The 212024-nt window shown below is 46.0% G+C and overlaps 3 protein-coding genes, 1 long non-coding RNA gene and 2 pseudogenes across 8 annotated transcripts; 4 read left to right on the plus strand and 2 right to left on the minus strand.

Annotated features, from left to right (window-relative positions):
• The first annotated feature begins 11380 nt into the window (after positions 1 to 11380).
• On the plus strand, positions 11381 to 61347 carry Ubp1 (upstream binding protein 1). 5 transcript variants are annotated; one of them, XM_052723085.1, is made up of 16 exons: positions 11385 to 11719; positions 25541 to 25692; positions 33918 to 33994; positions 38471 to 38576; positions 39210 to 39316; positions 41678 to 41830; positions 41920 to 42030; positions 42471 to 42578; positions 48424 to 48527; positions 50409 to 50463; positions 50712 to 50805; positions 53549 to 53639; positions 54365 to 54483; positions 56779 to 56921; positions 57557 to 57608; positions 59649 to 61347. In XM_052723085.1, the coding sequence occupies exons 1-16, from the start codon at positions 11607 to 11609 to the stop codon at positions 59684 to 59686; spliced, it is 1623 nt and encodes a 540-aa protein (XP_052579045.1). In that variant the 5' UTR covers positions 11385 to 11606; the 3' UTR covers positions 59687 to 61347. The 5 variants fall into 5 exon arrangements, with proteins under 5 accessions (XP_052579038.1, XP_052579032.1, XP_052579064.1 ...); XM_052723072.1 differs by having other exon boundaries at positions 11382 to 11719; positions 57557 to 59747; XM_052723094.1 differs by lacking the exon at positions 42471 to 42578 and having other exon boundaries at positions 11384 to 11719.
• Positions 15327 to 23179, minus strand: LOC128100656 (high mobility group protein B1-like; annotated as a pseudogene).
• A 1256-nt stretch (positions 61348 to 62603) lies between the features above and the next one.
• On the minus strand, positions 62604 to 121763 carry Fbxl2 (F-box and leucine rich repeat protein 2). Its single transcript, XM_052723117.1, is given in 16 exon segments — positions 62604 to 63409; positions 64042 to 64254; positions 70935 to 70991; positions 71674 to 71718; positions 72494 to 72554; positions 74727 to 74857; positions 77108 to 77182; positions 77290 to 77416; positions 78473 to 78568; positions 78667 to 78735; positions 83975 to 84054; positions 84056 to 84070; positions 89647 to 89721; positions 89930 to 89984; positions 112754 to 112815; positions 121674 to 121763. Coding segments are annotated over 16 exon segments (1272 nt in total). The 5' UTR covers positions 121677 to 121763; the 3' UTR covers positions 62604 to 63301.
• Positions 65318 to 67567, plus strand: LOC128100658 (uncharacterized). Its single transcript, XR_008214881.1, has 2 exons — positions 65318 to 67224; positions 67444 to 67567. It is a non-coding gene; the product is annotated as an uncharacterized LOC128100658 (long non-coding RNA).
• Positions 121675 to 130696, plus strand: LOC128105518 (40S ribosomal protein S21-like; annotated as a pseudogene).
• Positions 130697 to 158822: 28126 nt separating this feature from the next.
• Susd5 (sushi domain containing 5) lies at positions 158823 to 202284 on the plus strand. Its single transcript, XM_052723140.1, has 5 exons — positions 158823 to 159537; positions 164120 to 164297; positions 169079 to 169197; positions 182496 to 182684; positions 198795 to 202284. Exons 1-5 carry the CDS (start codon positions 159435 to 159437, stop codon positions 200072 to 200074), a joined length of 1869 nt encoding a protein of 622 aa, XP_052579100.1. The 5' UTR covers positions 158823 to 159434; the 3' UTR covers positions 200075 to 202284.
• Positions 202285 to 212024: the final 9740 nt, after the last annotated feature.

Below are 212024 nucleotides of genomic sequence, written 5' to 3' on the forward strand. Positions count from 1 at the left end.
CATAGGAGAATGCATAGAGGGTAAAATAACCAGAATGCAATCAAGCTCTGGATCCAAATGATCCACGTGTGCATCCTGTAGTGTTTTTTTTTTCCACCAAAGCCAATTCTCTCTCAGCTTCAGCTGATAATTCTCTTGGACTATTCAAGTCCTTGTCAACATTTAAGGTTTTGGACAAATTATTTAGTTCATTGTTTTTTACCCCAATAGTGGGCCGTCGACTAGAAATATCTCCTAGGAAACTTTGAAAGTCATTAAGAGTCTGCAATCAATCTCTACTAATTTGCACCTTTTGGGGTCTAATTTTTTGTAGATCTATTTTATATCCTAAATAATTAATAGAATCTCCTCTTTGTATCTTTTCAGGAGCAATTTGTAATCCCCCAAAATGCAAAATTTTCTTTACTTCTTCAAACATTCTAAAGTATTTACATTTGAATCAGCTAGTAAGATGTCGTCCATGTAATGGTAAACTATAAATTCAGGAAATTGCTTATGTATCATTTCCAACAGCAGTCATACAAAATATTGGCACAGTGTTGGGCTATTAACATTCCCTGTGGAAGAACCTTCCATTAATATCTCTTAATACACTGAGAATTATTATAAGTAGGTACTATGAAGGCAAATTTTTCTCTCTTTTTCTTGTAAAGGTATAGTGAAGAAACAGTCTTTTAAATTGATAACTATAAGAGGCCATCCTTTAGGTAACAGAGTAGGCAAAGGAATTCCAGATTGTAGAGAGTACATTGGCTGAATCACCTTATTAACATCTCTTAAATCTGTCACCTTCCTCCATTTTCCAGATTTCTTTTTAATAATAAATACAAGAGAATTCCAAGTGCTGGTGGTTTCTTCAATATGCTGAGCATTTATCTGCTCCTGTACCAGCTGTTCTAAGACCTACAGTTCCTCTGATGTTATAGGCCATTGCTGAACCCATACATGTTTGTTTGCTAACCACTTTAAAGGTAGGGCTGTTGGTGTCTTTGAAAGATCAGCTGCTCTTGTGCCCTGTTCTTGTACAACCAGAATGATCAGTGACTGTTCTTTATAATACCTTCTAATATTTTTCCCAGAAACATACATTAATTTATCGTTTGTTTTTGAGATTGGAGGAATGATAATCTGGGTATCTCATTGCTGAAACAAATCTCATCCCCATAAATTAATTTTCTCTCTGCCCTTCTGGCCCTATATATTCGACACATCTTGCACTTGGTTTTACCTAAGATAATGTTCCAATCGCTAAAAGCTGAACATTAACCTCCTAAAGAGGACAATTTGGATGCCAAGATTCTGGTGCAATTATTATTACATCCACACCTATGTCTATAAGACCTTCAATGAGAACATCATTTATTTGTATTTTTAATTTGGGGCTTTGTTCGTTATAGAAGTTTGGCAAAATATTCACTTTATGGTGTCTCCTTGGCCACTTGCCTGAGGCTCAGGCCAGAGCTACACGTGGCCGGAATCTCTACCATGCCTGGGTCAGTAGTCCCTAACCTGCTGGCTAAGTTTCTGTTGCAGCCTCTCTGTAGCAAACTCCCCAGGCTTAAGCTCCAAACATCCCAGAATTAGCTGCTTTTGCACATTCCCTTGTACAAACAGCTGGCTCTCTAGTTTCTTCCCTTTGGCTTTCTCTGAGCCCCGTCCTTGGGCTACTGCCACACCATCATCTGAATCATCATCATCAGATTTGTTAAGTCAATTATAATTTCTTGAAGGGAGGAATTAGTTAAAAGAGAACTTTCCCCACATTAAAAAATGGAAAGCATTTTTACAATGGAGGGAATTTGGTCTCTGTTTAATAACACATTAGGTGACCTGAAAGTGGAACAATTAAATGAGAGGATAATTAATGTTGATGGACTTTATATAACGTGAATTACAAGTATTATTTGCTTGATCATTTTTGTTTTATCATTTAAAAAGTTGATTAATATGAGTGCCAAGATAAAAGTTTTAGAAAAACTTGTTAAAACAAATCATAGAGAAATTCAGACCCAGACAGAACAATTTAAAGGTGAACTAATCTCAGCTTTGCATTATACAGTTACAAACAGCCTAAGGTTCTCAAACAGCCAACCTTAATCTATCCAGTACCCTTACAGGAACTGCCAAATGCTCAAGGCTGTGTACAAGCTGATTGGACTCCTGTGCAAATATTAGATTTGAAGAGATTCAAGGAAGCTCTAGTCTCATATGGTATGCAGTCTACATTTGTAAAGCAGATGTTAAACTCATGGTAAACTTGTAATAGAGTTATCCCTCAAGACTGGAAAGATTTTGTTACAGCTGTCCTCAAAGCTGGTCCAAAATTACAATGGAGGACCTGGTGGAAAGGAGGCTAAGACAATTGAACAATGATATAGGGCTAGAGGTGTGGGAATTTCCCAAGATCTACTTCTTGGAGAAGGCAATTATACTAACATACAAAGATAAACTTTATATGATGACCACACCATAATTTTATGCCACATGGCAGCCTTTTATGTTTAGGACAGAATTGAAGAAGTAGGAAAGAAAATTGAGTCATTTACAAAGAAATTATAGTACCTTTAACTAAGGATGAAATTGACAAATTATGGACAGAAAGTGAATCTCAGCAAAGAGCTGTGATTTTTTTGGGAGAGGTTATCAACAAATATCCCAAAAGCAATACAATTGAACTTATAAAGAGAGCCGATTGGATTTTGCCTCACATAGTATGGGAAATACCCATATCTGGAGCTCACACATTTTATACAAATGCAAACAAACAATGAAAGGCAGGTTACAAATCAGAAAATTTAAGTAAAGTGGTAAAAAGTCCATATAATTCGGTCCCAAAATAGGAATTATATGCCATTCTGATGGTATTAATGGATTTTTTGGAACCTCTCAACATAGTTACTGACTCTCAGTATGCTGAAAGAGTGGTCTTACATATTGAAACTGCTGAATTTTTCCCTGATGAGTCAAAATTAACTTCATTATTTATTCAGTTATAAGATATAATCAGGAATAGAAATCATCCCTTATGTATAATTCATATCCAATCCCATATGGGTCTGCCAGGCCCTCTAGCACAAGGAAATGACGAGATTGATAGGAAATGTTCTGGAGGCCTCAGAGTTTCATAAAAAAAAATCATGTCAATAGTAAGGTTTTAAAAAGGATTTTTCCATAACCTGGCAAAAAGCCAAGAAAATTATAAGGAAATGTCCTACTTGGTTTTTTTGTTTTTGTTTTGTTTTGTTTTGTTTTGTTTTTTACAATCAAACTCCACTACCAGCAGGATGTAACCCAAAGGGTACTCAGAGGAATGAAATCTGGCAAACGAATGTGTTTCATTTTGTAGAATTTGGAAATTTGAAATATGTACACCACACCATTGATACTTATTCAGTATTTCAATGTGCAACTGCTTTGAGTTCTAAAAAAGCTGATTCTATAATCACACATTTGTTAAAAGTTATGGCCATTATGGGTATACCTGCACAAATTAAAACTGACAATGCTCCAGCATATGTCTCTGGTAAAATGAAACAGTTTTTTGCTTATTACCATACAAAACATATTACAGGTATACCACGTAATCCCACAGGGCACAGTCATAGAAAGATCAAATTGAACTCTAAAGGATATGCTAAATAAACAGAAAGGGGTGATAAAGACCCCCCAGAAATAGATTACATAATGCTCTATTAACTTTGAATTTTCTCAGTGCTAATGAGAAAGGAACAACAGCTGTGGAGAGACATTGGATAACAGAAAAAACTACAGAATTAAATCAGCCTGCATACTTTAAGGATGCACTGACACCTCAGAAGGGAAACCAGGATACAATGTGTTACACTGGGGACAAGGTTTTGCTTTTGTTTCCTCAGGAGGAAGAAAAGCTATGGTTATCATCCAAATTGATAAAGGTCTGATTCGAACAAGAGAGACCTCTTAATTAGAAGAGGTGATAGTTCATCAACCAGCATGACCATTCAATTTAAACTAACTTATACCATTAACGAATGCTTTTCATTTAATCAGATATAACTTGCCAAGGGAATCTCCCCAAAGTTAGGGTTGGGGAAGGGTTTTTGTTCTTGTCTTTCAGAAGAATGAAGGCTAAGGAATTAAAAGACCGCTGGTCAAATGAGACATCTGAAAAAAAGGACACATCATCCAGAAAAAAAAATGTCCAAAGAAAAAGAGTAAATTTGCCTATTGGTATATCACATGTCTAACAGGAAAAATGTTCTAAACTCTTCCTAAATGTTTGTTTCTGCTGATCTCTACAGACAAATAATGCAAATGGTCTTTACATAGTCCCAGTTCAATTAAAAATTAAATCTTCCTTTGGAGTTGGAGCATGGTTCTCTCCTTCTCTAAACCTAAGCATGCTTGTTAAAAGAAAATGCAAAAATCTCTGTCTCATGTCAGAAGAGCCACCTGATATGGAGCAGAAGAAAATCTAAAATCAAAGGACTATTCTATTGCCACTAATCTCATAATTCTTTGGTTTTATTTTGACTCTTTAAAACTTTTCTTAAAGTATAAATTTTATTTCAAAAAAATGTAGATTATTGAATCTACTTTTAAAAAGCAACTACTAGTTTTAAATATTTTACATTGGGTTGGATTTTTGTACATTGTATACAAATTATGTATATTGACACAAATTTGAGATTTATTTTGTTAGAAAATACTGTACATATATTTCTAACCTTGTTCAAGGAGTACCTATACAGTTCATTTTCATTTAACAATGTAATGCAAATTACTAGTCCTTGAAAGTTATTATTACCAACTAATTAGGATATAAAGAAATGAATGTTAGTAGTAAGTCATTACAGTCAAACTTGTAGTTATGTTAGGTATGTTTTTAAGATCAAACAGAGATATATCTTAGATATAGGTCATCTTCAGACACTTCAGAGATCTACAGAATATGGCATTTAAGATATTTTAATAATGTAGTTTTTTTTCTTTTTTTATGACAATAAGACATGTCTGCTCCCGGAAGCACCAAACTACTTCAGAGAGGATGATGGGCATCAAAGAAACTCAATATGGAGTTTACTTTCATTGTGTCAAAAGTTAGCCACTGGGAAGAAAATGCCCTTGCCTCAACTGCTGACAGTATGCTGTCCAAAATGGACAAGCAGAACACAAAAGAAAGGATTGCCAAACCTTGCCAGGACAAGGTAGGAAGGCCCTCTAGAAAATCCTGCTTCACAGATGAGTCTGTCAGATATGCTAGGCCTGTAGGCCAAAGATGGATGCTCCAACATTGCAGAGGAACCTTGGGTGACTGTCCAAGCAGCCAGATATTTCTGTCATTTCTCACATTTTTTGAAAGTCACTTGTCTGCACTTCCTGCTTACTCAGTTAATATTATTTCCTTCTCGGGTCTCTGAAGGAGTTGAAGATTAGATAGTTATAGTTTTCCTTGTTAACAAATCCAGAAAAGGCCGGGAGGTGGTGGTGCATGCCTTTAATCCCAGCACTCGGGAGGCAGAGCCAGGCGGATCTCTGTGAGTTCGAGGCCAGCCTGGGCTACAGCGCGAGATCCAGGAAAGGTGCAAAGCTACACAGAGAAACCCTGTCTCAAAAAAACAAAAAAAAAATCAGAAAAGAAATCTTTTTGTGATAAAGGTGTGTAAAGTATCTAAGATTGAAAGACATCAAAAGATATTTTTGGTTGGTAATACAAGTTACGATAGAAAGTGAATAGTACAACACTTTGGACTGACCTAAATGGGATAAATAATGGAGTATTTTCTCTGAATCTGTCAAATGTTAATGGATTGGACATTATTAATATAATTCTTTTTTTTTCCAGAGCTGAGGACCAAACCAAGGGCCTTACGCTTGCTAGGCAAGCGCTCTACCACTGAGCTAAATCACCAACCCCTAATATAATTCTTGATTGTATATATTGTATATACTTGTTGTATATATTTTTTCTTATATTAATTATAACCTTCTTTTATTATTTTAGACAAAAAAGGGGGAAATGTAGTGATATAGTGTGTACCCCAATAAAGCTATCCTGGGGATCAGAGGACAGAGCCAGCAAGTAGACTAGACACAGAGGCCAGACAGTGGTGGCACTGACCCTTAATCTTATCACTGGGAAGGCAGAGATCCATCTGGATCTCTGTGAGTTCAAGGCCATATTGGGAACAGAGACTGGCAGTGGTGGCATACACCTTTAATCCCAGTACTGGAAAGCACACATGCCTTTGATCCCAAAAAGTGACATGGCCAGGCAGAGAGAGGTATATAAGGCATGAGGAAACAGGAACTCACCCTCTTGAGGCTGAGGATTTCATAGAGGTAAGAACATGGCTGGCTTGTTCTGTTTCTCAGACCTTTCAATTTTCACCCCAATATCTGGCTCTGGGTTTTTTATTAATAAGACCTTTTAAGATTTGTGTTACAGTAAGGGTCCAGTGTTGATAGTGTACCAGAAACCAGAGGCCTTAAACCAGACCAACAACTCATTACAATGAACATTTGCATGTAAAGCAAAGAGGACAAAAGGATATACTCCATGACACACCACAGATCCCAGTGCCACTAAGAAAAGTGAATAGGTATTGGAGAGGTGGGAAAGATGGAGGAACAAAGTGGTTTTAGGGTTTTTTATGTTGTTGTTTTGAATTCATGTTTTTTTTAACTTTCTTTTGGGGAGGCCAATACAGTGGTGAGGGGCAGATATGGAGGAACTGGGAAATGAGAGGGATTGGGGTGCATGATGTGAAATTCTCAAAGAATTAATAAAAAATTATGTTAAAAACAGTACACATAAGTTTGTATATACATATACACATACAGTTTAAATGAAATTTTCTCATCTGCGCTGACAGTGCTCCCTCCTAGAGCCAAAGACTATCTAACAAGAATTCCAACACCAGATTTGAGAAACTCTCTTTTGAGTTGTTGGCCACAGTCATCTAAGAAATTGTTAAAACATTACAGGCTATTACTGTTGCCCTGTTTTGCTCCCTAGAGGTGGAAAGTTAGTCCCTGTTGCTGAAGACACCATGCACTTCATTTGCAGGGCCTAAAAGCTCCTGAGCTGGACCTGACCTGAATGTCTTTTTCCTGAGACTAGCTTTTATGGTACCAGAAGGTGCCATGCGTCTTCAAAAAGTGGAAAGAAATCAACAGTCCTAACCAGCTTGACACACACAACCCACAACAATGACCATGGTGACATGATACCCCTAAGGATGTAGTAGTGGCACACACACCTTGGTGGTAACCCATCACTCTCTACTTGGACTTAAAACCTGCTGCACAAGAAGGAAATCATGCCTAGCACTGGAACCTAGCCAACTACCCTCAGCTAACGAGGCCATGGACCTTAGAGGAGAACCCACAACCACCAATTTATTAAACCAGCATTGTCTCTAACCATAGTCCACTAATTGTCCTTATACTCACAGATAAATGTAGTCCTCACCCCTTATCATGGAAACTCCCCTTTGCAGATGGAGACTATTACAGAAAACCACAACCAATCAAAATGCAGAACTGTGGATCATCCCCAGTCCCAATGGATACATTTAAAATATGACTCCTGGACAGACATTTACAATACAACGCCTGCACCTAAGGCTCAAGGAGCATTGCTGGAGAGGGGACTGAGCTTGTAAGAGCCAAAGGATGGAGGCGTTTACTGTGAGGCTGTGTTTCCTAGTAAGGTCAGAAGCCGCTTCCATAAAGTCTCACCAACATGACTGCCTAAACATGAGCTGAACAAGGACAACAACAATAGATATGCTAACATGGATCAGGGCAAGACCAAGAGGCCTTATCCTACATAAAGAACTACAGACAACGAAGGAAGGCTGAGAGCAGGAAAAATAGTCTTCCCCAGGAAAGAGCACGTCAATTGGTTAACCAATTCCAAATGGTCAGCCATGAAAAGATACATACAAGTAACATACAGACTGAGCAGGTTGTTCTTATGTATTTAGGAATATGTATATATATATATATATATATATATATATATATATATACACATATATATACATATATGCATGTAACAATAATGGAAAAAGAGGTCATGAATTTGAAAGAAAGGAAGAATGGTTTAGGGAAACGTTTGGAGGGAGGAAAAGGTGCAATTGTAATCTCAAAAATAAAAGAATAAGCTAGGTAGTGGTAAAAAAAAATAGACAAGTGATAGAGGTAGAGATATATTCAATGTGACCACATTATGAAGAGGACCAAATGAAGTGTTCCAGTGAAGTTGACCCACTCCATATTCAAGGGTAATAACAGAGGTTTTGGTATAATAGAGGGCAAGAAGTGTGTAATCTAATCAGTACCAGTCATGGTATGGTCCCACAAATCACTGACCTATCATTATCTCAGCTCTAATCTCTCCTATAAGAAATGTGTAAAAATCTCTCCTGAAAGACAAAGAGACAGGCATAAACATTCTCTCTCTCTCAGCAAAAGTGTCTTCTAAATATCTCTTGTACTCTCAGTCCAGGAGCTATCTCTAAAGTTGGAATCAAGGTAAAACAACCTATGTTTTCCCAACTTTTGGGGTAGAGATTTCTTGCTCCTGCAGCTGCCTCCTTCTCTACTCCTTCCCCTAATCTTTTAACGACCATCCTTTCCACAGGGCTCTCTAAATCTCAGTCGAGGCCCCTATAAGCACCCTCCATCCTTGGCTCATGAACTGACTTGCAGAAAAGTAATGTGTTTGAAGAGAAAATGCAGGGGCTGCCCTCGGAGGCCTAGGTCTCAGGTCCAAACTTTTAAAGAAAAGGAGAGGGACAGTATTGCAGAGAAGGCTCCATGCAGCCTGGGATTTCCCACCAGTTACCTCACAGTAACAGTAACCCAGTGTCCTGTCAAAGTCCTCACACTCCTAACCCCCTCCCCCAAGGTAGATTTTTATTTTTGAGACGGACAAGATTGACCTTGAACATTTTTCTTTCAGAAAAAGATTTAAATTTTTGATTATGTGTATGTATGCATGAGTGCAGCTGCCTACAGAGGTCAGAGGAGGGTTCTGGATCCTCTGGAACTGAGTTTCAGTTATGAACTACATGACGTGGATACTGGGAACCAAACTCAGGTTCTATGGGAGAGCATCAAGAGAGCATCTTTTAACTGTTGAGCCATCTCTCCAACCGACCCGAACCCCCCTCCACACACACCTTTTTTTGAGCCAGGTGTGAATTTATAACTCAGTCTGTAGCCCACATTGGCCTCAAACTAACTGTGATTCTCTTGTGTCAGCTCCCTGGCGCTGGGATTACATGCATGAACCCTCCTGCCCTGCTTCCAAAGACAAACATTTTACAGAGAAAAGCTTCTTATTTTCCTTGGGTATGGTCTTGAATAAGTCTAATTTGTTCCACTAATTTGTCTCCTGGTCTTTCGGTAGAACTATGAGCTGAACTAACCCAAGAGTTGCTGCTGTTTTGAGACAGGGTCTCACTATGTAGCCTTGGCTGGCCTGAAGCTCACTCTGTAGACCAGGCTGGCCATGAACTCAGAGAGCTTCACCTGCCTCGGCCTCCGAAGTGCAGGGATGGAAAGCATGCACTACCACTCTTGGCCCTAACCTTAGATGTTGGAAACTGTTTTCTTAGATTTCAGAGGCTCTGCTTCTACATATGTTTGAGTACTTTTTTAGTGCATAGATTGGTTAAAGAGATGGGATAATAGTTTGCACAATTATATTCATCCTAAGAATCAGAGAATTACCCCTCCCCTTATTTTCCTCTGTACTTTCCAACAGTTAATAATAGACCTAGCTAATCCATGTTGCTGGACCCACTTCCACCTGCTCACTACTCAAATCCAGTACTTTGGAGACAGTATTTTGTTGAAAAGAAATACTCATCAAAGGTCAGCCCTGATAAGTGGGGGTGGGGAGTGGGGAGCAATTCTCAAAGCTTCATGTTTAGGGATAACCAGACACAGAAGACCTTCAGTGGGAAGTAAAAGGAGGCACCTGGCAATGGGTAGGAAGCCTCCATGCTGAGTGCAGCCTTCGTTTTCTGCTGTGGTTACCTCCGTTTTTTTTCCTTTGTCTGCATGTTACCTGAACTATATGACCTTCTGTTTTCTTTTCTTTAATTTTATTTTAATGTGCACTGGTGTGAGTGTCATATCCCCTGGAACAGGAGTTACAGACATTTGTAAGCTGCCGTGTGTGTGTGCTGAGAATTGAACCTGGGTCCTCTGGAAAGCAGCCAGTGATCTTAACCACTGAGTCATCTCCCCCCAGCCCTGGCCTCTTGTTTTCTTTAGAAAAACATTTCGTTTCCTTCAAGTTAACCCCCACAGCAATTTACATGCTTTGTGTTAGGGTACAAGACTAAGGATTAAGGAGGGTGTCACACATTCTTATGCCATCTTAAAGTCAGCAGATGGTCTGGGTTCTGTAAATTTCAATTTGTTTGTTCTGTTTGAGACAGGACCACACCACGTAACCTTGGCTTGGCTGGAGCTCCCTAAGTAGATGAAGCTGACCTCGGACTCAGATCAGCCTGCTTCTGCCTCCCAAGTGCGGGGATTGAAGTTTGACTCCTCAACCTTGTTGAGTTGAGGGGGTAAGGCTTCGGGCAGCCTTTTAGGGAGAGCTGACTGACTGATTCTCCTGCCAGTTAAGATTTTCTGCACAACAGGATCGAATTTAACTCCTCAGACGAGATGTCGCAGCTTTTCTCTGCAGTGGAGAGAAAAGCCGGCGAAGAGGTACTTTCCCGCATCGACGGAAGTAGGACCCGGAACCACTTCCTCTAGTGCGAGCCAATGAGCTCTTTCTTATGGCAGCCAATTTAGTCCCGGAGTCCTCCCGACGGGAAGATCGTTTTGATTGGTGGCGCAGCCGAGTGCGCAGAGGCTCACGGGAGTCAAGTCCCGCCGCTTCGCCGTGACTTGCCAGAAGACCTGACAGTCAGCCGAGCCGCCCCTCTGGTCACGCCTCTTCCGCCGCCAGGCAGCGACGCCGTGGGGGCCGGGCAGCTCCGCTCGGCCCAGGCGCTTGTGCCGCTGAGAGGCGCGGGGCCGCGCGGGGCGGGCCTGGGAGGGGAGCGGCCGCGGGGGCGGGGCCGGGGCGGGGCCGGAGGAGGAGGCGGAAGCGGCGAGCGAGCTGGAGCTGGAGTCGCCTCGAAGCTGCGTCCGGGCCGGCGGAGCGGCGGCGGCGGGGTTGGCCGGGGCGAAGGGGCGCTGGAGCCTGGGCGGGCGGGCAGAGGGCCGGGGGAGGGGGGGCGCGGCCCGGGTGTGGGTGACGGGCGTGCCGGGAGGATGCGAGCCGGGGCTGTGGGGCGGGGCGGGCGGCGGCCGCGGGAGCGGCGCCGGGGGCGGGCGGCCGCATGAGGCGCTGGGCCGGCGGCCGCGGGAGGGCGGCGCGGCCCGCGGCCCGGTCGCTCCCGCTGCAGCTGCTGGCCGGCGCGCTGTGCCCTGACAGCTGGGCCTCGGCCGCTCTCGTCTCGGCCGCGTCCCGGGCCGCCGCTGGTGACCACTCGCCGCGCTGCCGGAGGCTTCACCCGCGCCCTCCCTCAGGACGCGCCCGCGGAGCTCGGGCGCCTTCGCCCCGGACCCGGAGGCCGCGCTGCGCGGGGCGGCGGCGAGGCTGGAAGATGGCCTGGGTGCTCAAGATGGACGAGGTGATCGAGTCCGGGCTGGTGCACGACTTCGACTCCAGCCTGTCCGGCATCGGGCAGGAGCTGGGCGCCGGCGCCTACAGCATGAGGTAAGGGGCGCGCGGCTGCCTCCGCCCGGTGGGGCCTGGGCCCCGGGGTCGGGGTCCTGCCGCGTGGCTCCGTGGCCTGGGAGCCCGGCGGGGGCGCCTGGAGGTGGGCCCCGCCGCTAGCCCAGGGAAGCTGCTCTAGCTGTTGAGATTGGGTGAGAGGGGCAAGGAGACTTCCTTTCCGTTGGATTTCCGAGTCTTTTTAGCTGGGGTAGGCTTGTACAAAAGGCGCCGCTTGTAATGGGAAAACACGGTAGCCTTTCCTACCGTGCCTTTTAGGGTGGCCTTTGCATTTCAGCCACTAGACATTATAATAGTAAGTTATATTGTGAATGAAAGTAGCCCCGAGGGCCAGCGAGCGCGTTGACTTGCTGTGTAGTCTCCTGATTGTGTGAAAGTGAAGCTGGGCCCTTGACTTGGTTTCTTCGGTCTCAAAGTGACTCCCCTCAGGCTCTTTCCTCTTGCAGAGGGCTTTAAGATTGTGCCACAAACAATAGTTTAGTCACTGCAGTCTGCACCAGCAGCTGTTCCATTTTGAATAACTGGGAGAGGTTGAAACAGATAGGAGCCAAGTATGTCTTCGCCTTATCCCGAAAGAGTTGAAGAATTCTTTGTGGCCCCGGAAGCTCTTTGTTTTGATATTGGAATATGACTTGTGTAGGGTATGGTTTAACCGATGAAGTGAAAAACGGAGTGGTCTTTGAAACTGATGTGAATTAAGTATAATATTCTGTTTTCAGAAAATGCCTGGTGTGTGAAGTGCAGCTTCTAGAAGCTCTCTTAGTTTCCCTGTCGCCCAGGGGAGGACAGGAGCGTTAATACCCCATGAGAAATGACCTGGGTTGTAGCTGGTCTGGAGAAGTCCAAGCTCATCCCTGAAGCAATTTGGCTTGGCTCTGCCTCACACAGAACTCTCAGAACAGTGGGAAGGCGCGATGGAAAGCATGCTCAACTGAGAATTAAGTCACTCGCATCTAACCCTGGTGTGGTCTCTGCTCGACTCCCTAAACTTGGCACCTCCTTTCTCTCCAGTTGTATAACTTGAGGGCTTTAAATGAGGTGGATTGTTTTCTAGAACAGCTGTCTTGGTTGTTGAGGAAACTGAGCTACTGAAAGCCTCGGGATCACCTAGAGAGGTGTACTGAAGAGGAGGCTTTCCTGTGGAAGCCCTCCTCCAGTGAGTGCCCTTGGCCACTTGAGAGCACATGTGTCTCCTCGTTTTTCAGTCGGACAGGGCTGCTGAAAAGCTTGCTTATTGGCAGTTTCTAGAGCTTGCCTTCTTTCTAGGGTCTTCTGTGAACTGTGCTTGTTTTTTTGTTGTTGTTTTTGTTTGTTTAAATTTTTGGTGATTTTGCCAACTGGCTAACTTGTGTTTTGCGTTATTTCTCTGAAGAGGAAATCAATTCTTAGAGATATCCTTCCTTTGACCTTATTCTTGAAGTTGTGCTGGCATCTTTGTGTTCTCATTAGTGACACTACACTGGGAAAACTGTTTCCTTCTGTAGTTTTGGCGGTGTCATTTAGTCTAAAATTCCCAATGTGTCTGAAAGTCAATAGCAGTTTTTGAGGGGGCTTGTTTATTTGTTCATATTCAACTGGGTTCTGAGAAATCAAGAGGAGTTTGCCTCTTATGCCTTCAAGACCCTTGATTTAAAATCTTCATGTATAAGACATTGTGAAATTGAGCAAGTCTGAGAGGCATTAGTCTTCCATAGGCCTCCCTTGGTTTGCTGTCTCTCTCCCCATTTATCTTGAGCAGCCTGCTTGTTCTGCATAGGAATCTGATCAGAAGCAAGCCTTACCTTTTTGTTATTTGTTCTCACCTATTAAGCTCAAAAAGTAAGGCTGAGATGGTGGCTCACATCTGTAATTTCAGCACTTGGGAGGCTGCGGGGAAGATGATCTGAGTTTGAGTCCAGCCTGGGTACCTATTTTGTGTGTGTGTGTGTGTGTGTGTGTGTGTGTGTGTGTGTGTGTGTGTGTCTCTCTCTCTCTCTCTCTCTCTCTCACACACACACACACACACACACACAGAGAGAGAGAGAGAGAGAGAGAGAGAGAGAGAGAGAGAGCTTAAGAAGTATACTTGAACTTACTGGAAAAATCTTGATTGGTTTGGTGGGCTGCAGAGATGGCTCAGCAGGCAAAGGCATTTGCCACCAAGCTTGCAGATATGCGTTCTAGCCCTAGAACACACATGATAGAAGGAGAAAACTACTGACTTCTGCATGTTGTCCTTTTATCACATACATGTTGAAGACACCCTTGTGCTCTTTTTTTTTTTTTAATTGAGTGTAAGCCATTTTCCATTTTTCTTCAGACTGTATTTGTGGGAGTCTTAAATAAAATTCATTCTGTCTCTTAACTTTATGGCTCTGGGAATTGAACCAAAGACCTTGAGTTTTGTAACTGAAAGTTTTCCTGTGTACCACCTGGTCTGCAGCCCAAGTAAAGTCCACTCAGACCCATGTAAACACACAGAGGCTTATATTAATTATAACTACTCGGCCATTAGCTCAGGCTAACTACTGATTAGATTAGGTCTTACACTTAAAACTCAGCCCATTTCTGTTAATCTATATATTGCCACATCTTCCGTGGCTTTACCTTGTGTCATTACATGCTGCTCCCTGGACAGTGGGCTGGCATCTTCTGACTCAGCGTTATAGCCTTCCCAGAGTTCTCCTTGTTTGTTTATCCCGCCTATACTTCCTGCCTGGCTACTGGCCAGTCAGTGTTTTATTTATCAACCAATCAGAGCAACACATATTCGCAGCATACAGAAAGACATTAACCCATCAGAGTTTACTAGGTAAGGTCTTTTTTCTTCTTTTCTTGTTGAGACTCACTATGCAGTCTCACTATGCAGTCCAGGTTGTCCAGGAGCTCACCATGTAGCCTAGGTTTGCCTTGAATAGATTCCTGAGTGCTGGGATCATAGAAATAAGCCACCATAGCCAGTTTAGGCAAAGTATTAGAACTTTTTGTTTCTCTTCCCCATTCATTCATTCATTTTGAGAAAGGATCTTATTTAGCCCAGACTGGCCTTGAACTCACCGAGTAGCTGAGGATTTTGAACTTTTGGTCATCCTGCCTCCACTTCTAGAGTGCTTGATTATAAGTGTGAACCACATCCTGGTCTGTATGGTACTGGGATTGAACCCAGGTCTTTGTGCATGGTAGCTAGCCAAGCATGCTACCAATTGAGCTGTATCTACTGCCCTTTCGACCTTTTTCAGAAAAAGACTGTCTTGGAGCTTACAGTGTAGCCCAGACTGATCTCAAATTTGAGATTGGCTTCTGAATTCCCAGTACTGCAATATTATTCTTTATTCTTTTTTCGTTTTTGGTTTTTTTGAGACAAGATTTCTCTGTGTAGTTTTGGTGCTTCTCCTGGTTGTCCTAGAACTCACTGTGTAGACCAGGCTGGCCTCAGATTCCCAGAGATCAACCTACCTCTGGGATTAAAGGCATGTGCTACCATACCTGGATGCAATTTTATTCTTAAAACCTATTTTAGGGGGTAGTTTCTACAGCCCCCCCCCCCCCCCGGCCGCTCCCCCAGACAGGGTTTCTCTGTGTAGTTTTGGTGCCTGTCCTGGATCTCACTCTGTAGACCAGGCTGGCCTTGAACTCACAGAGATCCGCCTGGCTCTGCCTCCCAAGTACTGGGATGATTAAAGGCATGCGCCACCACCGCACTGGCGTTTCCACAGCTTTTGTGGACAGTAACTTGAAAAAATTGGAGAATTGTGGGTTTTTTGTTTGTTGGTTTGTTTGTTTTTTCCAGATCTTGACCTTATACGTGTTTTATTAAATAATGTAGGCTAATGGTATTGGGGACATATTTAGGCAAATTTCTGGTATTTCCTTTGCTTCTCTTTTTCTGGGGGAGGGTCTGGCACTCATTTTGCAGGTATGTGTTCTGCAGCCAGACTTGTAAGCTAGCTGTGCGGATTCCCTTTGAAATGAGCCAAGTCATACATAAATCTTATTTTTTTTTTTTTATTACAATATCAATTCCAGGATGGGAGTGGAGCTAGCTGAGTTGGTAGAGTGCTTGCCTAGCATGCATGAAGCCCTGGGTTCAGTCCTGAGCACTGCCTAAAACCGGGCATAGTGTTACATACATCACTTAGGAATATTGTAGGTAGGAACATCAGAAATTCAAGGCTGTTCTGGGCTTCATAGCAGCAAGTTCTAGACCATCTTGAGATACATGACGAGACAAAAGAAAGAGAGAGAGAGAGAGAAAAAGAAAGAAAGCCCTTATTAATTTATAACCACAAACCACTTTGTATTATTATTATTTTACTAAAAGCTATTTTGCAAAATGGAAAAGTTAGCCATAAGAATGAAATTTCTTATTTTCTATTTTGTAAAACTTAACTTTTCCCCTTGGACTTGCTTATCTGATACTTTGTTTTTGTTTTTTTGATTGATTGGTTGGTTTTTCAAGACAGAGTTTCTCTATATAACAGCTCTGGCTGATTGGGAACTCATTTTGTAGACCAGGCTGGCCTCGAACTAACAGAGATCCAATTGCCTCTGCCTCCCCAGTGCTGGGATCAAAGTCTTGTGCCACCACAGCCTGGCTTGCTTATCTAATACAAATGAAGAAAATTAGCCTCACAAAGAGAAGTACTTAATTTAGTGTATGTACATAGCTTTTTCAGATCGTTGTGGATATTATTCTTTGAACATATCAACATTTGACAAGTGGTAGATTGCTTTTTAAAAAACTTAGTAGCTTGGAGAGATGGTTCAGTGGTTAAGAGCACTCACTAGCTGTTCTTCCAGAGGACTCAGGTTCACGTCTAACCATCTACATGGCAGCTCACAACTGTCTTTAACTCCAGTCTCAGGGGATCCACAGCCCTCTCCTGGCCTCCTCCAGCGCCAGGCTTGCATGTGGGGCACAGGCATATGCAGATAAAACATCCATACACATAAAATAAGTTACATTTTAAAACTTTATTTAGTGTGTGTGTGTGTGTGTGTGTGTGTGTGTGTGTGTGTGTGTGAGAGAGAGAGAGAGAGAGAGAGAGAGAGAGAGAGAGAGAGAGAGAGAGAGAATGAGAACCACAGCTCTAGGGTGGAGACGGATGACAGCTTGCTTTGGTCAGTAGATGCTGCAGATTAAACTCAGGTTGCCAGGATTGGCAGCAAATGTTTTTACCCACTGCACTGTCTAGTGATAGTCTCCTAAAACTTAGCTGGTGTGCAGAATCCAAAACCATGACATGTCAGTACTTTTCTGGTTTTGCTTTTTCGGTTTCTTGGGAGTTTTTTTTGTTTGTTTGTTTTAAAAAAATGTATTTACTTAGAAGCATTCGGAATGTCAACAAAACAGCTGCAATTTTTTTTTGCAATTACAGAGTGGTATTCAGTTAACAGAACAATTATCTTTGTATAAGCTGCATCAGAGACAACTGAAGATGAAAAAAATAAATAGATAAAACAAAAACAAAAAACCCTACCGTCCCCATATATAACTAATTTGTGCTGTGCACCAACAAGAACCTGCTTCAAATTTCCATGCCAATTTATAACCCCCAGACTGTACCAGGCAAGGTTAGAGGTTATTGAGAACACCACCAGGACAGGGCTATCTGAAGACACATTCGGTAGTGTGTTAACTATACAAAAAAAGACACTGTACAGTTTAAAAACAAATCTTACACAGCCTTACGTTTCAATTTTTTTCTTTAAAAGGAGTGAGTTGTGTACAGGGGGGTTAAATGCTTTATAGACAAGAAAAAAAACTGCGCTAGAACCAACTTATTCATCATCATCTTCTTGGTCTTCCTCTTCTTCCTCCTCTTCCTCATCCTCTTCATCCTCCTCCTCATCTTCCTCTTCCTTCTTTTTCTTGCTCTTTTCAGCCTTGACGACCCCCTTCTTCACTGCATCGGGTTTTCCTTTAGCTCTGTAGGCAGCAATACCCTTTTCGTACTTCTCCTTCAGCTTGGCAGCCTTCTTCTCACAGGGCTGCTTGTCGTCCTCAGCGGTATTGCTCACATCTCTCCCAGTTTCTTTGCAACATCACCAATAGACAAGTCGGGGTGTTCTCCTTTGATTTTGGGGCGATACTCAGAACAAGAAGGCCGAAGGAAGCCTCTTGGGTGCATTGGGGTCCTTGAACTTCTTTTTGGTCTCCCCTTTGGGGGGATATATGTTTTCATTTCTCTCTCATAATGAGCCTGGTCAGCCTTTGCCATGTCTTCAAATTTCCCCTTTTCTTTAACAGACATGGTCTTCCACCTTTCTAAGCACTTCTTCGAGAACTCTGAGAAGTTGACAGAAGCATCCGGGTGCTGCTTCTTGTGTTCCTCCCGGCAAGTTTTCACAAAGAATGCATATGAGGACATTTTGCCTCTCGGCTTTTTAGGATCTCCTTTGCCCATGTTTAGTTGATTTTCCTCCGAGAGGCACAGAGTCGCTCAGTGAGTAGCCCAGTGCCCGTCCGGCTCTTGCTTGCCCGTGCGCTGTCTCTATGGAGCTCAAATGTACTGCCGGGTTTCTTGTTTTGAGGCAGTCTATTTACGTAGCCCTTTTGGCTGGAACTCTCTATCCTCCTGCCTCAGAGTGCTAGGTTATAGGAGTGTGCTGCTATAGCCAGTTGACATTTTGACACATTTTGACAAGTTACACAGTATCAAGAAGTTGTATTCTTTAATATAGACCGCTCTCCTGCACATGGTGGAGGCTCAGACTTTATTACTGCAACATACTGTCAACTTTTTTTGCCTTGAATGATGGGCTTGCTTTGTTAACTGTTTGAAATCACATTTATTTATTGTGTTTGTGCATACCCCAGGATGTGCTTGATGTAAAGGTCAGAAAACAGCTTTTGGGAATGGGTGTTCTCCCTCCACCAGGGGTGTCAGGACTAGAACTCAGGTTGTCAGGCCTGTCAGCAAGCCCTTACCTGCTGAGTCCTCTTGCCAGTCTTCATGGTGTCAATGTGGAGACCATTTCTGCATCTAGATCAGAGTCATCCTACCTTTTCAGGTTAAAATGATGTCTGCTCCTGTGTCACACACTTGTAAGATCTGTCCCTCAGCTTCACCACTTATTCGAGCCCATAGAAGTTGAGTAGCCTGCAGTGTTTCTGAACGAGTGCCAGCTAAGGTTTGCAGGTTCAGACTAGGATTGACCTCTGGTCCTTTCCGTTACCTTCTTAAACATCCTACTGAGAGTAATTGAACAGTCTCCCCATAGAAGAGTAGGATCTCAACAGGAGGAAAGTGGATTGAGAATCCTGCACTTTTTGTTGTTTTGTGTTGTTTTTTGAGTGAGGTTTCCTTATATAGTCCATGCCATAGCCCATGCTGGCCTCAAATTCACTATGTAGCTCAGGCTGGCCTAAAACTTGTGCAATTCTTGTGTAGAGGCACATGACTTGGTTAGAACTTCTATTGTTGTTGTGCCCCCCCCCCTCGCTTGTTATCATTCTGATCATTTTATTTCATTCTAGGAATGATTAAGATCTCAGGTTTTCTGCATAGCTAGAGTGTGTCATTAAATGGTGACTGTAGTTCTTATATTTCTTTCTGTCTCCCTCTTTGTGAGATGTCTAGGATTTCAATGAAATGTTGGCTAGAGACACCAAAAGGAGGAATCCTTAGTTATCTTACTAATTTTATAGTGAATTCTATATTTTAAATTTAAATTCTAAATTCTCCTAAATTGTTTGTCTCCATCCTGATTGGCTTTTTATTTAGCTTTCTTTTCTTTTAAAAAAATATTTTGAAAGGTTTTATTTTATTTTATATGTGTGTTAATGTTTGCCTGCATGTTTGTGTGTATGTGCACCATGTTTGTGCTTGGTGCCCAAGCGGGCCAGAAGAAGGTATTATAAGATTTCCTGCAACTGGGGTTATGGATGGTGTATGTCATCATGTGGATGCTGGGAACGAAACCCAGGTCCTCTTTAAGAGTAACAAGTTCTTAACCATAAGCCATCTCTCTAGCCCTCTTTTTATTGCATTTTATTAAAAAGTGTGTGTGTGTGTGTGTGTGTGAGAGAGAGAGAGAGAGAGAGAGAGAGAGAGAGAGAGAGAGAGAGAGAGAGAGAATGTGTTGTGTGTACTTGGCACAGCACACATGTTGAGGTTAAAGACTAACTTGCAGGATTCCATTCTTTCATTCTACCTTGTGGGTCCCAGCTTGCCAACAAGTGCTTCTACCAGATGAGCAGTTTCACTGCCCTTTGTTCATTTTTCTTAGAGCTATAGCTCATGTGGAATTATCTATTCAAAGGTTGAAGCCAGGCATGATGACACACACCTGAAATCCTAGTACTTAGAAGTGGAGGCAGGAGGATTGGTTGTTCAGGACGATTCTTAGCTACTGAGTGAATTCCAGGCTGTCCTGAGTTACATGAAACCATCTCTCAAGACAGGAAAAAATGGGGGCTGGAGAGATGGCTTAGTTGTTAAGAGCACTGGCTGCTCATTCCAGAGGACCAAGTCAATTCCCAGCACCCATATGGCAGCCTACAACTGTCTGAAATTCCAGTTCCCAGGGATCCAACACCCTCACACAGACATACATACAGGCAAACACTAATGCCCATAAAATTAAAGACAAATTATTTTTTAAAAAGACAAAAACGTTTTGTAAAATTCACCCAGAGTGAATTCTAGATTTGAGGTTTTAGCTCTTTTTCAATGAGAATGTTTGCAAAAATGTTTGTACATGTAATTTTTTTCAGGTACGTGGGAATATTGAGATTATCTTAGTTGTGCTTGACTCACAATTCTAGTTGAGTCTTAGCTTTATGCTGCTTAGTAGTTAGTGACCTTTTGCCCTTGCTCCTGCCCACCCTACACCCCACACTTTCCTAGATGGCTTCCCAGCCTCAGGATGCCTCCTCTGTGTCCAGCTGCAGCACTCTTGTTGCTTCTAGAAACTAGATGGTGATCTGCAGTCTTGGCCAGGTGGGGCACACGCCTTTAAGTGCAGCACTCAGAGGCTGAGGCAGGTGGATCTCTGAGGCAAGCCTGGTCTACATAGTGAGTTCCAGGACAGCCAGAGCTACATAGTGAGCCCCCCCACCCAACAATGACAACAACCCACTGCAGTCTTTCTCCTCTGCTCCCCTCTGTTTCCACTCCCCCCTGCCGTCTTATGGATACCTTCTTTCTCCCATTCCATTTCCCTGACTTTCCAGTCACAGTTGGAGCTGCCATTCAGCCCGGAGTTCTTAATTTGGCTCATGTTAATTTCCTGTTCTGGAATTCTATGTGTATGCTCTCCTTGAAAGTCTCTTGTTCCTTGCAGGTCTTCCTAGACTTTTTCAAACTAGGTAAGCATGATTTCAGAATTTGGGTCTGATAATTCTAGTGTTTGAAGTCTGGATCATTTCTGTATCCAGTTAGGAAAATGGAAGCCAATGAGTTGTTTGTAACAGGGAGCTTAGTGAAACCTTCCACAGCAGAGGTGCTGAGAGGGCTGGGGAAGGACTGTGGTGCCCTTCGCTCCTGCTGGCTCAGCATCTAGCTCTTAGAAGCCTGTGTGTTACCTGCTTTGCCTTTCCCTGCCCCACTCTGAAATCTCCCACACGTGCTTCTCTTTGCCGCAAACTAACAAGATTCTAGTTAGTAGGAAGTCTCCTGTGAGGGTTGTGAGGCCTCTGTCCTCTGCAGCAGAGACCGAAAAGTGCTGGGTACTGCAGACAGGAGTCTGGGACTGGATGCTAAGCCATCTGTTGTTTTTGCTTTGGGTTCTTATTCCTAGAGTCTTGTTTGTCCTTTTATGCTTGGTATTTTTGAATCTTGGCATTGAGGAATTACATGGAACAATTTGATGCCTGTGACTTTTCATTAGCTTGTCAAACTCTGGGAGGCCTTCCTGCCTGGCTAGAGCCACCTTGAGTCCACATTTAGCAGTTTCTTGGATCATCTGGAGAAATTAATGTGACAGGCAGGCATCCTTGTAGAAGCTTGCTCTACTTCATCCATGCTCTTAGACTCTTTCCTATCCAGTTCATTTGATGAGGGGCTCATTCTAGACCCATAATGTAGCCAAAATAATGACGTAGCTCTGTGATTCTATCTTCAAACTGGAAAGGCAGCCTTTGGTAAAAGCTGTTTTGCATTCCAGGTTTGCTCAGAGTTTCTGAACTTTGCTTGTATTTTAGCCTCTTTCCGTACAAGATAGTTAGCTCTTAAGTCCTTGTAAGAATATATGTTGGGGCTGCTTGGTAGATGACCAAGGTTCATTTCCTAAGACCTGCACTGTGGCTCACAACCACCTACTCATAACTCTGAGATGTAGAGGATCCAGCACTCTCTTCTGGCTTCTTTGAGCTCCTGCGTCAATGTGGGGCATATAAAATTCATGCATGTATATGTATACATGCACACTAAATAAATTCTCTTTCTCTTTCTTTCTTTCTTTCTTTCTTGCTTGCTTTTTTAAAATTTGTTTGTTTGTTTGTTTTTTTGTTTTTCGAGACAGGGTTTCTCTGTGTAGCTTTGTGCCTTTCCTGGAACTCACTCTGTAGCCCAGGTTGGCCTCCAACTCACAGAGATCTGCCTGCCTCTGCCTCCCGAGTTCTGGGATTAAAGGCGTGCACCACCACAGCCCGGCACTTATTTGTCAGTTTTAAAAGATGAAATTTACTTGTTTTAGTTCAATTTAATAATCTGTCCTGGGCTGAAGAAATGGCTCAGGGGTTAAGCACCCTGACTGCTTTTTCAGAGGACCCAAGTTCCATTTCTAGAACCCACATGGTGGCTCACAACTACCTGTAACTCCAGTTTCAGGGCATATGATGCCCTTTTCTAGCCTCTGTGGGCACCAGACATGCACATGGTACACAGACATTCCTGCAGGCAAAACACCCATACACATGAAATAAAAATAAATAAATGTAAAAAGAGTCTTTCTTTAATACTCAAAAGACTCTCCATTTGTGAGATTACAAAGACCACTGAGTGTTAGCACTTTCATACGGGTTAACATAGGAAATCCTGAATTATTAAGTGTTTTATTGATTTAGTAAAATATGGCTGCTTTGATTAGATGACAGTAAAGAAACAACTTTGGGTGTGATTATGCTAGGGAGGGCACAAACTTATCAGATCTCTGTATTAGCAAGAGTAATGGGGGAGTGTTTGGAAGCCTCTTGTAATACTCATATGAAATAAGCTACTTGGACATCCTGTAGAAGAGCAGAGCCAGCAAATAGCCCTGAAAAGGGCATGTTGGGAGGTCAATGCGGCCAGGATTTGGTAAGGATGAGGAGCACCGTGGGCTGGGCTTTGCATGATTTTGTTAGGACCCTGGTTGAAAGCAAGCTGATGGAGAGTTTAGAGGAATAAAATGACCTAATTTCTGATGTTTGCTGTGTTGATTGGAACTTTGTCATCATTTTCTTTTTTAAATTAAAAAAAATTATTTCTCTCTCTCTTCCTTCCTTTCCCTCCCCCACCCCGTGTGCGTGTGCGTGTGCGTGTGCGTGTGCGTGTGCGTGTGCGTGTGCGTGTGCGTGTGCGTGTGCGTGTGCGTGTGTGTGTGTGTGTGTGTGTGTGTGTGTGTGTAAAAGAGAGTCACAGAAGGAGTGTGACAGCAGTCAGCCACTCTCTGGATGCTGGGAACCAAACCCTGGTCCTCTACAAGAACCAGAAGTACTCTTTACCGCTGAGCATCTCTCCAGTCCCATCTTTTTCTTTTGGGATATATGGTCTCACTGTCTAGACCACCATCAAATTGGGGTCATCTTGCTTCAGTGCTGGGGTCGCTAATATTCCCTGTTCTGCTCTCCCCTCATCTTTTACCAGGGATTGAACCCAGGACCTTGCACATGCTAGGCAAGTGTTCTACAGTTGAGCCACAACCTCCCCCATTTTTTGAGACATTCTACCAACTGAGTTACATTCCTAGCCCTCTTTTTTTTTTTCTTAAACAAAATCTCATTGGCCTTTAATTCCAGCACTCGGGAGGCAGAGGCAGGAGGATCTCTGAGTTTGAAGCCAGCCTGGTCTACAGATCAAATTCTAGGACAGCCAAGGCTACACAGAGAAACCCTGTCTCAGAAAAAAAAGAAAAGAAAATCTCACTGTAATAATCCAGACTGGCCTCAAACTATTGAATCTCCCAAGAGCTGAGATTACAATGATAAGAACTTTCTTTTTGAGGCGGAAAATGTTCTGGAATTGGATACTGGTGATGGTTGCACGACTCTATCAGTATACCAAAAATAACGGTATCATACATTGTTAAAAGATGACTGTCACTACTCAGTGATTCTGTTAAACACAAGCAGAGCCAGCCAGCCTTGCTCACAAAGCTGACAGGTGCAGACAGTCCCAGAAGACCCTGGATGCAGGTTATTCCTGGGAGAAAAGTAGCCACTGTTTCTGCTGCCAGTTTGCTGTTCGAGTCATTGTTTTGGACTAGACGAAAGCTTTGTTTTCCGCTGTAACAGGCCTCTCGGAGGAGCATTTGTTAAGCACCGTTTTTATTTTATTCAGTGCTTCTTTGTGGCTCCATGATGCTAGTGTGACCTGTCTTTTGGCAGGAGTCTTAGTTCCTGCCTTTCAAAACAGGTAGTTAGGCACTCTGGATTTGCTTTTTCTTTTTTAAAGGTAATCTGGAGTTCAATTTTTTTATTAGGACAGGGTCTCATGGGGCCCAAGCTGTATCATCTGAGCTATATCCTCAGCCAGAGTTTACTTTTTTTTTTTTTTTTTGGTTTTTCGAGACAGGGTTTCTCTGTGTAGCTTTGTGCCTTTCCTGGAACTCACAGAGATCCGCCTGGCTCTGCCTCCCGAGTGCTGGGATTAAAGGCGTGCGCCACCACCGCCCGACTATTTTATTTGTTTATTTTGAGAGGGTCTCACTATGTAACTCTCGCAAATCTAGGATTTGCTACGTAAACTAGGCTGGCCTTGAACTCACAGAGGTCCACCTGCCTTTACCTCTTGGATGCTGGAAGTAAAGACCTGTACCACTATACCCGGCAAGTTTACTGATTTTTGGTTTTTTCAAGACAGGGTTTCTCTGTGTAGCTTTGGAGCCTTTCCTGGATCTTGCTCTGTAGACCAGGCTGGCCTTGAACTCACAGAGATCCACCTGCCTCTACCTCCCGAGTGCTGGAATTAAAGGCGTGCACCACCACTGCCTGGCTTAAATTTACTGATTTTTAAAAGAAAAAAAAATTCTAGCTAATTTTTTGTTGTTTGTGGTGGTGTTGGTAAGGGCCTAGGGCCCTTACATGATAGGCAAATAGTCTCCCTAAGCTACATGCCCAGCCTTAGCTATTATTTGAAGTTGTTTCTAATGTGCTATCATTAGAAAAATGAGTGACATATAGTATCTTTTAGATAAACCAGATTAGCATTAATAGTGGTTTTATTCTACAAAACACTTACCTTAATTTTTTTTTCAGATTTCTTTTTTGAGGGGAGTGGTTTTAAAGACAGGGTTTCTTTGTGCAGCCTCGGTTGTCCTGAACTAGCTCTGTAGACCAGGCTGGGCTCAAGGTGTGCATGTATCACCACCACCCGGCTCTTAAATTTTTGGGGGGGGGGGCGGTTTCCAGACCGAGTTTCTCTGTGTAACAGTCCTGGCTGTCCAGGATGGCCTGGAACTCACAAAGATCATCCCACCTCTTCCTCCCAAGTGGGTCATCACTACCATCCAGCTTATCTTAAATTTTAAATGAAATTATTCATTGACTTTCTAGCATTTGCAAAGCTTTGGGTTCCATCTTGAGCACTGGATGGATGGTGATGACCCCTGAACTATGTTTACATGCTTTCAAATATCTGAAACATAAAGAAAGGTAAGTTTTAATGTTCTGTTTTTCAGTGATGTATTGGCATTGCCCATTTTCAAGCAAGAAGATTCCAGCCTTTCTTTGGATGGTGAGGCCAAGCACCCCCCATTTCAGTATGTGATGTGTGCTGCGACTTCACCAGCTGTGAAACTGCATGATGAGACCCTCACTTACTTGAACCAAGGTTAGTATGGTTCCTCATATAGCATGTAAAAATCTACAAAAATCTTAAAATGTTTTGGTATTGTAACTTACAGTGCTAGTAACAATTAAAAAGTAGGTTCTTAGCCGGGCGATGGTGGCGCACGCCTTTAATCCCAGCACTCGGGAGGCAGAGCCAGGCGGATCTCTGTGAGTTCGAGGCCAGCCTGGTCTCCAAAGCGAGTTCCAGGAAAGGTGCAAAGCTACACAGAGAAACCCTGTCTCGAAAAACCAAAAAAAAAAAAAAAAAAAAAAGTAGGTTCTTACATTGTACAAGCTTAGCAAAATCTGTAGGACGTTTTCTGTGAGCCAACAGTGTTGTACATGAACAACCTTTTCATGTACATCGTGGTTCTTTTTCTGTCACTAAATGCAGTCTTTTGTTTTGTTTTTGTTTTTCAAGACAGTGTTTCTCTTTGTAGCCCTGGCTGTCCTAGAACTAGCTCTGTAGACCAGGCTGGCCTCGAGATGCACCTTCCTCTGCCTCCCAAGTGCTGGGATTAAAGGCATGCACTACCACTGCCTGGCCACTAAATAGAATCGTTAACTCATTGAACAATAGGTTTTAGGCTTTATATTTATGGTTAATATTACAAGATGTAGAAGGGAACTGAGCCTGGTGGCACGTTCTTTTAAGCCCAGCACTTGGGAGGCAAAGGCAGGCAGATCTTGAATTTGAGGCCACTCTGGTCTATACAGTAAGACCCTGTTTCCAAAAAGAAAAGATTAACTTGTAACTTCCCTTGATAGGGAGTTTAGAATAGTGAGGCTCTTTATCTTAAGACAGTAATCCTATCTGTAGCATGTGTGCTCGTCTCACTTTGCTTTTAATATATAGTACTTATTTGGGGTTCAGTTATTGGAAATATAACTTTCAAATGATTTTATTTAGTAATTTGTTTGGGACTTGAAATTTTCAAAAGAAACAGTGTGGGGGCAAGGATATTCATTTTAATCTTATTTTATTCTGTTGGTTGACTGTGTGGTGGGTGTTAGGGATGGAACCCTGAGATTTGTTTAGGCACTGAGGGAAAATGTGGTTAATTCTTGGCTATTTTAGTAAGAGCTGCTTTGTTTGTTTTTGGGGTGCTTGGGATCCAGCCCAGGGCTGTAGATTTGTAAGGCAAGTGCTGCACTCTACATCAGGCCCACTAAGAGTTTTTCGAACAGGACCTTGTTCCAAGGGAAGATTCTGAATGCATTGGGAGGAGTCCTGACCAGTAAGCACTTGGCTTCCATACAAGGTAGTGGTTTCAGAGTTGCAGGGAGGCTGAGAGTGAGGTCCTGGTTCCTCGTAGGTTTGGGGCAGGACCCAGGAACTTTGCTTTTCTCTTTCTCTCTCTTCTGCCCTCCCCGTCTCTCCCCTTCCCTCTTCTCCTCTTTTCTCTTCTGAGATAAGGTCTCTGGCTGGCCTGGAACTCACAGAGGTCTACCTGCCAAGTGCTGAGATTAAAGGTGTGTGCCACTACACTGCCAGGAACTTGTATTCCTGGTAAATTGGGGTGAGGCTTCTGCTGGCTTGGAAACCACAGGTGCCCCTCTCTTTTGAGACAGGGTCTCACTGTATATCCCTGACTATCCCTGGAACTCACTGTGTAGACCTGGCTGCCATTGAACTCACAGAGATTTGCTTGCCTGTGCCTTAGTTGCTGGGATTAAAACTGTGTGCCACCATCCCCCACCCCCCCAGTTCACTTTTTTTTTTTTTTTTTTTAACTTTAAATATTTGGGAAAATAAGTGGGCTTTCCCTGACTTCCGTTTGTCTTTCTATTTCTGCATTGCTGGGGATCAAACACTGGCCTCATGCATGCAGGGCAGGTGCTCCACTGCTGAGCTCCAACCCCCAGCCCTCCAGCACCACCAGTTGAAGGATAGCATTCAGAGGAGAGCTGGCAGGTATTCAGAGGCTAATGCTGTGACTTGCTGTTTGCTAGTAGTTCCCCCTTAGGCTCACTGCTCACCTGCCTTTGGAACTATTCATTAGGACTGCACCATTGGATAATGGGAAGAAAACAAAAGAAAGGGGAAACTGTAGGTAATGTAGGTAGCAGAAATTGGATCAAGAATTCTTAGCTGGGTGGGAGGGGTGATGTTTTCAAACTATAAGAGTTCAGAGTTTGAAAACCGCAACTTTGTGTTTGGCTGGTTATCTCTAAATTGCCGTCTATAAGAAGAGTTAGGTTCCTGATTTTGAACTTGGAGTAACTGGTTCTCCTTTGAACAGGGTCTGACTAGGTAGGATAAATCATCCTTTCTTTGCCAAGGAGCTTGGTCTTTGGAAGGGGATTTGGGAGACCCATTCTGCCTTGCTGCATTCTGGGTTAGGTCCTTGTAGCCACTGGAGCATCGTCATCTCATCTGCAAGCAAAAAAGAGAACCTTTCTCCCAGTTCCTCTCAAATACTGTCTGTTAATTAACCAATATCAGCTACATTGCAAAGAGGTCTTAGGCCTTAGGAAATAGTAGCACGTTTATTAAAATTATGTTAAAATATTGTACACTCTAGAAAAAAATGTTTTTAGTTACTTTCATTTTATCCATACTAGATTTCCTTTTGTTTAATTTTGGTTACTAAAAGTTAGGACTGTAGAAATAAGAGGCTAGAACATAGGTAGCCCTGCAGTTAAGAATACTTGCTGCCTTTTTTTTTTTTTTTTGAGATAGGGTCTCATTTGTGGTCTTGACTTGTCTGGAACTCACTGTGTAGATAAAACTGGCCTAAAAGTCTCAGAAATCTGCCTGCCTCTGTCTCCCACATGCTAGGCTTTCCAGCTTTAAAAATACTTGATGCTCTTGCAGAGGAAGGACCTGCGTTCATTTCCAGTTCCCACGTGCCGTGCTACAACCATTTGTAACTCCAGTTCCAAGGAATCTATTGCATTCTTTTTGCCTCTTTGAACACCAGTCAAATGAGTCGACAGAACATTTGTACACATAAAAGAAAAATAAATGATTTTTTTTTATAAGCTTAAACTTAGCCATGTGGGTGTTGTCATGTCTTTGGAGTCCATGTGAGAAAGGTCTAGAGTCTGAGTACTCAAAACAAGAGGTAGGTAGGGATATGAACTCAGCATAGCAATTGTGTTTTCTTTCCCTTTTTTTGAGGGGGGTTTGTTTGATTGTTGAGACAGGGTTTCTCTGTGTAGCCCTGGCTGTCCTGAAACTTGCTCTGTAGACCAGGCTGGCCTTGAACTCAGATCAGCCTGCCTCTGCCTCCTGAGTGCTGGGATTAAAGGCATGCTTCACTACACCGGGCTAGCAGTTGTCAACCATGGCAGTTCTTTTGTGTTACTAAACCCCCAAAGAAGAAAAATACCAAAGTGTGGAAGGTAAATTCAGAAAGTAGGGGCTGGAGAGATGGCTTAGTGGTTATGAGCACTTAATCCTCTTGTAAAGGACCTAAGGTTCAGTTCCCAGAATCCACATGGTGGCTCACAACCATCTGTAACTACAGTTGCAGGGGATCTTATGGCATCTTCTGGCCTCTACAGGCACTGCATGCATATACACACACACACACACACACACACACACACACACACACACACACACATATACACACACACACACACACACACATACAGACAAACATATAAAAGCTAAACAAATATTTTTAAAAATTCAGAAGGTAAATAAAGTTCAGAACAGAACCAGCATCTCACGGGATGTTACAGTTTGATTTGATACACTCAATACTTTATTAGGAGTGGAATTTTGAGTTTTATTTGGAACTGAAATGTATGGAGTTGAAAAACTATGGAGGAGAAGAAGACAAATGGAAAGAAAAGCCTATGAAGTCCTGGTCACCTTCCAGTGGGCATTCCTGAAGTGGAATATGTGGCATTGGGGTGTGACTGGGCAAGTGCTTTATCTCTGAGCTACATTCCTGCCCTTGGGATTTGAAACAGGCTGGCCTGGAGCTCTTGCCTCTGCCTCTCAAGTGCCAGGTTACAGGCCCATGGCACCATGTCCAGTTCACAGAATCCTTTAAAGCCCACTTCTGGTCTGGGAGAATAAATAACTTTTATCCATGAGCAGCATGTTTTGATCTGTCTGTGGGAAGACACAGAACTGTCAGCTGTGTGCTTCAGACCCTTCCTTAAATGGACCAGGAAACATCAACCAAAGAAAGCAGGGGCACCAGGACTCCCTCCTTCTCTTCCTTATTCTCTCCGGCTTGAGGACTTGGTGTTTCTGAGGATCATGACGTGATCCCGGGGGACAGTTTTTCCCTTTGTCCAGGAGAGCCAAATGAGCACTGCTTTTGTCTCCCTCTGTTGTGGGATGGTCTGTATGTTAAATGTGTTGTTGATTGGTCAATGAATAAATCATTGATTGGTTAGTGGCCAGGCAGGAAGTATAGGCGGGACTAAGAGAGAAAAAAATGGAGAGAACAGGAAGTTGGGTGAGAGAGACACTGCCAGCCGCCATCAGGACAAGAAAGATGTAAAGTACCGGTAAGCCACAAGCCACGTGGCAAGGTATAGATAAATAGAAATGGATTAATTTAAGCTGTAAGAACAGTTGGCAAAAAGCCTGCCACGGCCATACAGTTTGTAACCAATATAAGTCTCTGTGTTTATTTGGTTGGGTCTGAATGGCTGTGAGACTGGCGGGTGTCAGAGATTTGTCCTGACGGTGGGCCAGACAAAAAAACTCTAGCTACACCCCTCTCATCTTTTCTTGGGTGACTCCACGAGGTGAAGCCCTCTGTTTTCTTCTTTACTCCTTCAGTGGTCGTGTTGAAATAGCTGCACCTCACACTGTATCCTGAAAAGCCCTCTGTTAACATCTGCAGCCTCCTCTCTTCCTGTCGCTCCAGATTTGAAACTAACTTCATCCTCGTGGATGCCCCATGGTAGCTGACTTGACACTTTGGGTCTTGTCTTCTCTGGTCTGCTCCTTGCTGTTTTTACCACGTTAGGAGGTGGCAGCTGCTCCTCCTCCATCAGAACTCTGGTGTAGTTCTTGGCCCCCCCTCACAGTTTACATCTAAAAGCAGAAAACTCCCATAGGCTCTTCCTTATGGTGCCTCCAGTTAGTGACCTCTGCTTTCAACCTCTCCTGCTATCAGCAAATAGGACAAACCTTTAGCCTTGCCAACTCAGACTGAGGGGCTGACACCACTCTGATAGGTCGGGTTTCTCTCATGGAGGGTGACTGACTTCTGTAGCACGAATCTTAAAGAGATCTTATTAATAAAAACAAACTCAGAGCCAGGTATGGGGTGAACACTGAAAGATCAAGAGAGACAGAACCAGCCACAGCTACCTCACCTTGCCAATTTCCTCAGCTGATCCTGTTTCCTCAGACTGGAAACCTCGGTGTCCTCATCCGAATGGATCTCAGCTGAACTGCTGCTAAAAGCTTAACCAGGCTCTAGTTCCTGGTCCTCACGCCTTATATACCTTTCTGCCTCCTGCCATCATTTCCTGGGATTAAAGGCATGTGTCACCATGCCTGGCTGTTTCCAGTGTAGCTTTGAACTCACAGAGATCCAGATGGATTTCTGCCTCTGGAATGTTAGGATTAAAGGCGTGTGTTAGCATTGCCTAACCTCTATGTTTAATATTGTGGCTGTTCTGTTCTCTGACCCCAGGTAAGTTTATTAAGGTGCACAATATATTGGGGGACACAATATCACCACAGACTTCTCTTGGCCTTCAATTGGCATTTTCTTTCTTTTTTTTTTTTAAACTCACATGTCCTTTTGATTTGTTCATGTTTACCTTGGGGAATATCAGGCATTTGTTGGTGATTTTGTGAGCACTTCTTGAGTATTGAGCCCTTTGTGGGGAATACAAGTTAAAATAGTCCCTCTCTTGTATTTTTTTTCCCCTTTGATTAGTTAGAATATGAGTCCAACGGTCTGGAATTTAACTTATTGACGGGTGCATACAGGCTGCTTTCTAGAGAGACTATTTAGACCATTGTATAAAATCATTCCTTGCCCACTTGACTTTTTCAAGACAGTGTTTCACTATGTAGCTCGTGCTGGCCTGAAACTCTCGGGCTTGCTTCACCTGCCAGTGTTGACTTTTTATTCAACGTTTTGAATAATCAGATAACTAACACAAAACTTTTACTTTTATTTCCTAAGTTCTTATGAGGCTCGGTGTAATTTTAAATGTGTAATGATATGTTTTTCAAAACTGCATCTATGCTTTTTAAAAAATTGTTACTGTTTTCAAAATCAAGATTCATTGTTAAATATGTTGCAATCTGTATCTTAGTTTAAATATTTAAATTTCACTTGTCATAAATTCTTTTATTAATCTTTCAATATGATGGACAAATTTAAGGAATATTTTAAAAATTAAGGAATATTTCAGTAATACACTATGCACAGCTGTTTTTTTCTCACCAGTTTTCAAGTGATTTGAGTATATTTTGATAACCCTTTGTTGATAATTCTGTGACCTAGAGCAGCAGTTCTCAACCTTCCTAGTGCTGCAGCCCCTTAATACAGTTCTTCATGTGGTGACCCCAACCTTAAAATTGTTTCATTGCTACTATTATGAGTTGTAATATTAATATCTGATATGTAGGATATCTGATATTCGACCCCTGTGGAGGTCATGACCCACAGGTTGAACTGCTTATCTTTCTGTAGGCCCACAGAATTGATAGGGTGTTGGTAGTTAAAGTCTCAAGTTCAGCTGGTCTAGAAATGATCTTTGGTTTATACCAAATGACACCATTATTTTTATTAATAACAACCCAGAGTAGTATTTTTTTAATTTGTGTGTGTGTGTGTGTGTGTGTGTGTGTGTGTGTATGTGTGTGTGTCTTTGTAGGGGTAGGTAATGTGGATATGAATGCTGTTGCCCTTGGAGCTAGAAAAGGTTGTAAGCCCCTGACATGGGTACAGGGAATCAAACTCAGATCTTTTTGAAAAACAGTAAGTGCTCCTAAACACTGAGCCATCTATCTCTCCAGCTGTTCCTAATTTTCTTTTTTTTTTTTTTGGTTTTTCGAGACAGGGTTTCTCTGTGTAGCTTTGCGCCTGTCCTGGAACTCACTTGGTAGTCCAGGCTGGCCTCGAACTCACAGAGATCCGCCTGGCTCTGCCTCCCGAGTGCTGGGATTAAAGGCGTGCGCCACCACCGCCCGGCTGTTCCTAATTTTCTAAATGCTCTAGACCAGTGTGTAGAAATTGTGTGTGTGTGTGTGTGTGTGTGTACGTACGCACGTACGTGTGTGTGTGTGTGTGTACAAATGAGGCAATGGGCAAATGTGACTTGGATTTAGTAACACAGAGAGGCTCCAAGATTAAAATTGGTCTTGGTCCATACAAAAAAACCATTTGTCTATGTTCATAGTACCATTTATTGTCACTCCCAAATTGGAAAACAACACAAAATATACATCACTTGATGAGTAGATGAACAAAACTTGGTCTGCTCTTGCAGTAGAATATTATCTGGCCATAGAAAGGAAAAAATTACATAAAAAGGAAAAAGCATACATTAAGTGAAAGAAGGCATTCTCTGAAACCACACATATTATGTTTGGTTTATATGAAATGTCTGTAATAGGCAAGTCCCTAGAGATAGAAGGTGGATTAGTAATTGTCTGGGGTTTAGTAGGATGGACAGAGGAGCATGGGAGGTGATAGCTACTGAGTTGGGGTTTCTGTTTAAGACAATAAAGTGCTCTAAAATTGGTGGTAATGATAGTTGTGCAGCTTTGAACATATTAAAAACCCTATGAATTATAGCTTAAAAAATAAATTTTATGCTGGGTGGTGGTGGTGCATGCCTTTAATCCCAGCACTCAGGAGGCTGAGGCAGGTGGATCTCTGAGTTCGAGGCCAGCCTGGTCTACAAAATGAGTTCCAGGACAGATTCCAAAGCTGCACAGAAAAACCAAAATAAATAAATAAATAAATAAAATAGATTTCATGGTATAAATTTAATATTTCAGAAAAGCAGAAAGTTAAATCTTGGATACATATGTAGTAAAATAGTTGAGAATGGCCAGTGAAAGTAAATTGACAGGCAATCTCCTATGTGTCATTAGGATAGAATGGTGTGATTTTTCAGGAGAAAAAAAGAGAAAGAACAACTTGAATATGCTTCTCTGGCACACTGAAAAATTAATTTCATGTAGTTGTATATTCTGAGGGACAGAATATACAGAATTATGTAGAATACATTGATGTTCTTTACATGGATTGTTTTTGATATATAATTTCTTTAAATTAGGCCAGTCTTATGAAATTCGGATGCTGGATAATCGCAAAATGGGAGATATGCCTGAGATCAGTGGAAAATTGGTAAAGGTAAGGACAGTCTGTTTCAGTGGATTCTGTGGTGATTGAATAAAAGTGGCATGCAAGAAATTTTTTGTTTGTTTTTTAATATGTATTTATATTGTGCGTGTGCCACTGCCATAGCACACTTGAGGCTGGAGGGCTCTCTGCTTCCACCACAGGGGTTTGGAAGTTGTACCTTAAACTCTAAGTCATTGATGTAAGCTTCTTTATAAAAATTTTAAAATATCTCTTTAGAAAAATGACTACTTTAGAAGTTTGGGCTTTTTCAGTTGTATTTTGCTTACTCATGTGTGACATGGAAGTTACAGTTGTTGGGAACCAGGAAACAGTAGAAAAGGTAGTTTAGTTATGCAGAGCAAAACCCATCTCCACATCTAAGCCCTTTTCAGTTTTACTTTTTATCATTATCATTACCATTATTATGAGAGAGAGAAAGAGACTGTGAGAGCACACACTCCTGCACAGCTATGCACATGCATGTGTGGGGGCCAGAGGATGGCTGTTGGAAGCTCGCTCTTCCCCTCCAACTTCATGTGGGGTTTGGGCATTGAACCTGCGCTGTCAGGCTTGTGCTGCAAGCACTTGTACCTGCTCAGCCGTCGGGCCGGCCGAGCCTCGCATTTGAAATACGTTAATTTACAACTTTTAAGAACCTTTTCTTTCACTTTTTAAATTTTTCTTCAGTATAACTTGAAATTTCAGTTTATCTACTGACATATCTAAATGAGGATGTCAGGCGTCCTATATATAAGAGACATAGCCCTTGTCTGGTCAGCCTTGAGGATTGCTCTTTAGACAAGGAATACACACACTTTCATTCGTGGGTCATGGAGGGTGAGTCCTTCTAGCTCTGTCTGCCTACGTACCGGGGCTTGTTATAGATACTACAGCATCAGAGGCAGTGCATTTTTGGAATATGCTTATTGGGAAGGGACAAGCTGCACTGTTAGCAGGAGGCTGCTCGGAGCGCAGCTCCCCTGATGTTTGTTGTAATGTTGGGGATCAAACTGGGATCTCACACAGGCCAGATACATGTTTGCTGATACTCCCAGTAATAATTTTTTCATTGGTTTTGTTGTTGTTTGTTTGTTTGAAAAGGGCCTTCACTGTGTAGCCCTGGATGTCCTGGAACTCACTCTATAGACCAGGCTGGCCTCCAACTCACAGAGATCTGCCTGCCTCTGCCTCCCGAGTGCTGGTTTTAAAGGTGTGCATCACCACCACCCGGCACCAGAAATAATTTTTTAAAGAGGAGATAAGACTGTATTTTTCTGTCACTGTAAAAGTTACATTTGATAACTAGCATGCTGCTTTTACCAAAAAATATGCAAATATAAAAAGGTTGAAGATTCGTTGTTATGGATTCTGTAATAACATTGTCAGTGTATTTGATATGTTTTGTGTTGAGCCCTATACACTGGCTCCAAAAGTGGAGCTCACGTATTCGTGCATGTTTGTTGGCACAGGGTGTCATGTAGCCCAGGCTGGTCTCAAATTCCTCATGTAGCCTGAGGACAGCCTTGAATTTCTGGTCTTTCTGCCTCCACTTGTGAGTGCTAGGATGGTAGGTGAGTAACACTGTGCTGGGTGTGTAGGTGCAGGGGATTGAACCACAGCTTCACGCATACTAAGGAAACACTACCAATGGAGCCATATCTCCAATTCCCAAAATTGTTAGAACATCTTAAAACTTTTTAATTTTTTTATTTTTATGTACATTGGTGTTTTGCCTACATACATGTTTGTATGATGGTGTTGGATCCCCTGGAATGGTTGTGAGTTGCCATGCGGGTGCTGGGAATTGAACCCGGGTCCTCTGGAAGAGTGGCCAGTGCTCTTAGTTGTTGAGCCATGTCTCCAGCTGTTAAAAACTTTTTGTTTGGTTTTTGTTTTTCTTTTTGGTATTGACAGTTGAACCTAGGGCCCCGTACATACTAAGCAAGTAATCTATTTCAGTGAGCCAATTTGCAACTCTATTGAACTTCTAATCTTACAACAGTTTGAATAAGCTGCCTTGAGCTCCCTGTGTAGATCATGCAGGCCTTGAACTTGCAATCCTCCTGCCTCAGAGTTCCTAAGAGCAGAGTTTCTGGCTTGTGCTGTCAGGCCTGGCTTTTTTACTTTTAAAGTGTGTGTGTGTGAATTCGTGTGTAAGAGCCCTCAGGAGCCAGAAGATCCATGGTAGCTAGAGTTACAGGTGGTTGTGAGCCTGCATGTGGGTGTTGGAAATGGAACTTGGGTCTTCCACAAGAGCAAGTCCTCAGCTGTAAGAACCCTTGAGCTGTATATCTTTTTTTTTTTTTTTTTGGTTTTTCGAGACAGGGTTTCTCTGTGTGGCTTTGCGCCTCTCCTGGAACTCACTTGGTAGCCCAGGCTGGCCTCGAACTCACAGAGATCCGCCTGGCTCTGCCTCCCGAGTGCTGGGATTAAAGGCGTGCGCCACCACCGCCCGGCTGAGCTGTATATCTTGTCTTCATACCCTTGAGTTCCTTGTATGTGTGCTGGGTTATACAGTGTATTAATTCATGTTTGCTTAGGTCATCAGCCAAGACTACTGATGATCTGAGGAAAGTGTAACACAGTTTGAAATCAACACCAAATGCCAAATTAAATTTCTATCAAAGCACTGGGAAAGTCAATTCTAAAACACTTGGCATTTATCAGTGAAAATTGGCTTTTTAAGGCAGTTCCCTGATTGAGAAATAGCTAGTTACATAGGTGAGTTGTGTTTAAAATGATTTCATGGAGCTAGTTAAAATGCCTGTCAGAGTAGTTTGGTATGAAAGGTTAATCATTTAATTTGTTGAACTTCTTTGAATTTACTTCCAAATTAAAACACACAGAAAGAGTGTTATCAGACTAACTCAAGTGAAGAAACAGGCAACACTGGCAGTCCATGAAGTAAGGAGCTCTACCTCAAGCCACTCCCAACATGACCACCAACTCAAGCCACAGACTTACCGTGGTATTGCAGTGCTGGGCTTATGGATGTGAGCTATCAGGCCTGGATCTACTTTTTTTTTTTTTTTTTTTTTTTTATCTGGAGCTGAGAATCGAACCCAGGGCCTTGCGCTTGCTAGGCAAGCGCTCTACCACTGAGCTAAATCTCCAACCCCCTCAAAAAAAAAATTTTTTTGTTTTGTTTTGTTTTTCGAGACAGGGTTTCTCTGTGTAGCCTTGCACCTTTCCTGGAACTCACTCCATAGCCCAGGCTGACCTCGAACTCACAGAGATCCGCCTGGTTCTGCTTCCTGAGTGCTGGGATTAAAGGCGTGCGCCACCACCGCCCGGCAGCTCTACTTTTTTATATGTTTAAAATTGGAGACAGGGACTCATTAAGTTGTGAAGGATGGTCCTGCACTCACTCTGTAGCCTAGGCTAGCCTCATATTCTGATTCTCCAGCCTCCCAAGTAGTTAGAATTATAGGCCTGTATCACTAGGCCCAGCTAGAATGTTCACTTTTGTAGTCTTTGTTGATTATTTAATTTAGTTGTATGTGTATGTATATGCCACAGTGTGTGTGTGTAAATTAGAGGAAATTTTATGCAGTCAGTTCTTTCTTCTCACTTTTATGTGGGTTCCCAGGATTGAATTTAGGTTATCTGCAAGCACTTTATCCTCTAAGCCACCTCACCAACCTGTCTTTTTAGAGAAACTTAGCGATTATTATTGTTTTTCAGACAGTCGCCTCTGTAGCCCAGCTGGCCTTAATCTTAAGCTCTCCTGCCTCAGCCTCGAGATTGCTGAGTCATTACAGCCGATGTTAAGATTAATACAGTTGACTGTTGTCAGGGCTTACCTATCTATATTTTTAATATTTTTCATCTTTCATAATTCTTTTGGGCAGCTGGTATTTTCTCATAGAAATCTAATTCCTGCTCACTAATTTCATGGTCATGTACATTGATTTTTTTAAATTACAACACTGAATTATTTTATAGATTAAACCTTTTAATTAGACAGTGGTGGTGCACACCTTTAATCCCAGTGCTCAGCCGGATCTCCATGAGTTCGAGGGCAGCCTGGTCTACAAAGCGAGTTCCAGGGCTGTTACACAGAGAAACCCTGTCTCGAAGAAAAAAAAATTACACTTTTTAAATTTGTGCATAATTTTTAGTTATAATTCTTGGTAACTAAGTAAGCGTGTCATAAATTAGATATCCAAGAATAGAAACAGGTGGAATTTCTCTTCTCTTATTTTGGAACTAAGATGTCACTCACTATATAGCCTATGTGGGCTTTGAAACTAGCTGTTTATGTGACCCAGGATGGCTTCAAACTTGAAGCAGTCCTCCTGCCTCAGCCTCTCAAGTGCTGGCGTTTATGTGTGAGCTATGGTGCTCAACCTCACAGAGGGAGCATTTAAAGCAGAACCTGGTTTTGTATGCTCATCTATTACTATTTAATAAGTAAAAAACCGAAAATGCTTCTCCATTTAGCCAGAGTGGCTGAAACGCTCACTGTCCTCCCTCGTTTCACAGAGCATCATAAGGGTGGTGTTCCATGACAGACGGCTACAGTATACAGAGCATCAGCAGCTTGAAGGCTGGAAGTGGAATCGCCCAGGAGACAGACTTCTCGATTTAGGTACAGGTGGCTGTCAAAGACCATGGAGATGAAGGTGCTGTGTAACTATGTCCATTAACATGTTGGCACCATGTAAAATTCATCACACAAATTCAGCTTAGGTGTTAGTAGATCTGTGTCTTGAGAATTGCCTTATGCTTGAAGAGTGAAGTAGTTTTGTGGTGCTAAAGTAACCTCCACCAGGAATTGTATGATTTTGAAGCTATTTTAAACCTCAGTTGGCATCGTCCATCATATTCTTAATGAAATGAAATACAAACCGTGGTAGGAGAAACTGTGATTCTTGTTAGGTGGATTTGATATTGAAGACAAGGTTGACTACGGAGAACGTTGAAGGGAAGTTCAACATGGATTAATTATTTCCATAGAACATAATATAGTAAGTTTTAAGTTTGTTTTGTTTTTGTTTGTTTTGATTTTTTTGTTTTGTTTTGTTTTGAGATGGGGTTTTACTAGGCTGCCCAGGCTGCGCTTGAACCTCTAGGCTCAAGCCATCCCCCATACCTCAGCCTCCCAAATAGCTGGGACTCTACTTGAGTGTGTCACCACACCAGGCTCAAATTGTAAGTCTTTTCTTTTAATTACTTAAAGTGGATGCATTTTTTTTTTTGTAACTTGTGTTTGAACATACAGATATTCCAATGTCTGTGGGAATAATTGACACAAGGACAAATCCAAGCCAGTTAAATGCAGTTGAATTTCTGTGGGACCCTGCAAAGCGCACATCTGCCTTCATTCAGGTTTGCCTTTTTACGTTGTTAGATGCATACTGCTCAAGTCATTTAGAAGATTGAATTCCTGTCTCATGAAAGTATTTATTTGTAAATTATAACGTAATGTCTTTAAAAAAAAATACATATAGTTAAGGGGCTAGAGAGGTGACTCAGCAGTTAAGAACACTGGCTGCTCTTCCAGAGGATCTGGGTTCAATTCCCAGCAACCACGTGGCAGCTCACAGCTGTCTGTAACTCCAAGATCTGACATCCTTACATAGATATACATGTAGGCAAATCACCAATGCACATAAAATAAAAATAAATTATTTTTAAAAATACAGTTAAGCCGGGCGGTGGTGGCGCACACCTTTAATCCCAGCACTCGGGAGGCAGAGCCAGGCGGATCTCTGTGAGTTCGAGGCCAGCCTGGGCTACCAAGTGAGTTCCAGGAGAGGCGCAAAGCCACACAGAGAAACCCTGTCTCGAAAAACCAAAGAAAAAAAAATAAATAAATAAAAATACAGTTAAAATGGCTTTAATTTACTAGATTAGTTATATAGACATAAAAGACATTGGGTGATAGTAATAAATTTTTTTGTTATTTTTGTTTTGTTTTTTTGAGACAGGGTCTCTCTACATAGCCCTAGCTGTTCTGGAACTCACTATGTAACCCAGGCTGACTTTCAACTCACAGAGATCCACCTGCTGAGTGCTGAAATTAAAGGTGCACCGCCATGCCTGGCAATATTATTATTATTATTATTATCATCTTTTTTGTTTGTTTTGGAAACAGGATCTCACTTTATAGCTTTGGATGGCCTGGAGCTCACCATGTACAGCGTGCCACCACACCTTTGGGCTTTTAATTTTTTTTTTTTTTTTTCCAAGACAGGGTTTCTCTGTGTAGCTCTATCTATCCTGGAACTCACTCTGTGGACCAGGTTGTTTTTGAACTCTGTTTCTGCCTCTCAAAGGATGGCATTAAAGGCGTGTGCCACCACCGCCTGTCTTAAATTTTATTTTTGATCGGTGTTCACAGTAATAGAACTTTCTATTTTTTTCATGATGCACATTTCTCTTGAACAGAAACTGCCATTTAAAAGGATACTATTGAAAAAAAGTTTTAGGCTTAAAATTTTTTTCTAACATTATTTAAAACATGTTTATAATCAAACTTTAATATATACAAATGAAGAGATAATGATAGTGGATTCTTCATATGTCCATCATGTCAGAGATCCACCTGCCTGTGTCTCCTGAGGCTGGGATCAAAGCTGTGCACCATCACACCAGGCACTGTTGGCATATTTTAAAACAAACCCCACTGTATTTTATCCATAAACACTTTCGTGTGTCCAAGAGATAACTTTGAAAGTAACATGATTACATATTTAAAACCCAAAAGTAGTTGTAATATGTAGTGTTTCCAAATTTGTAAGTGGTGGAATTTTAACTACTGTGTATAGGTAGTCTTTATATAGAAGGGAATAGCTATTTAATTGTTAACCAGCTTAAGTAAGCTGTGTTTGCATCAACTCTAATGATCATTAGCATTCCATATTTGGGTTGTCTGTGAAATATTCCCTTCAGTTAATGATGATGACATGATTCATATTGGTTGAATATTGTCACGTGCTATTAGTGTCTGTCCAATAGAATAATCAGTTTTGTAGTAAATAAGAGTGGTAAGACCTGGCCTTATCTCAGGTTGTGCAACCTCATTGCAGAGGTGAGCTTTCACATTGCATATCACTTGAAGAGGGCTTGTCTGTGTAGCAGTCAGAAATGACCGTGGTCTTGCTGCTTGCTAACTTCATGTTGTATCCTGAGGCTGTTTTCTGAAGTGGTATGGGTCGGGGGAGTTGAAATGAATTTTGCCCCTGCGAGCCTGCCAGGACTTGGAAAGGTTGATCTGGAGAGTTTAGATGAATACAATTTGCATAAATAATGAGGCTTTAGGGACTAAAAATTGCCCAGGCAAAGCATCACAAATTGGTGTGTTTGGAGAAGCAGTAGCAAGAAGCTTGGCTGTCTACAGCAGGGGTGGAGGCAGTGGAGAGGCAGGCCTTAGGACCCTGGTCTGAGAGAGCATGCTGTTGGGGTGGAGGCAGGTGAGAATGTGTAGATGCTTCTGGGCTCCTTTCCTCACTGGAACCCGTCCCCCGTGAGAGGAGAAGCACTAGAGCAAGAGAATTGCTGGAGCCCAGTGAGTCCAGAAACACTGAAGTTCTCAAAGGAAGGCCTGTATTCAGGAGCATTCAGGAAATTCCAAGAGAATTTGACCTTTGTCTGTTTTAAGGGATCTTGGATGTACATCCATGAGGGAATAAAATAGAGCCTCAGTGGAAGGTTTTTGAATGTAGTTCGGCTTGAATTGTTCTGTAGGTACACTGCATCAGCACAGAATTCACTCCACGGAAGCATGGAGGTGAAAAGGGAGTGCCTTTTAGGATCCAGGTTGACACCTTTAAGCAGAATGAAAATGGAGAATACACAGATCATCTTCACTCAGCTAGCTGCCAAATCAAAGTCTTTAAGGTAAGCAATGGAAACCAGGAGGGATGTTCAGTTTTGTTTGTAAAGTTGTGTGCAGCCAGATGAATGAAGTCACCTACTTTGTTTTTAAGCCTAAAGGTGCAGATAGGAAACAAAAAACTGACCGAGAAAAGATGGAAAAGAGAACAGCTCATGAAAAAGAAAAGTATCAGCCATCTTATGACACCACCATCCTCACAGAGGTAATGTGGCACGGCATTTGGCTTTGGAGAGAAACAGGTTTAAATGCGTGTTAGCAGGACCTTGCACATGTGTTGCAACAAAGGGATTGGGAAGGCTGGGTGGCGGATTGACATGATATTCTGAGGATTTTGTGGGCACGTGTTTTACCCTAAGTTTGAGGGTTTTATTAGTTTATTTGCTTGGGTGGGATCTTGAATGAAGATGCTGAAATCCCAATGAGGTCTCAGAATAGACCTTAAAACCTTGAAATTGACAAGAGATTTAAGTGGGGGCCTAGAATGTCCAATTTTTGTCACTGCTGGGGTTTTGCATTTTCTTTAACTTTGAATCCTGTTAGTCATACATTTGTTTAATTGAGCGCAAAGACATGAAAACAGGGTATTAGGTCTTTCTTTGTATAATGAAAAGACATTGACCCCAATCTTTGGTGTTTGTCCAGATGAGGCTTGAGCCTATAATTGAAGATGCAGTTGAACATGAGCAGAAAAAGTCCAGCAAGCGGACTTTGCCAGCAGACTACGGTGATTCTCTGGCAAAGCGAGGCAGTGTAAGGGACTTCTGCTTCTCTTTTCATTGTGCAAGAACCCTTGTGCAGTGTTAGATATAGGACCAACTTCCATGGAAAAGTAAAGCCGAAATTGTTTTTATGTCCATGTCTTGATTTAATTTGCTTTTGTTTAGACTTTCTGCTTTCTGTTTGTTCCTCGCTGAGGAAAATTTCCTAAATCTAACACTTTAAAACAAAGCATAAACAATGTTGACCATAGTGGGTGGTTTTAGAGGGAACGACACTCAGAGAGATGTTTTCCAACTTGTTCCCTTGTTCCCTTGCCTTCTCCTTCCCTTCTTCCCCTTCACACACACAACTCCTTCAAGATCATGAATTACTTGACTAATTTTAAATCATTTTTATGTAGTTAAGAAGTTTTGCTTTTTTCACATGTATACCAAATAAGAAAATTTTGTAGACAGTTAAATGATGGCAGCAAGCTTGACATTACCATGTGCAGTACTCTGTGTGACCTTCCCCTGCATGCACCATAAGAATGTGTGTCTGTCTGTGCTTTTAAAAGCCTCTTGGGCAGCACTGGTAGAAGAACATCCTTGACTGTGTAGTGTCTTCTCTTGGCACCCGCATTGTGATGTAGCGCTTCAGAGCACAGTGGTGAGCTTGCTGCACCGCACCCCAGGACCCTCAGCAACGAGCACTTAGTGAGAGGGTTTGACCAAGCGCTGTCAGGGTGAATAGAGCAAGTCTTTGTAACACAACTCTGCCCAGTAGTCCACAGAGGATTGTTCTGAGTTCAGATTGAAATCAGCCATATACCCTTACTAAATATGAGTAGAAATGTGAAAGAATTTTTTAAAATAACCGTTTTAAGTACTCTGTTCATTATTGCACTGTTTGTATTATTAGAGTCCCAAAAATGGATTTTCACTTTTACAATTATCTGTGATTAATTGTGGACTTTGAAGGTCAATGTCACAAGGACTATAACAGAAACATTATTTCCGTTTTAAAGCAACATTTAAATGCTTCTTTATGCATGCTTGCATCCCAGGGCACTGGGAGCACATGCTGCATTTTCTTTTTATTTATTCATTCATTTATTCTTTTATTTATTTATTTTTTTTAGACACTTGCCCCTAGAACTCACCATGTTGCTCAGGTTGACTTTGAACTCATGGCAGTCCTCCTGCCTCAGCCTCCTGAGTACTAGGATTGCAGGTGTGAGCCACCAAGCCTGATTCTTTACATTTTCTGTAACTGGGCTGTTTTGGTTTAAATCAGAGACAGAGCCACTGAATGCTCTTTTCCCCAAATGTGTGCTCTCTAGTTTTATGTTTTATCAACTCCTAATTCTTCTGAAAACCTACAAATGTTCTTAGTAAATTTTTTTGAGGGGATCTTGGGAGCTTAAGTCACTTACCTTATAAACCATTTAGCTAATTTAAAGAAGTTGGTTCTGGTGTGATTGATAGGTAAATCTGTTTTAGCCCAGAGCCAATCCAAAAATGAGTAAGTCAGTAGTAAATTCTTAACGCTTCTTAAGTCTAAAATATGCAAAACGTCAGCAGTTCATGCCTGGGATTTCACATCTTCTTAATTGTGTCGCCTGCCACCCTGGCTGCATTTGGTTTGGGTATGATGCTTCTCCAGTTGGTTAGACCGCAGTCTGGAAACCTGTTTTCAAAATGCAGGGTCCAGATCATGAATCCCTTAACCAAGAACGTAGCTGCAGCACTTCGTGTATCTCTTCAAACGTCTGTAAAGGGGATGGGGACAACCTTTCTTGCAGTTTTGGGCTTTCAGTTAAAGGGATGTATATCCAGAAGTCTTGATAAAATCAAAAGGTGCTGGATGACAGGGTCCCACACTGAATTAGTTCCCAGGGGATGATGCCTAACAAACCCTTTGTGTGTCTGTTGATCTTTGACTCACTCCTGGGCTGCCACAGTTTGCTGCTGACAGTGGATCCTCATTCTTTAACCTGGGTGGGGAAGTTCTACATTGCAGTACACTGAATCCAGAACTGCACAGGTCCAGACCATTGGCCGAGCCTTCAGGAACATCGGCACTGTACTACAGCTTGCTTTTAGCAGCACCTTGAGCTGTGGGTACCCATTAGTGGTACAATGCTTGCCCAGCACACATACAATCCTGAGTTTGCTCTCCAGTCCTACAAAGCAATCAAACCCTAGATTAAAAACTCCTCTTGTGGTAGTAAAGGCATCTAAATTTATAAATGTGAAATAGATGAGCGTATGGTGAGTAAACGTGCCGTCTCCACTGTGCCACGCCAACTTTAAATTTTGGGATAGCTCTATTTTCTCAAAGAACTGGCAGTAATTATCAAGGTAAATTTGGGGAGGTCTTGCTTTGATTATTTTTTTTTTTTTTTTTTTTGGTTTTTTCGAGACAGGGTTTCTCTGTGTAGCTTTGCGCCTCTCCTGGAACTCACTTGGTAGCCCAGGCTGGCCTCGAACTCACAGAGATCCGCCTGGCTCTGCCTCCCGAGTGCTGGGATTAAAGGCGTGCGCCACCACCGCCCGGCTTTGCTTTGATTATTAAGAGTTATTTAGGGGCTGGTGAAGTGGCTCAGAGGTTAAGAGCACTGACTGCTCTTCCAGAGGTCCTGAGTTCAATTCCCAGCAACCACATGGTGGCTCACAACCATCGATAATGAGATCTGGCGCCCTCTTCTGGCCTGCAGGCAACATGCAGGAGGAATATTGTATACATAATAAATAAATAAATCTTTTAAAAAAAAAGAGTTATTTAGATGTGTATGTTTGGTTGTATTGTAATATTTTTTATTAGGAGAAGGGCGATGTAACATGAAGCTCTTGCATGTAGTGGAGTGACAGTCCATACTCCCTTGGTTAGATTTGTATGAGCATGGCACAGGCATGGGCACTTCACGTTATGTAAACTGAGGAGAAAACGATACTCAGTAAGATGAAAAAGGCCCTGCTCTTAAAGCAATAGGTGTTTTCGTGTGGAGTGTATTCTGTAGTAAGGTCATGAGTAGAGCTGACCAGTCAGGCCAATTTCTGCTTTGAAAGGTGGTGGTCTTGGACCAGTGTCAGCAATGACTTTTTTTTTTTTTTTTTGAGGGGTCCATAATTGGTCAGATGTGAGGAATGCTGGGGATTTATTTTCTTTCCCTGTTTATGCCTGTGTCTGGTAGCTGCTAAGACATAGATGGGCTTTGCCTAGAGAGACCTCCGTTCAAACTCTGTGCTTCACATTAGTGATCTTAACACTTTGCTAAGAAGAATTTGAACAAGATGATTTTTCCCTTGATTATTTTCAAACTGGCATCCAAAAGTTTCATTGTAAATTTGAGCAGTTGCAAAGGAAGCATTTCATGGCATGATGTATGTTTGTATTTATAATTCTTAAATTTTAAAACTTATCTCTGTGAGTTTGAGGACAGCCAGGGCTACACAGAGAAGCCCTGTCTCACAAAAACAAACAAAAAACCAACAACAACCCAAAAAAAAGGTTAAAACTCAAAACTGTTATTAATATGGAGGAAGTAGCCTGCAGAATCCAAGTGTCACAGACATTTCAAATTTCTTTGGTTTAGTGCTGAGTTTTACTCCCATCTTCTCTCTTGGTCTTACCTTTGTATTCTGTTCCTTTTAAGTGGTACCTTAATGTGACTGTACCCTTATGCATGGGAGTCTTTTCATGATAACCTCAATTTTTTTAAAGATTTATTTTTATTTTATGTCATGCATGTCTGTGCACCTTATGTGTGCAGTGCCTAGGAGGTCAGAAGAGGGTGTTGGACCCTCTAGAACTGAGTTACAGATAGTTGTAAGCTGTATGGGTGCTGAGAACCAAATCTAAGTCCTGGAAAAACAAGTTCTCTTAACCACTGAGCCATCTCTCCATCCCAGTAACCCCAGCTCTTTACAACATAGCTTCTGAATTTTTGAGTCTAACTCTGTAGCCCAAGCTGGCCTTGAACTCATGGCCATCTTCCTTACTCAGTCTCTTGAATTCTGTAGTGCAGGCATGAGCCACCACGCCTGGATACAATAGATTTTTATGAATGGGGAAGACAGAGTTTTGTTGTTTTTACTTTTGTTTTTGAGTTAGGGTCTCATGTAGCTGATGTTGGCCTTAAACTTCTGATCTCTTTGCCACCACCTCCCGAGCTTGATGTTAGACATGTGCTACCGTGCCTGGCTTGAAATTTAATTTTTAAAATTTCTTACAACTATAGATTAAGTGTGGGTAGGAAATTAATAATTGGTGTGTATTCTGCCAAGCCCAGCAACCTAAGTTTGATCTCCAAGACTCAAGTTGTGAAAGGAGAAAACAGACTCCCCAAAATGTCCTCTGACCTCCACATGCATGCCATGGCAGGTGTGCACGCATATAGACACACACATACATACATACATACATACATACATACATACATACATAATGTAATTTTAAAAAGAAAAACTCATTAGGGCCAGTTTATTAAAACAGTTATTCATTTTGTTTGTTGTTTTGGGTTTTTCAAGGCAGGTTTTTCTGTAGACCTGGCTGTCCTAGAACTCACTCTGTAGATCAGGCTAGCCTGGAACTTAGATCAGCCTGCCTCTGCCTCCCAAGAGTTGGGATTAAAGGCATGCACCACCACCACCTGAGAGTCAGTTATACAAATTTTGAAGAACAGCTGATAAATATAAAAATAGAATATCTTTGTAAATGCATCTTGAATAAAGAGAGCAGACATAATTTTTAGATTTTTTTTTTCCTTATTTTTTTGAGACTAGGCTGGCCTGGAACATCCCCAGCTAAGATTATAGGTGTGTGCCACCATGCCCAGCTTAGATTTTTTTAAAATAGGCATGAGAAATTTTGTTTCGATTTGTCATTATCATTCAAGATTCGGCATTCCTTTTGAATCTTCTACAGATATACCAGTGATCTTTGTAGATGATTTAGTATCTGTCAGGTAACCATAGGCCCTCCTGAGTAACAACAGAAAAACTTTTAGTCATTAGAAGTGGCTATTCTACTGTCATTTGTTTGGCTCTAGAGAGTCTTAAACCTTAGTGCTGAAGTTAGATGCCATGCCTTTCTTTTCTCAAATGGGAGCTGGCTGATTATAAAGGTACTGACATCCTCAACAGAGCAGTTGTAGAAAGAATTCCAGCTGTTAGGTGGACATCTGTGAAGCTCAGGAGGGAAGGTTTCTACTTGTAGCCTGCTCAGCATGCTCTGGACCTTGGCTTATTTAGTTTTGCTAACTGTAATAGTGTGTTTCTGTATCTTTGCTCTGTCTCTTGTCAAAATTTTGCCTAAGGTTAAGAGATACTCAGTTCACCATATCCCTTTCAGAAAACACACACACCTGGCAGCCTACACACACATTTGGTGTGTTGCGTGCTAGCCTGTTCATTAAATCTTATTTATATCAAAGTAACAAGTAGGTACTGATGAGGCTGCTTCCTGGGCAAGCATACAAGCAATAAACAGGACCTAGCCACACCCAGGTCACTGTGTGATGTCAGATGTTGCTTGTGAATCCCTTGTCTGTTGTTTTTAAACCTTGAGATATGTTTGTTGGAGCACCTGACAGAAGATGCTGGAAGACGTTGTGTGTGTGTGTGTGTGTGTGTGTGTGTGTGTGTGTGTGCGCGCGCTTTTAGAAAACAAATATATTTAAAGTGTCTATATATTTTGCTGCTATCATCACTCAGATTATCTTTAAGCTAAATGTCTTTAGCTGCACAGGATGAATTTGATACATGTCTAATAGGCACCAGGTATCTTGTGCTTTATAATTTTGCATTGGGTCAGTTAGAGACCAGATTACACAAGTGCTTCTTCCACACATTTAAGAAGCATGTTGTTAACTCATTTCTGTTTCTATCCTTAGTGTTCTCCGTGGCCTGACACTCCCACAGCCTATGTGAATAACAGCCCTTCCCCAGCGCCCACATTCACCTCCTCACAGCAGAGCACGTGCAGTATCCCAGACAGGTATCTGGTTTGTGTGGCCGTGTGCTTGCACTTAACCGTTGCTCCTGCAAGTCCCCATCCATGCGGCCTCATTAATGTGTGTCTGTGTGTTGGGTGGTGGGAAACAGCCTGTATTTAGGTCATATGAGTCTTCACCTGACAGTCTCTGTGCATCTCGTCCTGTGTCTCACTTTGATAGCAACAGAAACTGCAGAAAGGGTTGGAGGGGCATTTTCTCCAGAGATGGAAACAGGAAGATTTTGAGTTTGAGGCCAGCTTGAGGGCTGTATAACAAGACCCTATCTGAACAGAGAGGGAGAGGAGTTTTTAAGATTTTAAGAGCCAGGGAATTGTCTTTGAGAGATTTAAGAAATCACTAACGGGATACACAGTTAAGGACACGGTGAGTGGTTGATGTGAGGCTCTGATATGAATATGTTAAGATTACATTAATTACAAAGCACAGTGGGCTTTAAGTTAACCACATGACATAGGTTATTTTTTTTTTTTTTGCACTGTTTCATACCCTCTCAGCTAGTGTAGTTTTAGTTGAGTATTTAATATTAAAGGACTTTGGGTTTTCTTAAGACTTGTGGCTTTCGAATCAGGACCTCTGGATTTTGTTGAATGTGTTACCTGGCAGTTGAGGGTCCAGGGAGCTCTGAGTGGGAGCTGTATAGGCCTGAGGCTTCTATAAGCCTTCAGCTCCTGCAGCCTTGCTGGAGGACAGTAGTTCAGAACTTCCTGCTTTTAGGAAGTTTCTTATGGAGCAGAAAAATTATAAAAGCTTGAGAGAGCAGGGCAAAGTTCTCTTTAAATGCTCTAGTCTTGTTAACAGGGTCTGGTAAGAAAAACTACAAAATCCTTCTTTTTCTCTGTAGAGATGGGAAAACTAGCCAGGAGCCTGTTTTCATACAGCAGTTTTGTCTACAAGTAGAAAAATTCATACCAGGTGTGGTGGTACACACCTTTAATCCCAGTACTCGAGAGGCAGAGGCAGGCAGATCTCTGAGTTCGAGGCCAGCCTGGTCTACAGAGTGAGTTCCAGGACAGCTAGGGCTGTACCAAGAAACCCTGTCTGTTAAAACAAAAGAACAACAACAAAACCAAGTAGAAAAATTATCATGGACAAGGGAGACCAGAGAGCCAATGTGTGGCACACAAGTCTCTTCTGTTTCCTGTCTGGGTGTGTTAACAAATTGCTGTGATCTGAGAGATGAGCTTTGAATCGTATACCTTAGTTTTCAAGATGTTTCCTGAGAGCCCACTGTGTTCCCAACATGGTCCCAGGGGCTAAGATATTTAGATGACCAGACAAGTTCCTGTTGGAAGGGGCTTAAGTTCTGGTGACTCGAGAATAATGTAAGGTATAGGCAGTGGAGAGCTGGTGCTGAGAAAGGAACCCTGCTCAGGAATGGGCAAGGTGCCTGTTCTCTGAAATTATTTGCAGTTTTCTTTATACCTTAGACTCACTCACAAGAATGGTAACAGGTGTTTGTTTCATTTCCTCATTTCTCATGGGTGGCTATATTAATTAAAGACAGAGCTGTCTATTTAGTTAGGATCACTGTTTCTTAGAGCCTATTTTATTAGTGTTCTACAGTTACTTTAGCCGTATCTTACTTAATTTCCCGTATTTTCCTAACTCAAATGAATGCATACCTTCCTCATTTTCCTGGCACCCATATAAGAACTCAAGGGCACACTCCACAGAGTGCCCACCACACACAATGCTGCTGTCAGTCTTGTCAAGTCCTCTGTGCTCGCCCTACTGTGTGCAGCCTCTGCAAGCTTAAACAGCTCTCTCCACAGTGTTGTCCTATTTCAAATGACCTGTGCACTAACCTTTCGCTTCTTGACTTAAAAAAAAAAGTTAAAAACTGTTCCTTTTCCTTTCTCCAGCAATTCTTCATCCCCAAATCACCAGGGAGATGGAGTTGCACAGGTGTCTGGGGAAGTAAGTATCTTCCTTGGAAGTGTTCAATACTGCTAAGGTCCTGCACTTTAAACACTCTGACCAAGTTGTGTGGGTTGCTCAGTCATCAGCTGTGTTCTCTCTTCAGACTTAAGGCCCTTTGAGTTTTGCTTTTAAACATTCTTCATGACATGCCAGTGACTTGGGGTTTGTTTTAGTTTGGGTTTTGGTTTTTGTTTTTAAGCTTGAATGGTTTTGTCTATGCTCACTTTTTTTTTCTTCATTAATAGCAAATCCAGCCTTCAGCTACAACCCAGGAAACACAGCAGTGGCTGCTCAAAAACAGGTTCTCTTCCTACACAAGACTGTTCTCTAATTTTTCAGGTATGTGTGGGTGCATGACAATATTTTATTTGTGTGTTTTTGTGGTTTTATTAACTAAGAATTTGTCCCCCGGTTTTCCTCGGTTGTGACTCCCTGTTAAATTCCTTCCAAACAAGGAAATTAACATTGTTCCAGTCCACTCAAGACAGTTTTATGTGATACTTTCATTCTATTTATTTGTAATACTTTAAAATTATGTGTGTATGTGTGTGCCTGTGTCTAGGTATATGCATGTGAGTGTGGGTGCCCATAGAAGCCAGAAGTATCAGAACCCTGAAGCTGGAGTTAGTGGTTGTGAGTTCCCCAACATGAGTGTTAGGACCTGAACTGTGGTCTTAACTGGTGAGCCATCTCCCCAGCCCCAATTCTAACTTACTTTGAGATAATATTTTTTTTATGATAAACTATAAAGACAGTTTGAAGATGATCCAACACGCATTCCATTCACTCAGTGTCTCACAAAATTATAGTATTACAACCAGAAGTCAGCACCATCCTGGGTGTGTAGATCTGGCAACTGTGCTGTGAGTGTAGATCTGTGCAGCCACCACTGCAGATAGATACAGAAGTAGGTGTCCGTCTGCCCAGGTGCTCTCTCTGTCCTGCTGCATCTTTGTAAGATCATTCTTCCCCCTATCCACACACACCTTTCCCACACACACTGAACTGTCCTGCCTATGACTTGGTCATGCTAAGAATGTTAAATAAATAGAAGCCTACAGGATATGGCCCTTTGAATCTGGCCTTTTCTTCCTTGGCCTTATGATCTCAGATCCTACAAGGCTGCCCTGTATTCTGTGGTTTTAGCCTTTTCACATAGAGCAGTATCTCATTTGTGTGCTTTTGCTCAAGTGTGGGTGTCATAGACAGCCTACTCTTTTTCTGCACAGGAAACTAAAGGAATGCTCTAGTGGGACTTTAGGTGTCAAGCAGCATTGCCCCAGGTAGTATGGTTGTTTGGAGAGCATGCAGGAGGCAGGGGCAGTCTTCAAAATGTGTGTGGCCCTTGTGCCTTTCCCCATAGTACATTTGCTAATGTGTCCTGGCCAAACATTCTGAGAAATGCTGGGCCACAGAGATGCAGCAGCTAGCATTCCTTTTGCGTGTGTGGGGGGCCACTGAAACAGTTTTAAGAGGACAGACATGTATGCACATACCCAGCTGAAGGAAACAAACAGTGGGTTTCTATTATGTCATTTATTGTATTGTCTGTGCTTTGAGGAGTTACTCCTTGTGTAGCTCTTGGACACTAAAGTTAAAATGCCACATGGAAGTAATTTGCTAGCTGTGATCCACATATTTATATGATTAAATAGAGCCTTTAATGTGTGAATCACAGAATTCAAGATGAGGGGAGAGGGATTTCATGAACCTTTATAGGACAAGCGGATGGAAAGCACAGCCCATAGAACCTCCTCTGACAGCTGGAGCCTGCCCGTTATGCGAACCCACGTGTGTTCTGTGGAGCTGTAAGATTTTGTCCTTGTGTACAGTGATCACAGGGCTTGGCATTCTGCTTTTTCCTTAACCTGGGGGCTTCCTTTGGCTCATGCAGAGCTGCCCTTTGGCACATCACCTGAGCCACAGCACTTAGAGAATGGAGAGGACAATGAGATCTCTTACAGTCAGTCACATGTCAGAAAGAACTGTGATACACCATCTGTCCCTTTCTCTTCTTGGGTTACAGTTGTCACAACTGGGAGCCCTGCCTCAGAGCTGTGTGTAATGACTCCAGTAGATGAGAGAACCTCTTTCTCTGCTAATTCATTCCAAGAGTGACTCCATAATGACTCACGGCATGGGCGTTAGGATCTCTGGTTTTGATTCTCTTTACAAACTAGGACTCCATCAGGCTCACCCTTTTGAGCCTATGAACATAAAGACAACCCCGTTATCTTGTTACATATGGGAGTAGATATAATAAAAAGTATGGAAGGCATGTGAAGGACTTCCTTTCACCACTCCAACTTAGCTGTTGCCCAGTGCTTGTGCAGTCTTGTATCCATGTCTCCCTTACACACACTGGCCTTTTCTTGCTTTAAAGGCCAAGGACTTATGGAGGAGATCTTAAAGAACAGAGTGATTCTCTGCTAGGCTTGCGTTCCTATTAGAATTAGCTGTGGAGATGGAGCTGTAACAGAGTGTCGTAACTTAAATTGTGTAATGAGACCTGGTCTCCACTTTGCTTACCACTCACTGGTGGCTTTGGGCAAGTTCTCCAGATGCTATGATTCCACTTACTTTAAAAAAAAAAAAAGAGAGCCAGGCAGTGATGGCGCACGCCTTTAATCCCAGCACTCGGGAGGCAGAGGCAGGCGGATCTCTGTGAGTTCGAAGCCCGCCTGGTCTACAGAGCGAGACCCAGGAAAGGCGCAAAGCTACACAGAGAAACCCTGTCCCGAAAAAACTAACTAACTAACTAAATAAATAAATAAATGGAAAGATTGCGGGGGGGGGGGGGGGGGGGGGGGGGGGGGGGTCAGAAACATGGGTAGTCACAGCCCAGCAACAAGGAAAGAAAGGCAGTATGGGAGTATTGTATTGAGAGCACATGGGCCTTTTGACACCTTGTTACCTTAGCACGTTGTTGCTCAGAAGGACAGATGTGTGTTACTTGTGGGTGTGTGTAATTCAGGACACCTGATGCTGCTTAAAAGGACAGAACCATATGAAGACAGAGCCCCATGAAGCACCTGCTGTATCCATCCCCTGCTTATTTGAGGATCTCTCTGCTGTTTTCCAGGTGCCGACTTATTAAAGCTGACAAAGGAGGATTTAGTTCAGATTTGTGGTGCAGCCGATGGAATTCGGCTCTATAATTCCCTAAAGTCAAGGTAAAATACTATAGACTGTTCTGCGAGAAATGAGAATGGACCTTTCTCTGCGTGGGGGATTTGGTGGGCAGAATGTGTTTCCACGCTAGGTTGGCGTGTGCCTGTGTGCGCCACCGAGTATCGGCAACATCGTGCTCACGAGAAGACTGTTTTGTGTACACCTTCAGGGCAGGCACTGATGAGGGCAGAGGTAGACTAAGACTGGTAGCAATGCACATGGGCAGGACTGATTTCTTGAAGACGACTGGGTTTGTTGCCAAGAAAACAAAACTTCTAATTTAGGTGAGCTCTACAGAATCTATGGTTTTCAAGGTCATGATTATTGTTAAGCAGTTATTAAATGTGAACTTGTAACTGTCGATTAGAATGCTCGAACTGTGGCTGTGCTGGCTTTGAGACCTACTGCCTGCCATTCCTGTCTCTAGACTGTGTGGTGAGAGTTTAGTAACTCGAGCCTTACTCATTGCAGATTGCTTAATCAATCTTGAAACTTAAATTTACCAGCATCTGACAGACCATCTCAATGGTTTAGAGTCTGGACCTGTGGTAGTTGTTGTGAGGTGTGTGGTTTTATATTTTTATTAGAAAATTATCTTGCATAATGAAAAAACACTGTAAAGTTCTCATAAGGAAAAATAGACCTTAGATTCCTGTAGTTGTTGATTGTACATGTGCTGAGGCCACTTCCTCTCCTAGTCTCATTGATGGCATCTTCTGATTTACAGGTCAGTTAGACCCCGCTTAACCATCTATGTCTGCCAGGAGCAGCCGAATAGCACTGTGCTGCAAGAGCAGCCACAAGCTGCCGGCAGTGGAGGCGAGAATGGCAGTGGGACACCCTGCGGTGGGTATTGAGGGCACTTGAGGTCTCCTGTCCTTCCTAAGACTGTCAGAAATGAACTGGTAGAGGTCCCACTACAGAGTTGACAGAGGCAGCTGTAGGGCTATGTCCTTGGGGAAGGAAGAAACTAGAACCTTCCTTAGGTCTCCGCTGTGCATGCTGTAGATCTCTTTTTTATATAGCTCTATGCATGAAATACCAGGAAGCAATACAATAACTTGAACATGTTGAGACCTCTCCAAATAAATGTAACATTGCCAGCTTGCTGGGGAAACAAGAAGGTTTCTCTTTCTTCCCCCATTTCACTGACTAGATGGGGAGAGAGGGCCTTATCACACATGAGCAAAAGGGAGTCTATTTAGCAGTCTTCCTCCAGTGTAGACCCATCTGGGGTGAGCTTCCATTGTGTTCCATGCAGGTCGGAAGGTGGGTGCTGTGTCTTTGGTCAGGTTTAGTTAGCACAGTTGCATCGCTTACCTTGTGAGTGAAGAGGGCTTCTTGTCCTGCAGATTTATCTCAGTTGGACAATATGAAGAAGTCTGGCCTCTCCTGTCTCTTTCCTCCCTCCTTTGAATATAAAAATTTTGGGAAAGGGAGAGGCTAGACAACGTCTTACTAAGTAGTCTAAGCTGACCTCATAGCTGCCATTCCCCTGCCTCATCCTCCAAAGTACTGGGATTACAGATGTGCATCACCACACCTTCCTCTCACTTGTACGGTGGTAGTAATGTTCCCTATTCTCACATTCTGAACAGAATGAAGGTGACACTCAGCTTCAGAGAAACATGTATTATGGAATTCAGAGAGGCAGTTACTTACCCTGATTGTGGGTAGAGCTCTGAAAAATACTTCGTGGCTTGGATTTCTTTAAATAATTGGAAGAGTTGTAAATCACAACTCTGGGCCTTTCCATTTATGTCCTTTAACTCCAGGTATGAGCTGTGACTTTTAAGATGGCGGACACAAATTCTTAAAGGAGCCCTCCTGTGTCACTTCATCGTACACATCATCCCATGTTTGCCAGAGTATAGTGTTACGGAATACGTGTCCTCAGAGATGAGTGCTGGCAGGGATGAGGGATAGGTGGAGACACTGGACACCTTTATCCTTGACCATTCACATTTAGTGAACTTCAACCACAGGGGCTTTTCTGCACTGAACTCTGCCGTCACAGCATGTGAACAATGACTTTGACCCTGTTCCCATAAACAGAAAGTTGCTTCCACTTAATTAAAAGAGCCAGAGGGCAGGAACTGGTCCCCAGTCATTGAGATGGTAATCCTTCAGAGTTACCTTTAGTTTTGAGTTTTAATCCAAAGCTTTTCCAAGTGCGTAATTAGTGAACATTCCTGTACACATAGTTGCTCATTTGGGAAGCCAACTTTTCAGTTCCCCTATTGCAGATCCATGTCTGGCTTGAGTCAGTGGTTGAGCAATAACCTCTTGAGTGACACTCACACTGCTGAGTTTAAGTCATGGACATAAATAACAGAAACGTGGATGTTGAACTGAGGCTGGGACTTTCCCTAAAACAGAAGCAGACTTCGTTGTCTGTATCCTTACCTCTCATGTGGTGTTGTCTCCATTTCTTTTGATTGGGTGTATATATAGGAGGTGACACAGGGAATTGGTGCTCTTAAATCCTCAGTTGGAGAATTACTGGTTCAAACTCCTTTTAGAGTTCTTTTTATGCATTATTAGAAACACGTTGTTTTTTAAAAAAAAAAAACAGCTTGCTTGTGACATAATTTGTACAGCAGGCACCTCCCATTGTGTCTACAACACAATGACATCTTAGCTCATGCACAATTTTTTCATCCTTTGCCCCAATCCATTGTAAGTTTCATTACCCTGATCCCTAATGCTCTTTTTGTTTACCCCCCTAGACAAGGTTTCCCTGTGTAGCCTTGGCTGTCTGGAACGCACTCTGTAGACCAGTCTGGCCTTAACTCAAGAGATCCACCTGCCTCCCAAGCACTGGGATTAAAGGAGTGTACCACCATCCCCAGCTGATGCTCTTTTTTTTTTAACCCTTAATATATGAGACTTTGTTGCAAAAAAAATATAAAGTCACATCGTATAGTACAGGATTAGTATTTATTATACATGACCATAAATAATGTGTTCTTTACTTCAAATAAGTGGGTCGAGATCTTAAGAGGTCAAAGAAATGTTACCTTGTCCCTATTTCTAGTTTGCATTTTATTACTTTGGCACTTTGAAAAGGGTGACTGTATAGGTCAAGCATAGATCAGATCAAACATTATTGTTAAAGTGCTATTTTTCTTTTTTTTTCAGTTTATCATGCAATCTACTTGGAAGAAATGGTTGCCTCAGAAGTTGCTCGAAAACTTGCCCTGGTGTTTAATATTCCTTTCCACCAAATTAACCAGGTTTACAGACAGGGCCCCACTGGTATCCACATTCTTGTTAGTGACCAGGTAAATCAAGCAGGCAGTAGTCACTCTTCCTGTCCCAGTGGTACTGGTCTACATTGTTGGAACTATAACAAATGCTGCTGACTTCTTTTGCAAGTCTTAGTCATTTTTAAAGAGCTGGGATCAAAATGTGTAGGAGTTTATAACCAAGAGTTAGAGCATCTTAGTAGAGAAGGGATAGTCGGGGAAAGCAGACTGAGCTTCCCTAACCTTTTTGAAATACTTTTTGGGGCTCTAAGGTTAGTGACAGGCTTCTGTCCTTCCTGGGAGGTGAGGCATTAGATATATTTTACACATTATTGGAAGAGCAGCATTTTTAAAACACGTAATATTACAAATACAGCCTGCCCCCTGCTCAAGCTGTGTTCACTGACAGGCAGAAATAACAGGGAAACAGTCTGCATAATCTTTAAGTCAGTATCCATAGGACCTGGCACAGCATTCTCCTCAGTGGCTCCAGGGTAACAGGTGTAAACTTTGACTGTCTCATACTGTCATCATGGATTATTTGGATCCTATATTTGTGTAAGAAAGATGTAAGGATTATGCTGTAGTCCTTTAGCCACAGATTTAATCGTGTATGGTTAGTTAAGAACTGGTGGGTCTTATACACTTACACGTCTGCTTTATCTTTCTAGATGGTTCAGAACTTTCAAGACGAGAGTTGTTTTTTATTCTCCACAGTGAAAGGTACTTTCCATGTATGTCTGCCTCGGCATGTTGTGATCATGAAGGACAGTGTGACCCTGATAGTAGCTCTCTTGTGTGCGCATATTCTATTTTTGTTTGTTTGTTTTTGTTTATTCCAGACAGGGTTTCTCTTTGTAGCCCTGACTGTCCTGGAACTAGCTCTGAACACCAGGCTGGCCTCCTCTGCCTCCCGAGTGCTAAGATTAAAGGCATATGCCACCACCGCCTAGCTATGTGTGAATATTCTTGAAAAAGATGTCTTAGCTAATTTTAAGAGGTTGGAACATGGACGAGCAGTAATTTTAGTGTTTCTAATAGAAATGATCTAGTAGCTGTAGAAAGGGTTGGTTTTTCTAGGTGACTGTCCATTCGCCAGTGTCTGCTGAGCATCACATCCCAGACTGTTAGTGCTTGAACAAGACCAGGACAGGGGGAGTCAGAGTTGGCCACAGGCACAGACGATGACCAGTATTAAGTGCTGTGAAGAGAAAGTGGGGGGCTAATCAGGGAGGGGAAGCATGGCGCTGTTACAGAAGGCTTTTCTGAGGTGATCTGAAAAATGAGCTGGCCACAGGACTAGCCCAAGGGCAGCGTGGGACTGTGCAGAAGAATGCACTTGGCTTCTGTGAGGCCTGGAAGAACGCCATGCAGCTGCCATGTAGGGTAAGGGTGAGTGGGGTCAGGGAGAGGCAGGCCCTGTTACAGTGATGGCTGGTGATGATGGTCATTGACTCTTACTCAGATGGCTTGGGAAGTTAGTGAAGTGGTTTAAACAAAGGAATAATGGGGTTGGGTTTTTCTTCTACAACTGTGGAAATAACAAGATGGCAAAACTGGAAGGTAGGCAGTCTGTCTAGGCCAGAGGTAACGGGAGTGTATGGACATGTGGACAGAGCTCACTGGGCTCCCTGTTTGATGGGGAGTAGTTGGGATTGCCAGGGCAGGTGACTGCCTCATCAGAGAGGTAAGTAAGGTTGATGCAAAATAACTTGGTGTGTCAAGCAGGCAGCTAATTGTACCATTCTGAGGTGCCTTGGGCTTGAGGTACTAATTTACAAATTTTTGGATGTCAGTAGTGACTGAGAGCTTGGCGGGCTGTACAGCGCTAATTAGGGAGCAGTGTGGGAAGAGGTCCAGGTCAAGTGAGCTCCAAACTTCAAAGTTAGAGAGGGAAGGGATTCGTGAAGGCAGAACACGGGTTAAGATGGCCTCAGCACAGACTCCTCTCCCCTAGAAGAGGACAAGGTCTCAGGTCCCCCTTTTCTGGTAATCGTTGCAAAGAAGCAGCCCAAAAGGGTTAAAATGACAAATTTCTTTTTATACCTGATGGTGATATATGCCACTGGCCATCAAGCTACCTGCAGATCTAAGGCAGCAGTGAACTGGCTCACTTCTTAGTCATGTGCAGAAACAGCTTTCATTTCAAAACTGTATAGCTTTTGTCTTACAAAATTCCAGAAAACCCAGAAACCCATGCTTAATCACATACTTGTATCTTGTGAAACTCGTGGCTCTTTACAGAATTAGTCCTTACAAGACTTCTCTCCAGTCTTAGTTTACTGTTTGTGAGACTTCGTCCACATGAAAACCTCCATTTCTGTTTTCAGGAATGTCTTCACTGCATCTCACAGTTTTCTGAGGCCATTAGGCAGTCTTGCTAGGTATCTATCTGCCTCTGAGGATTCAGTTTTCCAGGAAAGAGAGATGCAGGCTGCCTGCTCATCTGGTGCAGGGCTTTCTCAGCTCTGCCCTCACACAGTGCTTTGGCCTAGTGTACATAAAGGCTATCTGTGCTGTCCTCCCAAGCCCTTCCCTGGAGGGCAAGCAGTGCAGGGGCAGGGGTCCCAGAGCAGTGTGTTCCAGGGATGCGTACATGGAGTTGTCCCAGGGAAGCAGAGCTAGAGCAGAGCAAAGCAATTAGCTTTTTATCAAGCTGGAAACTCTGAAGCAGATTGTACATTTCCATCTTTAATACTGTTTCTTTTCTAAGTTTAGGGTTGTTTTTTTTTTTAACTTTTTCCCTTTTTTTTTTTTTGGCAGCTGAAAATAATGATGGTATTCACATAATTTTGAAGTGATACCTTATACAGACTGAACTCTATTCAGTACCAAATAAAGTCATGCTTAAAAGTGTGTGAAGACTGAATCCAAGAAGTCTTGGGATTGGATTTTACTGTGAAATGTTTCATATTGAAAACACAAGATGACCTTCCTAATGAGCTGTAGGAGAGACAAGTCTCCTCATTGTCACTGCCACAGCCCAGTACCCTCATGAGAGCGAGCACATCAGTCAGCGTGCAACCAGCTCCCGGCCCGGCGCGGGCACAAGGGCCCACTTCCCTAGCAGGGCCAGCGGCCAGAGTTCCCGAAGCAGTCTCTGCTGGCTTTTGACACTGTAGCGGTTTGAAATGAATGTAAAAACTCAGCCGTGGGCATTTCCCTTTCTGTGCCAGTCTGGCTTTTGTTGCCTGACCCTTAGCTGACCTGGGGCAGAGACAGGGTGTGTTCTCTGGGGAGCTGTGCTGCAGACACAGCGGCATTGGTCAGGTAAGAGGCTGAGCACCTTCTCAGAAGTGATCGTGTCTGAAGTTGTGCATCCAAGGGGATCGTGCCAGACCAGGGAAGAGGCAAGCAGAGGAGATGAGCAAGCTCTCCGCAGTACCTTGGTGTGAGGTCAGTGTAAACCCTAATAGGTACAAAGACTTGGGTGTTCGGCTTTCACTTCTATGTTTAGCCTTTTAGTTTTCAGATTTCACCTTTTAAAACCCCGTTGCCTTTTAAACTCATGTGGTTTCCTCTTCTCATCTCCCCTATTTTCCACCCCATCCCCGCCCCATACACACTTAAGCCTCCCAAGTAGCTGGGACTCCAGGTGTGCACTCACTTGTTTTGTGCCTGGCTCTGTTCTTAAACATGTTTAAAGCCCTTCCCCAGACATTAGAACTAGGTGATGTAACAGGGGAAACAAAGTATTATTGTTGATAGCTTCTGACTTGGTGTTAAAGGGATCTTTGTTTTGAATGAGACACAAGTACCCATGGAAACACTAGATGTCACAACAAGACACTAAAATGTACCATAACCCCCCCACTCCCCTCAGATGCCGAGTTTCAGTACAATCATGGATATCTCGCTGGTGATTAGTTAGGGGCTGTTAAGGTGTCCTGCATCTTTGCTGCTTTGTAACAGGTGTGCCTCTTTATAGGATCACATGTGCTCGCACACCACTCTCAAGGGAGTCTTTGCCTTTTCCCTCCCCATCACCACCTCTCCAGAGTTCATCAGCAAACATTTTGTGAGGCCTGTGGCAGGTCTGAGTTTTAAAAAACTGTTTTCCATTTTAATTAATTATGTAGCATCTCTGCCCATTCGCTCAGCTGCTGGCTGTGAATGTCTGTCTGACCCTTGTTCAGGTGGGTAGGAATGACTACTTCAGTGGGTAACACGGCTTTAACGTCTTGCGTTTTATTCATAATGGGGGTTAATTATTTGCCACAAACTTGACTGTCTCCATGTTTTCATCTTGGGCTCGGCAGTGCTGTGGCTCTGCAGTCCTTGAGGAGGGGAGTGCTCCCATCTGCCCTTCCCTTTGCTCTTGTGACCACATGCTTTCTGTACCAGTCACTTATTTGGGGAAGAAGCGAATTTATCTCTGAATTGTTTTTAGAGTTTTGCTTGTCTGTTAGCTTTCTTTTTTGGATCTCATGATTTATGGAACAATAAATGTCATTCAATGCTGTGTGCTATTTTGAATTCCTTATCAGGTTTTAGAAGTGGGGTGAAAGTACTTACAAGCTCCTCAGACTTGAAAGTGTGCTGAGCAGCACAAAGTGCTAGTCTGTCTCAGTGAAACTGTATAGAACCCACAGCACCAGCAGTTTGCTACTTTGGTTACTAGGATGTACAGTTGAGTGTAATAAATGTTTTCTGATTGTTTTGTAAATGTGTCACTCATTTAAAATCTAAGTTGTACTACTGCCATCTCAGGCCACTCTGTGGGCTGCCCCTGCCCTCTCTTTGCTGCTGCTTTCCACAAAGGTGATATTACAGGAACTACCCCACCTTACAGAAGGCAAGTCAAGCTTTCTGACAAGGGGTTCTTCTAGTCTGTGAGTGAAGGTGTGGGCACCAAGTCCTACACTGATGATAGGCTGCACTCGAGCTCAGAAAGATGTATGGTTGTTTCTAACGTTTAATAGAAATAAGTTCATGAATCACTAAAGCAAGTCTAGTACACGCTTCACGCTCCCCCCCCCCTACAGTTACTTAAATAGTAAAATTGTGATATTCATATAGCCTTCAAACCAGGGAATACTGCAACATGTCACGAGGTAGTCAAACCCACAGTAAGCTAATGCTTACAAGAATTCTCCTAAGGAATTTCCAGGGTATATGTGTGTACTTGCTTTCCCTCTGAGAATGCAGCTGGGGCAGCGTGTACAGAGGCCGTAACCCTGTCCACAGAAACACAGCTCATTTTTGCAGTTTTGGCTGGGGAGTGATTGCTAGGAAGGTTCAGTTACCATTAATCCCTAAAGTCACATTGAAGGTGGTGGTAAATGTCGACAGCATGGAGCAGACAGCAGCCATAGTAAAAGACTGGGCATCCTACCTTAGTTCGGGTAACAGAAATGCCTGCATTTGGAAAGTGGCTTTGCTCACATTTGTCAGCTTGAGCATCACAGCAGTAAAGCCTCTGACCAATTCTAGTGAGCACTGTAAGGGCCTGATAGGAGTTTAAAAGGTGCCAACACTTTACTTGTTTGAGTTTTTCATGTGGGAAGCTTTCATATAGTTCTGGTATGATCTCTAAAAATTCAGTAAATTTGAAAAAAAAATACATCCATTCTACATGCACCCATTCATTATTTTTACTTGATTATATTGTAGATAACTTAAGCCTTAATTCTGTATTTCTTCAAGGTTCCCCCAATTTTTTTTGAGAAGTGTGAACATAATTGACTTTTTTTCCCTTAACAAAAATTCACTGTATGCTGTAGCATATGGCAGGGCTTATCATTTCCAATAGGACAGTGTAAAGTAGGTTGCTTTTGTTTAGTTTTTGGTCTCTAGAATTGGATGTGACAAGTTGACACAAACAGAAAGGTGAAGATCCTGCCCCACCCAGTTTAGAAGTTCTCATTTCTTTGGCGTCTTATGGAAATGTGTTAGCATGCCTTTCACACACGTTTCCACATATGAAACTACCAGCCATGCTGAGTTTGCAGTACAGTCACGTTGATAACGGTGCTATTTAGTCTTCAAAGTGGAAAAGTCCTGCAGACAGTAGGAATCGTTAGGAATTAAAGGAGGCCACTGGCTTAAGGATCGGGTAGAAAACCGCAGACTCTCTGCTCTGCTCAGGTTGTGCTAACACTGAAGGTCTGTGGAGGATGCTGGCAAAGCCGGTGGGGCTCTGTGCCTCGGCACATACCCATCTCTAAAGGGCCCTGGGTTACTTGTGTGGTCCTGTCTGCACCACACCACTCTTGCCACATGGTAACTGACACAGGCTTTGATGTGCTTGCAGCCCAGCCAAGGTTAAGGTGAGTGGTATCACCAGTTACTGTGATCTGTGCCGAAGTCTTTTACCTGTAATGCTTTCCCAATGGAGAGTCAGATTGGGTGATGGTGGCGCAGTTAGGAGACTGGTCTAACCTGGAAGATGGGGCCCTTGGCCTAAGCAGCTGCTGTCAGAGTATGACGCAGCATCTGCACAGTCGATGTCCGCTTCCTGCCACTGCTGGTGGAGGGGTGACTGGAGCAAAGTAGGCGTGGACTTTGACATGAGGAAGCTGAGCCTAGAAGGAGACGGGAAAGGGGGAATAGTCGGCCCTGGTATTAGGATTCTTGGACAACAACCTATGAGAACCTGAAGTCATTTCAAATAGATTCTACCTTAATATTAGGAAGGTAGACTGCTGTAAGCTAGAGCTGCTCCCATCACACTCCCTTCCACCCCCAAAGTCCAGCACCTTCTAAAGACAAGTGGAAACAGTCTCCCAGTGGCCATGATTGCCCATTTGTAAATGGCCCCCACACTTCAAACTTTCCTTAGATGGAAGCTTGCGAAGGTGCCAATCACCAGACTACATAGAACCTCCACCTCCAAGAATAGATGTTTGAAGGGGCCTAAGGAAGTGCTGTGTAATCAGACCAGTTTGCATGAACACAACAGACTGGAGAAGTGGATGTAGTTTCATTTTTGTTTGTTTTTTTAAAGTACAATGTGTGCAGTAGTGTGAGTGTATGCCACAGCATGTATGTGGCGGTCAGAAAACATTTGGGAATTGGTTCTAGTCTACTTTGTGTGTTCTTGGACTTGAATTCAGGAAGACAGCTTGGCACAAGCACCTTCACCTGCTGAGCTCTTACCAGCCAAGATCTTGATTTCTGTGTATCCCTCAGTTGCTAAGGAGGGCCTCACACCTACCCGCATGCGCTTGATGCCTGCACGGGTGACCTGCTGGCAGTCGTACAGCTCCAGGCGCTCCAAGCCACGGCAGTTCTCCAGGTGCTCCAGTGCAGCGTCCGTGACAAGGAGGCAGTTGTCCAGTTCCAGGACCCGCAGTCTCTCATGCCCACACGTGCTGCTGCTCAGGTGCAGGATCCCTTCATCTGTGATGAGCTCACAGTGAGACAAGCTCTGGGGATGGGAAAGAAATGTTCTTTCAGAGGACCCTCATTGCAGGCTCCAGCTAGTAAGAGCTGGCTCCTGAAGTGCCCCGCGGAACTGCTTGCTGTGGTGTGAGGTGTGTGATATGTCCTCTGAAAAGCACGTGCTGGCAATTTTGTGCCATGTGCTGGGGAGGGCCACCTTTATGAATGAATGAAAGATGTAAGGGCTGGTCTACAAAAACCTCATCAGATTGACAATCCCCCAGCATCCAGTACTGCAGGAAACACTTAGTCTGGGGTTTTCTCTAAGACCAGCACAAAATGGCCATGACAGTTTTCTTGTCCAGGGAGGAGCTGACAAGGCCCCGAGTTTGCCGTACCCGGGCCATAGCAGCTAACTTTAACCCAAAATAAGGAAATACATGTTTCAGGGGGGATTTCAGAGTTTACCCTTTGAGCAATTTTATGGCCCAATTCACCATTTGAGTAGAGGCTTCACCAGTAAAGCCAGTGGTTTTGGTGCCCTTGTTCCTTTAAAACATCCAGGGCTGGAGAGGTGGCTCAGTAGTTAAAAGCATGTGCTCTTCCAGAGGACCCAAGTTTGGTTCTCAGAACCCATGTAAGGTGGCTCACGACTGCTTGTAACTCTGGCTACAGGAGGATCCAATGTCCTTGGCTTCCATGAGCACCCACAGTCACATGCACTTATCCTAGCACAGGTATAATACACACATTAAAAAGTGCAGGTGGCCAAGACCCTGACCCATAGTCATACATCATTAACCTCTTGGAAGTAGTAATAATAAAGGTTACAAAAGTAATGGGTAGTTTACACAGCCAAGTTTACTTAGTAACTTTAGACTGGGCAGTTTCTTCACTGTGAAAATGGAAAATCTACACTAATATAAAAGTTCTTCAGAGGGGAAAAGAAACAGAGTGCCTGAGAGTGACTGACACTTACCTGAGGAAGAGACTGAGGTGATGTCTGAGGTATTGGGGCTGAGTAGGAAAGGGCAGGGTATGCTGCAGTGCCCCAGCTGGTGGACAAGAATGTCGGTTCAGAGCTGAGCAGCAGACAGGATGTCCTGGATGGACAGAGGTCCCCAGATGTGCAGGCCATGTAAGCCAATGCATGGCAGAAGTGGAGGTCAGAGGACAGTTGGGGGAATTGGCTGTTTTCTACCACCATCTGGGTCAAGCTTGGCAGTAAACACCCTTCCCCACTGAGCCTGCTCATGGCTTTTCTTTTGATCCCAGGGTTACTGGGACTATGATGTTACACTTCTCAGAAAGCTCCTCAGTATAGAATCCTGTTAATTCTTTAAATGTTAGGAAGAATTTTAAGCAAATCCATTTGTATATGAACACTTGGGGGAGGGGCTGGAGAGATGTCTCAGAGGTTAAGAGCACTGCTTACTCTTCCAAAGGTCCTGAGTTCAATTCCCAGCAACCTCACGGTGGCTCACAACCATCTGTAATGAGATCTGGCGCCCTCTTCTGCCCTGCAGGGATACGTGCAGGCAGAACACTATACATAATAAATCCAAAAAAAAAAAAAATAGTTCCCACTTTAAAAAATAAATAAATAAAAGAACATTTGGGGGAATTTAGAGATTACAAGTGAATTTCCTTAAGAAAAGTTTGGGGGTTATTTTACATCAAATGAGTTATTGGTCCATTTCACCTATGTTGTCAAATTTATGTAGTTGAGTGTATCCATAATGTGAAAATTTTAAATTCTCCAAAATTTAAAAATGTTTGAGTATCACCACAGTACCACAAATAGGAAATCCACAGCCAATCTCCTCAGACAGGCCACAGTTGAACACAGTACAGTAACAAGACAGAAATGAATTTGTTTTTAGCTTGGGCCCTAATCCCAAGCACGCTGTATAAGTGTGTATGACAAGTGTGTAATGAAACAGTCTGGAAGCCCAAACGCCTCTTTGGGTAAGGGACGCTCAGCCTGGACAGACCTGGGGACAGCCCAGCCTGAGGGCCTGTTTCCAAAGTAACAGCAGTGTTGCCATGATGCTGCTGCCTTGTGTGCTTTTCAGTTTCACTCATCTCTACCATGGTCTGTCCCTTGAGTTTGGGCTTTATTTTACTTTTTTCTGGCTTCTTGGATTGAAAAATTAAATCACTGGGACCTTTTTCCAATGCAAGCATTGGTGTCAGAGTCTGCAGAGCGCTGTCTTAGTTCTCCCACACAGTGTGATGTGATTTTCATTCATTCACCTCCCTTTCACTCTCTTGAGATCCCCTTGACTGCTCTTATCTAGAAGCCTGCTCTTCAGTTTCCACGTGTAACCTTTCTATTGCCATCTTGAGCTGAAAGCCTGTAATTCTCTAGTTGAGGTTATTACTCAGTGGGGCTCTGGGACCTGTTCACAGTACGCTCACTGCAGGACGCATCCTTCCCTCAGCTTCTGCCCATGCGACTCTGACTGGGCATCTCAGAGAAGTGGCAACCCCCTACAGAAGAAGACACTTGTCTTTGGGGGAATGGCTTACTTCACTTAGCATCATGTCCTCAAGCTCATCTTGAAGCATGTGCCAGGATTTTCTTCCTTCTGTTGGAACAACATTCTCTATGCGTGTATGCAGCATATTGCATTTAACCTACTGATGCACATTTGGGTTGTTTCCCTTTGGCTGTTGTGGATTAATGCTTTCAATTTGGATGAGCATGGCTGTCTCACATCCCCCTTTCAGGTTGGCTTGGTTCCATTTTGTTGGTGGTGTTTTATTTTTTTGTTTTTTTAACATACCCAGCAACAGCATTGCTGGACCGTGTACTGCAGTTTGTAATGTTCTGAGGACCCACCATGTTGCTTTCTGGGGTAGTGGAACCATTTTCCATCCCACCAGCAGTTCACAAGGGTTCCTGTTTTTCCATGTTCCCCCAGCACTTCCTCTAAAGGAGATCTCCACCACACAGGATCCAGAGCTGAGAATTCTCAGCCTTTGATGAAGCAGTGTCTGCTCGAGTTTCCTGGTGAGTAACTGGCTTTGGTGGCTGGAGAATGGATGATGGTGGTGGTGGTGGCCGTGGCGAACATTGGTCTGTCTGAGGTTTGATTAGCTTGAACCTACAGGAACATTTTACCAACTTTGGAATTTTTAGCTGTTTCAGTTCTAATTGTGATACTGTGACATCTTCTGTTCCAGCTCCCTAAGGCCCTAAACTACCCCTCTTGTTCTTTATTTTCTTCAGGCTGTTCTCACTTGCCACGAGTAAGCCATCTCTGTTTTTGGGTCCTCCACTCTGCTTTAAGGCCGCCCACTGAACTGTGGTTTTAGTTTTCCGAACACTTGAATATACTGAATCTAGTCACAGACATTGACTTTCTGTTGGTTTTACTGTGTTTTCATAATTTCTAGCTGGAATGTTTCTCTGAAGTCCACTTTAAAATGCTTTCATGTTATCTGGACTTGTCATCTTGATGGTGGTGCCCACTGACCATATCTTCTCAGGAGTCCAGATTGTTCTGTTGTATCCCAGATGTTATAATGTCCTATTTACATCTCATTGCACCAGGCCTGTGGCACGATATTGCTGTGGGGTAACACTCTGTTGTCAACATACAGTGGCCAAGAGTCCCCATCCCCAGTCTGATCCGATGCCCATAGGGCAGGTGCCGTTACTGCTATGTAGAGGTGGGTGTTCAGACTCCCAAACAGCCCTGGTGTGGGGGACATGTGACTGCCACCTGGTGAGTGCCTCCCTGTGTGGTCTCCCGTGATACTGCATGTGGGGGCTGGGAGGTTGTTATTGTTACTACTGGGCAAAGATGAGAGATCCTAGCTCTCCACTCACCCTTTACTGGCAGGGTGGGGAAGCACAGTTTTCTCTGGGGCTAGGGGAGAGTTACTGTCAAAGAACAGATTCTTTGGGATTTCTTCCCATCTCTGCATTTCTGGTTGTCAGCTCCTTTAGAACCTAGCTGGGATGTACAAAGCAAAAGCAACCCTGCCCCCCCCCCCCCCCCATGGACTCACTCAGTCCACAGCCCTAAGGTCCCTGCCTGGCTTCCCCATCTTCTCTTGCCTTCTTGATATTTAAATAGAGGCTCTGTGTCTAGCACTTAGTTGAAAATCAATGTAGATGACAAAGCATAAGGAAGTTGTTTTGGATTTTTTGGTTTGTTTTTAAAGGCAAGCTCTCTGTAGACCAGACTGGCCTCGAACTCACAGAGATCCACCTGCCTCTGCCTCTTGAGTGCTGGGATTAAAGGCGTGCGCCACCCAGCTAATAAGGAAGACTTTAAAGCCAAGGCAGGTACTTGAGCAGAGAAAGGAGGCTGTGCTTCTGTACCTGTGCTGGCTTTCCTCTCCTCTGCTGGGTGTTGGGGGTCTGCCAGGAGTCAGAAATGTACTCTCTACACACAGTGCATTGCTTCCTAAGGGACACCTCAGGAGTAGCCTGCCAGCAGAGGTGTGATGAGCCACAGCCTGAGGAATGAGACCCAGTCCCCTGCCTGAGCCTGAGCCTTCCCTGATCTCCAGCAGTCACGCTGGAGATGGTGGTGTAATACTGCAAGAGCTGGTCGGCTGCTGAAGAAGCCACCTGGTACTCTGAGCACACACGAGCGTATCAGGAAGAGGATTTGCTGCCCAGGTCCTTGCTGACTTCCCTCCTCCGATGCCAGATGGCTGTCAAGGCACAGTGTCTTCCTGACAATGCCTGAGCCTCATAGTGGTTGGGATGGTCCCAGCACTCACTGCGCAGGTGCATGCCCTATCTCTGGAGCAGAACCCAAGGGTCCTGTCTGTCCTCCACAGTGACAGTCTTAAACCACAGGCCCAGTCCTTCCTGGAAATCCCACAGCAGGAGGTCACCTTGGATTTACAGAAAGCACGTTGACTTTAAAGGTAAAAATCGATGCACAGATAGAACTAAAGAGTCAAAGGGTAAGATAAAGCGTTAAAGACAGACTATTCCAAAGAGAAATCGAAAATTAAAAGCAATAGTAAATAGAGGTCACGACCCAGCTGTAGTTATCACATTGAACGTCAATGACTAGATCTTCCCATTCAAAGGTAGAGATCTGGGCTCAGGATCAGTTCAGTGGCAAGAGTAGTGCCTCGCATGGCTGAGGCGAGGGAGTAGGAATTAGGCAGGTATGATTGTTCAGGGAGGCTGAGGCAGGACTGTGAACTCCTGGCTAGCCTAGGCTACAGAAACTGATTCCAAACAAAGCCAAGAGTTGAAGGGTGTAGCCTGATGGCAGAATGCCTGTGTGACAGGGGCAGGGATGTGTGATGGGGGCAGGGATGTGTGGCAGGGGCAGGGATGTGGGCTGAGCCTCAGGACTGAGAAGACTTAAAAAGGCCAGCAGGGGAGAGATGACTAGGTGATCAAAAGCTTGTATGCTCTTACAGACAACCCACACAGGGCAGATCGCAACCACCTGTAACTTCAGCTACAGGGAATCTGAACCTTCTGGGCTCTGAGCGCTGCACACATGGTTTTAAAAGTCAGGCTAGGTCAAATTAACACTCAATTCCCTGTCTCTAAGAGACATAAACAGATAAGCTGAAAGAAAAGCACATGCCACTCACAGTATCAACAAGCTGATCACATCCTGTAAAGCATATGATGCCAAAGTTGGCTCATCAGAAAACCACCACCATGGGTTTGTGTGCTTTCTCATCCAATAAGGAAAGCTGACAGTCCCAGCCAGGCTATGGTAGGGGATCTGTGCTGGAGGTGGTGTGGGCTTCTGGGGAGAAACTATTTGTGGGCACATGGGAGGGCCTTATGTCTTCTAAATCTCAACATCCTGAGATGCTTACAAGTTCTAAAGACATTAGGGCACATCCCTTACGCAATGATTCAAGTTTAAGGGGGGAGAACAGGTTGCTGTTGCCTGAATTTCCTGTATTCTCCAATGAGAACAGTCCCTGGTCAGAGGAGCATTTCTCTCCAGACTTGGCTCTGAGGTGGTTTCCACTGTGCATACAGGCCTCACTGGCTGCTAGTTATTCTTGGCCGTTGTCACTTTGGGCTCTTTGATTTCTGGAGTAAGCTTTTTTTGACTTTGTTCTTTGAAATGTGGTCTCTACATGCCGGCCAGGCTGGGCTCACACCTAAAAGTCTTCTGTGTCGTCTTCCCAGGAGCTAAACTCACAGCTGTCACCTCAGCCCACCTGATTCGTGGTGTCACAGTTCAGTTTACTCCTAAGTCCCATTTCTAGAAGCAGCATGTATAAAAAAAGGGCAACTGCATTGAGAGGGGGTTTTGGTCCTCAAACCTAGGGAGAACTGGAAGGCATTCCCAAGAAGGGCAGTGGGTCCTGTTCTCACAGGAACCCCTACCATGACTGCCGTTAGATCTTTCAGAACATGCTCAGACCTCTTTTCCCATACAGCCGAGTGACTATGAAAGGCAAACCTAGCAGGAGGGTGGCCCCAATCTCTGGTCCATGTGAGGGCATTATACATGCCAACTTTCATCGCCCTGACAAGATGAATATGAGGTTAACTGAAGTGATGGGCTTTGGTCCCTACCAGCTTCTCTTCCTACAATGGAAGCAGTAACATGCAGATACCCCACAGCCCAAGTCAGCCCAACAAGGAGATCTTTAGACCAAGAGCGACAGTGGCTTTACAGAAAGGGACCCATATGGCACTTGCTGGGGGGAGTGTCCTTTGCTTATTAAGACATTCGTAAGACATTACTATGGCCAATAACTCGGACTCACCAGGGCTTGCAGCTTGGGACAGTGAATGGAGAGCTGGATGAGGGTGCTGTCAGTAATCTGGAGAGAAACATGCTGTCAGTGTGGCTTCTACGCCAGGACTTCATACCTAATCCTGGCTTCTCCTGAACGTGGGGTCAGAGGGTACAAAAGAAAACTAACACCTCATCCAAGCACACTGGGCTCAAACCGTCGACTCCCGGGGAGGCACACTCTTGTTTGGCCTTGCTTCTGGTGCTGAGGGAGCCTAGACAGGACACAGAAGCAGGTGGACAAAGGAGTTCCCCAGGACACCCTTCTCTGATGCCCTGTCACCTGACATGCAGGTTCATTCCTCTCACAGGCTATGTGTAAAATAAAAGGGATCCGCCGGGCGGTGGTGGCGCACGCCTTTAATCCCAGCACTCGGGAGGCAGAGCCAGGCGGATCTCTGTGAGTTCGAGGCCAGCCTGGTCTCCAAAGCGAGTTCCAAGAAAGGCGCAAAGCTACACAGAGAAACCCTGTCTCAAAAAACCAAAAAATAAATAAATAAATAAAATAAAAGGGCTCCTGCTCATGCTTGGAAATGGATGGCGCTCTCTTGCATGTCCCTGCTATAGGCCGTCTGAAGTTCCCATTACAAGTGGTCTAAAGGGGGCCCTATCCCCACCGCCATGCTGGGGAATGGTAGCCTCTGCTTGCTACTACACCAGGCCCCTAGCAGCAACAGAGCAGCCCAGGGGGCGGCCAAAAGTCCACTCACCAGGACACATTCTTCAAGATCCATCTTCTCCAGGTCATGGCAGTTCTGAAAAAGGCCACAAGACACGTGGAGAGTGGCCCTGCAGCTCCCCCGTTCCACTGAGGAATGGGCCCCACTTCTACAGCCGTTCCAAACCAGCAATTCAGAATGGCTGCCCTGAGTCAGTGCTCCCTTCGGATGATGGCCCTGACTACTGGAGGCCACATCATCCTCTCAACCCAGAGAAGGTTGACACATCTTTCTCACCACAGACTCGAGGAGAACCTAGAAATGGATGCTCTGTCCTGTGGGAGGTAAGGACAGGACACAGACAGGGTACCACAGGCAGTATTCAAGACAGAGGGCAGAGCACGGCCCTGCAGGAGAAGCTGAGCAGAGGCCAAGTTGGGTTCACACAGAAAGGGCACCTGCCACTGGAGAGGAAGTTCTGTTCAAGATGGGTCTCACTGACAACTGAGGGACAATGAGACCTGAACTCCTTCTAGAATGCTCTGCAGGCAGGTCCAAACTGCAGCCTGTGGGCCACACGTGCCCAAGGAGAGCTATGAATGTGGCCCAACATTTTTTCTCAATGCACAGTTCTTAACATGAACTTTGTAACTGACAATGTTAGGCTGAAAAGTTCCACACGCCTTCCAGGATCTCCCTAGAGTCCTGGCTAGCTGAGAAAAAGTGCAAAAACCTCCCAAAAGGATTCTATCCGACCTCATGCTCGTCTCTTCTGAAGCGAGGTTTTGGGTTTGTGCTCCCCAAAACTAAGTAACTTTGAACTATGGGGGGTTAATTACAACACGGTTGTATTTCAAACTCAATGCCTTACCCGAGCTAAGAGTGTAAAGCCTGCGTCAGTCAAATGGGAGCATCGGGCAGCCTCCAGAATTCTGGGAAGGGAGCGAGGGGAGAAAAGCAGCAGAGCCTGGTTAACAACAAACACACTGTGTGCCTGCCGCACATCCCCCAGTCTGCTGTTCAGCGGCACACTGCGCTGCTGTCGCATGCAAACACAGCCTCAGGACCCACGAGTGGCACCAGGATGGGGGACTGGAGCAGAGTCCTTATGTCTCCTCACAGGCCTGGACAGGGACCCAGGAGCCTGCCCACCACTGTTTGCTTTTTTTTAACACAATTAAAATGGATTTTTGCTAAACAAAAGCATGAGTTAATTCTCATAAGAATTGAAACAGGAGGGGCTGGAGAGATGGATCAGAGGTTAAGAGCACTGGCTACTCTCCCAGAGGTCCTGAGTTCAATTCCCAGCAACCACATGGTAGCTCATAACCATCTGTAATGAGATCTGGTGCCCTCTTCTGGCCTGCAGGCAAAATACTGTATACATAATAAATAAATAAATCTTAAAAAAAAAAAAAAAAAAGAATTGAAACAAGACCGTGTGATGGTAGTGAACGCCTTTAATCCCAGCACTCAGGAGGCAGAAGCAGGTGGATCTCTGTGAGTTTGAGGCCAGCTTGGTCTACAGAGTGAGTTCCAGGACAGCCAGGGCTACAGAGAAACACTGTCTCAAAAAACAAAAAAGAAAGAAAGGAAGGAAGGAAGAAAAAGAAAGAAAGAAAACAGAAAGAAAAGAAACAGTTTCACTGGAATGCAAAAAAAAATAAAATAAATATAACTTTCAAACCACCTCTTGTATAGCTGTTTGGGTTAAGACTACTGGTTTTGCAGGGCGCTGGTGACACACGCCATTAATTCCAGCACTCAGGAGGCAGAGCCAGGTGGATCTCTGTGAGTTCGAGGCCAGCCTGGTCTACACAGCGAGATCCAGGACAGGCACCAAAACTACACAGAGAAACCCTGTCTCGAAAAACAAAAAAAAAAAAACAAAAAAAGACTAATGGTTTTGCTAGGCAGTGGTGGTGCACACCTTTAATCCCAGCACTCAGGAGGCAGAGACAGGTGGATCTCTGTGAGTTTGAGGTCAGCCTGGTCTACAGAGTGAGTTCCAGGACAGCCAGGACTACACAGAGAAACCCTATCTCAAAAAACAAATCAAAACACAACAAAAAACCTGCTGGTTTTGAAATAGAAAGCTACAGGTTAAAATTCTTGCTTCCCTCCATCATGAGATGCAGGACAAACTGACTTTCCTCTGAGTCTCAGTTTCTGCTGAGAGTGAGTGTCCACTAACATGGATGTGTTGAATTAAGTCAGAATGGAGTGAGTATCCACTCACGTGGATGTTCTGAGTTAAGTCAGGGCGGCACAGGCCTACAGGGAGCAGCTACTGTCAGGCACCAAGCTCCTGTATGTGAAGGGTCAGTGCTTGGGGCAGTGGACAGTAACTCTGCCTCGGTAACCAACCCTTTTTCTGATATTCAGGAAGACAGCAGGCAAGCAGCTGCTACTTTTCCCAAGTCTACCCCTCTAGTGGCAGGTGCCACAGAGCCCCACCTCAGTCTGTTCACTGTCAGACCACACGAACGGCCAGAGCATAACAGCACGAGTCAAATTGTGGGCCAATGCGTGAAACAGCAAGAAACAACATGTTAAGAGTCATCCTGTGGGGCTGGGGAGATGGCTCAGCAGTTAAGAGCATTGGCTGCTCTCTCAGAGGACCCAGGTTCAATTCCCAGTACCCACATGGCAGCTCACAACTGTAACTCCAGTTCCAGGGGATCTGACGCCCTCACAGACATACATGCAAGCAAACACTACTGGACATAAAATAAGAATAAATAAATCATTAAAAAGATGCTTAAAAAATGTTCTTTAAGCCGGGCGGGGTGGTGGCGCACGCCTTTAATCCCAGCACTCAGGAGGCAGAGCCAGGCGGATCTCTGTGAGTTCGAGGCCAGCCTGGTCTACAAAGCGAGTTCCAGGAAAGGCGCAAAGCTACACAGAGAAACCCTGTCTCAAAAAACCAAAAAAAAAAAAAAAAAAAAGTTCTTTAAAAAGCCATCCTGTTCCACACCTTCCTCCCCTGGTGGGTTTGGCACTGCCTACCCCAGTCCACCCACCAGCTCTTGGTTCCACCACCCCTCTCCCCTCTGGAAGCCTGGTCCTCCTGGAGCCATAGAGCAAAAGTGGGTCATACTCACTGCAATCTGGGGCAGTTCAAGCCCAGGGCCGTGAGAGATGCATCCGTGAGGTTGCTACAACCCGAGAGGCACACAGCCTGCAGCTGGTGGCAGCCCCCGCAGATCTGCACCACGCCCTCATCAGTGATGCGCTGGGGAGAAGGGTACAGGAGTCGGGCCCAGCACTGACTCAGGAGAGGAGACTCAGGCCAGGAGAATGAGCCTCCTGCTGCCCACCAGCACTTCACCCTGACACCTACACAAAACACAAGCAGGCTGGGTGTGACAGCACTCGCCTGTAGTCCTGGCACTAAGAAGGCTGAGGTGGGAGGATTGCCAGTTCTAGCCCATCCTGGACTACATAAGTGAAGCCAAAATAACAGTAAATAAGTCAGTCCAGGCTATCACTAAGTTGGTAGGTGCCTGCCTGGCATGCAAAAGGCTCTCTCTCCCCAAGTTCAATCCCAGTACTACTCAACAAACGAGTAGAGAGAGGCTTCTGCACAGCTATAAACTAGCCTAGTATATTGCTAACACTAGACACTGGAAGTCAAGGTTCTACCCAAAGAGTCATCAAAAGAGACTGTTTTCGGGAGAAATTCATAAACTCATGATAAAACATGAAATAAAGAACTCATGAGACTTCCTAGTTAAAAGACATGTCAGTATGCAGCTAAATGTGCAGACGGTGATTCTTCCTGTACTCACAGAAATCGTGTTGTGTTTACACGTCTATAACATCTCACCAAACAATTTAGAGAAAAGGAAAACTAGTTACTGATAAATTCCTTGGCATTCTATTTCATTTGTCTGTAAAGATCTGGAACAATCTTTGCATTCCAACACACTAATTCATGCAGTCATAAGCATGTACCTATCCTCTAGGCTTCCACCGGCCAGTGTTAACTCTGTAACTAGGGCCTGCCTTTGGCTAGTCCAGGCTGATCTGTGAAGCAGCTATGAACAACTGCTTTCCCTTCTACCGTCAGGCACTCTGAAGACTAGGATTCATTTACCAAAAGCTGAGTGCAAGGTCTTTTTCTCATGTTTCTCAAAACTCTAGGTTCCCTTTGGGTCATGCAGCCCAGGGCTGCACATCCACACAGCAGTGAGGAAGACCGGTAGTCCTTCCAGGGCTACTGCCTAGAGAAGAATGCTGGTTTCTCTTGCACACATTGTTTACAGCACGGCTACGTGCATGCGCCGCGCGTGTGTGTGTGTGTGTGTGTGTGTGTGTGTGTGTGTGTGTGCGCGCGCGCGCGCATGCATGCATGCACAATCTCAGGCCATTCTTCAGGTACTGGCCACCTTCTTTTTTGAGACACATTCTGTTCTGGCTCAGAACTCACCAAGTAGAGACGGCAGGCTGGCAAGCAAGCGGGAGGAATCCCACTGCCCCTGCTTCCCCAGTGCTGGCGTTATAGAACACGCCACCATGCTCAGCTTTTCCACATGGGTTCTCCGGGTCAAACTCAGGTCCTTGTGCTTACCTGACTGGGCTCGCTCCCCAGCCCAGTGCTACTGTTCTCACTGAGGAATTAGAGGAGCCATCACCCCAATGTATTAAGAAGAAATGAGATACTGAGATCTCACCAAGCTGTTCATGCCTAACAGATACCTAGTTACAGCATTCCTGATTTTTCTGTTTTCAAAGAGTCAGCCAGGCATACTGGTCACCACACCTGTAATCCCAGCTTTCAGTATGCTGAGGCATGAGAATTGTGAGTTTTAGGCTAGCCTGGGCTATGCAGTGAGACCCTATCTATCTCTCATATATATGTGTGATATATATGTCATATATATTCACATGTTTCTAAATATGAATACAATCAAGGCTGATTCCTATGATTTGGTGGAGGGACTAATATGCTGAACATGCTGCCTTATTATTGTTCTCACCTTACAAAGACTCACAGCTCCAATGAAGATAGAGGAAGAGGAGTCAGGGCAGGGTGATGTGGCCACCTGCCAGCCACTTTGGGCATGTGCGGCCAGACAATGGGGCTGCAGGCAGGTGCTGCAGGCAGTGGATGCGGGGAGGGAGGGTGCTGGGCACGGGTACAGAGGGGGCATGGGTGCGGGAGGGGGAGGGGGCATGGGGGCAGGGTCTCGGGTGTGGGAAGATGGGGGACACGGGTGTAGTGGATGGGGGAGGGGGATGGGACAGGACAGGGGGCACGAGTAGGGAGGGTAGGGGGCACGGGTGCAGGGGAGGGGCAGGGGGCATAGGGGCGGGGGCAAGGGTGTGAGAGACAGAGGGTACGGGGGGGCAGAGGGCACGGGTGCGGGGCAGGGGGCATGGGGTACGGGTGTGGGGGGGAGCAGGGGCCATGGGCGCGCGCGGGGTGGGGGGGGGGGGTAGGGGCAGGGGTCTGCGCCCAGGTGCCCAGGTCCATCCTTACCGAGCACGACTGCAGGTTGAGGCTCACGAGCTCGTGGCAGTGGTTCTGAATATGTTTCAGAGCTTCATCCTCTAACTGAGTGGAGGGCGGAAATGAGAGAGGGATGGGATCCGGTGAGAGAACGGTCAGGTCAAGATGACTGCCAGAGCAAGGGCAACAGGCGACCGACCGGATGTCTGTACCTGTGTGCAGCCCCTGAGCAGCAGGGCTTTCAGGCCCCGGCAGCCCCGTACCAGCGCCTCGATGCCTTCCTTTGTGATCTGGTCGCACCAGGACAGGTTCAGATACTCCAGGTTCCGGCAGCCATCGCTGAGAGAACAAACAACAACAGCACCCTGTGCAGCCTCCTGCAGACAGTGCTCAACTCAGTACACCACAGCAGCCTGGACAGGACACAGCCCAGGGCGCCTGAACCACCTCGTCCTCACCCGGGGGAGTCACTGCGAATGTCACACTGAGACGCTAACCACACTAGTGTTGGGTTTGGGGTTTCTCTGTGTAAGGGCACGTATGTGTGGGTACATGTTGTGTGTGGCCAGAAGTCGACTTTGGGCGTCTTCCTCAATTCCTCGCCACCTTTTGTTACTAATTCTTAAAAGATCAGTTGATTGTGATGAACTCACAAACAAAAAACCATGACACAGCTAGAGTGAGTGAGTCAAACGGTGATCCAGCCTCACACTCTGTCCATCTCAGTGTACTTATACGCAGTTAGAAAGGCCATTCCAAAGCCACGGCATTTCCCTTAGGATTTCGCACTTTCAGTATCAATTACAATTTTATGTACTTATCCATCACAAAAAGAAAAAATGATAGAATTGAAAACAGAAAATGATTAGCTTTAAATTGTCTTTTCAATCTTAAATTTGTGTGTGTTGGGGGGCGGGGCAGGATTATGTGCCTATGAACTATGCAGTTGCCCAGAGTGGCCAGGAGAGGGCATCATACCTCTGAATCTGGAGTTACGTCACCGGTGAGCTGCCCAACATGGGCGCCGGGAACTTGGTTCCTCTGCAAGAGCAGTATGTGCTCTTAACTACTGTGCCCTCTCCCCAGCCCCTGGCCTTATGTCCTCTTTCATGGCTCGTGTGCCTTTTCCTGCATTCCATCCCTCCTTATCACACAGGGTCTCTCACTGAACCTGGCTGGAGCTCCCAAACTCAGCTAGGCTGGCTGACCAGTGAGTCCCAGGGATCCTCCCATCTCTACCTCCCCAGGACCGGGGTCACAGGCGGGTACCACCATTCCTGGCTGTTTACATGGATTCTGGAGATTGCAACTTGGGTCGTTATTGCCTGACCGGCTGCGCCACCTCCTCAGCCCGCACTAGTTATTTTCTTGACCCCAAAACTCAAGTGCTCTCACCTGATCCCCTTTAAGGAGTTGTTGGTAACAGACACGCAGGACGTGAGATCCAGGTGTTTCAGCTTGGAACAGAATCTGCTAAGGCTGTAACACGTGCTGGAAAAAAGGCAGGCACACTAAAGATATTTTCAACCTTGTTTCTCACCCGGTGTCCCTGTGGCCACTCTGTCCCCAGATCCATCTTTATTCCTTACCTGTCAGTGATTTTTGTGCAGCCATTGAGGTTTAAATGTTCAATGTTCCGGCAGTTCTGCGCAAAGGTCCTAAAAGGGGTGGGGGCGGTAGAAGTTGTGTGGGTTTTCCCCAAAAGTAGCACAAAAAGCTTTAAAGCAAAATGAAGCACTGAGCCCGGGGCCGCAGGGTTGCTGCAAGCTGCAGAGTGGCCACTAGAGGGCAGCACAACCATCCACTTAGAACAGCACTTTCCAAAGACCACAGACTCCCGGGCAGATAAGGAGCTCAATAACCTGGGATGCTCTCAGGCACTGCGTGCTACTAGCCTGTCACCACACTTTGAGAAACGAAGGCCCAAGCTACCTGGCAGTTAACCCTCCTCCGGCCCCATCTTTGAGATCATCTGAGATGGGAGGCCTGAAACTTCTCACTGGAAAAGTCAGTTGGCAGCAAGGGGTGAACCCCTTCCTGTACCGTGCCCTGGGGGCACTCTGACCACTGTCAGTATCTTTAGTATCAGACCATGTTTACTGACAAGGATTCCGTGGCTGACAGTAAGGGCGGAAGCAGAGAACCACACACACTCCCACTCCTTGCCAGGGTGCTCTCAGGCAACCTGCTTCTTCCTCAGATACAACTTCAGTCTCAGAAGACCGAGTCCTGGCTGTTTCATGGCCATGAGTGTGTCAACTGCTGTCATCCCTGCCAAGTATAGGGATAAAATCCAACAAGTCCACGATGTCAAGGAGTGTGAGTGGAACAGAATGCCAGCAGCTGCCATGTGTGGCCCTGACATTTGCATCGGAAGAACTACCTAAGGCTGGGGACAGAATCAGCTAGAAGGATGGGATTGAAAGATCACCAAGGTCCCTTGGTGGGTACAGAGGCTACTTCTACCTTCGAAACTTAAAAATATGTCATTGTTTCTGGGATTGGGTAGTGAGAAGAGTCGAGCTTCAGAAATGTGGAAGTAGCCTAAATGAAATGCCACTCTGCCTGACCTTTTACTTTAATTAATTAATGGGGGGCTGAAGAGATGACCAGTGGATAAGAGCACTTGCTGCTCTTGCAGAGGACCTGAGTTTGAGTCCCAGCAGCCACAAGGCTGCACACAACATCTATAACTCCAGTAACAGGGAATCCAGGGTCCTCTTATGGCCTCTACAGGTACTATGTACATGTGGTGCACATACATATGTGCATACAAACACTTGTACACACAAAACATTCTCAAGTCTTTAATTAATTAATGGACTGATTTTCGTGGTGCTGGGGATCATGGGCCTCAAACATGCTACGTGAGCACGCTGCCATTCTTCACCCTACCTGCCCCAAGCCTAACAAAGGATATGACCCCAAAAAGAACAGTTAAAACAATGCAGCTGCATCCCAGACTTAAACTCAATAGAGCATTTATAGGAACAAAAACTGCTCCATACTCAAGAAGGTAGGATTCATGATGCCTGCCCAACACCGAGCAAAACCCTGTGTGCTTTCAACGGCGAGGAAATAGATCTACAAGGAACAGAGATCTCTCCATCCTATCCAAGCCCAACAGCAAAGACAGCAGCAGGCCAGGGCACTGAAAGGTTTGCTTTACCCAGAATGCCGCGGAGTACAGTGCCGAGTGAAGACATTTCATGGACACACGAGAGGGTTTTGTTCATTTGGGAGGAAGGCATGTTAAACATGACTGTATGCAAATGGACTGATGGACTGATTAACAACAAATTAGATGTGGTAGGTAGAAAACAGATCGGTGAGTCCGCCAAGAGCAAGGGCAGGGCACATGGTAGCGGTACAGCGTGTGCCTGGTATGGCCAGGGCCAACTGTGTTCACCAAGTGTGACGACAGTGAGACACAGATCACACCACAGCAGCAGCAAGCCTACGGCAGAACCCACCCGAGTGTGACCCTGCGCTGTACAGAAAACCAGTGCTGGTCGGGGCAGGGCTCGGTGGGAGAATCCGGCATGAGTGACCCTGGGTTCAGTCACTAACAACTGCCCCTCCAACACTCCAAATGGATCTATGTTTAAGTCAGAAAACTTCTAAGGGGTGCAGGACTCCCACTGCAGCAGATCCCTGACTGACAGTCACTGCACAGGACTCCCCACTGCAGCAGAGTCTCTGAGTAGCAAGTGGTTGGATTTAGGACTTTTAATGGTTGTCTGACAGTGACCAGTAGTTAGTAGAAATCACAGTGTGAGTTCTAGCTTCCCTCCATTGTTGCTCCGCACTGCTAAGGTCTGAATCCGCCCTGTTCCCACGAGCTCATTGGTGGAGCACGGGTCTCTTGCTAGTGCTACTTGAGGAAGCTGTGGAATTTTGAGGAGAGGGACCTAGCTAGATGAAGCAGGTTGCTGGGAGTGAGTTCCTGGAGCTATCTTTCCCTGGCTCTTTGCTGCCTTGCTTTCTACTTCCTGTTAACCAACAACAGCCTCTGCCACACATTCTCAGTGTGCACAGGGAGACAGCACAGACTAACCCTTCTGAAACTGGGAGCCGAGATAAACCTTCCCTAAGCTGTTCCTGTCAGGCATTCTGGTCACAATGACCACAGCTACTAACACCTGCAGTGAGACTGGAGGATGGGGCGCAATGTTCACTAAGGCTTGCATTTAGACACGGGGGGGGGGGGGGGGGGGGCGCACAGCTCACTAACACCTGAGTCAGACACTGGGGGGGGGGGGCACAGCTCACTAACACCTGAGTCACACTGGGGGGGGGGGGCACAGCTCACTAACACCTGAGTCACACTGGGGGGGGGGGCACAGCTCACTAACACCTGAGTCACACTGGGGGGGGGCACAGCTCACTAACACCTGAGTCAGACACTGGGGGGGGGCACAGCTCACTAACACCTAAGTCACACTGGGGGGGGGCACAGCTCACTAACACCTGAGTCACACTGGGGGGGGGGCACAGCTCACTAACACCTGAGTCACACTTGGGGGGAGGGACAGCTCACTAACACCTGAGTCACACTTGGGGGGTGGGGGGCACAGCTCCTGGCTGGAAACATGGTAACAAGAATGAACAGTGAAACCATTCCAGAAACTGTGTTGTGTTCAGATGCAGATGCTTGATAAAGTATGTAAGACACTCACAACTACACCATGAGACAGGCTTTGTATTGGACGCTTTTGCTCAGTTCTGTGCTCACAGCAAGTGTTCCAAACACACCTAAGGCCAAGCTAAGCTTTGAAGTTCAGTGAGGCTAGTGTATTAAACGCAATTGTAAGAGGTTACTTTTATGAATATGTATGTCTCTGTGTGTGCCATGTGAGGGCACTGGATCCCCTGGAGCTGGAGTTACAGCAGGTTCTGAGCTACTGGGCATGGGTTCCGGGAACTCTACAAGAGCAGCTGGTGCTCTCAAGCTCTGAGCCATCTCCCCAGCCCCTGAAGACAAGTTCATCAGAGGGTGAGCCTAACATCCCAAAGCACCTGTACATCTATGGGATGGATTACTGCTGGGCAGGAAAAGGAACAAATGCTATCTCCAGCAAGATGAATGAATGAATGAATGAATCCAGGGCAACTGTGCTGAGCGGCAGGAGCCACACACTGGAACAGAGTCCTCCCTCCGATGCACAGCATCTAAAGAGTTTGGGTTTCAAATTCAGGACAAACTACTAAATGTTCTTGGCCTCTCAACGGTGCTTCCTACCGGGTGTGGTGGTGCACACCTTTAACCCAGCACTCAGGAGGCAGAGGCAGGCGGGTCTCTGAGCTCCAGGCCAGCCTGGGCTACACAGAGAGTTCTAGGCCAGCCAGGGCTATATTATGAGACTCTAAAAATAAACAATAAAATGGCACTTCTTTCATAGTCGCCACCAGCAATCCACACTTCCACATTTATTTTGGTGTCTTCAATGGGACAACTATTAGAGTTATGTCTTACATTATAAGCTACACCAGGCCTATTAGTAAATTCCTGTTTCCTCTTAAGCTAGACTTAGTCCATTCCATTCCACTGATGCACAAAGCTTCTCAAGTAGAAACTCTGGGCTTAAAGATCTGAACCAGCCTTTTTTTTTTTTTTTTTTTTTTTTCCTGTCTCAGAAACCCTGAGACAGGATTTCTCTGTGTAGCCTTGGCTGTCCTGGAACTGGCTCTGTAGACCAGGCTGGCCTTGAACTCAGAGATCCCCCTGCCTCTGCCTTGAGTGCTGGGATTAAAGGCTGTGCCACCATGCCCAGCTTGAACTAGTCTGTAATATATCAGTATATCTACCCTGTACACAGTGACGGTTTCACGACAGCATTTTTCACTGTGGTAGCTCAAGCACAGGACCTTCATCTGCCCTTCCTTCTTTAACCCAATAGATCCTCCTCTACATTCTACTATATTTCTACTTTTAAAAAAAACCCTCATGAAGGCTGAGTGTGGTGTGGACCTCTGTGAGTTCAAGGCCATCTTGGTCTACATAGCAAGTTTCAGGGCAGCCAGGGCTAATCAAGAGACCCTGTCTTGAAAAGAATCCTTCATGGGCTGGAGAGACGATGTGGGGTAAAAATGCTTCCCATCAAGCCGATGTTGTAGTCAGCCTCCTGTGTCAACTACGTATAAACCTGGAGTCACCTGGGAAGAGGGAACCTCAGCTCCAGAACTGCTTCAATCAGAATGACCCACTGCCGGGCTGTGAGACCTTTGCTAAGTGATGTCGGAGGGCCCGGCTCACTGTGGGCGACACAATCCCTTAGCAGGCGGGCCTGGGCTGTAAGCAGTGTTCCTCCACGGCCTCTGCTTCAAGCTCTTGCCTTGAGTTCTTGCTTCGGTTTCCCTTGATGGCGGACTGTAACCTGCAAGCCAAATAAACCCTTTCTTCCTCCAACAAAGCATGGCTGCCTAGGAGGAAGGGACTATGCGTGTATTGTACAGGCACTATTAATCATCACAACAAAGTAATGTAATAAATCTGTCCCATCATGAGTAAGCAAAACTCCATTTCTGAAAGAGTTCATTTGTGTGTGAGTGAAGTCTTCTAAGAAACTAGAAGATGAGAGGGTAGAGAAGGGACAGCGGAGAGTAAGCCAAGAGTCACGGGCGCTGCCCGTCTGCCAGCTGTTCGACGGCAGGCACTTCTAGCACATCCACTCCTAACTGCCCCACCGGCATCCAGGAGAAAATAGCTCACGGCAGGCAGGGGAAGCCATCTGTCCCCAGGCTGCTCCCCTCAGGACAGTGGGGTGTCAGTTATTCTAAATGCACAGCTCTCGTTATGCAAATTATCACAGAAAGGACTTAATGGAAGAAAAGCACAGACTACGTTTGCTTTGCTTTTGCTGATGTCAACCATCAGCTGCGGTGGCTGTCACTCACTTTAAGGAAGAGTCCCCAACGCCGATGCAGCCGCGCAAGCTGAGTTTTCTAAGGAAGCCACCGCACCTCTTGGAGATGTTTTTCCACCACTCGGCCCTTAAATGGAGAAAGGTGGGAAACGGTCATTTTTTCATGCTGTTATTAATATTTAATAACAGAATAAGCTGAACTGTAAATTAAGTTTTCCAAATGCAGCAAGAGACGCGCACCGATGGTCTGGAGTCCATCCTCACCTGTCTTTCCATCAGCAGCACAGTGAGGATTCTCTGAGCACCTCACTGCCTTTCAAAGAATTGGAAAGCACCCTCCCACACTCACAGCTATTCCAGCTGTTCTACTGGAACGTAGCTGTGGAAGCCACTGGGGAGAATAAAATAATGCTCTAAAAAGCAAGTCAGTCTTTTTAATGTATGTGTATTGTGTGTGCATGTGGTGTGTGTTTTACATATAGCTATCTTGGCAGAGACCTGCAAACACTAGGGATCTGCTAGTGCTTGTGCTGGACACAAACCACAACATCGTCAGAGGGCTGGCTGGCACACACGGCTACCATCAGCTAGACTGCAAGTCTGACCGTCCACACTGGTAGTATTCATTATGTTTTCTTGAGGATTACCTGAACTTTTTAATATTGTATTTTTATGCGTATGTGTATGTGAGTACCCACAAAGGCCAGGAGAGGGTACTGGATCCCCTGGAGAGGCAGCTTGTAGGAGCGGGTAAGTCACACCCAGCATGTGTCTGTGAAGAGAACTGGGGTCCTCCAGAAAAGCAGCTAGGGGATGTCCACAGGAAGCCTCCCTTTCTGAGTGAATACAGAGGAGGTGTGGACGGGGGGGGGGGGGGGGGGGGGCGGGGGGGGGCCGGGGGGGGAGGCTGCAGTGGAATGTCAACTAACTAAACAAATAAATCAGTGAGCTCACTTGGTTGGGAGGGCTTGGGGGGAGTTGCATGGGGGAAATACATACAGGGCAGAAGTGAGTGTTTCACTGCCTATGTGTATGAAATTAAAAAATGGGCCGGGCGGTGGTGGCGCACGCCTTTAATCCCAGCACTCGGGAGGCAGAGCCAGGCGGATCTCTGTGAGTTCGAGGCCAGCCTGGGCTACCAAGTGAGTTCCAGGAGAGGCGCAAAGCTACACAGAGAAACCCTGTCTCGAAAAACCAAAAAAAAAAAAAAAAAATGAAGAAAAATTAATGTAAACATAAAAAAGAAAAAGCAGCAAGTGCTCTTAACCCCTGAGCCATCTCTCTAACAGGAGTTTATCATTTTTAAGCAAAATCCAAGACAATTGTAAAATAAATCTTTGCTACCAAAGGGGAAAGAAGATTAGGGCTTGGAAATCTAAACTGTAAGCAGCTAACAGCAGAACCCACAGCAGCTTCTGGCAGCTCTCTCCACTGCAAGACTTCATTCCTTTGTTCACTGGAACAACAGTTCTTATACCAGAATAAAAAATTATGTACATGGTGATAATTATGCACCACTGTTTCTAAGAGGGGGAAAAATAGCAAATCCTTTGCTAATTCAATGTTTATTCAATAGCCCTTGTTACCTGCCTGACATAGCACACCACAGGCATGCTCAGGATGAGAGGCTCTGGGGAGGCTTACATAGGCTTTTAAAACCCAAAGTTATGACTTTAACATATCACCTGGTTTCTTCTCATTTTTTGGTTAGATCTTTGAGAATCTTGTACTATCTGTTTTCCTCACATTCAAGCCCCTCAGATCCGCACAGATCCACCCCTTCCTTACGCACCCAACCTTGTGGGTTGTTTTGGTTTTTTTCACTCATCAGATCCGAGTTGTGCTACCCACACTGTCTCGGTGTGTGCCACTCTACTGGAGCATCGTCACTTTACCAGGGGCTATATTCTTTTGTTTTGTTGTTTGTTTTTCGAGACAGGGTTTCTCTGTGTAGTCCTGGCTGTTCTGGAACTCACTCTGTAGACCAGGCTGGCCTTGAACTCACAGAGATCCGCCTGCCTCTGCCTCCCAAGTGCTGGGATTAAAGGCGTGCGCCACCACCGCCTGGCTCAGGGGCTATATTCTTAAAGAAAAGTGACTCCTCCCTCTCCCAACAACTATCAACTGTCAATAGTGCCTCAGCTATCGGTGGGTTCCATTCGTAACCACAAAAATTGATGAGGAATGGACAATTTCTTTTTTATTTTAAAATTTTATTTATTTCTGTATATAAATGTAAAAGTACCATGGCACAAGTGTGGAGGTCAGAGGCCAATTTGCAAGAGTCTGTTCTCTCTTTCCACCACGTGGGGCCCCAGAACTGATCTCAGATAGTCAGGCTTGGTAGCAAGTGCCTTTACCCACTGAGTCATCTCCTGGTCTCATGTGTCCAGTCTCTGGAGGCATGGAAATGCCTCGCTATAGGCAAAGTTTCTGTCCTGCCTAGTCCCACAGCCATTCAGTCCCAAATAAACACACAGAGGCCTATATTAATTATAAACTGTTTAGCCTATAGCTCAGGCTTATTGCTAGATAGCTATTAAATCTTAAATTACCCCATTTCTGTTCATCTATGTATTGCCACATGTGGCTTCATGGTGTTACCTGTATTGAATTACATCTTGCTCCCCAGGCAGTGCTCAACATCTCCTCAGACTCCACCTTTCTCCTTCCTGTATCTCTGCTTAGATTTCTCACCTGCCTCTAAGCTACCTTGCCATAGGCCAAAGCATCTTATTTATTAACCAATGGTAGCAACACATATTCACAGCATACACAAAGACCATCCCCCAGCACTTCCCCTTTTCTGTCTAATCAAAAAGGAAGGCTTTCATTTTAACATAGTAAAATTACATATAACAGTTATCAAGCAAGAATTACAGTTATAATATCTAGTCTATTTGTATGTGGCATTTAAGATGTTATAATAACATAGGTTCTTTTTATAACAGTGAGACATGTCTGCTCCTGGCAGCACCAATACACTTCAAAGAAGATGATGGGCATCGAAGAAATCTCCATATGGAATTTCCTTTTCCTGTGGCAAAAGTTAGCCACTAGGAAAGAAAATGCTCTTGCCTCAACTGCTGACAGTATGCTGTCCAAATGCACAAGCAGGACACAAAAGAAAGGACTGCCCAACTTTGCCAAGACAAAGTAGGAAGGCCCTTTAGAAAATCCTGCTTCACAGATGAGTCTGTCAGATATGCTAGGCCTGTAGGCTGAAGATGGATGCCCCAATGTTGCAGAGGAACCCTGGGTGACTTTCCAGGCAGCCAGCTGTTTCTGTCATTTCTCATATTTTTTGGAAGTCACTTGCTTGCACTTATTGTTCACTCAGGTAATATTTCCTTCTCAGGTCTCTGATGGAGTTGAAGACTATAGTTATAGTTTTCCTTGTTAACAAATTCAGAAAAGAAACTCACTGAAGAGGTGTAAAAGTATATAAGTTTTAAAGACATCAAAAGATAGTTTCCATTGGTAATACAAGTTAGATACAAAGTGAATTAGGTACAACACTTTGGACTCATCAAAATAGAATAAATAATGGAGTATTTTCTCTGAATTGGAAAATTGTAAATGGACTGGACATTGTTAATGTAATTCTTGACTGTATATATTATATATAGTTATTATACTTACTATATATAATTTTTCCTATATTAGTTATAACCTTTTTTATTTTAGACAGAAAAAAGGAGAAGTATGGTGATATTTTGTATATGCTCTAACAAATCTTGTCTGAAGATCAGATAGCAGAGCCAGTCACAGAGTTAGTTATAGAGGCCTGGCAGTGGTGACACACACCTTTAATCCTAGCACTCAGGAGGCAGAGGTAGACAGATCTCTGTGAGTTCAGGCCACCCTGGACTATATGAGATTAATCCAGTTTAAAAGAGAAACAGAGCCAGGCGGTGATGGCTCACACCTTTTTTTTTTTTTTTTTTTTTTGAGACAGGGTTTCTCTGGGTAGCTTTGCGCCTTTCCTGGATCTCGCTCTGTAGACCAGGCTGGCCTCGAACTCACAAAGATCCACCTGCCTCTGCCTCCCAAGTACTGGGATTAAAGGTGTGCGCCACCACTGCCCGGCTGGCTCACACCTTTAATCCCAGTACTTGGGAGTCACACGCCTTTAATCCCAGCACTAGGAAGGTTGAGACAGGAAGTGATATGGCTGGGCAGAGAGAGGAATATAAGGTGGGAGGAAACAGGAGTTTGGGCCCCCTTTCACTGAGAACTCGGGTATTCAGTCTGAGGATTTGTGGAGACAGGATCTTCTCCTTTTGGCTGAGAAGTTGGTGAGGTGAGAAGTAGCCATGGCTTATTTCCTCTGATTTTTCAGCATTTACCCCCAATATCTGGCTCTGGGTTTTTATTATAAGACCAATTAGGATTCGCACAACACCTCACCTCAGAGGAGCATGTACATTCAGAAAGAATGGCACTGGAAGACTCCAAAAGCTCCTTCCATCTGAATACTTTATTCACCTTTTCTACCAACCCACAGGTGTGTAACCCACTTCCCTAGGTAGGTACCTAGACTCAACCTATTTGTTCCTCAGTTTCTTCAGTTTCTTTTTTTAAATTAGTTTATTTATCGATTTACATGTATGTGTTTGTCTATGTGAGTTTATGTGCACAATGTGAGTGTAGGAGCCCTCAGAGGCCACAAGAGGGCATCAGATTGCCTAGAACTGGAGTTGCAGATAGTTGTAAGCTGCCATGTGATATTGGGAATCAAACCCAGGTCCTTTGCAGGAGCAGCAAGTGCTCTTAACCACTGAACCATCTCTGCAGCCCCTCTGCAGTCTGGTATTGAGAGGACGGATGAACTGCATTAACACACGAGGCATGCTCAGAACTGTGTGGGCAGTCAGGAACTACTGCTGTGTGTTATCTGCAGGGACTAGGGCTTCTCTGATGTGGGATGTCCTTCTGTACGCTGCACATATGTGTTGCTTTTATTGGTTGACGAATAAAGCTGCTTTGGCCTATGGCAAGGCAGAATACAGCTAGGCGGGAAAGCTGAACGGAATACAGGGAGAAAGAAGGGCAGAGCTGAGACACCATCAGCCACCAGAGGAGCAAGCTGTATTAGAACACAGGGAAAGCCACGAGACACATGGCAAAACACAGATTAATAGAAAAGAATTAATTTAAGTTTTAAGAGCTAGTTAGTAATAAGCCTGAGAATAGGCCAAACAGTTTGTAATTAGTATTAAGCCTCTAAGTGATTATTTTATAAGTGGCTGTGGGACTGGGTGGGACAGAGAAAAGCTTTCAGTTATACTTCCCTTTCCAGAGGGACACATGGATCCTTTGGTCCTTGTCTCCTCTGTACTCACCCACCAAAGAATGAGGAATAAAGCGCTCCAAAGTGAACAGTGAGAGGGAAGTGCTCTGCCCATTTGCTGTAGCTATTTGCAAAATGGAGAGACCCTGGCTCAAAAACACTACTATCAACGGGACCAGAGTGATGTCTGAGTAGGTAATGGTGCCTGTTATCAAGCCTGAAGGCCTGAATCTGATCCTTGGAACCTGAGAACCAACTCCTGCAGGTTGTCCTCTGACCTCCCTTGGCAAATACATGTGCACACACATACACACACAACAAACATGTGCACACACATACACACACAACAAACGTGCACACACATACACACACAACAAACATACAAAAATAATTTAGGTGAACTAACTTACCTCTACATCTGTTTGAAAGTTAAAAAGATCTATTCTTTGCCAGTTGCTTCCATCCAGGGCTAAGATGTTCCATGCCTGGGAGGGGAGACAAGAGAGGAGGGTGGGGTGAGAGAGACGCATCTGCTGAGGATGTTTTGTATTTCCAAACTTTTATTCATGGTGTACGTCAAGTTAAAATAAAATATGGAATTATAATACTGTTATTTTAATAAGACAACATTTAATTGTAATGTTTAGTTTGAACCAAGCTCTCATTGATACTAACAACCAGGCAATACTCTACCTTGGAAATCTGTGCACATCGGCAGAGAGTTACTATATCCAAGAAGGAGAATATTCTAGAGAGAGAGAGAAGATGAGAGGGTGTCAACACCTCAGGACAATTAGAACTTCAAAGACATAATCTAAGGCATCACCTGGACACGCAGAACTTTCAAGAGCCTCCGGCTGGCAACCCACTCAGCTGGCAACACACTAATGCACACTTATTTCCCACACACTGATGCACACTTGTTTCCCACACACTGATACACACTAATTTAACACACACTGATGTACACTTATTTCCCACACACTGATGCACACTAATTTCACACACACTGATGTACACTTATTTCCCACACACTAGTTTCCCACACACTGATGCACACTTGTTTCCCACACACTGATGTACACTTATTTCCCACACACTGATACACACTGGTTTCCCACACACTGATGCACACTAGTTTACCACACACTAATGCACACTAATTTCCCACACACTGATGTATACTTATTTCCCACACTAATTTCTCACACACTGATACACACTAATTTCCCACACACTGATGCACACTAGTTTCCCACACACTAATGCACACTAATTTCACACACACTGATACACACTAGTTTCCCACACACTGATACACACTAGTTTCCCACACACTAATACACACTAATTTCCCACACACTGATGCACAGTAGTTTCCCACACACTGATGCACAGTAGTTTCCCACACACTGATGCACACTAGTTTCCCACACACTGATGCACACTAATTTCCCACACACTCACGCACACTAGTTTCTCACACACTGATGCACACTAGTTTCCCACACACTAATGCACACTAATTTCCACACACTGATGCACACTAATTTCACACACACTAATGCACACTAATTTCACACACACTGATGCACACTAATTTCACACACACTGATGCACACTAATTTCACACACACTGATGCACACTAATTTCCCACGGCCGTTGTAAAACTCTTTCTGCTCCTATTCTGCTTTAGTCCCGTCATACAAAGTCTCTCTAACCAGAAGTCGCCAAGCTTCTCTTTCTCCTGCTCTGAGAACTGATGTGGGAATGGACCCTACTTCACTCTCCTTGAAGACCAGCATTCCAGTTTCCCAGGTGCTGGGCCAGGATGACTAAATCCCGTCCTTCTAATGTTCCTAATGCGCAACGCCAACTCCTAATTCAGATACTTGAGCCTCAAATAATGCGGTTCAAAAGGCTTGATGAGAAAACCCATTTGGCTGGACGTATCTGTTCACACGGCAAAGAGTTTTCAGTCTTTAAGCGCAGATGCCAAGGAGCCATGGGAGATGAGAAAGACGGGGAAGGGGGGCAAAGGACAGATGGAAGCCTGGTGACGTCTGTGAGGGCTTTAGAGGAAGGTGGCCGTGGGTGTGGCAGGGCCTGAGGGGGGTCCCTGTGACACTGGGTGCTGACGACAGCGGAGTAGACACACTGTGTGTGCACTTCAATGCTGGGGAGGCACAGAGGGCGGGCACAATGCTGGCTGGACAAAAAGAAGCTATGGAAGTGTGAGGAAGAGGACAGGGTAAGATGGTAAATGTACACCAAGAGGTCCCCAAAGTCTTCAAAGTTACAGCCAGTGTTGAGTTAAAACTCTGTAGACTCAGGGATGGATGACAGAGCCCCAGAGTGCCCCAGTACTGCACACTAGCATGGTGGCCCGACCCATGCAACACCAGGGGACTAGAGGTGGCAGATGTTGCTCTCCACCAGCGACTCCGTGAACACACGGGAGAGAAGCCTCAAGGCTGCACTGGTCTTAACAGAGCTAAGTACAAAAAATGCCCGTGGCCGAAATGTGTGCTGACATAGATTCATACTCTTATGTTGGGGATCTGCACACCTACGTGACCTCTATGGAAATTTATTTTGCTCACCCCACAGGCCCTCCTGTCCAATAGCCATGTTGCTAGCCCACAGGGGCCCCACAAACTACCCACACACATCATGCTGGGCCCCAGTGCAAACGTGTATGACAGAGAAGAAGAGAGTTAAGGTCTCCTTGAGTCTCCCCAAGGGCAATCCACATGGCAAATGACACAATCTACCATCCCCCAGGAACAACACCACACTCTGGTTCTAAAGACAGCCATTGACTGTGCCCCGTGGACCACCCACAGGCTCCACGGTCGTCACTTGTCACAACCACACTGTGAGGAGGAGGAGGAGGAGGAGGACTATTGTCATGTCCACTTCAGAGACAAGGTGACTTGATCAAGCCACGGGGGATGGAAAGGCTGCAGCTGCAGTCTGAACCAAAGCAGTCCAGCTGGCCCAAGAGCCCACGACCACGCGAGTCCCGCCTGGGAAAGTCTGACAGCGATTTCTTCCTTGGGACTTGACTGTCCACTGTGTGGAGAAGTTTTCTCTTAGTGAGCATGCTGTTTGGAAAAATCTAGTCTAAGTGAAGCAAGATCTTTGTAGGCTGAAACACACAGGAACCAAGTGGGTCAGAATATATGTGCCTCCTCTTGGGCCGATTACTCCATTTTACGGTCACCGAATGGAAAAGCGCATCGCCCAAGGTATTTACATCATTTTCCCCACACACCTTTAAACTGAATGCAATTTCATTTCCACAAGCAGGCACGGTGGTATTTCCAACTGCCAAGCTACAGCCTACACCAATTCCTGACTCAGGGTTTGGTGAACAAAATTGATGGTAAAAGACAGACCCCAGAGCACCAGTGACAGACAGATGCCTGGGGGCCAGGGAAAGGGCACAGCAGGTAAGGGTGCCTGCTGCCAGGCCTGATGACTCCCAAGTTGTCCTCTGACCTCCACATGTGTGCCATGCCTTGCTCCAGCCTGCTCTCCCTCCCTCACCCATACACATCGTTCTCTCTCTCTCTCACACACACAAAGAGAGAGAGAGAGAGAGAGAGAGAGAGAGAGAGAGAGAGAGAGAGAGAGAACGAAAGAGAGTAAATAATTTTTTAAAGTAAAAACAATGAAGAAGCCAGGCGGTGGTGGCCACACCTTTAATCCCAGCACTGTGGAGGCAGAGGCAGGCCAATCTCTGAGTTTGAGGTCAGCCTGGTCTACAGAGTGAGATCCAGGATAGCTGGGGCTACACAGAGAAACCCTGTGTAGTGGGTAGCCATTCCAGCTTTGATCTGGAAGTTCCAACCCCCATTGAGACTTCAGCAAATGTCACGCCTACAAGGCGGGGTGAAGGGAGGCGCCTGGAGACTGGAGAGCTGGATTGGCGGGCTCACGCTCGGTTCCGGGACCCTGGACGGGAGAGGTGGACCAAGCAGGGCTCCAGAGAACACCGCTGGACTGCGATACACCTTCCCCAGACCCTGCGACCTACCTATCCCTTAATTTGTAAGTTACGCCATTAAATAAATCTCCTTTTAACTACGTGGAGTGGCCTTAATAATTTCACCAATATCTGGCGCCCAACGTGGGGCAAATTCCAAAGGCCTGGGTGGCTCCCACCCTCAGCCTCCTCCCTGGCTAGCGGGTACCTAAACCCGCCTGCAAAGTTCCATATAACCAGGGAACACCTACACGGTTCCATTCCCGAAAAAGGGAGCAGCTAGTCCGGTCTCAGCTCCCTAGCTTAGCCCCGAGACCAGTGAAAGAGGCACTCCCCGGCATCCTGAGTGCCGGCGCCGGCTCCGGCTCCCGCCATCTTGACTCCAGCGAGCTGCAGTCAGCCAAGATCACCAGCAGGCCCTGCTTTGGAGCTGTACCAACGCCACCTGCTGGCTGAAAAGTGCTACTACACCCCCCCAAACCACGAAAGGTAAGTAAAAGTACCTGATAATTTTACACCTTAAAATTGACTAAAAATTTTTGAGTAATTCTTGTAATATGGCTGACAACATTACCTCACAAGAATTTGAAAATCTTTTTGCCTGTATGATGAATGACATCTTCCTGGAAATATACGACCTTCCTAAGGCATATCTGGCCTGTACCATTTTGGCATTCATTGTAATAATCCACACAGTGTTCAAACACTGGTTTAATAACAAGAACAAAGATGAGTCATTATTGGGACTGATACAGGCTTTAAGCGAGAGCAATGAAGGCTTACAGAAAAAGATTCTATCTCTGGAATCTGCATTAATGGATAGCAATGAGACCTTAGAGAAGAAGATTCTTTCTCTGGAATCTGCTGATCAGGATTTACAAAACAGGCTTGGACCAAAAATTGATCTTATTGATAATAAATGTGAATATTTAATGGACAAAACACTAACTCTCCAGACACTATATAAGGAAGAAAGATTATCATTAATTGATAAGATAAGGTCCATGGAATCATGTGTTTCTGAGGAACATAAAAACTTCAAAAAAAAATAAATAAATAAAATTTAATAAATAAATAAATAAATAAATAAATAAAATAAAAAATAAAAAAAAGCCGGGCGGTGGTGGCGCATGCCTTTAATCCCAGCACTCGGGAGGCAGAGCCAGGTGGATCTCTGTGAGTTCGAGGCCAGCCTGGGCTACCAAGTGAGTTCCAGGAAAGGCGCAAAGCTACACAGAGAAACCCTGTCTCGAAAAACCAAAAAAAAAAAAAAAAACTTCTATGATTCCATGAGAAATCTGGAGTCCCTTGCCAGAGAGGAGGCTCACTCCATAGAACAGACCCTAGGTGCTCGTTTGCAGGCCTTAGAAGAAACTCTCAGTAAACATGACAAGGGACCTAATAAGCAGAAGGGCAAGACCATAGAGGTTGTAACATCTCCAAATGGCTCTCACACAATGGCTTATCCTGTTATCATCCATGAGAAGCAAGCGGATGACACACACCCCGAACCATATACTACATATACATTACAACCAATTTCAACAAGGGACTTTAAAAATATAAAGGAAGCAGTAGTTACGTATGGGATACACTCCACGTACGTAAAACAGATGTTAAATTCGTGGTCTACCTCACATAGAATCATCCCAAATGACTGGCATCAGTTAATTTCAGCTGTTCTAGAATATAGCCAGCAGCTACAGTGGAAAAGCTGGTTGAGAGAAGAGGCAAAAATTTTAGAACAAGGTAAACTCAGAGGTTTTGTGATCTCCCAAGATCAAATACTTGGTGAGGGATGTTTTGCTGACAGGAATGTACAAGCCATTTATGATGAGCATACAATATCCCTATGCCGTACAGCAGCTCTAAATGCTTGGGAAAAAATTCTAGAACCTGGAAAACCAACTGAGGTATACACAAAGATATTTCAGGGACCGCATGAACCCTTCACTGATTTTTTACAAAGACTGAACACAGCTATAACAAGAGCTGTATCAGATAAAGAATTAAGAAAAGTATTAACTGAGTCCTTGGCGTTCGACAATGCTAATGCAGAATGCAGAAGAATACTTACACCATTAAAGATCAGATCAGCTCCTTTGGAAGAATGGATTCAGTATACTAATGGTGTTGAGTCTCGTAACTACAGTAATGAGGCTTGGATAGGAGAGACAAATCCCAGAGGTGAAAGAAGGCCCCGTGTTACCAAATGTTTTAAATGTGGTACATCAGGTCATATAAGTAAAAACTGTACGTGGGATACTCCTAGGAGTAATACTCCTTTTAGGAATAGCCTAAACAGGAGACCCCAACCACCTCCCGGATTATGTAGAAGGTGTGGCAAAGGCCGACATTGGACCAGTGAGTGCAAATCAAAAATAGATATACGAGGTAACCCTTTACTGGCGGGAAACGCCTCAGGGGGCCTCTTGCAGGCCCCCAAATCAAATGTAGTACAAACATTCCCAGCCACTGTGGAAGAAATTCCTCTCCAAGACAACTGAATAAACCAATGCCTAATGTAAAAACCGATACTGCAATGGATGATAAAACAGCTCTGATGGATGGATCACAGTTTACAAAGAACACTATAAAACAAATATTTTGGCAGACTTCCATAAACGATCAAAGACCAAAGCTTAGAATTCGAATTAATGGCCTGGTTATGGAGGGACTGGTAGACACAGGTGCAGATGTGACTATAATTACACCAAAATCATGGCATCCAAATTGGCCTCTTCAAGAGGTAGATGTCCAACTTTTAGGGATTGGCATCCTATCTCAGATAAAACAGAGTTTGAGATGGGTTGAATGCATAGGGCCAGAAGGACAGAGAGGAAGGCTGAAGCCATATGTAGCAAATGTAGCAGTAAATCTTTGGGGCTGAGATCTGTTACAACAGTGGAATACCCAGATTAAAATTCCTACACTTTCAGAAAAAGAATACAGACAAATGCATGTTTCTAGGAATAATATCACATGCTATAAAAATCAGGCACCGCTGGGCGGTGGTGGCGCACGCCTTTAATCCCAGCACTCGGGAGGCAGAGCCAGGCGGATCTCTGTGAGTTCGAGGCCAGCTTGGGCTACCAAGTGAGTTCCAGGAAGGGCGCAAAGCTACACAGAGAAACCCTGTCTCGAAAAAAAAAAAAAAATCAGGCACCAACCATTCAGGCTGTTCACAAACAGAGCACAACTGCTGTTGAACTCTCAGAAGTACCAACTGCCTTACCTTTAAAATGGCTAATTAATAAACCTGTCTGGGTTGGACAATGGCCTTTGACAAAAGACAAGCTACAAGCTTTAGAACAGCTGGTTCAAGAGCAGTTAAATGCTCAACACATTGAAGAATCTACCAGCCCTTGGAATTCTCCTGTATTTGTTATTAAAAAAAGGTCTGGTAATTGGAGAATGCTGACAGATCTGAGAGCTATTAATAAAGTAATTCAGCCTATGGGCTCCCTACAGACTGGGATGCCCTTGCCCTCTCTGCTACCTAAAGAATGGCCTATAATAGTTATTGACTTAAAAGACTGTTTCTTTACCATACCCTTACAAGAAAATAATAGAGAAAAATTTGCCTTCACAGTACCTAATTATAACAATTCTCAGCCAATCAAGAGATATCAATGGAAGGTCCTCCTACAGGGAATGTTAAACAGCCCTACTTTGTGCCAATACTTTGTGCAGAAACCATTGGAGATAATTCGTGTAAAGTTTCCACAATCCATAATTTATCACTATATGGATGATATCCTATTAGCTGATCCAAAGTTAGATACATTAGAAAGCATGTTTGAAGAAGTAAAAAAAGTTTTGCCTCGCTGGGGACTGCAAATTGCTCCTGAAAAAATACAAAGAGGAGATTCTATTAATTACTTAGGATAAAAGATAGAGCTATAAAAAATTAGACCCCAAAAGGTACAACTAAGGAGAGATCGATTGAAGACTCTTAATGATTTTCAGAAGTTATTAGGAAGCATTTCCAACTTACTGGGTATCATGGGAATACCCAAAGATGGACTACAAAATTTGACTAATACTCTAGAAGGGGACAAAGAATTAAATAGTCCAAGAGAATTATCAGCCGAAGCTGAGAAGGAATTGGCTCTAGTAGAAAAGACTATTTGAGAAGCACATATTCCTTCTCAGGTCTTTGACGGGATTGAAGACTAGCAGTTATAGTTACAACTTAGTAGATAGAACATATTAAGTATTAGATTCAGGTTCTTTAGGATAGGACACCTTTTGGAATGATCTTTGTAACATGCCATTTACCTATGCTCTATACTTCTCTGGATTATAGTATGTGTTTCTTGCTTGATATTGTTTGCATTGGTTGTAGTTCCATCTTATCTAGGTCATTATCCCTCATTATTCCTGGACAATATTTGATAACCATTCCTTTGTATATAGTCTTGTATTAGGTTAGAACTTTCTTATTTAGACAAAAAGGGGGAGATGTAGTGGGTAGCCATTCCAGCTTTGATCTGGAAGTTCCAACCCCCATTGAGACTTCAGCAACTGTCACGCCTACAAGGCGGGGCGAAGGGAGGCGCCTGGAGACTGGAGAGCTGGATTGGCGGGCTTGCACTCGGTTCCGGGACCCTGGACGGGAGAGGTGGACCAAGCAGGGCTCCAGAGAACACCGCTGGACTGTGATACACCTTCCCCAGACCCTGCGACCTACCTATCCCTTAATTTGTAAGTTACGCCATTAAATAAATCTCCTTTTAACTACGTGGAGTGGCCTTAATAATTTCACCAATAACCCTGTCTTGAAAAACAACAATGAAAAGAACAAAACAACCCCACCCCCCAAAAAAGCAAAGAAAAACCAGAGCTGGCTGAAGTAGGAAACAGTCCGGGCCCCTTGAGGGCCTGCTTCTGAAAAGGGGCTCCCAGCTTCCCCCGCGGGCATCCCAAGAGTGCAAGGTTACACAGACAAGGGCAAGTAGTGGAGACTGCGACAGTGTTGCCAGCATGCCTGACTCTGCGGGATACCCTCACTAACTGAGATGGGAAGCCCACCCCACAGTGGGTGAGGCACCAGGGGCCGAGTCTTGGACAGAATCAACAAGCCCAGAGCCGAGCACCAGCATTCGCTGCTCTCGGCGCGACCCTGGCTGCAATGTGACTAGTTTCCCAAACTTAAGCTTGCCACTTGTCCACAGTGGACGAAGAACATGGTGTGGGCCAGAATGGACCCCTTCGCCCCTAAGTTGCCTTAGTCGGAGTACTTTGTCACAGCCACAGCAACCTCTAGTGGACAGCTGTTCTGTCCATGACCTTGGAACACCACCTCTAGAGATGTCCTACCTACCTATGACCTTGAAGTACCTGCTCCTGGGGCGTGGCTGGGGCTACCCTTAAGACCTGAGCTGCACTGAAGGCTGTGTGCTTCTCTGCTCCTGGGCTGGACGGTGTGGACCATCTCAGCAGCAGAACAGTGTTGGACTGAACCTCAGCTTTCTAGGACCCTACGATAAATCTCCCGTGCTGCAGTGAGTTTCCCCTATAAATTCCTTCACCCTTTAAGCAGACTCCATGGATTTCTTGCATTAGGAACCGACACAAATCTACTCATAGACGTGAGAGCTGTTCCATTAGTCCATCTGCCCCACACCTTAGATCCATGTTAACTACAGAGCTTTGCTCTAAGTTTTAAAGGCCACCGTGCAGACTCTACCCTTGTTCTTCATCAGGCCATTCATTCCTCATTCCTCTTGGCCCTCTGAAATTCCATTACATTCTAGACTCTCGTCGACTTGCATAAGAAAACTTTCTGAAACTTTCACTGGAATTACCCTGAATTTGCAGGAAGCTTGGACAAAATCAAACTTTTTAGAGTATTGGGGAAGAAAAATACACACACACACACACACACACACACACACACACACACACACACACACACACACACACAGCCAGTCAATGGCTTTCAAGGCACCTAACGAGATAAAGTTCACTCTTAACCTGCATGGACCTCTTATACTGCTGTTGCCTGCTGGACTTAAAGAACGTCTTCCCGACAAGAAATTCCTCTAGTACTTGTGTGGGAGTGTTTGTGATGAATCTTTCTCAGCTTGCACTTACTTGAAAAGGTTTATTTTTAGTTAAAATGTATTATTTGTGTCTGTATGGGGGGGGGGAGCCACGCCCCGTGTGGAGGTGGGAGGACAAGCCTGGAGTCAGTTCTCCATGCATGAAGGCTTCTGGCATTGCAGTCAGGTCACCAAGCCTGGATGACAACTACTGCTCCTGCTGTGCCGTCTCACCAGCCCAGGCTTTGATTACTTTTTTGGCTAATTTTTAATTTTTAAAAATTATTACTTTGTGTATGGTGTGTGGGTGTGGATGAGCCGCAGAATACAGGCAAAAGTCAGAAAGCAGCTTTGTGGAGTTGGCTCTCTCCTTCTACCCAGCATGGGTCCCAGGGATGCCAGGCCTGCCTAGTAAGCACTTGACCTGCTGAGCCATCTCACCAGCCCAGGCTTTTTGTTTTGTGGGTTTTTTTGTTTTCACTTGTTTGTTTTTTGAGACAGGATCTCTCTACATAGCCCTGACTGTCCTGGAACTCACTCTGTAACCCAGACTGGCCTTGAACTCAAGGAGATCCACCTGCCTCTGTCTCCCGAGTGCTGGGATTAAAGGTGTGCGTCACCACCATGCTGGGCTCCAGGCTTTCATTTTCTAAAGGTAACTAATGGGCTGTGTAATTTGGGGACAGGAGAATTTTCTTTCTGCACTTTAAACATCTTCTGAATCATTGCTCATAAGAACCAACTGGGCATATCTTAATCACTGCTCCTGCACATGTACAGGTCCACTGTTCAGCTCTGGTTTAGGTTACTTGTGTTTTTACAACAGAGATTTGCTATGTAGCCCAGTCTGGCATGGAGCCCATGACCCTGACCCTCCCAAGTACTGGGGTCACCCATGGCCACACCAGCTTCAGTCATCTTTCAAGATGACTTGACTTTTCTTTACTGCTCGTCAGTAATTAACCGTGCCTCAATATGATGGCCACCATGTGTGCCCACGTGGAATCCACTGCTTTCTGACCTGATGTCTGTAACCAGGTGTGAAACCTTTGGGGCCATTATTCTGTCCAACATACGTATGACTATCCCTTCCTTCTTAGCTGGACCTCCAACTGCATGTATGTTAGATCACTTCATCTTTGTACTCATTTTTATTTTTACAGGGTTTCTCTATGTAGCACTTACTGTCCTGGAACTCATCTATAGACCAGGCTGGCCTCGAACTCAGAGATCCGAGTGTCTCTGCTTCCTGAGAGCTGGGATTAAAGGCATACGCCACCACTATTCTCGAAGAGTTATTAATTTTAATTTTTAATGTGTGTGTGTGTGTGTGTGTGTGTGTGTGTGTGTGTGTGTAGCTCTGTGGGTATGTGCATGTGAGGACAGGTGCTCTTGGAGGCCAGGGGCGTCAGATCCTCTGGAGCTGGGTTATAGGCAGTTGTGAGCAACTCGATGTGTATAGCGTCCACAATAATTCAAAGACATTAGCCGCCTACACCGCTTCTTCTGTTTCATGACCCTTGTCCCATACGAGAGGAGCAATTGGTTAAAAATTAGGACAAGACCCCAGCTGTGTCAAGAGCTGTGTTAGGATAACCACAGACATGTGTAAACATGCTTTTACAAACCCCGTTAAACTTGTTCAAACACTTGTCATCACAAATTGTACTACTAATTGCAATATGTTATCACAAGTTGTAAATTCCCGGAATGTACTGTCATCCAAGAGTTGACCTTAAATTGTAAAAATTATTTTCTTATTATCACCCCTCACCTCCCTACTTGTGGCTTTTGCTTTAAAAAGGACCTACTCCCTCTGCTCAGAGTCACAGTGTCAGAACCTGACTTGCCTGTGGCCCTAACTAGCTAGAAGTTCTGGTACCCTGCAGCAATAGAATAAAGTTGCCTCTGCTCATCTAATTTTGGTGGCCTCGTCCTCAATATTTGTGCGACTCCCAGACCCAATAATGTGGGTGCCAGGAACTGAACCTGGATTCTCTGTAACAGCAGGCTGCACTCTGGGTCAGTCATCTCTCCAGCCCTCTACCTCCCTACCCACCCCCCACGCCACTATGACTGTTATTTTCCCCCCAGAGGTTTCGTTGTCTCCTGAGACAGAATTCTTTCCCTTATCTTAACCCTGCTGTACAGAGCTCAGCTACAGAGCTCAGTAGCCAGGGCACTGAAAGAGGAGAGAGCTCACTGATTTGTTTTCTCTTCCTGTGGGTCATGGTTTTTCTGAGTTGTTTGTCTCACTCCAGGTCCAATGGAGAATGTAGCATTTTATCTTGGCTTATTTCCCAGAGAGCGCTGGCCTGTCCTCTGGAGGTTTAGCATCTGCTCACTCTGGTCCTCAAGTGCAGCTAAACCTACTCAGATCACCTGCGAGCTGCTGAGCCGGACTCTGGATTTTTAACTGTTGTGAGTGAAGCAGAAGAGGGTTGGCTTCAGTTTCCTTGTAAGTCTGTAAACTCCTCTGAATTGCATGATTGCAAGAATCCAAAGGCCCAGGCATTGCAGACATTGCAGACAGCTCAACCCCTCCCCCCACAGTGTTTCAGGAGAAATGAATGGGGAGAAATTTTAGGACAAAGAATTTGTTGCATTTGGGCCTCTAAGCCATGGCTGGTTTAGTTTCTATAAAACTCAGTGAGGCTGCACAGTGGATAAGGGCGTTCACTGCCAAGCCTGATGACCCGAGTTTGATTCTTGGAACCCACATAGCAGAAGGAAAGCATTGACTCCTGTACACTAATGGCATAACTCAGCAGCTATTGGTTTGGAAACAGTTCCATCACCCAGGTGAAATGCCACACACACACACACACACACCCCGAGCCGGCCAACACGGATGTGCCTGGCTGCGAGGATCCTTCCCTGATCTCCAGGTGAACAGACTATAACAGACTTTCGGGGTGTGGCTTCCTTAGTGTGCTCTTCACACTCACCCACACTGGCATACTCACACTCACCCACACTGGCACACACAAGTACTTCTCCTGGCTGAATACCTCTTTGTGTGTTTATATCATGATTTGTTTGTTCAATTATCTGTTGATGGACATCTGGAGTTCTTCATTTTGGCTCTTGTGAATAATTCTGCTATGAATATTCGTGTACATGTAATTGTTGGCATTTTTAATAGTTTGATCATATATTTTGGCTTTTTTGCAGCTTCAATTTTGGGATGGCAAACTGTGATCCCAAATTTTAAATGAAAAAAATTCCAGAAATAAGCAATTTTAAGTTTGTGTAATTTTTTGTTTTCTTTGGAGACAAAGTCTCACTATGCAGACTAAGCTGGCCTTAAAGCTCACAAAGACTCACCTGCCTCTGCCTTGTAAGTGCTGGATGAATGCGTGTGCCATCACACCCAGCTCGAGTTCATGGCATTTTTATTACTGAGTATTGTTATTTGTTTTACTGCTACCTACTGTTATTTACTGTGCTCATGTGTAGATTCAACTTTCTCTGCAGGTATGGAAAACCACAGTGCAGGACCCAGTCACTCGGGCTGCTGGGATACACAGGGATATAGCCTACCCGAGTGGAATTCCCACTGTGTGATTATTTTGTGTCTTTTTTAAGAACTGCCAACTGGCTACACCAATTACAACTTCATTATCACTATTGCATCTTCATTTTAGAATAACTGAGCTCAGGCAGACAGTTAGTTCTAGGTTTCTCTTCCCTTGGGCACATGGAGTAAGAGTCGGCTCTCTCCTTTTTATCAGTGCTGTTCAGAGACCTGCATAGTTACTTACGGCTGTCGCTAGGAACTGGGCTCATTTTACAGGTTTGTTAGGACACCTCGGGCTTTTGAGATGGCTCAGCTGCATGCCCAAAGTTCTGGGTTTCATCCCCAGAACCAGCTTCCACTGGTCGTCCTCTCTGCTGGAGTTTTATGTCAACTTGATACAAAGGAAAGTCATTTGAGAGGAGGGAACCTTTTTTTTCCCCCCTTCAAGACAGGTTTCTCTGTGTAGCTCTGGCTGTCCTGAAACTAGCTCTGTAGGCCAGGCTGGCCTCAAACTCAGAGATCTGCCTTCCTCTGTCTCCCGAGTGCTGGAATTAAAGGCTGTGACACCAACACCCCTAGAGGAGGAAACCTTAATTAAGAAAATGCCTCGGGGGGGGGGGGGGGGGGGGGGGGGGGGGTTGGAGGATTGGCTGTGGGGCTAAGAGCACTTGTTGCTCTTCCAGAGGACCTAGGTTCAATTCCCAGTACCTACATGATGGCTAACAACCATCTGTAACTCCAGTCACAGGGGGAATCTAATGCCCTGAAAGCATGTGGTTCATAGACATACATGCAGGCAAAACAACCATACACATAAAATAAAAAAATAAAATGCCTCCATAAGATCGGGCTGTAAGCAATCCTACAGTGCACTTTCTTAATTAATGATTGATGTGGGAGGGCCCAGCCCATTATGGGTGGAGCCATCCCTGTGCTGGTGAACCTGAGTGTGGTGATATATTGTAATGTGGTGATATATTGTGTACCCTAACAAACTTGCACGAGGATCAGTGGACAGAGTCAGCCACTAGATTAGACATAGAGGTTAGGCAGTGGTGCACACACCTTTAATCCTATCACTAGGGAGACAGAGATCTGCCTGGATCTCTGTGAGTTCAAGGCCACATTGGAAACAGAGCCAGGCAGTGGTGGCACACACCTTTAATCCCAGTACTGGGAAGCACACATGCCTTTGATTCTAGAAAGTGACATGGTTGGGCAGAGAAAGGTATATAAGGCGTGAGGAAACAGGAACTAAAGCAGTTCAGCTGAGACCCTTTCGGGTGAGGACTCAGAGGCTTTCAGTCTGAGGAAACGGGATTGGCTGAGGAGTCGGCGAGGTGAGGTTGGCTGTGGCTTGCTCTGCTTCTCTGATCTTTCAGCTTTCACTCTGATATCCAGCTCTGGGTTTTTTATTAAAAGACCATCTAAGACTCAAACAACACCTGAGCAAACGATGATGAACAAGCCATTTAAGCAGTACCCTCCATGGCCTCTGCATCAGCTCCCGCCTCCCTGTTCCTTCCCTGCTTGAGTTCCTGTCCTCACTGCTTTTGATGAGGAACTGTTATGTGGAACTGTGAGTGAATACATCCTTTCGTATCCATGTTGCTTTGGGTCATGGTGTTTCAGCACAGCAATAGTAACTTAAGTAGGAGAGCCTCTGGCTACCACATGCATACTAGAACACATCCCCAACCCACACACATTCACACAAAAGAAATAAAAGCTGGAGAGATGGCTCAGTGGTTAAAAGCACTGGCTGCTCTCCCAGAAGGTCTGAGTTCAGTTCCCAGCACCCACATCAGACAGCACACAGTCACTTGTAGTCCCAGCTTCAGAGATCTGGAAGCCTCTTCTGGAGCACACATGCACAGATGTATACACGCATACAAAAATATTTTAAAATAAAAATAAACAAACTGTAATAAGGCTTGTGTTTGATGTTCTGCCATTTCATTATAACTATTTAGGTATGAATTTATCTTCCTGATCGTGTGTGATAACTGTGTCCTTCCACAGTTTGAGGACCCACGCCTGTGATCCATTCTGAAAAACAACTCCAGCCATGCTTTAAATATCCCATGATCTTTGTCTATAATTCTCTTTAGAACTCAAATCCCACCTTTAGGTCCCTTGAAAGTGGTTCAATGTTTCTATGACTATCTCCACATGCTGATGTAAAGGTGGAAAGAAAAAACTAGGATTTGTCCTCTGACCTCCACAGGTACACTATGGAACACACACACACCACACACCATACACAATAGTAAATACAATTTTTTAAAATACTCAAAAGAAAAATTAAGATTATCTTGAGTCAAAAGAAGGTGTATATGTATGTGTATATATATATATATGTATGTATGTGTGTGTGTGTATATATATATATATATATTTTAATTTTTTTTTTTTTTGAGACAGGGTCTCACTATGTAGACCAGGCTGGTCTTTGAACTCACAGAGATTTACCTTTCTCTACCTCACAAGTACTGTGATTAAAGGCCAAAGTGCTACTAAGTCTGGCTAAAAGGAGAAAAAAAAAACATAAAAAAGGCCAAAATAGAGAAATGAAGAGGATTTGGAGAGAAAATGATACAGACACCAGACTATCTTACAGGTCGTACGACTTTCCTGTGTGAGAGCAGCATGCGAAGGGCAGGAAAAGCAGAAATGGGAATGGAAAAACATGAAAAAGTAAAGATTTATGTATTTTACGAGAGTGTGCATGAGGCCAGAAGGCGGCGTTTGGAGCTGGAGTGGCAGGTGTTTGTGAGCTGCCCATGGGGGCACTGGAAACTGAACCCAAGACCTCTGCAAGGGCAGCAAATGCTGTCGACTGCTGAGCCCTCTCTAGCCCCTGGTGGAAAATTAAGAGGTGACTTGAAGCTTTGTATTTAAAGAAAGCATTATCTATTCTGAGAGGTCAGACAAGGCATCAGATCCCGGAAACTGGAGTTTCCGAGAGTTGTGAGCCACCCTGTGGGTGCCGGGAACTGCACCTGGGTCCTCTGAAAGCAGCAAGTGCTCCACTGCCCTACTCCTAAACTCTGTGCTCTCCCATGCCCCTGAGCAGAAGGATGCATGTGCATATGTGTGCGCGCTGGAATCATTTGCTGAAAGCAGTCTACAGATTTAATGCAATCTTAAACAAAACAAATACCCCACAATGTTGGAAGCAACATGTGGCTATAGGTTGATAACATCCATTTGCTATTTCAAATGCTGTTTCAAGGGAAGAGGAACTTCTTCCCTTGTAAAATTGTGTTAAAGGTCGGGCGGTGGTGGCACACGCCTCTAATTCCAGCACTTGGGAGGCAGAGGCAGGCAGATCTCTGAGTCTCAAGGCCAGCCTGGTCTACAGAATGAGCAGAGTGAGTTCCAGGACAGCCAGGGCTACACCTATATCTAAAAAGAAAAAGAAAAGAAATGTACTCCTCCTCATGCCTTTCCCCCACCGCTTTCTGTGCTGTTCAATAAACACAGCGAAGGTCTGTGTTGGGGATAGCAGCAGAGACGGGCAACATGAGAAGACACAGGTCACAGACAGACAGACACACACCCACACACATACAGAGAGAAAGAGAGAGAGAGAGAGAGAGAGAGAGAGAGAGAGAGAGAGAGAGAGAGAGAAGCAGAGGCAGAGGCAGAGGCTATGTACAGGCCACTAACCAAACAACAGACAGATGAAAGACAGAATTCAAGTTTGGGGTCACTGTGTTGATCTAAACCCCAAGAGGGAGACTCTGTTTTCATCCTTTAATATGATATCAAGAAAATGGAGTAATATATCTTAATTAATCAGGAAGAAGAAATATGAACCAGTTTAATATCCACAAGGCAAACTTTTCAGTGTAAATGACACAAGGTGACTTTGCTGGCCAGTGTTTGGTCCAGTGGACACAAGCTAAAGTCACCCGGGGAAGAGGGAATCTCAAGTGAGAAAACGCCACCATCAGACTGTCCTGTGTGCAAGCATTCTTGATTAATGGGAGGACCCAGCCTACTGTGGCTGTGCCACCCCTGCGCAGGTGGTCCTGGGTTCTATAAGAAATCAGGCTGAGCAAGCCATAGTGAGCAGGCCAGTAAGCAGCACTCCTCCATGGTCTCAGCCTCAGTTCCTGCCTCCAGGCTCCTGCCCTGCCTGAGTTCCTGTCCTGACTTCCCTGGATGAGGAACTACAAGTTGTAACATGAAGTAAACCCTTTCCTCCTCATGTTGCTTTTGCTTATGGCATTTCATCACCGCAAAAGTGACAAAAAGACACACAGGCACTTGGGACAGTGTTTCTCCCAAGCCTTTCCTCAGGAATATTCTGGAGACTAAGCATCAGAAAACAAAATGACAACACAGAGCTGAGTAAACATGTAGAAACAGTTAAAGGAAAGAGCACAAAAATCGAGGGAATTAGTCACATGTTAAAGTGTCACACTAACAGCTACCGTTGAGATCTCAACTCATAAAATCTGCTTCCTAAAACCAAGAGAGACAATAACAATATGGGAAATCCATGTAATCCATCTTCAACTAGTGTGGATGCTAACACTCCCACAGTGATGAACACCACACACCTGACTGAAAGGTGTGAGCTACTGAGCTATGTGAGAGCCAAGAGCAGAGAAAATCACTTTCTTTTTAAATGATTTATTTTTATTTTTAATATGCATATATGTCTTGGGTGTGGGTACATGAATGCACTTGCCTGTGGAGTCCAGAAGAGGGTGCTGGATCCTATGGAGCTGGAGTTACAGGTGGTTATGAGCCACCAGATTCAAGTGCTGAGAATCTTCTGCAAGAGCAGTTTGTGCTCTTAACCACCGAGCCATCTCCCCAGCCCTAAGAAAATCTTTAATTCATGAGTGAAAGGTGTGTAGAAAAAGTCAAATTGTATAAACTTAATAACAAAGTGCGTTGAAGGAATATGTGAAATAATAACATTAAGTATTCTTAAAATTACCAATAAAAATCACTAGATGAGAAGAAAACACTGTTTTTTCTAGTGGATTCAAAGTTATATAAAGGCCTGTGATCCTGGTTTTCAGGAGGCAGAGGGAGGAAGACCGTGAGTTTAAGACCAGGCTGGGCTACAAAGTGAGGCACACATGCATGTGCACACACACCATCTCCAAACGAGAACCACGTGGAACGAAGAGACAAAAAGATGAGGATGGCCCAGTGGTTAGTGAGAGTGCCTGTCTAGCGTTTGTTTTGTTTTGTTTGATTTTTGAGACAGGGTTTCACTGTAGCTTTGGAGCCTGTCCTGGAACTCACTCTGTAGACCAAGTTGGCCTCGAACTCACAGAGATCTGCCTGTCTCTGCCTCCCCAGTGCTGAGATCAAAGACGTGCGCCACCACCACTGGGTCTGTCTAGCGTTTGTGAGATCCTACCATTCCTGAAGATGGACAGGAATCCATCAGGATTAGTACAGCAGCTCTCACCACCACAGGACTCTCCAATACAAGGTCAAAAGACCAAACCTAAGAAGTCAGCATTGAACTGAGAAGAAAATAAGCATGGTGATATTTTATTTGTGCTGCAATGTCATTTTATTTGTATGTTAATAAATAAAGTTGCCTGGGGGTCAGAGCTAATAGCAAGCCATAGCAGAAGCCGGCGGCACCTTTACCCGATCACATGGCAGGCAGAGTCTGTGTGTTCAAGGACACAGCCAGCTTGGAGACACACGGCTTTAATCTCAATACCAACCATAGAGACCTGGAAATCTGTATAGACAGGTAGTGACGAGGAAGTCATGTGGTTGGGTTTACAACCAATGAGAAGGCAGAAGAGAAAGTCAATAAAAAGACAGACAGACAGGAAGTAGGTCTCTTTCTCAGGGGAAGGACGGCAGCACCGGGTGGTAAGAAGGCGGTCTTGGTCTCAGCTCTTAGCTACTGCTCTCTGGGGCTTTTAACTCTGCATTTGGCTCTGTGTTTCTTATTTAATAAAACCATTCAGAATTACATCTACAAATAAGGATCCAGGAGACAGGGACTTTGTGACGCTCGCCTGAGCAACCTGGTCCTGCAGAGTTCTGCTGAGAAAGGGGAGCCGGACGGAAAGCTGTTTGCCAAGAAGGCAAAGTCTGGGGCAGAAATAGTTTAACACACAGCAAAACTGTAAACCTCCACTGTTGTCTAGAGGTAGTTTTGACCCGTAAGACTTCTCACGGCAGTATTTAAAATTTCAGTATCTGCCAGGCAGTGGTGGCGCACGCCTTTAATCTCAGCACTTGGGAGGCAGAGGCAGGCAGATCTGAGTTCTAGGTCAACCTGGTCTACAGAGTGAGTGCTAGGACAGCCAGGGCTACACAGAGAAGCCCTGCCTCAATAATTGATTAATTAATTAATTAAAATAAAATAAAATTTCACTTGCTCTGACTGGTTCCAAAATAATAACAGGAGTGTGGGAACCCGAACTCTCAAGAAAATGTGATGGACATCTGCTCTCAAGTGCCAATTCATTTCAAAAAATGACTGACAGATGAGCCTTGTGCATGACTCGAAAGCTACACCTAATGACCACAACCTCCATGTTCACAACAACTGATACACTGTGGATTGCTGTCCTGTGTGTGCATGTACACACATGTGGGCACATGAGGAGTCGGAGGTTGACACTGAGATGTCTTTCCTTAATCTCTTCTCAGCCTCATTTTATTGAGACAGGGTCTCTCACTGAACTTCAGGCTCACCATTTCAGCTAGGCTGGCCAGCCAGTGAAGCCCCAGGATCCTCCTGCCTCAGCTCCTCAGCACTGGGGTTACAGGTGTATGTCACCATGCTCAGATAGTCAAGCTCAGGCCTTCATGCTTGCACAGCAAACCCTTCACACCCCGAGCCACTGACACTTCCAGAGTCTCACTTTTGGGTCATTAAAGAACAAAAATCCCCCCCCCTTTTTTTAAACAAAATTTCACTGTGTAACCCTGGCTAAGAACTCACAGAGATCCATCTGCCTCTTCCTCCCAAATGCTGGGATTTAAAGGGGTGTGCCACCAGGCCTGGCCTAATTTATTTTACTGACAGAGACAAGCTGGTGTTAAGTGGATGCAGACAAAGGTGAGGAGCACAGAGGAGTCGGGTTATTAGCAGAGTTGAGAGTACTAAATGTTTGCTTAAGAAATGCTCAGAATCCAGGTTATCATATTTTCCAAGGCTCAATTCTTCCTGGGTTACTCTTCATTCAAAAGATTCTAAGGGGGTAGGGATGGAGAGCTGGCTCAGTAATTAAGAAGGTGCACTGCTCTTACAGAGGACCCGAGTTCAGTTCTCAGCATCTGCACAGCAGATCACAACTCCAGCTCCAGTGGATCCAATGCCCTCTTCTGGACACTTGAGGCACTGCACCCACATGCACTTACCCACATAGGCACAAACATACATGATTAAAAAATAAAATAAATCTTTAAAAACAAAACACAAAGACCCTGGAGACCAAACGGAGAGGAATCCTCTGTTCTTGTGGTCTTCTCTCAACTGGGGCCTGTCTTCAGGCTCCCCTGGAGTGCCAGTTTCTGCTCTGAGCTCCCTACTCCCCACTGTCTTCCAGGTGCTCATTCTTCAAGCATTTTTCTCATCTCTCAATCAAGACTGTCGCTGCAGTGACCAAACAATTCCAGAATGTCTGTGACACTCAGTCCATAGTTAGGTCAGCTGTGGGTGCCACAGGCTGGCGGCTCAACAGAAAGACAACCAAAACTAACTTCTCAGCTAGGTTCAGAAATCACATGACCACAGAGAGTGGCAGAATCCCTTATTTTGACTCGCGTTCCCTTGTATCAGCAAACAGAAACCACTCCGGCTGGGGATAAAAGCTAACCCAGCACTAGGAGGAAGGAAGGTAGTGAGTCACATGATGAGCAGCAACACTCACGAGAAGGGCGGGGTTTAATCGCGGCCTCGGATGAACGACTGATGCTCTGGCTTCCGAGGCTGGCTGTGGCTCTCACTCACACAGCAGCCTGAGGCCCCGCCTGACCACGCCCCCTGCAGTTGTACGGTGACAACAGTCCACCCTGGATCCAATGGCTCCGTCTTCTGAGCACTTGTGAGTTTGTGCCATCCAGTCCTTCTTTGTCACCAGTTTTGAGTTTAAAAAAGGTCGAACTGCCAAAGATGATTCTCTTATCCAAATATCTTTTATTGGAGTAAAATATAAACAACCTTTCTCATCTAGCCCTGCCTCAGTGTTTTTTATTAACTAAGTGCTAAGCATTCGTGTGTCAGTGCAGACAACCCCGGAGACTAAACACTCTGGGGCCCCTAAAATGTGATCACTACCCAAGAAGATAAGTCTCACCCTCACAGACTCAGAGAAAAAAGTTTAACATCATATGACAGCAGAGGTGAGGCCTGGCAGAATTTACACTGGCTCCTTGTGAACTCCAAAGGAGAGAAAAAATTACTCTCGGGTTGACAAGATAGCTCAATGAGTGAAGGCGCCTGCCACCAAGGCTGACGGCCTGCGGCCATTCTGGGACCATGTGAACAGAGAGACAGCCAACTCAGTCCATCCTTGGACCACGTGACCGGGGACACAGCCAACTCAGTCCATCCTTGGACCACGTGATCGGAGGAGACAGCCAACTCAGTCCATCCTTTGACCACGTGATCGGAGGAGACAACTCAGTTCATCCTTGGGACCACGTGATCAGAGGAGACAGCCAACTCAGTCCATCCTTGGACCACGTGATCAGGGAGACAGCCAACTCAGTCCATCCTTGGACCACGTGATCGGAGGAGACAACTCAGTCCATCCTTGGACCACATGATCGGGGGAGACAGCCAACTCAGTCCATCCTTGGACCACGTGATCAGAGGAGAAAGCCAACTCAGTCCATCCTTGGACCATGTGATCGGGGAGACAGCCAACTCAGTCCATCCTTGGACCACGTGATCAGAGGAGACAGCCAACTCAGTCCATCCTTGGACCACGTGATCAGGGAGACAAACAACTCACACACAGTTTTCTGACCTCCACAGGTGCACTGTATCACACATGTGCATGCCTCTACCCCAAACAAATGAATGTAATTTATAAATAAAGAATAAGCCCCAATAATCAAGCAAAACCCAGACTCACTTCTGAAATCTAAAAAGATGTAGTATAGCCAGGTAGTGGGATCATGTGTCCCCTCTAGGTGGAAGCATCTTCTACAACTTCCTGTCACTAGTTCCTCACCCCTGGCCATCACCATGCATGCCAGCCTTCTAGGCTCTAAGACACCCTGTACCAAAGAAATGTCCATCATTGGATCAGAACCTGCTTCTTGTTTTGTGAATATTGGCAACAGTTTGACAAATGCCACTCAAAGATTATCACATGTCCAGAAGTCCATATTTGTAAAGAATTAAGATGTGACAGCCTCCACAACTAACATTTGCCAACGGCAGAATCAAAACAAACAAACACACAAAAAGGCTGCATGGCCTAGTGGCCCACAGTGTCACCTGCAGACTTCCAATGACAGGTGACAGAACTGCAGTCCACGGAGGCCTTTTCTTCTCTAGGGCTGTCACTTAGCGTGCATTCTCAATACCTGGGGGATAGCACACTGGCTGCTGGGTGAGGACATCAGAACCACACATCTTCTGTAACTGTTGAGTTACTCATCTCTTAGAAAACGCCAAAACCTCTCCGACCCCAGGAGCCCACACCTATAGCAATAACCTTCCCCGAGTTACTAACTGATTTATAATTATCTATTCATACCCAACCTGGGCACCCGCTGACAATGGCTTCGATATGTTTCACATTACAAAATGAATTCATACTTAGTACACTCTGGAGTGGACCAAGTAAACCTTCGGAACAAACTGAACGACATTCTATAAAACAAAACCGGGAAGTCGGGCGGGTCTGACCCTTCCTAGCTCAGGACTACACTGAGACAGAGGCATCTTGCAACTGGAGGCCTGAGCCAGACTGGAGCTCGCTAACATGTATGCACTTACCTTAAGAGGAGCTCCTTGGGTAACTTTTTGTTGATGAGGCCGTCATCATTGTTTGAGAAAACCTGCAAGACAGACAGAAATTGAAAACAGTTCTTCAGCCAATGTATGAAAAAAACTAAGTCACGTGTTTTTATACTGGATCAAAACAACACTACTCACTGTCCTACAGAGGAAAAAAAAAAACCTTTGTGACTGGAGTTCAGTTCCCAGCACCCATGTCAGGCGGCTCACAGCCACCTGGAACTCCAGCTCCATAGGACACAACACCGTTGGCCTCGTTGGCACCACCACACAAGTGCATCTACCACCCCAATCACAACAAACACATACACATAACTAAAACTAATAAAAACAAATATTTTTAAAATGGCAACACACAGCCATTTGTGTACTGCATTGTACTGGAGGCTCTGGTAAATATCCAGCAAGAGAAAAACAGAAGACATGATGTACAGCCTCCATTCAAAGACAAGGTATTATAAGAAGACAGCTCTAGAAACCCACAAAGACATATCATAACTCATCAAAAAGTTCATACATTTACAAAAATAAATTTTATACTTTTAAAAATTAATTTTCATTTTAATTATGTATATATGTGTATGCACATCTGAGTGCAGCACTCTAGGAGGCCAGAAGAGGGCGTCAGATCTTCTGGAGCTTGAGATACAGGCAGCTGTGAGCTGTCTGCCCAAAGTGGGTGCTGGGAACTGAACTCCAGTTCTCTACAGGAGTAGCCAGTGCTCTTAACTGCTAAGCCATCTCTCCAGTTTCATGAAAATATATTTCTATACATTAGTAATGGACAACTTGGAAATGAATTCAAGAAAGCAATCAAACTTAACGGCATTAAAATGAATAAAGTACTCAGAAATGAATTTGACAAAATATACATATATATTTATTCCCTATGAGCCTATGGGGCCATTTTCCTCCAAATCATCACACACACTGATACATAAGTTTGAATAATGAGTTTAAAAAAGCCAAATCATTGAAGTATTTTAGTTACATTTATTTCTCTCTCTGTCTCTATCTGTCTGTCTGTCTGTCTGTCTCTCTCTCTCTGTATGTGTATGTGTATCTGGGCTCAAGTGACTGCTGTGTCAACCCCCCCACCCCCACCCCATAGCAGCTGAGATGTGCATGTGCTCCTGTACCTGGCCATAGGATAGATGTTCGTGTGTGTGTGTGTGTGTGTGTGTGTGTGTGTGTGTGTGTGTGTGTGTGTGTGTATATATATATATATATATATATATAGAGAGAGAGAGAGAGAGAGAGGCATTATCGGGAGGTGTGGCCTTGTTGGAGGGAGTGTGTCCTGGGGGTGGGCTTTGGAGTTTCAGAAGCCCAAGCCAGGCCCAGTGTCTCTCTCTTTTCCTGCCGCCTGCCAATCCAGATGTAGAACTCTCAGCTGCCTCTCCAGCACCATGTCTGGAATACCTGCGTGCCACCATGCTTCCCGCCATAAAGACAATAAACTAAATTTCTAAACTGTAAGCCCCAATTAAATGCTTTCCTTTGTAAGAGTTGCTGTGCCGGGCGGTGGTGTCTCACTCCTTTAATCCCAGCACTTGGGGGGCAGAGGCAGGAGGATCTCTGTGAGTTCAAGGCCAGCCTGGTCTACAGAGCTAGTTCTAGGACAGCCAGGGCTGTTACACAGAGAAACCCTGTCTCCAAAAAAAAAAAAAAAAAAAGAGTTGCAGAGTTGCTGTGCCCGTGGTGTCTCTTCACAGCAATAGAAACCCTGAGACAGCCTGCATGTATACAATTGTGTGAGCAGTGCCCACATAGGCCAGAAGAGGGCGTCAGATCACTTGGAATTGGAGTTACAGGGAGTTGTGAGTGGGTATAGGTGCTGGGAACTGAACTCAGGTCCTCTAAAGGAGCAATCTTAACCAGTGAGTCATCTCTCCAGTCCTAAAAAGAGTAAGTTTTTACTACAGAGCCACAGTAACTGAAACACTGAAGTCCTGGTATAATTACCAACAAACAGATGACGTGAACAGAACTGAAAGCCCAGAGAAAAATTCTTTTTTCAGGTTGGTTGCTTTTTGTTTTTTCAAGAGAAACAAGTATTTCTCTGTGTAGCCCTGGCTGTCCCGGAACTCACAGAGATCCACCTGCCTCTGCCTCCTGGGATTAAAGGAGAGTGCTGGGATTAAAGGCATGCACCACCACTGCCTACCACACACCGGCTCAGATACAAACTCTTACATCCAGGAGCCACTGATTTAAATGGGGGGTGCCAGGACAATGGGATCTTCATGAGGACCATGGGGCTGGACTTTTCCTCCACCATGCAGCAGAACTCAGTCCAAGGGGAAGCCTGTGGTGTAAACACAGGGTCACCAACAGCAACAGTCCTCTGTGTTGTGTGTGGACGGACTCTGACAGTTTCCAACTATGATACCCAAACCACATGTAACCAAAAGTGAATGTAGGTAAGGTGAACTTCATTAGATTAAAACCTTCCTGACACAAAGAGCACCATTCAAAAAGTGAAAAGGAGCTGTGTGTGGTGGCACACCCTCCTGTAATCCCAGCACTTCAAAGGCAGAGACAGAGGCAGCAGGATTGACACCAGTCTGAAGCCCCACTAGCCTCTAATGGAAGTTCCAGGCCACACAGGGAGACCTGGCTGGATCGGGGTGGTGGGGACGACAGAGATTCAGAAACAGACGAATACTCATGAATATTTGCAAATAACTTGAAAGGGATCCCAGGACACACAGCAGACCTCTCAACAATAAATAACAAGGCAAGCCAGTGCTGGGGAGAGGCTCAGTGGGTAAGAACACTTACGCAGCAGGCATGAGGACCTGAGTTCAAATCCCCAGCACCCATGTAAAAGCCCAAGCATGGCTGAGCAAGCTGTAACCCCAGCAACAGAGGGTGGTGTTGCAGACAGGAAGATCCCAAGAACTCAGTGACCAGCTGGCCCGGCTGAATGGGGAGCTGCAGGTTCAGTGCAAGATGCTGTCTTGTGGTGATAAGGTAGAGAGCGACAAACAGTCAACACCCTGCTCTGGCCTCTACATGCACAAACATGTGCACCCTCACACTCATGTGTACACACCTCATGACACAACTCACACATATAAGATAGCTCAATGAAAGAACTGGTAAAGAAGCCGGGAATGGTGTGATGTGCCGGTAGTCCCAGCTACCTGGGAGGATGAGGAGAAGGAGTCACTTGAATCATGATTTTGAGACCAGTTGGGCGACATGGTAAGACTCATCGCATAAACAAGGTATACACCTCAGCTGATAGAATGTTTGCCTACACCCTGGTTTTCAACCCAGCACTGCGTAAACTGGTCAGAGTGTGGTCCACCCACAACCCTGGCATTTGGGAGGTAAAGTTGTGGGCATCAGAACATCAGGTTATTCTCAGTTACATAGCAAGCTTGAGGCTGGCCTGCAATACATGAGACACTATCAAAACACACACACACACACACACACACACACACACACACACAGCCCAAATGCTAGCACTAATGGTGGTGCATGTCTTTAGTACCAGCACTCGGGAGGCAGAGGCTGGTGGGTCTCTGTGAGCTCAAGGCCAGCCTGGTCTACAGAGCGAGATCCCGTCCCAACAAACAAACAACAAAACAAATGTCAAACCTCACTACCGTCTGTTAACTCCAGCTCCAGGGGACCCAACGCCCTCTTCTGGCCTTCTCAGGCATCCAGGCTCATGTCAATATACCCACACAAACACAAAATTAAATCTCAAAACAAACAAACAAAAACATCCTGTGGCTGAGGCGATCACAGGTCCTAGCAGGTAATCACTATGACTGTTCTAACAGGAGATAGTGTGCCCACCCGATTCCCTTCCAGACATGCCTGTTTATGCCAGGGATCAGGGCTGCTGCCAGCTTCAGCCCGAGAGGCTTCTTCTTGCAGTGGGTGGTAATTACTGCAGAGACTCATACCTGGTCAGACTGCTGAGAATTCCTGACTGCTGAAAGCTGAGCCCTGAAAGGACACTGATGTCACCCCCTCCCATGCTGGAGGAACACGGTGGACGATGGCGGTGAACGGAGAGGAGGAGCTGGAGGAGGGTGCAGGGCTGTGAATTCTGAACAGGAGAGAGACCACACACTCTGGAGCCGCCAGCAGCTGTGACTGTCTACACACAGTCTTCCTGCAGAAGACCAGTTATCAACACGCTAGCGGAGAGCCAGGAGCAAACCATGGCCCTTTTTACACACACAGTGCGTAAACAAATATAAACAAAACCAGAACTAATCCTGCAAGCTGTCATCAGACAATATTAATAGACAGTTTGTCAGAGAGGGGGAGGAGGGGAGAGATCATTCTTCCTCTGGCTCGGTTGATAAGATACTGAAATTCTTTTTTTTTTTTCCTTTTAATCTTTAGATTTATCTATTTTATATGAGCACTTTGCCCCCATATATGTGTGCACCACATGCATGCCTGGTGCCCACAGAGGTCAGAGGATGGCTGTGAGTCACCATGTGGGTGCTGGGAACCGAACTCAGGACCTCTGGAAGAACAAGTGCTCCTAACCACTGAGCCATCTCTCCAAGCCCCAAACATTGAAATTCTTTAAGATTTATTTTTATTTTATGTGTATATGTATACATTTGTATGAATGTATGTCACATGTGTGTAGTACCCCCGGAGGCTAGAAAGGACCACAGATCCCTTGGAACTGGAGTTACAGACAGCTGTGAGCTGCCATGCAGGTGCTGGGAACCAAACCAGGTCCTTTGCAATTCTTTTTTTCCTCTTTTTTATTTTACATGCATGGGTGTTTTGCCAGTATGTAATGTCTATAATGTACCACTTGCATGCCTGGTGCCTGCAGAGACCAGAAGAGGACGTCAGATCCCCGAAAACTGGAGTTACAGACAGCTGTGAGCAACCACATGGGTGTTGGGAAATAAACTTGGGTCCTCTGGAAGTGTAGCGCATACTTTAGTGTGGAAGGCCTTGGTGTGAAGGTTAAGATCGTGGGCTTTGAAGACCAACTGAGTGAATTCAAGTCCTTCCTTGGCCACTGACCAACTACTGTGGGACTAGTAAGCACTAAATCTAGGTCTACCAAATATGTACAGTGATGTCACTCTCATGGAACTCAGGCTCTCTGGAAGAAAGCTAGAGTGACTGAAATTATTCCCCACCTCACCATCAGGAGCAGGAATCCAGACAACCTACCGTTTACGGTCAATGAACACAGAGATCTCATCCGGTAAGCACCTGTCTCAATCAGCACCTGCCCTCGCAGTGGATTGTGGGTCTCAATCGGCACCTCCCCTCGCAGTGTGGGCAGTGTGGGGATTGCAAGCCTCTGGCATGCCATGCAAGTACGCTACCAATGAGCTACATCCCAAGACCCTTTCATTTTGAGACAAGCTCTCTCTAAATTACTCAAGTTGGCCTTGAACTTAAGATCTTTCTACCATATTCAGTGTTAGGAGCATAGGTGCCAGCAATCCCAGCACCCAGGAGGCTGAGGCAGGAGAATCACCACAAATTCAAAGCTGGCCTAGTCTACATAGTGAGTTCTAGAACAACCAGGGCTGCCTTAAAAGATACACACACACACACACACACACACACACACACACACACACACACACACACACCCACCCCACTGGTAAAGTGTTTGTCACATAGGCACATAGGAATGAGGACCTGGGCTTGATCCCCAGAACCACATAAAACCACCACCACCAAAACCCCCAGCTGTCCCATGGCACGTGCTTTAATCCCGGCCCTGGAGAGAGGTAATCTCTGGGCTCACTGGCCAGCTAGTCTAGACTAATTCAGGTTCTGAGAGAGACTCCCTCTCAAAAAGACAAGGTAGCTGGCACCTGAGGAACACCACTCAAGGCGGACCTCTGGCCTCCACACACACACTCATGCACCTGCACACACATATCCAGAAAAGGCAAAAAAGGCAAAAAAGAAACTTCAGTGTAAAGTGGAAAACTACTATTAAATATTTGAGTTTTCCCCAGTTTCATGTTTCCTAAACCTCTAAGACGACCTGATTACAGACAAAAACAGAAAGTGAGGTGCAAAATAAGGGGAAGAAACAGACAGGATGGAGTCAAATGGAAAAACATGTTATGACATACAATTTAAGAGATGAATCTATCTAGTTAGTTAGGTTAGACAGGGTTTCTCTGTGTAGCTTTGGAGCCCGTCCTGAAACTCGATCTGTAGCCCAGGCTGGCCTTGAACTCACAGAGAGGCATGTGCCACCACCCCCCAGCTCTGAAATAAATTTATTTTATAAGCTGAATTAAACAACAAAACTGGCACCCAGGAAAGACACTGGAGCATTCAGTGTGTGCAAACCAGCCACCGGAGGGCTTCCACAGTGTGTGCAAACCAGCCACCGGAGGGCTTCCACAGTGTGTGCAAACCAGCCACCAGAGGGCTTCCACAGTGTGTGCAAACCAGCCACCGGAGGGCTTCCACAGTGTGTGCAAACCAGCCACCGGAGGGCTTCCAGTGTGTGCAAACCAGCCACCGGAGGGCTTCCACAGTGTGTGCAAACCAGCCACCGGAGGGCTTCCACAGTGTGTGCAAACCAGCCACCGGAGGGCTTCCAGTGTGTGCAAACCAGCCACCGGAGGGCTTCCACAGTGTGTGCAAACCAGCCACCGGAGGGCTTCCACAGTGTGTGCAAACCAGCCACCGGAGGGCTTCCAGTGTGTGCAAACCAGCCACCGGAGGGCTTCCACAGTGTGTGCAAACCAGCCACCGGAGGGCTTTCAGTGTGTGCAAACCAGCCACCGGAGGGTTTCCACAGTGTGTGCAAACCAGCCACCGGAGGGCTTCCACGGTGTGTGCAAACCAGCCACCGGAGGGCTTCCACGGTGTGTGCAAACCAGCCACCGGAGGGCTTCCACGGTGTGTGCAAACCAGCCACCGGAGGGTTTCCACGGTGTGTGCAAACCAGCCACCGGAGGGCTTCCACGGTGTGTGCAAACCAGCCACCGGAGGGTTTCCACGGTGTGTGCAAACCAGCCACCGGAGGGCTTCCACGGTGTGTGCAAACGAGCCACCGGAGGGCTTCCACAGTGTGTGCAAACCAGCCACCGGAGGGCTTCCACAGTGTGTGCAAACCAGCCACCAGAGGGCTTCCACAGCGATCACAGAGGAAAGCGAGGGAGAACAGTGAAAGGGGATGAGGAGGAGCAGGAAAAGAGAGCAAGACTGACAAAAGAGGAGGGCAGAGAGAAGAAACGTTTTTAAACACTGCTGCTTCATCCTGAGGGATAGAAGGCCTTGTGTAAATCAGCTCTGTGAGCCGCAGAGAGCAGATGCCGAGTCCTGAACACAAACTGAGGTGGCGGACAAACTCCCAGAGCTGCCCTAGGCGGAAGTGTGAACCTATCCACAGAACTGCCTGCGCTTGCTAATCCCTCTCATTCAGCTTTGCCACAGGGAAGAATGCAGAGCCGGAGAGCGTGAGGCCTGCCTGCTCTGTTCCTCAGCATCTAACCCAAGGCTGGGGCACGATGACAATCACTCCAGACCACTCAGAACCAACGCATCCAAACAAGAGAAGAAGCCTCACTCCCTACTCCATGGTGTCTCTACAGGAGGACACTGAGTACCCTGCAGTACAATCGGCTTGTGTACAGTGTCTGTCAACTCAGTGATGAGGAGACCGTGGGTAGAGAAACAGGAAGAGCCCCAGAGCCCCAGGCTCAGTAAGGGACCCTGTCAGAAATGAGGGATGCAGGAAGACATCCAGTCATTGACCTCTGGACTTCACACCATCACCTACACGCATGCATTTGGATACACGCGCGCGCACACACACACACACACACACACACACCCCAAGCAAATATCCATCTAACTATTCATAGTAAACACATTTCCTTTACATTTTATTATTTATGTGGAGGAAACACCCTGTACAGAGGTCAGAGGAAAATTTACAGGAAGGACTCTCTGCTCCCACACGTGGGTCAGGAATATGGAACTCGGGTTGTCAGGATTGGCAACACGTGCTTTTACCCACCGAGCCATCTCAACAGCCCTCTAGATACGTATTTCTTAAAATCAGGCACGTCTCTATTAGCTAACCCTCAAATATTCTACACCCGGGGTGTGTCACGAACCAGGGAGCTCACTTCTTTTGTATGGATGGAGACCTCTCAAGAAATCACACCTGAACCTTGCCCGTTTAAGTCAGCACGCAGGCCAAGTCAATTAAGGCTTTAAACAAGAAGTTAATGGAGGCCAGGTGGCATGCCCACAGCCTTCCAAGTTTATTGAGCAAAGCTAACGGCTTAAAGTGTTTACAACGTACTAATGACAGATTCATTAAATCCCTCACTGAGAGAGAGTGCAACACTCAGAAGAAAGAAAGGAAAAAAAAGTCCAGTTCAAGGTCCCCCATTTTTACAAAAGGGGGAAAGGGGTCTTTCTGAAGCCACCCATTAAATCCCCCTGGGCTAGGAGCCCCGTCAGGACGCTGAACTTGAAACAAATGTGTGGTACGGTACTGACATCATTGCATAAAAGCAGCCTGAAGTACGCAGACTGAGGAGTGTGGCTGTGGGCATCTATGTAACCACACCCTCTGGTGGCTTCCCGGGCACGCTCGGGCCGAACAGCGTCACGGCGTCGGGGTGGTCCACCGAGTGGAGGTGCCGGGTGTGTGATCCAGACACGGAGCATCAGAAAGCACAGCGTCCCGGGGCCCGGCATCCAGGACCCGGGGACCTGGGGTTTCCTTCTTCAGGACCAATCCGATGCCCCCTGCCCTGCCCTGCCCTGCCCGGCCTCACCCGGCCCTGCCCTGCCCAGCCCGGCCCTGCCCCGCCCGGCAGGCTTTGGCTCTTCTCCGCACCCTCCCCTAGGCGCCCCGCATCTCCGCTGCCCCGCGAGCGAGCGCGGGCCCCAGACTCACCATGGCCGCGAGCGCGCCCACAGCCCCGAGTCACACGGCGCCGGCGACGCCCGTTGTCCTGGTGACGCCAGCCCGGCGCCCCGCCCCGGCCTCAAGGTGGGCTCGGAGACGGCCATTGGCCCACGTCCGCCACGTGATCTGTAGGCGCGCCCTCCGGCCCGCCCACTTCTCCTGGCCCCACGCAGCTCTGAGGCGGGGCCTGACTGCCTTGGGGCTCCACCCCTGGTCCTTTCTCATCACCACAGCATCACCTTGACGCCCTCGCAACCGACAGGTGGCCCAGCCACGCACTGTGCGGAGCAAGACACCTTTGTGGATCCTCTCTACTAGGAAAACAAAAACAAACAAACTACGACAGAAACCCAAACTGTTGGAGCTGGGGATGTGACTTAGTTGGTAGACTGCTTGACTAGAGTGCATGAAGCCCTGGGTTCCACCCCCAGCACCACATAAAGCCAGCGTGGTGGTGCACACCGGGGAGGTGGAGGCTGGAGGACCAGAAATCCAAGGTCATCCTCAGCTACATAGAGAGTTCGACGTCAGCCTTTCGTCTTGAAAGAAACAAACACCATTACCTAAGAGGCCGTTTTAAATGACCACGGTAAATGGCAGCACCTGAAATGGTCACGGCTGGTATTCCAATCTGATTGCTTGCATGCTTCCAATCAAATACATAGCGAAGCATGCATTTATTCTGAAAGCTACTTTTGTCTATTAAAAATGACTCCCCGCCAGGAGGTGGTGGCGCAAGCGTTTAATCCCAGAACTCGGGAAGCAGGGGCAGGCAGATCTCTGGGAGTCCGAGGCCAGTCTGGTCTACAGAGTGAGTTCCAGGAGAGTCAGAAGCTGTTACACAGAGAAACCCTGTCTTGGGGAAGTGAGGGGGACAGAGCGGGGGTGGGGATGGGGGGACAGATGACTATCCTTAAACTGGTGTGCAGTGGTTAAGGTGAAGTACTAAATGCTTGGGAGACCGAGGCAGAAGGATCCCTTGAGTCCAGAGTTCAGAGCAAGACTGATCAACACAGAGAGACACCCCTCTCCATCTCAAACACATATGTGTAATCTTAGCAGGTCCATTAATGATGTTGCTTAACATGCGTAGCTTCTAATTTAGTAAATCAGACAGCAATTTGTTAGATGTTTTTCATGTGGTTGATTGTGAGCCTAACCTTTAATGACTGAGCCAACCCTCCAGCCCTTTAATGTGACTGAATAAAATTTAGATATTCCCAGATCCGGCCGGTCAACCTGGTGGAGAAGAAACATTTGGTCTGAGGTCGTAGCCCAGCTGGTAGAGTGCTTGCCCAGCACCCAGGAATCCTGGTTTCGACCCATAGTGCTGCACAAACCTTTATGATGCTCATGCACACTAAGCTGAAGGGTCAGCAGTCCCAGGTCATCCCTGCTGCTGTGTAGTAAATCTCAAGCCAGTCTGGGCTCCGTAAGACCCCATCTCAAAAATAAATAAGATAAACAAAAATCAACAATCAACCTGCCATCTCCCCTGGAATGTCTGATAGAATCCCCGACTTTACAGGGCCCAAGGTTCTGGCTTTCCCATCTCCCCAATCCCAGCAAACAATCCTCCTGTCCCCTGGTTGCTCCCAACAAATTGTCCTTAACGTCCCTTTTTCCCCTTTGACCTCACTTCCCATCTATTAACAAACATTCTCTTTACCTTAAAAAACATGGGGGCCTGGTAGTTCACACCTTTAATCCCAGCACTCGGGGGAGGCAGAGGCAGGCAGATCTCTGTGAGTTCAAGGCCAGCCTGGTCCACAGAGAGAGTTCCAGAACAGCTAGGGCTACACAGAGAAACCCTGTCTCCGAAAGACAAACAGCAACAAAAACATGTCCTCAGAGGCTGGGGGCGCGGGGGAGGGGGGCCCAGGTAGTCTAATGCTTGCTGCACAAGCATGAAGACATGACTTTGATCCCTAGATCACATGTGTAAGAGAGAAAAAAGTCAGTCATCGGGCCCTGTGTTTGTAATCCCAGTGATGTGAAATCAGAGACAAGAGATCCCTGGAGCTTGCTGGCTACTTGGTGAGACACTATGTGACACCTTGTCTCAAAAACAAGGTGAACAGTGCCTAAGGAACACCCAAGGATGTCCTCTTGCTTTCACATGCATGTGCACACACGTGTGCAAATACACACAATGTAACCACACAAACATGCACACACATACCCATTATAGATACAGCTGTAGATATAGTAAGTACGTATATTATCTGTATCTTGAAAGTCTACTTTCTCAGACTTACACTCTTACCAACACCCTTGTCTAAATGTGTCTCTTTGTGCTGCAGTCTGAACCTCTGTGTCCGAAACTCACGTTCAGATTTAATCTGTTTCCCTGCATGAAAAGACGGTGGCCTAGAGGGGCTTCATTTTGCAGTGGGAACAATGACTCATCCCCTAAACGGGACTGGAACTTCCAGAGCCATAAGAAACACACTTCTACTAAGAATGACCCCGCCTGTGGCATTTTGTGATAGCAGCACCGTCAGACTAACACACTGCGCGACCTGTCTTCCCTCCCCTCCTGTACACAATGGTGGGGTTCCAGGGGTTTCTCTGGCAGGTAGGACTAAAGAAAACACGCCAGCTCTTCCATCTGTGGTCAGTTACTCCCCTCTGGCTGTGATGAAATGCCCCAGTAAAAGCACCTTCGGGAAGGAAAGGTTCCTTTTGCCTCACAGTCTGAGGATACCATTCATTATGACAGGAAGACGAAGCAGCAGAAGCCTGGGGTAGCGCCTCACATTGTCACATTGTCACAGTCAGGAAGCTGTGGGGGCAGGCTGGTGCTCACCTTGCTTTCTCTTTTTATTCAGGCAGGGACCACAGCTCACGGAAGATCACTCGAAGTGAGGATGGGTCTTCCCATGTCAAATAACGTAATGTAGAATCCCCTCACAGATGTGCCCAGAGGTTTGTCTCCTGGGTGGCTCTGGACCCTGTCAAATGGACAACCAGTATTAACCAATATTAACCATCACAATCAATAAGCCCCTACATGCTCAGGGGCACATATGTTCCACTCACTGCAACTGCTGTTTCCACACATGACAAAGACTTTCAGACTGCTTGTGCTAAAGGAAAGAAATCACGTGACTGAGCTGCGAATGTCTGTAGAGGTGGGATGGATAAGTAAATGCAGTAGAGAGGCTTGGCCACATGCCTCCATCCCCTCCACTCTGTGTCTGTCCTCCTACAGTCTTCTTGGATTGCAGGGACAGCTGATCTGAGAGATCACCAGCTCAGAAGGGAGTGGAGTCCACCCCTAGGCAGGGACACTAAGGCCCCACCTGACCCTGAGATGATGATCGGCTGACCCCTGATGATGATATGTGGTTTTTGCCTCCTGGACGACAGAATCTTGAACAAGATCTTTGCAGCCTGCTGAGGACGTTGCTGCAGATGTCACTGTTGCCTTTCCTGTTTGGTTGCTGGGGTGAGTGTATGGACCTGATCTGTTGGGGCCTCTCAAGAGTCAGGCCTCGCCGGGCGGTGGTGGCGCTCACCTTTAATCCCAGGCAGAGGCAGGAGGATCTCTTTGAGTTTGAGGCCAGCCTGGTCTCCAAAGCGAGTTCCAGGAAAGGCGCAAAGCTACACAGAGAAACCCTGTCTCGGAAAAAAAAAAAAAAAAGAAAGAAAAAAGCGTCAGGCCTCTGACACAGGACTTCATTAACACCTCCACACTAGCTCACTTTATTTCCCAAGGACCCTCAAACCTGCTAAACGCTAGTGACCAGCCTCTGCTTCCTTCCCTGCCTTACACAGGGTCTGGCTGTGTAGCCCAGGCTGGCCTGGAGCTCATGGAACTCTTTCCACCTCAGCTTCCCACTATGCCCATCTCACTTACTGCTTACATCTTAACATACACGGCTGAAGGCCTGGATGGTGGCATGTCTGCGGCCCTGGATGGTGGCATGTCTGCGGCCCTGGATGGTGGCATGGTCTGCGGCCCTGGATGGTGGCATGGTCTGCGGCCCTTGTGGATGATTATCCTGGTCCTTCCTGATCTGAGGGGATATTTGTATGTGCTTAAAAAAATGTGCACCTCAGTCAAACACATACTATTTACTAAAGCTACCATATTTACAAGCTCGGGCCGCTCACTCAGCTATTCCAATTTTGTAAATTTACTATTACTGATACATGGAAAGGGTATTTCTAAAACTACTATAGATGGTCTATACCAGGCTTATTCTTTTTTTTTTTTTCAGTGCTTTATTGGGGGGGATGGAAGAGAGAAACCAGGCCTAGGGGGAGACACATGTGGAGAAAGAGAGAGAGAGAGAGAGAGAGAGAGAGAGAGAGAGAGAGAGAGAGAGAGAGAGAGAACAGAGAGGAACCAGGCTTTTTCTTTTGGGCCACCAACCAGCGTTATGACACAGAGACTTGTTATTAGGTATGAATGCTCAGCCTTAGCTTAGGCTCATTTCTTGCTAGTTCTTCCCCCCCACCACCACCACCAAGACAGTGGTTCTCTGTGCAACAGCCCTGGCTGTTCTGGAACTAGTTCTGTAGACCAGGCTGGCTTCGAACTCACAGAGATCTGCCTGCCTCTGCCTCCCAAGTGCTGGGATTAAGGTGTTCACCACCACCACCTGGCTTTCTTGCTAGTTCTTATAAATTAATTTAACCTGTTTCTTGTGGTGATATTTTGTTTGTGATCTAATAAATAAGCTTGCCTGAAGATCAGAGTGAGGAGCTAAACCACTAGTTAGTCATAGAGGCCCGGCAGTGATGGCACATACCTTTAATCCCAGCACTCGGGAGGCAGAGGCAGACAGATCTCTGTGAGTTCAAGGCCACCCTGGGCTACACAAGATTGATCCATTCTAAAAGAGAAAGAAAGCCAGGCAGTAGTGGTACACAGCTTTAATCCAAGCACTTGGAATCTCACGCCTTTAATCCCAGCACTAGGGAGGTGGAGATAGGAAGTGATATGACTGGGCAGAGAGAGGAATATAAAGTGGGAGGAGACAGGCGCTCGGCTCTCTTTCAGGCTGAGGATTTCGTAGAGGTAAGAACTGGTGGCTGGCTGCTCTGCTTCTTTGATCTTTCAGCTTTCGCCCTGATATCTGACTCTGGGTTTTTATTAATAAGACCAGATAGAAATCATGCTACAGTTTCTTGTCATCTACATTTTGCCTCAGAGCTTTTTATCTTTTTTTCATTCTGTATGTCCTACAGAACAAACTTTCCCTGTTTCTTCTGTGTCTGGCTGGCTGGCTGGCCCCAGGCATCTTCCTCTGTTTCTCCCTCATTCTCTTCTCTCTTCTGCTCTGAGCCTAGATTTCTCTTGTTACTTATTCTTTCTGCCTGCCAGCCCTGGCTATCCCTCTATTGCCCAGCTATTGGCTGTTCAGCTTTTTATTAGACCAATCAGGTGCCTTAGGCAGGCAAGGTGAAACAGCAACACATTCACAACAAGGAGAAACAGCTAAACAAATGCAGCATAAACAAAAGTAACACACGTTTACACAATTAAAGTAACATTCCACAACAAGGGTCAATTTCTTTCCTATTCTTTGTCGATTTTTGTGTTTTATTAAAGTTGTTATGTACCTTCCATATCTGCTAGGAAGCATTCTCACAGAGGTTTGAGGTCATGGAAAATATAAGATTCTATGTGTAGTTTGTTTTTTTAATATTTATTTATTTATTGGGGGATATGTGAGTGCCACGGTGGTCAGAGGACTGTAGGCAGAAGTCTCTGTTCTGCTAACAACTCCCAAATACCCAGCAGCCACTTCCCAAATTACACAGAGAAGCTTATATTAATTATAACTGCACAGCCATTAGCTCAGGGTTATTACTGACTAGCTCTTACAATTGAATTAACCCATAATTCTTATCTATGTTTAGCCACATGACTTGGTCCCTTTTCTCAGTTCGGCATTCTCATCTTGCTTCCTCTGCATCTGTCTGGAGACTCCTCACTCTGTCCTTCCTCTTCCCAGCATTCTCCTAGTCTGCTCACCCCACCTATACTTCCTGCCTGGCTGCTGGCCAATCAGCATTTTATTTATACAGAGCGATATCCACAGCAGAGCATGGTGGCATGCACACAGACACGGTGCTGGAGAGTAGCTGGGAGTTCTACATCCGGATCCAGAGGGAGCAGGAAGAGAGAGTGAGTCACTGGGCCTGATTTGAGCATCTGAGACCTCAAAGCCCACCCCCCAGTGATACACTTCCTCCAACAAGGCCACACCTACTCCAACAAGGCCACACCCACTAATCTTCCTCAAATAGTGCCACTCCCCAATGACTAAGCATTAAAAAAATTAGATTATGGGGACCATTCTTACTCAAACTACCACACTAACCCAAAAGATTCTGGACAGTCTGTCCCTAACTTCCATCTTTCCATAGGAGTGCTGGGGTTACAGATGCAAACTCTCGTTTCTTTCTTTGTGTGACTTCCAGGGACCATTCTCATGTCACTAGACTTGGACAGCAAGTGCAGAGTCATTTTGACAACCCTGGTGAAATCATCTTTAATCAATATTGTTTCTTTTTCAGAGTATACACAGAATCAAGGCTTTCAGCAACTGGATGACTAGGCATAGGTTAGAGACTTCTCCAAATTTTTTAGTGTTGTTTGGGGGTGTACTGGCAATTGTTTTTGGGGTTTTGAATCAGGATCTTGCTACTTAGCATAGACTGGCTTAGAACTCATGATGGTTCTGCCCCACCTGAGATTATAGGTATGCTCCAACATGCCTGGTCCAACTGTATATTAGTTAGTTAAGTGCCAGATTTCTTTTTAAATTATTTTATTTTATGTGTATGAGTGTTTTGGCCTGCATGAATGTCTGTGTGCCACATGTGTGAGAATGTGAGGCCAGACGAGGGCGTCCGATCCCCTGGAAATGGAGTTACAGATGATTGTGAGCCACCAAGTAGGAGCTGGAAATCAAACATGGGCCCTTACAAGCAGTGCTCTTACCCAGTGAGCCATCTCCAACCCCAACACTCTGGCTTTGTCTGCAGCTTCCTCAGTTTCTCAGCATCTTCCCTCTTATCTTGAGGTTGGCAAAGAAAGTATATAGCCAGGTTCTTCAAAGCCACATCATCATGACTAAAGTACCAAGGCTCGAACAGAGACACCAGAGCAAAGAGATCCAGGGTGACCTGGCAGTTGATGGCAGCATCCAGGTCCTGGTGGTAGTTTGGCACACCTTCAAGGCAGATGTTGTGGTTGTGGCTACATCGGGCACGTTGTGGTGGTGCAAAGAGGTAGAGCAGAGGGAGTAGCTGGCTGGGGTCAAGCTCAGGGTCCATTCAAAACCACTGAAGCAGGCAATGGTGACTCTTGGAGGAGGAGAATGTCTCTATTTCTATTTTATTTTATTATTAACTGTGTGTGTGTGTGTGTGTGTGTGTGTAAATGATGTGTATGTAGGTATGCATGCCACAGAGCCTATGTGGAGGCCAGAGGACAACTCTGTGGAGTTGGTCCTCTCCTTCCACCATTGCCGAGCTTCAGAGATCGAAAGGGTGGCTAGGCTGGCACTGCCCAAGGGCTCACCATTTTTGCTGCTGGACCAATAAGTTATTCCAAAGTAGCTGACAAACTGCAAATGGAACTAAAGTTCACCTCTTGGCTTTCCATGCACACTGCGCTGGTTTAAACGATATCGGTGGCCCATAGGCTCTTATGTTCCAATACTTGGTCCTCAGTTGGTAGAATTGTTTAGGAAGGATTTGGAGGTGTGGCCTTATTGGAGGAGGTGTGTCACTGGGGGTGGGCTTTGAGGTTTAAAAAGTCCATAGTCCCTAGCCAGGCCGTGGTGGCCCACACCTTTAATCCCAGCACTCAGGAGGCAGAGGCAGGTAGATCTCTGTGAGTTCAAAGCCAGCCTGGTCTACAGAGCGAGATCCAGGACAGCAACCAAAACTACATAGAGAAACCCTGTCACAAAAAACAAAAACAAACAAACAAACAAAAAGTCCATGGTCCCATCTTCTTTGAATCCATTGTCAGGCTTTATACCCCCTCCTTCCTTCCTAGTTCCCCAGTTTTTGAGCCTGCTCTGACAGCACCGGCTGATCCAGGGCTTCACAGCTGGATCTTTGCCAAAACAGGGACTGGATAATGACTCTGTGAGAGACTAGGCCTGATGGAGCGGAGCTAAGGGCTGCTGGGGGTGGGGTGTACAAGCCTTTGAGCAGGCAGGAGGATCTCTGAGTTCGAGGCCAGCATGGTCTACCGAGTGAGTTCCAAGACAGCCAGGGCTACCCAGAGAAACCCTGTCTCAAAAAACAAAAACAAAAGTTATGGGTCAGGATGTAAGTTCTCAGCTACTGCTCCAGCACCATGCCTGCCTGCCTGCTGCTCCAGCACCATGCCTGCCTGCCTGCTGCTGTGCTCCCCACCATGGTGGCCATGGACTCGAACCCTCTGGAACTATAAGCACCTAAAAGCTCTTCAATAAGTTGCCTTGGTCATGGTGTCATATCACAGCAATAGAAAAATAATTAAGACACATACATTTTTCAAGCACCTCAGTCTGGTTACCTGGTGTGGTTTTGGTTTTTGTTTTTTTGTCCCCCACATCATTTTAAGTTATAGACTCTGCATTTCTTAAGAATTGTGTCTTATTTTTGCTTAGAGAACTCATGAATGTACATGAAGTCAGCCACATTCTTCTCAAGATTCCTTCAAAGAACAATTTCATACACATATAAAAATCGCCTTTCTGCACTCCCGCTGGCCTAGTGAGCAGGCACGGCCTCGACATGCCAGCGAGTTCGTGGACCTGTACATGCTGCGGAAATGCTCCGCGAGCAACCGCGTTATTGGTGCCAAGGACCACGCATTCATCCAGATGAATGTGGCCGGGGTTAACAGGGTCACAGGCCGGTTTAATGGCCAGTTTAAAATCTATGCTCTCTGTGGGGCCATTTGAAGGATGGGTGAATCAGATGACTCTATTCTCCGATTGGCTAAGGCTGATGGAATTGTCTCAAAGAACTTTTGACCAGAAGAGATCAGGGAATATTTGTCATAAATAAAAGTGAGAAAGTTAAAAAAAAAAAAAAATCAAGACATTAGGAGGTTGGGACTGGAGAAATGGCTCAGTGGCTAAGAGGACCCAGGTTTAGTTCCCAGAATCCACATCAGGTGGCTCACAACCACTTTTAACTCTAGTTCCAGGGACCCCAATATTCTCTGGCTTCCACGAGAAACTACATGCACATGGTAAACTCATGCATGACAAGCCCAAACACACACACACACACACACACACACACACACACACACACACACACATAAATAAAAATAAATATATTTTTAACGTTATTGGGTATAGTGGCTCATCCTATAATCAAGAAGTAGAGGTGGGAGGGTCAGGAGTTCAAGGCCATTTAGGACTACATATTGAATTCCAGGACAGTCTGAGCTATAGAGTGAGACCCTGTCTCAAAACAAACAAAAGAGAGAGGCATTGAGCTTCACGTCTGCAATCCTAGTACCTGGGAAGATGAAGCAAGAGGATGATGCAAGTCTGGGGCCAGCCTGGGCTGCAAACTCAGCCTCAAAACAAACAAACAAATAAACAAACAAACAAATAAATAAATAAAGGCGGGGTAGGGGGAGCCAGGGAGAGGGCTGGCCAGATAAAGGTGCTTGCTAACAAGCCTGACCTCAGTTCATCTCTCCTTCGGTGACCTCTGACCTTTGGTGTGCTCTTCTGTAAGCCTCATGGCCATTTTTTCTAACTTCCAGAACAGATGACTTCCTAAACAGACTATATGTACTCGATCCAAAAATAACCTCCCTGCCAGCACCAGTCTGTGTGTGGCGTCCCTGGTGGGGGCGGGGTGGGGGGTGGCTTGAGACCCACTCTGCATTCGCTGTCCTCCCTGGCATCTCCTTTAGCCAGTCCAGCAACCGCTGCAAAGATGACACACGATGCTGGGTCTGCAGCATGAACGCTGATGCCAGATGCATTCTCACAGGTTAGCTGTCTGCAAGATGGGTGCACAGTTTGTGTGGGAAGATAGGAAACACCCATCACATTAGCTTGGATGGGAAGGAGACGAGCTGACAGGTTGCTAGCCGGAGGCTGGCAGTTGGTGGGTTCCTGACATGTCCACATCAAGAAGGTCCAAGGGGCGGGCGGGGAGCAAAGCCACTAGGAGGTAGCCTGGAGACCGCACTGGGGAGATGGCTAAAGGGTAGAGGGTTTTCAACGGAAGCGCGGGGACTTTAGAATCCTCAGAACCCTCACAGTGCAGCACCCGGACCCTGGGATGGGAGGGGAAGGTGGGAGAATCCCTGGAAATCTGTGGCTGGTTAGCCAGGCTTATACATAGGCAAGCAGTAAGACATGCTGCCTCAAACAAGGTGGAAGGCAGAGACAGACAGGTGACATTGTCCTCTGACTTCCACATGAGCACCACCGCACACAAGGGCATATATTCACATACATGGACATGTACAAACATACGCTATATGCACATAATATACAAATAAGTAAACAAGCAAATATCCTTTTAAAAGACAAAGGTTGGAGCAGGGCAGTGGTGGCGCACGCCTTTAATTCCAGCACTCGGGAGGAAGAGGCAGGCAGATCGCAGTTAGTTCAAGGTCAGCCTGGTCTACAGAGCAAGTTCTAGGACAGCCAGGACTGTTACACAGAGAAACTCTGTCTCAAAAAACAAGAAAGAAAGAAAGAAAGAAAGAAAGAAAGAAAGAAAGAAAGAAAGAAAGAAAGAAAGAAGGAAGGAAGGAAGGAAGGAAGGAAGGAAGGAAGGAAGGAAGGAGAGAGAGAGAGAGAGAGAGAGAGAGAGAGAGAGAGAGAGAGAGAGAGAGAGAAAGAAAGAAAAGAAAGACAGACAGGGGTCTCAAGTAGTACAGGGGCTGTCCTTGACCTCACTACATAGCTGAGAATGACTTTGAACTTCTGACCCTCTCTTTGCTATCTCCTCAGGGTTGGAATTACAGGTGGAAGTTACCACACTAGGTTTATGCAGTAGTAGGGATCTAACCCGGGGCTTTGTGCATGCTAAGCAAGCGCCTCACCAACAAAGCTACATCACCAGACCCTAAAGCTGTAAAAGTTTATGAGCTGGGAGTGGCATAAGCCTTTAATCCCAGCACTCGGGAGGCAGAGGCAGGTAGATTTCTGTGAGTTCGAGACCAGCCTGGTCTACAGAGTGAGTTCTAGGACAGCCAGAGCTACAGAGAAATCCTGTCTCAAAAATAAATAAATAAATAAATAAATAAATAAATAAATAAATAAATAAATAAATAGATAGATAGATAGATAGATAGATAGATAATAAATAAATAAATAAATAAATAAAATAAAGAAAGAAAAGCTATGTTGTTAACCCTGACACATTCTTTTGTTTTGATTTTGTTTGTTTGTTTTTCAAGACAGAGTTCCTCTGTGTAGCCTTGTGTAGTTTTTTTTGTTTGTTTGTTTGTTTTTTGGTTTTTTCGAGACAGGGTTTCTCTGTGTAGCTTTGCGCCTTTCCTGGAACTCACTTGGTAGCCCAGGCTGGCCTCGAACTCACAGAGATCCGCCTGGCTCTGCCTCCCGAGTGCTGGGATTAAAGGCGTGCGCCACCACCGCCCGGCTGCCTTGTGTAGTTTTTAAAGATTTTGTATTTTTTAAGGACTTACTGTAATGATACGGTGCGCAGCGGGCCTTTGGTGGGTTGGTGCCCCAGTGGGTGAGGGAGACTCGCCATGCAGACGCTGGGGCAGGTGGCGTGGCACACTGGGAAGTCACTCACACCCCAGGCACCGCATCCATGAGGAGAGAGTTTATTATAACAGAGTGAGCAAGAGAAAGAGAGAGAGAGAGAGAGAGCAGGAAAGAGGGAAAGCAGAGGCGTGCACTCCTCAGGGCGAGAAAGGGAGGAAGGGGAAGAGGAAGGGGAAGAGGAAGGAGAGGGAGGGGTTTCCTTAAGAGAGGATTTACTTCGGGACGCAGGGCAGGTCCCCAAATGGCGGGCCAGCTTGCCAACACTTACTTATTTTCGTTTTGTGTGGACGGGTGTTTTCCCTGCGTGTCCATGTGTGCATCGCGTGAACGGTGTCCCTGGAAGCGGAAGACGGTGTTGGGTGCCTGGAACGGTGTTGCAGGCGGCTGAGCCAACGTGAGGCACTGGGAATTGAACGTGAGACCTCTGGAAGAGCGGCCTGGGCTCTTATCCAGAGCCTGACTTCCAGGCTCGCAGGCAGGAGCCACTGTGACTAATTTATTCTTCTAAAAATTGTGTACACAAACTCATAATGATACAGGCTTTTGGTGTTTGGGCTTTCACATAACATTCTAATTTTTTTACAAGAGAAATGAATTAATTGTAAGTTACATAATTAAAGATTTGAACAAGTCAGCGTTATAAGCAGGGCAAAGACATTTTGGGGTTGAGTAGAAGGCTTTTGGGGCAGAGAGCATCATTTTGCCAGGCATCTTCTAACATTTGGAGATTTTTTTCTACTTTGAGTGTGTTTGCTTGATGTTTGGTCTTTTAGGGCAGGGTCTCATTACATTGTCTCCTCTGGCCTATAATTTATCATCCTCTTGTCTTGGCCTCAAGTACTGTAAGTAGCTGCCACTTCCTGTGTTTCTACAACATACTTCAGATGGGAATTATTTGTGTGCATGTATGTTCATGTTGGGGGTGGGGGAGCTACATGTGCATGTGTGCTCATGTGATGTGAGCAGAAGCCAAAAGACAGCCTCGGCTATCATTCCTTGGGGGCATTTTATTTTTGAGGTAGGTTTCTCATTGGTCTAGAACTCACCAAGTAAGTAGGCAGGTTGGCCAGTGGGCCCCGGAATATGCTTGTCTCAGTTTCTCTAGCACTGGACTTACAAGCGTATGCTGTTGGACCTACCTTCTTTAAAGTTGTGTGTGTGTGTGTGTGTGTGTGTGTGTGTGTGTGTGTGTGTGTGTGTGTAAGTGAGTGCAGGTGTCCTTGGGGGTCAGAGGTGTCAGACCCCCTGGAGCTGGAGTTACAGGAGCCTCTGAGTCACCTGACATGGGTGCTGGGAACCAAACTTGGGTCCTCTGGAAGGGCAGTGTACTCAACCTCTGAGCCATCTCTCGAGCCCCAGGCCCAGCTTATGTAGATGCTGGGGATTGAACTTAAGACCTCATGCTTGTCCCACAAGCACTTTGCCAGCTAAGCCATCTCCCCACCTCAGGGGATTACTTTTAGTTTCTCTGTTCACAGTATTTCCTCATACAGCACTGAACTGACCCCTGCTGACCCGCCACTTCCCCAGCCTTTGGTCCACACACGGCCTCCCGTTCACTGGAGCAAGAGCTTGTCTGCAGGCAACCGGGTCGTTCTCGCCATCCTTCCTGCTGCTGCTGTAGGCACACACTGCACATGTTGGTGAAATGTGGAGTTAGAATTTTGTTTTGTTTTTTCTGTGCAAATGAAGATAAAGTTCCAAAGCTCTCCAAGCAGCCACAATGCAATCCTTTTATTTGCTCATTCGCTCGGCAGAGTCTGGCAGGGCTTCTTAGAAGTCCACAGACAGGAAAAGACAGAGCACTGAATGTGATGAAAAACTGGGCGTGGGGTCCTTCTCCCAAGGCTCTTCCCACCTCTTCCGATAAACAAATACCAGCCTGGCCACCTTTTCAATGGGTGAAAAGTTTAAATCCCCCGGAAATCACGCTGCCGCCGATGTACTGAATCAGATCAGGCCGAATTAGTAAATCCAGGTTTAATCTGAGCAGAGCATTCCCGGGTGGCCCCAGGAGAAGAGGAGAACCAAGAGGGGACGTCTCAGCCGGACCTTAGGTACCCTCCGGGGGTGGAGCCTATTTGGCAGGCTCTCTGAGATGAGGCGGGGTTTGGGGAGAGAGAGATGGGGGAAGGGCTTGAGGTGGACCTTCCACCGGAACAGTGGCTAGTGTAGAAGTAAACAGGGAGCTGGGTAACAGACGAGTGTCCAGCAGTCTCGGGGGTAGTTGATGCAGGTGATACCCTCGGCAGGGCTTGGTCAGGGGCCTGATGGGGTCCACAGTGGCTTATGCCTGTGGCGCTACCCAGTGCTCAGCTTCCCTCTCTGGATTCCAACCGACTTGGCCCTAGAGTTGGGCTGTCAAACCAGATTGTCTCCTCCGGAATGCACTGTGTCAGCCTCTCATCTTCCATCGCTTGTGTGTTGCATGTATGCATGAATGAATGCTGGGCAACTTGTTTCTGGCCAGAGGCCTTCCCCATGGCAAGTCTTTTTTGCTTGTCCTATCGGCTCTCTGCGGCCCACTGTAAAGGGAAAACAGAAAAGATTTCTCTTGTTTCCTGAGGGCCTGACCCGTTCAGGTCAGTTCTACATCACTGTTGTTTGGCATTTTCCTCTGAGTTGAAACTTTCCCTCCAAGGAGAAGGAGGCTCACCAGCCTCAGGAAGTAAACGGAGCTCAAATCTGGGAGAACAAAAACTTGGATTCTTTTTGTTGTTGTTGTTTTTGTTTTTGTTTTTCCTTGTTTGTTCAAGGCCGTGGTGGCACAACCTCTAATCTCAGCATTTAGGAGTCAGAGGCAGGCGGATCTCTGAGTTCGAGGCCAGCCTGGTCTACAAAGTGAGTTCTGGGACAGCCAGAGATACACAGAGAAACCCTGTCTCAAAAAAAAAAAACAAAACAAACCAAAAGACAGGGTGTTCCCATTTTACCTTTATAAACTGCCATTTTCCTATGAGCCATTTCTGTCTCCTCTCTATCCAGAGACAGGCCTTTGTTTTTCCCACCCCACCTCAGCCCCTCAGCCCCCTCACACCCCCACCCCCAGCCTGGGAGGAACACCCCTGCCCCTCCTCCCTTGCTCCCTTCCTTCCCCCTCACCTCTCTCTCCTGTCTTTGTCTCTTATTCCCTGCTCTCTGTCCCTCTGGGGCAAAGAGATCTCCTTTGTGCTGAGAACTTGGCCTTGGGGGTCCTTTCCCTCTGGGGTCAGGAGGAGGTGCTGGGCCCCCTAAACTGGATTTATTGGCACTTGTGTGCCCCTAAAGTCAGTACTGGGAATTGAACTTGGATCCTCTTCAAGGGCAGTACATCCTCTTCAGCACTGAGCTCCATCTGCAGACCTGCTTTCATACTTATATAAACATGCCTATCTTGTTATTTTTAGATGATTAAGCTAATTGTTATTGATCTGCTGTCTTGGCAATAAATGGACTTAGCCTCTAGTGTATAATGGTAAAAATAGAAATTATTGTATACAGTTTTATATGCAAAATTAAATAAAACTGAGGTTCCAAATGAATACACACATTGTAAAATATATGAGCTGATGCAGACACAATGTTACATGCCTATACTCTCAGCATTTGAGAAGCTAGGACAGAAAGATTGCCACAAAATTCTGGGCCAGCCTGGACTACATCTTGCTGTGGGATGGTCTGTATGTCAAATGTGTTGCTGATTGGTCAATAAATAAATCACTGATTGGCCGTGGCCAGGCAGCAAGTATAGGCAGGACAAGGAGAAGAATAGAGCTGGGAAGTGGAAGGCTGAGTCAGAGAGACACTGCCAGCCGCCATGATGAGAAACAGCATGTGAAGATGCCGGTAAGCCACAAGCCATGTGACAAGGTATAGATTAATGGAAATGGATTAATTTAAGCTGAAAGAACAGTTAGCAAGAAGCCTGCCACGGCCATACAGTTTGTAACCAATATAAGTCTCTGTGTTTATTTGGTTGGGTCTGAATGGCTGTGGGACTGGCGGGTGTCAGAGATTTGTCCTGACTGTGGGCCAGGCAGGAAAACTCTAGCTACAAATGGTGTCCAACGTGGTGGCAAGAGTTTCCACCTAAAACCTGAGAAAAAAGATTCTAAAACAGAGCTAAAAACAGTTCCTAGTTGTCTCTTTCAAGTTAGCGGCAGCCTGCCGGTTTGAGCTACTGGCAGGTTCCTAGCGTGCGTGCATGCTTGACCTGCAGTATGGTGGGAATGAGGCCTCTGCAAGTGGCACATTAAGCTGTGTGGTGGATTTAGCCTTTGCTAGTACAAAACAAAACAAAACAAAAAAGAGGTTTCTGGGCTACATGCTGCTTTGATAGAAGCATAGACCCACTATTTCTGAGAGTTGATGGCTCCCAGAGCTGGCGGAAAACGTATCACCGCCATGTTGGGAAGCTGAAGTGGGCGGAGCCAGCAGCGCCAGGGCTGTTTCAGGCTTAGGATGCTGCAGTTCAAAGCAATAGGCTCAAGCTAATATAAAAAAATAAGCCACGTAAAGATGGCTACCACACAAAGAATCTGGATTATGTTCTCTTTGATATTCGTAACTAAAGAAAAACATTTGATTACAAAAGCTGTTGAGTTATGCCAAAATGTATATTTTAAAGGTACCTTGACTTCAAAATTTAGATGTAAGGATATGTTGCTTTGGAAAGGAGATTCTGCTTTTGTTCCCACAGAAAGCCAGAGGCTATGGATTTGTTCCAGATTAAGATACATCAGGTTTGACCAGCCAAGACCCCCTGAAAGGTCTCCGATGACACCATGGCCCAGATGACCCAACATCCGGAATGGTTTCAAGGCAACTGGCTCAGACGATACAGCCTCACGGACTACTCCATGATCCTAAAATTTTCTTTGTTTCCCCATAAGATACAGCACCCCTCTCCAGCAGGAAGTAGTAAGAGAAGCTACGCCCAAATTCCCAAATATACCAAGCTGACTTTGGAGATGTGTAAAGGTTAAAACCTTCCTTTTTAAGAAAAGAAAAGGGGAAGTGCTGTGGGATGGTCTGTATGTCAAATGTGTTGCTGATTGGTCAATGAATAAATCACTGATTGGTCAGTGGCCAGGCAGGAAGTATAGGCGGGACTAACAGAGAGGAGAATTGAGAGAACAGGAAGCTGGGTGAGGGAGACACTGCCAGCCGCCATCAGGACAAGGAAGATGTAAGTACCGGTAAGCCACAAGCCACGTGGCAAGGTATAGATTAGTAGAAATGGATTAATTTAAGCTGTAAGAACAGTTAGCAAAAAGCCTGCCACGGCCATACAGTTTGTAACCAATATAAGTCTCTGTGTTTATTTGGTTGGGTCTGAATGGCTGTGGGACTGGCAGGTGTCAGAGATTTGTCCTGACTGTGGGCCAGGCAGGAAAACTCTAGCTACAACATCTTGAGTTCAAGGCAAGCCTTGACTACATAGTGAGTTTGAAGGAGACATGGTTTCCATAGCGAGACCCTGTCTTAAACAACAAAATAAAACAAAGCTACCAAGGGTTGAACATGGTGGCACATGGCTATAATCCCAGTTCTAGAGAGGCTAGGATTGTCATGAGTTCAAGACCAGCCTTGGTTACACAGCAAAGCCAACCAGGGCTACTTACCACCATCTTGTGTCAAGAAACCAAAGAAACAGAAACTGATGTTGAACAAGAGTGATACGTAGCTTATAAAGCAGATGTTCACTTATAGCTTGCCGTGTTCTTTTGAGCTACTATTTAAGATATGTTTTGTGTTTGCAGGTACCTCATAGGCCAGGAGGACACCAGATCCCCTGGACCTGGAGTTTGGGGTGGTTGTGAGTTATCTGATGTGGGTGTTGGAAACTAAACTCAGGTCCTCTGCAAGAGCAGCCAGGGCTCTTGCCCAGTGAGCCACCTCTCCAGGCCTCCCTTGAACTATTTACTGGAGTAATTTCTCCTGCCTCTAACCTTCAGTTTACCCTGTGTTTTTTGTTTGCATTATTTTTTGGTTTTAGTTTCCCCCCTCACTTTAGGTAATCATCAAACTGCTTTTTTTCTTTTCTTTTTTTTTTTTTGCAGTGCTGGGGATCAAATGCAAGCCCTTGCACATGCTAAGCGAGGCTCCACCACTAAGCATTTGGTTTTTCAAAGGGCAGAAGCTGAACTATGCTGCCCAGGCTGGCCTGGAATTCTCTGCCTTGCAAACAGTGTTGGTTCAGAATCTATCATCAGACTGTTAATGGTCAAAATACACAACTAGCTTGGCATCAAGGCCTCTCTGCTGGTTTGGGCTCTCATATCCATCATGGCTACTTCTATGTTTTGAAATCCCTTCCATCTCTTGACCTTGCACAACTGATGTAACTCTTAGTCCTCTTCCTGATAAAAGGTCATTGCCCCTTCAGATGGCCTTGTGTGGCGAGACCGAGATAACCTCATGCCCTCATGGGTTCGGACCCATGCTCCGACAAATTCTAATAGTGTGAGATATTAGTTACCATTGAGTCACCAGGACAGAAGCAGGAGAGTTTCTGTGCTGTGGAACAATCCTTTTCTACGCTATGAATATGTATTACTTTCATTTGCTAATAAAAAGTTGATTGGCCAATAGCTGGGCAAGAAGAGAGTGAGCTGGTGAGCCAGGCTAGAAAAATTCTGGGAAGCGGAAGGGCAGAGTCAGAGAGCTGGATGGCAAATGCAGAGAGGCAAGATGAGAATGCCATACTGAGAAAAGGTACCAAACCATGTGGCTAAACACAGGTAAGAATTATGGGTTAGTTTAAGTGTAAGAGCTAGTCAGTAATAAGCCTGAGTATTGAGCATTTATAATTAAGCCTCTATGTGGTAATTTGGGAAGCAGCTTCAGGTATGTGGGACACAGGTAGTCAGGACAGGAAACGTCTGTTTACATTTGTCTACCTTGACAGAGAGGGTGGGGAAGCCACTGTATAGCAGACGGAATACAGGGCAGAGGCATTCACGTCCCAGCAAACCAGGGAGCAGAGTGCAAGGAGAAACCAGGAGAGGGCGGGGTGTGTGTGTGTGACCTTCAGACCTGCCCCTAACAGATTCTGCCAGCTAGTTAGTCCCTACCTCCTAAAGCCCCCAGAGCTTCCCAAAATAGCCAGTGGGAACAAGCATTCAAAATAGGACTCTCTCTCTCTCTCTCTCTCTCTCTCTCTCTCTCTCTCTCTCTCTCTCTCTCTCTCTCTGTGTGTGTGTGTGTGTGTGTGTGTGTGTGTGTGTGTGTGTGTGTAGGGCTTGTATTTCTGATTCAAGCTGTAACATGTGGACTTGGAGATACCAGCCTGTCCAAGAGGAGGCACCCTAATTCAGGAAACAGCTGTGCGTGAGGGAAGAGGCCTGTGACCCCCCACAGGATAAGGAGAAGTCTTCCCTGTCTTCACTGGGCTTTGCGCAGTAGAAGAACAAGAAACAGAATGTAAAGGGACAAGTAACCCACAATAAACTGGCAAACTACTTTTGATCCTGGCCGGTCTTGAACCCGTCCACCATGTCTTCTCAGAGTAAATGGAAAGGACTGTGTGCCAGGGCTAGAGGCAGAGCTCAGGGTAGGGTGCTCAGCTAGCATGTGTCCTGGGTTCAAGTCCCAGTACTTGCCCAGCCAAAGGAGGGAAAACAGGAAGGGAGGGATGAAGGATGAATCGATGGACAGAAGGAAGAAAATAAAGGCAGGAAAAATACCTTTGCTAAAGCTTTAATATAAAACCTAAGTCAGCACAGCATGCCAATGAGTAATGATGTTAACTTATTGGAGCATTAAAGTAGGTTTTGCTGTGTCCCATACAACCACAACCACACCTAGAAAGAAACAAAGATTTGGGCGTATGGACTGACACACACATGTATACCAGTGGGTATAATAAGACAATCTAGGATGTCGCTGTGACTGGGCAATGGAAGAGTCGATGAGAAGGTCAGTTTAATTGTTTCTCAAAGCAAGGGTATGTTTCACTGATTAGTTTGTGATTTTTATTTTTTTTTTTATTTATTTTTTGGTTTTTCAAGACAGGGTGTCTCTGTGTTGTTTTGGTGCCTGTCCTGGAACTCACTCTGTAGACCAGACTGGTCTTGAACTCACAGAGATCCACCTGGCTCTGCCTCCGAGTGCTGGGATTAAAGATGTGCGCCACTGCCGCCCGGTTTTAGTTTGTGACCTTTAAGGTCCTCTTTTTATTTTTCGATTATGTGTCTATGTGGGGGGTGGGGGTGCACATGAGTGTAGCTGCCCACGGGAGCCAGAGGTATCAGATCCCTGAGCTGGAGCTAGCCTTACAGGTGGGAACTGAGCTCTGGCCCTCTGCAAAAGCCATACACTTTTAACCGCTGAGCCATGTCTCCAGCCTGCAAGGTCCTGTTTTTAAACAAATGAAACATCTATATTGGTGACATTATTGTGTGTTTTAGAGGAAAGCAACTGAGGTCCAGAAATGTAAAATGAGGCACCAAGGCTCCTGCTGATTAAATCGCAAAAGCCAGAATTAACCACAGGTTTTAAATATGGTGTTTTACCAGAACTGTCCCTCTCAGGACCATCTGCATTTCAACAAAAAAGGAAGAAAGCAGCAGGGGTACCATATGGAGCCTGCAGGGGCTTCCTGGGAGACTGGGGACTTCCCAGGGTCCCGGAGATGCTAACACAGAAGCAAGTCAGAGGCAACACCCACCCAGAAGTAAGAGTGTCTCTCTCCTTGGCAGCCCTAAACTGCCTTCCTTCCAAGTGTGGGGGGTTGGGGGGGGGCTTCTTTTGGGACCCGGGCTTCCGCATCCCTCTCTGAAGACTCATTCCTGCTCTGCAGATTAGGCGCTAACCCTGTGGTAAACAAGAAAAGTCTCCTGCCGTTGGCAGCCTGCGGTTAGCGGGCTTCTCCCCGGATGGTTTCTTTTAATTTTTAAAAGAGGCAAGGAAGGTAAGTTGAGGGTTGGGAGGTGGGGAGCAGTTTTGGCAATGACTTGGCGTCCAGCTGCAAATCGGCTTCAGACCCCGGAGCAACTTGAAAGAACCCCAGTGTCCACAATGGCTCTTCAGTGCAGCCTGTGTTTACCCAGGACCCCGCCCACAACCTCCGGGGCCTCCAAGGCAGCCTGCATGTAAATGCCACATTGTGCCTGGGTTTTTTCAGGGCCTTCAGTGGCTTCAGGCTGGTAGCAAGATGATTTGTAAGGCTGCTGCACATCAAACAGGTTTTGAAATTCTATATTGGCTGGTATAATGCTGCTTTGCAGGCTCATGGAGTCATCCTTCCACTTAGCAAAGCCTAATCGAATGGGCAAGAGGTGCCCGGCCCTGCAGTGGCCGCAAGGGGCCAAGAATCGGGCTGTTGTCTTATAGAGCAGACACCGAGGGACTCCCGAGACAGCTCAGTTGGTAAAGTACCGTGCAGGCGGGAGGACCTGAGTTCAAACTCCTGTCACCCATGTGAAACGTCAGGTATGGTGGGTACATGCAGGTAATTCCAGTGCTGGGCAGGTCAACACGGGAGAATCCCGGGAGCTTGCCAGCCAGTCTAGCTAAATCGGGTTTCAGGATCAGTGAGAGACCCTGTCTCAAAACGTAAGGTGGAGAGCAACTGAGAAAGACCCGATTCACATCGCACGCATATTGTGCACACATGCACACACACGTAAGTACATAAAACACATGTAAAAACCAAGTACACAAAAGACACTGAAACTAATGAACTTAGTGCCATAGGCCATGACTTCTCCGGGGGCCTTCATGAGTTAGCCGACGCTGGGCGTATTATCACATGACCCTCTGACTGAGGACCCACCGTGAGCATGGTGCTACGGATAAAAACAGAAAAGTAAATCGTGTAGGTAGAGTTTTCCTGCCTGGCCCACAGTCAGGGCAAATCTCTCTCACCTGCCAGTCCCACAGCCGTCAGACCCGACCAAGTAAACACAGAGACTTGTATTGGTTTCAAACTGTATGGCCATGGCAGGCTTCTTGCTAACTGTTCTTTCAGCTTAAATTAATCCATTTTTATAAATCTATACCTTGCCACGTGGCTCGTGGCTTACCGGCATCTTCACATGCTGTTTCTCATCTTGGCGGCTGGCAGTGTCTCTCTGACTCAGCCTTCCACTTCCCAGCTTTATTCTCCTCCTTGTCCCGCCTACACTTCCTGCCTAGCCAATGGCCAATCAGTGTTTTAATTATTGACTAATCAGCAACACATTTGACATACAGAACATCCCACAGCACTCCCCCCTTTTTTTTTTAAAAAGGAAGGTTTTAACCTTAACAAAGTAAAATTACATATAATTTGGGAATTTGGGCGTAGCTTCTCTTACTACTTCCTGCTGGAGGGGGGCGCTGTATCTTCTGGGGAAACAAAGAAAATTTTAGGATCATGGAGTAGTCCGTGAGGCTGTATCGTCTGAGCCAGTTGCCTTGAAACCATTCTGGATGTTGGATCATCTGGGCCATGGTGTCATCGGAGACCTTTCAGGGGGTCTTGGCTGGTCAAACCTGATGTATCTTAATCTGGAACAAATCCATAGCCTCTGGCTTTCTGTGGGAACAAAAGCAGAGTCTCCTTTCCAAAGTAACATATCCTTATATTCAAATTTTGAAGTCAAGATACCTTTAAAATATACATTTTGGCATAACTCAACAGCTTTTACAATCAAATGTTTTTCTGCAGTTACAAGTCCCAAAGACAACACAATGCAGATTCTCTGTGTAATATCCATTTTTACATGGCTTATATTTTATACTACCTTTCCTGTCTCTTTAAAGACTTTATTTTTTAAAACTATGTATTTGTTTCTATAACTCTATATATCACCTTTTTTGTCTCTTTTAAGCCTACGTATATTTTACACATATTGTAAACTATTACATCTGAATCTGTCTTATTGTGAATCTATTGCCTTAAACTGCAGCAGCTGTGGCTGCTGGCTCCACCCACCTTAGCTTCCCAACATGGCCATGGTTTACCGCCAGCTCTGGGAGCTATCGAGGGTCTATGCTTTTAGCCAAGCAGCGTGTAGCCTAGAAACCTCCCCTTTTGCTCTGCACCAGCAAAGGCTAAATCCACTATGCAGCTCAAAGTGCCACTTGCAAAGGCCTCATTCCCGCCATAGGCAGGTCGAGCACGCACGCTAGGAACCCACCAGTAGCTCAAACCAGCAGCTGCCGCTCATTTGAGAGAGACAATTAGGAACTGTTTTTAGCTCCGTTTTAGAATCTTTTCTCAGGTTTTTAGGTGGAAACTCTTGCCACCACGTTGGACGCCATTTGTAGCTAGAGTTTTCCTGCCTGGCCCACAGTCAGGGCAAATCTCTCTCACCTGCCAGTCCCACAGCCGTCAGACCCGACCAAGTAAACACAGAGACTTGTATTGGTTTCAAACTGTATGGCCATGGCAGGCTTCTTGCTAACTGTTCTTTCAGCTTAAATTAATCCATTTTTATAAATCTATACCTTGCCACGTGGCTCGTGGCTTACCAGCATCTTCACATGCTGTTTCTCATCTTGGCGGCTGGCAGTGTCTCTCTGACTCAGCCTTCCACTTCCCAGCTTTATTCTCCTCCTTGTCCCGCCTACACTTCCTGCCTAGCCAATGGCCAATCAGTGTTTTAATTATTGACTAATCAGCAACACATTTGACATACAGAACATCCCACAGCAAAATCGGCCCAACCACTGTAGAAAGCAGTATGGAGTACCCTCCCAAAAAAATTAAAAACAGGGCTGCTGAGACCGTTCAGTGGGTAAAAGTGTGTCTTAGTTTCACATCAGAGGGAAGTCAGGAGTAACTCTCGGAGGGACACGGCTTACGGCTCCCTCTCATTCAGCCCAGGCCCAGCTGCCTAGGCATGGTACTGCCCACAGCAGGCTGGGCCTCCTCCATCGATTGCCAGTGGGGACCATGTACCACAGACGCACCCACAGGCCAGTCTGATGGAGGGAGGCTAATTCTTCTGTTGAAGTTCCCTCTTCCCAGGTGACTCTAGCTTGGGTCATGGCGAGGTCACCATGAAACCTAAGGACCTGAATTGGATCCTTGGGATTTGGGGATTGGCATGGTCCAAAGAACCACCTCCCCCAAACTGTCCTCTGACCAACACACACACACACACATACACACACACACACACACACACACACACACGCAATAAATAAATATTTTAAAATTCTGAACCCAGCTATCCCACTCCTGAGTGTACACCTGATGGTTCCTAAAACACCTCACTTCAGAGACCCCTGAATATCCATGTTTATCACAGTGCTGTGCCCAAGTTATAAATCAACCCAGGAGAGGAGCAACAGATGAAGAATGAGTGAGTGAGGGAAGAAAACAGGACGCACACATTGTGTTAGTTACTTTCCTCGCTGCTGAGATCAAATCCTTGACGAGGTTGATTTGGTCCATTCTGGTAGGCAAGGGCACAGTGCAATGGGGAAAAGGCACACCCAGCAGCCCACAACCACCCGTGACTCCAGCCCCAGGGGACCTGATGCCCTCTTGTGGCCTCCCTGGGCAACTGCATCCATGTGGTGCACATACACACATAAATAAAAATAAGCATTTAAAAAAAAGAATGAAATGGACTGGGCTGTGGTGGCACATGCTTTTCATCAGGAGGCAGAGGCAGGTGGATCTGTATGAATTTGAGGCCAGCCTGCTCTACAGAGTGAGTTCCAGGACAGCCAGGACTGTTTCACAGAGAAACCCTCTCTCGAAAACACCAAAAAAAAAAAAAAAAAAAAAAAGGAAGAAACAGGAGAAGTGAGATGGTCAGAGCACATGACCTGCTGGAAAGAAATCTCCTATATGGCCCCAACACCATGTTCAATGAATATACACCAACAAAAGAAAAACTCACGTCCTGCTCATGCAATTTAAACAAAAGCAAGCAGTCCAGACAGGATGTGGTCTCTGTTCTCAAGGACATTTAGAGTAGCGGGGTAGGTGAGACAGGTGATCTATGAGGTAAATGTTCAGGAGCCAAGTCCCTGAGCTCTTACAACAGTCCAGGGCAAGGCAGAGGAGGCGTCATCTGTGGAGGGGGTGGGTCACCAGGAAGACTGCTCAGCGGAGCCGCTGCTGCCACAGCTCTGAAACGATGAAGTGTAGAACCAGAGGACTGTGGGAGAGACGTCGTCTTCATTGCTATGGATAGTGTCTCCTTCACTCAGCAAACCTTCAGCAACCAGTACAGGCCAGGCACCAGGCTGGGAGCAAGGCAGGACCCTCACATGGAGATGGTGAGACCCCGTGCCCATCCTGTGGAAAGGACAGGCTCATGAGCATGGTCACGGTGGTCTGAGCTGTACAGGCAAACGCTGTGCCCGGTGGCTGCCCTCTACGCTGATACACGAACAGGTTCTCCTTCCCTGAGGTTTAATTTCCTTTCCTCCCCTCCCCCACAGCCCTCCTTCCCTTTCTTCCTTATTGTTTGTATTTATGTGTATGTGTGAGTGTAACCACATGTAAAGATGTAGTTTTGTTTGTATTTATGTATATGTGTGAGTGTAACCACATGTAAAGATGTAGTTTTGTTTGTATTTATGTGTATGTGTGAGTGTAACTACATGTAAAGATGTAGTTTTGTTTGTATTTATGTGTATGTGTGAGTGCAACCACATGTAAAGATGTAGTTTTGTTTGTATTTATGTATATGTGTAAGTGTAACCACATGTAAAGATGTAGTTTTGTTTGTATTTATGTGTATGTGTGAGTGTAACCACATGTAAAGATGTAGTTTTGTTTGTATTTATGTGTATGTGTGAGTGTAACCACATGTAAAGATGTAGTTTTGTTTGTATTTATGTATATGTGTGAGTGTAACCACATGTAAAGATGTAGTTTTGTTTGTATTTATGTGTATGTGTGAGTGTAACCACATGTAAAGATGTAGTTTTGTTTGTATTTATGTGTATGTGTGAGTGTAACCACATGTAAAGATGTAGTTTTGTTTGTATTTATGTATATGTGTGAGTGTAACTACATGTATTCAGGTGACATTGGAGGCCAGAGGAAGGCATGAGATTCCCTGGAGCTGGGGTTACAGGCAGTTGTGAGCTGCCCACCTGGGTGCTGGGAACTGAACTCCAGTGCGCAGGAAGAGCAGTAAGGACTCTTAGCTGCTGAGCCCCCTCTCTTCAGCTCCACCCACCCCCCACCCCCCTTTGTATACTAGGGATTGAATGCAAGGCCTCTTGAAATGCTAGGCAAGCACTCTACCACTGAATTGCTTTCTCAGACCTTTTTTCATATTTTATTTTGGATAGAGTCTTAATAAGTTCAAGCTGGTCTTGAACTCGAAATCTTCTAGTAGTGAATCTTCTAGTCTCACTACTGCCTTAGATGTCCAATTACAGTCATGCACCATTATGCCCAGTTCAAAGCAAAATCTTTTGACTGTAAACAATGGGACTCTGGTGTGGGCCTGCTGCTAAAATTCTTCTGTTGGTGAGCCCTAAACACCCTCTTCCTGTGATCCCAAGGTATGATTCTGCCAGAGTCTACCCTGCGGGGGAACCAGCGTCTCAGACTTACTTCCAGAGCAAGGAATGAGGAGTTACAGGCAGGAGCATGGGTGGCCTTAAAGCAGCCAAGCGGCAGGACTGTACCCAGCTAGGAGGATGGCTCTTCTACAGCTGTGTAGCTCCCTCCCCCATCCTTCCCCACCTGTATCCTCTGGCCCAGAGACCCAAGGCTGAATTAGGGTAGAATTGCACACAGCTGGTTGGGAGGAGTGGCTGGATGTACAGGTGAGGGCCCCAGGATCCTCTCCATCCCCCTCTTCCTGTTGGGAAGGTCAACAAACCCAGCTGTGATCTTTGGGGATCAGGCCCAGCCAAACTCCTGAAGATGGGAGCTGTTTGGTCGGAGGACAGTCCTGTACGTCAGGGTCTAATCTGTAAGTATCGGCATCTTGGAGCGTTTGAGTGCTGGGTGCATTTAGAGTTGTGGTGGGAAGCCAAGGGGAGCAGAGACCTAAAATGCAGGAAGAATGTGATGATGAGGACGAGGACAGGAGACAGACAAGGAGAAAACACCGGAAGATGGTAAAGAAAACAAAAAAATGGTGTAGTTGGAGCCACGAGGATGGCTTGGTGGGTAAGAACACCTGGTGTTCTGGCTTAATGCCATAGTTACCTTCAGCTGTCACTTTACACAAACTTAATGTTATCTAGGAAGAGGAAACCTCACCTGAGAAATTGCCTCCATCACGGTGGCCTGTCTGTGGGGCATTTTCTTGATTGTTAATCGACATAGGAGGGCCCAGTTATTGTAGGTGGTACCATTCCTGGGCTGGTGGGCGTGGGTTGTATAAGAGAGCAAGCTGACGGGGCTGGAGATATGGGTAAGTGGTTAAGGGTACTGGTTGCTCTTACAGGTTCTGTTTCCCACACCTGCAAGGAAACTCATAACCATCTCTAGTCCCAGGGAATCTGTCGCCCTCTTCTGGCATTTTTGGGTACTGCATACATGCAGGCAAAACACCCATATACGTAAAATAAAGCAAAAATTAAAAAGAAAAAGAAAGGTAGCTGGATGTGAGCCTGGGAGAAAGCCAGCAAGCACTGCTCCTCCGTGATCTCTGCATCAGGCTCCTGCCTTGACTTCCTGTCTTAGCTTCTCTCTTTCCTTACTTCCTCTCTCTCCTCTCCTTCTCTCCTTCTCTCCTCCTCTCCCTCCCTCCCTTCCTTCCTTTCCTCCCCACTTTCAGTGCTGATACTCAGACCCAGGAGCCTCCACCCACCAGGCAAATGCTCTACTTGGTGAACTACATCCCCAGCTCCTTTGGATAATTTCTTCTTCCTTCAAATTGTTGAGACTCTTTTTGCTCGGTGCAGGTAACTAGCGGTCACCCCGTGCATTCCCGTCCCTTTAGCTAAGGTGAGGTGAGGGTCAAGGCCCCAGGTCTATTCTCCTGGGTTAGCTCCAGCTTAGTGCCTGTGTCTTTCTGACCTGCCTCTAGGGAATGGTGGCTTTTGGTACTCAGGGGAAGCAGGAAGGTATGATGCAGGCACGTGGTCCTTGCTGCCGATCTGCTGGCCATTCGATCACTTCACCTTGACCCCATGGGTGCACGAAGGAGTCCGGTCCTCGGGATCTGAAGATGGCTGAGCACTTGACACCTGGTGCCGGAAAAGGGAAACTGACAGTAGTTCATTTAGATGAAGACGCCACACACTGTACAGACCACCCAGGGGTTACATTTAGCAGCAGAATACGGGAAATAAGGACATCAGTGAGAGCAGGCTTTGTGGTAAGAGGAGGGCGGGGTGATGCCTGGTCACACTCCCAGGGTGCGGTTGGCTTGTTTGAATAATTTCCCAGGCTGGCAGAGAACTGAAGTCTACTCAGGGGTAAACAGAACCCCTGCCTGCTCTCCCTGGTGGGGGAGGGGTGTTTGGCTGGGAACCTTCATCCTTAGATGCTCAGTGGAGAGGAGAGGCTGAGGCACTGGCGCGCTTGAGGCAGGTAATTCTGTCTCACCAGATGTCTTGATTCCTTGATTCGGGGAAACTAAGCACTACATCTTGCATCCTCTGTGTTAAGTAGGGATGATGATGATGATGATGATGATGATGATGATGATGATACAAAATCCGTAAAGTTCTTGCTGTGATCAGGAATTCCTGGAAAGTAGCTGTGTCTGCAAAGACTAATGGACTGGTAAAACTGCAGCAATGTGAAGGGGTTGGAATGTTTCAGGTCCCCAAAGCTAAGAATGTCATCAGCACCTAAGTCCTGTAGAAAAGCTTCTCCTCCTCTCTAATTGTCTTAGTTAAATTTCTTTTTTTTTTTTTTTTTTTTTTTTTGCTTTTTTTGTTTTGTTTTTTTGTTTGGTTTGGTTTGGTTTTGGTTTTGGTTTTTTGAGACAGGGTTTCTCTGTGTAGCTTTGAGCCTTTCCTGGAACTCGCTTTGTAGACCAGGCTAGCCTCGAACTCACAGAGATCCACCTGCCTCTGCCTCCCGAGTGCTGGGATTAAAGGCGTGCGCCACCACCACCTAGCAAATTTTCTACACCATGACCAAGGAAACTTTTAAAAGAGGCATTTAATCTGGGACTCATGGTTGCAGAAGGTTAGAGTCCATGATCAACATGGCAGGAGCGTGGCGGCATGGTGGCAGGCAGGCAGGCAGCAGTGAAGTGTGAGCCCACAAAAATCTATTTAATAATTTATTTATTTATTTATTTTGGTTTTTTGAGATAGGGTTTCTCTGTGTAGCTTTGCGCCTTTCCTGGATCTCGCTCTGTAGACCAGGCTGGCCTCAAACTCACAAAGATCCACCTGCCTCTGCCTCCCAAGTGCTGGGATTAAAGACATGAGCCACCACCGCCTGGCTATTTAATAATTTATTAAGGGGTGCAGTGGAAATACAGACTCATTGATGCAGAACAAGGAAGAGGCCGGTGCTGATCCTACTGGTCCAGCTGCCGCTGACCTGTCCAAGGAAGATGGGGACCAACCTCAAGCTGCTCCACACTGCTTGAGCTGGCCCTGGCCACCCAAGAGAGTACACAAACCTCTCTCCTTCTCCTCTTAAGCTGTCACATAGGCAAGTAAGACCATGACCTAGGGTTTTCTATCCCAAAGCCATTGGCTGAATGGAATGAATTCCCACAACACAGCAGGCAGGCAGGGAGGCAGGCAGGCAGGCATGTAGGCAGGCAGGCATGGCACTGGAGCAGTAGTTGAGAGTTTACATATGCAGGCATATAGGCAGGCAGCATGCATGCATGCATGCAGGCAGGCAGGCAGGCAGCAGGCATGGCACTAGAGCAGTAGTTGAAAGCTCACATCTGATCCACAAGCATTAGGCAGAGAGCTAACTGGGAATGATGTGGTCTTTCGAAACCCTAAAGCCCACCCCCAGAGACACACCTCCTCCAACAGGGCCACACCTCCTAATCCTTCCCAAATAGTTCTACCAAATTTGGACCAAGCATTCAAACATATGAACCTTTGGGAGCCATCCTCATTCAAACCACCACACTGATGTATTTTAAACTTACCCTGATTTAAGATGTTCTTTGTTCTGTAAAACTATAGGACTGATTCCACATTGGAGCATGATCTGTGAGGTAACCTAAATCCGGGATCCTGGGCCATGGTCATTCAAATGGCTGGAGAATAAACTCTCTCTCGTTCCCTTCAAGGCGAGAGCTGTGTGTTTTTCACGGACATTGCTACTATTAAATGAGAAGTCCCGTGCACTGCAAACGTGGTACAGCGATTGGTGAAGCTTGGGGACTGCCGCCCCTTCGCATCACTTGCGGGACACAGCCATGAAAGGAAGTGCCTCACCAAGCTCGCGTGGTGAACATGGTGACGGCTGCCGTGAAGGAAAGTGATGCAGGGGAATCTCGTGGCAAAGATGGTGGCGACGGCAGACCTTCTGGCAAAGTAAGAGTGAGGGAATGCCTATCCTGAGAGGGCTTTCAGAAGGAGGCACCAGGTTGTCTAGGGCTGGGAAGGATCAATGAATCCGGAATCTATTGGCTTATGTGACATAAAGCTGTACCTCCTTTGTGTAAGTTTTAAAATCATGGGTGTTTAAAGTGGAGACGTCTCAGGACTCAGGGGGCTGTCTGTATGGAGATTGTCCCAGGACATATCCCTTAGTGACCTTAAACGCTCATGAGCACTGTAAAGGGTCGTTAGATATCCGAGAAAAATCATTACCATAAAGACCTAACACTAGGTGGGAGGGTCTGTGGGAGTTTGAGCCCAGCCTGGTCTACATACTGAGTTCCAAGCCTGACAAGACTACATACAAATTGAGACCCTATCTTAAAAAAAAACACAAAAAACAAAAAAAGTCCCGAAACTAACCTGTAGTCCAGCTTATCTGGGAGACAGAGCAGGGGGGGTCATTTGAGCCCAAGAATTTCAGAGAAGTCAGACTTCAACTTTAAAAGAATAAAGAACAAGTGTGAGGTTGTAAGAAATACAGAACAGGACAGGGCACTGTTTCAGAGCGAGAGAAGATGTGGAGGACGTGGAGGAGCCTATTGGTGGTGCACAGCTCCATTCCTAGGACTCAGGAGGCTGAGGCTGTGGCTATCCTGGGCTACACGGCAAGATCTCTCTAAAAACACAGCATACCCAATGAGGAAACAGAAAAGGCTTCCCTGGAAACCGAGAACGCAGCGGATGGGAGAAGGTGCTGCCGAGGTTTCCTGGAGAGAGAGACAGACGAAGAAGGAAGTGGAGGGGGAGCTGTCGGGGAGACACAGTGTGGTGAAAATAGAGAGCGGGGCACTGTTCTGGCTCATGTTAATTCTGCTGTCCGGATTTACTGTTTAATTTTTAGATTTTCGGGGTTTTGTCATTGTTGTTAGTTTTTGTTAGTTTTGTTTGTGATAGTCTTGCCATGACACTCTGGCTGCCCTATAACTCTCTATTCAGACCTGGCTGGCCTCAAACTCTCAGAGATCCACCTGCTTCCGCCTCCAGAGTGCTGGAGTTAAAGGTGTGGGCCACCACACCAGGCTTTTTAAATTTTTTAATTAGGTGTGTGTGTGTGTGTGTGTGTGTGTGTGTGTGTGTGTGTGTTACCTGGGAAATGAACTCAGGTCTTCAGGCTTGGTGACAAGCACCCCTAGCCAATGAGCCGTCTTACAAGACATTTCTTACAAGGTATTTCTTTAGAACGATGAAAACTCTGAGTCATTATGAAACTGGATGGGATACTGAGACCCTCTGCATAGATAAGAAATATGAACCAGGATATCTGCTCCTTCACGGCTTTCCTTCCAGAGCAAAAGCTAGAAGAATTTGGGAGAATATTAGTTACTTATATTCAAACTTATCCAGCCTCCATTGTGAATAAAGCTACACTCCCAGGTACATAGTCACTGCTGAAATGCATCCACGCTCTCTGATGCCTGCTGTGAGGCTGCTAACCTGGGAAACACTGTTCCTACTTCATCAGAAGCAGCTTGCCTTCGGTTAGCATGGACTTGCTGTCATTGTGTGTCTGGGCCTGCAGCTAGAGACGGTGTCAGTCACACTCTGCCTGACTTCAAAGTGACTGAAAGGAGCACACGATGCTTTGGGAACTGTTTCGGAAAGCAGTTAGTAGCAAGGAGTTCTGCACCACCACCCAGGGCGTGTCACTCCTGCACCGCCACCCAGGCCGTGTGCAAGCAGCCTGCCTCTCACTCCTGCACCACCACCCAGGGCGTGTCACTCCTGCACCACCACCCAGGGCGTGTGCAAGCACTCTCACTCCGGCTCTGTGATGCCTGGCTTTAGACTATGACTTTGACACAACCTAGAAACACTTGGGACGAGAGTCTCAGTGAAGGGTTGTCTAGATCAGGAAGGCTCGTGGGTATGTCTGGGGGGGACTGTCTTAAGTTAGTTGTTGTGGGAAGACAGTGACCTGCACTCCTCCATGGCCTCTGCATCATCTCCTGCCTCCAGGTCCCTGCCTCGAGTTCCTGCCCTGACTTCCCTACATGATGGAATGTAAGCTGTAAGATGAAATCAACCCTATTCTCGTGGTGGTTTGAAGGAAAATGGCCCCCCTGCAGGCTCATAGGGAGTGGCGTTATTAGGCAGTGTGGCTTTATTGGAGTAGATGTGGCCATGTTGGAAGAAGTGTGTCACTAGGGGTGGGCTTTGGGGTTTCAGAAGCCCAAACCAGGGAGTGTCATTCTCTCTTCCTGCTGCCTGGGATCCAGCTGTAGGACTCTCAGCTCCTCTCCACCACCATGTCGCCTGCGCACCACCATGATTCCCACCATGACGATAATGGACAAAACCTCTGCACTGTAAGCCAGCCCCAATTAAATGTTTTCCTTTAGAAGAGTTGCCATGCTCATGGTGTCTCTTCACAGCAACAGAACCCTAACTAAGACAATAGTTAATCCTGGCATGGTGGCGCATGCCTTTAATCCCAGCACTTGGGAGACAGAGGCAGGCAGATCTCTGTGAGTTCGTGGCCAGCCTGGTAAACAAAGCGAGTTCCAGGACAGGCGAGGCTGTTATACAGAGAAAGACAATAGTTAAAAGCAGAAGTGAACATGTACATATTTGCTTGCTTGCTCAGCTGGGTTTCTCCTCTCATACCGTTCAGGACCCCCACCTATGGATGGCACTGCCTTGTCAGCTGAGCCCTCCCACATCATTCACTAATCATGAAAATGCCCGGGTGGCATGCCTCCAGGCCGGATTTATGGAGGCAACGTCTCAACTGAGGTTCCTTTACCCAGATAACTACATTGCATTAAGTTGACTAACAAACAAACCCCTCAACCAACCACAGCCCAACCAGCGCGGTTGGGGACATGACGTGACCAACCTTCTGTGTCAAGTTCCTGGTTCTCTGACTTACTCCCAGGCTGCTTTCGGTCAGTGTTTCATCACAGCCTCAGAAAAGCAAACTAGCATGGGTCTCTCGCTGAAACTGGAGATCGCTGAGTTCAGCTCCACTGCCTGCCCAACCAGCGTCCCCAGGGACTGCCTATCTTGCCTCAACAGCGCTGGGACCACAGCTGCCGTGCCCAGCTGTTTTTGTGGGTGCTGGGGAACTGAACTCAGGTTCTCCTGTTTGCACTTGTTCTTTTCCCACTGAATCATCTCCTAGACCACGGTTCAGGCTCTTACCCTGCTTGGCAACATCCCAACTTCCCCTCCCAGGATGGTTCCTTCTCACAGTTGCTCCGCCCCAGAACTTCTCTTAGCCCCGCCCACACCTCAGTATGTGGTCTTTTCATTAAGCTGTTGTGGTGGGTAGCTGTTCTGGCCATGCCCTGAAGCACCGCCCCTACTGAAGCAGCAGGTAACTGTTATACCTGCCTATGACCTTGAAGTACATGCCCCTGGGGCATGGCCACTAGGGACCCTTAAGACCTGAGATGCAGGTACACTGATCTCTCTTCCTTCACTACCTTGTGGTTTTGGATGCTGGGATAGACCAGGGCGGATCTCATCAGAGAACAGCGTTGGACCATGCCTCACCCTTCCAGGATCCTGCGATAAATTCCTCTATTTTGTCTTGTGAGTTTCCTTTCCCAAATAAATTCCTTTGCCCATTAGGCAGACTCCGTGGATTGCTAGCCATATAATCCCATTAAGCTGTTTTGTCATAAAACATTTTTTTGTGGGGCTGGAGAGATGGCTCAGTGGTTAAGAGCACTGCCTGCTCTTCCAGAGGTCCTGAGTTCAACTCCCAGCAACCACATCTGATGCCCTCTTCTGGCATAAAGTTGTGCATGCAGATAAGCACTCATATACATAAATAATAAAAATATTTAAAAAAACAAAACATTTTTTGTTCCTCAGAGAAGTGAATTTTTGATTTTAAAAGTATGTAATCAATTACGTATCGAATAACTACTCAATAAACATTGTATACTTCACATGTATAGTTTAGTGGGCTTTGACAAATGTCCACACTCGTGTGATCACCACTGTCCTCAAGAGAGAGGTCATACTTCAGATGTGTTCCTACCCCTCAGAGGCAACAATGGTGTGGTGGGTAGTTTGGAAGTTTTTCCTAGGGAGACATGGACAGACATCTATTCATCCCAGATAGGACTGTATTGACAGATCAAAGGAAAAGTTCCACTCAAGTCTAGCTTGGTGAACCAAGGAGTTTATTTGGGTTTCTAACTGGAGCATGAGTCACCCAAGCACAGCTGCACCCCAGAAAGGTCCACCCCAGCATGAGCGATAGGCCAGGCGCTCCCGCTGAACTTGGAGGCGGCTAGCTTCACGAAGACGCCTCTCTCCTAGCACTTGATTACGGCTTACTTATGCAATATACGCTTGGGGCGGGACCTTGGAACTTCTGTGAGTTTCTTGGTTGAAGTTTCTTGGGCTCCCCAAGCTCCCTGAATCTCAGGGTCCTCCCTCCCTCTGGAGGCGACGGTTCCATTGCAGGAAGCGGCTGCCCAGGACAACTGGCCTCTCATCTCCAATTCCTTTCTCCTTTTTTTTTTAAACAAAAAATATGTATTATGTATGTATGTATGTATGTATGTATGTATCTATCTATCTATCTATCTATCTATCTATCTATGACACAAGGTCCCACCATGTAGCCCTGGCTGTTCTGGATCTCAGTCTATAGACCAGGCTGGCCTTGAACCCCCACCCACACGTGAGAGATTTGCCTGCCTCTGCCTCCCAAGCGCCAGGATTAAAGGCATGCTGCAACACACCTGGCTGCCTTTCCCTTTCTGAATCAGATTTCATATCAATGGAATCATATGGCATGAATCTTTTTGCATGAGGCTTCTTTTTCTTGGGATTTATTCATTTATTATGGTGAGTGTGGTTTTTGTTTTTATTTTGTTTTGTTTTGTTTGTTTGAGACAGGGTTTCTCTGTGTAGCCCTGGCTGTCCTGGAATTCACTCTGTAGACCAGGCTGGCCTTGAACTCACAGAGATCTGCCTCCCAAGTGCTGGGATTAAAGGTGTGCGCCACCACAGCCCAACCACATGTGTTTTGTTTTTTAACATTTATTTATTTGTGGATGTGTGGATGTGTTTGCCTCAATTTGAGCATGGAGGTCAGAAGACCACCCAAAGGGACTTGGCTCTCTCCTTCCACCATGCGGGCTCCGGGGATTGAACGGAGGCCATAGGCTTCTTGGCAAGTACCTTTTCCATCAGAGACATCTTGCTGTCCTGTTTTTATGTTATTTTTTGCAGGTTCAGGCTGATCTTAATGTAGCTAAGAATGACCTTGAACTTCTGATCCTTGAACCTCCTGGATAGAAGGTGTGTATGGCCACAGCCGGTTGATGTGGTATTGGGGTTGAACCTGGAGCTTTGTGTGTGCTAGGCAAGCATCCAGTCCTTTCGCATTGTGTTTCGTTCCTCTCCTTGTCGGCTGGTTCCTCTTGAACACGTCACCATTCTCACTCTGCGCATCCACTGATGATGCCTAAGCTGCTCCTGGATGGTGCAAATGAGGGAACTGTGAGCGGTTTTGTTCAGATCTTTTTGTGGCTGTCTGTTTTCGTTTCCTTTGGATATACACTGCAGTGCTTTCTGGGACACGAGGCAAGCATACACTCATGGGAGACAGCTGGACGGTTTTCCCCAGCGCTTGCACAAATTATACCTCTAGAACATACCATTTCCTCGGAGTAGGACAGGCCAAGACAGACCTGGGCAAAGATAATGTTTAAAATGCCATCAGGGTTAGCTAGTCAGTTTCAAAATGACTTCTAGGCTGTTAGGAGACACTGCCCTCGGATGGGTCTCTTGGCATCCCTCACAGGCACCTTCTGAGCCCTTCCTTCGTGTTCTGTGCTAAACTTTCAAGGTCTCCTCCAGTCCAGACATGTGAAATCTCACTCCCTAGGTTGCCTTGCCAACTGCTAAACTGAAAGTAGCTAAGCAAATTCATTTATACTTCCATGTGAACGATTGTCAGGTCTCACCCCACCAACACCCTCAAGCACCTGTGTTTTAAATGTGAAACTTAATCATCTAAAGGAATTAATCACTGCTAGTAGCTTTTGAGGGGATGTGCTGTCTTTTTAGTGTAGTCCAAAAATTACGTGAGGGTTTGCAAGATGGTATTGGTTATTAAAGGCATTTGCCTTCCAACCTCGTGACCTGAGTCCAATTCTCTGAACCCATGTGGTGGAAGAAGACTCCTGCAAGTTGTCTTTTGACCTATACACGTATTAAAAAAATAATAAAAGTTATGTGAAGCCCTGGGCAGCACGTATGGGGGGGGTGTGGTTGGGAGGGCTGTGAGTTTGAGGCCAACCTGGGCTACATAGTGAGTTCCAGACTAGCCTTGACTCATGTATATATAGTGTAAGCTTTAAAAAAAATGCTATCTGTCCTAAGTCAGATGTGGGTTCAAATCCCAAATTCTCCCCATGTCTGTGTCCTTGCTCACTAACCATTGACAGTTATTTGAGACTTCGCACCAAAGTCTTGTTCAGCCTTTAGCATTTGGCTTACCTAAGCAGGACTTTCCAAAAGAACAAACTATGGCATCGTAATCGTCTAGCACAGGGGCAGCCATATTGTGGGCACTTAACCCATTTATTGACTGGCGCATTAATTAATACGATAAGGATTTGCAAACTGCTGAGAGCCACTGACGTTCTAAGTTTACAATGCATTATTCTTTGTTGACTGGATAATTGAGCTGGGGTCTTGCTGTGTAGCCCAAGGTGGCCCAGAACTGGCAGCAGTTCTCCTGCCTCAGTCTCCAGAGTGCCAGGACAGGAATATGAGCCACCAAGGTAGGCAACAGGGCTGGGTTTATGAGCTCTCCAAGGAGCCCGGGGAGACAGGACCCTGTGAATTGGAAGAGATCATCATTCCAGTGGGACCAAGATTGTAGCTTCTCAGATCACCCTTCACCCCAAACTTGAGAATTCCACGTGCTTCGGAGGTCACCCAGTCTGACCTGGAAGTGAGTGGTAACAGTTGAGGAACACCAGAGTGAGGTAGGAAACGCCCTTGAAGGAGCGGTTGCTTAAATTAGACGCGAGCCCTCTACCTCCATCCCCCGAGTGTGGCGGGATTACCAGCGATTGTCACCACGCCCGGTTCTCTACGGTGCTGAGGACTAGAACCCAGGGTCTGTGCCTGCCAGGCAAGCACTCTGCCAACTGAGCCACCTCCCCAACCCCAAGATGGCCTTTTTCTAAGGGAACGGAGCTCGCCCTCCTGAGGACCGAGGCTAGCAAATCGGCAGCTTCCCTTCTTCATTTAAAAAAGGTTCGTTTAACGAAGGTTCTGTCTGTGAGCCTGCGCCCAGCCAAGACTTCGGATCCTGCGTGGCGACCGACCGTCCTCCCCTCGAGGGTACCCACTGCCCGCCCTCCGGGCCCTGGCCCTCCGCCCCGGCCGCGCCCCTGGCGCAGCCCCTTTTGGCACCGCGGCTCCCAGGTGCCCGGCGCAAAGGCGGAGCCGGATTGCAGCCGCCTGGGTGGCGCCACCGAGACCCCCGGGTGTTTGCGGGTCCCGGCGCTCCGGCTGCGACTCCCGCAGCATCCCCGGCCGCGGCTCCAGCATCCCTGGGAACCCGAGACTCTCCGGCCGCGCACAGCCCGCGGACGCCACCACCATGAGCGCGGGGCCGCGATGGCCGGCACCCGGCAGCCTGCCTGCGCTCTGCGCCGCCGCGCTGCTCCTGCTGGGTCTGCAGCCGCCCCCCGTGAGCGCCGAGGGTGAGTGTCCGCAGCCGCAGGGGCCCCGGGGCAGCCGGGAGGCCAGCTGGGCCGGGGGTGCAGCCTGGAACTGACCACCCGGAGTCCCAGCATCACCGGGCCCCCACCCTTCCCCGCGCTCCCGCCGCCCGCTTCCCGGAGAGTGAGCTCTAGAATGAAGTCACGTCTAGGCTGCCCTCGAACTTCCCCTGCTGGGGCTGATTTTTTTCCATCCTCCCTCGGTTTCTCAATGTCTGTTAAGTGGGTGCCCTTCCTGGAGGCTGTGGTTAGAAAACATTCGCGTTGTCCAGGAAGATTTGAAAGATGAGTGGGGATCCATGTCCCGAGCAAACGGGGAAGGAAAGGGAAGGAAGGGGAAGGAAGGCGTCCGGGGAAGGGGAACAGCCGGAGCTGAGGTGCTCAGTCAGAGGTGTTGCGGAACATGGGACACATGATTTAAAAACAAAAAAGCAGGATGGGAGCCGAGCTGCCAGGTGGGGATGGATGCCTTGGGACAGGAGATGGAAAACCAGGTAGCAGCAGCCAGATGACAAGTTGACCCACTTTGTTTTTTTGAACCCAAATTCAGCTTTAAAAAATCCAAACGTTTAGTATTTATTTTGTGTATGTGTTTATTTACTTTGTTAAGTCTGAATTCAGCTTTAATTTTTTTTAAATTAGCGTGTTCATGTACATGTGTGCGTGTGTGTGCATGCATGTATACTTACACGCTGCTTGCCAAAGTGAGTGTGTGGAAGTCAAAAGACAACCTGAAGGACTCACTCGTATCCCACGCACTATGTGGGTCCTTTGGGGTGGTCGTCAGGTCGTTAGGTTTGGCGGCTAGCACCTTTACCCACTGAGCCCTCTCGCTGGCCCTTGAATTTGGCTTTTAATACTTGTCTTACTTAAACTAGCAGGATTAGGGCCCCGTGTCAATACAACTTCCGTTTGAAAGCTAATTCAGCTGTGTTTAGCTGTTGAAACAAAACCCCTCAGAACGTGGAGCTGGAGGTTCTGAAGGGAGTCCGCTGTCCTCCGCCTCAGAAGGTTTCTAGAAAGTCCACCCTTGGAACGACCTTGACCGATGGGGGAGAAAAGCCGTTGGCTGATTTAGGAAGCTTTGCATACATTGAATTATAGTTATTTAAATCTGGTAAGGCATAAGGAGCGAAGCTAAAAATCAGGGAAAGAAAATCCTGGTGCTTGAGGAAATGGTGAGGGACAACATGACACCACAGGTGTGTTCTCCGAGTTTGCATGTGTGTGCCCTATTAACAAGGACTTGGGCTCTCAGTCAGCCTCTTAGCCACGCCTTCAGCATTAAGAGAGAGCACTGTTAACTCTAAGGGCTGTTCGTGGCCCCCCTGATTAATTTCTAATTAATTCATTTGGCAGTGCTATAGAAGTATCCGGCCACTGAGCTATATCATCAGTCCCAAATTAAAAAAAAAAAAAATCTAGATATGCTTCATAAAAGTTACCGTTTAAAAATGTGTAACTGAGGTTTTAAAAATATACATATATAAACATTTTGTTGTACAAACAATGTTTGTGCATCTAATTCTAGAACATTCCATCATAGCCACATGAAACATCACACCTCTTTGCAGTCCATCCCCTGGTAATGCTTTAGTATTTCTGGCCTGCTGTTGAGTTATGAAAATTAAACTGATTTTAAAGAATGCAAGTAGAATGGGTTGGGGTTAGTACTAACTTTTGAACAATGTCTACTTTTGTTCCAATTTTAATTTCTTCGAACAAAATCTCTTTCCATGATGTTTTATAGCGTTTCACCCCATTATGAACGCTTAAGCAGAACGCCTCATGGACAAGGATCAAAGTTTTGTGCCCATCTGGCTTGGGGCGGGGCATAGAAAATACAAGGTGGGATTGCCATCCAGCAAAGAGAAACTGAGGACTCCTTGTGTGTGTGCTTTTTATTGCTGGAAATGCTTCCTGTTTCACCTCCACCACCTTCCTTTTCCCCTCTGCACTTGGCCTATGCAGAACGAGGGGCGCACTTCATTTTAAGAACATGCCCTTGCCAAGCCCTCCCTTGTATAGCAGAGTCATGGAAGAATTGTCAGCTCTGTTCTGAATGGATCGCTCCCTGGGTCTGTGCTTACTGCACATCTCATGCCTATTATCTGAGTCTGCGTGGGGAGGAAGGGATGACTGTTTAACTGAGACTCGTTACTATAGATATTTGAACAAAAACAGTCTCTAAAACTTAAATTGAAACCAAAACCATTTTGTTTATATTTGACTAATTTAACATGTATCACATACACAAAGTAGAGTGACTACAGTTTTTCTGTATTTTTACTTTGTTTTTCATGTGTGTGTGTGTGGGGGGGGGTGTAGGCACACATGCTTGTGGAGTCCAGCAATCAGTGCCAAGTGTCTTCCTCAGTCCCTTTCTAATCTGTGTGTGTGTGTGGGGGGGGGGGTGCAGGCACACATGCTTGTGGAGTCCAGGAATCAGTGCCAAGTGTCTTCCTCAGTCCCTTTCTAATCTGTGTGTGTGTGTGTGTGTGTGTGTGTGTGTGTGTGTGTGTGTGTGAGAGAGAGAGAGAGAGAGACAGAGAGACAGAGAGAGACAGAGACAGAGACAGAGAGAGACAGAGACAGAGACAGAGACAGAGAGAGTATATAGGTGTCTTCTGAGGTCAGTGATGTGGGATTCCCTCTACAGTGGGATTCCAAACAGTTTGAGTCACCCTATGTGGGTGCTGGAAACTAACTCTGGTCCTCTGCAAAATCGGAGTGTGCTCTTAACTGCTGAGCACTTCCAGTCTCCAATCTTGGCTTGTTTGTTTTTTTGAGACAGGGTCTCTCAAGGAACCTGGGGCAGGCTTGTCATCGAGTCCTGGGAATCCTCATGTCCCCACCATCCCAGTCCAGTGCTGGGATTACAGACACATGTAGCTGCACTCAGAGTTTACGTTATTGGGGGGCGGGGACACACCACATTCACGTGTGGAGGTCGATGGCAACGTTTTGAAGTCATTTCTCTCCTTCTACCTTTACATGGGTTCTGGGACCAAACTCGGGTTGTCAAATGCACGTGGCAAGCTCCCATCCCCCCTGAGCCATCTTGCCTGCCCATGTGAGAGCTTGGGATGGAACTGGGTCCTTGGGTCAGAGCTACAAGCACTTTGCCAACTGAGTTATCTTCCCAAACTTTACTTTTTTATTTTTGAAGTGGAAAAAATATTCTTCATATTAACTAAAAGCAAATGAACTGTTTGGGTAATGATTGTGGAGAAAGACTCATTAATTCAGTCCATACTGAGTCACTACTGCATGCCAGGCAATGTCCTTGCTGACAAAGACAGGATGATGAAGAGAAATGGGTCCTTCTACCGGGGAGCTTAAAACACAGGAGGAAAGAGTGAGCCAAAACCGGATGAACAAGATGGCCACTTCCGTCACTGACGAGACTAAAGAATAGGAGTCGCTCCGAGAGTCACGTCAGGAGGGTGTCGTCTGTTGTTGTTTGCTTAGGGTCTCACTGTATAGACCAGGCTGGCCTCCAGCTCACAGTGGTCCCCCTGCCTCTGCCTCCCAAGTGCTGGGATCCAAAGGATGAGCTACCTACCTCAGTATAAGAGACTTTTTACTTAATGCAGGATAATCTGAGAAACAAGTAAAAATTGCTAGGCATTGGGGTTGGAGAGATGGCTCAGCAGCCAAGAGTGCTTGTTGCTCTTCCAGAGGACCAGGGTTTGATTCCCAGCACCCACATGGTGACTCACAACTCTCAGGATAGTGAGGACTGCCTCAGAGCCCTGGGCACCAAGATACTCGTGCAAGGAACCCAGGACACTGAGCCTTGTCACATCATTTTTGGAAGAAGGATTAAACAAAGCAACACACACATACACACACACACACACACACACACACATACACACGGGTCTCACTGTAGACCAGGTTGGCCAGTAGAACTCAGAGATCTTCCTGCCTCTGCCTCCATCCCCAGTACTAGGATTAAAGACATGTATCACCACACTTGGCTAATACAAATCCATGCCAGATCATCTGGTTGTGTGTGAGGGGAAGAATGTACATACCTGTGTGTGTGTGTGTGTGTGTGTGTGTGTGTGTGTGTGTGTGTGCATGTGAAAGCCAGAGGGCAACCTCAGCTGTTGTCTTCAAATGCCACCCACCTTGTTACCTGCAGACAGGGTTTCCCATTGGCCTGAAACTCTCCCAGCAGGCCAGACTGACTGGCCAGTGAGCCCCATAATCTCCTGGTTTCCACTTCCTCAGCACTAAGTCCCAAGTCAACACCACCCCTGGCTTTATTTTTATGTGGTTTCTGCAGATCAAACTCAGGGTCCTTAAGCCCCCAAGGCAAACATTTAACCAACCAGTCTATCTCCCCACCACAGTTAAATTTTTGTTTGTTTGCTTGTTTATAGTAGACTACAACAAGTGAGACATGGTGTCATACTCTTGTTCCAGATAGAAGGGAGGACGAGGCCGGAGGATGGTCTGAGCGCACGGGTTTGAAACCCACTTGGACAGACAGCGAGCGTGGTGAACTCACAGTGCCTTGCACCTCACCTCCACACACTGTATTTATCCTGCACAGGGAAACTCTTCCTGCTGGAGTCTCAGAACGGCTCTCAGGGCCTGGACCTGGAGGCAGCTCGGCTCTCCTGCAGGAGCAGGGGTGCCCACCTGGTGTCTGCTGGAGAGCTGAGGAGGGTGGTCCAAGACTGTGCCTTCGCAGTGTGCACAACAGGCTGGCTGGCTGACGGCACCCTTGGGTAAGTCAGGACAGCCGGGACGCATTCTTTTCCAAGCGCCTCAGCCGTACTGCCTAGGTATATATGGGGCTCAACGATTGCCCTGCAGGGATAGCAAGCAGGCAATGTGAAACGGACTGTGGCTTCTAGCATGTTCAGTTTATTTATTTTTATTATTTTTTATTTATTTTTGGTGTGTGTGTGTGGAAGTCAGGGGACTTTTTTTTAAAAAAGTTTTTTTATTATGTATACAATATGCCTGTACACCAGAAGAGGGCACCAGATCTCATTATTGATGGTTGTGAGCCACCATGTGGTTGCTGGGAATTGAACTCAGGTCCTCTGGAAGAACAGCCAGTGCTCTTAACCTCTGAGCCATCTCTCCAGCCCAGGGGACAACTTTTTGAAGTCAGTTCTCACTTTCCACTTTGTCAAAGCAGGGTCCCTCTTGTTTCTTTTGCCCTACGTAAAGCCGCCCGTCCAGATTGCAGTTGGTTCTCCTGCCTCTGTTCCTGTCTTGCCATAGGAATGCTGGGATTACAGAAGCATGCCACCATACCCAGCTCTTTACACCGGTTCCTGGATAGAACTCGGGTCGCCAGGCTTCTGCGGTGCCTTTACCTTCTGAGTGGTCTCCCTCCCCGACCCTCCACCATGCTCTGGTTTCTGGAGTCATTTACTTTTGTATCTCCTTGTAGTTTGAATCTAAAACATCCCCCACAGGCTCTTGTTTGGAATGCTTGTCCCCAGACCGGTGGCACTATTTGTAGGGAGGGTCCCGTGGGACATTTCTGATGTGGGGTCAGGCTGGTCAAGTAGGTCGCTGGGAGCTGGCCTCTGAAGATTACTTACTTACGAAGCCTGATTTCTGTTACTTTCTGTATCCTGGTCTTCAGTCATGTGATAGCCTCTAGCCCCACAGACTGGGTGGTTCCCTCTCCAGCTGTGTGGACCGAAACCTCTGAAATCATGAGGCAGAATGAGGTGCTCGTCCCTTGGGTGCTCTCTCTCAGGTGCTGTGCTCACAGCCATTCAGAAGTAACAAATACAGATGAGACAGCTATGCTCTGACAAAGGCTAGGGACTCGTGCAGGGACCTTGCAGGAAGGCCTGACCAGTGTCCTAGCCGATAAATAGCCAATGTCAACGGCCAGGAATGTGAATGGAGATGCTCCCAGGGCTTCCAGCCCCCAGCTGTTGACTTTTCATCACCAGAGCCATCCCAGCTCAGGCTGTAGGTCCTATAGAGTAGACAGTCATCCCCACTGTGTGCTGAGGGCCTAATCCATGGGGTGCTTTAGAGACGTAAGTCTTGTGATTAGCTGGAGAAAACGTCCCAACAGTGTTTACACCTGCTCTTTAGGTTTCAAAGATGGTAATAGAATTTCAGGCCTCCAGATGTCTGGAAGAACCCATAAAAATTGACTTTTAAGGAAGATAATTCTACCCCAGTCCTTGACTTATTTCAACAAACAATTTTTGTTAGCATAGTATTTCTCACACAATATAAAATAACCAGTCACACCATTAACAATGAGTCAAATTCAGGAGACACGTCAGCGAAAGGAAATTCTATGTCTCAGCACTGGAAGGTACTGACTTTCAGACAACAATCCTGAGGCTGGAGAAACAGCATAGTTATTAGGAGCACTGGCCACTTTTCTTTAGGACCTGGGTTTGATTCCCAGCATGCACATGGCAGCTCACAAACATCTGTTACGTCAGTCCCAGGGGATCTAACACCCTCTTCTGACCTCCTCAGGTACCAGGCATACTCATGGTGCACAGACATACATGCAGGCAAAACACCCATACACATAAAATAAAAAATAATTTTAAAAAAGATGACAATCCTTAAAAATTTCAAAGATATAAAAGACAAGGAGAATTTTTACCAGCATGAGAAACTATAAAAATAGCCAAATAGAAATACTTTGGAAGTGAAAAATGATAGTAACTAAAATTAGGACTCTAATACTGGATCTAACAGCTGATTGAAAGGAGCCAAAGGGAGAATCAGTAAGCTGGAAGCTATTTCAGAGGGAGATACGCCAAGCAAATGAAAAAGAAAGGATAAAAAATGTAGAGAAAATGGTAAAGGTGATGAAACTACATGCAATTAGAATTCTAAAAGGAAAAAGAAAGAGGGGGCTGGGGAGGTGGTTTGGTGGTTGAGAAGTTTCATGTCGGAGACCATTGCTCTTCCAGCACCCACACAGAGGGTCTGTGCGTAGAGACTGCCCTCCAGCTGAGGGACACTGGGTTTGGGTCTCTCTACAGATGCCTGGGTACTAGAGAGGGCAAACCCACTGTCTTCTCAGGTGTTCCCTTCCCAGGCAGATTATGGAGACTCAGTGGCCCCCTCCTCAACCCCCACTCATGCCAGGCACACATCATATCACTGAGCTCCACCCCCGGTCCCAGTACCTCCATCTTACACATCAGTCTAAGGCCTGGAGGATCTGAGCGACTTTCCTAAGAACACTGGACCACCCCCTAATAATGGTAGTTTGCCTTCTGTTGGTACCATTTGGCTCCATTTCCCTCTGGCTGATAGCTCTGCTGTTCTTCCTTCTTTAAGTCCTACCTCAGTTTCTGTCCTGCCTCAGTTTCCCCGCCAGGCTCATGGGCGCAGGCACCAGGATCCCATTCTTCACCATAGATTTCTACAGACCTCTGAGACATGCTGGACAAGGTGACCCAGCAAAAGGAGTGTGCCCCCCTCCTCCCACCCAGAGGCCACCCTCCTCCTCCCCCCAGAGGCCACTCCTCCCATCTCTCCTCCCAGGCAGTCCTCATGTCTTCTGCACTGCAGAATCTGGGCTTGAGGGAATCTCCCATCAAAGGCTTTAGAAGGAGATGCCAAGCTTGGAGCCCTTGTCAAGGAGCAATGGTTCTCGGAGAGGCTTTCTGAACAAAAAGAACCACCACCTAGTGAGATGCCTCAGTGGCACTCAGAGCTTCCAAAGGACGGGAAACCCCAAGAGCAGGTGTCCCTTGGAAGACCTCTCCCTTCCCAAGAAGACAGCCGTGCCTCCAGCATGGGGTCAGAGAAATAAGGGCCTGGTCAGGAGAGCAGCGGAGTCTTGGCTAAGCCTTGCTACTCCACGGGAATCTGTTGAAGCTGAAGTGGGCCGGGTGAGCTCGAGGTGTCCTTCCAAAGACTAAGAGCCACCCAACCGGGCTCCAGAATAAAGGCCCCCAGGAGAAGCTCCCTCAGAAAAAAGTCCCCTCAGATGAAGCCTCCTCAGAAAAAGTTGAACCTTCAGAACAACCCCCAAGCTTTCTCAGAACACCCTAGAAAAAAGCCGCTACAGGAAAGCCCCCCTGAAAAGACGCTCTCTCCGAAGAATGTCACATAGAAGTCCACCCCTGCCCACTTAGAGAGCAAGTATTCTAGGACATTCCAGAACTTACCAGGGAAGATGGCGGCGACTGACCATGAGTCTGTGGACACTGGTCCCGAGGGGGCACACTAGTTCCTTAGCTCAGTGTAACACTGTCAGCTGTAATGGGGTGTGCTTTATGAATGGACTGCCTTCTCCTTGCTGAGATGTGGCCTGCCTGACAATATGGAGTGGTTCCCTCACGAGTCACGTGGTGAAGGCTGCTTACAGCTGGCTCTTGAAGACATGCCCAGGGAAGACGGGAGTGACACATGCCATTTACAGAACCTTTACCTCAGGTCCCTTGCCTAAGACATCTCCCACCCAACCTCACCCCCAACCAGAAGGCCAGTGCTTAGAGAATGCCACCACGCCTCTGAAATGTCTCACTAAGGAAGCTGTTGGCCTGTGGCATCCAGTCTGGGAAAGTCAGATATTCTTCTGTGGAAGATGCCCTGGTCACCATGGTGCCAGGGTACTTTGTACAAATTAAGCTTTTAACTTTCAGCAGCAGGGCACAGTGGGAAATGTCCCCACGTTGCCTCACCACTAGGGTGCCATCTGTCTCTTAGGAGAGGTGGTAGTGGAGAGTACTGTGTTGCTCAAGCTGGTCTCAAACTCTTTATTTCAAGTAATCCTCCTGCCTCAGCTTCCCAAGTAGCTGGCACTACAGTTGTGAGCCATTATGCAAGATACATGCTATTTTATGCCTTCTGTTCTCAAATAAACTGCTAATTTTTAAGTGTTTTGGTTGCAATTGCCCACCTGGAGTGACAGATTTGCTTGATTTAGGTTCTTCTTTGCAAATAAAAGAATTTTACTGGATTTTTTAGTCTTTTAGAATCTCCTGGAACTGGAGTTATGGGAGGTTGTGAGCCACCATATCCAGGTGCTGGGAACCAAACCCAGGTCCTCTGCAAGAGCAAGTATTCAACCTCAGAGTCTTCTCTCCAGCCCACACAGTAAACCTTTAAAAACTCCAACGAGGGCTGGAGAGACGCTTCAGCAGGTAAAGGCGTCTACTGCCAAACCTGAGGACCTAAGTTCAGAACCTGGGACCTGCGTGGTAGAAGATCCTCTGATCCTCATACACACGCGTACACAAAGTAAACACATAGAATGTGAAAATAAACTCAAGTGATTCATTTGATGAATTTTTCGTAGTGAAGAAAAAGATCGTAGAAGGGATCAGAAAAGTGTTGCCTCTGAACATTGAGCTGATGCCTGCGAGTTACCCCAGCATCACCTATCTTCCAAAATGTGACCTTTGTCTGTGGAGAATGTTTCTTGTGGATGCTTCCATCCAAAGGTCACGAATCACCCAAATCTCTGCTGACTCAGAGCTGATAGCAGAAAAGGATTCTTTTCAGCCCGAAGACGTTCTCCTCACCCAGGGTCCGCCTTTGTCTGTTTCAGGACAACTGTGTGCAGCAAAGGCAGCGATGAACAGCAAATCGCCAGAGCCGTTGATGTGAGAATCGACAGCCACCCGGTTCCTGGGGCCAAGTACAATGCCCTTTGTATTAAGGATGAAGGTCAGTCTTTGTAAGAGTCCTGGAGGGCGTGAGGGGCAGCTGCTATCTAGACGAACACACTGAGGTGACACACTGAACATGCTTTATTGAGTCTTCCCAGGGTGGATAGAGGGATGGTTCAGACGCTAAGATCACTTACTGCTCTTCCAAAGGACCTTTGGTTCCCAGCACTTACGTTGGGTGGCTTACAACTGCCTGTAACTCTAGCTCCAGGGACTCCAATACCCACTTCTGGACTTTGTGGGCACTAGCAATCACATGTGCGCGCGTGCATGCACACACACACACACACACACACACACACACAATTAAAAACAAAAAACAAACAAACAAAAAACTGGGGCTGGAGAGATGGCTCAGAGGTTAAGAGCACTGGCTGTTCTTCCAGAGGTCCTGAGTTCAATTCCCAGCAACCACATGGTGGCTCACAACCATCTGTAATGAGATCTGGCTCCCTCTTCTGGCCTGAAGGGATATACTCAAGCAGAACACTATATACACAATAAATAAATATTTAATAAAAAAAAAACAAGTATTAAAAAAAGTGAAAGAAGGAGTCTAACTAGGAAAGCAGATAAGGCTGCGAGAGCCTGGATAGCAAAGTGAATGTGGCCAAGCAATGATACAATAGTAAGAAAGTTCAGAGAGGTGTGGTGGGAGGCATTGTCTCAGAGAACCCCTGGCACAGTGTGTATGTATCGAAAACCTCTGGAGAACCTCTGGAGATGGTGTGCATGTATCAAGAACCTCTGGAGATGGTGTGCATCTATTGAGAACCTCTGGAGGCAGGGTGCATGTATCAAGAACCTCTGGAGATGGTGTGCATGTATCGAGATCCTCTGAAGGCAGTGTGTATGTATCAAGAACCTCTGGAGGCGATGTGCATGTATTGAGAACCTCTGGAGGCAGTGTACATGTATGGTTACTGTCTTGTTGCTGTGACAAAAGATGATATAAGGAAGTAGGTCTTTACTTTGGTTCACAGTTTGAGGGTAGAGTCCATCTTGCTGCAGGAGCTTCAGACCACTGTGGGCAGTGTGTTCACATCTGGGAAGCAGAGAGGGACAAATGCTGCTGTCCTTCAGACTCTTCTCTTCCCAGAGGTTATGGGATGACACTGAGGACACTCTGAGGACATGTCTTGCTTCCTCAGTCAGTCACCTTCACAGACACACCTGGAGTTGTCTCCTATGTGGTTCTAAATCCAGCTAAGTTGATAAGAAGATTAATCCTCACAGTACATAACCATGGTTTTCCTGACTGGGGTGAGGGGACTGGGGTAGATATACCAGTATAGCTGTCAATCATTGGTCAAGGGGTGTGTCAGAAAATGTTGACTTCTGGGTTTTTGTTTGCATTAGTACAAGTCCCACCATCTCACAAAGAGGTGCAGGTGCCCACCAGGAGCTTGTGCCTGGAAAGATCCAGGTCTCTAAGGAATAAGAACAGAGCTCTGGGCTGGATGGTGATGGCTCACGCCTTTAATCCCTGTACTGGGGAGGCAGAGGCAGGTGGACCTCTGAGTTTGAGACCAGCCTGGACTACAGAGTGAGTTCCAAGACATCCAGGGCCACACAGAGAAACCCTGTCTCAAAACAAACAAACAAAAAAAAGAACAAAGCCTTGTCCTTGTCCACTACAGATCCTGATAGTCACAGCTTACACTTCAGTCTCTCTTCCTAGTCAGGGGCATACTTAAAAATAATCCTTTTTCTGAGCTAGAGAATTGGCTCAGAGGTTAAGAGCACTTATTGCTCTTGCAGAGGACTCAGGTTTAATTACCAGCACCCATATGGAGGCTCATGACTGTCTGTAACACCAGTTCCAGGGAACCAGACACCCTTTTCTGACTTTTGAAGATACCAGGAACATATATGGTGCATATACATACATGCATGCAAAACATTCACACACAGTCATCCGTGACAAGCCCATCTTCCAGTATGAGCTCTCTGCCTAGGAAAAAGTCTGCATTTGCTGGGTTATATGGAAGACCATCATAGCCATCTGTCTCTCTGTCGGCCCAATCACATAACCAAGAGATGTGGCCTTGTGTTTGCAAACATCTAGAGAGAGCGAAATCAATCAATCAATCAATCTCACTCCCCCTCTCCCTTTCTCTTTCTAACAGCCATGTAAGTAAATTCAAATGACCCTTTGGATCCCAAACCTCGGCAGTGTCGGGCCCCTGAGGGAAAGACAATGGAACCAGAACCTTGTCCTCTAGTGATCTCAAGGGAACAGGCCCTCTTTAGCTTTTGTGACATAATGTGCCACTCCAAAGCAGAGTGACTTGAAAGGACAACTTGGTAGCCCCACAATTTTTGTGGCTCTTGTGCTAGTCCTGGCTAGGCTCATTTACAGCTCTATTTACAAGCCTGTTCGTGGTTTGGAGGTAGCCTTGCTCCAGGAGCTCCAGAGCTGCCATCCCAGCTGCGATGTGAACTTCAAAGGGAAACCCTGTCTGAAGGGAGTAGGTGACAGTGACAGCTGGTCACCTGACATCCTCCTGTGGCCTCCACACAAGTGTACTCAGGCATGCACACTTGCACACACACACAGAGATACACTGAGACACACAGATAGCCCCCCACATGTATCACACACACACTCATCCCACACACACACACATACATACACTACACACAGATACTCCCCTCCCCACAGCACCACACAGACACACAGACATACATCACACACACAGACACCCCCCACCCACACAGCACCACACAGACACACACAAACTGCCCCCACAGACACCCACACACACATACATCACACACACACAGACACCCCCCCACAGCACCACACACAGACACCCCCTCACACACACAGACACTCCCACACACAGACACTCCCCCCCATAGTACCCCCTCACACACATACACACAGACACTCCCCCCACACAGCACCACACACACCCCCACACCACACCAAAATAAATTAAGCTGCAGAGAATCGGAAAACAGAGAAAGGTTAAGCAACAGTCGAAGATTAAAATGGGATAAGAGACTTGATAATGAAATCCAATCCCAGATTGTCTCCTGGGTAGCAAAAAACAGCTCTATTTGATGGCATTTGAATATGGGTTGTGAATTGAACAATTTGATATCGATTTTGATAATTACTGCTACCGTGGTAAGAGAACATCCTTGTTTTTAGGAAACGCACAGTAAAGTCTCTGATGGGTGAAGGGTATTATATCTACAACCTACTCTCAAACAGATTAGAGAATTGTGTGTGTGTGTGCGTGTGCTTTTGTGTGTGGGTGTGTGCCTGTGTATATGTGTGTGTGTGTGTGTGTGTGTGTGTGTGTGTGTGTGTGTGTCCTCCCATGCACTGTGAGATTTTCCTAGTGAGATGTGAACCAACACCTTACCTCAGCTAGGACACCAATGACAGGACAAGAAATGACTCCATTCAAGTCGAGCTTGGCGAGTTTACTGGGGTTACCCTTGATTGATTCAGGAGCAACTGCAGTGTAGAAAGCTCACCTCATCGTGAGCATCCACTGAGGAGAGCTGCATCCCTGGTGTTCACACAGCTGTCCCTGTGTCCTGCTGTCCTGCTGTCCTGCCTTAGATGGACCGTGTAAGACATTCCTCACAGCCCTCCAGGTTTCCTGGTGGAGCGGCTGCCCTTCCCCTTGTGGGGACTTGATGGATTACAGAGTGACAAGGGGGGACAGGTTACTGAGGGAAGGCCCACCTCCTTGGCTAAAGCGAACAGGCTGGCTGGAGAGTTCCTATATACTCTCAAGCCCTGCCCATCTGAGCCCTCCTGGGGTTTGTTAGTACATGCAGAATAAGAGAACCTGAAGGCAGAGAGGCTCAGCTGAGAGGCCCTGAGGGCGGGAGGGTCAGCCCAGCTCAGAAGGTCGAAGGCTCCTGCCAGTGAATAGGTGAGGCTCAACTCGGTGCCTCAGCAGCATACCCTCTTCCTACCCTCTCTCTGCGTGGCACACCATGGCTATGTCACCATGTTGCTGCTCCCCTCTGGCAAGACCAGGAGGATGAAGGGCGCTGACTTCAAAACTGGCGGACAGGCCGGGCGGTGGTGGCGCATGCCTTTAATCCCAGCACTCGGGAGGCAGAGCCAGGTGGATCTCTGTGAGTTCGAGGCCAGCCTGGGCTACCAAGTGAGTTCCAGGAAAAGGCGCAAAGCTACACAGAGAAACCCTGTCTCGAAAAACAAAAAACAAAAAAACAAAAAAAAACAAAAAAAAAAAACTGGCAGACATGCATCTGCTAAAAAGCCCAGAGGGAAGATGGGGCCTGGCTCATGCGCACACAGCCCCTCCTGCACTTCCTCAAAGCAGAGCTCACCACCAGCGTAGACACATCGGGTGTTTTTGTTTCAGACAGTGAATTTCCAGTCCCGTGGTATCTCACGTAAACTAGTAAGTGCAGTTATTTTTAGCCGACAGGATGCTGATGCCTCTCCCACTTGGATTTTTCCCACCCTGCTTTGACAGCGTCTCAGTGGGGTCGGTGGCTTCCAGCCCCCCGAGACAGAGCTGGCCTCACCTCCCTTCTTTACAGCGATTGTCACCTTTACATCCCCTAAAGACAGGCTTGGACAGTTCCGTTGTGCCTTCAAGAAGAGCTGGGTGCTCACTGTCCCCAGTCCTCCCGTCTGCCTAGAGGAGTCCCCCTGCCTCAGGAATGGCTTTGGGAGAATTCCCGACTGAACCATCTCTCTAGCCCCTGTCTGTCTATCCTTTAACCTCTATCTACATGGGTGTTTAGAGGCCAGGGTCCGTGGTCAGGGCTGGTCCTCCTCTAAGATTTTGAGTGTTCCATGCTCCAATTTAGTCTAGTGACGCCATGTTACAGAAGCAAGCGACATACAGGCGAGTCTCCCCAACTCTTGCCCCTCACCAAGTCAAGGGTCTCCATGCACTGTGCCTCATCTCTTGTGGATTGTTTAGTCTTCTGGCCTTTGTGGATGGTACAGTACTTTTCAACCTTCCTGATGCCACGTCCCTTTTAACACAGTTCCTCGTGTTGTGGTGACCCCCCCAAAACCACAAAACGATCTTCATTGCTATCTCATAACTGTAATTTTGCTACTGTTATGAACTGTGATGTAAATATCTGTGTTTTCTGATGGTCTTAGGTGACCCCTGTAAAAAGGTTGTTCGGCCGGCAAGGTGTGGTGACAAACACCTTTAATCCCAGCACTTGGGAGGCAGAGGCAGGTGGATCTCTGAGTTTGAGGCCAGCCTGGTCTATAGAGTGAGTTCCAGGAGAACCAGGGCTACACAGAGAAGCCCCGTCTCAAGAAAAAAAAAAAAAAGAAAGAAAGAAAGAAGAAAAGGCCGTTCCACCCTCACCCCCATCCCCCAAGAGAGGTTGCAACCCACTGAAAACCCTAGCTTAGAAGACTCCAAGATCGGTAGCCATGTTGAAAAGCAGCAAGGAAGATCTTGGTGCATCTGAGAATTGTCCCCAGAAGGAGGGCAATCTGAGATAAAGATGGGAACACTGAGAAGAGTTATCCGCAGGGGGAGAAAACTGGATTGGATTGGAAGGAGGAAATGGGAAGCCGTTGCCAGACTCTTGGCTAGGATGTGGTTTTTGAGCATCTTGTGGTTGTTCTAGTTGCTGGAGGGGGATGTAGATAAGCAGGAGGCCCTGAACTGGCTTCCCACATGGAGACTCATGTCTGTGACAAAAGGCAAGTCGGTGCTAAACTTCAGTTCGTTCTGATGAAAAGCTGGGATAAATTCAACACTGGGGACCAGACCCGTGGACTCTCTACTTCTATTTCCTGGTTTCTAATCCTGGCTCTGTACTTCTATGCCATGAGAAGAATGTTAGAATTCCTGGTGCAGAATTAGCCATAGACAGATGAGCTAAAGAAGTAAATCACTTAGCCCTGCCTGACACAGGGACACAGTCAAGCTAAAGTGTGAACTGTTATCGTGTCCGGCTCAACAAGAACTCCACACATAGAGAGTAATAATAGCCTGGCTTCTTCACTCTAACCCTACACAGTTTGTTTGGTTTTTGTTTTTCGAGACAGGTTTTTTTTGTGTGTAGCCCTGGCTGTCCTGGAACTCACTCTGTAGCCCAGGCTGGTCTCGAACTCACAGAGATTCGCCTGCCACTGCCTCCTGAGTGCTGGGGTTAAAGGCATGCACCACCACCGCCCAGCAACCCTACACAATTTTTAACTAATGAATTACCCATGATTTTCTTTCAAAGTCTTTGAGCAAGGTTAAGAATGCACAGATTGTACATGCATGTAGTATGCCCACAGTCAAGTAGCACCTTGTCTAAGTATTAAGTTAAGCGTGGTGGGAGCTTAGCTTGATGGTAGAATGCTTGCCTCACCTGTGTGAGGCCCTGGGTTCCATTTCCAGTAGCTCAAACAAACAAACAAATAAAAAAGTAAAGGAAAACACACTGATAAGCCAAGAATAACATAGGTGTTGGATTTGTCTAAGATTTCAATGTTGTGTATTTCTACTGTGCTAAAACATTCTGACCAACAGTAACTTGGGGAGGAAAGTTCCAGGTCATAGTCCATCACTGAGGGAAGTCAGGGCAGGAACTCAAGCAGGAACTGAGCAGAGAGACCATAGAGGAATGCTGTTTATTGGCTCACTGACCGGTTCGTGGCTTTCTTACATAGCCCAGACCCACAGCCTAGGGATGGTGCCGCCCAAGGTGGTCTAGGCTCTCCCACATTATTCAGCAATCAAGACAATCTCTCACAAACATGCCCACAGACCAATCTGATCATGGTAATTGAGGTTCCCTCTTCCCAGATGACTCTAGGTTGAGTCAATTTGACAATAAAATCTAATCAGGTCTGTGAGGGCGGCATCTTTACCCACTGAGCCACCTCACCAGCCCAGTGTATCTCTTTTTGAGCAACATGTTTCTTGGGTGACTTGACTGCATGGTCACTAAAAGAGAGGATGATGGGGCTGGACGGTGGTGGTGCATGACTTTAATCCCAGCACTCAGGAGGCAGAGGCAGGTGAATCTGTGAGTTTGAGGCCAGCCTGGTCTACAGAGTGAGTTCCAGGACAGCCAGGGCTACACAGAGAAACCCTGTCTCAAAAAACAAAACAAACAAACAAAAATAAAAACAAAAAAAAGGATAATGGAATATTAGAAGAGGAAATCCTAACTTCAAATTATTTTCCTTTTGGGAAAAAAAATGACGTCTTCACTTTGATGTGGCACTCTGTCCTACAGATTTATCCTAATAAAAAAATAAATAAAATAAATAAATATGGGACAGGGAGATGGATCATGGATAAAGTGCTTGGATCTGAGTTTGGTTCTCCAGAATCCACATTTTTAAAATGCTCACCAATGGGACTGGGTGAAGTTGCTTGCTGCATAAGCAAGAAGACCTTAGTTTGGATCCCCAGCACCCACATAAAAGCCAAGTGTTATGGCACATGTCTGTAACATGTCTGTAATTCCAGTGTCGGGGAGCTGAGACAGCCAGATCTGGGGTTCACGGGCTAGCCAATCTTGCCAAAAAAGTGAGCTCCAGTTTCCATGAGCAACCGTGCCTCAAACAGTGACGGGAGAGCAGTGGAAGGGACACAAGACATCAGCCTCTAGACTCTACACATGCACACAGGGACAAACACAAATGCGCGCGCACACACACACACACACACATGCACGCGCACACACACACACACACACACACACACACACACACACACACACGCACACACACGCACACATGTGAACATCTAAGAAGCTACACCCCAGAATAAATAACAGCAAAACATGTAGTGAGCTGGCAGATTGATAACAGTTTAATTTTTCTCATTCGTTTGTTTATTATGTGTGTGCATGTACACTCGTGTGTGCCACAGCACTGGTGTGGAGCTGAGAGAACATGTGGGGGTCAGTTTTCTCCTATTTCATGGGTACCAGGAATTGAACTCGATCCTCCAGACTTTATGGCAAGCCCCTTTGCACCCTGAGCCATCTTGCTAGGCCTAAATAGACATTCTTAGAGAGAACAAAAATAAATGCTAGAGAGAGAAACACATGCACAGACACACAAATTTTTTAAAATCTTCTAGCACATGAACCAAAGAAAAACTTTCAAGAGTTTTTTTTTTTTTTGGTTTTTTCGAGACAGGGTTTCTCTGTGTAGCTTTGCGCCTTTTCCTGGAACTCACTTGGTAGCCCAGGCTGGCCTCGAACTCACAGAGATCCACCTGGCTCTGCCTCCCGAGTGCTGGGATTAAAGGCGTGCGCCACCACCGCCCGGCTCAAGAGATTTTTTAACTAAATGAGAATAAAATACAATTTATTAAGATTTATGAGATGGTAGTCAGACAGAAATGTATAGCTTTGAGTGCTCATATCAGGGAGAATGAAGATCTAAAATCAATCTAAAACACTCAAAATAGAAGAGCCCAATGAAATTGAAAATAGGAAAATAAGAGAAAAATCAACAAAACCCAAAGTTAGTGCTTTGAAATGGCATTGATAAACCTGTAGTCAGACTAAGGAAAAACCCTATAAGAAATGGAAGAGGGAGGCCGGAGAGATGGCTCATTGGTGAAGAGCACTTTCTGATCTTTTGGAGGACCAGATTCTGATTCCCAGCATCCACATGGTATTGGGTGGCTCATGACCACCTCTAACTCCAGATCCAGGGGAGCTGACACCCTTCTGGCCACCATGGGCACCCACACCTGTGTACGCATGCATGTGCGTGCGCGCGCACACACACACATGTGCACACATGTGTACACACCACACACAAATAATAAAATAAGTACATTTTTAAAATAAATGAAAAACATCCAGGGATGGTGGCACTTGCCTTTAATCCCAGCACTCAGAAGACAGAGGCAGGTGGGTCTCTATGAGTTTGAGGCCAGCCAGGTCAACGTAATAAGTTCCAAGCCAACTAAAGCTACACAGCGAGACCTCCCCACCCCACCTTACCCCTCCAAAAAAAGAAAGAAAGAAATGAGAAAAGGGGACTCCTACAGATCATGTGAATATCAAATGAATCATAAAATAATATGAAAGGGGCTGGAAATGGCTTGGAGGGTAAGATAGCCTGCTGCTTTTGCACAGGACCCAGTTTGAGGTCTCAGCACCTGCATCAGGCAGCCTGTGTGTCCATCAGCCAGTTCAATCCCCAGCACACATGCTGGGTGGCTTACAACCACCTGTAACTCCAGCTCCGGGGGTTCTGACACCCTTTTCTGTCCTCTGAACTCATGTGCACAAACCCACCCACAGACACACATAAATACATATGATTAAATATAAAAAAGATCTTAGTAGCTGTGCCCTCAGCTTTCAAAACCTAGATGAAATGAACTAGCTTGTTGAAAGAACAGTCTAGCAAAACTGTTAAGAAGACAGGAGCAATCTCACAAAGCCCCCCCTCTTTCAAAGAACAGAATGAATAATAACTCTGAAACAGAGAGCATCAATCAGGCACAGACGGGCCTGAGCATTTAAGGAAGAAATTATGCTGATTCTCTACAAAATTTTCCAGAAGTTAAAATCAGAAGGAATACTTCCTAATTTGTTCCATGAGGCCATTATTACCTCCAAACCAAAACCAGACAAGACATTCCAAGAAAAGAGGACTACAGACCAATATATCTCATGGACACAGACAAGGAAACATTAGCAAATTCAGTCTAACAAGATGTAAAAGAATTATACAGCCACGTGGTGACGTGCCTGGAATCCCATCACTTCAGAAGGCAGGAGCAGGAGAATCACAAATCTGAGGTCAATCTGGGCTATAGAGTGAGCCCGTGCTTTCCACCCCACCCCCCAAAAATTACAGGAGTTGGGAAGACGGCTTAGTGGATAAGAACATTTACTCTGCAACCATGAAGTTCTGGGTTCAAATCCTCACCATATAAGTCAAAAGCTGTACATGCCTGTTGTCCCAGAATTGGGGGTGGAGATAGGGGGGATCCTGGGAGCTTTTTGGCCAAGCAGCCTGCTTAAATTTCAGCTTTCGTGAGAGACCAAGTCTGAAAGCTATAAGGTGGAAAGCCACAGAGAAGGACACTTGATGTCCTCCTCTGGACTCTGCAAGTACACATATGAGCACATACACCCACACATTTCCATGCAGACAGCACACACACACACACACACACACACACACACACACACACACACACACACACACAAAATGACTGTGCGGTAGAAAGCCCCAAACAATGTTTTAACTTTTCTCCATTTATTTGCTGAGTGGGTAGAGGGCATGTGCATGCCATGGTGCATGTGTGGAGGGCAGAGGATGAATTCTGAGACTTGGTTCTCTCCTTCTACCATGTGGGTTCTGGGGATTGATCCCAGGTCATCAGGCTTGCAGGCAAGTGCCTTATCCACTGAGCCATCTCTCCAACCCCCAAACCTAAAACAATTGACAAATGTGTCTTGAAATTGATTACAGCAAAGTTGTAGGATATGAATTATGATGTATATAGAGTCAATTTTGATTGTCAACTTGATATAACCAAGAATCACTTGGGTAGAGAGTCTCAATGTGGGATGATCAACATTGGGTGGGCTGTCATCATGGCTGTGGAAGATTGTCTTAATTAATTGATGTGGGGAGACCCAGCCCACTGTGGGTGGCACCATCCCTAGGCAGGAGGGTCCTGAATGGATAAGAGACATTGAGCTGAGCACAAGCAAGAAGGGGAGCTAGTGAGCAGGAATTCATTTCTCTCTCCTATCTTGATTGTGGATGTGATGTGACGGACATCTTCAGGTTCCTACCATCCTGACTTCCCCTCAGCAGGAGACTATAACCTGGAATTATAAGCTGAACAAACCCTTTATTCCCTAAGTTGCTTTCTGTCAGAATATTTTATCACAGCAACAGAAATGAAACTTGAACACAAAGTTAATAAACAGAAGTTCATCCTCCACTTCCCTCTATAACGGCACTGGACAGTGGGATTTGAAATTCAGAACATACCATTTGCAGTAGTGCCTCCCAAATGAAATATTTAGATATAAATCTAAAACTAATGTTAAGTGTGAGGCAAACTACAAAACACTGAGGAAATAAAGAAAAATGTTCCATGTGAACAGTAAGCCTTGATATTGTCAACACAGTGGGTCTTCCCAGGTTGATCTCTTTTGACACAATACCATAATCAAAATGCCCTGAAGCTATTTTATGGATATAATTAATTGCTATAGATACTATAACTAAAGGACTCAGAGCAGCCAATTCAATATTAAACAACAAAGTCTGAGGCACGATACTGCTGGACTTCAGGACTCCTGTAAAGTTACAGTAAGCAAGAGAGAGGGTGCTCATGGGAGAGTAACTCAGATCAGTGAAACAAAACTAGATTCACATCGTCAGGCAATCGGTCTTTGACAAAGGAACAAAGAAACACGATGGAATAAAGACGGTTATCAACTTAGACACCAGAAAAACCGGACATCCTGAAGTTGACCTTAAACCCTTCACAGACATGAACTCAACAACACGGATCACAGACCTAAGTGTAAAGCAACACGCTACGAACTCTGGGAGACGGCATAGGAGAAAGCCGAGGTGGCCTTGGATAGAGCAGTGAGCACCAAAGGGACAGTCTGAAAAAGATGCCATTGATAATTGGGGTTTATTAGGTTAAATTCTGTCCCTCAGGTGCACCCACAGAATGACAGGACAAGCCAGAGGCTAGGGAACAGGTCTGCAGAAGACACGAAGGGTTGCTACATGAAGCAGACAAAGAACTCTGAAAACTCAGCAGTACTATAAACAAACAACTTTTTTAAAAGTGGTCAAAGCCAGGCGGTGGATCTCTATGAGTTTGAGGCCAGCCTGGGCTACAAATCAAGTTCCAGGACAACCAGGACTTTACACAGAGAAACCATGACGAAAAACCAAAAAGTAAATAAAAATAAAACAAATAAAAACAGAAAATGAACAAAAGACCTGAGCAAGTAACTCAACAAAGAAATAGACAGATAGCGAGCAAGTGTATGAAGAGGTCTTCAATGCCCTTTGTCCTTAGGGAATTACAAATGAAAACACATGCTGGTCTGTTTTCAGTTCTGTTGGCTGTGATTATATACCCTGATGAAAAGCGACTCAGAGAGGGAGAAAGGAGTTATTTTAGCTCACAGGGTTGGATTAGTCCATGAGCGCAGGAACTCCAAACAGCTGGTCAAATCACATCTATCCTTGAGTAGAGAGAGAATGAATGTGTATTTGGCCCCTCCCCCTGTGCTGGCTTGTTTGAAGCCTTCCCCTTTACATCTCTAATTTTATTTTATTTCATTTATTTATTTTTGGTTTTTCAAGACAGGGTTTCTCTGTGTAGCCCCTGCCTTGGAACTTGCTTTGTAGACCAGGCTGACCTTGAACTCACAGAGATCCACCTGTCTCTGCCTCCCGAGTGCTGGGATTAAAGGCGTGCGCCACTGCAGCCCATGTGATGTAGATGACAGACTTCTTCCTTCATCCTAACAAGGCAAAAGGAACTGCTCCTAGGCTTGTGTGTCTGAGTCATCCAAGGCAGAGGGGTCTTGGTGTCTGGCAGTTTAAAAATACAAGCTGTAGCATTTGGTACCACACTGAGTCATTCAACAAGCTTTGTGTGTGTGTGTGTGTGTGTGTGCCTCCTCCAGTCAGGCATTCTGCCAGGCCACGAGTTAAATGAGGTTGCCCCCAGGATCCTGGTTCTGGGTGTACGTGGTACTCAGGGAACAGGGGGTCAGGGTAGGTGAGCTCACTCTGCAGTGTTTTGTTTTGGAAAAGTTCTGTATCATTTGTATATCCATTACTTGACATGATGCTGGGGGAAGGTACCTGACAGGGGGATTTCTTTGTCTCACAGTCTGAGGATGCAGGCCATATTCGGTGAAGAAGGTTCAAGGCTCCTGCATCCCCTGTCAGCTAGCTAACTCGCTCTCCCTCCCTCTCTCTCTTCCTCCCTCCCTCTCCCTCTCCCTCCCTCCCCACCCCCTCTCTTCTATGTAGTCCTATCTTGGAACTTGATATGTAGATCAGTCTGGCCTCGAACTCACAGAGACCCTCTTGCCTCTGCCTCCCAAGTGCTGGGATTAAAGGCGTGTGCCACCACAGCCTGCTACTTTCTCCTTTGTATTCAGTCCTGGACCACAGCACATTAAGTGGTGCCACCTACGTTAAAGGCCTCCAGCCTCAATTAACCCAGTCTAGAAAATCCCACATAGACATGCCCAGAGACCCATTTCCATGGTGACTCTAGATCCTGCCAAGTTGACAAGATTAACCGTCACCGTTTGGAGATGTTGACTGTTGTTCCTTCTCCTCAGAGAGGCCGTGTGGAGACCCACCATCATTCCCACACACCATCCTCCAGGGGCGCACTGGCTTGGAGATGGGGGATGAGCTGCTATATGTGTGTGCACCAGGCTCCGTCACAGGACGTGGAGAAACTGCCTTCACCTTGCTGTGTGACAGCTGTGGGGAGTGGTACGGACTGGTTCAAGCCTGCGGGAAAGGTAAGCACCGCTTGCCTACATGGAGCCCACACAGGGCTTTTAGAAAACCACCACCCTTTGCACCCCCAGGTATTGAGAGCCTCTACACCTGGGAATACACACTCTTGGGGCGTCTCACAACTGCACTCTTCATCTACCTGCTGGAGGTGAAGGGTTAACAATGCCCCACCCCTCTCCTCTAAGGAGAGACTTGACCCAGGCTAAGTTGCTTTTTTTTTTTTTTTTTTTTTTTTTTTTAGGTTTTTCGAGACAGGGTTTCTCTGTGCAGCTTTGTGCCTTTCCTGGATCTCGCTCTCTAGACCAGGCTGGCCTCGAACTCACAGAGATCCACCTGCCTCTGCCTCCCAAGTGCTGGGATTAAAGGCGTGCGCCACCACCGCCTGGCGCTTTTTTTTTTTTAAAGTTTGTATTATAGGTGCTTTGCCTGTGTATGTATCTGTCAACCCAGAGCTCACCAATGTAAACAGAGATAGTCTTGCTATCCAGCTTGCTCTGTCTCTACCTTCTGAGGTTTAAAGTAAATTATCCATAGGTCACTATGCCCCTCCAGCATTTATGGTTTCTGGGGATCTGAACTCAGATCCTCACCCTAGTACAGCAAACACTTTAACCAAGGAGCCGTCTCCCCAGCCCTGCTACGGTATTATATTTAGAACAGTTTGTCCTCAAATGTCTTGTAGGTCATGAGGGAATTAGGATGGTTGTGGGAGCTCCATTAGGTCCCCGCGATCCACCCATGGTGTCTAAAGTTTTGGTTCACTGTATGTCTCCACTGCCAATTACTATCCATAGTGTGGTTCAGCCCCGGCATGTCTGTCAGTCTGCCGGAAGGGACATGTGGCTTGTTTTCATTTTGTGGCTGTCAGAAACTGTGCACCATGACGGCTGTCATCCATGCCATCTGGTTCTCTGGAAGTGTCGTGTCATTGGCTCCTATGAGGGGGACTCTGCCATATGACGTGCCCGTCCACACAGACACATTGATCCTCAAGTGTTTTCTGGGTGAGCCTGGTCAGTCGACCCTCTGGTGTTAATGGTTTTTCTCATCGCTGTGACTGAATCTCTAACAAGAAGAAGGGTGGATTGGGACTCCATGTTCAAAGGGACACAGTCCGTCCCTGTGGGGAGTCATGGCAGCAGGAGCAAGATCATCTGGTCACATGACATCCAGTCAGGAAGCAGAGCAGAGTACTCGGCTTACCTTCCCCTTATCATGCAGTTGAGGACTCCTGCCCATGGAGCCGTGCCTCCCACATTTAGTGTGGGTCTTCTTACCTCAGATAACCTCAAAATAGGGGATCTCTCACAAGCACGGCCAAAGGTTCGTCTCTTCTGTGATTATAGATCCTGTGAAGCAGGCAATCACAACAGCTTGCCACACCCTCGCACCACAAGTGTCTGATAGCTCACGGTTCACGTTCCCAGCATTTGTGAATTAAACACAAGTGTCTGATAGCTCATGGTTCACGTTCCCAGCATTTGTGAATTAAACACAAGTGTCTGATAGCTCACGGTTCACGTTCCCAGCATTTGTGAATTAAACACAAGTGTCTGATAGCTCACGGTTCACGTTCCCAGCATTTGTGAATTAAACACAAGTGTCTGATAGCTCATGGTTCACGTTCCCAGCATTTGTGAATTAAACACAAGTGTCTGATAGCTCACGGTTCACGTTCCCAGCATTTGTGAATTAAACACAAGTGTCTGATAGCTCACGGTTCACGTTCCCAGCATTTGTGAATTAAACACAAGGGTCTGATAGCTCACGGTTCACGTTCCCAGCATTTGTGAATTAAACACAAGGGTCTGATAGCTCACGGTTCACGTTCCCAGCATTTGTGAATTAAGTCAAAATATTCTTTTCATCAATGGTAGTGAAGTCATGACATGTCAATTCAGCATTAAACTTTCCTCAAATCAATTTTCAGCTGAAATACTTTGCCAAGTTTTCTAACTGCTTAGAAATGGTCATTTACATCTAGGTGTAGCGCACATCTTTAATCCCAGCACTAGGGAAGTAGATTCAAGTGGATCTCTGAATTTGAGGCCAGCCTGGTCTACAGAGCGAGTTCCAGGACAGTCAGAGCTGTTACACAAAGAAACACTGTCTTGAAAAAGAAAAAAAAAGAAAGGAAGGAAGGAAGGAAGGAAGAGAAGAAAGAAATGTTCATTTACATACCATAGGTTTTTTTAATGGGATATTCATAATTAATATGTTATAAATATTTTTCTCAGCTTGGGAGGTGTAGCTCATTCATAAAGTGCTTGTACAGCATGTGTGAACCTCTGGGTTTAATCTCCAGCAACACACAGAGACACACACACACACGCACACACACACACACACACACACACACACACACACACACGCGCACACACATGCACGCAATCAAATTAAACTGTGTTTTTGTTTTACTTTTGCATTATTGTTAGTGTGAGAGGTGAGTGTGTGTGTGTGTGTGTGTGTGTGTGTGTGTGCAGGTGTACACATCCTATGGCATACAAGTGAGGTCAAAGCACAGCTTGCAGGAGTCAGTTCTCTCCTCCACCATGTGGGTCCTGGGGATTAAACTCAGATCTTCAGGCTTGTGTCGCGACCACTCCCACCAAGATGTCTCTCCTGCCTTGTTTCTTTTCTTTCATTCTTTCTTTTTCTTTCTGCTGCTCCTCCTCTTCCTCCTCCTTCTTCTTTCTTTTAGATTCTGTGTTTCTCTGTGTAGCCCTGGCTGTCCTAGAACTTGATCTGTAGACCAGGCTGGCCTGGAACTCAGAGATCTGCCTGCCTCTGCTGGAATTAAAGGTGTGCACCACCAAGCTCAGACCTTGTTTTTGTTTTTGTTTTGTTTTTCCTGATACAGTCTAGGGGTCTTGATCAGGTTTGTTTTCTCTCCCAGTTAAAGAATTAAAAGGCAGGAGTTTATATAGCGCTGGGGTTAGGACCCAGGGCTTCATGAATGCTAAGCAAATACTCTACCAAGTGAGCTACACTCCAACCCATAAACAGAATTGTTAAAAATAAAGATTCTATCCCAGTCTGTGGCTTAATCTTGTTACTCTTCAGAGCATGTTTTAATGAATGTATTTTTTAAAATCCATTTTATAACCTTCCAGACCAGAGTGGGTACATTTAGGGTGGTTTAGCCACAGACTAGCTATAAACTCTGTGGACCATTACAAACCTTTTGGTATTAGATAAACACTAAATTTATGAATAATAAATGAAAATATATAGAATAAAATAGATTCCCATTATAAATACAATTTTTGTTAGCATAGATTTTTAAATTCCCTGTGAAATTATTACAGAAGTGTCTACAGCCATCATCTCCCCTTGCTTATTATTAGTTCCTAGTCACTGAAGAGACGGAGACAGACAGGTGCTGGAGGGCGTTGCCCAGGATGTCTAGCACCCACCCTCACCCAGACCCTTAGCGTTTTCCAGAGGCACTGAAGTCGCACCTTCCTGTGAGCTACACCCTTCTACCAAATGGGTGGTTTGCGGGCCCAGGGAGGATGAGAACTAAATGCAGGTCTTGTGTGTTCTGGAAAGTGTTTATTTTCTCACTGCAATGAGGAGTCAGAGCTTTCAACTGATTCTGGCTTCTACACTTGGCTGGCTGGACAGAACGCTACAGTTTTCCTTACTCTGAAGGGTTAGCATTTAAAACGTCTGTGTCCTAGTAAAAAAGTGTGCGTGTGTCTGCAGAACACCTTCACCAACATGGTCATGGTGGCATGCACCTGTAATCCCAACACTTGGGAGGTGGGGACAAGAAGATTGGGGAGTTGAAGGTCATCCTTGACTGAATAGCAAGTTCACGGTCAGCCTGGGATACATGAAAACACATCTGAAAAAGAAACAGAAAAGGACTGCAGATGTTGCTCAACTGGTAGATGCCTTCCTAGCATGTGTGAGGCCATGGGTTAGCTCCTTGGCACCACAAAAACTGTGCATAGTGACACACGCCTGTGATCTGAGCAGTCTGGAGGGGAAGGCAGCAGGAGGATCCGGAATTCAATGCTCTTCTCAGTTGCACAGTGAGTTCTAGGACAGCCTGGGCAACATGAGATTTTTTTTTTGAGGGTTGGGAAAGATTGTTTTGGAGGGAAGGAAGGAAGGAAGGAAGGAAGGAAGGAAGGAAAGGAAGGAAGGAAGGAAGGAAGGAAGGAAGGAAGGAAGGAAGGGGAAAGAATGGGGAGGAGAGAACATATTAGGCAGATTAGGCAAGTTTAGGGCCAGCCACTCTCCTGACACTACAGACTGACAGAAAACATACTTGGAACCTGGGAGGTGGGGGTGTACTCATTTGCTAGGGTGTTGACACACCATATTTGAAGCCCTGGGTTTGATCCCTGGCACACACAAACTGCATGTAGCACACACCTGTCACCCCAGCACTCGGGAGGTGGAGGAAGGAAGCTCAAAACTTCAAGGTCATCTCTGTGCCACACGGCAAGTGAGGGGACAGTCTTAAAACAAGAAATAAACAGACAATATGGGACATGGGGCCTTTGGGAGTCTTAGGGCTTACCGGAGGCTTTTGGAGGTGAGGTTTTCTGCTTCCACCTTGCTTGCCTATAGCCATTCTCTCCCACTCTGGCCACACAGGATACGCGGCCCTCTTTTGGAGCCAGGGGTAGAGGCCACAGAACCACTTCATCCTGAGGTCAGGTGACGGTAGTGGAGGACACAAGAGATGAGAATGGAGAGGAGAGGGTCTGTGAGCCAAGAGAACTACAGAGGCACATTAGGAGGTCAACAGTAGGTTCTCATTGTACCAGTGGCCCGGAAAGAAAAATGGCCTTGAAGAACATAGGCTTGGCATAGTTAGAAGCCGATAGAAACCAGACCCAGCATGGAAATCTGTGGCATCCTGCTCAAGGAGCAGAGCACTGAGGTTTTCTGTAATTAGAGCAACAAGCAGTTCTAGTTAGATACTGAGCACAGGAGCGAGGCTTGCCAGACACTGCTGCCAGCCTGGGAATGGAAACCAAGCTGTGTGGATTTGGCCAGGAGAGTGGAAGACTGAACAGCTATACCCAGACCAGAGCTCTAAAGCCCAAAGCTAGAAAACACCAGCATGTGAGAACATAGCAGGCCAGTTAGCTTAGTGGTCACGGCTTGCTGGACCCCAGGAACACCTGGGCTAAGTCTAGGAGATAAATATCTCTCATTCTTTCAGGACAGCTAATTAAGACTCAGGAAAGCAGAGGGCCGTGTTCTGTTTTCAGCTATCCTCGGATCCTTCTGTCATTTAAATGCCTTCAATAAACAATCTTCAAAATGACAAGAGTTAGGGCTGATGAGATGGTTCAGGGGGTAAAAGCACTTGTCACCAAGCCTGAGGACTTGAGTTTGATCCCAAGAACTCACATGGTAGAAAGACAGAACCGACTTCCAAATATCCTCTGACCTCCATCCATGTGCTGTCACACACACACACACACACACACACACACACACACACACACACACACACACACTAATAATTAATTAATGTTTTTAAAAATTTGAGCAAGCAAAGCAAGTCCTCAGCACCCCTTGGACAGCCTACTTACCAGCTCCACCTGTGTCTTCTCTGGTCTCCTCCATGAGAAGCGGGGGATTAAAATCTATCAATGGTGGTACACACCTTTAATGCCAGAACTCAGGAAGCTCTCTGTGAGTCCAAGGGCCCAGGGAGAGATTGGTCCCCTTCCTCACTCCCTCTTAATTACTTCTTCACTGCGGTGCGGCCCTGGTACATCCCCCACTTATCAAACCCACTGAATACAAGGGCCATAGGTCCTCCTGCAGGCTGGGAAGCAATGCACATTTCTCAGCTTTCACATCCTTGACTTCTGCAGCCATTAAATCCATTGAGATGTTCTGTGCAGAACCATCACATCTTTGCAAATCACCCCAAACACCAGCTTCCTGGCTTCTCTACTACCTCATCTTCCGCCTCATGGGCTTCTTGAGGCACCCAGTGACTAGCAATTGGTTTGTCTCAGCTCTACAGACACACTTAAGAAGCTGCCCAATGATAGCATGTGACAAGGGGGAGCTCTTATCCAAACCCATGTGCACCCAGCTCCAGCCCTTCTCAACATACTTCCCCAAATGACTGTTCTCCAATTTGAAGCAGTTCCCTAATTTTAAAAAAGATGCTCATTGGACAAACATGAAAGTGAGTAAAATATTTATTGAAGATCTGTGTGTGTGTGTGTGTGTGTGTGTGTGTGTGTGTGTGTGCGTGCAGGTGTGTATATCTGTGTATGCGTGTCTATTTATTTTGTTTAGCATTTTTTTATTTATCATTTACTGATTTTGTGTGGGTGCGTGTGCCGTGGTGCACATGTGGAGGTCGGAGGACAAACAGTGCCTTGTGGGACCCAGAAATCCCACTCAGGTCCTTGGAGCTGGCAGCAGGCACCTTTACCCCACGAACAGGCTTGACTTCTCTGTATCATGTTTCCTAAGGGTTTTTTGTTTGTTTGTTTTGGGGACAGTATCTCCTGTTGCCCAAACTGGCCTAGAACTCATCTAACAGCTGAGATGACCTTGGACTTCAGATCCTCCGGCCTGCACCTCCCAATTCTGAGGTTGCAAATGTCTGCCACCATGCCTGGCTTTCTCCAGCCTTTCTCTAACTCCCCTGGTCTGATCAGCCATCTTGTTAGGCACTAAGAAAAGAGCTATTACCAACCAAAGATCGGATCCGTGCCATCTCTGTCCTGGGAATTGTGACGTTTTCTTCCTAAACCTTTGTTTAAAGCTTACCTCACATATAACAAACCAGTCACTTCAAATATAAAAGTATCTGAGTTACCCCAGGTGGATAAACCTGTGAACCCACTATCACAGTCAAAAACAGAACCCCAAGGCTGGAGAGATGGCTCAGCAGTTAACAGCCTTGGCTTCTCTTCCAGAGGATCCAGGTTCAATTCCCAGCACCTACATGGAGGCTAACAACCATCTGTAACTCCACCTGAGGTGGGTTCTGGGAACTGAATTTGAGTCTTTTCTTGTCTCTTCAGGCACCAGGCATGTACATGATGCACATACATACAGACAAAACACCCATACACATAAAATAAAAATATTAAAAAATCAGAACATCTCTGCCCTTTACCCCAACTTGCCCATCACCCCAACTTTCCCCTGTGCCTTTCTACAAAAGGCATTTTACACACTCCACCTCATTTAGTCTTTATAAGTGTGAGTGTATTAATGGCTAGTCCCAATGTGCAGATGGGAAAACTGAGGTTCACAAAGCTTCCCTGATTTGCCCATGTCACACAGACGGGAAAGTCACAGAGCTGGGATTTAAAGCCTGTGTCTCTCCTGTGTCATCATGGAATAGTGGTGCCTCTGCCAGGAACCTCAACACTTCCAGCAAAGCCAGGAGCCCTCTCCCAAACTGTCTTCTCCTTGAGTTACCCCTCACTTCCGCTCTCATTTCGGAAGGCATTCTTTTGGTTTCTTAAACCAACTTCAGTCTCTATTTTTCTCTGCCATTTGGGCTTCATTTTCCTCATTGACTCCAACATGAGCCCGAAGCTGAGTTTAGACTTCCCTCGTCAATATGACCGTATTTGTTCAGAGGTTCGCTGAGCCGCTAGTTATTTCTGGCATGTCTGGGTGTCTTTTTTTAAAATGACTATTTTTAAAGGCTGTGTAGCCAGGACCAGAAGGCAAAGAGAATCTATGTGCAGGCTTCCCAAAATGTGACATGACAAAGATGGACAGTGGTGGCATCAGAAGGCTGGAGCTCTGGGCTCCTTCTGGACATCTGCCCCGACCATATTCTTATGAGAACTGCAGATATGCAAGTGTGCAGAGGTGGCTGCTGGAGCTGAGGATGGGGTGAGGGTGAGGAGGGAGAGGGAGGTCAGGGATGTCAAGAACAGGTCCCATAGGCTGAATAAGTCCGGGCATTGTTTATCTAGTTTTCTGTGGTTCTCTCTCTCTCCCCCCTCCCCCGTGTGTGCGTGTGTGTGTGTGTGTGTGTGTGTGTGTGTGCGCGCGTGTGTGTGTGTGTGTGTGTGTGTGTGTGTGTGTGTGTGTATGTGTGTGTGTGTGTGTGTACATGTGTGTGTAAGGGGACCAGAGGACAGCTTAGGGTGTCATTCCTCACATGCTATGTTTAGAAAAAAAAATGTTTGTATGTGTGTGTATCTGTGTTGTGCATGTCACATGTGTGGATGCCTGTAGAAGCCAGAACAGGGGTGTAAGAACCTCTAGAGCTGGAGTTAGATGTGTTTGTTAGCCCCCTGATATGGGTGCTGGGAACTAAACTTGGGTTCTCTGGAAGAGCAGGAAATGTTCTTAAGCACTGAGTCATCTTTAAAATTTTCTCTATTTATTTGAAACTTGCTGTCTCATGCCCTGGAATTCACCAAGCAGGCTAGGCTGGGTAGCCAGCAAGCCCCAGGAGTCCACCTGTCTTGGTCACTGTCCTACTGCTGTGAAGAGACACCATGACCAGCCAACTCTTATTAAGAGAAGGCATTTGATTGGGGCTTGCTTATAGTTTCAGAGGTTTAGTCCACTGTCATCATGGTGGGGAGCATGGTGGTATGCAGGCAGACATGGTGCTGGAGAAGTAGCTGAGAGTTCCACATCTAGATCCACAGACAGCAGGCAGAGAGAGAGACTGAGCCTGGCTTGGGCTTTTGAAGTCTCAAAGCCACCCCCAGTGACATACTTCCTCCAACAAGGCCACACCTTCTAATCCCTCTTAAGTAGAGCCACTCCCTCCCTGATGACTAAACATTCATATATATATATATATATATATATATATATATATATATATATATATATATATATATATATATATATATATATATATATGCCTATGGAGGCCATTCTTATTCAAACCACCACACCACCTATTTCTACCTCTCCAGTACTGAGTTCGAGAATCTATGACCCACACAAGATTTTTTACCTGGGTTCTGGGGGTTGAGTTCAGGTTCTTGTGCTAATAAGACATGAGTCATCACCCCAGAGTTAGTGATTAAGCTGGTTTTGCTAATCCCACCAGGCAAGAATAAGACCACTACCATAGTTTTTGAGCCACATTTGAAGCAACTTTATTAAATAATGGCCAGGTCCATGGATACTGGCCAGATCCATTCCTGGGATTCCCAGAATATGTCACCAAATTACATTAGTCTGGGGCTTATAAAGGCAGAACTCACAAGGCTATGTACTTCCTGCCTTCATCCAAACAGAGGCAAGCACACAACCTAATGTACTTCCTGCCTCTGTGTAATCATGCATCCATCCTGTGATGTCAGAGCAAAAAGACGCGGTTTGTTGTCCGACGTAAACAACGGCCCCAGCATTCCAGTCCCAAGCATTCTGTCCTTGGGCAGGTGGGGCTTACAGGTTAGAGGCATTTTTGTTTTATAGAGCTCTTAAGCACAGTAATAGAAACTTAAAACATAACTTTAGCCACCACAGTTTCTGTTTTGAGACAAGAGTCCATGATGTCGCCCGGCAGGCCTAGAATCTGCTGTATAGACCAGGCTGGGTTCAAATGGGGTGATTACCCTGCCTCCGTCTCCTGAACATCTGCAATTGCAGATTGTAAGAGACTCTATCTGACTCAAATATAGAGACTTAATCATGAGAATCACATGCAATATAATTGTACTATATGTGAAGTTTGTGGTAGATAGACTTTGTAATGGGGATGCTAGTGGTCATGCCCTGGATTAGAGAAAGAATTGAACATCTTGGGGAGACAGAAGACCAAGCCTCAGAAAAAGGGAAAGTAAACACTTTATTCCCTAAGGATGGGAGAGGCGTAAGGCTGAAGTCCATAAATAGACACAGACTTGGGGATTTTATAGGACCCCTGTCCCCTATTGGTCCTGTCTAGATACCCACCCACGCCTTCCTGGACCAGGATGCCACCATCTCAGGAAGATGCTTTTCACCTTCCTTGTCTATAGCCCCCTGACTCTCCTTCAGGTTTTTTAGTTGCTCTTATACAAAATAATACAGAGTAGGCATCTCTGGGATGTTGGATGCTAATTTCCTTCACTGTGTGGCGTTTACTCTCAATGTGTCCCTTAATATGTTGTATACTTTATTCTCTTTTCACATTTAGTTATTCTTTCTCCTTCCCCCCTCTCTCTGTCTCCCTCCCTCCCTCTCTCTCTCTCACACACACACACACACCTGTGTGTACATTCTTGTGCCACGGCATGTGGGGTAGACAGCTTCTACCATTTGGTTTCCTGGGATGTAACTCGGGTCACCAGATTTGGCAGAAAACACCTTCATCGGCTGAGCTATCTCACTGTGTACTTTAAATATACACACTGACCAATGGGGAGACGGCTCAGCAGTTAGGAACAGTGGCTGCTCTTCCAGAGGACCCAGGTTTGAGCCCCAGCACCCACATGAGAGCTTATAATCATCTGTAACTGAGCTTCTGAGATAACCTCTTCTGACCTCCTCAGGCACTAGACACACACGCATGGTATGCAGATATACACGCAGGCAAAACGACCGTACAAGCTGCCACGTGAATGCTGGGAATCAAACCTGGATCCTCTAAAGAACAGCCAGTGCTCTTAACTGTTAAGCCCCTAAAACTAGTTTTTAATTTGAAATTTGTATGGCTTTTGTTTGTTTTTCTTTTTGAAATAGACTTGTTGTGTGGCCCAAACTGGTCTCAAACTGCCAACCTGTGCCTCAGCCTCCCAAATACTGGGATTGCTGGCATGTAACCATCATGCCTCACTAAAACAAATGGATTTTTGTTTTTTTAGGAAGAGTCACACTCTGTAGCCTGGGCTTGACTCAAATACAGTGGTTTTCCCATCTCGGCCTCTCAAGTGCTGGGATTATAGGCACGAGCCACCATGTCCAGCTTTACATTTTATTTTTAATTAATTTATTTATTTATTTATTTATTTATTTTTGGTTTTTGGTTTTTCAAGACAGGGTTTCTCTGTGTTGTTTTGGTGCCTGTCCTGAATCTCGCTCTGTAGACTAGGCTGACCTCGAACTCACAGTGATCCACCTGGCTCTGCCTCCCAAGTGATGGGATTAAAGGTGTGTGCCACCGCCGGCTTAAATTTTATTAAAAAACAAAAACAAAAGACCAGGTTATGATGGTGAATGCCTTTAATCCCAGCACTTGGGGTTGTGAGTTCAAGGCCAGCCTGGTCTACAGAGCAAGTTCCAAGACAGCCAGGGCTACACAGAGAAACCCTGTCTCAAAAAAACAAACAAAAAGACACAGGCCAAACATCTCATTTACTCCTGACTTCTGCATTCTGTTTCCTAAAGTAGCAGTCAAATAAAAACGCCCAGTGAGAAGCCTGGCTTTTTGCCAGGAAAACCACGACGACACTCTCTTCCCTAGCCTCCTTTGTGTGGATTGCAGGCTCTAGACTGTCAGCCCAGGCTCCTGTGGAGAGCCATGTATGGAGGAGCTAAGATCCTGGGCATGAAGTCAGTTTGCAGGAACACAGAGGGGAGCTGAGAGAAGTCACATCTCAATAGCAAAGGGCTGGTCTTCTGCAGCTCTGAGGCAAATGTACTTTCTGGTAGAAATGTAGTCAATAACAGACTTTGCTGTTTGCTGTGAGAAAAATCATGCCTGGGATACTCTCCCATGAGGAAGCTGTTCGTAAACACTTGCTGGTCCTCGTTCTCATTTGAGATTTTGGGGAAACAGACACAATAAGAGCTACTTCTGAGCCAGGACCTTATGGGGCCTGGGAATCTGGGGACAGGAAGGTCCTGGCTAGGGCACTGGGAGGCCATCCTGAGGTATCTAGTCACAGGGAGCCCTAAAGGCAGGTACACATTTATACACACACACACACACACACACACACACACACAAACACACATGCGCGCGTGCGAGTAAGCTGAGAATGACTTTAAGCATTTCATGGACACTGTCCACTCCCTAGCTCAAGAGGGATGACCTTCCCCCATCCTCAATACCTCAGACTCCATACACAAGGCCAGTGTCTCCTACTCTGGACAGTGGGAATGAGACCATGGCTCATCTCTTGTTCCTACTGAAGGTACCTACTTTGCTCTGCAACATAGCATAGACCACATAGGAGGAATTGAGCAGTGTTTTTCCAAGTGCTGGAACTCACAGGCTCTGTCCATCTGGCTCATAGACTTCAGACCAAACAAAGCTTTACGGAAACTGGCTTGCTGGCTGGGTGTAGTGATGCATGACTTTGATCCCAGTGCTGGAGAGGCAGAAGCAGGTGGATCTCTATGTTTAAGGCCAGCCTGGTCTACATAGTAAAACCCTGTCTCCAAACACAAAGTCAACAACAAAAGCTACCATGGTTGAAGAGATCTGAGGCCATAAGGGTTACTTACTATTATTGTTTAGCTAAACTGCCATGGTGCCAAGATGCCTTTTAAATATTTTATAACCATATGGACAAATGCTGCTCACAGCCTTTAGATAAGTGTGTGTGTGTGTGTGTGTGTGTGTGTGTGTGTGTGTGTGTGCGCGCGCACGCCATAGCACAAGGGGGAAGTCAGAGGACAGCTGTGTCAGCCAGCTCCCCTTCCACCACGGGAATCCCAGGGATTGAACTCAGGTCACAGACTGGACAGCAAGTGTCTTCCTTGCCGAACCGTCTCACCCGTCACCACCCCCCACTTTTTTTTCTTTCTTTTTTTTTTTTAATTAAAAGCAAATTGGACACAGCCTAGAATAACCCATGGGGTTGAGAGGAATGCCAAGTTTCTGTGCAATAAGATTTGATTTTGCTGAAAAATCGCCTCTCTTCCCTTTTATGATGAATCTGTCTGCTGGGGCTTTCTATTAAACTGACACAGGGGTCCATGCATCAAGGAGGAGCTGGGCTCTTGGCTGTGTGTGTGTGTGTGTGTGTGTGTGTGTGTGTGTGTGTGTGTGTGTACTCAACAATGGCATCTTTTCAGGGGACTTGGTACAGGCCGTTCGCTCCTCATCATTTGGCAATGGGCCAGTATCCCCCTTGCATTTGGCGGTCTGAGCTTCTGGAAATAGGTCTTCGGCTCTGAGTGGTTGTGAAGCTGCTTTGGAGAGCAGTTTGGGGTGTAAGCTACTTCAGATTTTTCTCCTTCCCCATGCCAGAACAATTTACTCTTTCATCCATTCAAAGATACCTCTGTGAGCCAGACATGAGGATAAATATCTGTAATCCCAGCAATTTAGGAGATTATGAATTCTAGGCCATCATGGGCAACATAGCAAGATCTTGCCTCTAAAAAAAAATTAAATATTTTTTAAAATACCTGCGATAGGTCTTCTTATCCTATCCTACAAATTCAATGCCTGGATTCCTTCCTGCAAGCAGTCCATTGCCAGTCTTAGCTTTTTCTGCATAGTTAACAACTCTCTCCCCAAAACCATACTGACTCAATCAATCATCGGGGCTGGAGAGATGGCTCAGTTGTTAAGAGCACCAGCTGCTCTTCCAGAGGACCCAGGTTCAATTCCCAGGACCCACATGGTACTTCACAGCCATCTGTAACTCCAGTTTGAGGGGTTCCAATTTCCTCTTCTGGCTTCTGTGAGCAAGTACACACATGGTATATACACACACACACACACACACACACACACACACACACACACACACACAGGTAAAACACCCACATATATATGAAGAAAATTTAATAAGAAACAATAATCGTTTAGAGCCAGGTGAAGTGTCTGGTAATTATAATCTCAGCAGTAAAGGTGTGGAGGTAAGAGGCTCCGGGGAGAAGTTTAAGGTCATACTAAGCTTCTTGCTCAGTTTAAGACCAACCTGGGGTACATAATGCCCTGGGGGGGCACAGACAGGCGAACCTCTGAGTTCAAGGCTAGTCTAGTCTACTGAGTTCCAGTCAGGGCTACAGAGAGAGAGAGAGAAACAGAGAGAGAGAGAGAGAGAGAGAGAGAGAGAGAGAGAGTAGGGAACACATCCATTGGTAATCTTTCCATCAAGGACAATCAGTAAATATAGATCCAGGCGAACCTGAGGCCCAGGATGTCGCCGAGGCCTTTGTAAATCTCTACCTGAATTCAGGACAACTGATAAGTTTCACATTAAGTTTTAGAGAAAAGTTTTGTCATCTATCTTGTGTGTTGTATCTTAAAGTACAGTTTGTTAATGAAAACCTGCTGTTTATTTAGCATGATGAGTGAGACCTCACATACAAAAGCTTTTGAACCTCAGCATGATAGATTTTAAGATAAATAGTTGACCTTCACTCAAGTTCGCTGAATGAAGGAGTTGGGTCAAGGGGGACCTGGAATGAGGAAATGACGAGGAGCAAGCCCGGGTTCTGGTCCCAGGTTCTGGTCCTTGCCTTTCACTTTAGACAGTCTCATTGTTTTCCTACTGAATACACAGGACTAGGTGGCCTGTGAGCTTTGGACATCCTGTCTGTCTCTCCTTGTAGGAGCACTGGGATGTCACAGGCTGACAATACCCACCCGGGTTTCAGGGGATTTGAACTCACATCCTCATGCTTGCATGGCAAGCACATTTGCCCACAGACCCACCTCTGCAGCTCTTTCTACCCTGTTTTGCTTAGAGACAGAGTCTCTCACCGTATCTTAAGTTCTGCTTTTGGCTAGTCTAGCTGGACAGCAAATCTTGGGGAACCTTCCTGTCCCCAACTCTCAGCACTGGGGTTAGACATGTGTGGCCCTGACCCGTTTTTAAATTTTTTTTTTTTTGTTTTTGTTTTTGTTTTTCGAGACAGGGTTTCTCTGTGTAGCTTTGTGCCTTTTCCTGGAACTCACTTGGTAGCCCAGGCTGGCCTCGAACTCACAGAGATCCGCCTGGCTCTGCCTCCCGAGTGCTGGGATTAAAGGCGTGCGCCACCACCGCCCGGCCCATTTTTAAATTTTATTTATTCAATATTTTTTACATTTTATTAATTTATAGTGTGTGTGTGTGTGTGTGCGTGCGTGCATGTGTGTATGTGTGTGCGTGTGCGTGTGCGTGTGCGTGTGCGTGTGTGTGTGTGTGTGTGTGTGTGTGTGTGTGTGTGTGTGTGTGTTTGAGACAGAGTCCCACATATCCCAGACTGGCCTCAAACTCCTTCTGTAGCTGAGAACGGCCTTGAGTTTCTGATCCTCCTGCCTCCACCTCTTGAGTGCTGGGATAACTGGTATGCATGGCCCCGTCTGGTTTATGTGGTGCTGGGGATCAAACTTAGGACCTTGTGCATTGTACTGGTCACTATTTGTCGTTGGCTTGATAGAACTTTGAGTCACCTGGGAAGAGGGAATGGCCTTGATCAGTTGGCCCATAGGCATGTTGTGGGTCATTGTATTGATTGATGGATATTTAGGAAGGCCCAGCCCATTGTGGACCTGGGCTGTATAAGAAAGCTGAACTCAGGAGACAGACAGGTAAATCTGAGTTCGAAGCAAGCCTAGTTGGTTGCGTTCCAGGTCAGCAGGGCTGCATAGTGAGTCCCTGTCTCGGAGAGGGAGCGGAAGTTAGCTGAGCATGGCCCTAAGAGCATGCTGGGAAGCAGTGTTCTTCCATGGTTTCTGCTTCAGTTCCTGCCCTGATTTCCTTCAATGATGGACCGTGACTCAGAAGTATAAGCTGACCAAGTTACATTTAGTCAAGGTATTTATCACAGCAACAGCAAACAAACTAGACTATGTATGCTAGCAAGCACACTCCCAACTGAGCCACCCCAACCCCCAGCCACCCCTACACACACACACACACACACACACACACACACACACACACACACACACACACACTTTTGAGACAGGGTCTCACTACATGGCTTAGCCTTAAACTCATGGCCCTCCTGCCTCATTATTACAAATGTTGGAATTACTAGCATGTACTACCATACCTTAAAACTATTAGTTCCTGAAAATTCTTTTAAAATGATGTTTTCTAGTATATACAAATATGCTTGATTTTTTTTTTATATTTCATAGAGCCCCAATGCCTATGATAAGCTCATAGTTTAGTTATAATTGCCTGCCTGTGCATTCTTCAGGGGTGACATAGTATTTATTCTTTCCAGTCTCCGTGTTCTGTCCCCCTCCAGGTTTTCTACATTAACTCCAGGTCTTTCGATCTAATGAGGTCTCTCCTCTCTCCCTTCAGATGAGGCCGAGGCCCACATTGACTACGAAGACAATTTCCCTGATGACAGATCCGTGTCATTCAGGGAACTCATGGAAGATTCCCGGGCAGAGGGAGAGGAGGAAAAGGCTCAGGAGGATGCCTCTGAGGAGACACCAAAACAAGACCGTCTGGTCCTCACTTCTGTGTCTAAAGAGAACATAGCCCAGGAAAATGCCTTTGTGCCTACCACAGGCTTGCCCGGCCCTGGGAGCAGGGTCCGCACAGCCTGGCCCAGATCCCGCCTAAACAGGAAATACTCACTCTGGTTTCCTGCTGAGACTTTCCACAAGCCAGAGCTGGAAAAGGAAGTGAGGGATGAGACCAAAGACCCACTTCCTGCTGGAGAAAACCACAGTGAAGGAGAACTGGTCCCAGGGGAGTCTGAGACCAGGCTGGTCTATGCGGCCACCTACAGCCCCTCAGAGCCATTGGTGGATAGGAATGACAGCAAGGCAGAGGACCCGGTGGTGAGCAGCAGTGACGATTCCTGGTTGGATGGCTACCCTGTGACAGATGGGGCCTGGAGGAAGGTGGAGGCAGAGCGGGAGGATGATGGGTCAGTGGGACTGGATGAAAGCGTTCTCATAACCCCCGATCAGCCCACTGGGAAAGTTAAGGAGCAGAAGAATTCCACCACCGCACCGAGCAAGTCTGTGGTGGACAGTTCAGTTGTTCCTTCTCAAATGCTCAATGTAGAGGCTCTGGTTCCAGGACCCATGGATGTGTCTGAGACTGAGGGTCCCTACACCAGGGATGGTGATTTGACTAAGTCTCAGTCAACTATACCCCGGAGAGTCACCACAGAGGCGTCACCTATGGCCACCTTACCCAATGAACTCACCACCTCCCCCCAAGAGACAGTACCAACAACTCTCCGGCAGACACTTAAACTCATCCCCTCGACTACTGTGGAGGCCACCCAGCCTCCAGTGGAGGCCACAGCTCCTGAGATTCAGGACAGCTTCCCATACCTGTTGTCTGAGGACTTCTTGGGACAGGAGGGCGCTGGGCCTGGTGCAGGCGAGGAGAAACTTCTCCCAACCTTGGCACCATGTGTGGGGAGTGAGTGTCCCAGCTTAAGGAGAGGCCCAGTGATCGCCATCATCGTCACTGTCTTGTGCCTGCTGCTGCTCCTGGCAGTCGTGGGAGCTGTCTGGGGTTACCGCAGGTGCCAGCACAAGAGCTCTGTATACAAGCTGAATGTCGGACAGCGGCAGGCTAGACACTACCACCAGCAGATTGAGATGGAGAAGGTCTAGCCTCTGTCAGCATGGGCTCTCACAAAGCCACTTGGAGGAAGATTAACTGTGACCCATCACACTGATAATTCTCAGGATCGGAGGTAGAAAGGGTTCACCCTCTAAAGTTCAAGTCTTTCTTCTATCTGCTGAGAAGTGTCTCTGGAGGCATGTGGAGGGCAGAAAGGGTTTGGTGGAGTTATCACACATGCCAAGGCCTTCTCAACCACATGCTCTGGAATTCATCGCCCAAATCACAGACCTCTGCTTGGCTCTATTCCAATATAAGGGTGGGTTGTTGTTGGAATCACCTTTTATGTTACCACACTAATGTCTTTTCATCTTTAGAGAGAGAAAGAATCACAGACTCCGGGCCCTGAAATGTATGAAATAGTTTTGATAAGCCATGTGTTTAGGGCCATGTTAGGAAACAGATGTCCAGTTGTGGAATGGGATGGGGAAGGGTCATGCTGTTTCCTGTTAGTGTGATGTTGCTGAGGACAAATGAGTCAGGAGCCAGAATGTACTTCATAAACTTTGGCGTTTCTTTTTTTGTTTGTGGAAATTGGAGAGAATTTAAGACTGACATTTCCCTCGGGGTATGAGGAGCAAACAGGTCCGTGCCCACCCCTGATCCTGCGGTTGTGGGATCAGCCCATCGTTTTCCTTTAAGAACAAGGTGAGCTTGGTGCCAGTGAGGACGACACTCGGTGTCCTTGTCTGGTCTGTGCCTACAAATGCCTTGGGATTGCTACCAGGGCTGATGACATACCCAACTCACAGTCTCTGTTCTCAGGATTAACTGTTTCTCTGAACTCCAGTAAAAGGGAATGATGTGGATGGGGACAAAATGTTGGAAGAAGCTCAAAGACTGATGTATCAAGTATGGGTGCCTGCTCGATGGAGGAGGAATGAAAACAGACATGGGTTGCCCTGGGTTGATCTGTCCCAGCCATTTCCACCAAGTGGCGTCTCAACGGCTGTCATTTCTAGAAGGATGGTCCTCAGATCAGCAGCATATCACCGGGGGTTTTGTTGAAGGTGTAAATCCTTTAGTCTCATCCCAGACTCAGCAAGCCAAACCCCTGGGGCTGGGTCGGCTCTGAGCTCAAACCATGGCTCTGATGTACATTCATACTAAGAACCATTGGCTTCTGTCATCTGTGGTGATCTTGGAACCCAGGAAGGCCTGGAGACAGGGAGGTGAGTACCTCATGTACTGTCTAGCTTGACCTCAGCATCTCGACAACAGCGTGTGAAGTGTCACCTCCGGCTGTCTCCAGGGTATTAGCCCAGAAGTCAGCACACCATGCTTTTCTATCTGAATTCCTTCCTGAAGGCGTGAAACTGATGGAGGCTGTATAATTATTCTGAGGCACCATGGGAGTGTCTACTTTTGTATGGCACAAGAAATCCTGGTACATGTCTTTATTGGTGGTGGTTTTACGTTGAAAAGCAGGTGGCAGGGAATGTGGCTTAGAGGCAGAGTAACTGTCTGGCAGGTGTGAGGCCCTGGGTTCAAACTCTGGTACCACCAGAACAAAAATGTTGGTGATGGTATTTTACCAAAGGAAGAGAAAAGATCTCATGATATATCTTCTCGGCTGTCACGTGTTTGATGTGAGCTTTGGAAAACGACAATATAACACCATACAAAATCCCAACGACCATAACTAGGCCAAATGAAGGCCTGAGGGAGCCTGCTAGAATAGCTCTGCTGCAGAGGAAATGGAGAGGAGGGAGAAGATGCCAAAGAAGAACTCGATGGAGTAAACCCAGAGACTGTATATTTTTAAATTAGAGTCTAATCTCTTGTGAGGTAGTGTTTCTATTTTTATTACTAGTTATGTAAAATAACCTCTGTCTCCGCATGGGGGTTCTGTCAGTAACTAAAATTAATCTGGAACACTGAATTTATATCAACACGTGAGTAGATGGCATTAATACAAGTGAATTAATAAGTTTATTGTAAATTATTAACACATGTCAATGCATTCTTTTGTAGACATGGACTGTAAAGTAAGCTCAGTGCATTAGCTCGTAAATTTCAATGATCTGTTGTCATCTAAATAAAGATGAAAGAACATGAGCCTGCATGTCGGGAGGACACCAGCAGCTAGTTCACTGGGAACCCAAGCTGCCACTGCAAGTGCTTTGAGAATGGGGAGGGGAAGGGTTTCCTTAATATAAAGCTTTTGATATATTTAAAATAAACAGTTATTTCCCACAAACACTTGATACATGTATTTCATTTCTACATTATTGCACCTTTTTAAAAAAATGTATGAGTGTATATGGTGTGTGTGTGTGTGTTTCTGTGTGTGTCTGTATGTGAGTGTCTGTGGGTGTGTCTATATCTGTGTGTCTGACTGTGTGTGTGTGTGTGTGTGTGTGTGTGACAACTGTGTGTGTAGGTCAGAGGGCCACACTGTTTGAGACAGAGTCGTGTTGTTCACTCTGCACAGCCAGACTAGCTGGCCTGTGAGCTAGCAGGGACGTGCCTCTGACTCACATCTGTCAGCAGGAGCAGTGGGGTCACAGATGTGCACCCCCGGGCCTGGCTTTAAGTGGGTTCTGTAGATCAAGCCTGGGTCTCCACTCACGCTGTAAGTGCTCACCCACTGAGCCATGTCCCCTACCCGACCGTGACTTCCTTGAAGAATTCACTCGTGATCGTGCAAACAGTGTCTTAGTGCTGGTAGTGCTGACGGTGACTCTCTGACCCCTGACCTCAGCTGTGCTATCGCCTTCTGCAGGACTGGGGGAGGAGGGGTGCAGGGCTCCTTCTCCTCTCCCTCTTCTCCACTCCTTCCATCCTCCTCATGCCAACCACAGAGGGATTTGGAGAACATGCTAGAAATATAGAATTCGGGCCTTCTCCAGATGTGCTGACCTAGAACCTCACTGAGCAAGGTGTCTGGTGATGAGTGTGCATGGTAAGGTCTGAGAGAACACAACAATGACCCCTCTCAACAGGTAGACCCTCTCAACAGATAGACCCTCTCAACATGTAGACCCTCTCGACAGGTAGACTCTCAAAGGAATAATTAAAGAGGGTTAGATGTCTGCCAAGGTGTGGCCTGAGAGAGGTACCAAAGGTTGGTAGGGAGCTGATAAGGAACTCAATGACAGCATAGGCAATCAGAAGGCCACTGCAAGGAGAGCTCTGGTTTCGGGGAAGATGCAGCCATGGTCCAGCTATGACCTGGAGCAGTTGGAGGTAAAGACCTGACTACTTCTCTCTGGAGTCTTCTGTACACGTGTCCAATTAGCAACAGGAAGTCAGAAGGCGAGGAAGCCTAGGTAGTATACACCATAGGGATCGGGAAAGGGAGGCAAAGAGGTCTGGCTGGGTGGGATGCCGTATGCAGAGGAAGAGGTCCATCTGGGTAGGATGCTATGTGCAGAGAAAGATCCAGCTGGGTGGGATGCCGTATGCAGAGACCATTAGCACCAATGCCGTCTCTTTTAGTTATACCCCCTTAAGCCTGTAGCCAGCCACGGGTCTGTGACTTGCAAGCCTCCCGTGTTGCAGATACTTGATCCCCCTCCCAGATCTCTTTCACTAAGCAGGTGACTATCTCTCAGCTGCTCTGAGTGGCAGCTGCTAAAATACTCATAAGTACTCAGAAGTGAGACCCACCTTCTTCCCAGCTGGGCCAGTTACCATGGAGATCAAATGGGCCCACCTCCCTGGCTAAAATGGAGACTCTCTTGTGTAATTCATGCTCCAGGGCTCCCATGAGATCAGCCACAGCTTGTCCAGTTGAGAACATATCCTGCTCCATCCCTCCTGTTATCCTCACACACACCCTCTTGAGGGCACCTCCTCCCCCATGCTTCAGGAATCCAGATGTAGGACTTTGATTGACATTCAAATACTCCCAGGATCCCAGGACTCAAAGTAAATTCAAACCGATACAACAACTGTAACAATATTAACCATTTCTTAGAGCTTATCAAATCACAGGGGAGTAAAACTAGAAAACAACAGCAAAAGAAACCATACAAATGTAAGAACTGGACACACACTTGAATGGTCAGTAGACCCCTGAGGAACGGAGTTCACAAGCTGATGCAAAGGACAGTGGGTGCAAAGTTCTGGTTACAGCCAAAACGGAAGTTTGTAACTATGAATGCTTACATTTAAAACTTCAGGGCTCGGCGCTGGAGAGGAGGCGCACAGTGGTTAAGAACACCTCTTCTTCTGGACCCCGTTTGGGGTAACTGTTGCCTTGCTTGCTGACCTTGACCTTGATATCCTCCCTATGCTAATTCCCTGCCGGGTTTCACCCTCCTGAATGCTTAAGGGAAGTTCCTTGTCTGTGTATCCTGCATAATGGGCATTAACAGCTTAGATGCAAGATTGTAAAACATCAGGAACTTCTGCCCTCCGGGGTTCTCCCATTGTGCTGTAAGCCTGTATTTAAGACCTCCTCCCTCCTTCAATAAACAGCATTCGGCATTAAATAAATAAATACATAAATACATAAATAAATAAAAGAACACTTGTTCTTGCAGAAGACCAAGGTTTGATTTCCAGCACCACATGGCAGCTCACAACTGGCTGTAACTCAGTTCCAAAGGATCCGACACCCTCTTCTGACCTCCACGAACAACAGGCACAGGCTCACAAACATACCTGCATGCCAAACACTCCCACATAAAATAAATAAACCTAAAAAATACTTCTTAAATCAGGGCTGGAAAGATATCTCAGTGGTTAAGAGCACTAACTGCGCTTTTTGTTGTTGTTGTTGTTCTTGTTCTTGTTGTTTTGTTTTGTTTTGTTTTTTGAGACAGGGTTTCTCTGTGTAGTTTTTGGTGCCTGTCCCGTATCTTGCTCTGTATACCAGGTTGGCTTCGAACTCACAGAGAGATCCACCTGCCTCTGCCTCCCGAGTGCTGGGATTAAAGGCGTGCGCCACCACCGCCCGGCTCCAAGCTGCTCTTCCAGAGGACCTAGGTCTAGTTCCCAGCACCCACATGGTAGCTCACAATCTTCTGAAACTCCAATTCTAGGAGATCAGACACCATATTCTGGCCTACACCGATATACAGACAAAATACCTATCAAAATAAAATAGTAATTCTTTTAAAATAAAAATGTTTAAAAACCAAAGAGGAAGCTGAAGAGATAGCTCAGCTGTTAAAAGCACTCACTGCTCTTACAGAGGACAGGAGTTTGGTTCCCAGCACCCACACTGGCCCCTCACAACCACCTATAACTCCAGCTCCAGGGACTCCAGCACCCTCCTGGGGCCTCCTCAGGCACCCACACACATGTGCACACACACATACACATAAATAAGAGTAAAATATTAAAGAAGTCCCAGATAAATAACGGAATGAATGCACTCCAATATTTTTTAGTGAATAAGCCCAACTCCAGTCAGTAGAAAGACACAATAAAGCTGAGACACAGACTGAAAAGAGAAATACACCTTGTCTCGAAGAAAACAAACAGAGAGATAGAGAGAGAGAGAGAGAGAAAGAGAGAGAGAGAGAAACCCTGTCTTGAAAAACCAAAAATTAATGAAATAAAATAAAATTAGAGATGGAAAGGAGGAGGCTACAATAGATATCAACCAAACGCAGGGGTTTTTGTTGTTGTTGTTTCTTTTGTTTGTTTGTTTGTTTGTTTGAGACAGGGTTTCTCTGTGTATAGTTTTGGTGCCTGTCCTGGATCTCACTCTGTAGACCAGGCTGGCCTCAAACTCATAGAGATCCACCTGCCTCTCTGCTTCCTGAATGCTGGGATTAAAGGTATGTGCTACCACTGCTCAGCCTTCTCTTTTTAAGATTTATTTATTTATCATGTATACAATGTTCTGCCTGCATGTATGCCTGCACACCAGAAGAGGGCACCAGATCTCATTATAGATGGTGCCACCATGAGCTTGCTGGGAATTGAACTCAGGACCTCTGGAAGAGCAGCCAGTGCTCTTAACCTCTGAACCATCTCTCCAGCCCCACAGGGGACTGTTAAGCAATGCTTTGAAAATCTAAATTCCAAAGTGCTGAGAAATCAAGAGGAAATAATTCCAGGACATATATGACCAACCAAAGTTAAATAAAAATTATATCAACAATATTTCTCTATACTGAGCAAGGAGACTGAAGCAATAATAAAGTGTCTCCCAGTGAAGAAAACCCACGACCACACAGATTCACTGCTGAGTTCTACCAGACCTTTAGAAAGAGACTAATGTGAATGTTCCTCAAACTATTGCATAAAATAGAAATTGAAGGAACATTGCCAAACTCATTCTGTGAGACCAATATTACAATAATACCAGAGCCAGGAAGGACATAACAAAAGAATATAGACCAATAGTCCATGAACATAGACACAAAAAAATTCAGTACAATATTCGCAAACTGAATTCAACAATCCATTTTTAAGTATATACCATTTTCAATTTGGCCTCATTCTAAGAATGCAAAGATGGTTCAGACCCCACAAATCAGTACACATAATAAAGCACACACAGAGCCTCCAGCACAGAACCCACAGTCACCTTAACAGACTTGGGAAGGCTTCGAAGTCCATGTCAAATGGGCTTCCTTATTATTTTGTTTTGTTTTGGGTGGGTTTTTTGTTTGAGTAGTTTGGTTTTGAGAAAAGGTCTTGCCATGTTTCCCAAGGTTAGCTCAAAATGCAGTCAGCTGTGGAATAACCCTTCTGTACACTGTGAAAATGTGTTGCTCTCATTGTTAATAAAAAGTTGATTGGCTGATAGCTAGGATTTTGGGGGCAGAGAAAACGCTGGGAAGAAGAAGGGCAGAGTCAGAGGAGTCTCCAGGATTCGAAGAGGGAGTAAGCCATGCTGGAGGACAGGTGAAGCCACAAGCCACGTGGCAATACATAAATAGAAATGGGTTCATTTAAGTTCTAAGAGCTAGTAACAAAGCCTGAGCTGTTGGCTGAATCTCTGTGTTGGTTACTTGGGAGTGGCTTGCAGGGCAGAAACTTCTACCTACAGCAACCCTCTGCTTCTGCCTTTCAGTATATTAGGATTATGGCCATGTACCACCGTGCCAAGAGTCCCTTGTTCCAGAACTGGCTAGTTCTTTATTCTTCCTGCTCACTCCTTCTCTTCCTGTCTCCCCTGCCTTTTAGAGACAACATGAAGCAGTTACCTCGGACTTTCCTGTCCAAAAATGCTCTGGTTCTTGTTTGAAATGGACAGCAAATATTTTTCCTTCTGGGACTCCAGATCTCCTCTGGAAATCTTCTCATGGAGAGGGAGGGGCCTCTCCTGCTTCACCCAATCCTGGCCAGCCCAGGGCTCCAGAAGCCACCTGGACTTGGGGAGACCCAAGGATCCTGCTGTGAAGATTCTGTCCTGGTAGGTGAATGTCAGAAATCTCATGGACTTGAGAGAAAAGAATCTATTGCAGTAGTGTCCTGGAATGACTGGGTGTGGCTACGATCCTGAGCCCAGCGGATGGGAGAGAAACAGTGAGAAATAAGCAAAATAAGACATTTAAAGTAGCTTTTTATAAAAAAGCTTCTTTTCCCAACGATTTTCCAAATTCTAGTTTCCTCCAAGACGCAGACTGAACATACCACCCTAACTCAAGAGGTAGGCAGGGCCAGAAATAACATTTGGGCTATTGCTCACCATCTTTGTGGGAAATAAAACTCTATTTTGCATTGACAGGCCTTATTTACTAATCCCTTCCCATTGTGTGTGCACACCTGTGCAGGGGGAGGTCGACCTGAGGTGTCACTCCTCAGGAGCTGTGTTTCCAGACACGGTCTTTTCCTGGGATCTAGGCAGGCTGGCTGGCCAGGGAATCCCACAAGTGTTCCTGTTTCCTCCTCCCCAGTGCTGGGATTATAACTGCGCATCACCACATCTGCTTTGTTTCTTCTTTTTCATACACTGCTGGGAATCGAACTCGGGTCCTCAGGCTTGCCTGGCAGGCACCATGACAACTGAACTATCAAGCCCACCCCCCTTTTTTTCTTTTTTTTGGTTTTTCGAGACAGGGTTTCTCTGTGTGGCTTTGCGCCTTTCCTGCAACTCACTCTGTAGACCAGGCTGGCCTCGAACTCACAGAGATCCGCCTGCCTCTGCCTCCCGAGTGCTGGGATTAAACGCGTGTGCCACTACCACCCGGCTCAAGCCTCCTTTTGTTGCTTTTGTTTTCAAGGCACGGTCCTGCCATTTAGCCCAGGCTGGCCTAAAACTAACGCCCAATGTTGGTCTCAAATTTGTGATCCTCCTGGCTCAACCTCCTGTTTTTGAGCAAGAACCACCACAGCTTATGGCTATTTTCACTTGTAAACTGAGGCACCGGTGTCCTGAGTACCAGCTCCAAGAAGGTACTGAACTAAAGCCACAAGCACCCCGAGCCAGGAACTTGTGGCAGATGGTCTGAGGCGCTAGGATGGAGCTGTTTCCACACTACCAAGAGAGAGTTTTCAAAAGCACTCGCACAACATTGCTGCCCCCGGCTGGGGTTTGAGTGGGCCAGCCCCGGCCAACCTGAGCTGCAGCCCTGGTGTCTGCTCTTGCAGGAACATGCTACAGAGACAGAGATGGGAAGTGGTCCTGCCCTAGCTGCAGACAGGAAGGGCAATACACAAACCTTTTGAGTGAGGCTCACTTAAGGTCCCCCTCACCCCACCCCCGGTACATAGTTTCTACTCTCCACACTAGGTCATTCAAGTCTGGAGTCACCAGAAAAAAGAAGTCGCTGTTTGGGGGATGGCAGAAGATCAAGAGTTCAGACAGCTGCGATGAACGATTAGCTGTGGTTTCTTCTCACAGCCTCGCTACAAACTGCGCTGCCATCCCATGTTCAAACACTATTAAAGGAGAATGTTTTCTCTGGCGCCAATCCATCTTCTCCCCACAGTTTAAGTATTGAATTTTTTTTTTTTTTTAAACTGAAGTAGCTTTGGTTTGCAGCTCACATTTAAAACTTAAAAAACGTTATTTCCATAAAAGTTGGCAGAAACCAGCCACTGTTTATTCCCCCGGTGGCTATAATAAACCCTTGCCCACTGACAATCTAACAGATCTTTTTCTGTTTGCCACTGGGTTGGGTTCAATAACATTTCTGTGCTTAACATTCCCTTAATAAGGGCTCCTAAGAGCACACATTTCCTTCCCAAGGCAGCCTTTGTGGGTAACATTCCCAGCAGTTCTCCTGGCCCCCGGAGGTGAGTGGAGCCGTTAGTGGCCACCAGAATGCCTTGACTCAGAAAGATACTTGGGTATTGGACCTAGTGGTCTGGGCTGGGGACATAGCTCACTGGCTGAGTGTTTGCCTAGCATGCACAAGGCCCTAGATTCAATCCCCATTACTGCCCCCATCATGCATTCCAAAATTCCTTTTACTCCAAGGATGACGGCTCACACCTGTAATCCCAGCACTTGGGAGGTTTTTAAAAGCAGGAGGATCAGGAGTTCAAGGTCATCTTCAGCTACATAAGGACTCTGAGGTAAGCCCAGGCTACATGAGACTCTGTTTAAAAAAAAAAAGAAAAGAAAAATGAGAAGGGAGAAGAAGAAGAAATAGGTGTGTTGGTACACACCTTTAATCTCAGCAATCAGGAGGCAGAGGCAGGTGGATCTCTGTGACTTTGAGGCTAGCCTGGTCTACATAGCAAGTTCTAGGCTAGGCAGTGCACCCTAATGATACCCTGTCTCAAAACAACAAGAAAAAATGTTGAATCTGGTAGGCTGTTGGTCAACCTTACATGCATGTCTGTACATGAGCTCTTCCTTGGCATTTCTCCTCTCCACGAGCCAAGTCTAAGGCTGGTGCAGGGCTCCTGCCTATCATCCCAGCACTTGAGAGACTGAAATAGGAGGATTGTCATGAGTTCAAAACCAGCCTGGGCTATAAACTAAGGCTCTAGGTCTCAAAAAAACAAAAACAGATTACACGTTGAGTCTGAGTGGCCCCAAGTGATAGTCCTTAGGCCCTTTGGAGGGAGGTGACACTCAGATTACTTGAGGTTTCTGGAGCTGGACGATGCCCTACCATGACGGAGGTCGCCTCAGGATAGCCATTGCTCTTCGCTGGTCAGAGAGAGGACAAATAAGGCATCTCAGAGCAGACATGGAGAGTCCCGTAAACTTATACTGCATGCTTTAAAAGAAAACTCTTTTTCAAAAGATAGACCAAGCTGGTGCTGGCCCAATGGAATGTAGAGACCTTCTAGGCCCTTCCAAGAAACAGAGGCAGGAAGGCACTGCCTGAGCCACTGAGCGATTGCATGGTAGATACGAAGGAGCAAATTCACATTTATTTTCTTAAGAGAGAAGATTTGGTTTCCTTTGAAATAAAATAATTTCACTGGATTCAGTTGTGCGTGCCTACCATCCCAGCATTCAGAATGCTAAGGCAAGAACTACAACTTCCCAGGCCAGCCAGAGCTACATGGCAAGTCCCGAGCCAGCCTGAGTTACATAGAGATGCCCTGCCTCAAATAAACAAACAAAATTTAGTAATTCAAGTCACGGCATTGTCAGGGTCAACCATATTGTCACCAGGAAACACATTGCTGGGATGGGAGGCCAGCTTCTAAGGGTTCCAACTCAACCCTAACCATATCACCCTGACTCCAAGAGCAAGGACCAGGCAGCCACTTTAAGGGCCGTAGAGATGTGTGAGCGCCTGAAGATGTCACTTTGCCCCTTATCCTATGGCTATGACCACTGTGAAGTCAGCTGAGTCTCCTCCATGCAAACCTGCACTGTTTCTACCCTTCAGCACAAGCCAAAGGCCTTCCACTGACTGTCGGGATCCTGGCCATTGGTCTCCAGCCTGCATGCCTGCCTAGCCTTCCCTCCTTGGTCCTGGGCCCATCCAGTCCACATGCCTGCCTAGCCTTCCCTCCATCCCTGACCCACCTGGTCCACATGCCTGCCTAGCCTTCCCTCCTTGGTCTTGGGCCCATCCAGTCCACATGCCTGCCTAGCCTTCCCTCCATCCCTGGCCCATGCCTCTCTGCAGGCCTCCTGCCACTTCCCAATCACACTGATAACAGTGCCCTTCCTTCCAGGCACTCTGCCCCTGTTCTTCCCTGGATCTGGAATGTTATACCAAGACCTTGATGCCCCAAAGCCTTGGCTTCAACGTCACCTTCTCCGTCACCCTGATCTCACTTCACCCTCATTCCAACTCCTGCTCTTCCCTGCTTCATTTTTCTGCAGTCAGCATCCTACACCTAGGATGCAGCGGCTCCTGCAAACCCATGTCCATCTTCCTGCAGGCTCTAAACTGTGAGAGCAGCACAGTGGCTAACATCGAATGTCAGCTTGACAGGATCCAGAATCACCCACAGGAAGAGCTTCTGGGCATGTCTGTGAAGGCGTTCCTAGACTCCGTTACCTGAGGTGGGAAGATCCGCTGTAAATTCGGTCAGCACCGTTCCTGGGGCTGGATCTCAGACATAATAAAAAAAAAAAAAAAAAAAAAAAAAAAAAAGGAGGAAGTAAACTGGGCGGTGGTGGCGCACGCCTTTAATCCCAGCACTCGGAAGGCAAAGCCAGGCGGATCTCTGTGAGTTTGAGGCCAGCCTGGTCTACAGAGCAAGATCCAGGATGGCTAGGAAGGACATGAGCTGAGCACCAGCATTCACTGCCTGCAGCTGCGACATGGCCAGCTATCTCAAGCTCCTGCCGTCACGGCTCCCCTGCCATGATGGAGTCCACCCTCCAACTGTGAGGCAGAAGAAACGCTGCCTTAAGCTGCTGCGTCTGGTGTTGTTGCTGCCACCGCCAGACCATTTTGTCTTTTCCATCAGTTAGTCTGCACCAGACTCTGGGGTCAGCTAAACGCCTAATGTGGAACAGGAACTCAACAACCCTTAGATGAGCCAGCAAAGCTGGAATCCGCCCTGGCCGGCCTGCATCCATTTCTAACCTGGAGACTTGTAAGTGGGTCCTGTAATCCGTCATAGTCTGCAGACTCAAAGGGACTGTGCACAGGCCTCCTCTGGGTG

The sequence above is a fragment of the Peromyscus californicus genome, unplaced genomic scaffold (genome assembly GCF_007827085.1).
Source record: "Peromyscus californicus insignis strain IS unplaced genomic scaffold, ASM782708v3 Scaffold_11__1_contigs__length_118956290, whole genome shotgun sequence".
Taxonomy (NCBI): domain Eukaryota; kingdom Metazoa; phylum Chordata; class Mammalia; order Rodentia; family Cricetidae; genus Peromyscus; species Peromyscus californicus.

What these genes read in the sequence shown, in the direction of transcription:
- Susd5 (XM_052723140.1), top strand. Translation starts at nt 159,435, where the DNA reads ATGAGCGCGGGGCCGCGATGGCCGGCACCCGGCAGCCTGCCTGCGCTC. An exon ending in GCCCCCCGTGAGCGCCGAGG is followed by an intron (nt 159,538 to 164,119) that starts GTGAGTGTCCGC and finishes TATCCTGCACAG; the next exon opens with GGAAACTCTTCCTGCTGGAG. An exon ending in GGTTCAAGCCTGCGGGAAAG is followed by an intron (nt 182,685 to 198,794) that starts GTAAGCACCGCT and finishes CTCTCCCTTCAG; the next exon opens with ATGAGGCCGAGGCCCACATT.
- Ubp1 (XM_052723072.1), top strand. Translation starts at nt 11,607, where the DNA reads ATGGCCTGGGTGCTCAAGATGGACGAGGTGATCGAGTCCGGGCTGGTG. An exon ending in CCTCACTTACTTGAACCAAG is followed by an intron (nt 25,693 to 33,917) that starts GTTAGTATGGTT and finishes TCTTTAAATTAG; the next exon opens with GCCAGTCTTATGAAATTCGG. An exon ending in GCACATCTGCCTTCATTCAG is followed by an intron (nt 39,317 to 41,677) that starts GTTTGCCTTTTT and finishes ATTGTTCTGTAG; the next exon opens with GTACACTGCATCAGCACAGA.